At 43.3% G+C, this 253,505-nt stretch overlaps 1 protein-coding gene across 5 annotated transcripts; it reads left to right on the top strand.

The window, feature by feature from the left end:
* The first annotated feature begins 18,358 nt into the window (after positions 1–18,358).
* On the top strand, positions 18,359–206,703 carry SV2B (synaptic vesicle glycoprotein 2B). 5 transcript variants are annotated; one of them, XM_044230517.1, is made up of 13 exons: positions 18,359–18,597; positions 128,346–129,187; positions 161,892–162,072; positions 162,389–162,540; positions 169,446–169,579; positions 170,875–170,964; positions 177,759–177,869; positions 178,677–178,765; positions 181,418–181,582; positions 193,488–193,621; positions 196,986–197,186; positions 201,182–201,341; positions 203,621–206,703. In XM_044230517.1, exons 2-13 carry the CDS (start codon positions 128,647–128,649, stop codon positions 203,802–203,804), a joined length of 2,142 nt encoding a protein of 713 aa, XP_044086452.1. In that variant the 5' UTR covers positions 18,359–18,597; positions 128,346–128,646; the 3' UTR covers positions 203,805–206,703. The 5 variants fall into 5 exon arrangements, with proteins under 5 accessions (XP_044086452.1, XP_044086454.1, XP_044086457.1 ...); XM_044230519.1 differs by lacking the exon at positions 18,359–18,597 and adding an exon at positions 23,834–24,060; XM_044230522.1 differs by lacking the exon at positions 18,359–18,597 and adding an exon at positions 25,868–25,891.
* The last annotated feature ends 46,802 nt before the right edge of the window (positions 206,704–253,505 follow it).

The raw sequence follows: 253,505 nt of genomic DNA, 5'->3' as shown, positions 1-253,505 counted from the left end.
AGGGGAATAGAAACAAAAAGGATCAAGTGAACTTCCAAAGCTGGAAGTGCTCTTGGTAGGGGAGCTGAGTTTACTTTCTTTCCTTATGCAGGTTTGCTGAGTCTAACCATGTGTTGAGGAATAGGAAGAAGGACTATACTAGGGGTGGAGGAACCAATAGAAATTTAGACTTTTATATGGCTTGATATGCTTGTTGGAAATTTAGAGAACACCAAATGTCAGACAGTTTGCCTGATAGGATATTTGTTGAATGCTGAGTTGGGGGATTTATGAAGCTAATGCTGGACTGGAGAGGAAGATGAAATGCTTTTTTGCAGAAAAATTTCCCCTGGATTCAATGTCCTACAACAAACATGACAGATCTCATCTTTGAAACATATAAAGGCAGAGTGAAATGAATCTAAGTAAAGCTACTAACTAATTCCTTGGAAACTTAATTGCTGAATGGATCAAGGTGATCAACACCTCATGCTATCTAACAGGGGAAAAGATGAACCATTTCTGGAGGAAAAGAAAAAGTTCAGTTTTCAATGATTCCTTCACATACAATAAAAGGTCAGGATACATGCTAAGAGGCAAGAGAACTTTTACTAGTAATCAATAGAAAATGATGCGGAGAAAGGGGAACCCTCCTACACTGTTGGTGGGAATGCAAGCTGGTGCAACCACTCTGGAAAACAGCATGGAGATTCCTCAAAATGTTGAAAATAGAACTGCCCTATGACCCAGCAATTGCACTACTGGGTATTTACCCTAAAGATACAAACGTAGTGATCCAAAGGGGCACGTGCACCCGAATGTTTATAGCAGCAATGTCCACAATAGCCAAACTATGGAAAGAACCTAGATGTCCATCAACAGATGAATGGATCAAGAAGATGTGGTATATATACACAATGGAATACTATTCAGCCATCAAAAGAAATGAAATCTTGCCATTTGCGACAACATGGATGGAACTAGAGCGTATCATGCTTAGCGAAATAAGTCAAGCGGAGAAAGACAACTATCATATGATCTCCCTGATATGAGGGAGTGGTGATGCAACATGGGGGCTTAAGTGGGTAGGAGAAGAATCCATGAAACAAGATGGGATAGGGAGGGAGACAAACCATAAGTGACTCTTAATCTCACGAAACAAACTGTGGGTTGCTGGGGGGAGGGGGGTTGGGAGAAGGGGGGAAGGTTATGGACATTGGGGAGGGTATGTGCTTTTGGGTAAATTGGAAGGGGAGATGAACCATGAGAGACTATGGACTCTGAAAAACAGTCTGAGGGGTTTGAAGTGGTGGGAGGGTGGGAGGTTGGGGTACCAGGTTGTGGGTATTATAGAGGGCACAGCTTGCATGGAGCACTGGGTGTGGTGAAAAAATAATGAATACTGTTTTTCTGAAAATAAATAAATTGGAAAAAAAAAAGAAAGGAGAAATGGAGTAAATTATCCAAATGTTGAAGTTGGTAGATTTCATTATAAATATCTTAAAGAAAATAGAGGAAAAAATGAACAAAGTGGACAAAAAGAAAACTTTAAAAATGCCCATGCAAAATAATCAAGTTTACTTTAAAAAAATGTAATGTGTAGACTTAAAGACTCATTGGATAGGTTTCACAGCAAATTGGGCATAGCAGAACACAAGTTCAGTGAACTCAAGAAAAGTTAATGGAAAATATTCAAGCTAAAGCACAAAGAGGGTAAAAAAGGAATAGAAAAAATATAATAGAAATCTAGGACAATAGCTAAATGTTTTATGATGTGTAACATATATGCTCTTTTTCTTTCTTTTAAAATACTTTTTAGAAGGATTTACTTATTTATTTATTTGAAAGAGAGCGAGCGAGCAGGGGGAGGGACAGAAGGAGAGGGAGAGAGACAACCTCAAGCAGACTATGAGCTGAATGCAGAGCCCAAACTGGGGCTTGATCCCATGGCTTTGAGATCATGACCTGAGCCTAAGCCAAGAGTCAGACACTCAACTGATTGAGCCACCCAGGTGCTTCTATAATTTTTAAAAATTATCTGTTTATTTGGAAAGAGCACGAGTAGGGGGAGGGGTAGAGGAAGAGGTAGAGAGAGAGAGATCCCAAGCAGACTCCATGCTGTGTGTGGCCCCTGAGGCTGGCCCTGACCCAGCGATCATGACCTGAGCCTAAATCAAGTCAGCCACCCAACTGACCGAGTCACCCAGGTGTATCCATATGGGCTCTCTCCTGATATAAGAGCACAGGAGAAAGAGAATAAGTCAGAAACAACATTTGAAAAGATAGAAGCTGAGAATTTTCTAAAGCCAATAAAAGACTTTAACCCACACATTCATGATGCTCAGAGAACAACAATCAGGATAAATATAAAGAAAAAAATACATGGGAACATCATAATTAAACTTCTGGAAGAAAGTATAAAGAGAAAATATTAAAGGTAGTGAAAAGAAAGCTTCCTCTCGAAGAAGTGATACCAAGACTAACAGAATCAGCTGAAAGTATGGCAGCAGGAACACAATGAATGACGTCCTTAAAATCATTAAAGACAAACAGACTTTCATCTTCAAATTCAATATATAGTGAAAAACAACCTTTAAAAATAAAGGTGAAATAAAGACATTTTATGTTATGAAAAGCTGAGAGGATTGTTGGTCTCTAACAGAACTCCACTAAAAGAAATACTAAAATGTGTGGCTCAGACTGACATAAAAGGATCTCCAATAGAATCACAGAAGTCCAGGAAGGAATGAAAACCACTGGAACTGGAAAATATGTGGTTATAGACACATAAGAATATCAGTGTTTTAAAAGAACAATAACACTACCTTGTGCATTTTCATATACTGTTGTGCATTTTCATATACTGTTGATTTTCAACAGCACAGGTTTGAACTGTATGGATCCACTTATAAGCAGTTTTTTGATAAATACGAAATAGTATTGTAAATGTATTTTCTCTTCCTTATGATTTTCTTAGTCACATTTTCCCCGTCCAGCTTATGATCCTGTAGGAATACAGTATATAGTATGTAGAACATAGAATGTATGTATCCATCCACTGTTTATGTTATTGGTAAGGCTGCCTATCAACATTAGGTTATTGCTAGTTAGGTTTTGGAGAGTCAAAAGTGATACATGGAATTTTAACTGTGTAGGGGTCCACGGCCTTAAACCCCACTGAATATACTACATATACAGTATAATCTATAAAATATATAGTAGTTTGTTACATAGAAAGTTGTCCTATCAAAACTCCACAGCCTGACCAATGCTTGGGACAGCTTTTTTTTTTTTTTTTTTTTTTGTAAGAACACTCTTCAGTCCACATTTGTTCCCCACGGTAAGAATGTTATGCTAAGGTGGCTCAGTTAGTTAAGCATCTGCCTTTGGACTGTTTCATGATCCCAGGGTCCTGGGACTGAGCCCTGGCTTCAGGCTCCCTGCTCAGCAAGGAGTTTGCTTCTCCCTCTCCCTCTCCCCTTCCCCTCTGCTTGTCTCTCACTTTCTCTCTCTCAAATGAATAAATAAAATCTTTTTTTTTTAAAGGCTAGTCAACCACATTTTATAGCAAGTTTTAAAATGTGGTGTCATCCTGATATCTAAGGGTCAGGTGATAAAATGAAATTCAGCAATCTGAAAGGATTTATTTGAAATGTATAAGGAGAGAGAGAGACTGTTGGATCAATTTTCTGTTTCTGCAAGAGAGCTCAGAAAATTTGCTTGGAAAAAGCAGCTGGTCTAACTACTTAAAAGGAAATAAGTCTGTTACTAATCCTAACACTTAAAATTCAGTCACTGTTAAAAAAAAAATGAAAACAGGGGTACCTGGGTGGCTCAATCAGTTGAGTGTCTGACTCTTGATTTCAGTTCAGGTCATGATCTCAGAGTCATGGGATTGAGTCCTGCATCAAGCTCTTTGCTGACCATGGAGCCTGCTTGAAATTCTCTTTCTCTCTCTGGAGAGGACTCATGTGTTCTCACTAATAAATAAATAAATAAATAAATAAATACAGCACAAAGATCAGGGAGACTGAAATAGAATTAAACTTTTGTAAGATTTTTGCATTATTTGGAAAATGATAAGTCAAAAGGTAAAATGCAATTAGAGTTGCACTATAAAACCTCTAGAGTACGTAAATAAAAATGCCATAAAGGAAAACAGAAAATCAAATTGAGTGTATATGCTGATTTACTTAAAAACTTTGATCATTGAGAAAGAAGGTAGAATAAAGATAAAGAAACAATGAAAGATGGAACAAATAGAAAACAGAAACTCCCAAATGCTTGGAAATTATGCCACCTATCTCTAATAATTCCATGGGTCAAAGGAATCACAATAGTCATTAGATAATAGTTTGAACAAAAATGTATATGACACATCAAAACTTAACCAAAGCAGTGTTTAGAGGAGATTTATAGCTTTAAAGGATATTAAAATTAATAACCCAAGTTTCTATTTGAAGAAGGAAAAGTCATAAAAAAAATCAAATAAAAGGATGAAGGAAATGAAAAGAAATCAGGATTTAACAAAATAAAATGCAATGGAATAAAGTTTACAAAATTTGTTTTTTATTGGTAAGATAATAAAATTGATAAATCCCAGGTAAGGAATAATGATAATTAAAATTACCAAAATGAGAAATGAAAAATGGGTCATCACCACAGCAAATAAATTTGAAAACTTAAATGAAATGTATAAAGTCCTTGAAAAGTAATAGTTTGACAAAGCTGATATAAAAAGAGATAGAAAATATGAATAGTTCAATAGCTAATAAAATAATTGAACTTGTAATAAAAATCTTCCCATAATGAACTTCAGGCTCTAATAATTTCAATGGTAAACTTTTTCAAACATTTAAGAAAGAAAGAATACTGATTCATTCAAATAATTCCAGAAAACAGAAGTAAGGAAAAAATTCAGCTCATTTTATGAGGCAGCACAACTTTGATATGAAAAATTGATAGAGACATTACAAAAAAGCAAAATTATAAGTTAACATCTCTAGTGAACACAGAATATATTTTAAGAGGATTTATTTATTTGAGAGGGAGAGAAAATGTGTGTGTGAGGGCCAGAGAGAGAGGGAGAGAAAGAATCTCAAGCAGACTCCATAACTAGTGTAGGCATGGGGCTTGATCTCATGACCAAGAGATCATGGCCTGAACCAAAACCAAAAGTTGGACTCTCAGCCAACTGTCCAACACAGAATAGTTTTTAATATAAAAGTAGTAAACAAAATATGATCAAGTCAAATAAATAAGATATAAAAATATATGATATCATTGCCAGTTTAGGTTTGCTTGGGGAATATGTGATTGATTTAGCAAGCCAAAGTCAAACAATGTAGGGACACCTGCCTGGCTCAGTGGGTAGAGCATGTGACATGATCTCAAGGTTGAGTTTGAGCCTCATGTTGGGGATAAAGATTACTTAAAAAACAACAAACATTAATCAGTGTAATTATCCATATTAATTGAATAAAAGAGTAAAACTATATGGTTATCTCCATGGATGGAACCAGAGGGTATTATGCTTAGTGAAGTAAGTCAATCAGAGAAAGACAATTATCATATGATCTCCCTGATATGAGGAAGTTGAGAGGCAATGTGGGGGGCTTGGGGGGTAGGAAAAGAATAAATGAACCAAGATGGGATCAGGAGGGAGACAAACCATAAGAGACTCTTAATCTCACAAAACAAACTGAGGGTTGCCGGGGTAGGGGGGTAAGAAGGGGGGTGGGGTGGGGCTATGGACATTGGGGAGGGTATGTGCTATGGTGAGTGCTGTGAAGTGTGTAAACTTGGCAATTCACAGACCTTTACCCCTGGGGCTAATAATACATTATATGTTAATAAAAAATAAAAAAAATATTAAAAAGCAAACAAACAAAACTATACAATCTTCTCAATAGATGGAAACATTTGAACAATTATTCATTATATACTTTTTAGCAAACTGAAAGGTGAAAGGAGGCTCTTTAATCTGACAAAGATTAAAAAAATAAGCACCCATGGCTAATAGCATACTAAATGGTAAGAATGCTTTCCTTATGAAATTAGAAGTAGGATATTGCTGTTCATCATCACCACTTAATAATTAAAATCATACATAGCAATATGAAGACTTTTCCCCCTGAATTTATGAATAAGACAAGGATGTACAGTATTACTACTTTAATTCAACATTTTATGAGAGGTTTTCACTGGAGCAATAAGGCAAGAAAAAGTTTAAATAAGAAATAGAAATGTTGGAAACAAAAAATAAAATTTGTCTTATTCATATATATTATATGGCTTCAAAATCTGAAATAACATACAAACTGTTAAAACTAATAAACAAATTTAGCCAGGATACAAAGATACAGGATATGAGGACAATATATTAAATATTTAATAAATATATTAAAACCAATGTACTTTGATCCTGGATATAAAGTCAACATAAAAATTTTTATTTTGGTATATTAGCAACAAATAATTCAAAAACGAAGTTAAAGTACCAGTTAAATAGAATCAAGCGTGTGAAATACTGAAACATAACACCAACAAAACACGTACTAGATCTCTTCACTGTAATCTATAAAGTAACACTGAGAAAAGAAGATCTAAACAAATGGCAAGACATATAATGTAAAAGGAGTAGAAGACAACATTGTTAAGGTGTCAGTTCTTACCAAGTTCATCTATAGATTTAAGGTAATTCTAATCAAAATCCCATTAGGGTATGTGTGTGTGTGTGCACATGCATGCATGTGCATATGTGGGTAAATCAGTAAGTTTGTTCTGGGGAGGAGCAAGATGGCGGAGGAGAAGGAGATGAAAATATTATTAGGTTCTAGGAGTTCAGCTAGAGAGTTATCAGACCATTCTGAACACCTACAAACCCAACAGGAGTTTGAAGAGAAGAAGAGCAGCCATTCTAGTAACAGAAATTGACCACTTTCTGGAAGGTAGGACATGCGGAGAAGTGAATCCAAGACAATGGGAAGATAGACCATGGGGGGAGGTCCAGTCCCGGCAAGTGGTGGAGCCCGGGAGCACAAAAGTGAACCTTTAGAAGTCTGCTCCACCGAGGGGCATCGCTCCAGAGACTAAGTGGGGGTGGAACCCTCATAGGGACCATGTGGTCTCAGGACCCCTGTGGTCAGAGAAAGATCTGGGGGTGTTTGAGTGTGGTAGAGCTGCCAGGTATCGGAGCAGGGAAGCTGGCTATAGAGATGGAGCCGGGGAGGGGGCTCTCAGGTCGGGGTTACCTTGGGCCAGGATCCAGGACACAGTCAGGTCCCCTTCAAGGAGGGACCCCACAAGTGGCAGATCCAGGGAGAACCCCTCCTTCCTGCTCTGGGAGGAGTGGCACGGGATCACGCAGCAGGAATCTTCTGGGTGTGGAGACTCTAAGCAGGGCCGTGCACCAGAGATAGAAATGCTCGGTCACAGGCCAGGTGAGCTCGGATCGCAGCTGAAGAACAGGGAGATGGAGTGATTGAGCCCTTTTATTTGAGGCTGCGCTGAAGAGTGGGGCCTCGAGCTCTCAGCTCTGCTGGGTGGAGACTGGGAGGCTGCCATATTTATTCCCGTCCTTCAAGCTCTATGGAAAGCGCTCAGGGAACAAAAGCTCTGAGAGCGAACCCAAGCAGATGATTTAGCCTGGCCACTGGCAAGTGTGGTGCAATTTTACCTCAGGCAAAGACATTTAAGAATCACAGCAACAGATCCCTCCCACAGAAGATTAGCAAGAACATCCAGCCAAGACCAAGTGCTCTATTAATGAGAACTGCAGAACTTCAGAGGTCGGGGAAAGCAATACATAGAATTCATGGCTTTTTTCCTATGCCCCTTTAGTCTTTCAAAGCTAAATTTTTGAAATTTTGCTTTTTTCTTATTCTATTTTTAAAATTTTTCCCTTTTTCCTATTTTAAATCTTTGTAAAAAGTTTTCTTATCAATACCTTTTTAAAAATCTTTAAAAATTTTCATTGTTATAGTCATATTCTATCCCTTAATTGTATTTAACCTTAGATTTTACATATATAGCTTTTTCTTTCTTTGAAATTTTGGAATACAGTTTCTTCTAATAGATCAAAATATACCCTAAATCTAATGCATGGCTTTGTTCTAGTCTCCAGTCTGATCACATTCTTTCCCCTTTTTTTCCTTTTTCAATCAACTTCTTATCTTATCAATTCCTTTTTTAGAATCTTTTAAAATTTATATTAGTCTAATTTATATTAGTCTAATTGGACTTATATATATATGCATATATATATATATTAGACTTGTGAATAGAACAGAGCCACACACTTGATTTTGGTCTATATATAAATACATATATATATACATATATGTGTATATGTATATACACATTATGTAAATGTATTATACATAATACATATACATATAAATAAAATAAAATACATAAGTAAAATAAATACATTAAAAATGAAATACATACATATATATGTATAAAATACATATACATATGTGTATTTTTTTCTTCTTCTTCCTTTTTTCCTCCATTCTTCCTCATTTCTTCGCCCCCCAGTTTTGGGTTTCTTCTGATTTGGTTAGTGTATATTTTTCTGGGGTCATTGCTACAACTTTAGTATTTTGTTCTCTCATTCATCTATTGTTATATGGATAAAATGACAAGGCAGAAAAATTCACCTCAAAAAACAAGAACAAGACGCAATACTGATAGCTAGGGACCTAATCAATATGGACATTAGTAATAATGTCAGAACTAGAGTTCAGAATGATGATTATCAAGGTACTAGCTGGGCTAGAAAAAAGAATGGAAGATACTAAAAAATCCCTTTCTGGAGAAATAAAATCCCTTTCTGGAGAAACAAAAGAACTAAAATCTAAAATCTAACCAAGTTGAAATTAAAAAAGCTATTAATTAAAAAATGGAGGCTCTAACTGCTAGGATAAATGAGGCAGAAGAGATAATTAGTGATATAGAAAACCAAATGATGGAGAATAAAGAAGCTGAGAAAAAGAGAGACAAATAACTACTGGACCACAAGGGGAGAATTTGAGATATAAGTGATACTGTAAGAAGAAACAATATTAGAATAATTAGGATCCCAGAAGAAGAAGAAGAAAGAGAGGGGGGCAGAAAGTTTATTGGAGCAAATTACAGCAGAGAATTTCCCTAATTTTGGGAAAGGAAAAAGCATCAACATCCAGGAGGTAGAGAAAACACCCCCTCAAAATCAATAAAAATAGGTCCACACCCTATCATCAAATAGTAAAACTTACAAGTGTCAGTGACAGAGAGAAAATCCTGAGCATAGCTTGGGACAAGTAGTCTGTGATATACAATGGCAGAAATATTATAGTGGCGGCAGACCTATCCAAAGAGACCTGGAAGGTCAGAAAGGACTGACATGATATATTCAGAGCACTAAATGAGAAAAATATGCAGCCAAGAATACTATATCCAGCTAGGTTGTCACTGAAAACAGAAGAGATAAAAAGCTTCTAGGACAACAAAAACTAAAAGAATTTGCAAACACCAAACCAGCCCTACAGGAAATATTGAAAGGAGAGCTGTAAACAAAGAGAGAGCCTAAAAGTAACAGACCAGAAAAGAACAGAGACAATATCCAGTAAGAGTCACCTTACAGACAATACAATGGCATTAAATTCATATCTTTCAATAGTTACCCTGAATGTAAATGGGCTAAATGCCCCAATCAAAAGACACAGGGTATCAGAATGGATAAAAAAACAAGACCCATTAATATGATTTCTACAAGAAACTCATTTTAGACCCAAAGCCACCTCTAGATTTAAAGTGAGGGGGTGGGAAACAATTTACCATGCTAATGGACATCAAAAGAAAGCTGGGATCGCAATCCTTATATCAGATAAATTAGATTTGAAGCTGAAGACTATAATAAGAGATGAGGAAGGTATGGATAGACACTTCTCCAATGAAGACATACAAATGGCTATCAGACACATGAAAAAATGTTCATCATCACTAGCCATCAGGGAGATTCAAATTAAAACTACATTGAGATATCACCTTACACCAGTTAGAATGGCCAAAATTAGCAAGACAGGAAACAACATGTGTTGGAAGGGATGTGGAGAAAGGGGAACCCTCTTACACTGTTGGTGGGAATGCAAGTTGGTACAGCCTCTTTGGAGAACAGTGTGGAGATTCCTCAAGAAATTAAAAATAGAACTTCCCTATGACCCTGCCATTGCACTCCTGAGTATATACCCAAAAGATACAAATGTAGTGAAAAGAAGGGCCATCTGTACCCCATGTTTATAGCAGCAATGGCCACAGTCGCCAAACTGTGGAAAGAACCAAAATGCCCTTCAACAGACGAATGGATAAGGAAGATGTGGTCCATATACACTATAGAGTATTATGCCTCCATCAGAAAGGACGAATACCCAACTTTTGTAGCAACATGGACGGGACTGGAAGAGATTATGCTGAGTGAAATAAGTCAAGCAGAGAGAGTCAATTATCATATGATTTCACTTATTTGTGGAGCATAACAAATAGCATGGAGGACATGGGGAGATAGAGAGGAGAAGGGAGTTGGGGGAAATTGGAAGGGGAGGTGAACCATGAGAGACTATGGACTCTGAAAAACAATCTGAGGGGTTTGAAGTGGCGGGGGGTGGGAGGTCGGGGGTACCAGGTGGTGGGTATTATAGAGGGCATGGATTGCATGGAGCACTGGGTGTGGTGCAAAAATAATGAATACTGTTATGCTGAAAATAAAAAATAAATTAAAAAAAAGAAGAGATGAGGAAGGACACTATATCATCCTCAAAGGGTCTGTCCAACAAGAAGATCTAATAATTTTAAATATCTATGCCCCTAACATGGGAGCAGCCAATTATATAAACCAATTAATAACAAAATCAAAGAAACACATTGATGATAATACAATAACAGTAGGGGACTTTAATACCTCCCTCACTGAAATGGACAGATCATCTAAGCAAAAGACCAACAAGGAAATAAAGGTTTTAAATGACACATGGGGCACCTGGGTGGCTCAGTGGGTTAAGCCTCTGCCTGCGGCTCAGGTCATGATCTCAGGGTCCTGGGATCGAGCCCAGCATTAAGCTCCTTGCTCTTTGGGGAACCTGCTTCCCCCCACCCCTGCCTGCCTCTCTGTCTACTTGTGATCTCTCTTTGTCCAATAAATAAATAAAATCTTGAAAAAAATAAGTGAATGACACACTGGGCCAGGTGATCATCACACATATAGTCAGAACATTCCATTCCCAAAGCAATAGAATACATATTCTTCTCTAGTGCATGTGGAACATTCTCTAGAATAGGTCACATCCCAAGTCATAAATCAGGTCTCAACCAGTACTAAAAGATTGGGTCGTTCTCTGCATATTTTCAGACCGTAGAGCTTTGAAACCAGAACTCAACCACGAGAGGAAAGTTGGAAAGAACTCAAATACATGGAGGCTAAAGAGCATCCTAGTAAAGAATGAATGGGTCAACCAGGAAATTAAAGAAGAGTTAAAAAAATCATGGAAACAAATGAAAATGAAAACACAACTGTTCAAAATCTGTGGGATGTAGCAAAAGCAGTCCTAAGAGGAAAGTACATAGCAATACAAGCCTTTCTCAAGAAACAAGAAAGGTGTCAAATACACAACCTAACCCTACACCTAAAGTTGCTGGAGAAAGAACAGCAAATAAAACCTAAACCCAGCAGCAGAAGAGAAATAATAAAGATTAGAGCAGGAATCAATGAAACAGAAGCCAAAAGAACAGTAAAACAGATCAATGGAACTAGGAAATGGTTTTTGAAAGAATTAATAAAATTGATACACCCCTGGCCAGATTCATCAAAAAGAAAAGAGAAAGGACCCAAATTAATAAAATCATGAGTGAAAGAGGAGAAATCACAACCAACACCAAAGAAATACAAACAATCATAAGAACATATTATGAACAACTATACATCAGCAAATTTGACAATCTGGAAGAAATGGATGCATTCCTAGAGACATAAAAACTACCAAAACTGAACCAGGAAGAAATAGAAAACCTGAACAGCCCCATAACCAGTAAGGAATTGAAGCAGTCATCAAAAATCTCCCAACAAACAAGAGCCCAGGGCCAGATGGCTTCCCAGGGGAATTCTACCAAACATTTAAAAAAGAATTAATACCTATTCTCTGAGACTGTTCCAAAAAATAGAAATGGAAGGAAAACTTCCAAATTCATTTTATGAGGTCATAATTACCTTGATCCCAAAACCAGACAAAGATCTCATTAAAAAGGAGAATTCCAGTCCAATATCCTTGATGAACACAGATGCAAAAATTCTCACCAAAATGCTAGCCAATAGGATCTCACAGCACATTAAAAGGATTATTCCCCACAACCAAATGTATTTATTCCTGGGCTGCAGGGTTGGTTCAATATCCACAAATCAATCAATATGATACAATACATCAATAAAAGAAAGAACAAGAACCGTATGATACTCTCAATAGATGCTGAAAAAGAATTTGACAAAGTACAGCAAACTTTCCTGATCAAAACTTTTCACAGTGTAGGCATAGAAGGTACATACCTCAATATTATCAAAGCCATCTATGAAAAACCCACAATGAATATCATTCTCAATGGAGAAAAACTGAGAGCTGTTCCCCTAAGGTCAGGAACACAGCAGAGCTGTCCACTATCACCAATGCTATTCAACATAGTACTAAAAGTACTAATACATAGAAGTCCTAGCTTCAGCAATCAGACAACAAAAAGAAATAAAAGCCATCTGAGTCAGCAAAGAAGAAGTCAAACTCTCACTCTTTGCAGATGATATGATACTTTATGTGGAAAAGCCAAGAAACTCCACTCCAAAATTGCTAGAACTCATATAGGAATTCAGTAATGTGTCAGGATATAAATATCAATGCACAGAAATCAGTTGCATTTCTATACACCAACAGCGAGTCAGAAGAAAGAGAAATTAAGGAGTCAATCCCATTTACAATAGCACCCAAAACCATAAGATACCTTGGAATAAATGTAGCCAAAGAGGCAAAGAATCTGTAATCCGAAAATTAGAAAGTACTCATCAAAGAAACTGAGGAAGACACACAAAAATGGAATAACATTCCATCCTCATGGATTGGAAGAACAAATATTGTGAAAATGTCTATGCTACCTAAAGCTATCTACACATTTAATGAAATTCCTATCAAAATACCATCATTTTTTTTCAAATAAATGGAACAAATAATCCTAAAATTTATATGGAACCAGAAAAGTCCCTAAATATCCAGAGGAATGTTGAAAAAGAAAACCAAAGCTAGAGGCATCACAATTCCAGACTTCAAGTTCCATTACAAAGCTGTCATCATCAAGATAGTATGGTATGGCACAAAAACAGACACATAGGTCAATGGATCAGAATAGAGAGCCCAGAAATGGACCCTCAACTAAATGGTGAACTAATCTTTGACAAAGCAGGAAAGAATGTCCAATGGAAAAAAGTCAGTCTCTTCAACATATGGTGTTGGGAAAATTGAATAGCCACATGCAGAAGAATGAAACTTGACCATTTCCTTACACCACACATAAAAATAAACTCAAAGTGGAGGAGAGGCCTCAATGTGAGACAGAGGAGAACATATCCTTGAGGAGAACACAGGCAACAACCTCTGTGACCTCAGCTGTAGCAAATTCTTCCTAGAAAAATCGCCAAAGGAAAGGGAAGGAATGGTAAAAATGGACTATTTGGACTTCATCAAGATCAAAAGCTTTTGCACACCAAAGGAAACCATCAACAAAACCAAAAGACAACTGACAGAATGGGAGAAGATATTTGTAAATGACATATCAGATGAAGGGCTAGTATCCAAAATCTAAAAAGAACTTATCAAACTCAATGCCCAAAGAACAAATAATCCCATCAAGAAATGGGCAGAAGACATAAACAGACATTTCTACAACAAAGACCTCCAAATGGCCAACAGACACATGAAAAAGTGCTCAACATCACTCAGCATCAGGCAAATAAAAATCAAAACCACAGTGAGATACCACCTTACACAAGTCAGAATGGCTAAAATTAACAAGGAAATGACAGATGTTGGTGAGGATACGGAGAAAGGGGAACCCTCTTCCACTGTCGGTGGGAATGCAAGCTGGTGCAGCCACTCTGGAAAACAGTATGGAGGTTCCTCAAAAAGTTGAAAATAGAGATATCCTCTGATCCGGGAATCACACTACTGAGTATTTACCCTAAAGATACAAATGTAGTGATCTGAAGGGACACATGCACCCGAATGTTTATAGCAGCAATGTCCACAACAGCCAAACTATGGAAAGAATCCAGATGTCCATCAACAGATGAACAGATAAAGAAGAGGTTATATATATATATATATATATATATATATATATATATATATAATGCAGCCATCAAAACCCCTGAAATCTTGCTATTTGCAACGATATAGATGGGCCTAGAGGGTATTATGCTAAGTGAAATAAGTCAATCAGAGAAAGACAATTGTCCCATGATTTCCCTGATGTGAGGAATTTGAGAGGCAGAATGGGGGGTTGTGAGGTGCAGGGAGGAAAAAAATGAAACAAGATGGGACCAGGGAGGGAGACGAACCATAAGAGACTCTTAATCTCAGGAAACAAACTGAGGGCTGCTTGGGGGAGCAAAGGGAGGGATAGGGTGCTTGGGTTATGGACACCAGGGAGGGCATGTGCTATGATGAGTGCTGTGAATTGTGTCTGATGATTCACAGACTTGTACCCCAGAAGCAAATAATACATTATATGTTAATAAATCAACAAGTTGATTCTAAAATTAATGTGGAAAAGCTGGAGACCTAAAGGGGCCAGGACAATATGGATGAAGAAGAACAAAGTGGGTGAGCAAACATTGCCAGATTTCCAGACTTATAATAAAGGTAAACTAATTAAGACAGTATAGTTGGTACAAGGATATGCACATAGAACAATGGAATAGAATGGGGAGTCTAGAAATAGATCCACTCTAGGTGATCATTTGATTTACAACACAGGTGCTGTTGTGAGCCAATGGGTAAAAGTGGTCTTTTCCATAATATACATCTGTATATCTATGGAGAAAAAATAAACTTGGACTACTACATCCCATACATGAATAGAAGAAAGACCAAAATATGAAAGGTAAAACAGAAAGGCATTCCAGAAGGAAACATGAGGATAAGTGCCTGTGTTGAGGTAGATTGAATTACTTAAACAGGATCCCCCAAATTACATGATTGATATTTTAATCATAAAAGAAAAAACCCAATAAATTGTATTCTATCAAAATTAAGAGAATAAAACATAAGCCCCAAACTGGGAGAAGATATTCAAACTACATATATCCAATCATGGACTCATATTAAACAAATAGAATGCCTTACAGATCAGTAAGGAAAAGACAAGGAAACCAATAAATTGGCCAAAAGACTTGAAATGGCATGTCACAAAAGGATATTCAAATGGTCAATAAGTCATTTGAAAAGGTCAACATCATTAGTCAACAAGGAAATGCAAATTAAAACTGCACTGAAATATCACTCCTCATCCACGAGAATGGTTAAAATTAAAAGAAAATGTCAAATTGTGGCAAAGAAATAGAATATTTGGAATTCTTATACTGCAGGTGGGTCTGTACTGGTATAACCATTTTGGAAAACTATGAGGTAATATCTACCAGCGCAAAGCATATCTACTAAAGCTGTGACCTAGGAATTGTACTCCTGGTTACATACCCAAGAGAAAAGTGCTTATGTTATCATACACTTTACTTGACACCAACTTTATTCATAATAGTCCCCAACTGGAAGCAACCCAAATGTTCACCCTCAGGAGAAGGAATAGATCACTTGTCTTATCGTCATGCAGAGCAGTCCTACACAGTAAGAAAAAGACTGTCCTACAAATGTATATAACAGTATGGATGAATCTCAGACATAATTTTGAGTAAAAGAAGCCATAGCCCAAAATACCCACAGAATGATTCTATACGAATACTAACTGCTGTTGAAAGAGGTGAGATTGGCAGTTACACCTGGGGGTGAGCAGGTATTGCTTGGGAAGACACACAAAGAAACCTCTGGATGTCAGAACTGTTCTATATCGTGGTCTGGTTAGAGACAGCACTAATCTATATCGAGCAGATGCCTTATGCCTGTGCCCTTTGCAACAGCAGCCAATAAGAGACCATGCTTTCCTATAGCATACATCCTAGTGAGGACAACAGATGTTAGGCACCTAACTTTAGTCATATGTTGGGTGCTGTGTTAGAGGGCTTGGCGGTGGCTCTAGGCACACAGATCATAGAGAATTTAGTTATTCTAGGGACTAGGGGAGAACTCCTCAAGGAACAGATGGCTCAGCAGAGAACCATTGTGCATTAGGGAAGGGAGAGTGGAAGGAGGAGAACATTCCAGGCAAGCGAGAACCTGAATGCAAAGTGCTGGCGGGGCATGTGCAAGCAAATGACAATTTGGTACTGTCCTACTATAGGGAAGAGGAAGGGGTGGGGGCTCGTGGGAGGGCAGGGCAGTTGGGCAGTGAGCGGCCTGCCCTTTGGCGGCTAAATGAGATGTGTTACAAGAGTTTCAGCTTTTCGAAGGCCACTGGGAAGCCAGTGCATGGTTGTAGGTAGTAAAGAGTCAAGATGAGGTTTACATCTTAAGAAAGAAGTTCAGGAGGCTGAGCGGTGGTGGCTCCTGGGGTAGTCCTGGTGAGAGAGGATGGGGGGCCTGGAGTGGGGCGAGGACATAGGAGCTGGCCCGCCACGCACTTACTGTAGAGACAGCGACGGGGGAGCTGAAGACCTCCGGACCGTGGCTTGTGCTGGGTGGGGAAGAGGAAGTCTTTCAGGATTGCAAGCATTTCAGCACTACTAAGAAGGAAAGCAGTTCCAGACTCTACAGGGGGCAGCCTCCCTGGGTGATCGTTGATTTCACCTCTGAATTTCCAGTGTCATTAGGTTCCTTCTCAGTTCCTTCTAGAAGGAACCTTGCTCCTGAAAAGAGCCTTTCACTGTAGGGTGAACTCTTCTCTGGGTGGATGGGGCATGGCGGTAGGATTGAGGGGGGGAGTATTGGAAGGAGGGAGACAGGTGGAGGGGTTGGTTTGATGCAGCAAGCCTCGTCGTGTCTTCCCCTTTCCACTCGCCAGATAGGGTCTTCTCACCCAGCTCCCTGATGAAGTAACAAGGACCTGGCGATGTAACCGCACCCGTTATCTGAGATACTTCGGCGATGCAATTAGCAGAGGATTCCCCTTGCCAGGAATTTGAGTCCTGTCCTCTGATGCGTTCTAGCTCGGAGCTGGTGAGAGGGGATGTGGAGTCCACAGCGCCCCCTCGCCCCGGGCGGGTGGAGAGACGGAAGCGAGGTGAAGACCAGAATCAGCCGGGTACCAAACTCGAAACTCCAGGAGTAAGTTTAACATCTACCCGTCCACAAATCCAGACAGCCTGGGGCCCCGCCGGCCCCCTTCCCAGCCAGCTTTCGCAGGCACTGCGCCTCGAATCAGGAGGGATTTAGAAGCCCAGAGCTGCCGGCCGCGGATCCTGCTAACGCCTAGGCCGGGGCAGAAAGCGGGTTAGGATCAGATCCCGCTGCACAGAGGAGGACCCAGGAGCCAACCCGCCCTCGGAGTTGGGAGCGGCGGGGGCGCGCTGCGTGCTGCGCCTGGGCCGCCCGCGGCGGCGGCGTGGGCGCCGTGATGCAGGTGTGACAGCCGCGGACTCCTGCCTCCGCCGGGATCGCCCCAGCGCCGCGGTGGCCGGAGTTGCGGGCCGGGCCGCCAGCGCCGACGCTGCTCCGCCCGCACCCGCCCCCGCACCCGCCTCCGCCCCCGCCCGCGGATTTCCCACCCAGGTAGGCGACGCCGTGGCTCGCTCCCGAGCGTGCGGAGCCGGCCCGGCGCGGACTCCGCGCGCTTCAGGGGCCTCCCCAGCTCGCCTGCGGGGCCGACACGGACAGCTGCTCCCCCTGAACGTTGTTTATGGTAAATGGCTCCAAAGACAGGGGAGAGTCTCGGAAAGCCGGCGCAGAGAAGCAGGGACCTGCCGGCCGCCCGCGGCTGCGCGCTTCTTTGAAGGTGGCATCCCCAAGGGCTGTTTTTAAACCCGGTTCCAACTGTTAGCGCCGCATAGTTCCGCAACTTCGGCTACTGACATTTCTTAAGTCCGTTTCCCTAAGCTTCCTAGCCCAGCTTTTAGTTTCAATTCCGTCCCTAGGAGACGGGTTTTGCTGGTGGCGGTTTGTTGCCGAAGAGCCGATGAAAACATGCTTACACCTGGCGGCTCTGGGCTGGGGCTCGTGAGTGTGTATTTCTGCATGTGGAGGGCGCCCTCCGTGGGCGTGGGAGCCGGTTTTTAGGGACGCAGAGAGGATTTGTTTAGAGATGGATTTTAGCGCAAGGGAAAGAACGTGATTCGTTCTGCGGGGATGGGGGAGCAAACGCGTGTGGCCAGGGAGGAGCGAGGCACAGCCGTTCCTTCCGCAGACGGGTGTTCCTATCTCTGCCGTCCCGGGTTTGGCAGGGCTGGGGAAACGCGACCCTTGAACAGCGATCGCAGATGCAAACTAGGTCCTTTTCAAGGTAACTTAATGTCCTTGTCTTGGGCTCTGCTAAGAGCTGCTGGGTGGGGTGGGGTGCCGGGGGTGGGTGGGTGGGAGGAGTCCCTGCTTGTTTTCTTAAAGCCTGTTTGGGAGGCAAATGTGGGTAGCTTTGAGGTTCCAGCAGGCAGGTGAGGGGCGAAAGGTGTGTGTAGCGGGGAGAGGTGAGCATTGGCGCCAGCTCAGCCGCTGATCTGGACACTGGACCGCTTCTATGTTTCTGCATCCTGCCCTTTCCAGAAGAGGTGGCCTGTCCTGCTTGCTCTAGGCAATGCAGCAGATTTAGTACAGGCTCATTCTGCATCTTTCCTGAGTCAGCAAATACTCACCCAGCACCTACAATGTGTCAGAGGCTGGATTAGTCCTTGGAGATGCAGAGATGAGGAAAACAAAGTCTAGGTTCACCAGAAGCTCCCACCTGGTGGGGGGAGAAACACCTGTAATAATCAAGTGTGATGAGTTCAGTCACGCAGGTGTGAGGAACCGGAGTGGTGGGAGTCCTGAGGAGGAAGGAATTAATTGTGCCAGGAGATTATTTTTTAAATGAAGCCCTCACAGATGAGTTATGACATTGATTTTGGTAGGGACTAGGTCACTCTCTTGGTCTCTTGGTCTGTGAGTGACCCACATTGCTGTTCAACCCCATCAGCATCCCAGATACTGGATGGGCAGAGGTCTCCCAGTCACGACTGGGCTGGCTTTTGCAGTGCATGGCCAGACCCCAGTAGACACACACAGAGGAATGTGTCCAACGCAGGTCAGGCTTTTTTTTTTTTTCTTTTTAGAAAAATTGATTGTTTTCCTAAATTCTAGGACCAAGAAGGTTTTGAAGCAGTACTTCAAAAAGGCAGGGGTTCTGGAAAATTCTCAGGGATTTTTCAGAGGAGATGAACTTCTGCCCTCTTTCCCCTTGGATCCCTGACCTGTCTGTACTTGTCCTGGCCCAGTTCAAAGGGAAAGCTCTGACCTTGATTCCGTCTCAGTGTAAAGGGAAGCCGTTACTACCAACCCGCTGTCTGGGAGATGAAAATCCAACCTAATGGATGTTTCTTCCTGCACAAAAACTGTGGTGGGGGATGAAATATAATCGAGCCCTTGCCATCATGATGTTGGTAATCTAAACCACATGCGTTTGGTAATCTAAACCATGATTAAGGTGTTTGAAAAGCAGGCTGGCGCCTTGTGAGAAGCCCAGGCTTTGATGGGCAAACAAAACTAGGTGAGTGTCTTGGGCAAGTTAGAGCTTCTCTTTGAGCTTTGCTTTCCTGATCTGTAACATGGAGATGACAACAGCATTGTTATAAGAATTCTGTCGTAGATGCTTACAAAATATTTGTTCATTGGTGAGTGATTTTTGGGCATAAATTGTGTGGCACAAAGCCTGTGCTCAAGAAATTACAGTTCAGGGGCGCCTGGGTGGCTCAGTGGGTTAAAGCCTCTGCCTTCAGCTCAGGTCATGATCCCGGGGTCCTGGGATCGAGCCCCACATCGGGCTCTCTGCTCGGCAGGGAGCCTGCTTCCTCCTCTCTCTCTCTCTGCCTGCTTCTCTGCCTACTTGTGATCTCTATCTGTCAAATAAATTAAAAAAAAAAAAAGAAATTACAGTTTATCCACTGTGTGTCAGTGACTGCTTCATGTGTGGGGAATGCAGAATTGAACTAAAGGAAACCCCTATCCTCAAGGAGCTTAATGTGTGCATGTGTGTGTTTGTGTGTGTGTGTGTGTAAACCAACAAATAACTAAGTAATTAGAGAGTGAATCAGCCAATGATACATTATAATGGAGAGAAATAAAGCAGGATAAGAGGAAGGAGTGCTGCCAGAGAATGCGGTGAGGATTGTTATTTTTTTATGCAGCCTGGTCAGGGAAGGCTTTGCTGATAAGTGACATTTGATCAGAGCCCTTGTGGAAGTGAGGGAGTGAGCCAGCCAGATGCTGAGAATGAGCACTTTGGGCAGAGTCACAGCACCTGCAAAATCCCTGGAAGAGGAGAGAGGTGCGTTCATAAGGAAAATCAGAAAGGAGGCTAAGGAGGCTGTGGATTAGAGAGGGAGGGGGTCAGCAGTAGGACTTGAGGTAGAATGGGTGACGTGGCAAGGTCACTGGGGTATTGCCTCTTACGATTTCTATGTGTCACTAAGATTTATGTCCTGAGCTCTTGTTTCAGGAATTGGCTGAAATGCTACACTCTATGCTTAGAAGAAGGTTGGATAGCAGATGGAGGTTCCTGTGGTCACTCGGAGCACAAGTCAGTGCAGTAAGCTGAAGCACAAATCTTTGCAAGGCGTTGAGAGGCACAGGAATTAGGGAAGCAGTGCAAGACAGTGTGCAGAAATCTTTCATGCAGATCAAGTATTTGTGTTCCTTTTGAACCTGAACATTATGTTTGTTTCCTTTCCCCCACCATGAAAGAAAGCACCACCTTTAGTGAATATTCCTGCAGGCATTGTTCTTGCTAGTTATTGTTTTCTCTGCAAATGTTAAGAGTTTCTATGGTAGTGGAAAGGTGTTGGAGTTCATTGGAAATATCCTGACCTCCAGCGTCTCATGGAATGCATTTACCGGGTGTCATATGATCAATCTGTTTGAGGGTTCCATCTTGCATGGTTAGGAGGAAGACCACAGTGTGACGCTCTGTCCTTTTGAGACTTTGTTCCCCTACAGATTTGAGATCTCCATCCCACAACCAGCTGAGGAGCAGTAGAGCTCCTGCAATGTGTTCTATGGACAGAAATGGGGCTGGGGTGTCTGAGAACCTTGTCAAAGTTTGTGAGATAGGATGTCATGTGGCTGGGTCACCACCAGGGTGACTGGAAGGATTTCCCTCAAGAGGCCTCAGAAGTGACACTTACCTTGGTGAATTTCTCTCATCCAAGGTCTGGCTTTTAGTTTTGGTGCCTTGCAAACCTGATCTGTCTCGCTGCCACATCTCTGTGACCTTGCTCACCTGCATGCCACTCTACTGACTTGTAATCAGTAATGGCTGAGACACCATGGGACATGGTGAATAGGTCTTCCTGCAGACTCCCCTTCATGAGGTCTAAGTCGTAAGGAGGAAGTTTTCCAATGAGCATGTACTCAGAGCTGAGCAGCTTAGATGATTATACTAGGGACTGACCACACACATTAGGGTTGATATTGGCAATGGGACTCCAGAAGAAACCTCCCAGAAAGCAACCATTTATTGTTTTCTCATATGTCTGTGGGTTGGCCTGGAAGTCTGCAGATCTGGGTTATGCTTGGTTGATTTCAGTGGGGCTTACTCATGTGATTTTGGTTTGCTGATGGAGTGGCCAAGGACTGACTGCTGTAGGATGGCCTCAGCTGGGATGACTGGGCTCTGCTCCATGGAGTCTCTTATCCCCCAACAGGTGAGTCTAGCATGCTCACATGGTAGTGGCAGGAGTCCGGGCAAGAGTGGAAACCTGCATAACCTCGTGTGGCCTAAACTTATAGCAGGCACACTATCATTTCATCCTTGTCTATTGATAGGATGTCGTAAGGCCAGTACAAAGTGAGGGAGCAGGGAATAGACTCCACTTCTTGATGAGAGGCGCTACATAGGCACATTGCAAAGAGTGTCGATGTAGGGAAGGAAGAATTAGGGATATTTTTGCAATCAATCTACTTTAGATACCTTAATATTTAAAGTACCCTGGCTAAGGCTCCTTTTCTCCTGGACTCTTTTGAATGGTCAGTGCCTGCTACTGGCCCCTTTCCTCTTTCTTTTTTTCCATGTTTCCATGGCTGAACTTTGGGCATATATACCTTTAGATAATCATTCATTCACCAGATGTTTTTTGAGTATCTCTGTGGGTCAGGTATGTTATAGGCAGAGGATACAGCAATAAAATACAATGTCTATCTTCATAAAACATTAATTCTAGTTGGGGGAGATAAATAATATGGAAATAAATAAATAAACATGTAATGACAGAACATCAAATGGGGAAGGGGGATTGGGAGCACCTGGTTGAGTGGGAGTGGAAAACAGGGTTGAGTGGGTGGTGGCATTTTATAGAAAATGGTCAGGGTGACATGAAGGAAGTAAAAGAGTGAGCTAGATGGATATCTGGGTAAAGATTTTTTTAGGCAGGGGAAACAACAATCTCGAAGACCCTGAGGTGACAGAGTACTTGTATGTTCTGGGAACAGCAAGGAGACTCATGGAGAAGGAACTGAGAGAGGGTCAACATGGTAGAAGTTGAGATCAGGGAACTAGCAGGCAGTTAGGCAATTCATAGTCTTGTAGGGCTTTGTATGGATTTTGACTTTTACTCTAAGCAAGATGAGAAGTTATTGGAGAATTTTGACCACTAGATGCCAGGATCTGATATATGTATTACAATGATCATTTGAGATTTAGACTTTGTAATCAACTTAGAAGGTTAAGAACTAAAACATGGAGAGCAACCAGGAGACTACTGTGGTTCTCGGGTGAGAGGTGATGGTGGTTTAGACCAAGGTGGCTAGTGATGATGGTGAGAAGTCAAATTTTGGATATATTTGATGATGGAGAAGACAGGACTTGCTGATTGGTAAATTAAGGTATGAGAGAGAGAAAGGAGTCAAGGATGACTCCACATATTTTGATTTGAGCAACTGGAAGAAGAAGCCCTCTTCTGAGATAGAGAAGGAAGAGTCATGGGGTTCAACTGGATGTCTAATGAGAGATGTTAAGTAGATAGTTATATATGTGAGTCTAGAGTTGAAGGAAGGGTTTTTAGGAGACACAAATTTGAGGGTCATTAGCATGTTATTTATTTGTCCCTTCAGTAAGCCAATTCACTGCTCTATCACCAGTGTCTAGAATGTTGCCTGGCACGTAGTACGTGCTCAATGAATATTTATTGAATGAATGAATGAAACTGTTTATTCATTGGTGGTGACTGTATGTCATTGCTTCAGTGGATCTTGAAGTGTAACTCCCTGCAGTTATTCCCTTTCTTTCCAAGGTCTTGTGGGAGCCTTATTGTGGATTTCATGGACTAAAAACAGACTTTAAATACAAAGTCTCCAATTGCTTATTTCTTACAGAAAGCAATGTGTGGTGACAAGTAAGAAAGAGAAAGGAGTGGAAGCCAAAAAATAGCTCATACTTTCAAAAAAAGGGAGACAAGATCTTCCAGAGAGAGGTGGCTGAAATTCAGGGGTGTGATGTTCTTTGGTTATTATTATACTGCTCTTAATTTAAGATTAAGCAGGAGCAGGGAAGAATCTTGAAAAAGGGAGAGATTTATTTAAATCAATTTTGTGCCAAGTGAAAGAGTGTTACCAGCTCGCTTGAAAAATCCCACATCTACAGCATCTTGCATAATGCGTTCCTGTTTATAAAAGGAGAGACATAGGCAATGGTTTTATTGGAAGGGGGGGTTAGAATGACTTCAGTCTCAAATTCTAGGCACTATCCATTTCCTCCCCATGGCGTGGCTGGATATGTATAAGGGTGAGTTTTGCTGGCAATGATATTGAGAGGGAGGGAATGAGAAAAGTAGGTACTGCAGCTGAAAGTGGTTTCCTCTGTGTGTGTGTTTGAGTATGTATGGGAAAGAGGGAGAGAAAGAGTGTGTCAATAGTTGGGGGGGGTGAATTGAAGCCTAGAAGGAAGTAAGAGAAAGATAGTAAGTTGGCCTCCATTTTTCTGTGTGGGTAGTAAGCCTGACCACGTGGGGCATGGGATGGAGCAGTGACATTTGGAATCAGACAGAACTTGGTTTTGAACTCAAGACTCATTACTATCTGTGTAAACTTGAGCAAGTTATTTAATTTCTCTGAGCCTTGTCTTCCTTAGGTGTAAGATGATGATGATAACGATACTGGTGATGTTGATAATGGTGATGGTGGTGATGATGGTGATGGTGATGATGGTAATGGTGGTGTTGTTGATAGTGATGGTGGTGGTGGTGTTGGTGATGATGATAGTGATGGCGGTGTTCGTGATGATAGTGATGGCAATGATAGTAATGACATCCAAATGCTCAGCTGTTCCTTTCATGGTTCTGGACTTGGAAATATGTTGGTCAAAATGTTGATTAAGTGATCGCAATATCTTTATGTTCCTAAAGGACTTAAAGATTCTGGGTGAAGAGGGAATTGAGAACCTGTCATTTAATGTTTCTAGTGCTATTGAGAAAATGATTTGCATGGGGCTCATGATATTCAAAATATGACAACTGGATAATAATCAGCCTTATGGGCTAGAGATTTTCAAGTACCTCAGTGGGAAGCCAACTGTCTATTCTCTGCAGTAAGCCAACCCCACTGGCTCAGCTCAGTAATATCCCATTGTTTGTTGGAATTCCATGATAAAAATTTCTGAGTCCCTTGGATTATGAAATGCTGAAACTGTCCTCTCAGATGTCTCTGGGCATCGGTTCCACAAAATCTGCCTCGTGGTGTCTTCTACTGGAAAAATCTGTTGTTATCTCTGTTCCAGGCGCATAGAAGCCATGCACTAGGTATTTATTAGATATGAGAGTGAGTAAATACTATTGAGGTTGTTCCACTGGCTGAAGTTTTTCCTGGTGATTCTTCACTGGCCTGGGCAAGAAATGAGAGCATAACTGACGTGATGAGCTAAGGCTTCAGTACCTAGTAGGTACTCAGCAGCTACCCCCAACTTCTCTGCCTTTGCTGCCTTTCTGGCCTCTTCTAGCTCAAAGATCATATACTCAACTTTCCCCTTGAGGAGTTAGGTCCTATAGGCTGCATCCTTTCTCCTACTTACATTTTACAGCTGAGAAACCTGAGGCCCAGCAAAAAGAAATCACAGAGAAAGGTACCCTTGGAGACGTAGAGGAACAACCTCATTTCCTTCTTGTCCAGCTCTGCATTGATGCAAGAGAAGGTAATATTTGCCAGACCTCTGGAGCCTTCTCCATCACAGATATTGGAGTCTGGAAGCTGGCTGTTTCAGGTGAGGGTGCAGTGCCATGCCCTGGTTCCATGCCTACTGCAAATGCCACATGAATTGGTAGGCGCTCTGGGCCCCCAAAACTCACCTAAGCAGGGATAGGTGTGAGTTTTCAAGGTCTTCCCATGACCTTGAACCTGCACATGAATCCCTGTTCTTGGATAAATGTGCCATCATTATACCCAAGTGTGTAGGTTTTGTTTTAATGACTATTTCACAGGCATTTTCCTTTTCAGGTCCAGAGCAAGTCCAAGTCAGTGAAAGGACTTCCTTGAACCTCAGGGTCTTAGTGCTACCAAGCTGAAGGGATCTCAAAACGCAGGAATCTCAACTTCTTGGGATACGTTCTTTGCTCATTGTAGAGGTAGGAGTGGAAGTCCTCCTCCTGGGCCAAGGGGTGTGCTTGGTCTAGAGAAGAAAATGACTTACTTATCTATGGTCCTGCAGTAAGTTAATGATGGCAAGAGGGTCAGAGCCCAGTCAGGTTTGCAGTAACAGAAGTTTATCTGAGGGACCTGGAGAGAACAGAACAGTGGGACCTGGGTTCCCTTCATGATTATGCTTTGAAGTCCTCTGAAATATCACAACTAGTTTGCCCAGGCAGGTGGGAACCTGGTTAGATCCCTCCATGTTGCCTCTGAAAAATCCCCTGGGATTTCCCTTGCCAGCCTCCAAAGGCCAGACCCAATTAGGGCTGCTCTTACTCTGCATGTAACCCCTGCTCTCTTGCCATGCCTAGAATCTGACTGTGGCCTCGGATCTGATCTAGGGGCGGCATATGGCACAGAGAGAGGGGAGTGGAGCTCAGCTGGCTCGAGGGAGGTTCTGAGGGGGGTAAATGGCCTTGTGGAGCAGCCTCCTTTGAGCAGAGTGCTGGACCCAGGAATGGGGCTGGAGAGCTCATGGCAAGGGGAGGCGCTCCTGACCTTGGCCCTGGAGAGCTCAGGGGACTTAGTTCCACTCCTACTCCTATGATGAGGAATGAACACATTCCACCCATGCTTACTTGAATGTCCATGAGTTAAATGCAGCCACTTGTTTTTTTTTAAGCAAAGCATAAAAATGAATCTTATTTATTTATTTTTATTTCTTTTCAGTGTTCCAGAATTCATTGTTTATGCACCACACCCAGTGCTCCATGCAATACATGCCCTCCATAGTACCCACCACCAGACTCACCCAACACCCACCTCCCTCCCCTCCAAAACCCTCAGTTTGTTTCTCAGAGTCCACAGTCTCTCATGGTTCGTCTACCCCTCCAATTTCCTGCAACTCACTTCTCCTCTCCATCTCCCCATAAGGAAAGGAAAGCTGTTGGAAAGTAATGTAAAGGTGTAGTTTTTTAAAAAATTATTTTTATTAACATATAATATATTATTTGCCCCAGGGGTACAGGTCTGTGAATCATCAGGCTTACACATTTCATAGCACTCACTGTAGCCCATACCCTCCCCAATGTCCATAACCCAGCCACCCTATCCCTACTCCCCTACCCCCCAGCAACCCTCAGTTTGTTGTGGGAGATTAAGAGTCTCTTATGGTTTGTCTCCCTCCCAATCTCATCTTGTTTCATTTTTTCCTTTCCTATGCCCCACAACCCCCCATTCTGCCTCTCATCTTCCTCATATCAGGGAGATCATATGATAATTGTCTTTCTCTGATTGACTTATTTCGCTCAGCATAATACCCTCTAGTTCCATCCACGTTGTTGCAATTGGCAAGATTTCATTTCTTTTGATGGCTGCACAGTATTTCATTGTCTATATATACCACATCTTCTTTATCCATTCATCTGTTGATGGACTTCTAGATTCTTTCCATAGTTTGGCTATTGTGGACATTGCTGCTGTAAATATTGGGGTACACGTGCCCCTTCGGATAAATTCATTTGTATCTTTAGGGTAAATACCCAGTAGTCTGATTGCTGAGTCATAGGGTAGCTCTATTTTCAGCTTTTTGAGGAACCTCCATGCTGTTTTTCAGAGTGGCTGCACCAGCTTGCATTCCCACCAACGGTGTAGGAGGGTTCCTATAAAGGTGTAGCTTAAAAGTCAAAGTGATAGAAGATGAAGTCCAGGGGAATTGTCATAAGCAATATGGAAGCAGGATGTGTGCTGAGCCACGTGCTCTCGCTCCTCACAATGAATGACATTTGTTTTTCCTCCTTTGGGTGATGCTGGCCAATTTCTGGTGCAGAAGCTGCCCTCACATCACAAGATTGGTGGCCTCCTGTTTCCACAGTGACCCAGTGTGTGGGCCTTCAGGGCACCACGCAGGGCTGTCAGAGCTGGGTTAGTCCTATGGGGTTTCACAGTCTCATCTGTGTCATTCCCAGGTCACTGTCCTGTTGCTTTCAGCCCATTTCCTCTAGACAAGGGAGGCCCCTTCTGGCTGACTCAATCTTCTGGTCGGCTCTTGGATTCTTGAGCTTCTTGGAGGTGGTGAAAGGCAAAGAACCCCAGAGCCAGTCATCTTGATCCACAGCCTGGCTCTGCTTCTTATGAATGTGAGACCTTGTTCAGGTCATTTAACCACTCTGTGCCTCAATTTCCTAATCAGTAAAATGGGAATAATGACCTCTTCTGTAGCCTTATGGGGAAGAAGACATAAGTTAACTTGCACAAAGGGCTTAGAATAACATCTGCCTTTTAGGGACACATACACCTGGGGCAGATAGTATAAATGCCACATCCAGAATCCAAGGCCTGGCTGAAGTCCGTTAATGGTAGCTGCCAATCCAGTCTGTCACCCCAGATTCCTCTGCTGTCACCTTGGAGAGACAAAGGACTACTTTGGGCTTGCAGATAAATCTGTTCTATTCTCACTTTTTTTTAAAAAAGATTTTATTTATTTATTTGACAGACAGAGATCACAAGTAGGCAGAGAGGCAGGCAGAGAGAGAGAAGGAAGCAGGCTCCATGCCAAGCAAAGAGCCTGATGCGGGGCTCGATCCCAGGACCCTGAGATCACGACCTGAGCCGAAGGCAGCGGCTTAACCCACTGAGCCACCCAGGCACCCCGTTCTATTCTCACTTTATAAAGAAGTGGAGACAACAGAAAAGGGGAATTTTATAGCAAACAGTTTTGTACTAGATGCTAGGAACACACATGTGCTAGGTGCTATTTTTCCAGGAGCTCCCTCTAGCCATCTGATTGTGTGACAATAAGGATTACTATTATGCATACACGATTTCATTGAATTTTCAGTCTCTGTGAAGTGGGGGCTTATTGTCTGCATTTTATGGTGGAGTAAACTGAGGTTCAGAGAAGTTATATAACTTGCCCAGAGTTTAGCAGCCACTAAAGGGCCAAGTGGAAAAGCAAAGTTGCCTTCATGCTCTAGAACATGTTCTTTGCTCTGTGTTGTGGTCCCTCCTCACCCTCCATGAAGGCTTGTTAGGTGTGGCCCTGGGCCTCAGCCCACCACCCTGACCTAGCCTCCACTACTTTTGATGCCACACCCACTCTCTTGTAAAGGGAATTTGCAAATATCTTGCTAATGCCCCATCGGCTTAAACCCGGCACTGGATCCAACCTGCTTCCCAGCCTCCAGAGTTGGTTTCCTTCACTCACATGTCTGCCGTACCTGTAGGCTTGTTTTCAAGGTCAGTACTTACCTGGAGGTGGAGATGTTTAACTTCAAAAAGGGTCAGACTTCAGGTGTCCTTGAAAGTTAATGGGCCCTCGCTCAGTGCTCCAGAGACTCATAACTGAGTTTCTTCTATTATTTTAAGACCAACGTCCTACCTTCTCCAAGGATGAGCTGAAAGAGAATTGCTTGTGTTCCTCTGCATAATCTGACTTCATTCATTTTGGATGCTCAGGTTGGGTTTGGACCCGCACCCAAACCATGCTCTTCTGCAGATGTCTTTTTAGCTACTGCTATGTTCTAGGCTTTGTCTCTTCTACTTTTCTTATTGGAAGGGTAATCTGTTTTCTCCCTCTAGAACCTTTCCTTCTCTGGAAGCAGGGCCTTTGAGGTTTGCCCCAGATGCCACATGTGCTTATGCAAAGAAGCTCCAGGGCCTCACCACCAGAAGTACAGGCCCTGAACCAGTTGCATCAGCATCACTTGGGAGTGTCTTAGAAATGTAAAATTTCAGGCCCCACCCCAGACCTGCTGAATCAGAACCTGCACTTTACTGAGAATCCCCCAGGTGATTAGTGTGCACAGGTCACAGCCTCTTTATGTCGCATTTTCCCTGCTTCTGAACTCATGTGGTTACATCTCTCGGCCTCTCACTTCTGGCTCATCAGGGAAGCAAGAACGTGATTCAGATAGGACCTGAGTTTCCTCTGTTGGCCTCGTCCTACAAGGGCTGCAGTGCTTGGGCTCTGCCATTGGGGAGCTCATTAATTAATAATTAGAGCACAAGGTGAGAAGATGATATCAGACAGGAATATACTGAGTGAATGTTTTTGGGAGCACAAACTCTAAGCAGTTGCTGTTCCTATATGAGGAAAGCAGACTGGGGACCAGGAAAGGCATAGGTGAAGGGGTATGGCCTCCTTGGGTCCTGAAGGATGGGATGGTTTTCCAGGTGGGTGGTGGGGAGGAGAAAGGGACTCCTGATAACAAAGATAGTTTGCAGAGTATCAAACAGATGTGCAAGTGCTTGGTTGGTTTGGGAACAACAGGAAGCAAGAGGCAGGTACGGCCAGAGCTTGGAGTGTGAAGTGGTTTGGGTCAGGGGTTAGAAGACAGGGAGAGGGGGATGGGGAGGAGAAGTTTGTTGGGAAGTAGTGTGGACACCCACTAGGATCTCTTGGGGGGTGTAAAGGTTCTCAGGTGTGTCAAGGTGGAAAAAGCCCAGGAACCACTGAGATATACAGAGGAGCTAATGGTCTTGGCTCCTTGAAATGGTCCTCTGAGTAATGAGACAGCTGCTGACTGCTCTGTGCTGTGGCCACAAGGCTTGGCTGTGTGTGGACTGAGTGGATCAGAAGTCCGATATGGCCTTGATCACAGACATCCATCCAATTAGAGAAATAGCAGTTTTGGAAACTGTGACTGATGTCTTGGAGATGCTCTATGGTACAGAAAGACCCAGGAGAGTATGGACAGCATTTAAGAAATACAAAAAAGCCCTAGGTCAACATTGTCCAGAACAAATGGAGCAGAAAGTTCTGTGTCTTGTATTTGAAAAAGCCTGAGCCACTCTCTCACAGACAGTTGCTTGGATTACAACCCTGATTGCAACTGCCTCATTCCAACCCATAACTGCTCTGAGATTTAGTTAGGAATCCCCCCACTTCCCCTCCTTGCCACCATTTTGGCTGTATTACAACCACATTACTGATAATCCAGGAAATTGGGAAAAGAAAGGGGATACCCACCTATAATCCCATCATCTATATGAGTATTTTGAGTTATTTTCCTTATTCAAAAATAACTCTGTTAAATATGCAGTTTTTGACCCCCCCCCCAAGCCCTCATGATAGAGACTGGCAAACTCTTCCTCAAACAAACCTGGTTCCTTGTCATCTGGTTCGCACAAACTATATCCTCCAGCCTCCTTTGCAAATGGTTATGGCCATGGGACAGGTCCCCGCCCCATGCACCTCCATACACTCCTCCAGACCCTTTTCCCATCCTGCCTGGGGCTGTCTCATGTGCAAGACGTAAACCCTGCCTGTATTAAGACAGCGACTGACATCACCGTGTCCACTTGTTACAGGGGTTAGTCTACCTTCACTGATACAGAGCCTGAAACTGCGGTTTGCCATTTCACTCCCAGAGGTTTATGGGAACACATCATGAAAGATCAAGAGGAGTGTTTCTTGACAACATGAAGATTGAGAAGTTGCCCCCCCTACCCTGTCCCCTGGGATTAGCCATTGGGTTGCCTGTTTTCCAGGCACCTTCAGTGCAGGGAAGGGTATGGGGTTAAACATCAGTCTTTCCTCTGGTGACTATTCCAGGAGCAGATACACTCTGAAAAGTCTAAAGTTCAATATTCTCCCTTTCCTTCTCTCATTGTTTCTGACTTGTGCAAGATGATGGGGCTACTCCGTTTTAAAAAAACATTTTAGGAGGCGCCTGGGTGGTACAGTGGGTTAAAGCCTCTGCCTTTGGCTCAGGTCATGATCTCAGGATCCTGGGGTTGAGCCCTGCATCCGGCTCTCTGCTCAGCGGGGAGCCTGTTTTCTCCCCCTCTCTGCCTGCCTCTCTGCCTGCTTGTGATCTCTCTCTCTGTCAAATAAATAAATAAATCTTAAAAAAAATTTTATTTTGATAGAGCAGCTTTAGATTCACGGCAGAAGGGAGTGGAAGTTGCAGAGTTTCCATAGACGTCTGCCCCTCCCCCTGCTGCCCCCCCCCCACCGGGGTGCAGCAGCCTCCCCCACTAGAGTGGTGTCCGCGTCACAACTGATGAACCCACATTCACACACCATAATCCCTGACCATCCTTGGTGTACCTTAAGATTCCGTTTTGGTATTGTACATTCTATGTCTCACATAATGTTTTTTAAAAGATTTTATTTATTTGAGAGAGGAAGAGAGAAAACACCAGCAGGGGGAGGGGAAGAGGGACAAGCCGACTCCCCGCTGAGCAGGGAGCCCAACGCTGGTGGGATCTTGGGACTCTGAGATCATGATCTGAGCCAAGTCAAGCTGAACTAACTGAGCCATCCAGGGGCCCCGTATGTCCCATATAAGTTTTAAGCCAAATGGTTTGCTCTGATACTTAAAAGTTGTATAACTTTGGGCAATGTGTTTAACTTCAGACCTTCGGTTTCTTTATTTGGGAAATGGTCATAGTACAATCTAGTTTCTGGGGTTATCGAGGTGCTTTTATCAAGGAGATAATGATTGTTATCAGAATACACCAGAATACACTGGTGCTTAGTACTTAGCTGTGCTTCCCCACTAGACTGGCAAACGCCCTGAGAGCTGGGACCGTGTCCTCTTGCCTACCAGCACAGCTCTGGTGTTTCAGATGGTCCCCGGCACTCAGGAGGGGCTCCGACTCACTCGCCAAACTCAGAGCACCTTTAAAGAAACCTGTATATTTCAAAGCAGAAGTGCTGGGACCTTGGATTACAGAACTGAGAAAGGTGTGAGAGGAATGTGGGGAAGGTGTAACACCTTGACCTTGGGGGGCTAGAGGGTTAATCTATCAGCTTACCAAAGGGGTTAGAGAACAAGAATTTGCAAGAGAAGGTGCGGGTGCTTCCCGTTCTGGTGCTTGTGTTTGGGATTGCTCTATATTTGGATGAGGATTCTCTTGTCTGAGGGTTAATCCTCTTTGTCCCGAGTCATCCAGCCTGGGGATTAACTGCTTTAAACTCCAAGCCTCACTGGCCCTGACAATGTGAGCTTTATGTTGCCAAGAGCCAGGGCTTCCGGGGGTCGATTTCTGTTGACCCAGCCCATAAGGCTCCTTTGGGGTTATTTAATTCCAGCCCCTTAAAGCTGTGGAGGGAGGGACTGAGGTCCTGACAGGAGAAGTAACTTACCATTTCCTATAGCGGATCTGTGATCCAAAGCCCCGTTTCCAGCTTGGCGATCTCCCCTCCGCTCTGTCTCCAATGAAGGTTCAGGAAAAGGAGCTTAACGGAAAGAGTCAGACAGTGCATCAGTGAGAGAGCCCCAGTGCTGATGTAAACTCCGTATTGTTCGGGAGACGTCTCCGGTCTGCCTGTGCGAAGTCCAGCCTACTTCTTTGCTCACAGGTGGGCTGCTTAGAAACCTCCATGGGGCTGAGTCCCCCAACTGTTTTCTGGTTTTGTGTGCTCGGCTCAGAATTCCTATTCTGCGATGAAGGACATGTCCCTGGCCTGCGTCCGACGGGACCTCGCTCTAAGTCATACATGGAATGTGAAGGAAGGGAGTTTCTCAGAGGAAAACTGAGGACTGTTCTAAGAGGAGTCATGGTTGTAGGACAGGCAGTCCCCTGACCATCGCACACCCTAGGCCGGCTTCTCTTGCTGACATAAGGATTCCTAAGTATTAGTTTTTTTTTTTTTTTTTTTTAAAGATTTTATTTATTTATTTGACAGAGAAAGATCACAAGTAGGCAGAGAGGCAGGCAGAGAGAGAGAGAGGAGGAGGAAGCAGGCTCCCTGCTGAGCAGAGAGCCCGATGCGGGACTCGATCCCAGGACCCTGAGATCATGACCTGAGCCGAAGGCAGCGGCTTAACCCACTGAGCCACCCAGGCGCCCCCTAAGTATTAGTTTTATTGGTAAGTGTTGTAGACTTGGAAAGTCTGGCTATATTTCCATCTTTCCTTCCTTTTCAAAGGGTTTCCAGCTTCTATAACCATGTCCTAATCTTGCATTTTAAGCATTAAAATATGCACAATTCAAAGTTGGGTTCCCCCTCCCCATTAATAATAATAATCATTAATAATAATTTTGAAAATTATTACACAACTGCCAGCTGCTGGGATTATACAAATAACGTGATAATAGCAAAGTGATATGCCGTCCGGTGTTCAAACACCACCACCCGGCCACAAAGCAGCCCCGGGGGGCCGCTTCTCATTCACCCTGCAAGCAGAAGCAGCACAAACACGGGCCACCCACTCTCTCCCAGCCTCAGGCAGCAGGCAGTTTGGTCCCCAAATGGATTTTTTACACATCACCTTCCAAGACTCCCTAGGCACAGAAAGAAGGCAGAGTCACATTCTTTGCCAGAACAATTCGTCACCAATATGACTCAACAATGCACTTTCTTTAACCAAACTTTGTACTCCTGGCTGGCAGCAAGGGTGCCTATGGGTCTTCCAACTATAGACAAGCTAGCAATTCAGAGGGCGAGGCTCAGATCTTCCTTGCCTATCACTAACCCCTGCACCTAGCTCAGTGGACAGTCATCGATTTTTTCAGTGTGCCTTCCTTCCTTCCTTCCTTTCTTTCTTTTTTTTTTTTTTTTTAAAGATTTTATTTATTTGGGAGAGAGAGAGTGAGAGAGAGCGTGAGAGGGGAGAAGGTCAGAGGGAGATGTAGACTCCCCATGTCACTGGGAGCCCAATGCAGGACTGGATCCCGGGACTTCAGGATCATGACCTGAGCTGAAGGCAGTCGCCTAACCAACTGAGCCACCCAGGTGCCCTCAGCGTACATTTCTTGACTCTCTGCTGAGCCAGGCACAGGGGTTAGTGATAGGCAAGGAAGACCTGAGAACGAATTGTTCTGGCAAAGAATGTGACTCTGCCTTCTTTCTGTGCCTAGGGAGTCTTGGAAGGTGATGTGTAAAAAATCCATTTGGGGACCAAACTGCCTGCTGCCTGAGGCTGGGAGAGAGTGGGTGGCCCGTGTTTGTGCTGCTTCTGCTTGCAGGGTGAATGAGAAGCGGCCCCCGGGGCTGCTCTGTTGCCGGGTGGTGGTGTTTGAACACCGGACGGCGTATCACTTTGCTATTATCACGTTATTTGTATAATCCCAGCAGCTGGCAGTTGTGTAATAACTTTCAAAAGCAAAAGCCTGGAGATATTTGCTTAGAGAGAGAACAAAAATAGGCAGAGAAGGAGGTGTGTTGCATAGTCCCGTGCAGAATGTGGGATTGCTGAGCCTCACAAAGACAGGATTGTTCCTTGGTTAGAATTCCCCATGGGACTTCCCCTCCTCAAAGTTCAGGAAAAGGTCATGCGTTCCGGAAGGGAAGTCTGTCTCCTCCTCTTTGCATGCTCTGACAGAGCCAGAAAAACTGCCATGGCCCCGGGGATCTGGTCGGACCTGTGCTGATAGCTTTAGGGAGCTCACAAGCAGCCATTGTGTCTTTGAGCCCAAGGTCAGCAGCCAGAGTACAGACTCGGAAGCACACAGAGCTACACTCTTCTCTCTTTCTGTTTTATGTCCCATGGTGGTTAGGCTCTGGAGTCAGATTACCGTGTTTGCAGCTCATCTGCTTTGCTTGTGAATTGTGTTTCACTGCTCTATGCCTCCCTTTCCTTCCCTATAAAGCAAGAGCAATAGTAATAGTGCTCTATCTCATACAGTTGTTAAAGGAAATAAGTTAAATGAGATAATACAGTATTCAGCATAATGCTGGGCATAGAGCAAGTGTATTAGTCAGCTGTTACTGCATAAGGATAATGCCATGTAACAGACAGCCCCAGGTAGCTCAGTGACTCCCACAGCAAACATTATTCATCTCACTCATGAGTTGGCTTGTCAACTGGGGTGGCTTACCTTCATGCTGCAGGTCAGGTTTAATCCAGCTATCAGGATGCTACTAGCATCTACCAGGGACATGTTCTTCTTGTAGTAAATGATAAAAGAACATGAGGGATGCCAAACTATACAGGCACATTTAAAGCCTCTGTGCACGTCATGTTTGCTAACATTTCATCGGTCAAAGCAAACCAAAATGGCCAAAAGCCCAACATCAGTGAGGTGGGAAATATACTGCTCCTTCTGCAGTGGAAAGTACTGCAGTGTTTCATGGCTAAGAATGTAGGTTATGATTAAATGGGGGAGAAGGATTGGGAATAATGATTTGATGTGCCAGAACAAGTTAGCTTTGTAACAGGAAGTTAAGTGGAACTTTTCTACCATTCCTGAAAGGTCACTCAGAGTGGGAGTCTGAAAATAAGAAGTCTTAAGCCCTCTGTTTTTTAAACTGAGCCATGGGGGTGTCTGGCTGACTCAGTCAATGGAACACGAGACTCTTGATCTTGGGGTTGAGTTTGAGTTCCATATTGGGCATAGAGATTAAATAAATAAATAAGTAAATCTTAAAAAAAAATACAGTTGGCCACAGGTGACTAGAGTCTCTCATGATATTCTGTGAGATATCAAAATTGGCCTTGGAGTCCTCAACCCTAAGCCCAGGGTCTATGTCAGTATAGAGATGGAAGAGGATGGTAGACTCTTTGGAATCTTGGCCTATAGGAAGTTCTTGCTTGAAAATGAAAGACTTTGAGGGGTCCCTGGGTGATGAAGTCAGTTAAGTGTCTGACTGTTGGCTTTGGCTCAGGTCATGATCTCAGGGTCATGGGATTGAGCCCTGTGTCAGGCTCTTTGCTCAGTGTGGAGTCTGCTTGGGGTTCTCTCCCTCTCCCTTTCCCTCTGCCCTTCCCACTCATGTTCTCTCTTTCTCCTATGTTAAATAAATAAGTCTCAAGAAGAAGAAAAGTGAAAGACTTTTTACTCTCCACAAAATCAGGTGAAGGGAGTTTGAAAGACTCTCTTGTGGAGATAAGATTTTGCTGGGAGGGTAGACAGGTATCCTGCAACCTGGCTGAGTGTGTGCTGACCTGCGAGCCAGCTGCATTCCAACTCCCAGGACTGTTAACAGACTGGAGCAGGCTGTGCAGAAGACTTCCTTTGAGGGCTTGGTGTGTCAACTGATGCCTACTTCTAGTCTGGAAATTTTGGCAAGCAGGAGGCTTTATGGAGTCGTCCATGCTAGAAGGGAAAGATGGATGGTAGCATAGTGCCAAGGGAAGAAAGAACATTTTTCCAGTACGTTCATTAAGGGCTCAGGAAGGTGCAGAAAGCTTCATGGGAGGGAGCATAAAGCTCAGGGGAGGAGCGGAAGCCCCAGAGCTGTCCAAGTAGTAGCTGAATCATGATGCCGAATCTGGCACCAGTGGCAAATCTACCTGAAGAGTGGCCAGATGCAAGGGCAATGGGTGGCTGTGAGGTGGGACCTGGCTGCCCCTCTCTGAGAGGCTTCTCAGTGCTGGCATGGACTGAGGTGAGCTGAACACTTTTCCCCAAGAAGACTGCACACACAGGAGCCACTGGGGTTAGAGGGGCCAGTGCAAACCAGAGTAATGCCAGGGAGGTACATCTCTCTATCATTATCATCATCATCATCATCATAATTGCTGCTGCTTTTATGAATCACTCCTATTCTAGCTTGAGTGAACAAAATTAGTTTACTGCCTTTCTCTACTTCTATCTCCTGTTTATAGCTCCTTCAGCTCGGTTTGGAGCCTTACACATTTATGTCCTGGCTAATGAGCTCTCTCTGCATGGAGGCAGGGTCTGGGGGTGTGGGCACTCTGGCTGATCCGCTTGGGGTTCCTGGCTTTTACTCCTAATCTCCAGCTTCTGTCTGGCGGACAGCAGATGGAATTCTCTGCAGGAGGCTCTGCCACGTTGTTCCACTTTTGAGAATAAGGGAGGGTCCAAAATACATAAACAAAATCCTGGTGGGGAGCCTATCTTTGCAAGGAGCAAAGGGCTGGCATTTCTGGGGGGGAACACGCTTTTCCCAATGGTAAGAGCTATCTTTTAAAAAGATAAATCTTTTCCCCATTTGATCATCTTTTAGCGTGCAGGGAGAGATTAGTGGCTAAGGGGGATGAGGAAAGGTAAGCTGTGTTGAAGGTTCTCTGTCATTTGAGATGTGAGTACAAAGCTCTGGCTAATTCATTGGTTCCCATGCTTAGGTTTGAGCTGTTTGATGACCTGCCTGAATGAGCAAGTACAAATCCCACCTCTGGTTCTGGCTGTTGTAAACTAATGTAATATAAGAAGTCTGATTTGTTTCAAGCCTTGTGTTTGCAAGGAAATTTGAGATTACCATTTTCCATCCATGTAGTCCTTATTTCCTTATACTTACCATATATATATATATATATATATATATATATATATATATATATATATATTTTCCTGATCAGAGAAGTGATACTTGCTATTGGATAAGATTTGGAAAATCATAAGACTTATACACTGTAAAGCTCTTTATTTGTGCTTCCAGTCAGCTAGCTGCAAAGTTTGTTCTAATTTACCCTGCAAGGGCAATGTATGAGTACACTGCCCCAACCCCCACCATGCATCCTTTCTAGAAGTTTTATCTTTAAAGAGAAAAATCAGACATTGTCGGTTTGTTAATTAAGAAAATATCTTATTTTACTTTTCATTCATTTGATTGCTAATGTGATTCATCACTTTACTAGCTGGCTAATTATATTTTCTCTTCTAAGCATTGTCTTCCCATGCCCTATGCCATTTCAGATGGAGTGTTGATGTTTTCTGTATTTGTCAGTAAGAGCTCTGTGTATACTAAATCAGTGACTTATAATTACTCTAAATGTTTCCCCACGCTACTTGCCTTTAACTATGTTTTTATGTTATCTTCTTGCCATGTAGAAATCTAGTTTTACATACTCATATTTTCAGCTAAGGTCTTTTTCATTTCATGCTTAGGAAGTCCTTTTTTTTTTTTTAAGATTTTATTTATTTATTTGACAGACAGAAATCACAAGCAGGCAGAGTCAGGCAGAGAGAGGAGGAAGCAGGCTCCCTGCTGAGCAGAGAGCCTGATGCAGGGCTCGATCCCAGGACCCTGGGATCATGACCTGACCTGAAGGCAGAGGCTTTAACCCACTGAGCCATCCAGGTGCCCCAGGAAGTCCTTTTTATCCTAAAATCAGAAAAGTATTCATCTATAAATTTTAACTATTTTTATTATTTTGGTTTTATATGTGATATAGTATTAGTAGTTTGGACTTTATTATGACTTATGGTGTGAGGTAGGGATCTGTCTTTATTTTTGTCCGTTTACCCATTGTTAATCAGTTCTATCATACATACTTAATGAGTACTCCTCTTTTCCCCAGTGAATTGAAAAGCCACCTTATATTTTGTTTCTTGATCTCTCTGTCTCTGGTGCCCAAACTAATGTAATTATTTTAGCTTTATGCTATGTTTTAATATCTAGCAGTACAAGACCCTCTTCATTCTTTTAAAATGTTACTTGGCTATTTTCACCCATTTATTCTTCCAGATGAATTGCTGAATCATGTTGCCAAGTTAAAAAACAATCCTGTTGGAATTTGGATAGAAATCCAATTTAATTTCATTACAAATTACATTTATATTTATATAGTTACATTAAAAATTAATTTGGAGAGAATTGGCAGCCCAGACATGGTAAGAATATTTACTCAATGTTCATTTCAGTCCTTTAAGCATTTTAAAATAATGATAATAAATAATAGAAACCAATCTTTTGAGACTCTAATATATATGCGGCTTTGGGTTCTTTAAATTCAGTATCTCATTTAATCCTCCCAACTTACCCAAGATGATTCAGATGTCAAACAACAGAGCTATGGAACCCACTCAGAGCTTTCTGATCCTGAAGCCATAGTTTTTAACCTTTACAATAGAATCCTTCCCTTAATATTCTGCAAGTTGAAGTGGCAGAGAACTAGTCTATGAACATACTAATTTTTGTTTTGTCACCTTAGGCAAGTTTTCATCTAGTGCTATGGTTTTCAATCTTGACTGTACATCAGAATCAGCTGAAGAGGTTATTTTTTTAAAAAAAATCAAGTTCCTAACTGTGATAAAGTTAAGAAAGCCCCAAACTGTAGGGATGGGGGTGGGAAATTGATTTTTTAAAATAAAGTGACCCCAATGTGCAGCCAAAAGTTGTTACCCAGTGATAAAGTACATCTTCACTTATTTTGGTTTCTACCATTTTTATTTTTCTGCTGGTGTCACCCATAATTCTTAGGTACAGTTTTGTTTCTTTATCTTTCATGCCTATTATATTCTCTCACAATTTGTACCTTTCTATATTTTTTCTTTTACTTTTGAAGATGGACTCCACAGCCCTGCAAACCAAACAGGACACTCCTTGACTGGAAGGGAAGAGGGAGGAGTTGGTGTAGAAATAGTAGCAAATGAGATCAGAACCTCTGCTCTCTTGAACTAGGAGGATCCTCATCCTAATCAGGGAATTAGTTCCTCTTTGCCACTCCCTTGTCTTTCACACCCACCTCAAGAAAGTGTCTATTTATGTCAATAATACATTTTCCAAAAGATTTATTTATTTATTTTAGAGAGAGAGGAAAAACATGAGCAGGAGGGGAAGAGGGAGAGAAAATCTCAAGCAAACTCCACACTGAATGCAGATCTCATCACCCTGAGATCATGACTTGAGCCAAAACCAAGAGTCAGATGCTTAATTGTGCCACCCATGCACCCCTATATCAAGAATATTCTTAATGCTATAATGCTATCTTGTCTGTTGACTCCAGGAGTCTTACTACAAAGACTGTATTTCCAATATGTACCGAACAGTCCCCATTTGGTAAACTTCCACTGCATCAAACTCTATGAACACATGATCTCGTTGACAGGTGTCCCATCAGGCCAGGGATGCTGCGGATGCAGGTAAGACGCACATAGAGCCTGATTCAGAGCGGGTGTTTGTCATCAGTGCTCTCCTCCTCTCCGTCAAGACTTAGAATGCTCACAAATGGGGTCCCCAGATATCCGCTCTGGGGACTCCGTCAGGAAAGCGCGAATGCCTGGGGTTGGTTTTCTGTCTTGAATCACTAAGCTTTCTCCTGCTGGTTTGACTCTGCCTCACCCTTACGCATTGTGAGCCATTTGGACCCGGGTCCCCCGTGTGTTCTCTGCCAGCACGCTTGCTGCAGAGCTGGCACTCCCCAGTTCTGGCTCCTTCTCCAGTCTTTCTGCTGCTTCTAGCTGCTTGTTTCCTCTCGCCATGATTTCACAAAACTCGATGTCCCAGTTAAGATATTTTACATCGGGGGGCTCGTCTTCCCCAACCTTTCATCTATTTTCAGTCCTATACTTTCCAAGACATCTATTTAAATAAGAACTTGAGGATGAGACAGTGTGGGTGTGCCATAAAACCATAGAGCCTGCATTTGCTTCTTGAGGAATAACCTCAAAAGTCAACATCCATGCAGTAAACACTCATGCGCCGCTGTGTCCACTGTGCTAGTTGTGGGACACAAATGGTGCTGGGAGGGGTTTGCTTTTGTTGCATGCCAGTTACTTGCCTACCATTTTCTGAAGAGTAGACCTCCTTACTCTGCACAGCAAATTCCTGCAAGGTAGGAAGTCTTTTTTCTACTGTAATTCACACACCCCAAGTCCCGTGGTTGGTGCACGATGGGGTTGTGATCTAGGCCTTTGGACTCTTTGTGCAGTGCTCTTTTCTCTCTACTGGATCTGTCTTCATGAAGGTCTCCAGAGATGAGTGGGGAGAGATGATCTGGGAACAGGTTGGATGTGTAGATAAGCCATCAGCAGGGGGACAAGCCTGACCTCTGAGAAGACTTGGGTTGTGTTCCCTGCATGTCTCCAAGTTCCCCTCTTACCTGGAAATCACCTGGTACCACATGGAGGACTGTGGCCCTGAGACACGTCCTAAGGAGATGCATAGGGAAAGTGGGGGTGCATTGGGTCACTCCGAAGGTCTCTCCATTGTGAGGTGTTTAGCTCTGGCAGTTTCAGAGAGAAATGCTTGACATCCCTTAGGAAACGATTCGCCCATAGAATCTTGTGCCCCTCGTTCTGGGCAGATCATCTTGGGGGGACACTAGGGTGGGCAGACTGTTTCAGCTTGTTGGCACTGGTTTGCTTTTCTTTTCTCACCACATTCATTAAATTATCAAAATGTTATTAAGATTTAAATGAAATCTCCCTGCCTCAGCTCTCCATCTGTTCTCCCGATTTATTCCCTCAGGGACGTCACGAATCTGTCATTTGGGATTTTACAGCTTCTCATATCCCCAGTGTCCATGGTGTATCCTCTACAGGCTACGAGGCCTGACTCTCTAAGCAGGACTCCGTGTGTGTGTGTGTGTGTGTGTGTGTGTGTGTGTGTAGGGGTGTTGGGAAGCTAATGGCCTCTCCTTCCTCAGGGATGGAGAACCCTCCTGTGGGTGCCAAGCCCGGCAGCCGGGTGCGGGTGGGAGCACATGGACCCTTCCTGTACAAAACAGAGATTTTCAGGCCCGCAGAGAGATCAGGGGACTTCTGCTGAGTCATCCCCCAATTTTCTGCTGTCTAGAGATGTGGAAATATTTGTTCTTGAGAGGGGAGCTGGTCAGTGGGCTCGGGGCTGCTGTGACCAAAGACCACAGATCAGGCGGCTTGAGCAGCAGATCTTTCCTTGCTCACAGCCCTGGAGGCTGGAGGTCTGACCCCAAGGTGCCAGCAGGTTTTGGTGTCCTCTGAAACTTCTCTCCTTGGCTTGTAGATGCCACCCAAGGGCACGTGCTGGGGGCTCTGCGTGTGTCCTCATCTTTTCTTCTTATGAGAACGCCAGTCAGACTGGGTCAGAGGCCACACTTGGGGCCTCCTGGTAACTCAATACCTCTTTAAAACTCTATCCTTTTTTTTTTTCTTTTAAAGAGAGAGAGAGAGAGAGAGAGAGAGAGAGAGCCAGCCCAAGCAGGGGGAGCTGCGGGAGCTGTAGAGGGAGACGGAGAAGCAGGTTCTCCACTGAGCAGGGAGCCCAATGTGGGGCTCAGTCCCACGACCTGAGCCAAAGGCAGATACTTACCTGACTTTGAGCCCTGCAGGCTCCCTAAGGCCTTTATCTTGACACAGGTCACATTCTGAGGTGCTGGGAGTTGGGACTTTGGCATATGCATTTGGAGGGGACAGTTGAACCCCACACAGAGAGTGAATGAGTATGCATGTAAACACCTGAGCTTCTGCCTTATGCCAGCCACTGGACTCACAGCTTCCTTTCCTTTTCCTCATTTATTATTGAAAAGGGTCCTGCGGCTCACCCCACAGTGATCCCAGCTGTCCTCGTATAATGATCACTGTGCTGTCATTACGAGGGGTGACGCTCGCCTCAAGAACTTGGACATTTGGCAGCTGGGCATGAAGAGCAGAGTGGGAACATCAAGTCCCCTTAAGAAAAGAGCTCCCAGCCACCGCTGTACTTGGCGCAGCTGGATTGAATATAGTAATAATGATAATAACAGATGTTTGTTGAGTGATTCTGATGTTCTAAGTGCTTTAAACATATTACCTATTTAATTGTCACGGTACTAAAGAAAGCATGTCCGGCCCTTTGAAGAGCTGTTGGTCAGCCAAGTTTGCAGAGGAAGAGCAGCTTCGCAGACGGTGGTGTTGACAGGTCCCTTCCAAATACTGCCCAAGATAGCGGCATGTAGCTGAGAGACTCGGTGGGAGGGTTCCCTTGGCGAGGCTGCTCTCTGCTGTGGTCAGGACTGCAACAGGCTCTGAGCTGGAGACCGGAGCGGATTGACCTATCTGCCTCTGCTTGCCCTGATTCTGTGTTCTTCAGCCTCCTTCTAGATAGCCTTCCTGTGTGGGTTGGGACGCACACGCTGGTCATGCCATGCTGAGAAGCTTGACTTACAGGTAGATCTCTCCTTGCAGATAAGTAACGTGGCATTCAGGCTGATGCCTTGGTCTGGGATGCTTGGGTAATTCAGAGGGACTCATGTTGTAGGTTTGATGCAACCTGATTTAGGGTGGGAGCCCGATCTCGGGCTGGGATTGTTTGTTTTCCATGGCTGATGTAGCAAATGACCACACACTTAGTGGCTAAAAATGACACACATGGGACAACTGGGTGGCTCAGTTGGTTGAGCAGCTGCCTTCGGCTCGGGTCATGATCCCAGCCTCCTGGGATCGAGTCCCACATCGGGCTCCTTGCTCAGCAGGGAGCCTGCTTTTTCCTCTGCCTCTGCCTGCCTCTCTGTCTGCCTGTGCTCGCTCTCTCTGTCAAATAAATAAATAAAATCTTAAAAAAAAAAAGACATACATTTAGGGTCTCACTGTTCTGGAGATTGGAGGTTGAAATGGGTCTCATCAAGTTAACATGATGGGGTCGGTGGGGCTGCATTTTTTTTGGAGGCTCTAGGGGGGAACCTGTTCCCTTAAGAACAGATTCTCAGGTAATTCCTACGCTTCCTTTTCAATCCACATGTAACTTTCAAGGCCAAGTGCATTCCTTGGCTAGTGGCCCCTTTCTCCATCTTCAAAACCAGCAGGTTAGCATTTTCGAAGTTCTCCCTGACTCTGACACCCCTGCCTTCCTCTGTTAGTTATGAGGATCCTTGGGATCCTATAGTGGGTTTACTCAGATAACCCAGGATGGTCTTTCCACCTCAAGATCCTTAACTGAATCCCACCTGCAAGTCCCTTTTGCCACATAAAAGAACATCTGCATGGCTCCTAGGGATTAGGCTGTGGAGAGCTTTGGAGGTGGCATTCCTCTGCCTACCACCAGTGTCCTTACTGTGGTTACCCATACTCCTTTGGGAAAACTCTGGAATGATGGTCTGCTGCTCACCTTAGTTCCCCTGCGTACTCTTATTTTTGAAGTTGTGATCCCTTCCTGTGAGGCCTGGAGGAGGGCATCGGTACCCCACATGAACATGAAGAAAGCTGAGGCTCATGAAAGCTGAGTAATTTTGTGGGACCAGAACTTACTCTGCTGAGCAGCACTGTCCTTTTCCTACCCCCATGCTTCCTTTCCAATCCACATTTAACAGACAGGGATGCTGAGATTTATTTCCGTGGAGACAAATAGGTGGAGAAACACAAGAAGGAATGCAGTTTCCCAGCCAGGTGGTGGGAAAATAGAAATAAGGCATGCAGGGGGGGAGCTGCCGGCAGTGTGCCAGAGATTGCTTTCTGGGTTTCAAAAGCCAACATTCCTCAGTCGCTCATGCCGCTCTGCATTTGGCTTTCTCATAAAACTGAATCAACGTATCAGGTTATAATTCACCTCGAAAAGGAAGAAGGGAAATCTCTTATTTCATTAAATTCATCCATCTGTCTGGCCATCCATCCACTCATAAATTCATTCATTTATCCACCCATTCATAAATTCATTCATTCATTCATTCATTCTTTTATCACCCATAGAGTGCCTTTCCTATGGTGAGTGCTGTGGGGAATACAGAGACGTCTAAGGTAGGGCTTTTGTTCTCAAGGAGTTTACAGTTGAACAGTTCAGCCTGGTCATCTGTCTTGTAGGCCACCCCACGTGGGTGTTGGAATTGCAAGACTTGGACCCAAATCCTAGCTCCATCCATCCCTAGTGTGTGATGCTGGGCCAGTTGCTTAACCTCTGTGAGCTTGCCTCATTTTTCCCTTCTCTACAATGGGATAGTGACGGTAGCTACCTTGGTGGTGGGGTCCTTGTGAGGACTGAATGAACGTCAAATCTTGGGCTCTGAGCTGGGCTCATGGCAGATGCTCATGAGATGTTCTCTACCCTTCCTTCCCCTCCGTGCTTAGCTTTACCTTTAGAGAAAAGAGCAAAATGTGGATGAGCATGGTGGGGAGTGTGGGAGGTAGATTTAAACATTCTGGGATATAATAAACTAATTTATGGGCAGAGGCCAACTTGGAAACAGATCCTTTGTGTGGCCATTCTAGAATGAGCTCATTACGCCACCCCCCCCACCCGAGGCTGCTGGGAAGGCATTCTGTTCTCCAAACCCATACTCAAAGCACTGTCCAGCCAGCTTTTCTTGCATCCTTTGGCAGAAAGGCTCAGTAGGGGCTTAGAAAGCAGATTGTCCACACCTGTCCTGATTTTGGGAAAGAAAAGCTTTTTCTATGGAACAAATAGCCTTTTGGATGAAAAGGAAAGTAAATACCCCAGAGGCATAATAGACATGGAATGGGCCCGAGGCGGCCCAGAGGGGGTTCAAGTGTGTAGGGAGATGAGATGCTGGTGAGAAGGTGGGGTGGGTGGCGGGGAAGCAGGAGCTGAATGTTCTGCTGGTCTCTGGCATGATGCCTTTATAGGTGGAGTTCAAGTTTTGACTGCAGCGTATTGAGGGTGTAGAAATAGTCCCAGGGATTCACCAGGATTTCCGTGCTAGCTCTGCCAAGCTAAGCAGATTCAGGAAGAGTTCTTTGAGTTTGCCTTTCTTTTTTCTCATCATTAAGCCTTACTGTGGCATGTGTTTTGTGGACCCTAAGGAGACTTAGGAAGAGGTTGTGAATAATGACATTTGGGGCTCTGCACAGAAAAACGTCCCCCAGGCATGTGTGGGGAGAAAGGGAAAGGAGTACACCTGTGAACACTCTTCGTTCTCAGGTTCATTCCAAGGGCTCAAACCAAACTTGTGATGGTGCGGGAACTGCAGCTGCATCCTCCAGGGGCACATTCCATGTCCCGCGTGCTGTCTCACTGAGGCTGTCAATCCCCTCCTGGGAGCCGTGTCACCCCTCCCACGGCCAGCCAGGCTCAGAGGCTGTTCTCTGAGGAAGTGGGATGGGAGAGCGGGAGGAGGTGTCAGAACGCAAAAGCTGTTCTGTTCTTTCCTTGAAAATGCACTTTGCAGCTCATAAGCAATGGTTTTTCTGCATGTATCAGAACAAGTGAGGGGACCAGATAGCAACCCAGGGTCCAGAATCCCCCAGGCCCCCCACCACCCTTGTTGAATATGAGATCCCTGTGTTGTCACGTGCAAGTCTCTGGGCAGGGGTAAAATCGTCACAGTGGCAGTGGGCTGTGTCACAAATGTTAGACGTGTCCTGGGTTAGATACACAGCATGTACAGAAGTGAGTCTGTTGGGGGGAGCTGCCCTCAAAATAATTGGAGTCTCACTGGTGAAGTAAATATGCAAGTAGAATAAAATGATGGCTGTGGCAAAAGCATAAGCAAAGCACTGGGTGTGCTAAAGTAGGAGAAGTCAGTTGCCTGGGGTTGAATCAGGGGAGGCACTGGGGCATTGTGGCTGAACCAAGCAAGAAGGCAAAACCAGCAAAGTGTTGTATGTTTGGGAAACGCTCAGAGCTGGAACGTGGTCTGGGTGCATGGATGTGGCTGGAACCCAAGTGGAAAGTAACATGGGGCATCCAGCACAATGAGCCTTGTGTGGGTAACAGTTGCCTGGGAGGGCCTTAAGGACTGTCTAGGGAATTTGGTAGGCAGTAGGGAGCCCTGGCTTCTTTGGAGGGAATCTTTTTTTTTTTTTTTTCCTTCAGTCTGATCTGGTCTGTGGTTGGAGGGAGTACGATTTTGTGGGTTTTGGTGTCTTCCCTGATTAGACTGTGAGCCCTGCTGCTTACTAATTGCGTGCCCATGAGTATGATTTTCCTCAGCCTTTGCTACATCTTCTGCAGAATGGAGGCAGGAATAGTACCCACAGAGGGGGCTCGAGAGAGTTCATTGTGCCAAACTGTTCGAGTGCATTGCTCAGTGACTGGGCTCTGGGCATAGCTCAGCAGGGGGAGCGCATGTTAATAGAATGTCTCTCCACTGTGGGGGGTCCACAGCTCAGGGAAGATGGGGGGCTGCCATCCTGGGACCATGTGAGCAGTTGTTGTGTGTGCAGGTTGGGGATGCCCCTGCCTACACCTGGAAGGACGACAGGGAGGGGAAAGGAGATGCTGAGGATGAGTCATGACCTTGAGATTGGATAGCTGGGACTCGACAGGTGTGGGAAGTGGGAGGGTAGAAGGGAGGGTGGGGTGTGTTCGATTCCACAGGGACACTTCAGGTGCTGGGGGACATCTGCGTGAGCAAGTACGTGAGCTAATCGCAAATTCAGGGCGAGGCCAAGGTTGAGTTATGTGGTGACGTTCTAGAAGTAGCTGCAATCTTCCAGGGAGGCAGGTAGAGGCAGAAGAGAGGTTTGTGGTGCACAGAACCACAGAAAAATTTTCTATTTAAGCTGGAGGTGGAGGGTGGGGAATAGAGATGAGAGAGAGAAGCATTCAGGAACGAAAGAGAAGAGCCCAGAGAGAGCAAAGTGCATGGGTCCCAGTGTGAGAGAGGGCTGACCAGGGAAGGGGCGCAGGAGGAGGGGGGCTTGGAGTAGGTGCCTACTTGGTCCTCAGGACATGTGGGTGAGCCCCGAGGACATGCTGCCGGTGCACAGGTGAGAACAAGACCGGAAGTGAAGACAGGAGGATGGGGAGCAGGACACAGGCCAGGGACATCCCTCAAGGTGTTTGGTGGTGAAAGTGATGCAGGCTGGCTGCGTCTGAGAACCCGGGGAGCCCCACAGGATCAGCCAGGAGGGTCCGTGCCTTCACACAGGACCACAATCAAGTGTGATCTAGGGAAAGTGCAAACGGAATTTATCAAACAGCTTAAGTGATAGAACAGCAGACAAAGCGTCTGGGAGACTCGGAAAGGAGAGAGGAAGGACCCTCATTGTTGCTTGGGGTAGGGGTTTATGTTAGCCAAGGGTCTAGGGTCTAGGGTATGCTCCAGGAATGCAGGGTAGGTTCTAATCAAGCTCAAGGGTCAGGTGAACAAGAGGGGTTATTCCGGAAGTCACTCAAAGTGTCAGTGTGGATGCTGCGTCAGCTGAGGCTTGTCGGAAGCTCATGTTCTAGAACACGTCTGGGATCTGGCTCTTCGCAGATGTTATTAGGGGTTTGGGGCCTAGGACAAAACTCAGAAAATGATGAATTTTCTCACTTCCCCCTTGAGATGGGAACTTCAAGCTTCTTTGGCTTATTCCGAAATGGGGCCTTCGCAGAAACACAGCAGACGTGGAACCTTTCTAAAATGGAGCCCCTTCAGCTTCCCTGCCTCAAAAGGAAAGCCAGGATGCAGACCACGGTGGTGGAAAGGGAGCTGAGAGGAACGTTTTCAGATGGTGTGATATTTGAGCGTCTTTACAGGGGGAGTGTGAGGAGATGGAGCTTAGAGATGCAGGAGGAGGAGGTGGGGGATGGATCCAAGTCCAGGAACAAATGGTGGGGGGGAGGCGGGGCTGAGCCCGGGGTGGGGGAGGTGAGCTTTAGAAGTGGGCAGTAGGGCCCAGGAGGAGGCATGGTGAGGGGGAGAATGGGACAGACGGAGGCAGGAGGCAGTGTGAGTGAGGGCGACAATGTTCACCAACCTGGGGGTAGTTCAGATTTAGGGAGTGGGTTGGGATCCTTGAGGAAGGTTTGGAATGGCCCCCAAGGGACTTACTAGGGGCTCTCCAGCCACTGACAAGCAGGACAGGAGCTCGGGTGATCCGAGCATCTGCCTTGGAGGTTGAGCAGATGAGTCCGTGTGTGTGTGTGTGTGTGTGTGTGTGTGCCCGCACGCGTACATGTGTATGTGTACGTATAGACGTATTATGTGTGTGCACATGTATATGAGTATTTTTTTTTTGTTTTTCGTTTTGCTGTTGCTGGTCTTCTACATTGAGTGTTTGGCAGCATAAGCCATGGGAAAAAGAAAGAATGGATTTGTGCTGGAAACGGTGCCTGTCTGTGGTGCCTCCTAGAAACAGCAGCATTTCACAGAGCATCAGTGGACAATGAGGACCAGGAGACCAAAGACTCCTGGGATCTGTTACGTCGTGCCACAGCCTGGGAGACCTCTCCCTTCACCCTCATTGGCTCAGTTAGTACTATAAAAATCCTGGGAGAGGGGCACCTGGGTGGCTAAGTTGGTTAAGCATCTGACTCTTGGTTTCAGCTCAGGTCATGATCTCTGGGTTGTGGGATCAAGCCCTGTGTCGGGCTCCACATTCAGCTCGGAGTCTGGTTGAGATTCTCTCTTTGTCCCTTCTCCCACTCATGCACATGTGCGCACACACACACACACACACACTCTCAGCTCTCAAACGAATAAATATAAAAAAAATCTTCAAAAACTGTCAAACCCTGTGAAGAAGGCTTCATTTTTGTCCACATTTTGCAGGAGGAGACACTGAGGGCCAGAAAAGTTAAGGGACTTGAACACGGTCATATACAGAGTATGCAGTGAAGGTAGGGATGCACAACTCTGACCACGGAAGAAGCAGGCATTTTCTCTGATGTTCTGGGCACAGGATGCAAAATTAGTTTTAGAGAGAAATAAATGTGAAGGGACGGCCTTTGCTATTGAGTCAGATACATCCATAAGCACAGGGCTTTGAGTGTAGAAGAAAAACCTACCCTGTTGCACACCCGCCCTCCCCTTGCACAGCTCCCAGGCAGTATGTATGGGAACTTCTCCTACCCTTTCTCTCTCTCTCTCTCTCTCTCTGTCTTTTTTCCTTTTTTTGGAGACTGTCTGCTCAAATGCATAGGAATTGACAAATTCTAATGATAGTCTATTTTGGGGGGTGAGTGTTAAATTATTCAGATGCAGGCACAAATAGAATGTCTCCAGCAGCCTCGACTTCCTGCTTGAACTTGCAGATGTCAGTTAGTGGAGCTGGGCAAGGGTCCGCGGACAACACCGCGGGCAGACAGGAGCCTACAACTCCAAACCCTCCCTGTTTCTGGTCCCAGGCTGCAGGGTCCTTGGGCAGGACGGGCTCTGTGGTGACCAGACCCTGGCTGGAGTTTTTTGGGTGCATGTGGGTGTGATTCCCAGGTATGCCATCCACCAGGTGCTGGAACGGCTGCAGCATGCTTTTGCTGTGACCACAAAATGTGGTTTTGCTTTCCTCTGAGCTCCCAAAGGTCCACGTCCATGAGATCAGGGCTTTGTGCAAGATCTTTCCAAAAGTGAGGCAGGCTTTGATTTCGGGCCATGGGAGTCTTCTCCTGTCTCTCCACGTTTCTTGACACTGCTCAGCCTCTTCTCCTCCAGGAGCTTCTGTGCTCACCCCGATGAGGGTGTTGCTGCACGAGGTTATTCAGGGCAGCGCTGACCCCAGCCCGCCTTATGGAAATACCTGGAGGGATGGACAGTCCAACAGTAGAGATGCGATGGAGGATGATTACTTATTACCCGAAGCAGGATACTTACCAGAGTGAAAAGGGGCGGGGCGCTCTTTCAATAGGCCCCAGAACACCAGACACAATCAGGCAAATGTCTGGAGTCATTGGGCACAATGGCCACTATGGAAAGAATATGGGTTTCGAGTGGACTGTCTGCTTAACTTCAAGGGACCTCAGTTTTTTCATCTGTTAAACTGAAGAGATTTTTCGTGATCTGGTGGGAGTAATACAGCTCATTCACCAGGCACAATTCCTAACCCATAAGTGTTTAATATATATTAGTTCTCTCTTCTTAGTTTTAAAGAACACAGAGACTCCGGGCGCCTGGATGGCTCTGTCCGTCAAGCATCCGATTTTTGATTTCGACTCGAGTTATGATCTCAGGGTCATGACATGAAGCCCCGGGGAAGGGAATCACACTCAGCACAGAGTTTGCTTGAGATTCTCTTGCTCTTCTTCTGCCTCTCTCCCTCCTTACATGCATGTGCTCGCTCTCACTCCAATAAATAGATAAAATCTATATTAAAAAAGAACACAGACTCAATTAAAAAACAAAAAAACAAACAAAAAACCCAAAAAGATGGGCAGTGACAAGAAAAACCATCCACACCGAGATCATGTGTAGGTTTCCATCAGGGGGGATTGGACCCCACCTGCCTTCAGCCCCTCCCCCACAGCCGGCGCTCCTGCTGACCCAGATGAGGTGTTGCTATTTCCTTCCGCCCTTTCCTCTTCTCCCCAGATGTCTCTGGTCTCTATATAATGGTGTTTCTCAAACTTTTTTTTTTCTTCATTATTAGCTCCCAGGAGGCTTTTTAGACATCTCCCACCCCCCCAATTGAAAACCTTTCTCTCTCAACCATGAAATTTCAATACCACAGTTGTACCATGGGTCTGTATATCTATTGTGATCCTTTGGGGAGCCACCCACCATTGTGATTCCGAAGGTCCCCCTCACCTCACAGAACCAATTTTTGCTCCCTCCAAGAAGGGATTGTCACACCCTTGGGGCCAAGGTCACCCCCTTTGAGAATTCGTGGCATAGAGTATGGTCGCCGTCTATCTTCCCACTCCATGTTAGATCCTCCCGTTGGCTGTGGTACGTCTGGGTCGGAGCCCACATGGTGGGGAGGGGAGAGAGCCATGAAAACCAGGAGAGCTAACTTCTGTTGAGCAAATGCCTCAAGGCACTTTATCACTAAGCTTTACAGCAACCCTGCAAGACAATTTTTCCCCCATGGGTGAGAAAGTTCAAGCCCAGAAAGGGAAAGTCACCCACAGCTGAAGTGACAAATGACAGAAAGAGAATTTAAGGCTCTGTCTGTCAGATAGGAAAATTGAAACCACCAGGCCACACCACCTCTTCCTGAAGGCCAGGGGGAAGGTGATGGTAGAAGGAAATGAGCCTTAGCTGAGCTCCTACCATGTGCCTTGGGCTCTCTTAGTGCTTATCTCTGTGAAGTGGGTGTCTCAGTTTTAGAGATGAAAATGGGTTCACAGTGATTAGTTAGTTAGAGCTCACGTGGCCACCACTCATGAAGGCTGGGTTATAACCCATGTCTGCTTGCTCCTAGAACCCCTCTCTCAGACCATCATGAGAGAGGAAGTGCTCTGAACCTCTACCTTGCAGGGAGGTGACAGAACCCCCATAGTTGTAGCTTCCTCCTATGGCCAGTATTTCATGTGTTTCATGTGTTTCAACTCCTCTTCCCCAACATGCACACTCAATTTTGGGGGGGCACAGATAGGAAGAGAAACATACACTATACTGTTTTGAAAACTTTGTGAATATCATTACTGTCCAAAAGCTATGAGAATCTGGGAATCCCAGTTTAAATCACTGGTCCCTGATATGGCAGAGTGACCCGTGCTCTTGGGAGATAATATAGCAGGATGGCATTCGGGCAGTCACAGGTGGATGGTGTGGCTTAGGTCAGATCTGGAGGAAGAGAGTGGCCCTATCTGAACAGGTTGTTGGGAGGTATGATGCACAGTGAATGCATCTGACAACTCTAGGATTCAGTTTCTGGGGGGTGGTCCTCTCTAAGGTCTTTTGGGATGTCTTTGTGGGAGAGAACCTTAATTTACATGTGATGATCTCAGCCAATGCAGCAGCCGTGGGAGGGCCCAGTCCCCTTGGGTGCTTTGCCCCGGGCGGAGAACCATGCCGTGGAATAAGGGATTGTGGGGGCAGCATCCCCAAGCCCCTTATGTCTTTCATTTCACCATTGGCCTGACAGCCAGGGAGGACTCACCCAGGCTTCCATACCCTGGAGCAAAAGCTCAGGCTCCGTTAGGCAGGCTGCTTTTTTAGTCATCATGTCTCTCTCCAGGAGCGGGAATGGCTGCCTCCTTCCCCAGGGAAGGCGGGGGCGGTGACAGCCAGGGTTGGCTGGCTTTCCTGCTGCGCTGAGAGGCATCTGGAGGCTGGCTCCCTGGGATCCAGAGCTGGCGGTGATGAAACACAGGGAGGGAGCTTTGGCCGGAGAAACAAGGTGGATCTGAGGAGCTGCTCATTCCTGCCCTCCTGGACGCTGGCTGCTTCACCTGACTAGTGTTACCGCAGATTAGGAAAGAAATATCTGGTTCTAAATGAAAAATTAGATCCTGCGCAGAAGACGGTCTGCAGGTGAATCAAAAGTGCCTGTGTCTGATTTGTGGGGAATGGAAGTTCCAACTCATAAAGCAGCTGTTGGGATAACTTGGGGAAGTCAGGCCATTGGCAAGCCTCCATTCTCTAGCTCTAAAATGAGAGGGATGGGTCAGATAACCTCCACACACCACTTATTTTTTTTCCTGGTTCTATACATTTAAAAAAAGATTTTATTTAATTATTTGACAGAAAGAGAGAAAAAGAGAGAGAACACAAGCAACGGGAGGGGCAGAGGGAGAAGCAGGCTCCCCGCAGAGCAAGGAGCCTAATGCAGGTCTGGATCCCAGGACTCTGGGATCATGACCTGAGCAGAAGGCTGGCACTTAACTGACTAAGCCACCTAGGCATCCTGGTTCTGTAGATTTTTAAAATGACTTTCTTGAAAACCTGAATATGCCATTGGGACATCCCTCCAGACTCTAATTATTAGTCATCTCAACTAATGAGTGTTTAAGCCATGCTCATATCAGAATCTAGCAACCGAAAATGAGAGTGGCATCACAGCCTTTACTTAAAGCTATCACTTGTCTTCTAACTGATTATTAGGTTTACTATGAATAAAGAGGCAGCAAATAACTAGCATGTAACTATATGCCAGGCATGAGATGGTGAACACATTACATGTGCATTTACCTTGAGACTCAGAAATCTTACTTGTAAGATATAATTACAAAAGTACAGCAGTGGAAATATGAAGAATATTTACCCAATGTTATTAATTATAGCTAAGAACATCAGTTGACATAAACACATCAATTAAGTTTTATTCTGAATACCATAGGTTCAAAATGGTACTCCGAATAAAACATCTTGTTGGTCACTTTGGAGGATGCTAGGGAGCCAACTTATAATTTTGAAAACTGGTAGATAAGGGGAAAGAATCAGATGCTTACTTTGCTTTTCCTTTACAAACTGTATCATAGGACAAGCAAAGAGTAGATATGGGGGAAGTTTCTCTTTATATAAGCATTACAGCTGATAGTTGAAGAAATAACTTTATAATTAGGATTTTGGAATCCTGAGTTGTGGGATCTAGGCAATGATCACCAATGTCTATGAACATCATAGGAAGAAAGACAGCAAGATTTTATGTGCCTTTAATAGAAGTACCACAACACTGCCTTTGAAATAGCCTTTATACCCTCCCACTCCCCCCAAAGCAAACCTGAAAATAAGTAAGTACAGCTGTCCAATAGAAGTTTCTGTGATGATAGAAAAACTGTCTGCACAGCCCAGCATAGTAGCTACTAGCCTATGTAGGTATTGAGAACTTGAAATAAGACTAGTGTGACTGAGGTACTGAATTATTAAAATGTATTGAATTTTAATTTAAATTTAAATAGCTATGTGTGGCTAAATGCTGCTACATTGGTCAGCTTGGCTCTAGACTTACCTATAAACTATGGGAGACATAAGGGACAGAAGAACATGTCACATGACACCACAGGAATGCAAACAGCAGAACACGCTCTGTAGGAAACTTTATAGGACAAACTATCTGGTCTCATCAACAGATAAGACAGTTGGGAGAATGTATAAATTACTAAATTACTAAAGACAAGTGCTATCAACTAATTATAAGGTATGGGGTTTATCTGAATCATTATTTGAACAAATACTTTAGAAAGATTATGAGATAATTACAAAATTATTTTTGTTTTAGGTGTTATAATCCTAGACTGATTATTTTTAAAAGGAGTCCTATTTTTTTTCTACAGGTGTCCTGTTTTTAAAGAGACACTACTGATAAATTTATGGATGATATCTTGTGATATTTGGGACTTAATTTAAAATAGTCTACTGTGTGTGAAAGGGAAAAGATTGGAATGAGCTGGTGATTGCTGAAGTTGGTTGGTGGGTATATAGGAGTTCATCTTATCACTTTCTTTAGGTTGAAAGGTATTTGAAAATTTTCACAATAAAATGTAAAAAACAGAAAGAAGCAAGGGAAACTTCCAAGGATCCTCTCTCCAATGCCAAGTAACACCAGCCATAACAGCAACGAGAACCTCACCCTTGAGCTGAAATCAGAGCTGGAAGCCAGGGGCAGAGGATGTATGAAGGGTACCCCAAAAGGAAGGCAGAGCCCCCTGAGAGCAAACACCACTATCAACACTGCAATAAGGAGAGTAAGTCTAGGACCAGGGCCAACCTTGTGGGACAGGAACCAAGACATCTCCAGCAAGCTGCAATCCCAGCTAAAGTGATCCCAGATCTATAGCATCCTTGGGTCTCAGAGAAAGCAAAGGCAAATTCTCTTTGTAGGATGGCATCCTCCATTTTGCCATGTGGGATTCTCGTGGATTAAGATCAAGCAAATATGAACAAAGATTAGAATGCATATAGCAACTGTCATCTAACCTGGGGCACTTTTGAAGATGAGAGAGTGTGCCAAAATAACTAACACATATAACTTACTGCAAAAGACATAAACCCAGATTGATCTGGAGAAACCAAGGCATATGACACCCTGGAAAACAGGAGGGAGGAGGACAAAATCTCTTCTGTTTCTGGAGTTTGGTGGTAGTGAGACCTTGCATCTCACCCCAGATCATTTGGAAGTTGAGCGCGTGCTCTGGATCAGTGGTTCACACTCAGTGTGGTCCTGGTGGCATCATAACATCAGCGTCACCTAAAAATTTGTTAGAAATGCAAATTCTTGAGACCTATCCTAGACCTAATAAATCAGGTGGTGGGGCCCAATTTGGAACAACTCCTCCTCCTTGGTGATTTGATGCACCAAGTTTGAAAACCACTGGTGTAGGTGAACATTTTAAAACTGATGTTCATTAACTATTAGGAAACATTCCATGAATGTCACCATGCCAATGATATTTTTCTCAAAAGTAATAGCAGATATGAAAAAACTTAACATTTTCCCAACAATAAACATTTTAATGGCAACTAGGTAATTCTATAAATAATGTGTAGTAAAAGTCACTTGGCAATTATCCATTAAGAAGGATTTAAAAATAATAAAACTGCCTTTTAGCATTTTATGCATATATTTTCTATCCCAAAGGCATGATGACTGTCCCAGTGAAGCACAAAATATCACCTTTTCAAAGGAAGCTTTAATTAGATATATGCCTCTCCTGTGTACCATTTCATGGCTCCTTCCTCCTAGGAGATAGGTTCTCAAACGCTGCTGGATGGAACTATCTCTAAGTAGCACTAGCTCATTTACATTTGGTTTCACTTAACCTGGGATCCGGGCAGCAACCATTCCTGTCCCTTCTCTTTGATCTGCTTCAGCAAAAGTTGGAGAATATGGCTGATGTTCAGTTTCTCTTTCCCCACTGGCCTTCTGGAACTAACCAGACTGGGTTTGGGGCATGTACCAGATATTTTTGCAGCTTAAACCATCCTCTTCTGCTAAGGGCATCCTTGTGCTTGTCCTGAACAAGGTTTTGGCATGCCTCAGTGACTCTTTATCACCTCTGTATTAAGCATAATAGGATGGACCCCTCATTAATTACAGTCTTGCTGGGAGTTAATAAACAGATGGAGAGATAGAAGTCTCCCTGCTTTCTATGGCCACAGGCACCAAACAGAAACCCGTAGAGCCTCAGATGAACATATGTTAATACTATGGTTCTCCACACTTCCCCCAACTTCTCTTAAAAATAGAGCAATTATTGTGATGGAAGCTAGAAGTACTACCATCACTAGTGGGGTAAGGATTATACCCAGAGAGTGGCCTAGAATCACACCATTTCTTAAACCCCACTTCTGGAACTGGCCACATTATTTGGGGGACCTTTAAAAATATATAGTCTCTTTTGTACCCTATCTCGAAAGAATTTCCATTAGCAGTTCTACTAATCTGAGACCTGAGAAACTCCACTTTTGGAAGGTTTCTTAGGGGCTTCTGATGCACAGTTTGAGTTTGGAACTGTTGATATGGGTTGGAGCTGTTTTGGAGAGGGCTGAAAGTTTTCCCAGGTTCTTTGCTGGTGTCATCTATGGTCTTCCACAGAGCGGGGGCACACTCTTCTCTGGGAAGACGTCACTGGCTTGACGTCTTCAGGAGCATCTCTGCACTTGGCTTCTCTAGCCTAGTTCCAATCCAGTGAAGGGTGAGTCCATCAGGGTGGCTTGGTCAGGAGGACAGAGAGGTCCCAGCACAGACAAGCTAACCCTGGTTCTGCTTCTCACCACTTGGAGAGAATTAGCACATTCTTATGAGCCTCACTTTACTTATCTGAATAACAGTAAGAATAATATTTACTTAGAGAACCCTTACGGGGATTAAATGAGAGAATATAAGTGAAATATTTAGCCAATAGCCTGGCACATTGTGGGTACTCAATAAATAGGTTTACCCCCCCCCACTCCTTGACGGTTTAAGCCTATAGAGTTGCCACATAGTGTTTTGTTTATTTTTCTGGACAGAGCTCACATTTTGGTAACACTTTTCTGCTAAGGGAGATGACAGAAAATTTCATTCTGTAGTCAGTGCTGTACCTGGAAGAAAACGAGTCTGAAGGAAATTGACAGTAAAGAACATAGGGTCCCCCCAACATTGGTGCAGGCTCCTTCAGGCTCCCAAGCAGCCAGTGGAGTAATACCAAAGGAGCAGAGATAGTAGAAGAGCAGGTGGTTTTTGCAGGAATCTTAATGCAGCCCAGATGTTAGCACCAAACACTCTGACTCTGCAGAGCCAAGTATGGTTGGCTTACACTGTGGAAAAACCCCAAATTTCTTGCAGGTCTTGGGGGCTCTCATGCCACGGTCAACTTTGACTTCTTTCGTTTGCTGATTTCTGTCCTTTCCTCTGACTTGTGCATCAACTTTCCTTGGTTGCCACAAAACCTCTGCATGTGTAACATGTTTTCCTTTAATTTGGAAATGTGGGCATGAGTTTATATCATAGAAGGGCAATGACTTAAACTCAAATAGTAAGCATCATGTTATAAGAACCTACTTCTTTGTTGTCCCCCAATCTCATTGTTCTGCCAACCCCCTCCTTCTCTTTCTTCTTTGTTGCCCCCCAATCTCATTGTTCTGCCAACCCCCTCCTTCTCTTCTATTTTGTGTTCAGCTCGTCGAGTTCATTTCAAATGCAGAGTAATTTCACTACCTCCTTTGCTATGATTTCTCTTGGGAAGCCATGCTCCTAGGGTTTCTGCTGTCCCAACAGGCAGTGGAAGATATTTTCCTGAGCAAAGAGAATAACTCCCTGGAAGGAATTGTGAAGCTGGCTCCGAAAATGATCATTTCTTTCTTATCCCCCATCCAACCTAAATATTTAAGCAACAAGATGCTGAGTAAATATAGGCATGATCATGTGGGTGGTGGAGGTGGTATTAGTAATGGAAAGAGGACTGGATCCAAGATACTTGGAAATAAGATCCCACAACAAATTGAGCATAAGAAGAAAAACAAAAGGAAAGGGAAGGAAGGAACCAACATTTACTGAATGCCAGTCTCTCTCTCATGTAATCCTCAAACATCCCTAATTTGATTACTCACCTAGCTTTGGGGACTGTTGGAAGAGATTACCCCAAAAGTCTCCTGTATCTTCAGATTCTATGACTCCTGTCCTCTGTTAAGAGAGGGAGAGTCAAGGCCTTTCCTATCTTGGATTCTTTAAAGTACAGTCTTCTGTTCATGTGGGCAGTGACAACTGGTCAAACATTATTTCTGTTTCTTTTGTGGGAAAGATAGGATACCCCGCTGCCTTTAAAATATCTGGGCTGCACGTTCTCTTTGTAATGGAAACTATTATTTGCTCTGGCGGTATTTGCCAATGATGCCAGCAGACCACACACACACACACACACACACACACACGCTTTTTACTTTGAAGAAGCTGGATCCTGTTTATACACCTGCAGGAATTGGCTAGAGAGATCAAGAGGAGATTCGTAGTTGCTATCACATTTATTTTAAAACACAGAAGGGTGGATACAGGGCTGAGGTGTTTTGAGCAATGTGGCATGCTTACGTACAGTTTTTCTTGGCATGCTTGAAGCAGAAAAAGAAAAGGTCTCAGGAGAGTCAGTGGTAAATGTCTATTTTCTGGGTCTTGGAGAAGACACTACTCAATCTCTCTCCAGTTTTTGAGTTGAAGCTTTCATGGATTTTTAAAAAGCATTTGGCTCATTCTTCCCCAAATAGACGGATGCTAGTAATAAATAATGAAAAAATATTGAATGCTAGGAAAATGACATGCAATTTTCCCTTCCTCTTTGATATAAGCCCTTCTGAATAATTGATGCACACATCTTTTCTGGTGGCAAAGGGCCTTTCCTTAAAGGGAGGTATTATGTGGATGAAGCTGAGAGAGACTTTCTGAGTCTGTAGGCAGCTCCAAGGTCTTGGAGGCGTTGGCCACTAAACCTTTCCCTTCTCAACAGAGGGTAATCTCGCAGGCGAAGACAGTGTGGGATGGTGATGACATCCTCCACTTTCCTCACTTTATTCTGTGATGCTGAGTCGTCTTTGGCAGCTGGCCTATTCCTCATTTTTTATTTTATTTTATTTTTTTTTAACTAGGAAGGCTCTATAATTAACTGGAGCCTATTTCTGCTGTGTTAATTAATGTGTGTGTACAGGAGGTTGCTGTTTTCCCTTAAGGTGTGATGGATAGAACTGGTTTTCACGGAAGTCACCTAGAGCTTTAGCAAATGTAGCAATTGCCTTTGGGAAATAATCACATTGGACAGCAAGACACAACTAGTTCCGCTTGATAAAATCTGCCAGGGTCTAGGCTATGGAGGGTGGTCCTCAGACTCCTCTAGGGTCTCTGTAGGCATTGGAAGATCATGAGCAGTGTGGAAGAAACCTGTCCGCTGAAATCAGTCAGACCCGAATCTAAGTCAGTGCCACGCCACAGTGGCTGTGTGGTCTTCTGTAAGTTGCTTAACCAATTGGGGTCCTGTTTGCTCATTCCGTAGGGGGGGCGCTGAACATCACTTTTTGTTAGAATTGTCTCGGGCAATATTTGGAAAGCTTCTAAGACATGTAACTCAACTCATGAGTCTACAAGTTGGTCATGCCTGCTTATCCTATCATATTGCCAGCAGTTTGTGAATACAGTCTGTGTCCTTTGGATTTTTGTCTCCACTGCTTACCAACGATGGGGACTCATTTTTAAAAAATTTTTTCTTTTCATTCATTTATTTATTTATTTTTCATGCATACAAGTAAGAAATTCTTTTTTTTTTTTTAATTTCTTTTCAACGTAACAGAATTCATTGTTTTTGTACCACACCCAGTGCTCCATGCAATACGTGCCCTCCTTAATACCCACCACCTGGCTCCCCCAACCTCCCACCCCCGCTGCCCCTTCAAAAACCTCAGGTTGTTTTATTAACATATGATGTATTATTAGCTCCAGGGGTACAGGTCTGTGAATCGTCAGGCTTACATACTTCATAGCAGTCAACATAGCATGTACCCTCCCCAATGTCCAGCCACCCTCTTCCTACCCCTCTCCCCCCAGCAACCCTCAGTTTGTTTTGTGAGATTAAGAGTCTCTTATGGTTTGTCTCTCTCCTGATCAGGAATTCATTTTTGAAAGCATGAAAGAGGAATTGGCCTCATTTGGCTAGTAATGTTCACAAGAGTGCAGTGGTTGTTGCTGGTGTGGACAAACTTTTGAGCCCTAAACTCTTGACATGTTTCTGTCCATAAAGAAGTTTGGATCCATCACTCAACCTTAGGGTATTGGGCTTGCTAGTCCACAAAGCTTGCACTGAGCATTGACCTGGCCTTCCTGCAGAGCCCTTCTGTTCTAGGAGTCTTCTGTGGCTACCTGAAACTTCACGGAGACACCAGTGGTCCAGCCCAGGGAGCCCAGATGCACCTGTAACTACATAGAAAGCTAGGAAAGCAACGGCTGGGTTTCCAGCTGCAGTGGGAGAGAGAAAGCAAGGGAGAATGGGTCAGGAATGCTGTTGGGTTAGTCTGTCCTAGTCTGAATTCTCTCAGAAGCAGATTCTGACACAAGGATTTGAGTGGTAGTAGTTCTGTTGGTTGGTGGAATCATCCTGACTAGGGAAGCGGGGAAGTGAGTCAAAGAAGAGAAGCCTCATGTATTAGGAAGATCTCTCCAGAGAAACAGAGTCAATAATTTTCATATATATATATATATATATATATATATATATATATATATATATAGTTTGTGTGTGTGTGTGAATGATTCATTAGTTGTGTGTTTCATATAACGCCCAGTGCTCATCACATCATGTGCCCTCCTTAGTGCCTATCACTCAGTTACCCTATCCCCACACTCACCTCCCTTTCTACAAACCTCAGTTTGTTTCCTGGAGTCAAGAGTGTTTCACGGTTTGTCTCCCTCTCTGATTTCTTCCCATTCAGTTTTCCCTCCTTTCCTCTATGATCAATGTGCTATTCCTTATATTCCATATATGAGTGAAACCATATGATAATTGTCTTTCTCTGATTGACTTATTTCACTTAGCATAATCCCATCTAGTTCCATCCATGTCATTGCAAATAGTAGGTATTCATCCTTTCTACTGGCTGAGTAATATTCCATTGTCTATATGAACCACATCTTCTTTATCCATTTATCTGTTGAAGGGCATCTCGGCTCCTCCCATATTTGGCTGTTGTGGACATTGGTGCTATGAACATTGGGGTGCAGGTGCCCCTTCTTTTCACTACATCTGTATCTTTAGGGTAAATACCCAGTAGAAGGGGTATTTAATTGCTAGGTTGCATAGGGTAACCCTATTTCTTTTTTTTTTTTTTAAAGATTTTATTTATTTATTTGTCAGAGAGAGAGGGAGAGAGAGCGAGCACAGGCAGACAGAGAGGCAGGCAGAGGCAGAGGGAGAAGCAGGCTCCCTGCCGAGCAAGGAGCCCAATGTGGGACTCGATCCCAGGATGCTGGGATCATGACCTGAGCCGAAGGCAGCTGCTTAACCAACTGAGCCACCCAGGTGTCCCTAGGGTAACCCTATTTCTAGCTTCTTGAGGAACCTACATACTCTTTTCCAGAGTGACTGCACCATCTTGCATTCCCACCAGCAGTGTAAGAGGGTTCTCCTTTCTCCACATCCTCTGCCAACATCTGTTTTTTTCTGTCTTGTTAATTTTAGCCATTCTGACTGGTGTTGGGTGGTATCTCATTGTGGCTTTCCCTGATGCCAACTGATATTGAGCATTTTTTCATGTGTCTATTGTATGTCTTCTTTGGAGAAGTGTCTGTTCATGTTTTCTGCCCATTTCTTGACTGGATTCTTTGTTTTTTGGGTGTCAAGTTTTGAGAAGTTCTTTATAGATCTTGAATACCAGCCATTTATCTGTTATGTCATTTGCAAATATCTTTTCCCATTCTGTCAGTTGCCCTTTAGTTTTGCTGAGTTTTTTATATATATTTATATATTTATGTTTGTATTTATATATACTTATATATAAATATATTCCTCCTTATCCTCCTCCTCCTCCTCCTTTTTTAAAAATTTAAATTCAGTTAGCTCATATATAGATTTAGCCCACATTTATATTTATATTTATATATATTTATACATGTGTATATATTATATATAATATATTTAATACATATATAAGTAAGTATAAATATATATGAAATATATGTTTATACATACACATTATGTATAAATACATACATATATAATTATACACACATACATACTACACACACACACACACACACACACACACACATTTATTGAAAGGAATTGGCTCGCATGGCGTCTAGAGATGGAGAAGTCCAAGATTGGCAGTTCAGCTAGCTAGAGCCCCAGGAGAGCTGATGGCATAAATTCCAGTCTGAGTCTGAAGGCAGAGGAAGAAAAATGTCCCAACTCCAAGACAGTCAAGCAGAGAGGAAGAATTAGAGTCAGACTTTTCTCTTCAGGTCTTCAGTGGATTGGGCGAGGCCCACCCCATGGAGGAGAGCCATCGTCTTTGTGCAGTCTACCAAATCCCAGTGCTAATCTCATCTAGAAATACCCTCATAGACACTTCCAGAATAATGTTTGACCAAGTGTCTGGGCATCCTGTGGCCCAGCCAAGCTGATACATCAACTTAAGCATCACTCTAAAAAGAGGGCATTGTCAAGCTGACTCCCACTGAGGGCCCAGTCCTGTTGGAGTGACTTTGAGAGCAAGAGTAAAATATGCCCTTGGGAGTTACCAGACTTTTACTAGCCCCTGTTTGAGGGCTGCTGGGGGGGTTTTAGTCCCTGACACACTCTCCTTCTCATCCTCCTCTTCCTTTTTCTTCTTCTCCTCCTCCTTCTCTGTTTTTAAAAATTTAAATTCAGTTAGCCCATATATAGATTTATCCCACATCAGTAGTTTTTGGTGTAGCATTCAATGATTCATTAGTTGCATATAATACCTCGTGTTCGTCACTTCACAAGCCCTCCTTAAGTTGGGTGGGGGGATGGGGTAACTGGGAGATGGGTGTTAGGGCATTAAGGAGTCCCAGACATTTCTGTCCTGCCCATGAGCTGGCAAAAAGGCTTTGGCCAGAGAATGCCTTCAGGCATAGCAGTGCAGGTGCTGGTTGTTGGAAGCCTAGATGGTGCTATAAAGTAGTAAGATGGGGGGGATGCATGTGGGCACCAAGTGTCAGCTATGTCAACCAACAGTCTGCCATGTAGGGTTGGTGAAGCACATGGAAATTCAACAGGCACTTGTTTTTATCTCTAAAAAATTTTAGATTTTTATTTTTTATTATTTTTTAAAGATTGTATTTATTTTTTTATTTGAGAGTGAGAGAGAGAGAGAGAGTAAATGAGAGAAGAAGTGGGGGAGGGGGCAGGGAGGGGGAGAAGTAGCTTCCCTGCTGAGCAGGGAGCCAGTCTCTGGGCTCAGTCCTAGGACCCTGGGATCATGACCTGAGCTGAAAGCAGACACTTAACGGAGGGAGCCACCCAGGCATCCCTAAAATTTTTTAGATTTTTAGATTGATTCTAAGTCTCCGATGTTTTAACCTCTAGAACTTTATTTCAGAAAAGAAACTTGTGCTCTTAAGACATGTTCTCTGGGTACAAACCACTGAAAAGAGAATGAGGATCTTGTAAACAGAAGCTTAAAGGAAGGGTCTGTTGATGATGTTGGTTACAACCTCATGTACAAGAGGTTGACGAGACGAGGCCTTTGTCATTCCATCTTGGATTTGGTTTGGAATCCAAAGGGAGAGTGAATCACATGACCTTATGCAACCTTCAAATTCAACCTCCAGCAAGATGGTGCTATCTATTGTCCCCAAGAGAGAACAACAAGGTCAGGGAAGGGAGAGGGATTTGCCCAAGTCACACAGCAGGAAAAGTCACACGGTGGAGTCCGCAGCCACCTGAAAATAAAACCGTGCCCTTTCCGTGATACTCAGCTGTTCCCTGAGGAAAATGACCTTTCGAAGTCTCAGCATGAATTAATAATACTATAATTATATACTTCTACACATCTTCTTGAGCTGACTCACATCCAGGCCAGTGGTGGAAAGTTGTTTTTCCAAGGAGGGGATAAGTTGCAGTGCCCATCTGACCTCCTGTCTCTTCTCCTCTCTCCTTTCTCCTCTTCCTCCCTCCCCTCCCTTCTCTTCCCATCCCCTTCTTTCTCCACTCTCTTTCTGCTTTTAATCAGGTGCACACAGCTGTTCGTAGCATATGGTGTCATGTTCCTGAGCCTATCAAAGTAGCACAGACTGGGCTAACCATACTTTCCTATTGATTCTTCCTCCTGAGGTATCAGTAGTCAGTGAGTTGCATGATCTCAGTTAGACAAATGGAAGTTGCAAAAGAAATTTGGCTCTCTTCCATCCTTCTGTTATTAAGGTTAATGCAGAACGGATGTATGAAGCCCCCTCCTGCTCTGGAACCCCTCCTGCTACACAGCCCCCCGCACAAGGGAGGATCAGGTGCCCATGGTTGTGTCTGCTTTCATGAGCAGAGGGCGGACCCATGTCAGAGAGGGGAACTAATCAGATCATATTTTCTTTCCTGAGGCTGAGAGAGACCAAAATAGTCACATGGTGGTGAGCCATCCTGCAGAATCCAGTGTGAGCCTCAGCAATGGGGCAGTAGAGGAGCTCGGAGGGAGCAGAGAGCAGGCAGATGCTTGCCAGGAAGCAGTGATGAGGGAACAGATGGCTCTGTGTGGAAGGAGATTGGACCGTACACCCCATCCTTCCCTGGGCTAGACTTTCCTCCTCTGTCTAAAAGAGCCACATGATTTTGCCTAAAGAACTCCACACGTAGCTGGGAGCGGTGTGGGCTTCTTTTCATCCAGATGATCCCCAGTCAACATGATCTGTGTAAGAGCCTGTGGGCTTTGACCACAGATGCTGCCTCATGATGGGCATGGAACTTTGCCTGTGCAGACGGGAAGCATGGACAGCTAAGCAGGCTTGTGTGAGTTCAAGCCTGTGTGTTTACTCGCAACATTGATCAAGGCCAGAACTCCTAATTGAGACAAAGCAAAAGCACAACCATCCAAAAAAAGAAAAAAAAAAAAGGAACCATGACATTAATGGGTTCCCTAGAGAGGTTGAGTCACATTGTTAGGTGGTTTCTATAAAAGAGTTAAATGGCAGTTTTAAATTTTTGCTCTATTATCCCTATGGGTCAAATTGTGATTTATTTGTTTGGTTATCTGAAAAGGTAAACAGAAACAAAAAGATATGGGAATATACAAGACCAGCCCAAGACCATCATTTCTGGTATTGGCTTATTGCAGTGCGTGTGTGTCTGTGTGTGGGGGGTTCTTCACCGTGGAAGAACCATGGGGCATCTCCCCCAACACAGGAAAAGGTAGAACAGTTACAGGATTTTAAGGAAACATAAAGTTTAGGTGAAATGGAAATAAAGGTTCAAAACAAAGCAGAGATGGTATCAGGATGTCAACATCAGTTCTGGACTGTAAATTGGTCCAGGCTCCTGTTTCCTTGGAAACAACATAGTTAAGATAAATGTGAATGTCTTCCAAAACCCCTTCTCTGAAGCTCTGCTCATGGGCTCATGGGCTGTGTCTTTGTGTCGGAGTGACTTAGATCCTCCACCAGGCGAAAGTGAAATGTTTCATTTTTACTGGTTTAATTTCCAAAGCCAAGTTTCTGGTCATCTCTGATTTTAGACATCAAGGATTTTCAGGATGTAAGAAAGCCATGGTTAACTCAAAGAAGGTTAAAATGAGCACTGTGTCCTTGGGAGAAATATATATATATTTTAATTTATTTTCAGCGTAACACTATTCATTGTTTTTGCACCACACTCAGTGCTCCACGCAATACGTGCCCTCCCTAATACCCACTACCTTGTTCCCCCAACCTCCCCCCCCACCCCTTCAAGACCCTTAGGTTGTTTTTCAGAGTCCATAGTCTCTCATGGTTCACCTCCCCTTCCAGTTTCCCTCAACTCCCTTCTCCTCTCCATCTCCCCATGTCCTCCATGCTATTTGCATTCCTTTACTGCTGGCTTCATTTGTGTGTGTTATTCCAGCCTGATGAATGGCTGGGCAGATTTTTATTTCTTCAGTTTGAGCTAATCTTTACTTCCTCAAAACTCTGAGACTTTTTGGAGGAGAATGTGGTAGGTAATGGGTCAGTGCTCGTTAATGTTTCCAAAACTTGTGAAAACGTGTAGGTATTCTATTTTTTTTAAAGATTTTATTTATTTATTTGACAGAGAGAAATCACAAGTAGATGGAGAGGCAGGCAGAGAGAGAGAGAGAGGGAAGCAGGCTCCCTGCTGAGCAGAGAGCCCGATGCGGGACTCAATCCCAGGACCCTGAGATCATGACCCGAGCTCTTCAAACACCCATGGTTTGTTGTCATTTAGAATACGTGTAGGTATTCTAAATGACAACAAACCATGGGTGTTTGAAGAGCAGTGAGGTGGGAGTGGCCAGCTGGGCTGGTACAGCAGCTGGGATCCCATAGCCCCCAGTCCCTGCAGGTGGCAACGCACAGGGCATTCGCCATTCCTCTCTTGTGCCCACCTTCTGGGTGGTCCATATGGGGTGCATCACATACACTGTTAATTAATTTTTAAGAAGGGGAGTCACATACTCTTAGACAAATGCATGATGAAATGAAGTCTTTCACTGCTACCGTGGAAAGAAAAATGGTATCACTTGCATGAATTCAAAGTAACCATAGAAAAGAAATAAGATGATGATCACCATCATTTTTAGCCCCTCAGTGGGTTGCCTATCAAACTGCCTGAGCTGGAGGCTTGCCTTGCCTTAAAAAACAAACAAACAAACAAACAAAAAACCCCCAGAGAAGCTGGTGGTGGTTGGGGTGCGATGCTGGGAAGGATAATAGCAAATATCAGTAAAGTGTTAAATGAGATGTTACTCAGAACCAAACCAAGACTTTCTCCATAATATGATCAGAGAGATGGGAGAGGGTTAAAAGGGGAATCTCATGCCAGGAGTCAATATGAGGACATCCCCAAATCATGGTGGTGCCAACAGGACTGTGTGTCCCACCCTCAGGGAAACAGGCATTATGCTCTGGGACCACTGGCTGCATAGTTAGAGGCCCAGAGAGGAATCAAGTGCCACCACTTCCTAGGTGTGTGACCTCGGAGGCTGGTATCCAACCTTTCCAAGGCCCAGTTTCCTTATCTGAACAATGGGGTTAGGAACTGCTCTTCCCTCTTGGGATTGCTCTGAGGATCTAAGGAGCCAATCCATGGAAAACCTTTAGCACCATGTATGTCATAGACTAAATTTTCCATACATGTGAGTTAGGATGCTGGGATCAGCTTGTGTTGTGTATTTGCCAAACAACCCGTTCTGGGGTAGGTCCTTTCTGGTCAGACCTGGGTCATGTGGGATGTCCATCCAAACTGACATGGGGGAAGTGAAGGGTAAGCTAAGTGCTAAGGGTCCATTCCTATTGTATCAAGGTCATGAGACCAAGGACAAGGGTCAAAACTGAATAGGTAAGAACCTTATGGAAGGGGGCAATCATCGATCACCTGTCAAGATCATGATAGAAGCAAGAGAGAGGGCTCCCAGAACTCTTGCGGGAGGTGCTGAGGGGTGCCTGAAATTTTGCTGGCCCTCAGATCACCCCCTGTGTGGGCAGGAGGTCCTGATTAAGGGAGACATAGTTTCTTCATCTTCAGTTCCCCTGAGACATGTATTCTAGGGTCCTTGGCCTTGTCCCCAGAACAAGAGCAGTTGGATGTCATGCATTTGCCATCTTTTGTATGCCTGCTACATGCTGGGTCCAGTGCTAGGGACCAGGCAGAGGGGTGCAGAAGCATGGTTGGCTAGGAAGGATCCTGGACAGAAGCTGAATGTTAGAGAGGGACACTGTGCTGGAAGGAGCAGGTGGGATGCAGGACAGAGACCCAGCCCCACTTGGCTTGTTGAGGCAGGTTAATGGTCTCAGTGTTGGTCCTCACTCTCCTGTTATGAGTTGTATTTTATCCTGAAAAGATATGTTCCCATCCTAAGCCCCAATACCCAGGAAGGATAACTTATTTGGTAATAGGGTTTTGTAATCAAGTTTCAGATGAGGTCATATGGATTACAGTAGACACTAGTCCAGTGACTGGTGACCCCATAAGTAGAGGAAGTTTGAACAGAGACACACACGGAAGGAGGATGGCCACGTGAGGGCAGAGGCACAGACTGGAGCATTGCAGGTACAGGTCACGGACCACCAAGAGATGCCAGCAGCCACCAGAAGCCAGAAGAAGCAGGGAGAAGGATTCCCTTGAAGGCTTTGGAGGGAGTATGACCTTGTAGACAGCCTTGAATTTGGACTTCTAGTCTCCGGTACCATGACAGAATACATTTCTGTGGTGTTAAGCCACCAGGTTTTGTTGTTGTGATGGCAACCCTGGGAAGCTGCTCCCTCCACTGCTCACCCAGAGCCAGGGAGTCCTTCCCCCTCACAGTGGTATTTACGCAATGAAAGAAAGACTTGACAGTTGAATTGCACTCCATTTAAATAAGAGGCTTAAAATAATCTGTGCCATTTGACAAAACTAGAAGGATTGGATAACAGGTTTGTTTTCTGTTTTGTTTTTGTTATTTTTGTTTGTTTTGATTTTTTTGCTATCTTGCGGTGGTCATTGTTGTAGACAGCTAAAATCCTCATCTGGACTTGGTGGAATCTTGCGCATTTTAAGCAGTCCTCTGAGCCCACGTGGCCACTCCAGATTCCCGTTACCTCAACTCTGAATGCTTTCTTCCCTCTAAGAACTGGTAGGTTCCAGATCCTTTCCTTCTGCTGATCTCAGACAGGCATGAACTTTAAACATGGGAGTTTGGTTGGAGACGAGGAGGAAGATCCGATGGAAGGCCAGGAATGGAGAGATGCTGAAAGTTCATATCTCTGGGTCCTTTAGGTCACTCCAGGCTGGAGCTTGAAGGGAAGTGTCTCGGGGAGCCTGGGAACAATGTCCAAGAGTCTTAGGAAAGGAGAGATCCCAGTAAGCTTGCATTCTCTCTGCCAGATTTCAGGGTAAGGGTACAGATGGCTGTCCTTCCTTCCTGGAGTGTAATAGGATCCCCAGTGTGAACACTTGGGACTACTTGGAGATGGGTTCTCTGGGGTGTGAAGCCACTTGATGAATGTGTGTAACTAGGAAAGCATTGAGAGCCTTGTGACTTTCAATGTCAGAGACCTGTACCGCGGTTGGCCACCAGGTCCACAGGCATAGCCTTCCTTTTCCTGATGATCCTGCCTAAGAGCCAATAGGGGGCCTCCTGGGCTTTTAATTCCCTGGGATGCAGCTATGCCAGGGGAGACTGCACAAGACACCAAAAGCTAAAGTAGGAGATGGGTGGGAGGATCTAAGCATCAGACAAAGGAAAGCTCAGAAAAATCAAGTCTTAGCCCTAAACAACATGGCTAGTTTGGAGTGGGAACCAGTAGCTGAAGCTGAAGGCAAGGTGTTGGGAGAAATCACAGCAGAATGGGAGCAGGTTAGTGACAGGAAGATATACAGGGGGGACTGGTGGTAATGGTTCTGGATTGTCCACCCCTGATGGCCATTGGCTTGGCTTGAACATAAGGGGCAGGTACTCATTTCTTGGGACTCTCTAGTTGAAGGCAAAGTCAGATAGATGGAGAGTGAAAACCGAAATCCCCCAAGGAACACAATATCACCTGCCTGTCACATTGCCTGGAAAACCTCCAGGTGTTCCTCCTTTAACCCATTGTTCTTGGCCATGAGCAGGCCCTTGGTATATGAGCCACAAGGATGCAGAACTCCCTGCCTCCTTTATGCGGGCTGCTAATTGCCATTTTGTGTTTACATAAAGCACTGGGACAGATGCTTTATTTGGAAACTAAAACCCCAGGTAAATAGGTGTGGGCATGAGCCCATCGTTTACTGCCCAGGCTCTCTGACGCTGTGCTCGGCCCCAGCTGCAGAGTCCATCAACCTACAGTAAGCGTGTGGTTAATGCCCTGTGTGTATCAAACACTAAAGTCAGGAAGGCAGGTTGGGGATGGGGGAGCTTGGAGAAGACAGGAGGGCAAGATTCAGGTGAGATTTTCTCCTTTTCCCCATTTCCATCCCCATCCTGAAGGAACTGGGTGTGAAATCACTGGATACACAGAGAGTCTATGGTTTCTGTGTTAGTTCATCTCCCTGAAGCAACAAGAAAGAGGCATTCAATCAGAAGAGTGTTCTAGATTGACCATGGGAGACACAGCCATCCTGTTTCCTTTTTCCTTCTCTCCCTTCCCATCCCACACAAGAGGTGATATTAACACTTCTCTCATCTCCCCCTGGCTCCAGGATAATTTTGGCCAAAGTAACCATCTGAAAACACGGTTTTCTTCATGACTCTCTGGATCAAAAATAGTAATAAAGCAGACAGTTTTTGATGCTCACAGTCTGCTGGGGGGAGTTCTGTGCCCGTTGCACATTACAGCTCATTTATTTCTCACAACACCACCGTGATGTCGACGCTATCATCATCTCCCATTTTCAAGAGGAGAGAACTGAGATGTGCAGAGCTTAACTGACTTGTGACAAGTCAGAGCTGATAAGGGGCAGAGGCAGGATTTGACCGGCGATCTGGATCGAGAGTCCATGGTGTTATGGTCTCTGCCTGTAGGATGAATTACCAGTTCACTGGCCTGGCTTTCAGTGTCCTCCACCACCCGGGCCCCATCTGCTCTGTGCCCCGGGTAAGCCTGAGAGTGCTCTGTGTGCTTTCCTATCTCCACCTGGAGTGTTCCTGTCTGATCTTCTAGGTGTGCTCAGTTCTGGGAGGGCAGGTGGAGGAATTGCTGGCTTTGCATTCTGAGGATTTGGTCAAAGGTCATTCTGTGACTGACCTCCTGCGTGCCCTGGGGGTGAGCCAGCAACCCTCTTCGACCTCCTGTTTTTTCACCTATGAAAGGCGGAGGTTAGACTTGAGAGTTTCTGTGCTCTCTCCAGCTCAGATGCGGTGGGATTTTCTCCAGTTCAGACGTGGTGGGATTCTGTGATGCTCTCGCATCACAGTGTAGTCTAGAGGGATGTGGATGAATGGCTCCTTTATTCGGGACACCGTTTGGGCCTTATATCCTGCTCCAGCTTCTGTGCATGCATCCTTCTTGACGTTTCCCAAGAGAGGTTCTGATTTGGTGCGTTTGTCTTCCTCCCATATGGAATCCCCATGGCACAGAGTTGGACACCAAACCTCCTCAGACGCAGTTGACCCATGGTGTGCATCTGAGCTGTGCTGGCTGGTGTGGCACAGGTGCGGTTGATCCCCGGTCCAGATGGCTGTGGTCATCGGAACATGTCGGCTTTTCCTAACCCATGTGATGGGAGCCTTATGAGGGGGGCAGCGCGTGGTCAGAGTCCCTCTCTGGAGAGATCACATGTGGGGAAGCAGAAAAGAAGGGTTAGAGGGGTATAAGCCCAGAAGGGAGCAGTCCAAGTAGTGTGCTGTTGTAGATAGGATGCATACTGTGGGTGTGTTTGTGACTTCCACAGGGTGCCTGGCCGTGTGGGTTAATTGGGGAGCTAGCCAATTAAGACCTGGAGAAAGGTGAATTGTTTTCTCTACTTTTGAAAATTGTATTTCACTCCTTCCTTCTTTCCTTCCTTCCTTTCTCTCGCTCTCCTATCCTCCCCGCTCCCTTCCCCCCTCCCTTCCTTCTCCCTTTCCTTCTTCTTTTGCAAAGTCACCTCCAGTCTCTAAGCCATGACAGGCTGAGTCAGCATAGAGGGGCACCTTTTCTAAATAGTTGGCCCTTTTGCAAATTTCATCCAAGGTACCCTATAGGCTCTAGGCAGCCCTGGATGTGATGCAGGAGGGAAAGAAAGTGAGGCCCTATGTAGGCGGAGGCCAGCTAGATTCAGGGGTGTGAAAAGGTTTGATTATTACAGATAAAGCCTACAGCCTCAGTGGCTGGTGCGATGTGGGGAGTGTGGAAGCAGGAGGAGAACTGCAGACACAGTTTGGGGGGCGGGGTGGCCAAGCATGAGGAGGCTGAGCAAGGGGGCTTGAGCTCTCCAAGTCAGGAGCGCCAGAGTCAGTTGTCAGGAGTTCTGTGAAACCATAGTCAGCTCCCTTCTTGGCTGCTGCAGAGAGCCCAGCTGCTTTGTCACTTTGGCTCTCTGCTGCTTGGTCAACCTCCGCACTGCCTCAGCTTCTACCCCCTGCTGCCCAGCTTCCACCCCCTGCTGCCCAGCTTCCCTGGGTCCAGACTTGGCAGCAGGACTGACTGAGCTCAGCTCTTGGATGTGACGTTCAACTTTTCCTTTCATGATCTGGACAGAGGATCTTGTGACTGGGAGACCCTCAGCCATTATCCTGGCTGGCAGATCAGTTCATGGGAGAATTGTTTTTTGGTGCTTATGCATGATGAACAGTTAGCAATGAAAAACATACAGTTCTTTAAAAATTTATTTTTTCACATTATAGTTAGAAAAAATGGAAAATTCACAATGAATTTCTTGGAATTACATGAATTAACTTCTTTTTAGATAGATTTTAAAAACATTATTGATTCCGTAGATTTTTTTTTTTTTGAGTGCTTTCATAGCATCCCGGGAGATACAATGATGAGTAAACAGATGAGATGAAAACCCATCCTGAGCTTTTGGTCTCGTGGGAAGTTCTAAGTTAAAAGACAATCACGCAAACATGTAATTACACCCTTTGCAAAGCGTTCTTTGCAAATTTGTTGTTGACTTTGTTTGAGAAGGAAGGCAAACAACAAATCTGAGTTTATTTGAGAGATTTATACTGTTTTATCCTATGGACCTATTAATAATTTTTCAGAAGAGAAGCATAGCTTCCACTTATCTGGACCAAAGTTAAAGAAGCAGCAAATACAATTGGTGAAGTTATCTTTGGAACAAAATATTTCCTTCAAGTGCACCTCTAGTTACAGATGGGGAAGATCTAGCTGCACAAAGAAATCCGGATGACTCACTGGATAGTCGGAGGTAGGGCTGAAAATAAAATTTCTAGATATTCGGATGAGCTGTCTACACAATGAAGTTCTGCTCTACTGAAAAGGGGGTTGTTTTAAGCCTGTCACAGTGATTTAACATTGGGAAATCACCTAGCCAAATAATTGCATTAACAAATTCGAGGGAGAAAATAAGGCCAAGTCAATAAATAACAGAAGAGCATTTACTAATATTCTGCAACCGTTTCTGACATAATATTGGGAAGTTAGAGTAGAAGAAAACTTCATAAATGGGATAAAGAAATTTATTAAAAATCAACAGCAAGCATTGTAGCAAATAACATAAAACATTCCCATTCAAATGTTGTATAAATTGGGACGCCTGGGTGGCTCAGTTGGTTAAGCAGCTGCCTTCAGCTCAGGTCATGATCCCAGTGTCCTGGGATCGAGTCCCACATCGGGCTCCTTGCTCGGCAGGGAGCCTGCTTCTCCCTCTGCCTCTGCCTGCCATTCTGTCTGCCTGTGCTCGCTCTCTCTCTCTGACAAATAAATAAAATCTTAAAAAAAAAAGTTGTATAAATTGGGGATACTTAACACTGCTACCATTCAATGAAAAGTTTAAGCTTCTAATTGGTGGAAAGCAACAATAAAGATACGTGACTTAAATTTTGAAAGAGAATGATATAATTTTTACTACATGTGTTTGATATCACTTTGTATCTATAAAAGCTATGAGCCCAAATGATAAACTATTATAACTAATGAGGGAATTTAACTAGAAATAAGATGTATATGCAAAAATAAATTTTCAATTTACTCCTGTCAAAAATGATTTAGAAAATAAAATGGAATAAAAATGAGTAGCAGAAACTATCAAATATCTAAGGATACATTAAATAAAGAATATAATGGCAATGTGAAGAAGATTTTAAAGTTTTACAAAAGAACATAAATTTTACCAAAGGAATGATGAAGGGATGTGCCATGTTTTTGGATAGAAGATTGAAATCCTAAAGATAAAAATCATTCTAAAACCAGCATAAATATTTAATGCGATATTGATAAGAATCCTTTTGGATTCTTAATATCCTTATGGAGAGGTGGGAAACTGAAAAAATGTTTTCTAAGTTTCATATCGAATACTGAATGTGCAGAAATGGGTAAGAAATCTTTGAAAAAGAAAAATAACTACCCTCCTAGAGGTTAAAATGTAGCATAATGCTACTGTGGAGAAAACAGATAAGCAATAGAATGAAAGAGGAAGTCTAGAAACAGATCCAAGGATAAATGGGAAGTTAGCGTGTGATTCATGTAGTAATTCGAATCAGTGGGGTTAATACTGTTCATTAAATAGTGGTGGAGGGACTGTTACCCATTTAGAAAAAATAGATCCCTATAATAAACATTATAATAAAAATAAATTTCATATGGAATAATCATGTAAGAGTAGCTCCAAAATGGAAACAATCCACATGGTACCAAGTGTGATTGGATAAACAAAATGCAACTTATTGGTACAGTGGAATACTAGCTATTCAGCTGCAACTAGGGTTGAACTCCTGATATATGTAACAACCTGGATTAAGCTCAAAAATGTGATGCTAAATAAAAGAAGCTAAACACAAAATACTACATCTTGCATGATTCCATTGTATGCAATTTCTAGAAAAGGCAAAATCTATGACATCAGTGATTTCCTGGTGGTTGGAAGGGGAGCAAGGATTGAAGACAAACTCAAGGGATGTTTTTAGGGTGTTTGGTGTGTTCTAACACTGGATTGTGGGGATGGTAGCATAACTGCATACATTTACTGCATGTTATCAAGCTGCAGAATTGATATGGATGATTTTTTGGGATGGAGAAATTGTCCTCAATAAAGCTATTTAAATATTATGGGTAAAAAAGGAAAAGTATAAAATATTGGAGGAGCATATTAGAAAATACGGCTTACAACCTTATGGTAGGTCATAAAAAACAGAAGCCATGGAGAAAAATGTACAGAATAACAAAAAATTAACAAAAATCATGGTGAAAGGCATTTAAAATGTAAAATGCAAATTATAGATTTAGCGAAAGTATTTACCCTCATTTGTAAAACACAAAGAGTGACTGCTTGTATTACACAAAACCTCATAAAAATTAAAAGAGGGAAACAATGTAATCTCAAATTAGCAAGAGATATTCACAGATGGCAATGCAAATGGACAATAAAATGAGTAAATTTGTTCAGGTAGCCATGGACATGAATATTAAAAGTTACTCACTGGCAAAATTTATAAAATTTAATAATACTTTGTAGTATCTACAATGGTGTAAGGAAATGCACAGTCTGTTTTTGGGAATATAAATTAATTAAACAATTTTGGAGATTAACTGGACAATGGCTATTAAAATAAAAAATGTGCATGCCTTTGGTAAAATAATTGCTCTTTTTGTAATTTGTCTTCCAGAAAAAAATATGACAGATATTTCAAGACAGATGCATTAGGATGTTTGTTGTTAAGTTATTTAAACATTACAAGAATTAGAAACAGGTGCATTTCTGTATATAGGATATATTTGAGTATGTTTTGCCATATCAACATAATATCAATACAATATATTATACAGCCTTTAAAATAAGTAGAAACATTTATCTATATTGACTTGGAATGCTATATGTTGTTATTAGTTTTTTATTGGTATGTCACAAATTACCACAAATTTAGGAGCTTTAAATAACACCTACTCAGAAGTCTGGTATGCCTGGGTTCTGTGCTCAGAGTATCTCAAGGCTGAAACTGAAGTATCAGCTGAAATGAGTGCTCATTTGGAAACTCTGGGAAAAGTAATCTTCTAGCTTGATTATTCTTGTTGGCTGAATTTGGTTCCTGTGGTTGTAGGACTGAGGTTCCCTTTTCCTTGTTGGTTGTCAACTAGGGACTGCTCTCAACTCCTGGAGACCCCTTGTGGTCCTTGTCATGTGTCACCTTCCAACTTTAAGCCAGAGTAGCATGTCAAATCCTCAAGATTTCAATTTCTAACCTCCTCTGTCTCTGACCTCTTCACATAGATTTAAAGCGTTCATGTGATGACATCAGGTGCACCTGGATAATTTCCCTATGTTAAGGTGAATTGATTTGGGGCCTTAATTACATTTGCAAAATCAATTTACAGGAATGCTGAGATCCATGTTTGATTGAATAGTGGGAGGAGGTCTGTGTCACTGGGGTCAAGGAATCGTGGGTGCCATCTTAGAATTCTGCCGACACAATGAAAAAGCTACTCTTAGATCAAAACATGGAGCATGAAGCCATTAAAAATGTTTGTGTTTACGTATGGCTAGACATATAGATGGATATGTTTACATATGTGCAGATTCAGTTTTATATGGAGCTGGAGAGTGGAGAGCCCTTCAAGAACATTCAAGGGCACACTGTTCACAGTGATTATTTCTGAGAGTGAGACTGGATGGCACAGAAGGGACTTTTCCTTTTCCTTTGTGTTTTTACATGTTATAAATTATGAAATTATGGATGTCTGTATAAGGGGTTTTAGTATTTTTTAAAAGAGTGCACAACCCAAGAACTCATTTGAACATGTAAGTTCCCAGACCTCACCTTAGTAGACACGTCTGAGGGAGGAAAATGATCCATCTACAGGTCACACTGTCTCTAACATTTTTCTGCTCATAGCCCACAGTATGGTGCTGCTCCCTCCAAAGGTAAAATTAGACAAATCTGGGGAATGAGAAAGCCTCCTAAGGGAAAGTATTCTGTCCCACAGCTCTGGACAGAATGTGCATTTAGTGAGCACACAATGAACATTGGACTTAAATTATGCAAATGATGGAATGATGAAGCTGGAGGGAGTCATACAAACAAGAAGGTTGTGAAAGAGGCAACCCCCAGAATGGACCCAGTGACAAAGCTTTTCCCTATAGAGGAAGTGTGTAGAAAGATAATGACAGGGGTGCCTGGGTGGCTCAGTGGGTTAAAGCCTCTGCCTTCGGCTCAGGTCATGATCCCAGGGTCCTGGGATCGAGCCCCGCATCGGGCTCTCTGCTCCTCAGGGAGCCTGCTTCCTCCTCTCTCTCTGCCTGCCTCTCTGCCTGCTTGTGATCTTTGTCTGTCAAATAAATAAATAAAATCTTAAAAAAAAAAAGAAAGATAGTGGCAGATCATGTTTCCTGTTAATGATTACTGAGGGATGCTTTAAAGTAGCACCCTTGGTATAGGTTCTGCTTTGAACAAAGATTCTTTGATGAAAAGAATTGTAAGAAATGGACTAGAACACATGGACACCTTGACACATGGTTCTAGATAAGATTTGGATAAGAAGTTAAGTGGCCGTGAAAAAATAAGACACTTAAATTGGTAGAGGTTGGAGCTGACAGTGGAGAACCACACAAGAACATCTGAAGACAGGATGAACATGCAAGAGTGTCTCAAATTTCTAGTCATCCAAGTGTTTCCTTGTCATGTAGCACTGACCACCCCACAAGCAAAACAGTATGGTTATATATTCATTATTGAAGACAGTACATAGTTGAGTCTTTATATATTTATTTATTTTATTTTTATTTTTTTAATTAAAAATTTTAAAAAATTTTTATGGACATATAATGTATTTTTAGCCCCAGGGGTTGGGTCTTTTTTTAAACCCAATTTACAATGTCTTTTCATTGATTGACTTATACTGTGAATGTAATTGTTGATATGGTTGAATTCAGATCTGTTATTTTACTATCATTGTTTTCTGTTTGTTCTCTGGTTTTCTTTGGCCCATCTCTCCTTTCCTGTCTTCTTTTTGGATTTGAATTATTTTAAAATATTTTATTTTATTTATTTATTTTAAAAGATTATTTATTTGTCAGAGAGAGAGCAAGCACAAGCAGGGGAAGTGGCAGGTAGAGGGAGAAGGAGAAGCAGACTCTCTGCTGAGCAGGGAGCCTGACATGGAGCTTGATCCCAGAACCCTGGGATCATGACCTGAGCTGAAGGCAGGCATTTAACCAACCGAGCCACCCAGACACCCCTTAAATATTTTATTTTTATTTATTTGTTGGCTTTAAAAACTATATCTCTTTGAAGAGTCTCTCTCTCTCTTTTCTTAAGATTTTATTTATTTATTTATATGACCGAGAGATCACAAGTAGGCAGAGAGGCAGGCAGAGAGAGAAAAGGAAGCAGGCTTCCTACTGAGCAGAGAGCCTGATGCGATGCTCCATCCCAGGACGCTGGGATCGTGACCTGAGCCGAAGGCAGAGGCTTTAACCCACTGAGCCACCCAGGTGCCCCAAGCGTCTCTTTTTTAAAATACACATAATTACAGCTTAAATATTGTAATGAATTACAATGTATGTAATACTTCAGAGATACTGTGGTTTTCATCCCAGATTGCCACAAAAAAGTGACTATCACAGGTAAAGTAAGTCAAAATATTTTTTGGTTTCCCAAGCACATATAAAAGTTATGTCTACATTACACCATAATCTATTAAGTATGCAATAACATTGTGTCTAATAAAACCAATGCATGTACCTTAATTAAAAAATACTTCATTGCTAAAACATGCTAATCACCATTTGAGCTTTTGGCAAGTAGTGAACAGATCACAGATCACCATAGCAAATATAATAATAATGAAAAGCTTTGAAATATTGTCAGAATTACCAAAACGCGACACAGAGGCACCAAGCCAACAAATGCTGTTGGAAAAATTGTTCTCTTAGACCTACTCAATGCAGGGCTGCCACATACCTTCAATTTATAAAAAAGTGCAGAATCTGTGAAGTGTGATAAAGCACAGAAAAATGAGATATGCCTGTATTTAACTTCTTAAATAATTTTTTACCAATTGAAGAGAAATTTAGAACATTTACTTACAAGCATATGGGTTGTAGTTTTCTTGTTTATTACATCTTCATACGTCGAAAGTCCCATCAGACAATGTTATAGCTTTTGTTTCCCACAGGAGAAAAATAGTCTATTATATTTACCTGGATATTTACCAATTTCCGGTTTCTTTTGAGTATTATTTCCTGTCCACCTGATAAGTTTCCTGTGGAGTTTCTTTCACATAGAATCTGCTAGCAACAATTCTTTTTTCTTTCATCTGAAAATGTCTTTATTGTGCCATCGTCCTTGAAGGATTTTTTCGCCAGATACAGAATTTGAGGTGGACACTCTCTTGGCACTTTAATAATGTTGTTTCATTGTTTTCTGACCATTGTGCTATCTGATGAGAAATCTCTAGTAATTTGAATTGTTTTCTTATTTCAGGTGTTCTGGATTTCAACACTATCGACATTTTGGGCTGAGTCATTTTTATGGTGGGGCTGTCTTGTGACCTGAAGGATTATTAGCATCATCTTCCCTACTAGATGACTGTCTAGTCATCTAAACTTCCAGCCTACTAGATGACTGTCACAAACAAAAATATTTCCAGACATTGCCAAATGTGTCTTGGGAGGCAAAGCCATCTCAGTTGAGAACCACTGTCATGCCTTATATGTAATGTGAAAGAAAATTCCTTTCTTCCTCCCTCTCTCTCTCCCATTCTTCCTTCCTTACCTCCCTCCATCCCTCCTTCCTTCCTTCTTCCCTTCCTCTGTCCATCCACCCATCCATCCATCCATCCATCCGTCCATCCATTCATCCATCTGTATGCCTATCTATCTACTTGTCTGTCTGTCAGTCCATCCATCTATCCATCCATCCATCCACCCACCCATCCATCCATCCATCCATCCATCTGGCTTTGGTTTTTAGTAGTTTGATTATAATGTTCCTGATCATGGTTTTCTTTGAGCTTATCTTAATTGAGTTTCACTGAATGTCTTAAATCTGCAAATTTATGTCTTACATATTTGGGAAATATTCAGCCATTATTTGTTCAAATATTTTTTTCCTGCATTGGTCTCTCTCTCCTCTCTTTATGAGACTTCAGTGACATGGATTTTAGACCTTTGGATATTGTTTCCCAGGTCTCTGAAACCTTGTTAATTTTTTTTTCAATGTTTGTTCTGCTTTTGTTCACATTAGAAAATTTCTGTTGATCAGTCTTCAAGTTCATTGATCTTTCTTGAATCATCATTCTTCTATTAAACTCATCTAGGGAATTTTTAATTTCAGCTATTGTATTTTCCAGTTCTAAAATTTCTACTATTTTGTTGTAGTTTCTACATCTTTGCTGAAAATCTCTCTCTTTCCATTTATTTAAAGAGGGTTTGCTGTCACTTCACAAAACATGGTTACAGTAGCTAATTTAGTCTTTGTCTGCTAATGCCAACATCTGGGTCACCTCCATCCAGGCTGGCGTCTATTGACTTTTCCTTGACAGTGGAGAAGATTTTCCAAGTGTTTTGTGGGGGTAATATTATTTTATCTTTCCCCTCCTCTTCCCTTGTGTTGAGTAATTTTAAATTGTATATTAGTTTCTGGTCATTGATATAATAAATTACCATACATTTAATGGTTTAAAAACCCACAGATTTATTCTCTTACAGTCCTGGAGATCCGAAGTCTAAAATTAAGGATTTGGCAGGGCTGCATTCCTTCTAGAGGCTTCAAAGAAGGTATTTCTTACCTCTCCAATCTTCAAGAGGTCTCTGTAAACCTTGGCTTATGGCTCCTTTGTCTATCTTCAAAATATATCACTTTGACTTCTGGTTTTATCATCGTATCTCCAATTTGTTTGGTCCTAATCTTCCTGTTCCTCTGATATAAGTACCCTTGTGACTACATTGAACCCAACCAGACAGTCCTGGATAATCACCCTCATTTTAAAATCCATAACTTCCTCATGTTTGTGAAATCCCTTTTAACTTATTCATAGGTTCTAGGGATTAGGACATGGAAATCTTTTGGGGAGACATTATTCATCCTATTACAGATGGCATTGTGTGCATAGTAAATATCATGTTTATGAGACCCTGGGTTCTATTAAAATGTGGGATTTTTGTTGTTATTATTATTATTATTATTACTTTTAAAACAGGTAACCAATTTGGTAAGGCTCATATTGCATGTCCTGCATTCTGTAGGCTTTTGTTTCAATGCTAATTTTATTTTTAAAGTGTTTGTATTGCTCTTTGGGCACTGCCCACTCAGGGTTCTGTAGTGCGGGATGGTCCATGCTGTCATAGCTCAGTGCTCAGGTTTTGCCTTCCTGCTTTGGGAAATTCTACACAGACGTGGCTTGAGAGTGAGCCTAGGGATTTCATCCTTAAATTTAGAGGATAGCTTTTGCCAGCCTGTTCCAGCTGGCGACTGCTTCCATACTCTTGATTGTCCGGCTAAGTGTGGGGCTTCAGTCTTTCTGCCTAGTTCCACACTTAATGTGAACTGGTCCACTTAGGGGGAAACAGGGGGACAAAAGAGAGAGAGAAAGAAAACAATGGGGTTTCTCCCACGCTCTTTGCATCAGAGAGGCTCTTTCCTCTAGTCAGAGAATAGGAATTTTTTCCTCGGAGTTTTTGGTGCCTCTGTGGCTGATGCTGTTCTAACTACTGTAGAAATATAAGTTCATGACTGGGGCTTGCTTGGGACAGAGCCAAGAGAAGTAAGCAGAAGGAAAAAGAGGAAAATCTTCTGCCTCATTAGGGCCCCCTTTTCTGGTTTTCTGGCCAAAAAAGGGAAGTTTCTCTCTCTCTGTCTCTCTCTCGTTCTCTCTCTCTCTCTCTTTTCCCCCTGTCTGTGCCTTCCTTGTGTGTAGTTCCGGGGTCCAAGCTGGAGAACTGACTTAAAAAATTAAAACAGGAACTCACTGCTGTATTGGTTGTTCTTTGACTTTTGATTTTCCACCCCAGCTTGCTTGCTATTATTTGCTTTTTACAATTCTCACAGAGTTGTTTTATCTAGCTTGTCCGGAGAGTTTTGTTGCGACCAGTGGGAGAGAGACAAGAGTGTACTCATTCCATCTTCCCCAGAACTGGAAGTCCCAGCTAGATTATTAATAATATAAATGACGACATGCCTGTGGCTTTAGATATAAGAGTAAAATACATCATCAGTCTTGGTCGTGGTGATTCATCTTATCTGCAGTAAGAACTTACACTGAATTCTTTGTCATTTCAGGGGCAGATTATTGATACTTTTGAAACAACCTCGGTAAATATTTGTTGCTCATTTGATGTCTGTAGGAGGCTACTTTTTCTTTCTGCATATAAACTACTCATCATCAACAACCTCCTCCTCCTAAACATTTTCTTCTTCTTTCTTATCGGTTCCTGAGGGCTCACTGTGTTCCAGGGCTCATGTGAAGGGCTTTGCGTGTATCATATATTATACATCTTTGAAGTAGCCTCATCAGTATATGTTTTCCAGATGTCCCAGACTTGGGTTTAGGCAATAATGGCTTCTTTAGGAACCTGGGCTACATCTAGTTTATTCTCCTGCACATACTCAGAACTTAGGCCAATACCTGGCCCACTGTAGATGCTCAGTAAATACCCATCCAGTGAACGGATAAATTCAGGACCACCCTTGACCCAAACACTGCTTTAGAGACTGTTTAAGGAGAATTTAGGAATTTGTACATGCCTCTTTTTCCTTGATGCAGCTGAGGGGAAAGACCCTTTCAAAGAAATATATCTGTTTTGCTCTTCATCTTTTTACTCAATGAATGTGTGCACCAGGAAGCAAGCATTCTGGCTGCTGTGGATACACTAGGGAAGGGCAGGTGGGACCCCAGCCCCATGGAACTTACATTTCAGTATGTGAGATGGACAAGAAATAGATAACTGATACACAAATGAGATAATTTCAGGTGGTGGTAAGTGACATGAAGAAATACGATAGGGTAATGGATAGACCCTGGGGATGTGGGGCAACTTTAGTTAGCACCCTCGGGGTGGGGGTGGGGGTATTCTCTGAGAGATCACGTGAGAGCTGAATTGTGAGAAAGGAAAGGTCAGACATTCATTCATCTGCAAGTCACCCACCAGCCTGGAGTTTTGCTTAAAATGCCATTGTTTTCACTGGGAAAATTAGTAGTATACTTAAGACTGAAGGAGAAATAGTTAAATTCAGTGGAAGAGAATCAGTTATTGTCATATTGTTGAAGGTGTCTTGGAGACCATCTTGGATGACTTCTTTTAGTTCAGTGTTTTGTTTTTTTTTTCCCCAGATCATCGAAGATTAATTAAAAAAATCACTGATTTAGTTTTTCTCCCTAAGTCTATATTTCTAGTTTCACTACCAAAACCCAAAACGAATAACAACAATGACAAAAAAACCCCAAACCTTAATTAGTTAAGTAGATTTCTCATGGAATTGCAGTTCTAATCAAAGTTTATATATTTATTCTATGTCACTTCTACACCCAACCTGGGACACAAACTCATGCCCCTGAGATCAAGAGTCTCATGCAGTTCCAGTCAAAAGATGAAAACTTGACATATTATTTGTTTTTTTACATTACTTGTGTTGCCTTATTATAGGTAAACGTGTTGGTTTGTTATAGCTTTATTTGTTTGTTTATCTATCTATCTATTTATTTATTTTTAATGAAAAAAACATTTTTTTGAACTCATGACCCTGAGATCAAGACCTGAGCTGAGGACCCTTAGCTGAGTGAGCCACCCAGGCACCCAGTATGTTAGAAATTTTTAAAATTAAAAAGAACCTTATAGTAACTTGATTAAAAATACATTAAAAAGAAATCTAGCTGTCCTTGCCCACAGGGTCAAAGATTTTCCTCTTATGTTTGCTATTATTGTATTTTCTGAAACCAGAATAGTGCTTGGTATGGAGTTAGTACTTGATACTTGTCAAGGGAATACATGGTTTCCTGTCTAACAGAATAAGAAAGCTTTTTTTTTTTTAGATTTCTAAGCATAGTTTTTGAATACATTAAAAATGTACAGGATTATGGAGGAATTCCATAATTTTCAGAGAATGCTGAAATATTTCAATATTTCAAAATAATAATAAAGCTTTCATTAAAACCAACAAAAGGGGGTGCCTGGGTGGCTCAGTCCATTAAGCCAACAAAAGTATATTAGCACTCAGGTTTTTGAGTAGCTATTCGACAGTGAAGTTTGAATACTATACACCTTGTAATTAAGAGGTTTGTGAGCTTCCAAATAAATACTGTCCCATCCCCTGTTCATTGTGGACTCATTCTGTGCCAGGCACGTTTATACATTTAAATCCTCACAATGCTGCCATTTTGCAGATGAGAGAACTGTGGCTGACAGAGGTCAAGTTCAAGGTCATGCAACTGGTTGATGGCAGAACCAGAATCTGGGTCTTAGTAAGTCTGGATCTGAAACATGTGCTCTGAACTGTCGTTCTGTGCAAAGACAAGAAAACATGGGGAGCACGAGCTTGAGGTCTCAAGGTCTCTGGAACTGGGCTGCCTGGGGTTTGAATCAGGGCTCTGCTGTGTGACCTTGGAGAAGGGGCTAGACCTCTCTGTGCCTCAGTTTCTTCCTTTCTAAAATGGAGACAAGACTTGTACTCACATAATAGGTTTGTTAAAATAATTAAATAAGTTTTTATGTAAAACAAACAATGAGTTCATAAAAGTCACTTCCTATTATTATTCTGAGCCCAGAGAGTTTGGGCATTTGGTCTTTTGAGCTGGTGCAGAGTGCCAGGCTTGTGGGCTATATGGTCTTGATCGTCTGGACTAGGCTGCCTTTCTGCCGCTGCTCCTGCAGTCTGGCAACAGCCTAGCCCTTTGCAATCCTGCAGTTGGTGTCAGACACTTTATACTTGCCTGGTCTGCTGGTTTGGGTCGTGTGTCAAGTTGGCAGCTCATTTTCCCAGAGCAGTTGGTTGGAATGGGACTCAGAGGCTGTGCCTAGAGTCATAAAACACACACACCCAGCTAAAATGGTCATCATCTTTCCTCGTGATGCGTATGGATTGCTGCGGCTTTATTGATCAGGCAGCAATCTCTTGTTCTCACGAAAAGCCCTGTGCTTACCCCGCAGAGACGAGTTCCGCTGTTTTGTGCTTTCTTCTCTTCTGGCATTTTGACAAAGTCTGTGAATTAACAATGTTCCAGGGAGTGTTTTGAAGTGGTTGGCTGCTTATGAATCTATTTCACTCTGTGGATCAAAAGCCGAGACGACTGGAGATGATTATTGCCTCCTCGATCCCCTCCCTCCCCATGCCAGCTGCAGAATCATCTTTCTGGAACACCAACCAATCTGATTGTGTCACTCTTTTGTTTAAAAATCTTCGGTGGTGAGGGAGACTTTGGGGATGATAGAAATATTGGTAGTCGTGATTGTGGTGGTGATTACATATCAAAATTCAACAAACTAAATTAACACCACATGGTTAAAATTTGTGCAGTGTGCCATATGTAAATTATACCTCAATGGAATAAAAAGTAACTGGGGGTAGAGAAAAGCTCAAACTCCTTTGGTGCTCATTCGGGTCACTCTTCTTCCTGGCTACGGTGCCTTTCCAGACTCTTCTTGCCACTCTGCTTGTGTGTCCCAACACAACAGCCACGTACCTTTCCTTGCCTGTCATACCCATACACAAGCCCAAACATTGCATGTGCTATTTCTTCTTCTAGGAAATCTCTTCTCTCTCTTCCCCTCTCTTCCTTTCAAGATCTCCGATGTGCCAGGCTCTCTGGATCCCACTGAACAAGTCTATTACTTCCCCTATAGGGCATTTCTGTCCCCACTAAGTCTTCTTTTTCTTTTTCTGGCACGTGGGATCTTTAAAACAGAGGGAAAGATGAGAGGCAGCAACAGATAGGAGGGCCTGGGTATAGGCAGGCTCATGTAAATAAGATCCTCAAAGTTTCTCTATTGTGGCTTTTTCCAAGAAGTCTCCTGGCCTCCCTCCAATAAACAGAAGGAGGAGAGAAGAGTGATGAAGAGTTTGGAATCCAAAGACAATCTGTGGAGTTTCTCAGCTCCTCTCTTTACCAACTATGTGACTTTGTGCAAGCTACTTAACCTCTCTCTACCTTGGTTTTATATCTATAAGATACTGAGGACAATAATAGTTTTTTATCCTAGAGGATTAAGTGGATTAATACATGTCCATTTCTTTTTTTTTTTAAAGATTTTTATTTATTTATTTGATAGAGAGAGATCACAAGTAGGCAGAGAGGCAGGCAGAGAGAGAGGGGGAAGCAGGCTCCCTGCTGAGCAGAGAGCCCGATGTGGGGGCTCGATCCCAGGACCCTGGGATCATGACCCGAGCCGAAGGCAGAGGATTAAACCACCGAGCCACCCAGGCGCCCCAATACATGTCCGTTTCTAACCACAATATCTGATTTGTAATACAGGCTGCATAAGTATTGATACTATTCTTGCCCACCAAATATACCAAGATGAGTAAGAGCCCACCTTGAAGGCATAATTTTTTCCTGGGGACGTTCAGACAACCAAATGAACAAGTCAATGCCAAGGTGACACCACATCAAAATAGCTGCTATGAAAGGAACAAAGAGGGTAAGGTGCTAGGGAGTAATTATTTTTGGAGGCAAGAACTTTTTGGCTGGCGTGTTGGGACCTCTCTGAAGGGAGGATACTCAGCCTTAGTGGTGAGAAGGAGCCCAGCATGCAAAGAACACAGGAGGGAGTGGTATTCCAGGAAGACAGAATGGCAGGTGAAAAAGCCCCATGGTACATGAGCTTGGTGTGTTTGAAGCACAGAAAGGAGCTGCTGTGGCTGGAGCACAGGGAAGCTGGGAGATGGGGTCAAGGGCTGGGAGATGGGGTCAAGGACTGGCAGAGGCTTCATTATGCAGGCATGTGCCAGCTGTGGCAAGAAGTCTGAATTTGATTTTAACTATGTTGGAAGCTACTGGAGAGTCTTCAGCAGGTCTGATCCTACCAGAACATTGGATACCTTCTGTTTCCAGTGGAAATCACACCAGGAACATTTGTCATCCAGGTTGTTCCCTGCAAAAGTTCTCCCATGGTGGTATTATGATGCTGTTTCCCCCAGTAGACTGGCCACCCCAGCCTGCCTTGTTCTCAACACTCTCTCAGCACCCCCCACCGCCCCCAACCCATCTAAACTGACCCAGACTGTGTCCACACCCTCATGACCTTCCCAAGGGAATGTCCAGCTCAAGCCTGTGGGAAATGTCCCCAATCTCTTCCAAATGACTGAAAGTTCTTTATTTTATTTTATACCTTATTTTTATTTTATTTTATTTTCAGTGTTCCAGAATTCATTGTTTATGCACCACACCCAGTGCTCCATGCAATCCGTGCCCTCCATAATACCCACCACCAGGCTCACCCAACCTCCTACCCCCTCCCCTCCAAAACCTTCAGTTTATTTCTCAGAGTCCACAGTCTCTCATGGTTCGGCTCCCCCTCTGATTTCTTCCAACTCACTTCTCCTGACTGGAAGTTCTTTAACAGGAAGCCCCACAGAGGAAGTGCAGGTATACACAGGGGAGTATTTCCAGTAACAATGGAATTAGTCATCATGCAAGCCAGCTGGGGGAAATGTTGAGCAAAAGGGCTGTTCTTTGTGGTTCTCTCAGATCTGGCCATGCCTCGGATGTGAGAGCCTCTTCCTCTGGACACGTTCTCAGTATTTTGATGTGGGTTTGCCTTGATCTTACCTGTCTGAGGATTTCCATCTCACCCTTGGGCTCTTGGTTTCATTGTATATTGAGAATTACTGCAAAAAGCTCCTCAAACCAAGCTAGCTACTTCCTATGTGAGAAACTACACCCAACTGTCACCTCCCCTGATCCTTTAGCCATTCAGTATTCTGACGGCATGGGTCTTCTGATCACTCGTCTGATGGTGCTGGCACTAAACAGATTTTAGAAGAGCCAGTGGATCGATGCAGAGACACAGCCTTCAGCAACTCCAATTCTGATTTGAGCAAATTGCAAATGAAGTGCCCTAGAGCCTGAACGGTGGAAGGGTCTGTGGTTAAGAAAGTTTGGCTTGAGAGACAGAGAAACCTGGCTTTGAATCTCAGCTTCACTATTTTTGTGGCTTTAGGCAAGTTACTTACATTTTTTTGTGCTTCAGTGAGGTTGATAATTAAGCTTTGTAATTCCCAACATAATAGCTCTGCATGTGATAATTACATAAACTGATAGTGCATAGTAGGTACGCTATACTTGCGCTCTGTTCCTGGCTGGAAATTGCATGTGGAAGTTTGTATTATCATTTAGTTGAGTGGGCTTTGACTTAAAGCCAAAGGTCACATTCTCCCAATAGTTTAAGCCTCCTGCACCGTCCCATCCTACCTTTCTTTCCCTTCCTATTCAATAATATTCTCTCTTAAAAGATTTTATTTTTAGGTAATCTCCACACCCAACATGGGGCTTGAATCTACAGGCCTGAGAACAAGAGTCATTTACTCCAGTCAGTGAACCAGCCAGTCGTTCCAACAATAGTTTTCATTAATGGGATCCAGCATTAGCTCTGGTGGTTTCTACTGCAGGGAATAGCCCATGGCAGGAGTTTTAATTTGGGAGCAAATGGAATTTTACTGTAGTGATAATGGAGGAAAAGCTTTTTCTAAAACAGCTCTCCAACTTTGTGACATTTCTACGTAGCTCATTAAATGGTGGTTCTGGCCTCTCCTGGATGGGCCAGTCTTTCAGCATTGAAATTTCTGATCCTCCTGGCACCCCGAGCATAGGATTCAGCTTGAGTTGTAGACAGTGAGTGGAGTGAAGGTAAGGTTCCCTCCAGCTGTCTTGATCTGGAGCAGAGGGAGACACTGCCCATCCTGTAGTTCATAGAAGAGATGAAAGAAAAGGTGGATAGCCATGAAGATCTTTGTGTTCGTTGCATCAGAGCAGGTGAGCATGGTGATGGGGCAATGTCTCTAAGAGCATGGATGTGGGAAGTCTTCTCTATCAGCCCCTTAGGGGAACACATTTCAGACACATAAATATGTAGTGAGCTGTCCTGGCATGAATGAAGCAAGTCCACTGAAGAGTAACTTTCCATATTTCCATATCGGCCATATTGAATGTAACATGATCTCTTCCCCCGTCTCTCCCACTGGTGAACGAAAAATAAAAATTCTAGATCGCTGACATGTCCCAATCTGATCTACTGGGTGTTTTAAGAAAAGGAATGAGAACAATCTTTTCCTTATTTCCGAGTGAGAGCTGACATTTGATGAGCATGATCTGGTTTGCTTCTCATTTTATCCCTGTGATGTAGTTGCTACTTACCTCCACTTGATAGATAAGGAATCGCCGGTGTAGAAAGGTTAAACCGTGTGCCCAGGGTCATGTGGCTAAGAAACAGAGGTCAGGATTCAAAATCTTGTGTTTCTGACTCCCGACACCACCAATTTCCCCTTTCCTATTACCAGTGGGCACTCTGGCAAGTTGTTTTCATGCTCAAGGATTTGGGGGGAGCGGCTCTATTTCATGGGACTTTGGGACAGGTCTGCACTAGGTACCTTGCCACAGAGATAAGTGAAATTTATTCTTCAGGTCCCTCTCATGCTTTATGAGTTCGCAATGTCATGAACGTTAAGTGTTCCAAATGCTTCGTAAACAATGAAGGTGGGTACAGTTTCTTCTTAACAATACCAGAAATGAAGTTTTCTTTCTTTCTTTTTTTTTGGACTCAGACACAATTATTTGGGGTGTTAAGCTACTTGTGAAAATAAGACATGTAGGAAATGATGAGCAGATGAAAATGTCAGCATTTTCAAAGGCCAGGAGGAAAATTCAATTTGCATTCATTCTGTTCTTGGCAAATAGTTTCCTCCCCCTCTGTTTTCTTACTAATCACAAGTGCATGTGGATCTGGCTTATTTACTTCTTTGATCTGTTTGCTCATTGACATTCACGCAGCTTTGGGACTGGGGTTTTCATTTCCTTTGTCATCTTGATGAATACCTGGGCAGTCACACAGCAAAATGACTGTGCAGGCCAAGAAAACAGATTCAACGGTAGAATGTAGTGTATGGGGAGGGACTGATGACTCTATGAGCCAGGAAGTCACCTGGGATGGAATCTACCACCACAGGTGTGAAAAGTTCTCAGGAGATGGGCCTCTCAGAGTTTTGACTTGGTTCAAGTCGTAAATCTTAAGCTCGATACAAGTGTCCCAAGTGAGGTGGAAAACCCAAGTAGCTGTCTATATAGTTCCTAGCTAACCAATTTTCATGAAGGGTCAACATGATTATAGCAAACACGTTTTCTGGTCCATTGCATGGATTCTCTGCTTGAAGTTTCAGTAGTTCACAGCAGAAAATCCTACTGTGGGATCTGGGTCATTCAAGTGAAGGCCGACTTTCTCTATATCTATGTGGGTAATTTAATCCTCATTTGTATGTAGTCAGGATCACATAGTGACTGTGGCTATCTTTTTTTTTTTTTTTTAAGATTTTATTTACTTATTTGTCAGAGAGAGAGAACACAAGCCAGGGGACGTGGTAGGCTGAGGGAGAAGCAGGCTCCCCAATGAGCAGGGAGCCTGTTGTGGGACTCGATCCCAGGACCCTGGGATTACGACTTGAGCCAAAGGCAGATACTTCACCCACTGAACCACCCAGGCATCCCATGACCTTGGCTATTTTTTTAGGTGATTTTCGTCCTCAGGCCACCTTCCTTCTTGATCCTTAACTCGACTGTAAATGGTGCCTTCTCCTTTGTTTTTATAGAATTATATATTTGTAATGTCTGTCTCTTCCCTAGAACATGTACTGCATGAAGTCAGATTCCTTGTTGTAGGAGGGGTCTGGCACATAGTAGGTGCTCAATAGAGCTGTCGAATGGGTCAGGATGAGCAGGTAAAGCAAACTTTAGAGTCCCTGGGATGTATCGATAAGTGACAATGCCCTGTAACAATTTCCAAACTTGAAAGTTTTATGTACTTTTGAAGCTAGTTTGGGATTAACTAATATCCTGTGGAATTATGGAATTTTCCCATTCACAAGTGGTATTTTTAAAGCTGGATAAGAAAATTAAGAGGGAGTCCTTAAAAGGTAAGACCCACGGAGGTGACCCTCACCGCTGCCATGAGAACAGGCACTTGGAATTGTTCCACTCAACTGTGACTCAGTGTTGACTCATCTGAGATGCCCTTGGGGTCAGCAGCATGCATTTGAGATATGGCCCACAGGGCCCCTGACTTGGGATCACCAAAGCTGGCTGGCTTCCCAGGGAATCAAGTTCATGAACATAGCCTGAGGACTGTCATCAATACTATCATCATCTTTGGGACTATATTCAGGTTCATAATATTTCAGACTCCTGAAATAGGAGCTTCTAGATTTTGCGCTTTTTGAGATAGCTTTTATTGCCTTATCAATATGTAGGCATGCATCCAACAAATATTAATTGAGCCCAAATTATGTGTCAGCTAGAATGCAAGGCGCTAGATCGCATGCAGGTCTTCAAGCAAAGCAGTACTCAATCACAGTGACAGTTGGACGGCTGGTCACACACTCATCTCGAGAGCTTTCTAAAAAGGAGAGCACTCCCTGCTTGAATGGATTCTTGCTTTAAATTAATCATAGGAAAAAACATTCCTCTCCTGTTTCAGACAAGCCATGTTTCTCCTACTTAAATTTATTTTGATGTGTTACTATGTTTTTTTTTTATTTGAGTGCATTTTTTTTTCCCCAATTTATTTATTTTCAGAAAAACAGTATTCATTATTTTTTCACCACACCCAGTGCTCCATGCAAGCTGTGCCCTCTGAGTGCATTTTTTTTTAATTGGAAGACCAGCAATAATGTGGGTCTAGACAGTCTTATTTGAGATATGTATTTCAAAATGAAAGAAGAAAGTACAAAGTCCCAAAGGTCTATTCTCATGCCTAGTCTTTTAGACTCACACTCTTTAAAAAATGCCTGTAATGTAAATATACATATACCCATCTTCTGCATGTCTGTCATCTATCTGTCTCTAGATATCAACCACAGAGACATACAATCCAATTTGAACTAAAATCTTTCTTATTCCAAGAGACCACATGCCAAGAAGTTTCTTCCTTTTTTTTTTTTAAAGATTTTATTTAGTAATTTGAAAGAGAAAGAGCAAGCTGTGGGGGAGGGGCAGAGGGAGAAGAGAATCTTAAGCAGAGTCCCCACTGAGCCCGATGGGGAGTTTGGAGCCTTAGCGGGGCTGGATCTCCTGACCCTGAGATCATGACCTGAGCTGAAACTGAGAGTCAGATGCTTAACTGACTGAGCCACCCAGGCACCCCATTTCTTACATTATTTTACAGATAACCCAATTCAGTTTCAAGCATGACTCTCACCTGGAAGAAGTGACATGTGACAGCCTCTTTACTCAGAGAAGTGCCAGCCCCATTTTGACTGCCAAACTGATTATATCAGTTGTTTATCTAATTTGTTAATTGTGTGAATCATTATTTGAAGACAATGAACTGAAATAATATTTTGTAAAGAAGCTTTAGGGCAGCGAGAAGTAGTGAGGTTTTTTGCATGCATAAAAAAGGAAAGGGAGAAAATAACTACTTAGCTAAAGAAAGTCCCTGATGCTATGGCATTGTTACTCCATGGGTCTGGGACTCTCAGGTTTAACTAGGGTATTGGATGGGTGTGAGAATATGAAGATGTCTAATAGGATTTTACTACTGAAGGAAGGGAGGCTGCATGGACTTCTCCTTTCTTCATATCATAGGGTTGAGCTCTCTCATTTTTTTTTTAACTTTCAAGCCACTTATCACATTATGTATATAAAAGTACAATTAAATAATTAAGAGCATGGACTCTGTGTCAAATTTCCTGGTTCATAACTGGGCACCACCATGGATTTGCTATGTCCTTGGCTAAGTCATTAAATTTCTCTGAGCTTTAGTTTTTTCCTCTGAAAAAGGGGGATGATAGTGGCTCCAACCAGGAAAGGTTAGAGAATGCTTGTAAAATGCATTCTATAAGTTTTTAGTAAGTGCTATCTAAGTTTTTATAACTTATATAAGTTTTTACTAAGTGCTACCTATTAATATCTTAATTGGGCATCATGAGCTGATGGTAGATATTGTAGGATTTGATGCTGAGGGGCCCGTTATTTCTTGAGGGAACATTTTGGCCTCAGTAATGCTGTCTAAAATGTCCCTTGAAATCTTTCTAAGTTCCCACTATTAAGACCTATACTGCCTTCTGGCTCATCACCCCCAAACTTTTTATTCCCCCCATTTTCTTTTCTTTAGCTTGTTTTTTTCCATTGCTAGTCAGCTGCTTCTTTGTGAGCTTAAAAGTGCTTACTCATCACTTATCTGCTACTTCAAAGCCATATGTTTCATTTTATCATTGGCATCCAACTCATCTATCTGACCTTCACCACTTTATTCAGAATTCAAGCAGTCAGAAGCAATTGCCCTTCATCTCCTCAAATGTTTGCTTGGAAACTCTAAGTCAAAATGTCACCGCCGCGTCTTAAGATTTCTCAGACTCTTTTGCATACATGTAGTTAAAATATGCATATATATTTGGTGTACTAATGTTAGTAGAATAAAATTATTATGCATTTACTCTAATTAAGATAAATATTTATAAAAATTATTTCGTTTTTAAAAAGGTGTGATATTAGAAATGATTCCATCCTGTCAAGTGGCGATTTCCTTCCTTCCATTTAAATAGTCAGGGGCCCTGCTTGACCTGTAAGATATGCAGCTGCCTCTCACACACTGATCAATGTCTGGGTCTTATGAGTCCAGAGCTCACAGCTCTATCTGAAGGTATTTTGTTTTTCCCCAGCAAAGTATGAGAATGAATGAAAAGGAATGGAGATGATTCTGCCTTTTATACCCAAGGTCGGTGTCCTTTGAGGCTTCCTGGGAAAAACAGGATGTTTACAAAGGTCAAATTGCTGACCTAGAAAAGTAGTATAATTGTGATTAGGGTGATGATCACCCCTAGCATTTGTTCAACTTTGGCCTTGTACTCAGTAAATCATCGAACTCCTTAAATACCCTGTAGGATAGATCTCATTATCTCCTTTCCCCAGCTGAAGGGAGCTAAAACTCAGGGGAGTAAAGTAACTTGCCCAAGGTCACGTTGTTGTGGCCTGACTCTAGAATCCACACCCATCATCCCTTTATGGGGCTGACCAGTGTTTTGTCATCAGTGTGCCCTGATAACCCAGTGGGGTCTGGCCAGATAGGCTCCTGCCTACCTGAGGCTCTCTCTGGACATCAGATCCTTTTCTCTCTTATCTTAATCGTTTATAAATAAGGGATTATTACATTATGATATTTTTCTTCTTTGAACAAATGTGGGTGTTGGTCCTAAATTTCCTACTTCCTTTCTCCTAACACAATATGGCCTGGGCAATCTGGATATTTATCAATGAAATGTGAAATGAAAAGCTGGGACTGGTTTCCTTTACTTCCAGAGCTGGTATCTACAAATCTTTAGGAGACCATTTGACAACACGCTGTCATAAACATGTTTCCCTTTATGTACATAGAACTAATGAGACAATTTAAATTTCTTTATGCTTTGCTGGAAGTGAGATGAAGCACCGAGCAAAAATGATCTGTAAAACACATTAAAGCAGAGCACCGTCATGATAAATATAAAAATCGTTATGCATGGAGTTGGCCAAAGGATTCAAAGCTCAGCTCCACTGCTTGCTCTGTGTCCTTTGGCAAGCCACCTGACCTCTCTGAGGCTTGGTTTTCTGATTTTTCGGAGAATGTAAGCTCATCTACCAGCAGAGTTATTGAACAAGCTATAGAAATGTGAAAAGATTTATGTGCTTAATGAACTATAAAAAATAAGACTCATCTTTCTTAGGCACTTAACTTGGAAGCATGCACAAAAGAAATTTATCTGGAGAACTTGTTTACCTTTTGAAAGCACACATTGTTTTTGCACGAGAAAGAGACGATTGTTTGAGCAAGCTGTATTCTTATAATGAGTGCAGGAGAAGTCCTGAGTCACACACTAAGCATACTTTTAATAAAAACTGACAGGCATTAACATTTCACAGGCATCCATCTCTGGATGCGTGAATATTGCATAAAAAAAATCTACTGGCGCTACATTTTGTGGCATATTGTTGCAGGTGAATAATTTATCTAGTGCGACTGCTTGAGGAAATATTTCTCCCTATCTGTAAGTGCATTCTTCTTTCTAACTTCTCAATAGATATATTGCATAGGCAAAAAATGAATTCTATAATGCTTAAGTGTTTCTCAGTAAGAGATGAATTTCAGAATCTCACATTTAATCAATAATTTTCTACCTGACAGCTGAGTGGGAGAACATTCCAACCAGTCTGCTCACTAGAGACAGAAAAACAGTAGGTAAAGGTCACTGTCCAATGTGCTGAAAACTACTACTGCTTTTGAATTAAGTGGCCCTGCTTTGTTTTCTAACATAAAATCCAAATTTAAAAATATTTTGCAGTAATTAAAGTAATTTTTGTGGTTTGTAGGATAACATCTGTCGAATACTGGTTTGGTACCTAGAAGAATAGTGATGATCCTGAAATTATTTGATTCTATGTTCTTTATTACGACAATAAATAAGAATTTCTCATGCTGCAAAGATAAGTGGATTTGTGTAATTTTATTGAGTGTAAATCATAACTAATTTAATAATTTTCTATATTCATTTATTAGGAAGCAGCACTTGGGATTTGTGGGTTTTCATCTGCACAAAACCCTGACTATATTTCTTTTAAGGCTGGTATTTTGATGCTTAGAGCTTTTGAAGGAAAACTGAACCACATAACTGAAGGTTAAACTAGCTCTGATTCACTATAGTTGGATTTGATTTAAAACTACAATGCCCAAAACTACAAAATCATAATAATGAAGTTAACTTATAAGATACCCAAATATCTATGACTAATTACTAAATTATTAAGAAATTTGAGGTTGAAAGTTTAATGTGTTGTACTAAGATTATAGATTAGCTTTTATTCAGTTATTTTATTTTATCAGTAAGTTTTCTTATGCTCACCTGTTTTAAAAGGAATAATTACAGAATCATAAATACAGAGAGCAAACTGACGTTGCCAGAGAGGAGGATGGTGGGGGGTATGGGTGAAGCAGGTGAAAGGGATTAAGAGGAACAGACTTCAGGGCACCTGGGTGGCTCCATGGGTTAAAGCCTCTGCCTTCGGCTCAGGTCATAACCCTAGGGTCCTGGGATGGAGCCCTGCATTGGGCTTTTTGCTCAGCAGGGAGCCTGCCTCCCCCTCTCTCTGTGCCTGCCTCTCTGCCTACCTGTGATTTCTGTCTGTCAAATAGATAAATAAAATCTTAAAAAAAAGAGGAGCAGACTTCTAGTTATAAAATAAATAAATCATTAAAGCACAGTATAGGGAATACAGTCAATAATATCTTAATAATTTTTCTATGGTGATGAATGGTAGCTATCCTTGCCATGGTAAGCACAGAGTAATGTATAGAACTGCTAATACTATATTGTACACCTGAAACTAATATAACCTTGTATGTCAAGTGTACCTCAATTTTTTTTAAAGATTTTTATTTATTTATCGGCGGGGGGGGAGAGAGCGAGCACAGGCAGACAGAATGGCAGGCAGAGGCAGAGGGAGAAGCAGGCTCCCCGCTGAGCAAGGAGCCCGATGTGGGACTCGATCCCAGGACGCTGGGGTCATGACCTGAGCCGAAGGCAGCTGCTTAACCAACTGAGCCACCCAGGCGTCCCTGTACTTCAATTTTTAAAGAAGAAGTGAGTATAGAATCTTACTTAATTCTATCTCACTTGATAGGCAGTGAGATAGGCTGAGCTCCACCACCTGCCTTCTACAGAGGCCAGTCCAGATCCCAGGAAGATGTCTGTTGGTTGAGTACATCTTGGGTCTGGCGAATTTGGAAGCCAAAAGAATGCCTTTTACTTTGAACATGAATGTGTGTGTTTTAATGGTGAAAGTTATCCAAAGGTTTTTAAAAAAAAAAAAAAGTTGGAAGCTCTCATTGTTATAACCTGCAACTATTATTATAGGTTGCTTTTCTTACTGTTCTCATGACCTAGCTTTTAATATGAAGCCTTTGCTTATCTATATTCTTCTTACCTTAGCTTCTTTCCCCCCAAATTTTGCCCCCTCCGCTATCCCTTTTGTGGGTTGATTTAGTTCCTGGCAGACTGTCATAACGGGTCTTTGGAAGGATGTCCTGTGTTTTGGAATCTAGGTACTGTCATTTTTTCCTCACCTCCATCCCATTTGTCTCCACTCAGAGGCATCCACTCCCAACATGTTTGAGGAGCACACCTTCATATATTCTTACAATATAGTCATAATTTTTAAAAAAAGATTTAATTTATTTGTTTATTTAGAGAACACTAGTGGGAGGGGCAGAGGAAGAGAGAGAATCTCAAGCAGACTCTCTCCTGTGTACGGAACCTGACACAGGGCTCCATCTCTCAACCCTGAGAGCATGACCTGAGCTGAAACCAAGAGTCAGCCATTTAACCAACTGAGACACCCAGGCGCCCCACATTATTTTATTTTTGTGTATTTTACATACATAGATGGCACTACACCATAGTTTTGTTGTTTCTTCCTTTTTTGCTTGATGCTATTTTTAAAGATCTACCCTTGCTAGTAATATATATGTGCTAATGTGTATACACACACATATTTTTTATGTATTTCAATGCTTCTGACTTTATGAAGAAGTCAGTTTTCTCCAAATTAACTTCCTAATACAATCTAATTATAAGAAAATCCTCCCTTTATATATAATTTTGCAATCTCATACATGAATGTAGTAAATATCCCCATACAAAATATAATATATAGTGTTATTTGGCAGAGTTTTAGATTTTCTCCATAATTGTCTTATGCACTTATTTTTTTTTTTTTAAAAAAGATTTTATTTATTTATTTGAGAGAGAGAGAGAGAATGAGGAGAGAGTTCAGCGGGAGAAGCAGACTCCCTGCTGAGCAGGGAGCCTGATGTGGGACTTGATCTGGGGACTCCAGGATCATAAGCTGAGCCAAAGGCAGTTGCTTAACCAACTGAGCCACCCAGGCACCCCACCTTATATACTTATTTTTAGAATAACTCCTTAATACTTGTTAGATTTTATTGCTATTGTGTGTATTATCTTATTTCATATTATGTTTTGTTGTTAGTTACTGTTGAAAAAGAGACATGTTACTTATTTGAGTATGTTGGTCCTTTATTATCATCAGCCTTGGATTATTACATCTACATGAATAATCTACATGAGAGGTCACATCATCAGTAATGCTCATTATGACTTGTTACTTTCAATGTTATCTGTTTTTCTCTTGCTTCATTCTCTTGCCTAATTCCATTGGTGAGGACCTAATACTATGTTGCACAATTGTGGTAAATGAGTGTATTATTTTCTTGATCTTAAAGAGAATGCATATAAAGTTTTTATCAAGCATGTTGTTTCCTGTAGGTTTTTGGTAATGTATTTATCTATAGTCATAAATACTTAGAGTGTTTTCTTTTGCACTAAGTTCTGAGAATCTTCAATTTTCCATTTTTGTTTCTTTAAAGATTTTATTTATTTATTTGAGAGAGAGAGAAGAGGAGGAGGAGGAGCAGAGGGAAAGGGACAAGCAGACTCCACACTGAGTGTGGAGCTTGATGTGGGGCTCGATCCTACTACCCTGAGATCATGACCTGAACTGAAATCAAGGATCAGATGCTTAACTGACTGAGCTACCCAGGTGCTCCCCACCCAAATTTTATTTTATCTTTCTCCTAGACACAGAATATTTCTTATTTTTCGGACATATGATGTTGATTTCTAATTTTATTGCTTTGAGGTCAGAGACTAATATGTACCAAACTTCTGTTGTGGTCTGATACATTGTAAATTTTGCAGATATTTCATATGTATCAACACACCTCTATATAGGAACTTTGTTAGTTTTTCTGTGAAATGATTTTGTGTTGGCCTCTCTTTTTCTGAGAAGGAAGTATTAAAATCTCTAGCTTCTCTCTGTAAGTTTTATCAATGTTACTTTACGTATTTTGATATGGAATTATTTAGAGCATTGAATTCACGACTATTACAATTTCTTGATCTGGTGTTTCTCCTACCAGTATATATTGTATCTTTATCCTTATGATAATTTTTTACCTTAAATTTTATCTAGTCTGATATTAAGGGGTTTCTGTGAATTTCTTTTGATTCATATCATTTCATTCCTTTATTTTCAACTGATAAAGATTTCCTCCTTGACCAAACTTCTGTCAGGAACCTTTTAACCCTCAAGTCTACACCTTGACCTTGGCCTGCTCTTCTTTGTAAATATGGCCTCTTGAATTGAGTGTTTCTATTGTAAGATCTGAGGGTGGTCTTGGAAGTGACTTTTATCCTCAATGAACTTGAAGTTCCTCATTTGCAAAGTGAGATAATATCAGTATGTATTTTACAATAGATGTAATTGAGAAATTAATGAAGTAGTGTGGTGAGACATGATATTCTTAATGTGCTCATGGACAAGTGAATAGTCACTAAGCTTCCCCAACTTAAGCTTTAAAATTTTTGGTCATAGACTTTCTTTTACAAAAGGATGGGAAAAAGAGGAGAGAACAGATGATGCTTTCTTCTGTTTCACAAGGTCAGGGAATTTTCTGTGATTTTTCCCATTTTTAAAAACTGTAGGGGTACCTGGCTGGCTCTGTCAGTGGAGCACATGGCTCTTGATCTCAAGGGTGGGAATTCAAGCCTACATGTTTTTTAAAAAAATAAAAACCAAGCACCTGCTGTGCAGGCTCCCAAGGCTGGACAGGATGGATGTTGCTTCCCATTGCAGCAAGTTGGCCTGGGCAGTTCGCACCTGTCATTTTCAGGCATGAGGCTGCTTTCATACCACACATTACTTTTGTGTCCTCCCCTTTTTTTCTTTCCTGAAGTGAAAAAAAATGCAAATCTTTTCACTAATTTGTTTTGTGTTAACACATAGTGCTCACTTTGACTCACTTTAACACTTTCTTGGACACCTGTGCTGGTTCAATAGCATGTCCTATTCAGCTCTTGGAGGTGAGTGAGGGAGGGAGAAGGCAGCAAGCTAGAAGGGTGCACCTGCAAAACCCCTACAGGGAGTTTTGGTCATGCCAGCCTGATGCCCTGCTGTAGAGCAGAACCTCAACAAACATTTGTTGTACCCTGTTGACTTGATGTGTTTGGTTAGCCTCTCATTCTCAGTGAAGTAGGGCTAAGTTTGCTCTCCCCTGACATTTTCCAAATTGAATATTAAAAAGAACAAGAACAAAAGCAACACCAGTGCCAGGGAACCCCCTCAGGAAGACCCAGACTGCCTGTGGTCCCTCCTGTCCCTTTGGAGCAAAGCACATGGTGGCTCCACTTGCCAGGTCTAAGCTAGAAGAGTCAGATCTGAGAGTAGACCCACACTGTGCATTTTTAAAATGTTAAGGCCTTTGAAGAATTCCATATATATGAGAAAAGCTCAAAGACACTTTGCTGGCACAGAATGAAAGTAGTGATCATCTCAAGTTGCTTCACATCCTACTTCTGGAAAGCACTCAGCTTTTGTAGCTGTCCATTTATACTAACATGAGGACTAATTCTCAAGTGAAATGCTGTATAATGACCCCAAAAGAGATCACTGGGATAGATTTAAGTGGGATGAATGTGCTTATGCACTCAGAGACAGCAAGCCAGAAAAATATTTTGGTTTCCTCCCCATTATAGCTCGTTTAAGTATATCAGACCTAGATTACAACCTCGAGGACTCACCAAGTTTCCCCCTCTTTTTATAGTGGAAATGTGGGAATTGCAAACCTGTGTTTGGGTTAGCTAACTAATCATTAGGGTATAGATGAGTCAGAGAGTTTTCTTTCTCATAGGAACCCGTCTAGGGCACTGGGTTGCTGGAATGGATGGCTGGTTCTGGACAGGCTCGTATTTGCACTGAGTCAGCTGAGATCAGTTGAAGTCAGTTTCTCTTTCTTTCTTTCTTTCTTTTTATTTGTCAGGGAGCAAGAGAGAGCACACAAGCAGTGACTACAGAGGGAAAATCAGGCTCCCCGATTTGGGACTCCATCCTAGGATCATGACCTGAGCCAAAGGCAGATGCTTAACTGTCTGAGCCACACAGCCATCCTGAAGGCAGTTTCAATTAGTGTCTTGTACTAGGGGAGCTAGCACAGAGAGCAGTCTTGGAAAGAGAAGACCATGTTCCAGTTAAGCAGAAATGGTAGGATAGAGAAGCAGGGAGCTCTGGCTCCATCACTTGAGGGACGATGAACAGAGCAGTATGTATGGCACAAGAAGGCTTGACTTCCCTGCTTCTGTTCTGCCTTATAAAAGTATGACCCTTGGCCAGTAGGCACATGTCTCTGGGTCTCACGAGCTTCAGTTCCTCTTTTGATAAAGTTGGGATAATGCTTCCGGGCAGCTTAGTTGCTGCCATTTTCGGGGTGATTGAGAGTAATGTCATCATGAAATGCCTCAAGGACACGCCAGAAATAATATTTAATCTGGACACCCCATAGCCTGCTCCTTTCACTACCTTCTAGGGTGCTGGGCAGGTTAAATGCAATAGTACAGATAAAGCGTAGTAACATGTCAGATACCTGATGGTCACCTGCTGTAGCTGCCTTCACTGGGTTGTGGATGTGGATATTGTTACCTAGGTACCTTTTCTGTCAGCATTGGGATCTGATGGCCCAGGGGAGGGTTGGTGTTCTGCAGTTCTATTCTATTAGAGCTAGAACAAAATATGTCTCTCTCTTTATTTTTTTTTATTTTATTTATTTTATTTATTTGAGAGAGAGAGACAGTGAGAGAGAGCATGAACGAGGAGAAGGTCAGAGGGAGAAGCAGACTCCCCATGGAGCTGGGAGCCCGATGTGGGACTCGATCCCGGGACTCCAGGATCACGCCCTGAGCCGGAGGCAGTCGCTTAACCAACTGCGCCACCCAGGCGTCCTGTCTCTCTCTTTAAAAAAAAAAAAAATCTGCAGGCACAGAAAACATCCATACAAGGGAAACTGTTTAAGTGCTTTCGACTTTTGCTCATAATAATTTATTAAAGATCTGCTACTAAAAGTGTCTTCTTTCAAAAATAAATCAATAGTTCACACATAGGCCAAGATACTAAAATTCTTTTCTTCTTGCTAGAAATTAGTCTTGGAAAGAAAAATCCCATTTGATGTATTTGTAAAACATTTATTCACTCTCCTATGTCCTGGGTGTGGCATGAACATAAAATGATGCAGAAAGCATCAGTCTAGAGGATGTATATAATTCTATATAAAGAATTAAAGCATGCAAATAAGATGCTGTAAGTGCTCTTGCCTCACAGAGTTACATGGAAATGCTGGGAGGGACATGTTATATCTAGGTGGGTCTTGGCCAAAGCTTTGGAGAGGAAGAGATATTTGAATGGGGCTTAATAGGCTAATTGGACACCCCTTGGATGTGTGGGACCCTGTGGAGTAGAGGGAGGCATGGCCTAGGAGACAGGCTGTGGAATGTGGCTACAGATGAGGCAAGTAGCTGAGGTTAGTTTTAAGACCCTTCATGCCAAATTAGGGAATTTGGTTTTGATTCTGCAGCCAAAGGAGGGATGTTGTAAAGTCATATACATTTGGCACATACGCCTTGGAGAAACACCAGAGACAGAGATGAAGGAAAATTGGCAAAGTTATGAACTATCCTCTATTTATATATCAAGTGAAACTTTTTCCCCCCAGCTGAACAAGATATTACCTACTGAGGTTTGTCCCAATGACATTGCACTAGAATAAGGGCTATGCCATTTGGGACTGTAAATGAGTAAAAGTGTCTTCATGGGGTAAGTCTAAAGAGAAGGCACAGGAGGGAAGCCCTGGGATTCTAGCCAAGTATAGGTCAGGCAGGTAATAAGACAATGATTATTTTTCACATAGCACCGGTGACATGCCCAGCTGTAACACTCAGCCCTACTGTACCAGACCACTGAGATCTAATCCCAGGGTTATGGGATCTTGCCCTTCTTCTGCTCAGCCTGTCAGCCCATAGATACTGGTCTTAGATGGTAGCCAATGAGAAAGGCCTATATGCCCTGTTCCTGAATGATACAGAAATGAGGCTGGCCTTATCATACTTCTTCCCAGAGAGTTAATATCAGTTAACATGAAAGAATGTTCTCATCATAGTTTTTAATAGTAAAAAACAAAACAAAACAAAAACTTGCCTTAAAGAGGAGAACAGCTCATTAAAGAGAAGTGCACAGGGGAATATGATATGGCAGTTAAAATAAATTAATTAGGGGCGCCTGGGTGGCTCAGTTGGTTGAGTGACTGCTTTCAGCTCAGATCATGATCCTGGAGTCCTGGGATCGAGTGCCACATCGGGGTCCCAGCTCCATGGGGAGTCTGCTTCTCCCTCTGACCTTCTCCCCTCTCATGCTCTCTCTCATTCTCTCTCTCAAATAAATAAAGAAAATCTTTAAAAAAATAAATTAATTAGAACTACATATATGCTAAATAAATGTGATAAAAATCTCTAAAATATAATGTTAGGCTGAAAAGCAAGGATACTTACAAATAGGATATGATTTAGAGAAAGCTTAAGATACATCTAAAACATATTGGACACAGACATTAATATGTAGGAAGATATAAAAACTGCTGAATCTCTGGAAGGAGGTGAGAGGGACAAGATGGGAGGGGTCTATACAGGGGGCTTCAGCTTTATCTGTAGGGCTTCTTCTGTTTTGAAAACAAAGCCAGTGAGGTAAATGTTAAGTGATTATAAAGCTGGGCAGTGGGTTCATTATATTATATTCTCTTCCTGTTTCTGAAGGGAAAGAGAAATTTCATAATACAAGTAAATTTTAGGAGGACATGTTTTTATCAGGGCACCAAGGCCAATTCAAACAAAGACATTACTTTTGTCATTGAAAGAATATTTGAATTGCTTTTTCTTCCCAGTGGCAGGTTTTGGTTTTTATCCATGATGCGTGAGTGTGAGTGTTTAAGGGTCTGTTAGTTGGAAGTGGCACATTTGTCCAACAGGAGTATTATGGTCATACCAGAAACCTGAAAGCACATTTTCTTTAAAAGAAAGGCACGACATGCTACCTTAATGAGAGAGGGTCTTGTGCTCTTAGTAATGGGCTTAGGCCACAAAAGATGTTGGGCATCAAAGGGGTAAGCATGAGCTAGAGTGGGAAAGCAAGAACCTGGCTGTGGTGATCTTGCCCCAGGAGTGACTGTAGATCTTAATTCTAATTTTCAAAGCTGGAGTCCGACTCAGGCTAGTGTGCACGTGGCCTGAGCTGGTAGAGGGAGCAAAAGAAGCAGGATTCTATGTGGAGATTTCTCTCTAGGGCTGTCATGTGTACTGAAAGTTGGAAACAGCACATTATAACATATAATTTCTATTTTGAATATAAATACTTTTTCTGTTATGTAAACTACAGAAAGTTAAACTCAACAAATCTTGGGGGAAGAATTTTCAGGAAACAATCTGACCTTTTAAAAAAAGATTTTATTTATTTATTTGACAGAGAGAGAGAAAGAGAGATCACAAGAAGGCAGGCGGGGGGGGGGCAAGCAGGCTCCCTGCTGAGCAGAGAGACAAATGCTGGGCTTGATCCCAGGACCCTGAGATCATGATCTGAGCCAAAGGTAGAGACTTAATCCACTGAGCCACCCAGGTGCCCAATAATCTGACTCTTAACTGCAGCCCTCTGTCCTCGGAGGGAAGAATGAGGACTTGGGAATGAATGGCCATGAGATTTGTCAGAAGAGGGTGGAGCATGCTCAAGGGACCAGAATCTTGGTGGTGATGATGGGGGGAGGGAAGTGGTGGAGGGTTTGACAAGCAAAATGTGCTCTTCCTCACTGAGACTCCCCCACTTGGAACTGGGGTGAGTGGGTTGTGGTTCTGTTTGTTATAAGCTGCTGCCATAAACCAGGATGCCTCCGGAAAGACGTTAACCCTCAGGTGTTTCAGGGCAAAGTATATTCCTCAAGAGTCCCAGTTGTAGGCAGTGGTGTTCCTTGTCTGTTTCTAAGTCTGTTCTTGTTGAATCAGGACCACCGGCAGTATGGGCTGAGAGGAATCCACTGAGGGATGCAGGTTTCAGTGCCAAGGTAGGGTGTCAGATAAGCCAGGTAATGGAGCAGAGGCCCAGTGGAAGTTTCTGGACATGCACAGTGGGATGAGGGTTTGGGGGGTTATCTGGGTAAAGGCTATTAATTTTAGGCCCACTTGCTGATGAGTAAGTAGCTTTGAGTTACTGAGGAGGAAAACTGTTCTTTTCCTCTCTCCATCTTAGGTTCATTGGCCAGGGCCCTGCCAAACTGACCAAAGATGGATGAACAAGAGAAACAAACTGAGGCTCTGGAACAAGTGCAGTGTGCATACCTACAGGCATGCTCAGCAATGAGGAACTCAAAGGGGTGGTTAGAACTCTGGCCTATATAGCATCATAAGCAAGAGAACAATACATTCTGAGAAAAGCAACAAGACCAAAGAGAAAGACTTTGAGTTTCTAGGGTGACATATTGAGGGAAGGAAAATATAGGGGAAACTAATGGAAGGGAAGGACTTATTAGTAAGATTTGTTATGTAGACTCCTTTCATGCTGCGTTAGGCTGATAAGTGTCTAGACTTGTCTCTGGTGATGAAATTCTTTCCTTACTGGTAGAGAGGAAAGAGGGGACACCTTTACAAGTTTAAATTCTGCCTTCAGGCAAATAGGAGAGGGCAGAGACCTTTTCTTATATCTGCTTCTTCTCAATCGTCTTCAGCTAATTATTCAGTAATGAATATGCTAAAGTAGTATATTTGGGGGTAGCACATTCTGCAGCCCTTCAGAGTGTATTGTGGCAGCTGGGTGATTAGGTGTGCTTCTCACTGACTGGGGACCAGATGGGGCTGGGCCTGAGTGCTGAGGGGCTTCAGATGTGTGGGCCAGTTAGGGAGGCAAGTCTGATAGCTCACAGTCTGGCTTTCTTTTGAACTGTTGCCACTGGCTAGGACTTCCCATATTTCTGTATCTGAGGTGCATTCAAAAGTCCAGGAACTGTCTTGCTCCTACACAGGTTCAGGCCTTTCCTATTGCTTATGTTCTGATATTTGACAATGTGTGGAGAAGTAAGGTTTCTGCTCAGGGAATCAGGTGCTTTATTTTTGTGTCTGGTCTTTGTGGCCCATTTCACTGAGATCCAGGCTGAATTGCTCTATCAGAGTCAAACTTTTGACCTTTGAAATGCTGTTTCTAGAGTTGATAAGAATGGTGAGATACAGAGAGTATAGGGATAATTATTGAGCTGTTTGGTCTTGAAGCCTGTTCAAATATACATGTTCTCCCCATTATTTGAAAGTAGAGCATTCCCATGAAATCCTTCATGGGCCAAAATGATGTAAAACAAAGAAGCAATTACCATTAATTTATACAGAAAGTTTTTTGAGCATTCCCTGGCTCTGAAAATAACCTCTCTTAGGCTTTTCAGATACCTTAGGACACATCTTGCTAACAGATGCACAAAATAAATCGAGATAAAACCCAGATGCTCACAGACAGTTCAAAGCTCTGGCGTTCGGTGCTTAGGTGCTGAGTGTAGTTCTGGGGAAAGATGTAGGCGGGGGATGGGCGCTCTTGCTGCCTGGGGTACATGCTGCCTCTACAGTGGCTTGCTGCAAAACAATCCCAGAATGCTATTTTCACAAAAGCAAGGATCTTCTCTGGGTTTCTTTCAGTTAGCAAAAACAGGTAGGTCTTTCTTAAAAGCAAAGTGGCACAAGGTGATCTTTCAAAAAGAGGGGATACCTGCAGTTAGAAAAGAGGCAAATGTCAGCTACTGTTGATGACATTTTGAATACAGATGACTGGGGGATAAGGGAAGAAACTTCAGAGGTGCTGGTGGGGGCCATTAGTGGCTGCTGGTAACTCCAGAGTGTCAATGGTGGCTTTCACATGGTCATTGGTGGCAGACCTGGCCAACTCATTAAAGCAAGATGCATGAGATGGTTCAAAGGACTGGACAAGAGTTGATTTATTTTCCATAAATAGATCAAAAGCCATTCTCATTTTCTTTAGATATATCGCCAATTCTGAGCACCATGGAGAAGGATTAATACAAGTGTCATAAGATAAATATTTTATGTTAGCTATAGTTTTGGGGAAATGGACATGCTGGCCTCTCTGTTTTGAATGCTCCTTCACAACCCCACCCTGTGTCCACCCCCTATTCATCTTTCAGAGTCAAGGTCAGTTTTCATTTCTGGGCAGCAAGTCCCAGATTATGTGAAATACAGTGAATCTCCCTTCCTGGGCACCATCTTGTATTGGATTTGGTTCAGGGCATGCTACCCCCCAAAATGGCACCTTGGCATGTAGAATATTTTAAGCTCAAGGAGTTTGAGAAAATGACAAAAATTGGAAGGTCATTTTGGACTGCCTTTCATTGCCCTTCTTCCCTGAAACTGGTCATAAAACCTGCATATAAGAAGTATCCTCCCTATACCCAGAGGAAAGGAGCATCTTTACCTTTGAAAACAAAGGAAGTCCAAGAAGAATCACCACAAATAAGCCTTACTAAGTTCCCACCAGTTTACTACTAGCATAAATATATCCAGCTATAAGTATTTCTTTCCTTACAAATGATCTTGTGTCATGTAAAATGTGTATTAAATAAATGTGTAGGATTTTCTCCTGTTAATATGTCACTTGAATTTTCAGACCCAGCCAGGGACCCTAAGAGGGTTAAGAAAAGCTCTTTCTTCCCCTACATAGTGCAAGTCTTCAAGTTTGACATCAATTGAGAAGACAGTTCTCAATACAAATACTAGTATTTTGTTTATTGCTTGAGAACTGTTGTTCTAAGCACTTCTATGTATATTTATTCATTTAAGTCTCACAGTGACCACATGAAGAAGTATAAATATTCTCCCTGTTTTACAGATGAGAATAATAAAGCCCAGAGAGGTATAGTATCTTGCCCAAGGTCACACAGCTCATAGTGGTAGAGCTGAGATTCAACTCTGGGTAGACTGCCTATGGAATCTGTGTTCATAACCTGCATGTCAAGCCACCTCTCCCTAAATACTACAGCCCAATAACAGCTACCTTGCATCCATCTCCTATCCTGCCTCATCTTCAGCCAAATCTGGTCTTCCCACGTCCCCCCCCCCATCTCTGTTCATGGCTGCTCTATCCTTGGAAATGCTCAGACCCACAAATCCTCAACTCCTTGATGCTTCTCTTGCTGTCACAACTGCATCTGATTCATCTGCAAATCTGGACAGCTTTCCCTTCAACATCGAGCCAGATCTGGCAGTTCCTAACACTTCAGTATGGCTGTGCTAGGCTAAAGCCACTGCCAGTGCTGGTCTGGATGATGACAGGAAACTCTTCCTGTTAGCTCCCCTGATTCCTTCTTTGTTTCCCCCACTCCTGGCCTATTCCCAACACAGCAGCAGCCAGGGTGATCCTTTTGAAATCTGTCAGATCGTGTCACAACTCTGTTCAATATCTTTTATTGTTCGTGACTTTACACTTGCACCCTTTCCTCGAAATACTCTTTAAATATCTACATGGCTCACTCCCTTACTTACTTCCCATTCCTACTCAACTGCCAACTCACCAGAGAGGACTTCCCTCACCTTCCTACATAAAATAGCTTCATGGTTACTGCTGTAGGTTTCATCCCCCTTAGCCTGATTTCTTTTTATGCACAACACTTATATTACATTGACATTTACTTGTTTATTTGCGTACTTTTTGCTGCTCTCGCTAGAATGTCAGCAGGCAGAGGCTTTGACACTTGTGCTGCATGCTATATCTGCAGTGCCAAGAATAGCACTTAGCATATAGTAGATGCTCAGTAAATGCTTATAGGGAGAACAAAGAACATTAATGAATTAGGTGACTACTTACTCTATGCTAGTCACTCTAAGTGTGTTTATAGACATTACCTCTTTAATCTTTCACAAGCCCTCTGAGGCCTGCTAGGTGACTCTGGAAAAAATATTTACCTCCATTTAGCTCAGTTTCTTTGTCTCGGAAATGAGCATAATAATATTACTTGCTTCTAAGAGTTAAGCCCATATAAGTCCCAAGAACAGTGCTTGGCATACAGTTCCTGTCCCAGGTGGGTTCCCTGAGAAACAGAGAGGGTGGGGTTAGCATGCAGGATTTGTGCTTTTGGGAGCAGCACTGGAAGGAGTAGAGAAAAGCACAGGAGCAGCCAGACGGAGGAGGTCTTCACAGTCTCATTACTCCTGGGAGTGCAGGAGCTGGAAGGACCCAGTAGAACTGGCTTGCACTGGGGCAAGTGTGCCTGGCCTCTGTTTCTCACATCCCTAAGTCATTGGCTTCAGGCTTCTCTGGAAGGGGGCATGGTTTTGCACAAGGCCATTCTCTAGAGTAGACTGATAGCCACCCACACTTCCAGCAGCTGGGGAATGAGTCTTGCAGTCTTAGATGTGTGTGAAGATCTGGGTGCAGCATGCCAGTATCCCCTCCAGTCAACTTTAGTAAATGCTCGAGATCATACCTTCTTACTGCATTGCCTTAACCTAGCAACCACTTCCTTGCTAAGAACCTCTGTTATTCTAGGGCTCATGAAGCACAGGGCAAATGCCATCCTTTGAGGGTCTCAGCTTGCCTGCAAAGATTTAGTATTCTATCTATAAACCTTTATCCTTGTAGACTTCTTCAAGTGGGGACCTTGCCCAGATGCTCCATTACTTACGACAAGGCTGAGATGTCAGCGGGTTCTACCTCATCCCCTGTGCTCAAGTGATTTAGAGCAAAACAGGGCGAGTCTTTTGAGTTGTCTAGGTTCTGCAGGCTTGTGTGTGGTACCACTTAAAGGAAATCCCCCACCACCTGGAATTCTACCATTAGAGTTCCCTGATGTATTGAAACATTTAATAAAACATCAAAAGTGTCCTGTTGAAATGCAAATAACTCTGTGAAAGTTAAAGACTTGAGCCTTCATGATGAAATACCTTTATATCTCTATTCAAAAACAGTAAAGTATTCCTTTTTAAAGTATTCCAAATACAGTAATCTTGTTCTCATTTAGCTTGAACCAGAACAAGATTATGCTTTTAGTGAAAACAGTCTGAATTCCTTCATTTGAGCATTTTCTTTGAGGGGAGTTGGGGTCTGGTAGAACCAGGGCTTTAGGCTAGAAAAGTAGAGTCTAGTGTGAGATGTGTTTTCGAAGGTGATGAACTTCTGCCAAGTTCCTTACTGTCTCTGAAACTTATTGTCCCCTTGGTGGAAGGGGTTCTATCTAGATCTGCAGTGCCCAACACTAGCCCTGCGAGGCTATTTAATTCAGTGTCTCAGACCTACTAACCACGTTTCAAGTTCTCAATGGCCCACAGTGGCTGCTAAGATGGGTGATGCAGAAAAGTTGGGGTTTTGAGCTAACAGCCAAGAAGGAATTCTTGAAATCTCTTTGGTGCAAAAGATAGTTTTTTTTAAAGCATGGGGACAGGATCCATGGGCAGAAAGAGCTGCACTGGGTTTGTGACAGTTGAATATACTTTCAAGTTGGGAGAGGGTTAGGGAAGGCATAAGCCTTCAAGGAATCTTGGAAAGAAGGTTTCCAGGATCCTGAGGGGGCTAGCTAGCTATTGTTAGAAAAAGGTCATTTATTACTCTTTAGCAAAAGCTCGGTCATGAGACCCTTTAGAGGTGTATCAGTGGGCCATATGCTTGAAAGATGATTGCTAACATGTATCTTGAAGGGTAGAGATAAAGGAAGTTCCCAAAGGAAGTTTTATATGTTAAAGTAGACTTACAGGATACTTGGGGGGGGTGGGATAAAGTTAAGCTAAGATTGCCTTTTGCCCTTAGCGAGGTGTCCACCTTGAGGGACCTGAGTTCCCAGAGGAAGGTCACTCTCTATCTGTTTCAAGGGCTTGTCAACAGACTACAGGCAGTAAGGAATTTTAATTTTTTTCTTTTGCCCATTTCCTACATCCATGGGCAGCACAGACAGTTCTACTGGACAAATGCATGAGGATAATTCCTTCATTTCTTGTGAATTTCTAACATTTTTTAGTGTTAAGTAGGGGTGTTTGTTGACAAGGAAAGTTAACCCACATTTGTGATAGAGGTTGAGAGTTGGTGATGGTGGATGATACTTACTGGGGTTTACACACATGTACTGATGCTTGTTTATTTATCCATTTACTTTCTTCTAACCTTCATCACCACCCTAGGAGCCTGCTGTTGTTTTTTTGTTTGTTTGTTTGTTTTTTAATTTGGAATCTTAAGCAAACCACACGTCATATGTGGGGCTTGAACTCAGGATAGTATGATCAAGAGTTGTATGCTCTACCAACTGAGCCAGCTAGGGGCCCTTTTATGAGCCTGTCTTATTCATTCATTCATTCATTCATCCATCCATCTATCCATCCATCCATTCATCCATCCACTCATTCATTCATATTTACGAAGAGAGAGAGAGTGCTTGAGGAGGGGTTGGGGAGGGGCAGCGGGAGGGGGAACATCTCAGGCAGGCTCACCACTGAGCCTGATGCAGGGCTCTATCTCAGGACCCTGAGATCAGGACCTGAGCTGAAATCCAGAGTCGGACGCTCAACTGACTGAACCACCCAGGTACCCCAAATCTGTTTTTAAGAGAGGGGCAAACTGACATTAAGGGGGTCAGGTAACTTGCAGAGCTGAACTTAGATTCCAACCCTGTTGATCTAATGCTGAAATAGGAGCCCCAGTTTTTGTAAGTATTTGCTGAAAGCTTCCCAACTCAAAGTGCTTTAGAAAGAATTCTGTGATTCTTTACTGTTGCATTTTCTCTTCTCCCTCTTTTGTATCCCCTTCTTCTACCTCTTCTTTTCGAAGGCTTTATTTATTGTTACAATGCACATGATTCTTCTTTCTAGAGGTAACTACTGCTAATATGTTGCCCTGAAAGTTCACCCTTCCAGCAGGTTCTCTGTGCCTGTAGCCATATGTATGCTGTTTCTACATATGGAGGCTGCACTGATCCACAGGGTCTGCTGCTCAGAGGCCTGGTGATGGCTCCTGTTTTGAATTTCAATTCATACAAATCAGAAACCCCTTCAGGAATTTCTTTGTGTTATAATCTGATTGAAAGCTTTCAGGAGGACTTCAGGAGGGCTGTCCATCTGGGGACATCGTGCACAGCCCCTGCTGGGATGCTAATAGTTGCATAATTGTTTTGAGTGCATGGGAGTGGAGTGGAGGGGACCCATGACTTCTTAGCATGATAATGGGGTTGTTTTCTGATTTGTGAACTGATACATTCATGAAGTTGTAAATGTTAAACCTGCTTAGTACCTGTTATCTTTCCTACAGTACTTGATGGTACTGTAAAGAGAGCAAGTTTAAAGTCAGGATCGTCCAGAGGAGGGAAAATGGGTCCTCGGGTCAATCGAGAAGTTTGAAAGGCTGATGCTCTGATGTTAGGATCCCTTGTTTTGCTGCATCACCTCAAATAGGAAAGAAGATTATGACCCAGCTCTGGGGATGTGTGTCTTCTGGAGAGGCCCAGGAGAGCGAGAAGGGGGCACTTCGTTTGAGCAGTTCTCTTAAAAACATTTGTCTGCTGCAAATTCTAGAAGGTGGGGCTGAAGAATACATTTGGGGAGAACATCCTGTGTCGAGAGCCAATTGTTGCCTCCATGGACCATCTTTCTAGTCTCTGTATCTAAAAGTGCCCTGTGTGCTGCCCACCAGGGAAGTGATTTGTCCAGTTCATGCAAACAAAGGACCCATTTTTTAGGAGCATGTCTATCAAGTCTGTGTGGTCAGCTTGACATCAATAGCCAAGCTGAGGTCTCCAAGCCCAGAGGAAGCAGCTGTCGCTTTTCTGGATATAGTAGAAACTGACCAGCTGCTTTTTTCCAATTCTCCCAGCAGAGACCACTCCCATTCTGCAAAAAGTCCTGTGCCTGTCCTTTTATTTCTATGCACCACAGCTTGCAAATTACCTCTCTTTCCTTAGATCTCTAGGGGCAATCATTACTGTGTGGTTTATGATGAAGAAGAAAGTGTTATTTTGCTCCTTTGAAAGGAAAACAACACCAGGTGAGCTGGCTTCGGGGGTGAAAGTTTCCAAAGATCATTTTGCTAATGACACACACATACTCACAGAACATAGAAAGACATCCTGTATTTGGTTTCAAGGCTCCTGATAATAACAGCGGGCTGCTCTGGAGGTGGACCCGGCAGGAGGACTGAGGAGGAGCCATCCTTCATGGGATATGTTACAGTTGCAGTGATGAGCCATCTGTTTCTAGGACAGGTCTTTTTTTTTTTTTTTTTAATGGATAGGATGATTCTAGTAGGTCTGGAGGAGCCCATGAAAATATTCCTGCCAGGTCTTCTCAAAATTCATCTTCTTCCCTCTTTGTGTATGACAGTCCTCTCTGTAATAAGGCAATTTAGGCATAGGAGGCCAGTGAAGGCACATCTTTAAAAAAAAAAAATGCTCACCCTGTCAATCCAGATTCTCTCCTACCTGGCCCTCCCTTTGTTTCTCACTCAGGATGCCAGGCCATATCTTTCTTAGAGTTCATTTTCATCTCAAGGGCAGTTAAAAGGATGCTGTGATGGGTTACTTGGGTTGCCATGGCCCTGGGCTAAAGTTGGGCAGGTGTCCAATCTCCTCTGTGTTTTTCTTTTGTAATATTATACTCATTGAGGGCCTATCGATGCAAAGTCCTGCCACCTGCTACCTAGGAGACAAAGATGACCCCTGACTTCAAGGTGCTTACAGTCTAGGCAGTTAGCTGTAAGAGTACGCAATGGGGGCAGTACTACTTTTGGTGACTTAAGCAGAGTTCTTAAAAATGTTGACATCATTGGAAAACTGTCCTTGCCAAATTTGTAGGAGTAATTTCAATAGTAAAGCCAAACGGTGGGAAAGGGTGTGTCGAAGAATGTATCCCCCATTTAGCCAGAGACATTAGACAAGTAATATGTGATATTCTGTGATAATGTGGGGAAGCCTGCAGACCTCTGCAGAGGCCATGAGGTATAGCGTTGCCTCTCTCCAGGTTTGTGCCCTTGGGCAATGCTCTTGGCTTCTCTGAGCTCCTGTTTCCCAAACCCACCTCCCAGGTCTCTGTGAGGATTATATGAAATTAAGTGAGAAAACTCCTGACATCTACTACAAGCTCATAAAAGGGTTTCTTCCTTTCCCCTGTCCTTTCCCTGTTACTCTAGGATTTGGAGCAGAGCCCAGAACTGTACAAAACGCTAGGCTCCAGCACTAAATATGTTTGCAATCCTGGCAACATTTTAGCCCTTTCTAATTACAAAGTTTATACTTTGCCAAAGCTGAATTAGGGGTGAGGATGGAGAGAAGGGGGGGCTAATTATAGAGACTAAATACACTGGAATGGGGGCAGGAGAGGGAAGGAGAACCACGGGGCCAATCACACCCAGAGGCTGAGTAATTCCAGGATAATGAGGAGATGCAGACAGGAATTCGGACCTTCCAAGGTAATTAAAAAAATATATTTCAGGGAAATACATGAGACTGATAAGCACATGATGAGCTAGCTATGAGCCTCTACTTATGGTTTCCCCAAAGTGAGAAGTATGGGGAGGTTCCTGGGGCTGAGAGGGCTGCAGGCTGATGGGGACCAGGATGGAGCCATAACTAGGCAGCCAGGACCAGAAGACCCTGGCCAAGCAGTCTGGGGTAAGACCAGGATGGGGGTGGGGGGGCACCCGCTGAGGGTGGAACTGTAGCCAGTCCTAGAGGAGAGAGCTTTTCCAGAGCGGGGTAATTGCAAGGCTAGAATGTAGCAAAAATCTGGTTAGTTTAAAAAAAAAAAAAAAAGCATGCAAAGGGACCAAGAGCAGAGAACAGGTGAATCAGGACACCAGGAAGTGTTCCCCCAGCCATGGCTCTCTGACTTGCCTTTGGGGCAAGGTGGGAAGGTCTTGGATCCTCCCTGACATCACCTACATCACTTTGTGTATCTGTTGGTCTTTATGTTCCTCCCAGATCTAGACCTACTAAGTTTTTTAAAGATCCAGAATTTCAACCAGTGTCACCTCCTGGACCAACACATTTGTTTCATAACAGCTCTGTATTTTTACTTTTGGGGGGTATACTTCCAAAGTTTCTAACAAACTGCAAGATGAGGACTATCTTATGGGTGAGGAAAGAACTCTATCCTTACAGAAAGCCCGTTGTTTTTAGATCTAGTAAAAGTTTCTGTCAACTAGGATATGAGGACCATGAGGGCAGGAGCTGGTAATATTCTCCTTGGAGTTCAGAGCACCTCCTATGTAATAGGAACCCCCCCTCCACCCCCCAAAGTTTTCATGAAATAGTGAACAACCATCATGATGACAATTCAGTAAGGCTAGTCACTTAGGGAGGAACTGCCCGAAAGGATGAAAATGCAGCTGGGGAGGTGGAGGAGGTGTTTCATGAGGGTCCTTCAAGGCCAAATAAAGGACAGTATTTTGAAGGTTTTGAGAAGCCACTTAGGAGATTATAGTCAGGCCATGTGGAGGTGGGCTGATGGCGTTGAGGGAATCCATTGGAGTGATGAGCTAAGGCAGTGCCAGCGGGACAGAGCACAGGGCATGTCTCCGGACCTTGTTTGTTCAGCATAGTGTCAAAAGTGAAAAGCGAGTAGGGTCAGCTGGCAAAATCTGCAGGCCACACAAGAAGGGGATCTCTGGCTTTCTTTGAAGATGGCCATGGTAGTCTTCAAAGATACATTCAATTCTTTTCCTGGGATAGCCGTCTAAACTATTTGTTCCTTCTCTTCAAGCTAGTCTTTCAACCAGGAGAATTGTTTTTGAGTCACATCTATTTGGGGAAGGACAAAAATGTGCCTGAAAAGCCCAGCAGGTTCTCATATCTCTTCTTGCTCTGGGAGATTGAAGTCCACCAGCAACGTGACCTACCTAGAAATGTTCCCTTAGATAACCCTGTGCTGCGTTCTGAGTCTCCCAGTGGATCTGTGTCACACAGGGGTTCCATTTTAATGGCTCTTTTCTTTCCAAAGGAAGTATTACTTCTCAGGAAAACCTAACCCAACAAAACAAACAAACAACCCCCCCCCCCCAAGAACTCGCCTCCATTCCTTTCCCTTCCTCTAGCCTAGGCTAAAATGTGTCTGTGCCAGGTTTGCTCCTAGAGCTTTGAGGCATCAATTAGTTGAGCACCTTCTATTGTCACTCAAGGACCTTCCCAGTCTGGCCCTAACTTCTTTCCTGCATTTACCCCCCACCATCCTCCCCAGGGCCCCCTGAGTTCCCTCCTGACTCATCGGCTTCCCTGGAAGCACATCATTAGATAATTCGGCATCACTGAAGGAGAGCAGAATATGCCACTCCAAAAGATGTCACCTTGGCCCACTGATTATTTTGAACTGAGCTTACTTAAGAAATTGTTTTTGCAAGAAGGATCCTCGGATCATGTTTTGTTCCTCTTAAAGCAGGAAATAAAACCTCCTTGTGAAAAGTGTGCTCCTTGTACCAGGAGGGTTGAAGACATCCTTATCACCAGACTTAGGAATTTAGGGCCAAGAGGGATCCATGAAGAACACTTGTCACTTCTTAACTAGTTTATTCCCCCAAGCCCTTCATCTGGTCAATTCTTTTTTTTTTTTTTTTTTTAATATTTTATTTATTTATTTAACAGAGAGAGAGAGAGAGAGATATCACAAGTAGGTAGAGAGAAAGGGGGAAGCAGGCCAGAATAGGGGAGGCCAGATCCCAAGGACCTGGGCTGGGAATTCTTAGTTGTCCGGCAGGCAGGTCCTCCCAGTGGTAGTCAATAGATTCCTGTGCACATTTAAGGCTTCTTTGCTAGCACTGGTTTCCAGGAGAGGAAGGGAGTAGGAGAGGAGGTAAGGGTAAGGGGGAGGAAGCTTAGTATAGGTTGAGAGTTTGAATCTGGATTCTCGAACTTACTGGCTAGGTGAGCTTGGCAAATGCCTGGTCCTCTCTGAGGCTCAAGTTTTCTTTTCTATGGAGTAGAGAAATACGAATATCTATCTTGCTGTGTTGTGAAGTTCAATGAGATGATACATTTTTATTGCTCAAGTGAGAAAGTGTTGCTTTCGTTCTACTTGGAAGGCAGCGTTTTCTGTCTGGGTGGTATTTGCCAGCTTTCCATCAGTCATGCACGATTCTCCTCGAGACTTTTACCATATCATTGGCAAAGATCAAACATCACTGTACTCCCATTTAATTTTAAAAAGTAAACTCATTCTTACTAACAGAATACATTTGTTTAGGAAGGAGACTGTATCACTCCTGTAACCATAGGATAACTATACAAACAAACACGATGAAAACAACACAGTGCTATGTTACTGATGTTAAGCCAGATACTGTTTACTTTGTTGCAAAAAGGGGATTCATGAGTTAGCAGGTAGGTGGCAGAGCTATGCTGGTCCCCCAAAGATTTTGATGTCCTTGACCATCAAAGGGATTGAAAGAACAGTAAAAAAATACAATCACCCTTTCTTTATGTGATCTAATGCTACTTAACACTATGCTTGAACACCTTATGAAATCATGTCAGTTCCCACAAAACAGAGTATCTTCCACTTTGGGAAATGCCAGCATTGGGCATCAGTCATTTGGGCACACAATATTAGCCCATGACCGCAGGGATGTGGGTCAGGGCCAGGATCGCCAGAGAAGGGAGCTGCCACAGGGTTGTGGGGAGAGGTATTCAAGACCCTGGCCTGGGGGTGAGGGGTGGAGGTGGGGATTCAAGGCAGACCTGCCGCAGAGTGGGGTGCTAAAAATCCAGAGGGTCTCACCTCGAAGGCTGCAGGTTTGCTGCTCAAGTGGGGTGAGGGTAAGGCTCTGATTGTTCTTGCGGCTCTGTTATGCATTGCTGCAGAGGTGAGGGAATATGTAGAAATGCAGGTCTGGGTTCTGGGCCTTTATATAATTATAGCTATTTTTACAGAGCTCTTACCAAGGTTTCTGACCATATTAACTCATTTAATTCTCATAACAATCCAATGAATAGAAATCTGAATTCTTTTCATTTCACACATGAAGAAACTGCAGCCTAAAGGTTAAATAACTTGCTCTCATTTTCTGAGGTTGTAAGCGGCAGAGCTGGTGTTGGTAAATGTATGCGGTGGGCAAGAATTTGCTTTACAACATTACCCAAGGCAAGAAAGAGCATTAAAAGTGTGTTTTCTTTCTTCCTTTCTTTCTTTCAAATCACATTGCAGTAGTGGTAGTAAGGTGGCCATCATCAGTCTCTGTTAGGGCTCCGTTCTCCACTCCCGTGGACCACTTAAATGGTCCCACAAACAGTGGGGTCACCTGGCTCTTAGCCCGTGGCTGTGGCCACCGTGGTTTTCCTTGTTCTTCCTGCTACTCAGGGGTGCCACAGGGGCAGGCTTTGTGCCCTCTGCTAAGCAGTTCCGGTCTGGATGAATGCAGGGACACCACTCAATAAGTCCTGATTCTGTTTACAGACTGTACGCCCACCTGGGGCCTGTGTTGCTGATCCCAGGGCTGCAGGATTAATCGTCTCCATAGACTCCCCCCAACTCTCCCTGATCCTACAAGAAGGACTGGAGTCCATCTCTTCTCTGGAAACTCAGTCCCTGCTTCTCAGAGTTTCCCTCCGCCAGAGCTTGGGCACCCCCTCTATAAGTCAAAACACCAGCCCCTCTTCTTCTTCCCTTCTGGCTTAGCTCCTGGGTCGGTCTAATTGTCTGAAGACTTGGTTGAAGGCATCTTTGGACTTGCCCTGCGTCAACACACACACACACACACACACACACACTACCTGTTTCCTATAGAAAGAAGAACGTAGGGTAGATCTTCTTAACCTTGAGTTAGCACAAAATTGCCCAGAGAACTTGCTAATAAAACAGATTTATGTCCCCTTTTTCTTTCAAAGGATTTTGGATGGAGCCCAGGAAGCTGCATTTAACTGGCACGAAATGATTTTGCTGTAAGTGATTTGAGAACCACACTGTGGGAAACATTGACCTGCCTTTAGCACAGAGAAGAGCCAAGAGGGAGAAAATTAGCATTTCAGGGAGTACTAGGCAAACATTAACACCTTGACAAATCAACCTGTGTACTATAAATACCTATTTGCAATATATAATGCTATGGAAACTATTGGTATAATGATACGAATATATGATTTGCTTGGCAATTTCAACTACTCTTATGGTATGATCATTTTTTTTTCTGAATAAGTCCTTTAAAAAACATAATTTTTATAACACCATAATATTTAACTGTGTAAGTATGCTAACATTTATTCACCTATTCCCTGTTTTTTAATATATGTTTCCAGGTTTGATGTTCTAAGTAATGCTTTGATCAACATTTCCCTTGTTTTGTATTTTATTTTATTATTTTTTTAAGATTTTATTTATTTTTTTGACAGACAGAGATCACAAGTAGGCAGGCAGGCAGGTGGAGGGGGGAAGCAGGCTCCCTGCTGAGCAGAGAGCCCGATGCGGGGCTCGATCCCAGGACACTGAGATCATGACCTGAGCCGAAGGCAGAGGCTTTAACCCACTGAACCACCCAGGCGCCCCTTGCCTTTGTATTTTAAAATGAAGAACAATTCTGAACATCCCTAGTACTTTCAAGGATTTAGTATTGCTTTGAAATACTTTGTTGTTTTCCTTTCACTGAAAGATCAGGTGTTTTGGTCTGTGTTTAATAATCAGTTGTTTCTCATACCTTGGGAACAAGCTTTCTGTTTTAACACAATGGAAATAGCTAAGAAGGGAGAGCAGTGTACTTTCCATGTCATACTAATGAGCATATGCAGTTATAAGTGGGACAGAGACAGTGATTCTGGGGAGCCTCAGAGAACACTGTCTCCCAATACCAGCCAGAAAAGTCTTGGTATTTGCAGCCCATGGGTTGATGTGACCCACCAAGGAGTACTGCAGGTGGCTAAAACATATGTTATGGTCAGGAAGTTGATGGCAAATAACTCAAGCCTTCCTGAGAACCCCTGTATCACACCTTCTCAGCTGGGAGCTTGATGGCTGTAGAAGGCCAGTTAGGGAAGCAAAGGAGTGAATAGGTCCTCGTGAAATGTGGCACTTCAGGACATCAGCTGGGCTGACTTTTTTTTTTTTTTTTTTAAACAAAGGTAAGCCAGTTGGTCTATTTACAGAAAATGTAAGGGCACTCTGGCCCATGGGCCATTTTAGACTTGCTTTCAGCCTGACATAGAATAAATACTAACCTTTAATGAGCAAACATTTCCAAAGACCTTCTGTGGTTAAACACCCATGTTTGGTGTTGGAGATGCAAAAATAGGTTAAAAGGTTAAAAAAAAAAAAACACAAAACCAAAACCCAGCACAGCGCATTATCTATCCTAGAATTGCTTACAGCCTCTTGGCAGAGAGACACATAAACAATTATAATAAAATATGATAATAGAGATATCATGAGACCTCTTGAAGTAATTCTAAATGTTTAAGTATAAAGAGCCATCAAATTGCCAAAAATGGCTTGTTGGTTCATAAATGTTGCTTTTAATTTAAAAAAGATACTATTCCTAGATATTAAAGTAATAACAATTGTGTTTTAAATATTACTCTGATGGTTCAAAGCATTGTCACAGATGCTGGAAAGGACCCAAAGAAGTCACCTAGTACAGCCACCCCTTTTAGGGACCTCAGAAAGTGAGTGACTCATTCAAGTTTCCCCAGGGACTTGATGGTAGAGATAGGACTATAATTCATGTCCTCCTTCCAGTGGTCCAATGGTCTTTCTCTTCCACAGCCTACAGTATTTTATACTGAGTCCCCCTGCCCTCTCTTAATACTCATTTTTGGTATGACCGACACAATTTGTATGAAAACTTGAGGAAGAGGTGCCTCAAATGCGAACTGACACATTGGGCATCTCATTAGTACCCATTGGAGTTAGTCGACTACCCTAGTCATGTAAAAGAGAATTCTAGCAAGCTTCCCAAGGGTCTAACAACCTTCTCAAGGGTATAACTCAAGTTATACCTTTATATGCCTCAGTTCTCCCTAAACTCCTGCCAAATACTTTCAGGGGTACACAAGTCTAGTTCGTGTGTTGGTGTACTAGTCCTTCTGGTTCAGGTTATCCGACGTTTTCTTCTGCCTTGATTCACTGTGGTGATTTTCCCTTCAAGGCCAGTTGTAACCGAGGGTACAGCTGCTGTTGAGGGGGCCAATGAGAGTGCCTAGCTTTCTGGGGTGGGTGCTGAGGACACTAGTATCTTTGCTAAGGGGACCATCTTCTCTTATTGCTTGTGCTAAGGTTGCTACATTCCAGGCTCTTGATACATCACCAAGATTTGAGTGAATCTGGTGAAAAATCCGAGTTTTCCCTTCCTTCAGTTGTGATTCACTGGGCTGTGACCAGGTTGTGCTCTCCAGTTCTCTCTTCCAATAGGAAACTCTTAGTCCCACATGTCTCTGGGATGCTCACCAAGTGAGCTCTCAAGACATGAGACAAATCCTAGGATGAAGAGACCTTAGGCTCAAAGCATAAAATCAGGACCTAACTGGAAAAGCCTGGATTCCATGGATGTTAACACAAGTTCCCAGGGAAAAAGAGGCTGTGACGATGGGAAACACTGATTTCAACCAGTGAAGTAGATTTATTTTGGTGGGGGAAAGAACAGCAGCTTTCTTCTGAGGTATAACGTATGTAACATTAATCCATTCATGAATGCAGGAATCAATGATTTTTTTTTTTTAGCAAATTTATGAAGCTGTCCAACTGTCACAAAATAATCCAATTTTAAAACATTCCTGTCATTCCCCCCAACCCACATTTCCTTAAGTTTACTTACAGCCAATCCCCACTCCCACCCAGAGACTTTCTGTCTCTGTGGATTTGCCTGTTTTGGACATTTCATGTAAGAGAATATAATACGTGGCCTTTGGCATTTGGCTTCTCAGACTTGGCGTATTGTTTTTGAGGCTCGTGCATGAATTATGTATCAGTACGTTGTGCCTTCCTTTTGCTGGTGATTATCCCAATGCCTGGCTATACCACATTTTGTGAAGGACACTTGTATTATTCCCAGTTTGGGGCTATTATAAATTATAATATCAGCCTTCCTATATTAGTCTTTGGGTGGAATTTTTTTTTTTTTAAATTTCTCTCAGGCAGATACTTAAGATGGAATGGCTGGCATATTTTTTAAAATTATTTATTTATTTACTTGACAGAGAGAGGGCATAAGCAGGCAGAGAGGCAGGCAGAGGCAGAGAGAGAAGCAGGCTCCCCACTGAGCAAGGAGCCCGATGCGGGGCTCGATCCCAGGACCCTGAGATCATGACCCAAGCCGAAGGCAGCAGCTTAACCCACTGAGCCACCCAGGTGACCTGGCTGGTGTATTTTGTAAGCACATGTCTAACATTTTAAGAAACTGCCACGCTGCTTTTTGAAGGAGCTGAGCCATCCTTCATCCCCAGCACCTATAGATGAGGTACGGGGTGCAGCCCTCTGTATTGTTAAGTCAGTATCTATTCAGGTCTTTCACAGACTGGAACCTAGGAGCGTTCAGTTTGAATCTCCAGAAGAGAATAGTGAACGGGATATGCCATGTTTCCCAAACTTCTTTGCTCCTGGAATTCTATCTCTTCCCCCTACGCCTCCCGAAATGAGCTGATGAAGGCCCTAACGTTCTAGAGCACCCATTTCGGGAAGCATTACATCATCCTTTTCTGATATTATTTTTAGCTTTGTTCTCTGTGATATTTAGTTACACACAAGGGTGTACCACACAGGGATGCTGAGTCGAACAGCACAGACTCAGAGGTTCAGGGAACGTGAGAGGTGAGAGAAGAGGCTGACAAGGTTGGGGCTAGCGTGCGTCAGAGAGGGAGCAGTTTTCATGAGGAACGAAATGCCAGTTCGTTTTTCTCTGTACTCGGTTCCCCGGCGCGGCCCAGATGGACCCCCACACCTCACGCTGGGCTGGGCTCACGTTGAGATGCTGGCTACACGTTAATTGTCAACGAGCCGTCAGATAACGATCCTGATGACAGCCACAACGAAGATAATCAGATCAAATTTACATCCGTCACATCTGTGCCCGGCACCCTGCTAAGCGTTCTTCACGGAGTACCTCACATGGGTGCTTTTATTACAACTGCTTTACAGATAAGGAAATTGAGGCCTGAAAGGAAGAGCTAGTGTGCTCAGGCCATAGGGTGTGTGGCGGCGGAGTCAGGACTTGAACTGGGGCCCCCTGATGCGCGAGTTTGTGCTCTTGGACCCCTCTACTCTGTGTCCCACCACTCCACCCAAAAAGGCAATCTGAAAGAAATCTGGAAACAGATTTTCATTTTGGTTATACAGCACCTGGAAGATTCCGGGAAGATTTCCAGTCTAGAGTTTGCCCTCCAAGCATCACCACTGTCCCAGTCTCCTCACCTTCTCCTTGTCTGCTGAGAGGAAGTGCACCATCTGTTCTCCTGTGGGAGTCTCCTCGTGTCCGTCCTTTTCTTCCAGTCCCATGGCCACGACCTTTGTCCTGGCCTCATCTCGCCTCTGGATGTTTACCCTCCCCACCATGAAATTTCTACCTAGTTTCATTGTTCCCAGGTTTTCTCTTAAAAACCAGGTCACCTATTCCCACCAGGGAGATCTTTCTAGATCCCTGCTCTGTGGGACAGGCTGCTCTGCTCACGTCAACAACTGTCGTGGCTCCCTTTGCTCAGAGGAAGATTCCCAGTCCTTGAGAAGGGCATTCAGACCGACTGCTCTTCACGGCCCCATTCTATCGCCTCTAAGTCTCCCTTCTTGGTTCGGCTGCTGTAGGCAGGTCTTCCACTGCTACCCAAACAAGCTAAGTCATGTTCTCTCCATGACTTTGCTGATCCTTGGTCTCCAGTGCACAGTGGCCTCCTCTCCTTCTGGCTTCTCTGAGCCCTTTTCTGCCCTTGACAGTCCCCAGCCTCTAGGATGCTGTTCCAGCACATCCCATAATGACCCGTCCCTCTTCTGAACTCCTGGGAGAGCCTACAATTGTGATGTCTTCAGCATCAGTCTTGTTTACTGTGAAATGAGTTCTTAATAATAGCCCTTGCCTCATAGGGTTGAATAAAAAACAGGATACATGTGATACCTCTTAGCCTAGTACCTGGGACAAAGCCACAAGGCAAGTTTTTCAATAAATAAAAGATACTATTATTAATAAATAAAAGATACTATTATTAATAATTAAGATTGTCATTTTTATTACTGCACGCATGACTCTTCCATGAGGAATAGGTGTCTTGAGAATGGGGCTCAGGTCATGTCATATCTATCACATTGCCTGAAACACCGGAGATCCTGGGGGACGTTTATGCAGGATGGGCACACAAAGCCTAACCTGAGAGTCAGAGACTTGATGCCACTCTTGGAACGGAGTGTGTGACCTTAACTTGTCTATTTGGAGTCCATTCTCTTCCCGTTGTCCCCCCTCCCTAAGGTTCTACGTGAACATGCTTCAAATCCAATCCCTGATGGTTGGTTTTCTGTGTTAACTTGGATAACCTTCTTTGATCCTCCCTAACCCTCAGTTTTCTGCATCCATAAAATGGAGAGAATGGTTTTGCTTCATGATTGGCTGTGAGGATACACGGTTATTGCTTTTCAGTCAATAGTTTCTGTCATGCTTCTTCTCTTATTGCTGGTTAGAGGATAAACACTTGGCTTGTTAATGTTGTTGAGCTAGTTCATTCCCTGGGGCTGCCTTAACCAAGTACAACAGTGTGGGTGGCTTAAACAAAGAAATCCACCATCTTATTGTTCTGAAGGCTAGAAATCCACAGTCAGGGTTGGTTCCTTTGGAGGGCAATAAGGGACACTTCTCGTCTAGCTTTGGGTAGCCTCAGGCATTGGTTTGTAGATGGTGCTCTCCCCAAATCATGTCATCTTCCCTCTCCTCAGATCACTGACTGAGTTCAAATTTCCCCTTTTTATAAGGTTACCGGTCATCCTGAATTAGAGCCCACCCTAATGATCTCATATTAGCTCCATTACTTCTAGAAGGACCATATTTCCAAATAAGGTCATATTCTGAGATACTGGGGGGTTAGCGCTTCAATATACCTTCTTGGGGATTCACATTGAAAGTGATTAATGGTTGTATTCTCTGGAAAATGCTTTGCTGGAAAAATAACTTGGCATTTCTCAATGGAAGAGAAAACAACCCCACAACACCCGTGGTGACTCCTCGTTACTCGACTGCCCTTGCCATCTGCAGAAGCTCATTTCACCGGATCAGATGAGTAGAATTAGCTTCAACAGAGATCTCCTTCTTTCCACAAAGTCAGTCCCAGGACCTCTGCCCCTTATGACATTTTCCACATATACTTTTAGAATTGCAAATCTATCATTTCTGGTTCACGACATTCTTTGCAGAGCCCCCAGGATGGAAATAACACACCAGATCTCAGGCAGTTGGCATTCTTTCTGGTTGGTTTTTTTTTTTTTTTATAGCACTCTGCAAAACTCTCATGCTGTTTACATGTGATTTATATTCCTCCTGTGGTTCCTAAATGGATATAATAAAAACAGATTTAGAATATTAATCTGACATGGTTCAGGCCAGCATGGTCCAATACAGTTTTATTTAGTGGGGATGGTAAAAAATCTGAAAAGATAAAGTGAGAATCAGTCCTTAGTAAATCTTTCTTGCTGGCTCTTAAGACACTGTTCCTGGGAAAGCTGTCCATTGGAGTCCTTGGGATGTTTGTGGAAAATGTAGGTTTCAAGGTCCCACCCACCATTCTGCAAGTTCTTTTTTTTTTTTTTAAAGATTTTTTATTTATTTATTCGAGAGAGAGAGACAGTGAGAGAGAGCATGAGCGAGGAGAAGGTCAGAGAGCGAAGCAGACTCCCCATGGAGCTGGGAGCCCGATGTGGGACTCGATCCCGGGACTCCAGGATCACGCCCTGAGCCGAAGGCAGTCGTCCAACCAACTGAGCCACCCAGGTGCCCCCATTCTGCAAGTTCTAAGTCTTTGGAGGAGGGGTCCTGGGATTTGCATTTCTAATAAGTCCCTCAAATCCCTGTGGTCCTGGCCTACCCTACCTTTGAGAAGCACCACCCAGAAAAAATGTGGGGTTTTTTTGTGTCACATGAGTTCCAGAGCTAGAGTCTGTCCAGGGCTGAAGGTGAGGAGAGCCAGGCAGGTAGTCGTGGAGCATGGAGATCAGTGGGTCCCGTCTGTTGTGGGGTGGCATCTTCGTGTGGATTTCAGATGGGACAGGGAGGCCTGTGAAGGTTGAAGGCACATATACACAACAGCAGGTGAGTTGAGCTGGGGCGGCCAGCTGTGAAGGGGTCCAGCAGCCAGGGAGAGCTGAAGTGGGGTCAGGTGTCTGGGAGGGGCCTTACTTCTACCCCTGAGGGCCACACAGAGAGCAGCTGGGTCTCCGTGTCCCTCCTGGGAAGCTATGTGAAAACTCAGACCCTGGAGCTGAACCAGCCCTTCTGCATGCTCTGGGAATCTGCATTCTAAAGCTCTCTAGGTGATCTAATGTGACAGTCCCTCTGAACAGCATTTGGGAAGCACAGGGACCATGGAAAGCATGGACTTTGGGAATCAGTGGGTCTGGTATTGAGTCCTCGCTGTTTGATCTTGACCTAACTCCAGCTGAGCTACGGTTTCTTTATCTGTAAAATGAAAGTACAGATACTTTCTTCAACGATCAGTGGTTGTAACGATTATGGAGAAGGGACATGACACATTGAGCACAATTTCTGGCACACAGTAGGCTTCATGTAGTGGTGGCTCCAAACCTTGTGAGAACTGAGATTCAAAGGATGGGATTGGGACAAAGGGTGCCAGTCGCTGGGCATGAGAATCAGCAGGTGGTCTCGGGGATTGGCCTTGGCTCTGATAATACTGGGTCCTGGTTTCTACAGTTGGAACTAGGAAAATAAAAGAGCAACAATCATGTCAGGGCTAAAATAATATTTCCCACGCAGGTCTGATGCTGTTGCAAGCATTTTATGAATAATTTTATGAGTCAGTTACTATTGTTATCCCCATTTTACAGATGAGAAAGCAGAGCCTCAGAGAGAAGTAAGCACGGTCACACAGCCCTGATGTAGCAGCATCAAGGTCTCCAGCTCTGGGTCTTCAACAGCTTTTCCTCTTTAGCTCAGCCAAGGACAAGATCAGAGGGGCCCTTGAACCAAAGTGCTGAGTCTCAAAGTGAGCTGGGCCTTTGGAGAAATGGTCCTGGAGGTTTGCCACTGCATTCTAGATATAAAATCACACAGCCACCTCATAACAAAGTCAGAAAAGCTGGCATTTTTCTAACAGAAGCTGAGCTGTAATAAACATGCCCTGTTGCCACCGGCTTGATAAATTCTAAAAGAACATCCCATAACACAAAGTCATCTTGTCTCGAGAATCCCTGGCCCACTTTCTCTTTCCTTCTTTTGTAAGAGTTGACTCCTTTCATAGGTTACTCAGCACCTCCGAGGGCCTCTCTGACCACTGCTGTTTCTCCCCCTCTCCTCTGTCTCACTGATTCAGTCCTGATTCATTTGATATGAATCCAAATGTCTAATCAAAATGTCCTCCACCTAGCGTTGGCATTTGTAAACGTATTTGTTTCCTTCTGAGAGTATTTTCAGAATTTCCGTATTTTGTGACACTCCTTTCTCCCTTTTCTGTACTCCCAGGGCATAACCTTCAATAGCAGAACAAATCAGTCCTGCTAGCAAGCTACCCAGTCCTGTGGGCTCCTTGTCAAGGAAAACAGCTGGCCCCATTTCTAATCAACATCTCCCCACAAAACTCTGCTGGGTCACTGAAGGAGACCAGACCAGAATTTGGAACTTTCCAAAGACTTCCCATAGATATTGAACGTGAAAAGGTACTTACATTGTCTTTGCGTCAGTCTGCTCTGTTTGGGAGCCAAGGGGGAGAATCACCCAAGAAGTCACACAGACAGATTCTACCTTTAACGCCTCTGTACATAGAATGGATGATGGTTATCGAAATAACCCAAACCTCTACCACGGTGCAAGAGATATAGCTCGAGAGGCGACCCGGCAGTCCCGGACCCAAGGGATGGATGACTACAAGTATCAGGACAGCTATGAGGGGTATGCCGCCAGTGACGGCTATTACCGTGGCAACGAGTCCAACCCAGAGGAGGACGCACAGAGTGATGTTACAGAAGGCCATGATGAGGACGATGAGATCTATGAGGGCGAGTACCAGGGCATCCCTCACCCAGATGATGTCAAGGCCAAGCAAGCCAAGATGGCGCCCTCCAGGGCAGATGGCCTTCGGGGCCAGGCTGACCTGATGGCGGAGAGGATGGAGGATGAGGAGCAGTTGGCCCACCAGTACGAGAACATCATTGATGAGTGCGGCCATGGGCGTTTCCAGTGGATCCTTTTTTTCGTCTTGGGTTTGGCCCTCATGGCTGATGGAGTGGAGGTGTTCGTGGTGAGTTTTGCCCTGCCCAGTGCAGAGAAGGACATGTGTCTGTCCAGTTCCAAAAAAGGAATGCTTGGTAAGTAGAAATTTCCAAAGATCATTCTCTTTGTGGCATTAAATGATGAAGGGGAAAGAGCAGTAAAATTTGTATAGCACCTGTCACTATTGGGCACCTTCAGTCTGCCACGATGCCCTTGCAAAGCTCACACTTTACCTCCATTTGTCTTGAAGGCATTTTTATCTCAGAGAAAATTAATTGGCTCAAGTTTACCCAGGGAATAAGTGTAAGAATTTGGATTCTTGCTCAAGTCTCTCTAACTGTAAAGTTCTTAGTTCTTTTTCCAAATCTTATTGCCTTTTTGAGGGTGAAACTTCTCTCACCTTCATATTAAACCACCTTCCATATCCAAATGACAAATACATTTTGTGAGTGGTAGGCCAGAAGGCCTCTTCCTCCCAGCTCTCTCTGTATCCTTCTAGAATATGGTGGCATCTGTTCCCAGTTTCTCTTGTATGCAAGTGTTAGTGGGCAGACTGCCTACGTACCTTGGGGATGCACTCTGGGTTGAGCTTACCCCCAGGTCCCCTGCTGGCCATTGGGAACCACGCTGTAAAGCACAGATGGATTCCACAGGAGGGAGGACCAGCCCTGCAAATCAGTAATGAGACTGGCACCATGAGAGCCAAGCCTCAAATATTAGGGCCCGAGACAAAGAGGATTTTGTGAAGTTAGAGGGAAGATGGACACCAATGATATGGTGTAGAAGAGATTTACCATAATACAAACTAGGATTTGTCTTGGTCATTCAGTGCCTTGGAAACAAACCCATTCTCTAGATGTAGAGTCCATGCAGTTGATTACTTAGCAAACATACAATTATTGAGAACTTACTATGAGTCATGTTCTTAAGAATCCTTAAGAATTCAAAACCTTTCTAGCAACTTACTTCATTTATACAACAATTATTTATTATGTGTATACTGTGTGTCAGTCTGTGTGCTCTGTCCTCGGGGAGAAAATATTGAACCAGATAGACATAGTCCTGACCTCTCAAGGGACTCACACACAGCAGGACAAGTAGGCATTAGCAGACACAGAGAGTCCTTTAATTACTGTAGAGATAAGTGCTACGAAATACCTTGTAGGACTCTCTTCCCTAGAACTCACATTAAAGCAAGGATTGGCAGGGGTGCCTGGTGGCATAATCAGAAGCATCCAACTCTTGGTTACTGCTCCGGTCCTGATCTCAGGGTCCTGATCCCAGGGTTGTGAGATCTTTAGGCTCTGAGCTCAGCCTGGAGTCTGCTTCAGATTCTCTCTCCCTCTCCCTCTGCCCCTCTCACTCATGCTAAAAATTCCCACTAAATAAATAAATCTTAAAAAAAAAAAAAGCAATTGTTGGCAAACACTTTCTATAAAGGCCCAGAGAGTAAATATTTCAGGCTTTGCAGATCCAAATAGTCTCTGTTATCGAGTCTGTGTTGGTAGCACAGAAGCAGCCATAGACAATACACAAACACATGGGCCTAACTGTGTTCCAATAGAACTTTATTTATGAAAAAAGACAAAGGGCCAGATTTAGCCTATAGGCTGTAGTTTGCCAGCCCTGATTTAAAGCCACTCTGAATAATATTGGAATATGAAATAAAGAAAACACCTGCAATAGAGAGTTATTCCTGGAAGCTTTTTAAAATTTGTTTAATCCACTTATGTGTAGCTAAGGGGCCATTTAAAATGATTAAACTGTGTCATATATGACCAGTAGGGAACTGAAAGAGATTGAGTATATACAAATAGTAGGAATGACTTAAGGAGCAAAGCTATCACCTGAAGTTTTAAAACACCATTAGAATTTTAGTTGCTTTTTTTAAAAAAAAAGATTTTATTTATTTATTTGATAGAGATCCAAGTAGGCAGAGAGGCAGGCAGAGAGAGAGGAGGAAGCGGGCTCCCCGCTGAGCAGAGAGCCCGATGCGGGGCTCGATCCCAGGACCCTGGGATCGCGACCTGAGCCGAAGGCAGAGGCTTTAACCCACTGAGCCACCCAGGTGCCCCTAGTTGCTTTTTTAAATTATATTTTTATTTAAAAAATTCTGCTATGTGCTTTTAAGTTTGAATCCTTTTTTTTTTTTTTTTTTTTTTTTTTGGTAAAGGCAAAAAACAAAACAAACCCAAGCCCCAAACCAAACCATGCAGTTCCCAGTTGATCTAAACATTTGCAAGCCCTTAATTTGCTTTATGGTATTCTCAACTGACACCCTGGGTCCCTGTTAGGCCAAGTTGGCAATGTCAGTAACGATTTCATGCCCTCTTGGTCTCTCTGCCACCCCGCTGCTTGGCAGCCTCATTAACAGAGCTGTGGTATGGTCGGAGCTCCCCATGGCTCCCAGGGCAAATGCTGGGAGTTGAGGGAATGTGGTCCTAATCTGGAGAGCTCGTATTTGTGCAATTTTTCTTTCGGGGCTTGCCAAGAAGACTCTATGACTCAGCCCGAGGGCAGGCAGGCTACCTGAGCAGAGATGGACTTCCTATGCACTTATGGGCGCCCCCCACCCCGGTGTGGTCAAGGAAATGGATCCAGGGCTGTAAATGATGGGAAGGTCTCCAGGGGCCGGCGTTTTCACACACTGCTTCATTTGACCTTCAGGGTCACCATAGTGATTAGAGGAGTTTCTCCCCATTTGTACATGTCAGGAAACAGGCTCAGAGATCTATATTCTAGGTTACACAGTAATTGCTAGAGCTGGGATTTCAACCCAGGTTTGTCTGATTTCAAGTCTTCCCTCATTCTACTCCACCATGCTGCCTTTCTCTCCTACAAGGTCTTTGGAAAAGAGGTTGTGCCTTGGGGCAGGACTTCTTTCCATGTCATCAAGCACTGTGTAGATTGTTTAGAGGACCATAGGTTACTTCCAACAGAGAGGTGGCATGTTGTGAGAAATGATGCTTTGGGCCCTGGAGTCTGTCCACGAGGCTTTGGCCACTGGCTATGTCATTGATCAGTTAGTGACCTTGGGCAAGTCATAAATTCTCTGAGTTTCCCATAGATGGAATAAGGGGAAAGCATTTTTTTTTTTTTTTGAGGACTGAATGAGATAAAGCTGGTAAAGCAGCCAGCACTGCACAAAGCCTAGACAACTCTTGCTATTTTGTATCCTGACATTCTCCTTCCCTGCATTTGTGACAAGTTATAGTTGCAGTGACGTAATAGAGCTCCATGCACCCTGGAGCTGGGCAGCCTGGGTTTGAGTCCTTGCTGTGCTAATTCTTAGGAGAGTGATTTGTGGAAAGTGGTTTAGTTTTTCTGTGCCTTGGTTTCCTTGTCTGCAAAATGGAGATGACAACGGGATTTACTTTATAGAGTATTGGGAGGATTCAATGAGTTCTATTCATTTAACTTGCCTAAAACAGGGCTTGCATATAATTGATGCTCAAGATATCTTCATTGTTGTTATTATTATTATCATTTATTATATGGTTGTTATTGTACTAAACTGATGGCTTGGTAATGATAAACCACCTAAATTCAGAGCTAGATCTTCTCAGTTGATGACTTTGCATATTTTTTCAGGCCAAATTATTTTTTGCAGACTTTTAAGGTCAAGCTGCCTTATGTTGGTTGGTGACAAGGCTTCCTCTCTTCTGTGCTAGCATAGTTCTTTGCCTTTTTCCTTCTTTGTGTGTGTGTGTGTGTCTGTGTGTGCATGTGCATGCTTGTGTGTGTTTATGACTTAATTTTTTGAGAGCAGTTTTAGGTTCACAGCCCAATTGAGAGGAAGGTACAGAGATGTCCCGCACGGCTCTGCCCCTACACATACCTAGTCTCCCCCCATGACCAGTATAGCCCCCCCTACCAGAGTGATACATTTGTTATAATTGTTTAACCTATGTGGACATATCCTTGTCACCCAAAACCTGTACTTGACTTTCAGTTTAGGGCTCACTCTTGGTGTTATGCAGTCAATGCACTTGGACAAATGCACAATGACATATATCCATTATTATAGTATCATGCAAGGTAGTTTCATTGCCCTAAAAATTCCTCTGTTCTCTACCCATTCAGCCCTTTCCCAACTCCAATCCCTGGAAACCACTGATTTTTTTTTAATTGTTTCCGTAAGGCGGTGCCTTTTCCAGAATATTCTATAATCGGATCATACAAGGATGCAGCCTTTTCACAGTGGTTTCTTTCAATTAGTAATGTGCATTTAAATTTGCCTCATGTCCTTTCATGGATTGATAGTTCATGTCTTCTTAGTGTTTTTTTTTAAGAATTTTTTTTAAGATTTTATTTATTTATTTGACAGAGAGAGATCACAAGTAGACGGAGAGGGAGGCAAAGAGAAGGGGGGTGGGAAGCAGGCTCCCTGCTGAGCAGAGAGCCCCATGCGGGACTCGATCCAGGACCCTGAGATCATGACCTGAGCCAAAGGCAGCGGCACAGCCCACTGAGCCACCCAGGCACCCCTCTTTTTAGTATTGATTACGATCCCACTGTCAGGATGTACTGCAATTTTGGGATCCACTTATTTTATCCATTCACCTATGAAGGGTGTCTTGGCTGCTTCCAAGTTTTGGCAACTAGAATAAAACTGCTATAAACATCTGCATGCAGATTTTTGTGTGGACCAAGGTTTTCAACTCCTTTGGATAAATGCGATTCGTGGATCATATGATGAGAACACGTCTGGTTTTGTAAGAAACTGCCAAACTGTCTGTCAAAGTGGCTCTACCACTTTGATTCCCACCAACAGTGAATGAGACCTCCTGTTGCTCCACGCCCTGGCCAGCCTTGGGCACTGTTGGTGTTCTGGTTTCTGGCCATCCTTGTAGATGTGTCTCCTTGTTGTTTTAATTTGACTTTCCTGAGGACACACCATGTGGAACATCTTTTCACACACTTGTTTACCAAATGTGTATCTTCTTCTGTGAGTGTCTGTTAAGGTGATTGGCCCATTTTAAAATTAGGTCTTTTCCTTCTTGTTGAGTTTTAAGGGTTCTTTGCATGTTTCAGATAACAGTCCCTTATCGAGATGTGTCTTTTGCAAACATTTTCTCCCAATCTGTGAGTTGTCTTCTCATTCTCTTCTTGACTCTCTCCTGAGCTTTTAGAAAGATGAGAGTTGAGCTCCTTCAAGTGCGTTTTAGTGGGTCGCTCATCTAGAACTGTCTCACTTGGGGAAGAAAAAGTCTGTGAAAATGTTAGCATTGAAGGCTCTGCTCTGTTTGGTGTCAAGTGGTCATTTTCCTTCAAGACAAGGAGAATACATTCATTTGTTAATGAAAATCTTCCCTGGGGCACGTGAGTGGCTCAGTGGGTTAGAGCCTCTGCCTTCGGCTCAGGTCAAGATCTCAGGGTCATGGGATCGAGCCCCACATTGGGCTCTCTGCTCGGTGGGGAGCCTGCTTCCTCTTTCCTCTCTCTCTCTCTCTCTGCCTGCCTCTCCGCCTACTTGTGATTTCTGTCTATCAAATAAATAAATAAAATCTTAAGAAAAAAAAGAAAATCTTCCTTCGTTATTATTTTTAGAACTACTGAATATTATCACGTGCCTGGGACTCCCTCTGCTCAATAGCCACACAAAACAGGCGAGTCATAGACTGAGTGAATTTTGTTCTTTTATATATAAGTGCTGACTTATTAGCATTATTCTGTGAAGGGTATCTTGGTAGTTTATTATCAAACAAGAAGGAAAACTCTGCATACTACTTTTTGGGCTTAAGAAGTATTTTTTATGGAATAAAACTACTTTGTTTTCAAAACCACATCTTCCTTACGAACAGTATATCAAAGAAAATCAATGCAAGGCCAGGGCTTTCAGTAACTCCTTGTTTTCAGAATGTGGTTCCGAACATTTTGAGGATAGATGAGTCTATCAAGGCCTGTGTGCACGCCGCAGGACAGAGCAAAATGCTTTTATTTTTTTGACATCCACTTTAAAAAGTTAAAAATTAGGGAAGGGGCAGATGTGCAATACTTAATGTCCAACTGTACCACGTATATAATTAAATTTATTTTTTTGCAGTTTTACATTCTGCTTTTTTAAAATTTAAATTCAATCAGCCAACATAGAGTACATCCTTAGTTTTTGGTGTAGTGTTCAATGGTTCATTAGTTGCATGTAACACCCAGTGCTCTGCTTTTTTTTAATGCAAGGGTAGTTGACACAGATCAATGAGTTTTATTCTAAAGGCAGAACTGGAGCTCACGCACGAGGTATGAAATATAAAACAGCACAGGGGAACTTGAAATGCCACATCCAATATTATCCCTCTGACCCAAATATGAAGAAAACAAAGACCGTGTAAAGACTGGAGCCTGAGATCAGGCTGCTCTGAAGTCTTTCTCTGAGATTCCATGCTCTTACGTGACTGACGAATGAATTCACATTTCTTTTTAATGCCCTTTCAGCTTACACGGAGGTATTTTCCAGTTATATGTAGAAAATCATTCAAAGGAATGACATTAAATGTAGGTAGTTCAGGATTGTGTTTGGTGTTTTCAAAGGACACCCGCTTGTTGGCATCTAGTCCCTTGTTCCCTTGCATTTAGTACTGGTGACACGTAGGGCAAACCAATGGCTTCCTCCTTTGCCTGCATTGGGTCCACTGACGCTAATGTTTCTGTACAATTGCAAAAATACTCCTTAAGCTGGTGGATTTACGGTGGACCCTTTCCAGCTTCCTGCTGACTAAAAGAAAGAGAGTCCCATGGAAATTACAACAGGAATGAATGAGGGAAATTCTTAAGTAAACGGACATACTTATTACGGATGGAGGGGAAGTTGCAGGGTTGGGCATGGGCTCAGTATGTGAGTAGCCCAATCCCTGTAAAAGTATATAAAGCCTTTGCTATCAGGGGTCCAATCAAGGGGTGCCTGGCATGGATCTTTCACAGAATCGTGATGGGCTTTGTTCTGGCTGTATATTGCTGCGCATCAAACAAACAAACAAACAAACAAACATTCCTTGTAGAAACAAAACCTTCACATGATTTTCTTTGCTAATGAACATCTGGGCAGACATCTGGCCTCTGCTCTACTTGTCATTACCAGGGGCAACCAGAAGGTGGAGCTGGAATCATCTGAAGGCACGGCTGGTGCCAGCTGGGGGCTGTTTGTCTTATATGGTCTCTCTACACCAACATAGTAGCTTTTAAGACAGCTAGATTTCATCCTTGTTGGCTCAGGGTGGCCAAGGTGCCTATTCTGAGAGAGAGAGACAAGCAAAAGCCATACATTTAAGTTTTTTATTTAAATTCTCGTTATTTAACATACAGTGTAGTTGAGTTTCAGGTGTGTGATATGGTGATTCAACTCTTGCATGTGACACCCGGTGCTCATCAAGACAAGTGCTCTCCTTCATGGCCGACCCCTATTTCAGCCATCCTCCTACCCGCCTCCATTCTGGTCACCGTGGGTGTGTGCTCTATAGTTAAGAGTCTGATTCTTGGTTTGCCTCTTTCTCTCTTCTCTTTTTTTCCCTTTCCTCATTTTTTTTTCTTAAATTCCACATATGAGTGAAATCATGTGGTTATTTGTCTTTCTCTGACTGACTCACTTCACTTAGTTTAATACTCTCTAGATCCATCCATGTCATTGCAAATGACAAGATTTCATCCTTTTTATGGCTGAGTAATATTTTTTGTGTGTCTATCACTGATTCAAAGGGATACATATACCCCAATGTTTATATATCAGCATTATCTGCAATAGCCAAATTATGAAAGCAGCCCAATTGTCCACTGATTGATGAATGGATAAAGAAGATGTGAGATATATAGCCATATATATATGTGTATATATATATATACACACACACACACACATACATACACACATACATGCACACACACATACAGACATTTGTGTGTGTGTGTGTATCCATATTGGTTTTTTGTGACAAAGTCTGAGAAGGTAGGCAGTGTTACTTCCTCTGCATTCTATTTGTTGAGGCTGTCATAAACACCTTCTTCATTTCAAGAGGGAGGGGAAATAGATCCTATATCCTGATGGGGGACTGAGAAGGTTTTGGAGAGCAGGGAGCAGGAGAGACCAGAAATATTGCTAAGCCATATTGTGCGGTACAGTCAGAGACTGTGTTTTTTTTTAAGAGATTTATTTATTTATTTATTTATTTATTTATTTGAGAGAGAGAGAGAAAGCATAAAGGGGAGGGTCAGAGGGAGAAGCAGACTCCCTGCTCAGCAGGGTGATGCGAGACTCAATCCAGGACCCCGGGATCATGACCCGATCCAAAGGCAGATGCTTACCTGACTGAGCCACCCAGGCGCCCCAGCAACTGCCTGTTTTAAACCAGTCCTCTGGGTGGTCCCTCTCAACAGTACACATGATTTTTTTAGGGGCTAGATAATTTAGGTGCTAGATAATTCTTTGCTCTGGAGCCCTGCCCTGGGTATTCAAGGCTGTTAGCAGGATCCCGAGCCTTGACCCCGTCAGATGCCTGAAGCACCCAGCTCCCACTTACGACAACCGAAAGTATATCCAGATGTTGCCAAGGGTTCCCCAGGGAAGGGTGCGGTGGGGTGGGTGGCAGTGAGGGAATCGGCTCCAGCGGAGAACCACTTCTAGACAAGCATGCTCAGCCCCGGCTGCCCCTGAGGTCACCTGCGGAGCTGTTACACAGACAGGCCCTGCTGGAGAATAATTAGGTCGGAATCTCTGTGGGTGGGGTGTGGGCGCAGGCATTTGCTAACAGCTCCCTGGTGATTCCGGGTGCAGCCAAGGTTCTGGAACTAGGCATTTTACAGACTCTCAGAGGTAGTGGGAGCTGCTGAGAGGTCAGGGTTTTTGCTTATGGTTCTCAGTAGAAACCGTCCCCAAAAGGCTTCCTTCTTATGTTTGTGATGATAGCTGGGATGTTCTCCTGCCCCTTGGTCAGCACGAGAAAACGGGGTTGCACCTGAAAATCACGTTTCCTTTTGCACAGTGCTTTACAGATCTTTTTTTTTTAAAGGTTTTTATTTATTTATTTTTATTTATTTTATTATTTTATTTATTTTTATTTATTTATTTGACAGACAGAGATCACAAGTAGGCAGAGAGGCAGGCAGAGAGAGAGGAAGGGAAGCAGCCTCCCTGCAGAGCAGAGAGCCCAATGTGGGGCTCGATCCCATGACTCTGGCATCATGACCTGAGCTGAAGGCAGAAGCTTTAATCCACCAGCGCGATAATCCCCCATTTACATGATGAGCAAAGTGATGTTGGAGACGCCTCTTGCTGGCCCACTGTTCAGTTGCTAAAACCATGTTCCTGTCTTTGTCAGTCACTGCCACTCATCTTCACCGGGGGTTACTCTCCAGTGATGAGGCTGAGCAGTTATTTTCTCTTGCACAGGTGTATCCAGAACCAACGGAGAACCAGTGCTAAAAATTCAGTTATTTCCCAGTGCCTGGTACAACCCCTGTGACCTTTCTTCTCATCTGAAAGCCAATCATAATAATTATATTGCTCCCACCAAGGGCTGTAATCTGATAATATAACTTCCCTTGCAACCATTCTGGACTAGGCCTTTTCTGTATGACATTTCTCATCCTTAGAGCAACCTGCAAGGAAAGCATTATTTTCAGCATTTTACAGTTGGGAAAAGTTAAGCTCCAAGAGGTTGAAGTAACTTGTCAAAAGTAGTTAGTAATACTACCACTACTACTAACTACTCAAATCCTATCTAGGACTTGTGACCAGTGATTAGGTCTGACTTCAAAGTCTATTGCTTCTCCTTTCCTTTGCTGTCCCATCCATGGAAGTTGATTCTAGGTGCCGTTAACCTTAAAAAATCCTTTTAAATGAAATACATCATTCCAGTACAATGCAAGCATGGGGTCCCCTGGGAATGCTGGAGTGGGGTACACAGTGAAAGATCCCCCCGGGGCTCCAAGCACCCCGGAATGGACCCCTTCTCAGGAGGAGACCCCCGGACCCAAAAACCAAGCCGAGTCCACTGATCAGATGCAAACAGCACGAGGTTTATTGAGTTGACACAGGTACCTGCGGGCGATCAAGTCTCAAAAGGACTCGCGCGCCAGCCCTTTGTTCAGGGCCTTTTTATGGGGTTCGGGGAAGCGAGCGCATACGTACAGAAGCAGAAACATAGTTACAAGGTTCTTATTGGCTGGTTTGAATGTAAGGCATACTCCGTGTTTGTAGATTGGCTTTGAAGGACCCCGGCGCACGAAGAGAAAGGTGGGGAGGGGGAGTGAGGAGGGGGAGTGGACCTTATTACTCAGCAGAGAAACATCCTGCCTACGTGACTAGGTCCACATACTTAGGCGACCCCCCCTTGCCTACATGACTATGCACATAAGGTATCCTGTTTAAACAGGAGACCAGTATCACCCCCTAAAAGCCAAGCGGTTACAGAAAGGCAAGAGAGCGGTTAAACAATTAACTGGGGGAAGGGTCTAACAGGGGAAGGGCGAAGCCAAACGATTACAGAAAAGCCAAGAAGCAGTTAGTTAATCAATGGCTGGGGGGGGGTGTCTATATGCGGAGTCTTTCATTCCCCCCTTTTTCTTTATCATGGATAGAATCTTATATCCATTCGCTCTGGTCCTGTACCAGGTCAGTTTGGGATCTGGTCTGTCGAATTAGCTGATATTGCTGTGTCACCAGTGGTTTCGCAGCCCCAATAGCGACAATAAAAGTGGGATGTCCCACTACAGTAGGTCCACTCTCTGGGTCTGTGAAACCCGGGGCATACATAGAAGGTAAGTGTTCTTAACATACTTTGTTGACTTCAGTCCCCATAGCTTCCCCAAGGATTTAACCCGAGTCGCCCCTGGGGGGGATGGTTGTGAAGGCGGCTTTTGTAGGTCAAAGTAATTTTCTACGTCCTAATTGGCTGGAGTTCCCATTGCTAGCTTGCAGATGTTAGGGTGTACTAGCTGCAGGGCTTGCAGATGGGCTTGAGGAACTGAGTTATGTGTCTTTGGAAATTGGGCTATTGATAAGGTAACTTCTTTGTTGTAAATCTCAAGGACATTTGCAAACAAAGGGAGACTCCTGCCTTACAAGACTGTGATCTCTGCAATATAAACATTTGTTCTTTTTTCAGGGCAGTCAGGGGTGCCTGTGAAATGTCATACATATTATCAAGGGGAGTGGGTGGAGAGGGGGTGCAAGGCGCCAGCCCCTGCTCCCTCTTCAGCCAGCCTCCTGAATAATTTTGACCCTTAAATCTTTAAGGTGGTTGAAGGTGGAAGGTCTTATCTTCTGTAACTTCTTCCTGCTGAATAGGGGCGTAGAGCTGTCCCTACCTACTCAGGTCAACATTGATCAGTGGAGGAATGTATAGGGGAGTTACGAAAGGCGGAGGCAGCTGAATCCAGTGCTGACAGTGAAAAAGTATCTTTGCGCATGGTAAGGATCATCTGTCGTGGTGAAGTCATTGCAGCGATGGAGTCTCGGCACCAAGTAGAGAAACAGCGAACAAAGCAACATATTAAGGCTAATAAGGCGATAAGAATGAGAAGCCCGAAAAGGAGATTTGGCCACAGAACTTCTCCAAACCATTAAGCTAACCAATTACTGAGAGAGAGAGAAGGATATTGAAGAGCATCCTATCTTTTATTAGTCCTGTGACATTTTTGTGATAGTCTGGGATGTACACACAACATTCTGTCTTGATAATTGCACAAGTGCCACCCTGTGCTGCTGTCAGGACATCTAGGGCCATCCTATTTTGTAGGACTGCCTTGCGTATTTGTGAGACTTCGGTATTAAGGAGGGAGATGCCATTTAGAGAATCATTGAGCGCTTTTGTAGTGTATCTATTAAGGGCTTCTACATACCACATGATATCCTCTAGTCCTGCAGATGGAACAAAAATGGATGCTAAGTGATCATACCATTTAAAAACAGATCGCGTCCACCTTTGTTTCAAGTTGGGGAGATTAGCTGGAGTTGTAATGGTCTTAGTAACGCGCCCATGATTTCAGGCAAATCCTAAAGTACAGCGACCTATCCACCCTGGAGGAAGCCAGGGCCACAGGTTGGTTCCACAGATCCAGTGGGTTCCGTTTGGAGCTGATCATCTAATGCCAGGTCGCCTTGCCCAGTCAGTAGCAAACCAGTCAGTGGCCTGGAGTACTATTACTTGGGAACATATTTTTAATGATAGCTATCCCAGATATCGTGTGTTATTTGCCCAAGTACCACTCGTATGATTCTTTTGTTGCCAGCATAAAACTGCCTTTTGACTGAGCCGTCCAATCGTGGGTGAGAACCACAAATATGTATCCCAGATCTGATATACGCCATCCTTAGTATAGCCATAAGAAGGGTCTTGTAACTTAGACCCATATTTGATTGGGGAGTTATGGATTGACAGCAATCCCCTTTCCTTCCAAATAGCTCCATGGGCATGTAGTACCAGGAAGGCATATTTGGAGTCAATATTAATGTTTATTCTTAGGCTTTGGCAATTGCAAAGTGCTAGTGAACACTACAGTATACCTAGCTTTTCTTATTTTTTTTTTTTAATGAAAACTATTGTCATCAGTAAACTGTCATTCATCCGGCATATCTGTAAGTATAGCCCAGTATTTAATTAGTCGGCCTTTATCATTTTTTGGTGGCCTTTGAATTTTAAGAAAAATCTGGACCTGATGTGAACTCATTAGTTAGGGGCTGTTCCATAGTGAGCTCTGAGGCTCTTTTTATAGGAGGGCTGTTTTAGGTTTCGCTAAAGCATCTGTTTGCAATTGCACCTCAACAGAGGTGGCCTCTAGGATAAATATGACTAAGGGATGAAACCAATAAGAAGACCTTTGAGTGGTTCAGCCTTAACAATATCCTGATTACGGAGGATCACTGGCAAGTGAGAAAACTTGTCAAGAGATAAGGGGAGGCCCCCATGCATCATTCAATCCACTCATAAAGAAAGTGAGGTCATCCATTATCTCCACAAGTCCATAGTTAATCCTATGGAGTGCGATAGGCTGGCTTTTAGGCAATTTCATTATCCCAGCCACACACAAGGTATTTAGTTAAGTTATACAATTGTAGGGGAATCAATCCCATTTTTCCAGTTGTTTAATCATGTGCCATGGGGTTCTGCTAATATCCCCACAAAATAAGATCGACTAAAGGAGCTATTGTACAACTTCTCTGAAGTTTACCTCAAATTGTTTAGCTTAGGTAAACAAACATTTAAAGACAATCAAATCTAGAATTTAACATCCATAAAGGTGTGTTACTAAAACATAATTTCTCTCTAAAATAACCCTTATTTCCAGAGATAGCCAAATCAGGACTAATTCACTTGTGAAACAAGTCCAGTTTTAACAAACTTGGCCTAATTATTTACATAAGCTCAGCAAGAACAGTGAGTGTGATCAATAGATCTTTTAGAGTCTGCTTTGCTGGAACTTTTTATAAGGAATCTCTAGGTTGAACTTTTAGTAGCCCCTCCAGGCCAGAAGCCAAGCCCTGTACTTGCCATCAGGCATGCCTGCAATACCTTTGGGCGAATTCCTCTTCCTGAGACTGCACCTACCAAGGAGTGACATTCTTTACTCACCTGGTGAGGCTGCTGGGAACTCTGCAAGCAAGGTATGAGGCCAACGGTCCCAAGGGGCTTTATGGCTCCAGGTTTCATAAAGTCAACCTTAGTTCCTTTAAACTGTCTGGTCATATCTGAGTCTTTTCAAATATGACATCCCAGTCAAAGCCTTGGTAAAATAACCAGTTTCCAATGGTGTCCTGTTACAAGGAGAACAGATTCTTACTGAAGTTATGCAAATGACTGATTGCCATGGAAGGAAGAATACTTACTGAGACCTTTTGGTTTCAGAAGGTTCAGATAGAGGGAAAAGTTGAATGCTTTGAGCATTTTTACATCTCTATAAGTTACAGATAACTAAGAGGAAGTATCCCTAGTCTGGAAGAGCAAACATTAGAGAGAACCAGCAATGTTTAAAGTAAGACAAAACATTAAGAGACACAACACTATAGTCTTTTAGTTCATTTAGTTCCATGTTACTAATTCTGGTGAATGCGGCTTTAGTTAGTTTTGGAAATTCTAACCCATTTCAGTTTTAGGATTTTCAAGTATATCGAATATCTGTATTTGTCCTCAAAGTCCTTTATATGAATCTCCTTGAAGATAAAACTCATTTTACGAGAGAATTAAAACAATTATAAATGACAAAAACTCAGAATGGATATGGTTAGAGCTGAAGAGACAGGAGTTTACAATTTAGCTGCAAGGAAATCAGGTTACTTCTGTGACACATAACATTTCCATAATTACAATATCAAGCGATGATCTCTCAAAACATTAAAACTTTAGGAAGTGCGTAGATCTCTAGAAGAGTTATAGCATTTTCCCAAATGTAATCCAAGGTTTATCATTGGTTCAGTAGTATTTCATGAGCAACTTCACATACCAAGGAAAAGCCTGAGTTAAAGAGATTTACAACTTAAATCTTGTCAACATTTGCTAAAATCTTAGAAAGTTTTGAAGCACATGCCTAAATATAATTAGGGATGTTAAACACGTGATAAAACAAAACATAGAGACTGGGTTTTCTGGGCTGGCAAAGAGAAAACCATTTACATTCTCTTATCTGATCAATTAATCTAAGAAAACTTTGTCCTTTTAAACAAAGAAAACCAGCTTTTTTTTTTTTATATATACCAGTGTCTTTTCCCTTTTTAATTTTATTTCTAAGTGTGCAGTCTTAAGATAGGAGTTTTCTGGGTTTTTCTCCCATCATGAATGATGTCGCAGACAAGGGTGGGGGATCTTTCCCCTGCTGTCCTGCTCACATTCCTCACAGGAACTTAGGAGCGTTTTAGCTGAGGCCTGTCCGAATAAACCCTAGACCAGGCTACTCCGTGGAGTAGATGACCGTTCTGCCATATGACGCCCTGCGAGACTCAGGGTGCAGCCCACTCAGACTCCGTAGCCGAAGCAGTGAAGCCGTACAGACAGATTTACACAGTCAGGCACTCTTCAGATTCAAACAGGTTGGATACCCTCCCTTTTGGGTATCTCTGGCTAATGGGAGGTGATCAATCTCCCTTTTTACTCTTTACAGATTAGAGTGAATTTCTATGGTTACAGGCAATGGAGGATGGCAACCGGGTGTTTTCGCAGTCTCTCAAGGTTGGGCTGCTTTCTTAATCTCTCAAGGCCAAATGGCCCTTATACTTGGAAGTATAATCTATGTGGAGGCAGGTCAGGAGAGTATTAAATCACCTTGGAGGCTGTTTTTCTTTTTTTTAGTCTGTCCTGACCATATCTAAAATTCCTTTTCTGAAGATTTCCCTTCACAAACCTTTTACATCTTTCCTTTGCATTCAGGTTTTGTCCCAAGCCATTTTCTTTCAAACAACCATTTTATTGAGGACAAAATTACCTTCCCTAACCTTCAACAAAATGTATTCCCATTCCTTAAATCTTTTTTACATATCACCTACTTTTTTATAGAGTTTTCCTTATTTCCATCAGTTTTAGTTACACTAAGCAGAATTTGATAGTCTTAGAAACCCCTTAATCTCTAGTTAAGACTAAGTATTAACCAACTGTGAACTGTTACAACAGAATTCTTCAGATGTCAAATTTATGAAACAGTTAAGTGCAAAACACATTTACCAACAGATTTAAATACTCTTAGTTTCTTTGCAGTAAGAAGTCAAAAGCATAAACCTACATCCAGTAATTAACGACTTAGCATTTTATCCTTTAAGACCTAGATGTCCACAATTTAATTCCATTTGTCACCCAAGCAAAACTTTAAAACTTTCAGGTTACCAAAGACTTTGAAAGCTACTTCAGCAATTACCCATTAGAACTTTGAGACAGACAATTAACCATCAGTTTAGTCATCTCTTTGCTAACAAATTTTAATAAATAACACAAGCTTATTTGACCTTTAATAAACTTTGATAGAATAAAAGCTTTACATTTACTGCTGTAACTTCAAAGACACATCTTATCTTAATTAAACCAACAAACTTAACTTAGTTCCAATAGTGATTTACATTTCACCTGGGCCCACTCCACTTTGAATGTTTACCTGAGACATGCATGGGAAGATCTGGAGTGGGGGTGCGTTAGGTCCAGGGGCTGCTCTTCTTGCTCCTTGACAGTGAAGAGAGAAGGAGCCATGGTGCATGATTGAGAGGCTAGTTATGCAGGCTGCACGCACATTGGTACAGAAATACGATAAGGGGGAAACAGAAGAAACAAAGTGCTGCCAGGAGGCAGAGAAAAGATTCCCGGTTTTAGAGCTCATAAGCCCCAACAGAGGAGCAGATGCCATGCTTTCCCACCAGCAAGGGGGGAGGGGGGTTAAGCAGTCCAAGTCGGGCCAGAGAACACAGGGAAACTTCCCCGAAACAAAGAGAGTTTCGGCAGCTGCTTGGGAATATTCCTTATGGTCTCTGTCTCGAGTTAGACCAACCCCAGTTGGTTCCAGTTATAGCCATTAACATGGGAAGTGAGTGAGGGAGAAACCCCCACATCTTATTAGGAGAAACTCAGAATCTCTTCAGTGACCTAAAGTGAGACTTAAGGGGGTGGTAAGTGTTTGCCCCATTTTAGAGTCAAAGAAAACACCAAGGACAATAAGTAAGACACACAAAACAGTTAACAAGAAGGACGCTGCGCGATTTCGGTACAAAACCGAAAGCAAAAACTCAAGCAGAGATCCCGGGGGTCCGGATTCCCCCTCTCCAACCAAGGCCACGTATCTCTCTGATACAGGCTGAGCTCCAAATGCCCCGCTGCACCGGGGCCCAAATGTCCCGAAGGACCCAAATGTCCCGCCCAGCGGGACTACAAACGCCTCTGGAACGTCTTCCAGGGCTGCGAGGGAGAAGTCCGAGCCCGTCAGCTCCTTCTGGCCCCTGCCGAATACAAATGGATCCGATCGAACCCCAAACCAAACGCATGCGCAAATTCACAAGTAACAGGTTCAGACGCAGCCACAGACGCAACGAACAGACACAACGAATAAAGTGCTGGCCAGCTTACCTCCTGACAGTGGGTCGGTGGTCCTTGGGTGGGGGGTCTCGTATCCCGGACGAGCCCCCAAATGAAAGATCCCCCCGGGGCTCCAAGCACCCCGGAATGGACCCCTTCTCAGGAGGAGACCCCCGGACCCAAAAGCCAAGCCGAGTCCACTGATCAGATGCAAACAGCACGAGGTTTATTGAGTTGACACAGGTACCTGCGGGCGATCAAGTCTCAAAAGGACTCGCGCGCCAGCCCTTTGTTCAGGGCCTTTTTATGGGGTTCGGGGAAGCGAGCGCATACGTACAGAAGCAGAAACATAGTTACAAGGTTCTTATTGGCTGGTTTGAATGTAAGGCATACTCCGTGTTTGTAGATTGGCTTTGAAGGACCCCGGCGCACGAAGAGAAAGGTGGGGAGGGGGAGTGAGGAGGGGGAGTGGACCTTATTACTCAGCAGAGAAACATCCTGCCTACGTGACTAGGTCCACATACTTAGGCGACCCCCCCTTGCCTACATGACTATGCACATAAGGTATCCTGTTTAAACAGGAGACCAGTATCACCCCCTAAAAGCCAAGCGGTTACAGAAAGGCAAGAGAGCGGTTAAACAATTAACTGGGGGAAGGGTCTAACAGGGGAAGGGTGAAGCCAAACGATTACAGAAAAGCCAAGAAGCAGTTAGTTAATCAATGGCTGGGGGGGGGGGGGTGTCTATATGCGGAGTCTTTCAACAGTCTCTCTCTGTAGGTGAGAGCAGGATGTAGTCCACATCCCAACCAGCTGCACCAGAAAGGCAGGTGCAGACTTTTTGGGGATTCACAGCAGTCCCTGAGGCATAGGCCATCAGCCCAAGTAGACTGTCCAGAGAGTGAAGAGCCATGCTGTCCTCCTGTATTAGGTCATGGAAAGGCTCCCAAGGAACGATCCTTCACCCTGTAGAGACCAGAGCAGCAGAGGCGAAAAGAACTCCCCCATACCCGCACCGCCAAGAATCATGCCCGAAATGGAGTTCATAACTGCTCAACTAAAATGGTCCTCTGTAGGGGCGCCTGGGTGGCTCAGTGGGTTAAAATGGTCCTTTGTAGGCCAGTGGTTGTAAAAATCCCTCTTTATTTATAAATCATGGGCGGCACAAGCCCAGATGAGCTGGCTTTCATTTTGCTGAGCATTGTTTCAGTTTCCAGAAAAAGTCTCAAAATAGTAGCCCGGAAGGCATGAGGGAAGGAAGAGTCAGATAGGTGATCCTGGGATTGTAATCACGTCTGACATGCCCCATGGGGTCCACTGAACGGACAGAACGTGGACACTTTCCACTCCATGGGAGTAGCTGGGGCTGCTCGAATGTGCTGAGTGAGCATTTTCTGTTTCACTGCTGGAGTTTTTGCTGACTCAGAGTCTGCTGGGGATATGTAGGAGATGACCCAGAGAAGTTTTATCGTCTCCTTGGCCCCTCTGCCTCACCTCTCTTGGGTCCCAGAAAGGGAAGGGTTATCCTTTAAAGGAGATATGATGACAAATTATAAGGCACAAGCCATTAATTATGACATTATGGAGTCATCTAATATTAGAAGTGAAAGGGATAAAGGAAAACTCCTAGCATGCCCTTCGTCTCTAACCAGAGGAAACTAAGCCCCAAGAGCGGGTGAGTTGGTCAAGGTCAGACACTCAGAGAGTGGGGCCTGGGTCCCCTGACATCTGGCACAGAGCTCTTTGCTCTATACCAGGTTGTCTTGTCTTTCGCTCTTAAGGAAGACTATATAAATCAATCAGATGCTCTTTTATTTATGATTTTTTTTTTAGGAGGCAGTATGTGTCTTGGATGCATTCAGTTGCTGACAACAATGGTTTTGAATCATAGAGATGTTTATTTACTTATCAAGAATTCCCAGACTGGATGGATCTAGGCGTGGGTCAGTGGTTCACTAATGTCCGTGCATAAGGCCCGGCATCTCTGTCATTCTCCTTCCCTTTCCCTCATGGTCACAAGGTGATCACTGAAGCTCTAAGCGCCCCATCCTCCCATACTGGCTTGGCAAGCAGAAAGTAAGAGATGGTGGCAAAAAAGTGCTTTTTCTGCTTTTATTAGGCACAAAAATATTGCCCAGAAGGCTCTGACAAATATCCCCATATGTCTTATCTCTTTCCCTGAATAAATCACCGGCGAGAGGAATTGGATGAAGATGGCCATCTTAAATTAACTATGATCGACTCCCTAAGGTTGAGTATGTAAAGTAGGGGAGCAATTTCTCTAGCATATTTTAATACCCAAAGGCCCCTTCTTCTGTCTCCAGCTCACTCTGTGGAGTTCTCCAGTCCGACTGATGGTCAGCCTTGAGGACCCCTTCTAGTTGTTTTTTGCTGTCTGCTCCTCTTTCCTCGCTGTTCCTTCCAAGTCTCTGCTATTGGCTTCTCTTCATCTTTCTGACCCTTAAACACTGGAACATTTCAGTACTCGGTCCTGGGATTTCTTCTCTGTCGACCTTTCTTTGGAGGTTCTGGTCATCCCTGCTTGAAATACCATCCATTCTCTTGACTCTACTTTTAAACCCGTCCAGAATCCGCCACTTCTTACCCCTCTCGCAGCTACCTACCACCCTGGGCCCATGCTGTCAGCATTGCTCCCTTGGAATAGTCCATGGCCTTCTAACTGGCCTGATTCCACCTTTGAAAGGAGAATCACTATGAATGAGTGATCAGGGAAGGCCTCTCGGAGCCTGGGGCTGGAGTATGAGAAGAAGTCACCCATGTGAAGATATGAATAAAGAACATGTGAAGTGGAACAACAACAACAACAACAAAAAAAAAACCAGTGTGAAAACTCCACAGTGAGAAAGAGCTTTGGGGCACCTGGGTGGCTCAGTCGGTTAAGCCGCTGCCTTCGGCTCAGGTCATGATGCCAGGGTCCTGGGATCGAGTTTTGTATCGGGCTCCCTGCTCAGTGGAGTCTGCTTCTTCCTCTCCCTCTGCCTGCCTCTCTGCCCACTTGTGCTCTCTGTCTCTTTGTCAAATAAATAAATAAAATCTTAAATAACAACAACAAAAAAACCCCCAGAGCATTGAATAGTACTATCCAGGGGGTAATTGATACCTAATAAAAAGGCAAATGCCAAATTAAGGCAAGTTGTCATAGAAATAGAAAAATGAAGAGATCTGAACCATGAGGAACATTTTATTTTAATGAAAATATAAATATTCACATTCCTAACATTCTACTAAAACCTGTAGCTGTCTTGCCGTACAGGCTTCTCAAACACTGGAGGAAAATAATTGCTTTGCCGCTAAAGTGCTTTTTTTTTTTCCTTTCTTTTTTTATTGTGTTACCATGCAGTACATCATTAGTTTTTGAGGTAGTGTTCCAAGATTCAGGGTCACGTTTAACACCCAGTGCTCCCTGCCACACATGCTCTTCTTAATACCCACCACCAGACTCACCCACCCCCCTCTCCCCTCCCTTCCCAAACCCTCAGTTTGTTTCTTGGAGTCCACAGTCTCTCGTGGTTTGTCTCCCCCTCCGATTTTACCCCCTTCACTCTTCCTTTCCTCCTTCTAATGTCCTCCGTGTTATTCCTTATGCTCCACAAGTAAGTGAAACAGTATGATAACTGACTTTCTCTACTTAACTTATTTCACTCAGCATAATCTCCTCTAGTCCCATCCATGCTGATACAAAAGTTGGATATTCATTCTTTCTGATGACCGAGTAATATTCCATTGTATATATGGACCATATCTTCTTTATCCATTTGTCTGTTGAAGGGCTTCTGGGCTCTTTCCACAGTTTGGCTATTGTGGGCATTGTTGCTATGAACATTGGGGTACAGAGGGTCTTCTTTTCACTACATCTGTATCTTTGGGGTAAATACCCAGTAGTGCAATTGCAGGGTTATAGGGAAGCTCTATTTTTAATTTCTTAAGGAATCTCCACACTGTTTTCAAAAGTGGCTGCACCAACTTTGCATTCCCACCAACAGTGTAAGAGGGTTCCCCTTTCTCCACATTGCCTCCAACACATGTTGTTTGCTGTCTTGTTAATTTTGTCCTTTCTAACTGGTGTAAGGTGGTATCTCAATGTGGTTTTGACTTGAATCTCCCTCTAATAAAGATGAACATTTTTTTCATGTGTCTGTTAGCCATTTGTGTGTCTTCATTGGAGAAGTGTCTGTTCATGTCTTCTGCCCATTTTTGGACTTGATTATGTTTTTTGATTGTTGAGTTTAAGAAGTTGTTTATAGATCTTGGATATCAGTCCTTTGTGCTGCTAAAGTGTTTTATAAAGCAAAGAATTTTATTTAGAAATCCAGATTTTTTCTGCTTTTTGAAATCCTTGAAACAGCATCTATATTCCATAACACAGCGGTTGGCTAACATTGGATATGGCTGCTCCCTTTAGATGGGCATGTTTTCCTTACTAGGTGTGCCTGGTTGACTATCCTTACTTCCTGACCTGGCCCCTGGAGGCTTCTGATTTTGCAACCCTTGAGTCAGGCGGTGAAAAGATTTCATCATTTTAGATATTTGAGAGGATTTGCAAATCTCCACTGAGTATAGTCACATAAGGCCTTTATTTAAAGCAAAAGATGCAGGAAGACCATATAGGCAAGCACTGGGGATTTAAGAGACATTCAGGCACTCTCTGCAGGGTCCTCCTCATTCCCATATGGACCTGCCTCCATATTGAATCATCAAGATCTGTTCAAGAAATCTTCACTCTGTGAGAACTCAAGGCTGAAATTCCCCCAGGGGCCATCATGTCCCTTTGGTCTTGTGATCAAGCCGGGATGACCAACCAGTTATACCACTGAAAACCATCAGTAAACTGGTTCAAGGGGTTGCCAGGGGAGTTTCAGACTTAAAAGAGCTTGTCACAAATTCCATTGCCCCTATCTTGCCCAAAAGTCAGAGCCAGATATCCAGGTGTTTCCAGAGATGAAAACCTTTTCCAGGCTGGCTGCAAATCAACTATATTCTAACATAGAAGATAGTGTCCTTTGAAGACAAGGTGGCCCAGTTTGGTGCAGAGTGATTGTACCAAAAAAGGCAACTAAGTTCTGGAAGATCTTGGGTTGACTTTAGCCAATAACAAGCTGCATAGTTTTCTGATCCCTTGGTGTGACACTCAGCCCTACCCTTGTCCCACTCTTCATCTGCCTCTTCCAAGACAGCCAAGCTCACCCATCACCCTCTTCCCGTGTATCAGTTTGCCAGAGTTCTTGCTTCTTCCCTTCTCCTGATCCACCACTCCCCATTTCCCTACCTCTTTATTTCTATTAGATTGTGAGTTTTTTGAAAGCAGAGGGCTAGGATTTATTTATGTTTATGGCCCTATTCCAGGTTCCCTGACATGTAGAGAATAGGGCTTAATAAATTTCCTTGCAAAGACTTGGGTTTCCTCTCCTGATCTCTTATCATCTACTCCTTTCTCAGCTTCTGGCTCTTGGCTGTTCTCCATAACTGGCTTTCTTGTGATTCTCCTGGACTGGTCCACCCTCTAGAAATGACCACAGTGGCAGTCCTGACATGGTCTTTAATGGAATGGCCAAGGGATCTTTGAGTCTCGCTGGGTCATGATCACATTTGAGATGTGCACAGTACTAGGACAGCGGTCAGAGATGTCATACCTCTAAAGCCAGGTGTCACTGGCTTTAGCCCAGGTGACACCCTCCATCACCAACCTCACCTCCTCTCACCTGCTGTGGGAGGTACCTGGAGGGAAGCTTTGCTTTTCTAAGAGATCTCTAGTTGGTAGTATGTGAACAAGGCAATTTCAAGATTCTCACAGTATTCTTAGGAAATGCTTCTTGATGCTTCTTGTTTCCAAGTGAGAGAAGATTGAGGGAAGTACCAGGTACCACTTTGCCCCAGGGCTAGTGGACAGAAACCTTACTAATAATTTGAATCCTTTCTTTGCCCTTGCTCCCACCATGGTTGTGGGCCTGTCTTCCACTCACCAAAGACATGGCTGGGGATCTGAGGCCTGGCCTCCTTACGGGCTCATGGATTGGCCCAGAATATTGCCTCGTGGCTTAAGCTTGGTCACACAGCACTAGGATGGTAAAGTCACCAGGCTGCCCTGTAGGGTCTTTATTTCCCATAAGTACAGTTAAAGAGAGAGCCCTTTCCTGATTTAAGGTCCTCCCCTTACACAATGTTGTTAAAGCAAGGGGCTCTGTTCCTCAGACTCCCCAGTCTGTCTGCAGACTTCCATCTTTGGACTTGTTGGTCTTACACAGAACCTAGAATTTCCAGAAGGGGTAATTCTACTCTACTCATAGGGTTGTGCCTTCTCCTGAGCTGAAGGCCAGATGTGAGTGAGTGTGGTATGTCCTCTGCTGAGTGACAAATGTCTTATCCAACCCAAGTGTCCCTGAATAGTCCTGGTGTATTTTCTCTTGGGGGTTACTCTGTAATTTGAGTCACTGATGAATCACTCACCTGCAAGCATGGATTACTTCCATCAGATGTCAGAAAGCTTAGATATTTAAATTTTTTTTTATTTTTTAAAGATTTTTATTTATTTATTTGACAGACAGAGATCACAAGTAAGCAGAGAGGCAGGCAGAGAGAGAGGGGGAAGCAGGCTCCCTGCTGAGCAGGACCTTGGGATCATGACCTGAGCCGAAGGCAGAGGCCACTGAGCCACCCAGGTTCCCCTTAGATATTTTATATAATAATTATGGTCAAAGAGGAAAATTCTCAATCTCAATTTCTTCATCTGTTAAATCAAGATATTAACACTCCTCTCACACTGTTGGAATGGCAATTTAAATGTATTACCTATGTCACCTACTATATAAATACTTAGCATGTAGTGAACCTAAACAGATACTAGTTCCTTTGTCCCTTCCTTTCTCCTCCATGTGTTCGTTTCTAAATAAATATGTTATATGAGATTTGGGGAAGAGTCCCACCTTTCAATAGTTTAGCAAAGTTAACCTGCTTCCAAAGACTCACTCACTTGAGCTTATTAGACACATAAAGTACTAGAAAAGTCCAACATCATGGTTGCCAGATTGGTTTTTACTTTACAAATTATTAAAGCCAAACCTTTTTTTTGTGCCAAGTACCTGGATCCAAAAGACGGTGTTTCTTCATCCCAGAAGTTTCCAAGCATCCACATGTCGTACACACACAGCACTCGGCTGACTTCACCTAATGCATCTGATCACACGGAGGTGTGCAGATAGATAACCTGATGGTCTTCCGTTACTCAATACCCAAGTGAGACTTCAGTAGGGGATTCCTGTATACATTAAACCTTTAGCACATTAACCTCCCAGACCCTAGTCCAAGAAAATATTGCCTTTTAAAAAGGTATATTTGGGGGGCACCTGGGTGGCTCAGTGGGTTAAAGCCTCTGCCTTCGGTTCAGGTCATGATCCCAGGGTCCTGAGATTGAGTCTCACCTTGGGCTCTTTGGTCAGCAGGGAGCCTGCTTCCCTTCCGCTCTCTGCCTGCCCCTCTGTCTACTTGTAATCCCTGTCTGTCAAATAAATAAATAAATAAATCTTAAAAAAAAAAGACATATTTGGCTGAATAATAAAGAAATGGAATTGAGATAGTTCATTTGGGAGGTACTGATTTTGAGCCGTACAAAGCACAGTCCAATCAATGAGTGGTTGTAGGGAAAGAGAGCTTAGAATACTCCCAGGATAATTAATGCATTTAATTTCTATGTATTCAAGCAAAAAAAAAAGTTAGAAATGACTTCTTTGTCTTTGGTTAATTGTGTACCTCATCCTGTTGCCTCTGATGCAAAAACGTAAATGCTTTGCGTTTACACGAAAAGCATCTCTAGAGATCGCAAGAGGTCGATATGTATGTATGAGCTCTTGGGAAAGAACTCTGGCATCACGTCTTAGGGGCCAAAAACTCACGGAGCCCTTTTGACCTCATGAGTTCATTTCTTGGAATCAATCCTGCACAAATGACCAGCAAGACGGACAAGGACACAAAGGACACAAAGATATCCCTTGTGGAGTTATTTATCAAATGGAAAAACTTCCAATACAGTTTAGTCTCAACCAGGTAAGCAGAATATACCCTTGTAGGTAGACAGGTAGAAACACAAAGACCAACACAGACTGTAACAACACCTTGGGGTGGGCAGTTTTTGCGTTCACTTTTCTACTTTTTTTTATTTTTCAGATTTTTCTATAGTGATTGTGAATTTTTTTTTTTTTTTGACAGAGATCACAAGTAGGCAGAGGCAGGCAGAGAGAGAGGAAGGGAAGCAGGCTCCCTGCTGAGCAGAGAGCCCGATGTAGGGCTCGATCCCAGGACCCTGGCATCATGACCTGAGCTGAAGGCAGAGGCTTAACCCACTGAGCCACCCAGGCGCCCCGTGATTGTGAATTCTTATATTTATTTCTCGAATGAATTTTAACAGCGTGCTTACTGTGTGCCAGCCTCTGAGCTGGACACTGAAGACACAGAGAATTTCACTCGAACAAAACTAACACAGTCCCTTCCTCCAGGAGTCTGTGGTCTGAGGGATTGGAACGATGTTGCTATATAATAGCAAACAGGCATATGTGCTAGGAAAGAGGGAACAGTATATTGCTGAAGGACCAGCAGGGAGGGCAGAATTTCCTTTGGAACAGGGGTTCTGGAAACTATGGCCCGTTTTTGTACGTTTTTAAAGGATTGTGAAAAGAAAAAAAGGAAGAAGATGACTTCGCAGAGACCACAGAACATCTGCAACGTAAACTATTGGCAAGTGAACTATATTTTCTCTGCCCCTTTAACAGAAGAAATTGGTTGAGCCCTAGTTTGGAACATCAGGGATGCCTCTCGAAGGAGATGACAATCTGGCAGCTTAAGTATGAGTCAGGAAAAAGAAAAAAAAATTCCCAGGGAAGTTTTATTAGAGGAAACTTGAAAAATGTTTTAGTTAAAAAAAAAAAAAAAAGCCAAAATGCTTTTTATTGGAACCTGGCTCCTGCTTCAGGTACGGAGGAGGGAGGTGCTTTTAAAGGGCATGCTGCTATAAATAAGTTTCTTCTGCTAGTCTCTGTCCTTTCATATATGGTTGGTTTGATTTTAAAATACCACCAACTTATTTTCATTCTTCTTATCCTGTGGCTTTCTGAGGTCTCAGCTGGTTCTCTGCAGCCCTGCTCAGAACCACAGTATCAACTTTTATTAATTGTGCATTTACTTTGTGCCGGGTATCGGGCTAGGTACTTTCCACCAGCTGTAATCCCATGTCAGCCTAACAACCCTGCAAGACCAGCACCTGACTTTTACGAAGAAGGAGCAATGATCAGGGATGCTGAATGGGCTGCACATGGTCTTGCCGTGGGTAAATCCCGGAGCCAGGACTCACCGCCGGACCATCTTGCTTTCAAGCTTTTCCTTTGTGTGGGTTCCTCCTCCCTCCACAGAGGCGTATTTCATTTCCTCTGCGATGTTATCACGGGTTAAAAGCCCTTCTCACCCTCCCACATCTACCTCCTTCATCCCCCTCCCACCCTCCTCTGCAAGAAACAGTTTTCGTTTTTAATTTCCTTAAAAAGCTCGTGTATTGGGGGGCATTTTCTTAATATTGCCAGCGAGGTTGTGGAGTGGAACGGAAAAATGATAGGGTTTCCAGTTTTCTAGCTAGTCCCTTATCTGCTTCGTGCTAAAGTAATTTTTGATAACTCCATTGCATTTCAATTATCCAAATTTATTGTCTTAATTTCCTCTGCTAAAGACAGATTTTAAATGAGTTTAATAGAACAGCCATTTCAGAGGCATTGTTAATTTTATATCTCTCTTCTCTGTGATCTGCCCTTTTCCCTCCCATTCTTCCTTGTCGGAGCCTGCCAACAAGTGCAGAGGAGAAAAACCTTCCTCCCTGGCTGTTCCAGGCTGCAGACCCTGTGAATTAAACTGACAAAAGACAGATTAACAAGAGAAAAACAGTTTATAAGCACATGCAGTGGCCAGACACAGGAGTCATTCAAAGGGATGGCAAAGACTTTGGGCTTACCAACTTCTCTAAGAGCAGTACATTTGTAGGGAAGGAAGGAGATGGAGGAAAGGGCTGGTAGGATTCCCTGAGTGGCGAACGGGGCAAACTCACAGAAGACAAGGTTGTTTAGGAAGGATTGTTCTGTGGGTCCCTCTTGGTGCTGTCTCTGGGCTGGTAAGTGCCTGCAGTGATTAAAAGCCTAAGTCTGCTTTTAGGCATATGTGCAGGAGGGCAGAGAGCTTTCCCTTGGGGTCTGCTGTTTCTCAACCGTTTTCAGCTCAAAATAAACCTTAGACCAAAGCAGCACGTTTGGGGGTTGGGGTGGGGGGAGGCATATTCTGATCCCTTGCAACGTCATTTTGAGGAACTCTTTACTGTTTTTTCTAGTTCTTCCTCTGCCTTGGACAGTAGCACCAGGCTCGGGGCCAGGAGCCCAGAAGCATGGTGCCAGCAGCTCCTGAGCCAGCAGGGAGTTTCCAGGAGAGTCTCTGCCCTGATGTGGGGCTCGGCATCCTCAGCTAGTAAAGCGAAGGAGTTGGACTCAATATCCAATCTCTATGCTGCATCAGTTTGCTGACGTGTCTGCCTCGGTCAGGGCGTAGTCAGAAGACACAACTCATAACTAGTTATTGGAACAGAGAGAATTTAATATAAAAAATGATGAGTGGGGTGAGCGCACCGTGTTTATAAAGTACCCCGAGATAGTGAAGGCAAGCAAGCAGCAGCTGCCACCTGGGACTGGGGGAATAAAGGGAAGGGAATGGAATTATCATACCTCATAAGCCCTGAGAAGGGAGCTCACGGAGCTGTAGCTCAGATCTCTAGAGAGGGGACCCTCGCTGGCTGGTGTTGGTGTGGGAGAGGAGGGGAGAACAGGATGTGGCTGCTTCTGCTAATTGGATCCAGCCGCTCCCGTGTGGCACGGCATTGCTGCTGCCTGGTGATCAAGGCAGGGGTGGAATTCACGGGAACAGAAAGCACAGGTCTCTCTGTCTCTGTCTCTGTCTGTCTGTCTCTCTCTCTCTCTAGTGCCCCCTATTGGCAAGGCCTAGCAGCTCCTGGTGGGCAATGCACAGGTGTTGGTGGACACTAAGGGCTGGTAGGTGGTTTCGGGGCTGAGTGACGATAGTTTAGTAACTGACACAATGTTCATGGCCAAGATTGCACACAGGTGGCCTAGGAGCTACTTTTGGTCCCTGGCCACGTATGGTCCCTAGACATGTCTCCTGTAGCATTCACGATAGTTTAAATCAAACATGTGTGTCTGTGTTTACTTTTAAACTCTGAACATGTGCTTCCTGCGAAATCCACACATCATTGTTCGTGATTTATATTTTTAAAAGGCAGATGAGTAGGAAGGCAGCTTAGAAGTTATCTAGTCTTCAGTTTAGATGTGTGGTGGTAAGGCCCTTAGAGGGTGTGAGAATTTCCTCCCAAATCTCACAACCAGCGAAGGAGATTTGGAGGTTCTACGGCTGGGATTCTCATCACTACCCCTTCCTGTGCTTCTAGGAAGATGTGTGTGCTATGGCCTCCTGTTGTTCAAGATATGGTCCATGGGTCAGCAACACCAGCCTTGTTAGAAATGCAGAATCTCAGGGCACCTGGATGGCTCAGTCAGTTAGATGTCTGCCTTCAGCTCAGGTCATGATCTCAGGGTCTTGGGATCGAGCCTCATGTCAGGCTCCCTGCTCAGCTGGGATTCTGCTTTTCCCTCTCCCTCTGCCTCTCTGCCTTCCTTATTCTCTCTGTCACTCATGCTGTCTCTCAAATAAATAAATAAAATCTTAAAAAAAAAAAAGAAATGCAGAATCTCAGGGTTGCCTGGTTAGCTCAGTCAGTTGAGCATCTGACTTTTGACTTTGGCTCAGGTCATGATCTCAGCGGGCTCTATACCGGGTACAGAGCCTGCTTAAGATTCTCTTTCTCCCTCTCCCTCTGCATGGCCTCTACCCTGGCTTGCGTGTGTTCTGCCTCTCTCAACTGAAAAAAAAAAAAGAAATGCAGACTCTCGGGCCCCACACCAGACTTGCTCAATCAAAATATGATTTTAATGAGCTCCTCCCATGATTTATGTGTGCGCAGTAACATTTGAGAAGTGCTAAGGGTAGTTTTATTGAGAAAAGGAAACTAAACTTTAATTGGTTGCTAGTGTTTTTCTCTGGAGTGGGACCAGGGTAAGGCGTGTGCAGATGGTTCTCAGCCAATCTCCTGACCACTCCTTTGATTTCTCATCTCCCCTCCTCCCAATGTCTAGGCCCCCACACGTGATGCATACAGCCCCGTGCACACACATAACTACATGTGCATGCATCCAAAGATGCATACGTGTTCTCTCTCTCTCTCTCTCACACACACACACGAGCCATTTATGAGGTGGTCTCCACTCTACTGTCTCACCTCTGTGCCTCACCACGTTCCCCCACGTGCACTCTGCTCTACTCACACTGAACTACTTGGGTGCCACTGCCTAAACCTATCAAGTGTTCTTTTTGCCTCTCTGTCTTTTGCACCTGCTGCCTGCCCCTGCCTGGGACGCACTACGCCCCCCCCCCCACCAAGATGGAAACCCGACCAGCTTCTCTGTGACCTCCACCCAAAGCACAATGACTTCTTTTGGAAACTTGCCCACATTGAGTGAAGTGTATCCAGGCTGAGTTCCTTCTCTGAGTTTATATAATGCCCAGCACATGCTTTTATTGGAACATTGTTTCTCATCAGGAGATGATCATATAATGTATTGTTTTACGCCTTGAAAGGAAGGAACCAGGCCCCACTTAGCAAGCCATTCTGGGGATGAGCAAACAAGGAAAGATTAAACTTAATAAAGAGCCAAGAGATCTGTCTGGTGCTTATCTATAAAGAACAGTAAAGTGTAGTAGTTAAAACATCAGCTCTGAGGTTGGAATTTCCAGATCAAAATCTTGGTACTCCCACTAGTATGTGACCTTGGGGAACCACTTTGACTCTCTGTGAATCAGTTTCTTCCTTTATCAAGCAGGAACACTAGTATCTACAGGGTTGTTGCGAGCATTAAGTGGGACCAGCAATGCCTGTGAGATGCTTCAAGGGAGCCAGCCTAATGGCGGGGGCTCACTCTGTGTGTGCTACCTTGGCGCTGTGATGTGATATATTAGGCCCTCATGATCTAGTGCCATATTACTCATCCGTTTAAAGCACCTGTAACATTTGCTTTGTAATTTGGGCAGGACTCTCTCCCTCCCTTCCTCCCTTCCTTTCTTCAACATCTATTTCTTTATCCCAAATGTTATTGACCATGTATCATGAGAATATCGTTCTTTAAGATGAATGGGGTATTCTTGACAAGAAGTTGAGCTGAGGCCAACAAAGTTTGGAAGCTAAACAGACCTAACCTGGAAAGAAATGTTCCCTCTCTGCTCTGGTCTAGAAGTCTAAATTCCCAAGTACATGGGCTTATGTGAAACCCTACTTTATGTTGGATTGGTGGTGACATCCCTGTGGTCCATCTAAAAGGGAGAAAAGAACAGGGCATCTCAGATACGAGGCTCCTGACCTTGGCCACCATGTTAAGTGGGTTACCAAGTCAGAGGAAGTAGAACCCAGTTCTCTCCTAGGGAGGACATGGTTAGGCGTGGACAGAATTTGGGTCTTTTCCAATTGATTGGGGTATCAGATGCTAATCGGAAACCAACATGGAGATCAGGATCTCAGGACCAGGCACAAAGCCAGTTGTGTGGATTGGAACCAGGTAAAAGTAACAGGGAGGCTATTGCCTGACCCTCACTCAGGCTTATGTGGTGAGCATGAGTCATGGCAGCAGAAGATGGATGTAAGCCCCCATCAATGAGTAAGGCAGTCCTGCTGGACACAACTCACAATGGCTAAGAACTGAGCACGATTAAGTCTGCAGGGAACTAGATGTTAGAGACCGTGTGTTGGTCAGGGCTGGATCGGAGATAGACTCATAGTCTAGCAGGGCACATTATTACGACACAGCATGACACATAATATGAGTTGTATTTGCAAGTCTTGACTCATTTTCTGAAACACAAGTGTTGGTGACCTAATATTAGTGGGAAATTACTCATCACATTTTCTGAGCTGGGAGACTGGTGAAATAGGGTGGAGGGGGGGACCCTCACCCTATTACTTCTCTGTGGGTCCTCTGAAGATGCAGAGAAATGGCAGAACCAGGAACATGGACTCACCAATTTCCCCCAGACATCCCCATGGTTGACTTTTTTCAGGTCTTTGCCTGAATGTCCCTCTCAGAGAGGGCTCCCTGAACCATCTTCTTTAAAATTGCCACCTCCTACTCTGGTTCTTCCTATTTCCCTCCTTCATATTATTTTTCTCTAGAACTCTTATCAGTCACCCACTAACTGTATATTTTACTCATTTATTTATTATCTCTTTCCCCCAACTGGAATATAAGCTCTGTGAAGCCAGGGATTTTCATGTGTTTGGACCCCACTGTAACCCCAGTAACTACAAGAATGCTTACTTAGTAATAGACATTTAATAGATACTTTGTAGACTCCTAGATATATTCCATGAAGAAACAGCATAGAGGGAAATGTAAAAGGAAATAATATCTTCCATAGCATAAAGCTAAGAGTTACAACCCAGGTGAGTGAAGAAAATCTTTGTGAAGACCGTTGACAACACCAAAGTTAAAATTTCTTTTCATCTCATAGAATCAGACGATAAAAGAAGGAACTCTGTCATGGGGAAGATAAAACAGAGCGTAGTCGAATCTTTCCTTTTGGGGACCAGCTTCAAGTTCATTAACCAGCTAGTTGAAGCTCTTTGTTTTATGTTGGCCCTTTTTGACACACATCTGCATAAATAAAGCATCTGCAGGTCCAGAGGCTTCCTTTCTGAGAAAGACAGTTCATTTTATTTACAGTTAAGGCTGGGGAAAGGATTCTTCCATAGTTTGTATCCAGTTATTTTCTCCTGATGAAGGATGGTCTGCAAAGTTTCCTCCTACTTCCCCGCCATCTTGTTCCCCACCCCCTGTCCCCGGTCTGCAAAGTTTCCTTCACAGGTAGAGTAAATCACTATATACTCAGCACCATTGTTGATAATTAGTAAAAGCTCGGTATTTAGCAGGAAGGAGTTGTCTGTGTGCTTCTGGAGATAGGCCACGTCTGTGAGGGTGCTGACTTTCACTGGAAGACCATAAACATGACAACAATCTATGATATCTTAAATGAACTGATCTTATTATTAGAAGGCAAATACAGGTTGCATATGTTGAAGAAAGGAAGGCTCACTGCTAGTCTCTTCTGCACTCCTCTAAGGAAGCTGAATATAGGTTATAGCATGGAGGAGGTCTCTTTTGGGAGTAACAAAATAGCCAGGCTTGTTGGAAATTGCTGTTTTACGCTTTACTACTTTTTTTTTTCCTTCCCATGTTCCTTACACCCTTTTGGCCATTTTTTTTCCTGGAAATTCTCTCTTTAAACTTACCCCAGCAGGTAAGGATTTTTATAACACAAACACTCTTTTTTGCTTAAAAATAAAATGACAGCACTACCTTCTGCAGACTATGCCTATAAAGACCCACCTTCAAGAAAGGTGCATCAGACTGATCTACGGTTGATTTATTTTAGGATGTGCATGTATGTATCAATCTGTGAGGCTATTTTTTTGGATATCATTCTTAAGAATTTGAATTTGTACAGCACTTCCAATTTGCCGTGAACATCTGTCGGAGTCCACCTTTTATGTCTGGGACACGGGATTTCTAGAATGCCTAAAAATAGGCATCGGATTTTCTAGCACATTGCATGGTTTCTGATGTCTTGTCTCTTCTTTCCTCCCTCTTTTCTCTCCCTCCACCCCACTCCTGCAGGGCTGATAGTCTACCTAGGAATGATGGCCGGGGCCTTCGTCCTGGGGGGCCTGGCTGATAAGCTGGGGAGGAAGAGAGTCCTCAGCATGTCTCTGGCCCTCAACGCCTCCTTCGCCTCTCTTTCCTCCTTCGTGCAGGGATACGGAGCCTTCCTCTTCTGCCGACTCCTCTCAGGCATAGGGTACGTACATGTAGGGCTTTGCTGGACCCTGGCATACCCCTGGCATACCAGGGGTCCATGCCCCCTGCTACTCGAGCTCTCAGTGGTCCTTCCAGAAAACCTTGGACTAAGTTTTGTGTTTGACTTCAAAGATATTATGTCAAGGCTAAACCTTAGAAAAAGGTTGTAAAGTCAGTGTTTAAGGTCAAATAAACCTGACCCTGCCTTGGTCGGTCTTTCAAATTCACAAGGGTGGGGTATAAAGCAATGAGGCTTCTGCTATGACCATTTTTAGCATATGACTCGACTCTTTCTTTTTGGCATTTTCTTTATGCAGGATTGGGGGTGCCCTGCCCATTGTTTTTGCCTATTTTTCTGAATTCTTATCTCGGGAGAAGCGAGGAGAACACCTTAGTTGGCTGGGCATCTTCTGGATGACGGGGGGGATCTACGCGTCTGCCATGGCCTGGACCATCATTCCACACTATGGTGAGTGCCCAGCCCTCGCATAGCCCAGGGGCCCTTGTAACTATAGTACCTGCCTCCGACGACATCTCCCGTCCTTAGCATCATTCCCCATACTCACACACGGTTCCCTTATGTGACTTCGATCTTTCTATGGAACTTCCAAACCTGGAGACACCTCACTAGTTTCAATACACACATCTCTCTGGAGATAATACAATCTGTTCTTTCTCCCTCCCTCCCCTTCCATTACTTTCTTCTTTTCTTTTTTTTTTTTAAGATTTTATTTATTTATTTGGCAGAGATCACAAGTAGGCAGAGAGGCAGGCAGAGAGAGAGAAAGAGGAGGAAACAGGCTCCCCGCTGAGCAGGAAGCCTGATGTGGGGCTCGATCCCAGGACCCTGGGATCATGACCCGAGCCACAGGCAGAGGCTTTAACCCGCTGAGCCACCCAGGCCCTCATCTTCTTTTCTTCCTTTTGTTTGAAAGAATGTTGATCTTTATCTCCCCAGCCCTCCTCCCCCAGGCAAGTTAGGCAGTTAGGCTTCAGGGACCCCATCTAATAGATGATGTAATAGAAGCCAAGAGATGTTAATGACTTCGTCAAGGTCACATCCCTGGCGTGACCTTGAATCTTGATGCTCTGCCTGTCTCCTGCCCCCACGCAGAGCTTTGTGTACTTTCCACTCAATGCCTGCTGTCACTCCTGTTTGGCCACAGAAGTGGAGGAACCCTTACAGACAAGGTCTTGGATTCAGCCGGGACAATTTTATTATCCTGGGTAATTGCAAAAACCGGATTTTCTGAACAGAGACCTGGCAACGCTTACTTTCACAATTGGTTTTGTTAAGAGTAAAGTAGGGAGAAAGCAGCAGTTTTGAATTTGATTATTATGTCTTTTGAGCATCCTGGGCAATAAATGCACATTAGCATCCTTCAAAGTTTTTTTTTTTTTTTCGGTAAACCAACGATGATGGGTGTAGGCTTTGTTCTCATTTAGAATCCTGCAGACAACTGCCCTGAAGCTAACCAGTGCTTCTCTACGCATGGAACTCCTTGGTGTCCTTGCTTGAAATCTTATCTTCTTTGTGTATTCTGAGGTGATGGAGTCTCCATCACCTTTAAGAAGAAGCTTTGGTGTAGACAATGCCTACTCTATTAGTTAAAGTGACCCTGGGTGCGTTATGCTGGTAATCTGACAAACCCTGAAATCTCAGTGATTTAACACAATAAAAGTTTCCCCACTTGTAAAGTAGGGCAAATGTTTTGATCTGCAGCTGGCTTTCCTCCATCAGTAATACTGGGGCTCAGACTCCTTCCTCCATGAGACTAAAGTCTCTGCTTAGAGAAAGACCATAGGCAGTTGTACATGGGAGGTTCTGAAGAGCGGGCTGCCAAGTGGACCCTGTCCTCTCTACTTACAACCCACAGGCCCCAAATTGGTAATACGATCACCCCTACTGCCAAGGACCCTTGGCGATGTAGTCTTGCTGTGTGCGAGAAAGTAGAGGAAATGGATTTGGGAAAAGTAATCTTTGCCCTATCTAGTCTTTGAGAACCCACTGGGTTTTGTACAAGTAACAGAGAGAAAATAAGAATGGGAATAATGAAATAAACAGCTGAAGCATTTTCCAGATAATCCTGTCACCAAAAGCAGTTCTCCATTATTTTATTTTTATTTTATTTTTTTTAAAGATTTTTATTTATTTATTTGACAGACAGAAATCACAAGTAGGCAGAGAGGCAGGCAGAGAGAGAGGGGGAGGCAGGCTCCCTGCTGAGCAGAGAGCCCGATGCGGGGCTTGATCCCAGGACCCTGGGATCATGACCTGAGCCGAAGGCAGAGGCTTTAACCCACTGAGCCACCCAGGCGTCCCTCCATCATTTTAGATACAAAATCATATTACCCTTAACTAACATCCTTTCTCCACTCTGCCCTTCCCCTGAAGGCATACTTGACACACACAGTACACTCCATGCATTGTGCTGTTGGTTATATGGGTCAAAGGAATCACTTATCCTCCCCTAATTCTTGCTATATTATTTAAAACTGTTAACTAGCCCCAATGAGTAAGCTAAGAAACTATTTCCACATTTAAATTAAGTGAGTAAAAAATATTTTGGGTGGGTGCGGGGGACAAATAAAATCTTAATAAAAGTGGAGTCAAAATAGCGGTGCTGTGTGATTGGGGACAAGTCACTGCATCTTGTCTGGAGTGAAGAGGGAAGGAAGCAAAATGTAGAATTCATGCTAGCCGTCATGCGCGGTAATTCCTGGGATGCAAAGGGGAGTGCTGAGAACAGGTTTAAAACAATTCTGGCACTCGAGCTAGCTTCCTTTCCTGCAGCATCAACAACGTTAGCGACCTCTTTGCAGACTGCTTGCTCCCCAAGGGAAGCCTGCCTTCACGCGGGACCAGGGAGACTCCCACTGGCTCAGCTTAGGTCATATGCCCATCCTCAATTATACCCCAGAGGATTCTGGGTCTGGATTGGTTTGGTGTCTAGATACTTCCTTCTTCAAATCCTGCATGGATTGGAGTGGGGGAGGTCTGTCCCACCCTGGCCACGTGTCTGCCAGATGATGGGGACCACAAGGTGCCGGGTGTTATAACAGGGCCACTCACAATAGTCACTACCTGCTGCATCACCTTTTCACTTTGCTTTGCACACACAAGCACACACCCATGTCTGGGGTATGGTTACTAAGAAAGCGATTCAAAGAATCAGGTTGGAAGCATGTTGGCCAAGACTGAATGGGATGCCCATGGCAGAGGGGCCACGTGGCTGGTCGCTGGTCGCTGCTGGCTGACATCAGGGCTTGTGATTCAATATTTTACCCCAAAGAGATAGGATGTTTCTCCTGTTTGCATATGAAATCTGTGACTTTTATGTCCCCCCCCTTTTAAAAAAGGGTTCTTTGTTTATTTATCTGACAGACAGAGAGCACAAGCAGGCAGAGAGGCAGGCAGAGAGAGAGGGGGGAGCAGGCTCCCCGCCAAGTGGAGAGCCGGATGCGGGACTCGATTCCAGGACATTGGCATCATGACCTGAGCCTAAGGTAGAGACTTTAACCCACTGAGACACCCAGGAACCCCTTTTATGTCCCTTTTAAAGAGTGAAAGCTCTTGGGCAATTAGGCTTCGTTGAAACAATCACTAGCTGGACAGGGAGGGGGGACCCACCCGAGAAACATGATAGACTAGAATCACAATCTAACAGGAACGACTGTTTACTTTAAGCCTCATTTTACCAGGACCAGATGTTTCGTCCAGACTGAACCAGACATTTGATAATATTTCTCAATGTGCCCAAGACATTAATGCTCTAACACCCCTCCACTCAGCAGGGACAAGCCAAGGTAACTCCAGAAAGGAGACTGGTGTTTGTGTACAGCTTATGCAACCCATTTAATTGCTTTTGCAGGGATGAAATGATGGGAGGCCTTGGCACCGGGAATTTGGGTGACTGAGTCATTGAGAAAGAAAATTACAAAAGTCAGAATGTTTTCCTGGGAACTCATGGTCACAGCCCAGAAAAAAATTGGATATATTATGGAAGATTAATGCCTATTGTGTTCAGCACCACCAGCTGTTTGTGAAATCCTGACAGAGAAAAGTAGGACAAGCTAAAAGATCAGTGAACAGAGCCATCCCTGTCTCCAGATTAATAGTTGTTCCATATATTTGGAAACAGTGCACTGTTTAATTTTATTTAATTTAAGGTCCCAAAGACTACCTCATGAATGCAATAAATGCAGATTATTAAGATCACCATAAAAACCGCAGAGGCATGAGGGAATAATGTATTTGAGATAATTTACACATATTACCATAAAGAAAAATTTGTCTTAGGCAACATACTTTATAAACATACCTACTTCTTCTCTCCTTTCCTCATTATCCACCTGAGTTTGACTGCTATGTAGTTTTGATCAACTTGACTTCTAATTCTTCCCCAGTAGCTTTTGGACATGAGCGGGGATATGTGTAAATAGTACTATGGTTTTATCTTCCTCTGTCTAGTGCTGCCGTCAGGAGAAAGGAAAGGGTTTTTTTTCATTCAAATGAAAACCAACAAACCCCAGGGAGAGCATGCTGTGCAAAAAGAGGTTTGATTCTGGTTGAGAAAGTTGGATGATGTGTGTATCGTGTGGCCAAATGTGTCACGGCGGCTTCAGTCCCACGTTTTCCTACCCGAGATTCCCCCTGGTGAGCCCTTGAGTTGCACAGACTAGGAGATACCAGCAGAAACAGCTGTCAAGTAGAGCAAGTTGAAATGCAATGGGCTAAGAATCCAGGGCAAGTAGAGGAACTTGAAACACAAAGAGAGGAATAGAGCGTTCAAGACATTCACTGTTCACCACCCAGCTGGCCCCATGGTATATGTTTACTTCTAGACATACCCCATTTTATTGTGCTTCGCAGATAGTAAATGGAATAGAGATTTTCATGTCGCAATAACGATTACCCTCCGAACTTTAGAAATCAATGCATTCATTTATACAGTTTTGTCTTAAAAAAAAAAAATGCTGTTGGCATTGTCTTTGGAGCTACTTGGAGTGGCATGATAAAACCAAGTCATTGTATGACCCAGGATGATTTGATCATTTATTTGTTTATTTTTAAAAGATTTTATTTTATTATTTTTAAAATTAACATATAATGTATTATTTGCCCCAGGGGTACAGGTCTGTGAATCGCCAGGTTTACACACTTCACAGCACTCACCATAGCACATACCCTCCCCCAATGTCCATAGCCCCACCCCCCTCTCCCTAACCCTCTCCCCCCAGCATCCCTCAGTTTGTTTTGTGAGATTAAGAGTCTCTTATGGTTTGTCTCCCTCCTGATTCCATCTTGTTTCATTTATTCTTAAAAGATTTTATTTTTATTGATTAATTTATCAATTGAGAGAGTATGAGTGGGGGGAGGGGCAAAAGGAGAGGAAGAGAGAATCTCAAACAGACTCCCCACTGAGTGTGGAGCCCCATGTGGGGCTCGACCTCACGACCCTGAGATCATGACCTGAGCAAAATCAAGAGTCAGATGTTTCACTGACTGAGCCACTCAGGCATTCCATAACCTTGGATTTTTTTTTTTAAACAATTATTTTGTTGCTGATACTCATCTATTTTAGTCAACAACTTTGGCACTGAATATCATATAGCTGTTTCTAAGCAAATCAAATCTACCCTCAAAGCAGAGGAATTATTATTGGCTGTCAGAAGGTTTTGCAGTTAGCAAATCTGTGATGGTGGTGTTATCTGCCGTCTATAGCTGTGAAAACCCCCAACACAGTAATGGTGTGAGAGAGCCAGGATTTGTACTCTGATCCCCGTGATTGTGAAAATAGAGGCTCTTTCCGGTGCTATCCATTCCTTAAAAGAGGGAATTTATGACCCATGAGGATATTTGAAATAATGTTTTGCAGATCCAGAGGCAATTTCTAAAAATGTATTTTAGAAATGCTTTCAAGGGGTAGCCTAGGTAGCTCAGTCAGCTAAGCATCTGCCTTCTACTCAGGTCATAATCCCAGGGTCCTGGGATCGAGTCCTGTCTTGGGTTCCCTGCTCAGCAGAGAATCTGACTCTCTCTCTCCATCTTTCCACCACACGACCCCTGCCACTTATGCTTGCTTTCTCTTACACTCTGTCTCTCTCAAATAAATAAAATCTTAAAAAAAGAAAAAGAAATGCTTTCAATGATGAATGCTAATTAGGAGCTAATCCTATCTTCATTTCCATGATGATAGAATTCATTTGAATTTAGAAGCCCTGTCTTTTTAAAATTTAAAAAAATTAATATAGGCATACCTTGGAGGTACAATGGGTTTGGCTTCAGACTACTGCAATAAAGCAACTATCAGATGAATGATTTGTTTTCCCAGTGCATCTAAAAGTTATGTTTATACCAAACTGGAGTCTAGTAAGTGTGCAGTAATATTACATCTAAAAAAAAAGTACATACCTTAATTTAAAAAATACTGCTAAAAAATGCGAACCATCATCTGAGACTTTGGCCAGTAGTAATCACTGATTACAGATCACCATAACAAATGCCATAATGCAACAGTATGAAATATTTTGAAAATTGCCAAAATGTAACAAAGAGGCACAAAGTAAGCAAACGCTGATGGGAAAATGACGTCAGTGGACTTGCTTGACCCAGGGGTACCACAAACCTTCAATTTGTAAAAACTGCAAAATCTGAAAAGCACAATAAATTGAGGTATGCCTATATTATGACTGATAGCGCTTTTCAGAGTGTGGTCTCGAACCCTTGGCATTAGAATCACCTGGAGCTGGTATTGCCCTTTGACGTGGGAAGAGGGAACCCCACGGTCCTAAGCCCCTGATCTGGTTTTCCTTCCTAGAAGGCAAGAGGTCTGTGAGGTACGATCACCTCCGGGTTCCTTTCCATCCAAATCATGCTCTGGGTACTCAGAACCCAAGAATTCTGCTAAACTCTAGGAATCGTGACCAGGACACCGATTCTCACTGCAGTGGAGTGTGATGGGTTCACATGTATGCGCACGAGGCCCTTCACTCGGTGGAAGGGGCCAGGAGAAGAAATGAAGGGGGTCTCAAAAGGATAGATCACCACCTGGCCTTCCAGATCCTTACTTGTCAAGGCAAGGGGATAGAACATTTGTTATTAACAGTTTGTTAGCTTGAGTTTCAGTGGCTATAGAGAAATAGGGGACGCTGCCGAAGGCCCTACACATGTCAGGCCTGGCCAGCCCTGGGGGGTTGTTGAGATGCACATTCCCATGCCTGTTCCAGACGTCTGCCTCAGAAGCTTTGGGAATAGTCAGAGGTTTGCATTTTAACCTGCTCCATGGGTGAGGTCTTGTGCCCTCCTTTGAGAGCTGGCGCTTTAAGGTCACTATAAGGTCATGTCAGAAATCCTCTGACTGTTCTCCACAGGCTGGGGCTTCAGCATGGGCACCAATTACCACTACCACAGCTGGAGAGTGTTTGTCATCGTCTGTGCGCTGCCCTGCACCGTGTCCCTGGTGGCTCTGAAGTTCATGCCAGAGAGCCCGAGGTTCCTGCTGGAGGTGAGTCCGTAACCCCCATCCCCACCCTGTGTGAGACCCATTGGCTGCCCCCCACTCCATCTTGCATGTTGCACACCACCCCCACGTCAGCCTGCCTGGACCATCGTTACTTCTGGCTTTAGTGCCATCTGTGATGGCTGCACGGCCTGGATTCACAGACTGTCAGAGGCAGAAGGGGCCTCCTGAGGCTGCTTCCAGCACCCCCTCTCTCCAGAAGATCTTCAAAGCTGTGGGATGTTTTCTCAAGTTGCTACAGTGAGATCTGTGGGAAAATGCGCATCGCCCCAAGCCCATCAGGACTCTTGACTATCCTGGACCCCTCCCCACTGGAAAGCTGCTCCTGGTGTCTTGAGAGAAGAGTCCTTCCAACTTGGGGGGCCGCTTGTGTTTGCAGGGATCAGACCAGGCAGGGCTTGCAGAGGAGCCATAGGACTTGAAGGCTCCTACACCTCCAATTCCGAGTCCACTCGTATGTCTCCTTCTAGATCTTTCTACAGAGTGATCATCCTTGTCAAATTCCCTTGTTCCCCATTGTCAGGAACAGACACCGCAGGGAGTTTTTCTTTACCCAGGGATCTCTCACAATTTACCCTTTGTGGTGTGTGAGTTTTCTAGGGCTGCTGAGACAAAGGATTCTGTCACCAACAGAGTGGCTTCAAGGAGCAGAAATTGCATCACAGTTCTGGAGGCTGGATGTCCAAAATCAGGGTGTCCGCAGGGCTGCGTTCCCTCGGAAGTCTGTAGGGGAGTCCTCCCTTGCCTCTTCCAGCTTCCAGTGCTTTGTTGGGACTCACTTGGCCTCCTGTCTGCGTCATCTCATGCACTGGCCTGCCGCGTCTGTGTATTCACATGCTGGCTTCTTAGAAGGACGCCAGTCGATCTAGATTAGAGGCCCACCCCATTCTGGAATGACCTCATCTTAATGACATCTGTGGCAACCCTGCTTCTAAACAGGGTCCTATTCCGAGGTCTCTGGGGCTGTGGGGACACAATCCATAACAGGTTGCTTCTTTGCTTTCTCTGGTCAGGGAGGAACGTGGATGCTACCCAGCAGTCACTCGACCTTACAACGAGGCGTGTTGTACTATGGAACGGGAATAGTGTGTAGAAGAGGCATTACCTTAGTATCCCCCCAAGATGGGCTGGGGACAGAGACTTGTCCCAATCCTTCCCAAGCCCTGGGTGGCAGTGTGTCCAAGTCTGATCACCTCACACTTAGGGTTGGACACCCCCCATAGGGTTTCCACCCCTTGTCAGTAAAGGTTTTCTTATGCCTCTTTCCTTGCTTTTACCAGATGGGCAAACATGATGAAGCCTGGATGATTCTCAAGCGTGTCCATGACACCAACATGAGGGCAAAGGGGACCCCCGAGAAGGTGTTCACGGTGAGTGTGTGGCACCCATGGCAACAGGAGGAGGTCACCCCTCTTTACTCTTTTGGCTCGCTAACAAATGAATTTTATTATATTATTATGATGCTGTATTAATTTGACAAAGAGAACTTACCAAAGGGAGAATAAAACCCCTGACATTCCTATTATTGTGTCCTAATTATTTGTTCAGGTTGATAGATATCCTTGTTAGCACTAATTGTTCAAAAAAAAAAAAACACACTGAAAGAAAAAACTAGCTGTGTTTATATGGGGATAAGGATATGTACATATATTTATATCTATCTATCTATCTATCTATCTATCTTTAGATAGATAGGGCAGGGAAGGAGGGGCAGAGGGAGAGGGAGAGAGAAAGAGAATCTTAAGCAGGCTCCAAGCTTAGCACATGGGCTTGATCCTACGACCCTGTGATCCTGACCTGAGCCCAGATCAAGAGCCGTTCGCTTAACCAACTGAGCCAGCCAGACACCCCCCCATCTACTTTTTTAAAAGAGTATTCATTAACATTCTGTATGTTGTCTCGTGGCATTCATAATTATCTTTTTAACCAACATTAGTGTTGGGAATGTTAACGCAGTCTTCCTAAATATGTCCTGAATGCTGGAAATTTATTTACCCCGTCTTATTACTTTGTTCCTGTAAATATTGTCACAGTGAGCATTTTCACACACATAGTTCCTTTCCCTTCATGTTCTCGATTTGTTTTCCAAGAGAGACTCCTAGAAATAAAATGAGTGGCTGAAAAGCACTATAATTTGTATAGCTTTTGAGTTATATTGCCAGATTACATGATTACATCTCAATAAGGTTGTGCCCGTCTGCTGTGCCACAGGCAACAGGATAGCCATTTTTCTCCTCCACCCTTACCAGCATTGGTGCTTAGCCTGAATTTTGTTTCTTCCTAGTTTATTTATTTATTTATTTATTTTTTAAGATTTTATTTATTTATTTGAGAGAGAGAGACAGTGAGAGAGAGCATGAGCGAGGAGAAGGTCAGAGAGCGAAGCAGACTCCCCATGGAGCTGGGAGCCTGATGTGGGACTTGATCCCGGGACTCCAGGATCACGCCCTGAGCCGAAGGCAGTCGTCCAACCAACTGCTCCACCCAGGCGTCCCTCTTCCTAGTTTAAATAGTGAAAAACTAGTGAGCGATGATTTCCATGGAGATGGCCTGTTAGGTACTAGGATCTGTGCTCCCCGACCACGCTCTATAGCCAGGGAGGAATGCCTGCCCTGGTGGGTGCTTGTTTTGGATAACTTCCCTTCAGGCTGACTTCAAATCCATTTCCACTAGGAAGCCCTCCTGGGTTAACCTTGACTCTTACTCTGATTCACTGCTTTTGCAGCTTTGGCCTCTGCCATTGACTCTGGACAGCATACTCCTCCTTGTTCACTGCTGCTTAGAAGCCCCGGTTCTCAGGCAGGACCACGTAGCTAAGCATCTGCATCCTGGAGCCTGACAGTCTGGGCCTAAATCCCAGTTTTGATACTTTCTAGTGGTGTGGCCTTAGGCAGGTACTCCCTTGGCCTCAGTTTCTCTATTGGGAACAAAAGGATAATAATATCTACAAGTATCGTTCTGGTAAGGATTCAGTTTTTTGCCTTGAAGCAGGGGCTGCATAGTTGTTAACTATCATTCAAAAACATTATGACACAGGGTGTGCTCAGTCAGTGAAGCATCTGCCTTTGGCTCAGGTTGTAATTTGAGGGTCCTGGGGTTGAGTCCCACATCGGGCTTCCTGCTCAGTGGAGAGTCAGCCTCTCCCTCCCTCTGCTGCTCCCTCTGCTTGTGCTCTCTCTCTCTCTGTGTCAAATGAATACATAAAATCTTCTTTAAAATTACATGACATATTTTTTCTTAAATTAACTCAAGCAAATAAATTTTGTTGCTGTGCAATGGCCTACTTCCCTCAATTCCATGCTCCTAAAAATATCTAAAATATGGGACCAGTGCTTTTATCACAAACATTTATTGAGAAGCATAACCAACAGAAATAGTTGTGATGAAAGATGTTAATTAAGGATGTAGATGGCTCTCCCCAGTCCCCTCTCCCCACTGCTGTCTGTGCTGGATTATAAGGCTGCAGCTGGACTGGAGGTGTGGACACCAGATGTTAGCGGGGCTCCCCCGCCCAGGACCTGGTGCACTTGGCTCAGTCCTGCCCCACCCACCGTCCCGTCACTCTGCTGTCCAAGCTCCTGCTTCTTCCCGAGAGATGTCTGCGTGGTCTTCTGTCTCTGCCTCAAGCCTCTGAATTCACATCAGCCTGATTGGATTGTGTGTCACATCAACGTGGTATGAAACACACACACAGACACAAAGATGCATACACATCACTCACAGACACACACGCATCATACAGACACACACAGACACATGTATACAGATACGCGCATGTACACGGACACACACATCACACGCGCAAACACACATCACACACACATACACATGTATAGAGACATACACATGCACATATAGACACACACACATCATATAGACACATAGAAACATAAACATACATACAAACACAGACACACATATACAGACATATACACGTGTATAGACACACACACACATACAGACATACACAGAAACATGTAGACAGACATACACATGTGCAAAGACACAGACACACACATCATACTGACACACAGACACATGTATATAGACGTACACATGCACACAGACAGAGAAACATGAACACATGCATATACACACACATGATACAGACACAAGGAGACAAACACAAACACATACATACAGATACACAGACATGTGTACACAGAGCTACACATGTACACACACACATCATACAGACACATAGAGCCATAAACACACACAGACACGCACACACACACATACAGACACATGTAGGACACACACATCATACAGACACATACACATATCATAAACACACAGATACAAAAAGACACATGTATACAGACCTACACATGCACACACAGACACACATCATACAGAAACATAGAGACATAAATGCACACACCCAGACACACACATCACACAGACACACAGACATATGTATACAGACATACACATGTGCACAGACACACACATCATACAGACACCCAGACACACACCCATCATGCAGACACATAGACATAAACACACACATACAGATACACACATCACACATATAGACAGAAAGACACATAAACACACATACACACATATCATATATACAGAAAGACACATGTACACAGATATACACATGTGCCCAGATACACAGAAACACAGACACACCTCACTCATACCAAGTATTTGCCAGTTTAATAAACTCCGTGATGATTCGAGAAACTTCCTCCCTGCCCCATCCTCCCTCTTTTCCTCCTCCTTTTTCACCTTCCCTCTCTTTCCCCTGTTCTCCCTCTGGAATATGGCAAATTCTCCTTGGCTCACGCAAGGCTCACACACTGGTCTTCCCTGGAATTCCCTGACCTGTCAAGCAGTGTGTTAGTGTATTTATTCGAAGCAAACCCACAGCTCTGCTGAGAGAGTCCTGATGGGTGACGGCTCTACCCCTCATTTGTACGCCTGTCCCTGCCTGCCCAGGAGACTAACCTCTTTCTGGTCTTCGTCTTACCCTGGTGGCCTGTGCAGCGTCTCATACCCAGTGGCTTCCCTGACTCTTGCTTCTGGAACAACCACTTCTAAATCAACCTTGTGAGCTTGCCAGACTGGGAGTCCCTTTCAGAGAAGTGATCCCACATTCTCTCCTCACAACGGGGTTATCCTTAAGCAGCCTGATTTTGAAGAATGAGATCTTGGCAAGGAAATCAACAGAGCCTCTCCAGTTTCCAAAGGCAGAAACTAAGCCTCTCACTTGAGCTCGAGAGCCCCTCCCCTCCGGGATGGCCTCACATCCCCAGGAAGTCAGAGATTCCAGATCCCAGAGCTGGAATGTGAACCGTGGGTGGGCACTCTCTCTTACCCCACCCTGCAGGCTAGCCGTGCGTCCTCACCTCTGCTTTTAGTAGTTTTCAACTCATGCGAAGGAGAATCAGAACGGTTATGGCTTCGGCATTCCCTGCTGACTTGGTGATCATATTAATTGGGTAGAAGTGGATGACTGGTTGGGCCAGGGGCAAGAAAAGAAAGAAACAACCGGAAAATGTTGACAGGTTAGAGAGCAGAAGCAATCAGGAGTGAACTCCTTTCTGATGGGGTTAACTGCTTGGCTCCAGAGTGCTCCCCGCAGCAAATAATGCACTTCTTTTTTTTAAGATTTTAATTATTTATTTGACAGAAATCACAAGTAGACAGAGAGGCAGACAGAGGGGGTGGGGGAAGCAGGCTCCCTGCTGAGCAGAGAGCCCGATTGGGGGCTCGATCCCAGGACCCTGAGATCATGACCTGAGCCGAAGGCAGAGGCTTAACCCACTGAGCCACCCAGGAGCCTCAAATAATGCACTTTTGATTGTACTTGGAGATCTACAAAGGCTAGGGTCCTCACCTTCACCTTCATGCCGCTGGGGTTCAGGACTCCTACCCTGAAATACGGGCACCTTGGCATACTGAATATCTTAAGCGAAGGAGTTTGAGAAAGTGCCAGAAGTAGGAAGATCACTCTGACCTTTCCCACGGACCCTTCTTAGGTCATAGATCTCCTGTGTGAAGTGACTGTCCCTGTACCAGGAGGAAAGAAGACGTTCTTATCACCAGAGATCGGGGGAGGGTCAAGGAGGCTGCATCAGCAAACCTTGTTACATCAATTCTTTCTTCCTAGTTACTTCTTCACCATTTACTACCCTAAGCCCACACCCCTTTGTCATGTTAATTCCTCACAAGCTCATTGTTTCGTGGCCTCAAAGGTATAAGAGTTTTCTGCTCTGGTCACATCTTCAGGCTTTCATTCTCTTTGGAAGCCTCCCTTGTCTGTGTTAAAATTCGATAAAATGTGTAGGCTTCTCTCCTGTTGATCTGTGTTTGTCAGTTCAATTTTCGGACGCAGCCTGAGATGCTTAGAGGAGCCGGGCAAACTTCTTCCTCCCCTCCGAAGCCCTAGGTTTCAGCCATCCCATTGGCTGGCTGCCTCACAGGCTTCTGATCTGCCACCTGGCAGGTGTCCCCAGTAAAACGTTCTGCAGGGCTGGCGTGAACACAGGCCATATTTGATACAGACCCCAACAAAAACAGTATCTTAGTTAACTGTAATTTAGAGTAATTTTGCTTGAGGCTGTCCATTCACCCACTCCCAAATCCCTAGGGAATAGAACAGTTTCCCCCACCCCCCCAGGAGTGCCAAAAGGAAAAACATTGCACGTGAGCAGATATCTTAATGCTTTTGAATATGATTTTTGACATGCTTCCTGATTTGATGTCATCCTTGCTCTGTGGCCTCTTTTGACCGCAATGAGGGCTCCTGGGCTCCCTGGGGGTGTTTGACGGCAGGAAGTCCAGCTCCAACCAAGCGTTTTGTTGCAGACCCTGTGTGTGTTCACTCCCCTGCGTCCTTGTCAGAGCCCAGACAGAGAGATTTGCGGAGGAGGCACCCCTGCGGAGGAGGGTAGGATGGACCTAGGAGGCTCTCAGGAGGCTCTCGTACCTCCCAGTTCCAGGAAGAACATGGATGCTTTTATCAGACTCTCAAAGGGGGCACCCAGCCCTCCCCAAAGTTTAAGAATTACTGTTTTTAGGGTTTAGAAGAGCACAGCCATGCCATCCTAGACCTCATGCTCAGAGTTAGAGTCTGTTGTCGAACTAAAACTTTTTTTCCCTAGACAATAGTTCATTGGAAGGGGTAATGGCAATTCTGATTTTATTTTTTTTTTTAGTGTGCTCCCCCATTTTCCTCTGAATAAGTCTACAAGCATGGACCTTGCTAACTTGGCTAACCATCTCCTTAACATGATGGTTAGTTACAAAATCCAGTGGTTGCTTTAAATACTAGGTAACTTGACAATCACTGTCTTGGTGAGTCAGGATTGAAAATTGGGGCTATCTGCCAACACTGGACAAGTCAATGCTTTCTGGGGCCCTTTAGTGGGAGAGCCGAGTTGTATAACCCTATTCCCACTCCCCATTTCTTTGATTTCCATTAGAAAAGCCAGAGACAGCAAGGAGGACATGATTTCTCCTATTCTGGTGTGCTTCTAAAACATCTTAAGTAGTAGGGAACCTGGGTAGCTCAGTGGTGAAGTGGCTAACTCTTGATTTCGACTCAGGTCACGATTTCAGGGTCCTGGGATGGAGCCCTGCTTCAAGCTCCGTGCTCAGCGGGGAGTCTGTGTGAGGATTCCCTCTCTGCCCTCTCCTTCTGCCCCCTCCCTGCTTGTGTGCATGCTCTCTCTCCCTCACTCTCTCTCTAAAATATATAAATCTTTAGAAAAAAAAAATCTTAAGTAGCAACCTCCTCCTCCCCCAAAACACACACACCATTGCTTGCATGGGTTCTAGATTTCTGTGATGTTAATTGTTAATACCTATTAAGGACAGACTTGTGAATTTTAAGGTGGGGTCAGCTCTACTGTGGGCAAATCAGATATACATGGTAATTCAGCATATTATCACTGATGAATATAAATTTCTCAAAAGCATCATCTAGTCAAAAGATGGATTCATCTTGTCTACAGGGGGATATATCTCCCTGAGAAAGAGTCTTTAAGAGAGGCCATGTACATCTTTGGTTAAGAATCACAGAACTAGAGGATCGTCCAAGTCTCCTATAGCCTTTGATATGTGCCATAAAATTAGTTACATTAATTAAACATTGAAAAGCCTGATACAGAGTGGGGTTACGATTCTCTAGACCATCTTTGCTTTGCAGGTTTCCCATATCAAAACTCCCAAGCAAATGGATGAATTCATTGAGATCCAAAGTTCAACAGGAACTTGGTACCAGCGCTGGCTGGTCAGGCTCAGCACCACTTTTAAGCAGGTATGATTGGGAACATGTGGGGGGTGGGAGGGAGGACATCTGGAACCCTGTAACTTCGGAGGATGAAGGGTAAAGACCATGAACACCCCCCCATTAACCCAAGGCGGTGTGATGGGGAAGGAAGTGCCCTGGATGGAACGTTTGGGACACGGTTGTGCCTGCTCGTCACCCACCATGTTGCTTGAGCCAAGTTCACCATGACTTCTCTAAACCTTAGTTTCTTTTCTTTGCTCTTCCTTCCCAAGGCAGAGATTTTGAACACCGGTGAAATGTCTACTGTTAGTAAACACCCTTCTGTCTATGTAATCTGTAGGAAGAAAGGAATGAGTGAAGGAGATGGCCCTTTGGGGTGTGTTGGTGGCTTTTGAGAAAGTCTCCAGGAAGGGCAAGGCCATTTCTCTGGAGAAGGGCCTCCTGTAGCCAACTCAGCTGTCAAAGCACCGAGGCCACCGATGAATGGTTGAATGGTTGTTAAGTGTTGAGAATATCACCCATTCCCATGGGTAAGGAGCAGAGCTCACTACCCAAGGTTACCCAGTGTCTTGAAATCCCAACTTATTGTGCTTTTGATGATGTATGATTGTGTTCCCAGGGAAGATGGATGCTCCAGGACTGTCATATTAGAGGCAGAGGCCAAGCAGTAAGAAGAGAAGAGGCTTTGTTATTTGAACGGATTTGCTTTCTCTAAGAGATCTTGTTGTCCATTCTCTCTTGGGATCCTAGAAAATTTATCAGAAAATCCTAGAAATGAGCTCTTTCAAGTCACAAGCCTCTTGATTTAATAACCCTTCTATGTGTGGGTTACAGGTCTGGGATAATGCCCTCTACTGTGTGATGGGGCCCTACAGGATGAACACGCTGATTCTGGCTGTGGTCTGGTTCACCATGGCTTTAAGGTAAATTCTATCATAACCTCTTTAACTTCCCTAAGCCTCCAGCACCTCCTTTGTAAAGCAAAGATTACAATTAGTTCTAACACTTAGAATCTAGAAGCTTTTGGCTGCAAGTAAAAGACAGCCCACTCTCATGGCTTCTACAACAAGGATGCTTTTTGTCCTTTGTAATAAGAATCCCATAGAGAGGCAATCTTCACGAGGGGTTTCAGCCCCAGGCTCCATCTCCTGGTGGCTTCTAGATGCCTATGCACTTCTTGGCCTCCTGTCAATGTGGGAACATGTCCCGAGGAGGAAGAGGCTGCCTCTCTCTGAGCTTCTTCTTGTAACAGCAAGGAAGACTTTCTCAGGAGCGCCCCCCCCTACACAAACCCTGCAGCCTTTCTCTCTATTACCCAGATGTGTGTCACACCCCTAGTGCCAAACTACCTGGTGAAGGAGATGGGCTTTCCCAGTGACTGCAGACTAATCAGGGTTTGTGTGTGGGCTAAAGATATTGTTAGCTTTCCTGAGGGTTGATACCCAAACATGATCTAGTTTCCAAGGAATGAGTAGAGAACCAGTACTGAGAGGGCAGCTGTCAGTGGCATTGTGGCTGTGGGATAAAACAGTGAGACTCTGTGGCACTATGCCCTACGATAATGAAGATAGAGTGTGTTGGAAATGGTGATTAGCTGGCTCTTTTCTTAAGTGGTAGAAGAGTCATTTCATGCACCTCCAAATATCATGACCCTCTTTATGCCACTTAAGCCACTGAAAGTGTTATGAGGCTATTTACTATATCAAGGAAGCGCTTGCATTAATTTCTGGCACTAAGTAAGTACTCAATTAATTGCTACTATCAATGAGGAGCTGTCAATGAGATTTAAAACTTTCATCTGTGAACTTGCTTGGTTCACCAACACCTGTGCCCAAAGGAAACAAAATGGGGTCTAATGACCTCTTTGACTCATGGAGGAACATGCGGAGACATGGACCTCCTGTCCATGAATAGGTACTGTTTCTCAGTACCTATTCATGGAAACCCAAATGAGTAAAGTGAAGAGGAAGCTGGAGACCCACCCACCCCCACTTATTCAAAGTGAGGAGGGAACATTTCAGAAGCCAAAGATGGTGGACATGAGGATTCAATTCACTGAGAGTTCTAAAATATGTCTTGTTCATACTTACTTATAGCTGATTTAATTTTGTTGACTAGATAATGCATTTTAAATGTTGAAACAACCAAGAAATACATGTACATAGCTTTCCGTAGTGTAGCACCACACGGTCTTCAAACAGAGCCTTATTGCTAGACTCTTGGGAAGTCCTGAGTTCTGTTTTGAACAATACATTTTGAACAATGAATAATTGTGTTTGTAAGCAACTTTGTACTTGAGGGAGCTCATCAATAGAATAGGTTTCTAGAAATGAGATTATGGAGTCAAAGGGGATAAATCCAACAGTGTTTTTTTTTTTTTTTGACAATACTCTCTCCTCCATGTGGTATTGTACAATTTTTCCTGCAGTGTATGAGAGCATCTGTTCACCTACAACTGAGTAGTTCAGAATGATAATGGTGTGGCTTTAATTTGCATTTTTCCTATTATGAGTGGGACAGAGCATCTTTTTTATTTTTTTCCCTTAGTCACTTATTTATTTATTCATTTATTTTCAGCGTAACAGTAGTCATTGTTTTTGCACCGCACCCAGTGCTCCATGCAATCCGTGTCCTCTCCAATACCCACCACCTGGTTCCCCCAACCTCCCACCCCCACCCCTTCAAACCCCTCAGATTATTTTTCAGAGTCCATAGTCTCTCATGGTTCACCTCCCCTTCCAATTTCCCTCAACTCCCTTCTCCTCTCCATCTCCCCTTGTCCTCCATGCTATTTGTTACGGAGCATCTTTTTTAAATGTTTAGTGGCCAGTTTTTTTCTTTTTAAAGATTTTATTTATTTATTTGACAGAGAGAGGGATCACAAGTAGGCAGAGAGGCAGGAAGAGAGAGACGAAGGGAAGCAGGCTCCCTGCTGAGCAGAGAGCCTGACACGGGGCTCCATCTCATGACCCGAGCTGAAGGCAGACGCTTTAACCCACTGAGCCACCCAGGCGCCCCCATGGTCAGTTTTTTGAGTTGATGATCCTGAGTTCGGCAGGTATAAAGTCAGATCATCTACAGGTGGATGTAGTTTTGCTTCTTGCTTTGCAATTTTGTATCCTTGCAATTTTGTATCTCTTTCTCCTGTCTGAGTTAATTAAGCCCTACGGTGTGGTGGTAAAGAATAGTCTTGATAATACATGTCTGGGTCTTGTCCCTGACATGAGTGAAGATGCCCCTACTCTCCACATGAAGTGAGGTCTGTATTTTCTTACATGTTAAGGATGTGCCCACCAATTCCCAATCTATTGGTTTTTTTTCTTTTAAAATCAGGAATGAAATTTTTTTTTAATCAAATGCCTTTTCAGAGTCTATGGAGAAGGTCATGATTTTGTCCCTTAGATCTGTTCATATGAGGAGTGATAGGATGGCACATAGTAATTGTCTTAATTTCTAATAAAGAACCGTATTCGTACATTTTAAATGAGCTTGATTTACGTCACATTAGGGATGCAGACTCTGATCACGAAAGAATTGCCTATCGCGGCTCGAATATTCTGTCGTCTCTTTTACAGCTACTACGGACTGACAGTTTGGTTCCCTGATATGATCCGGTATTTTCAAGATGAAGCCTACAAGTCCAAAATGAAGGTGTTTCTCGGTGAGCACGTGTATGGTGCCTCCATCAACTTCACGATGGAGAATCAGATTCACCAACGTGGGAAACTCGTGAATGACAAGTAAGTGAGAGACCATGAGCTTTCCCCAGATCGAGATGGTGGTCTGTGAGGATTGCTCTTGGGAGAGAAGCTACTGGAAAGAGAATTCAATATGGCAGGTGAATGATCTCCAAGGTTCTTGGAGTACCTCAGAAATACAATGAGGCCTAGTGGCCTCCAGGCATCCTTAGTCATCTGACTAGAACTTATTCATCCAAGGATAGAGACATTTGACTGAGGAGAGGCAATCAGACCAATTTTCCTGAGGCCTCACACCTTTCATGGAGATGTGTACAGGACTGTGGCCTCCTACTGCTGCCTGCCTAGAAAGAGGGCCCAGAGGGTCGAGAACCCCATACCAATCTACTACCTGGTTTTTGAGCTTTTTCTGTGATCTTAGCTTCTCTAGAAGCAAATCCAGAGGATAATATGACACTACTTTATGTTATTCTTTGACCCAGTATTACCTCCAAGGGTTGGTCAGCATGGCCCATTGCCATCAAGAGTGTTGTTCCGTAGGGGAAAAATGAGTGGTGTATTGGAAGAGTCCTGCCCACATCTTTGTGGGGCTGCCTCCTCAATCCCTTTTGCTTCTCTTCCTATTCCTAGGGCCGATAAGATGGACAGTCCATCCCCCCACTGGGCTTTAAGAATGCCTCTTTGAGGCTGTGCTCTACAGGACCGCCCTGCTCCCGCCTGTGGGTCAGAACACAGTCAATTAAAGTTGACCCAGGCCACATTATTCACTAAGCTGAACATCTATTCCCGTTTCCCTTCTTGACTGTACTTAGCATGTTCATCAAGTCAGCTGCATGGGGACATCAGAAATACCACGGTCCAGACAGTTCAGCATCAATGATACAAACTACCCCATATGTACCACCTCTTTATAAGAATCAACACCGCGAATTCTCCCCTGGTGTGCATGGTCTCCCGTGACCCCTGTGCTTACCTACGTGTTCGTAGCGAAGTGGCCCGGCCCGTGACTGTCAGCCACATTAGGAAAGGAGCCTTTGTCTGGGTGAAGTCCGGGAGGGTAGCAGGATGTCTCTTGCAGGCTAGTCCGTATCGTTCGCACAGGCCACACCCGAGCAAATGCTCACTGTTATTTAGGATGAGAAAGTGTGAGAAGAAAGGGGAATATCATTTCTACAAATATGAGATCTTTGGGGAGGAAGGTTAGGACAAGCATGAGTGGACAAGGAATTCAGGCTTTCAGATGATATATTTTTTTTAATGCAAAACCCAGTCACAAACATCTACACAATCACGTGCCCGCACATACACATACATAGCCTCTGTGTAGAGACTTTGGTCACCAAACTCTACTGAGAGTGGCCACTCCACGGATGGCAGCTCGAGCTAGCAGGGGTGGGTGGCAGTTACCCTGGGATTTCTCACTCTCAAAGGATCTTCTGTTTAAGTGGGGAGAGCTTGTGCCGACATTGCCAATGAAGAAATGTTGCCCAAAGAACACCTTGGAAATGTTGAAAATGAAGGGACATTATGGATGGCCAGATGTCACCCATGAAATGACACCATTCTCTGCAGAGATGAATTCAGTAAAAGAGACCTCATTTATGAAGTTTCCAATGTTTGTTGATACTCTTTTGTGGTATTAGAAATAAGGATCATGGAATGACATTGATCATGAGGCTCATAATCATAATCATGGCAGCCAACATTATAAAGCATTTTTAGGTGTGAGCGGCTGCTTTAAGCACCCTCATAGACTATGTCATTTAATCCTCACAAAAATGAAGGAGGCCTCCGGGAGGTAAGACATATATTTTCCTGTTATACAGGGAGAGAAATAGAAGTTCAGAGAGGCTGAGTAACTTGCCCAAGTCACACAGCTAATGTACATAGAAATGTCTCTCCTGGGGCGCCTGGGTGGCTCAGTGGGTTAAAGCCTCTGCCTTTCGCTCAAGTCATGATCCCAGGATCCTGGGATCGAGCCGCGCATCAGGCTCTCTGCTTAGCAGGGAGCCTGCCTCCCCCACTGCCCCGCTCTGCCTGCCTCTCTGCCTACTTGACAGAGATGTCTGTCAAATAAATAAATAAAATTAGAAAAAGAAGAAAAAAAAAAGTCTCTCCAAAACACAGGCATTCAGACTCCAATCCCATACTTTTAACAACTAGATATTGTCTCACTGAAAACTGTCCCTTCCCTCAGAGGCCCTGTGGTACATGGTGTCTTCTGCATTCAGAAGTTCATCATGGGGTGCCTGGGTGGCTCAGTTGGTTAAGCATCTGCCTTCAGCTCAGGTCATGATCCCAGCATCCTGGGATGAGCCCCTCATCAGGCTCCCTGCTCGGCCGGGAGTCTGCTTCTTCCTCTCTCTCCATCCTTCCCCCCTGCTCATGCTCTCTCTCTCTCAAATAAATAAATAAAATCTTTTAAAAAAGAATTTAAAAAGTTCATTGCAATGCCAGCACCCTTATGGTTTGCAACAGGCTGGTTTTGCAGTTCTTAGATTTAGCTATATAAAACATGGGAACTTCTGATCCACTCCGTTCTTTTAACCTTTCTCAGCCTCTGGAAGCTTTCATCAAGCTTCTGGGTGGGAATGAGGAGGAAGCAAGTAGTCTTGAAAATGGTGGTCTCCTGGGGACCCAGGACCTCCCCCCAACCCCTGGGACCATACAGTTATTGCCAAGGGTCTGGGAATGCGCAGGCATGCCAAGGCTTGTCTGAGAGTGGATGTGAATATTCTGTACACACAGATATGCTGCCATGTTTCTGTATTTCAAGAGCATGTGGTTGTTTTTGTGTAATTATTCAAATATCAATTCCTTCAGAAGTTGCAGTGAGTTAATTTTAACTTGTCATTTATATGGTTTCTTTGTTTTGTTTTGTTTTGGAGAGAGGGAGAGAGCAGGGAGGGGGCAGAGAGAATCTTAAGCAGACTCCATGCCCAGCGTGGAGCCGGACCTGGGGCTTGATCTCAGAACCCTGAGGTCAGGAGCTGAGCCAAAATCAAGAATCAGATGCTGGGACGACTGGGTGGCTCAGTGGGTTAAGTCTCTGCCTTTGGCTCAGGTCATGATCTCAGGGTCCTGGGATCGAGCCCCACATCAGGTTCTCTCCTCAGTGGGGAGCCTGCCTCCTCCTCCTCTCTCTCTCTCTGCCTGCCTCTCTGCCTACTTGTGATCTCTCTCTGTCAAATAATAAATAAATAAAATCTTAAAAAAAAAAAAAAAAAGAATCGGATGCTTAACAGACTGAGCCACCCAGGTGCCTCTCACTGTTTTTTTAACTAATGGTTCTTAAAAGTGCAACCACTATCATGTGAAACCCATCACTTAACCCCCAGCAAATTGAATAAAAGGTTGTTTTTCTCCTTGGAAGATTAGGAACCTTGAAATTTAGCTAAAGAATGAAGGAACCTGAGTTTCTTTTCTTGCATCATGCTGCCACCTGCTGGTCATGGGCTAGAAAGCACCTCGTCTTCGAAAACCCTAACACTCTTTGGAGAGTTCACTTCAGCTGGGGTGGCCATGTCTCCAGATGTGCTCTATTCCGCCTCTGATGTTATCCACACTTCGCTAATTTAAAATTTAAATAGAAATTATTTACCTTATTGGCTGTCGCACACGGGGGACAATGACTTTGGTGTAGGTAGGGTTTCAGACTTCTCCCACAGGGTTCGTGAATAGAGGAGAACCTGTGGAAGCCTGAACTGCATCCTGCTGTAAGACAGTCCCTTTGGCCCCGAGAAGAAATGAAAGTACACAGATTCATTTGGGCCTCTCCGCCCAAGGCACCATCCGCAGCCCTCCTGGTGCATCTGAGGGGACCAGTGGCTCTGAGAACTCATACGTTTTTGGAAAATGCAAGAAAGACAAGAGAAAAAGCTCATATTCTAAATGCTGAGCCAAAATGTCAGGCCAGGCTTCTCATGCTGTTAACCGAACGCAGGATAGTTGTTGTTGTTTTGTCTGAGAGCATGTGTAAACTCATTAGTTCATTACCCTCTCTGCTTGGGGAGACATTTCTGCTTGGCAAGGCTAACTTCTGTGAGGGTTAGGGCAGGGGAAGAGTCTGATACAAGACAATCAGGGGGAAAAAATAGGACCTGCCTCATGAGTTCTCTTGGAAGGTCAGGGGATTGAGCCCTGAAATGAGGAAGATTTAGCAGAAAAGAGAAGGTTGATTTCATGCCTCCCACTGAGGTGAGGCAGAAATAAGAACTTTTTTCACCTCCCGTGGGTCTGTTTCAGGGCAGTGAAGTCCCTTGAAGCCACCATGGGTGGGAAATGTGTAAATGCACCTTCCGGCTTCCAGGCTTGGGGAAGTTAGCTTGAGGGGCTGGATTTCAAGCCTCAACGGGTCAGAGACTCGTGGAGCATCTCTGACTTGCGTAAGTCTCCGGGTCCACACCGGAAAGCCGTCATCTTGGTAAATAACATGCCTCATGCTTCAGAGCTGATCAAATCTCTCATTTAATCTAGGCCCTGCAAAGATCTTTGTGGAGACTCTTCCGGGATATTTTATAACGTCTCTGGCTGCTGAAAATTGGCTTGCTTTCTCCCCATCAAACATTTTCTCAGGTTATTGCAAATAAATAGAAATCCTATTCATTGGGGGATGTTTATTCGGTATCTAAGCTATTTCATTAGTCCCAACAGTTCCCCCTTTGTTACTGTGTACGATCTCATCCTCTGCAAATAAACATTGTTTTGTTTCCTTTCTTCTCTCTCTCTCCCTCTCTCTCTTTTATTCCACTGGGAAGTACATCAAATATGCAGAGAATAGAGAATAATGGAAACAACGTGCTTTAGAGCAGCTGGCTTTATAAAATCATAATCTGTGCTATATTTACTTCAGATTTTAAAATAGATTAAACGTTACTCGCTCGGTGAGCCTCAATGGGATTCTTCTCCCTCCCAAAGCATAATGACCACCATTGTTAATAAACCTGGTGTTTTACACTGATGGATGTTTTTATACTTTTCCAGTGTGTCTATGTTGACAAACATTGTCCAGTACTTTTTACATGGTTTAGAGTTTAGATAAATATCATACTATGTTGTATATGTAAATGTATATTATACTATAGATTTTGCAACTTGTTTTTTGTATAGAATTAGGGGTTTGGGGGGTGCATGGGTAGCTCAGTGGGTTAAGCCTCTGGCTTTGGCTCAGGTCATGATCTCAGGATCCTGGGATCGAGCCCCACATCAGGCTTTCTGCTCAGTGGGGAGTCTGCTTCCCCTTCTCTCTCTGCCTGCCTGTGATCTCTCTCTCTCTCTCTCTGTCAAATAAATGAATAAAATCTTTTTAAAAAGTAGGGTTTTTTTAAAAAAATATTTTATTTATTTATTTGAGAGAGAGTGAGAGCGAGGGAGAGCACAAGGGGGGCGGGGGCAGACACCACTGTTCCCCACTGAACAGGGAGTCTGACGAGGGGCTCGATCCCAGGACCCCAGGATCATGACCTGAGCTGAAGGCAGTTACTTAACTGACTGAGTCACCCAGGTGCTCCTAAAATTAAGGTTTTGAAGACTCTTTGCATTGGTTATCATAGCTACGTAATTCAATTTGATTAATTTAAATGTCATTATGTGAGTGTTCCCTAATGTGTTTGTCTGTTCTTTTGATGGACATTGAGGTCATTGACAATTTTTGGCTGTTACACATAATACTGCAATAAGTGTTTTTATGGGGCAATTTGTCTAGTCTGAAAGCTAGAGGTGGAATTGCTGGATGGAAGGATATGAGCGTCTTCAGCTTCTGTGCCACAGTGGTCTCCACGAGCCTTGTACTAACTATGCTTCCCACTGGGCAGGATGAGCGGGGCTGGATCTCTACAATGGGGGCCATTCTTAGTCTGTGAGACGGAGGAGAGTGACATGGTATCTCTTTGTCCTTTAACTTGTATTTCCCCGGTCCCGGTGAGACTGAGCATCTCCTCCTGTGTTTCTTGGCCCTTCAGGTTTCTTCTTCTGGACCTGTTCACGGGCTTTGTTTATCGTATTTATTAGATAATCATTTTCACCTTAATTTGCATAATATCTTCATCTGTTTGGTCTGTAACAACAAAATACCCCAGACTGAGAGGAATTTATTTCTCCTAGTTCTAGAGGCTGGAAGTCCAAGATCAAGGCACAGGTAGATTCCAGATCTGGTGAGGACACGCTTCCTGGTTCATAGACGGCCATCTCTTGCTCTGCGCTCACATGGAGAAATGCAGGAAGGAGCTTTCTGGGGCCCCTTTTATAAGGGCATTAATCCCATGCATGACCTTTATGACCTAACTCCTCCCAATGGCCCTACTTCCTAATACGATCACACTGAGGATTAGGTTACAACCTAACGGATTTTGAGGGGGACACGAACATTCAGTCTGTAGTACACGAGTTCTTTAAACTTCTATGTAAAAGACAAGTGTCCATGATAATGCTTGAAATTTTCCCGTGTTTTTTTTTTAATTAAAATAAACTTTTAATTTTGGAACAGTTTTAGTTTCACAGAAAAATTGCAAAGATTGTGCAGAGAGCTTCTGGTATAGCCTGCACCTTGTTTGTTCTATTATAACATCTTATATGATGAAGGCACATTGATTACATACTAAACCAATATCAGGACATATCAGGAAAGTCCATACTCCACTTGGATTTCCTTTTTTTTTTTTAAGGTTTTATTTATTTATTTGACTGAGAGAGACACAGCGAGAGAGGGAACTCAATCAGGGGGAGTGGGACAGGGAAAAGCAGGCTGCCCGGTGACCTGGGAGCCGATGTGAGGCTCGAGCCCGGGACCCTGAGATCATGAGCTGAGCTGAAGGCAAATGCTTAATGACTGAGACACCCAGATGCCCTTCTACTTCTGTGTTTTAAAATATTACTTGGGGGCTCCTGGGTGGCTCAGTGGGTTAAGCTGCTGCCTTCGGCTCAGGTCATGATCTCCGGGTCCTGGGATCGAGTCCTGCATCGGGCTCTCTGCTCAGCAGGGAGCCTGCTTCCCTCTATCTCCCTCTCTGCCTGCCTCTCCGTCTGCTTGTGATCTCTCTCTGTCAAATAAATAAATAAAATCTTTTTAAAAAATATTACTTTGAAATAATATTGTTTCACTCTTGCTTCTTTGTGTGTCTTATAATTTTTGGTTGAAAGTCACATATGTAGGATAGTGAAGACCTTTTTAAGAATGGGTACATCTCTTTCGGGAAGCGCTTACAGGGTGTGTGAGTGTTGAGCCAATCTAGTCAGTATTTGAACTTTTGGGGGGGGCATAGCTATTATTACTTAGAAATTTGTTGGGACTTCCTTTTTACTGGAGTATAATTTATGACCTTTATATAATAAAATTCACCCTTTTAATAGTATAGTTCTTTGAGGTTGCCAAGGGCATACAGTCAGGTAGCCACCAAAATCCAGATACCATTGCTCCCCAGATTTCCTCACGCCACTTTGTGGTCAGTCCTTAGTCCAACCCCTGTCCCTGGCAACCAATACTCTTCTCCCTGTGGCATAAATAGTACCCTGGACTATGAAGCTTTTTAATCCCATTATTTCCACTTAGCATTATGTACTTAGATCTATCCATGTTTTTGCACATTTAACAGTTTACTTTATGGCAGAATACTCTTCCAGGGTATAAATGTAGTAATGCATTTTATCCACTTACCAGTTGAAGGAAGGATTTTAGCATCTTTAAATTAATGGCTCATCTAGGATGTTGACAACCATATTCGTATATGAAGTTGTTCTATTTTTTCCCCTTGTAAATTAGTAATTGCTTTTCTCTTTATTATATCTCTCTTATCCTCGATTCTATTTTTATAATTCTGCTTAAGATTTTATTCCCAAAGGCTGTACATGGGCTGGGATCTTTGCAATACAGACTGGATGCCCTCTTGTGATTTCAGCACTTGGGTAGCTTGGAGTGTAAAAGAAAGGAAGGAGGTCGGGCTTACTGGCAGATTCACTGAGGCATGAGCGTGTATGTTCTTAGAGAGTCTGTTAGATTGACATTGGTACCAGTATGTCCATGAATGCTTCTTATTCTTCTCGAAATAAAATTTTTCATCATTTGGAGGGCGCCTGGGTGACTCAGTGGGTTAAGCCTCTGCCTTCAGCTCAGGTCATGATCCCAGGGTTCTGCGATGGAGCCCCGCGTCAGGCTCTCTGCTCAGCAGGGAGTCTGCTTCCCCCGGTCTCTCTGCCTGCCTCTCAGCCTACTTGTGATCTTTGTCTGTCAAATAAATTAAATTTTTTTTTCATCATTTGGAGAGGAAAGATGGCGATATCCTCGATCCACTATTTTATTTCTTTTCAGGCAACACAGTTAAGGCACGCCTCACTTATAGAACCATATAGAGCTAGAAAAACCACCTCCTCAATATCCCTACTTTCAAGATTTTTAAATGCCAACCTAGAGAGGAGGAAAGAGTTTCCTGAGATCTCTGAAAACTGGACTCCACTCATCGGTTTACGGAGAGCAGTACCAGAGGTGGGGGAGAGGCCTAATGACGAAACTGGAGAATTTTACAAGTTGCATGGAACATTCACTTTTCTCCTCTCTTTAAGGAACTTAGGTTCAAGCATATATTTTCTGAAGCAAACGATCCTCTTCTTTCTGCTCTGCTTTACCTCGGGCTAGGACCTGACACGAGATAATGTGTGGGAGACGAGAATTCCAGTTCTGCACTTGATCTTAGCCAAAGTCCGAGAAGCGATTAGAATTCCAGCGCTCCTCCAAACCATTCTGTTTCATTTTACTGTAGCTGGAAGCCTTATGATAGTAGGATATATGTATGGAAGCTTTGGAGAACTGTACCCTTTGTTTATTTTCTGCCCAAAAGGGGATTTAATTTATCTGAAAGCGAGCTCTCTAGTTTTCAAAAAAGGCAATTAAAGGGTGTAGGTAATACACCTCCATGTCTTTACATGTGCTGTTCCCTCTGCCTGGACTGCACTTCCTCTATGTCTTTGCTTGGAAAGCTTCTACTGGTCCTTCAGGATAGATCACTTCATGCTTTTCCCAACTGGATCACAAGTGCCCCCTTTCAAGTGATCTTAGAACATACCTCCATCTTGATAATTATCACACTAAATTTTAATGATCAGTTTTCTTATTTATCTTTCATTAGACCGAGCTTCTTGAGGTTGCCATCAAGTAAAACACAGTGACCAAACAGATAAAATTTTTGGCATAGGCTACCATTTGGTGGACTAAACATTGGGACTAAGGGTAACTGACATAAAGTGTGTGTGTAATAATCCTGCCGTAGATTCTGCATTGCCAATGGCTCCTGTTTTCTTACAGGCCAATTTCTGTAAGACACTTGCTCTAACTTTTCTCGCAGCCTTTGAACTCTCCTGAATGAAGAAGCTCAGACCAGTTCAGTATATAAATTAGAGATAGGAGATGGTTTATATAAAGATTCATAAAATATGCCTTGGTCCTTTCTCCTTTTATCTCTTTCTTTATAACATTGGCTTTTTATAACTCACTTGGAGATACATTTTAAGGTCTGCTTACGTCAGGCCCTTTATGATTTATGGCTCTGCTCCCTCACCTACCCATGGCAGAACATTAAAATATATCTGAGGGCCACATCAGCAACCTTTTGCTATATTAAAGAGAAGGATATATTTAAAAAGGCAAAACCCGAGACAGCCTCCAGGAATAGCTTTCCTGAGTAAACATATCCAGCATACAAATTACATTAATTTTGAAATCAAAGGCATCTTCCTGTAGCACAAGTCTTAGCAATATCCATGGAAATCTGAAGAGTGCCTTTGGAGGCCCCTGTTTATAAGTCTGTAGCAAATCTGACCCTACGAAAAATTCTGTAAAATAATTTGGCTTCTCTAGACCAATGGCCCTCACATTTTTTAAATAATCTGCCATCTGCCTCTGGTGGTTCTGGTTCAAGGGGTCTAGGAATATGGGAAACTGCATCTTTCATAACAACCTTTGGTTTTATTCTGATGCAAGTGTTCTTGGGACTTCTCTTTGAGAAGCACTTGATTAGATGTTCTTACTGGGTGGGGGTGTCTTTTTGCAGAAGCTCATGACAGGTGACTCTAGAGTAGGGTCATTAGCAGAATACAGTATAGCATGAAGGGAAAGGAGACCTGGTCACCATCTGTGGTCATGGGCGGAATCATGTGGTGGCTCTGAAGAGGACAGTGACCCTTAGCAACCTGTATGACCTCTATCAAGGTGACTCCTACTGAATTATTGTCTGTTGGCTTGTTGGGTCCCCCCCCCATTAGTTTTAAGGGCAGGGACCATATCTTTCCTCTTTGTATGCATAGCCCCTAATACCATATACCTAAGTTTTGCTGAAGACTGAGTATATACACAAATGAATAGACAAATGAATGAGTGGTAATTCTTCACAAATGGAAACAGATCCAAGGCTTCTAGCTTAAAAGTTTGGCCAAGCTTGGGAAAGGTCCCGCCGAGGATGATGTTAATGTAGGTCAGTATATGGTTTTGAATGTAATATTGTTTTTTCCTATTACGTTCATGTAGGAGTTGGAGCAGACCAGTGGCTCCCAAATGTGCCTGCACCTCATAGTCACTAGGTACTTCCATCCTCCTTTTGTTTTTCAGTGAAAAAGTACTATGTATGCTTGGTATAAAAGGAAAATGAAGCTTATCCCATTGAACCTTCCCAGGGCCACACATCTACCAGTTTCTTGTGTAACTCTTGGGTATATTCTATTCATTTGGAGGCATATGGTACATATACTTTTTTACATGAATGGGCACAGCTTGCATTTTATTTTTTTCAGTTAACAATATACCTTGAAGATTGTTCCATATTAAGGCATTTACCTAAAAACTGTAACAGCCACATGGCAGTTCACCATGTGGGCATCTCCCTGTCTGTCTATCTACCCACCCATCATCTGCCTAGTGATCAATTCTATTATAAGAAATGTTGCATCGAGCATCTGTGAATGTATTTCTTTGAATGCATGAGCAAGTATAGATATAGTCAGTTCTTAGAGGTGGTATTTCTAGGTCAATGCCATTACGCATTCAAAATTTTGCAAAAGTGTTCTCCAAAGAGGCTTCACCAATAGTATTCTACCCTCTGTGTGAATGAAAGTGCTTATTGCTCCAAATCTTTGTTGGAGAAGTTTTGTTTTTTTTTTTAAAGATTTAATTTATTTATTTGACAGAAATCACAAGTAGGCAGAGCGGCAGGCAGAGAGAAGGTGGGGAAGCAGGCTCCCTACTGAGCAGTGAACCTGATGCAGGGCTTGATCCCAGGACACTGAGACCATGATCTGAGCTGAAGGCAGAGGTTTAACCCACTGAGCCAACCAGGCGCCCCGGGGGAGTTTTTAAAATGAAGATTTTTTAGTCCTCACAAATCTATTGCTTCCAAGCCTACTAGGAGGAGCTGAGGGGCCTGCTTTTTTAAATAAGATTTTATTTACTTATTAGAGAAAGTGCATGTACAATCCAGAGTGGGGACAAAGGAAGAGGGAAAAGCAGACTCCCTGCTGAGTAGGGAGCCTTAGGTGGGTCTCCATCCCAGGACCCCAATATCATGACCTGAGCCAAAGGCAGATGCTTAACCGCCTGAGCCATCCAGGAGCCCCAGACCTGTACATTTTTAAAGCCCCTCATAAAATGCCACGTGATTGGTATTCTCACTTCACAGTAGCTTGTCCATATCTTGATGAGTCTGAGGCAGAAGGTCCATGATGACATTTGGGAATCACCGGCTGCTGCTTCGTACCCCCTGTGTCTACCCAGATCAGATAAGTTTCCACACTCCCGGGCTCCTTCCTCCTCTATAAACACCAGCTAAGGAATAGGGAACTAACCTTGGGAAGTAATGTGTCAGCAACCTTTCATTTGAAGTTCTCCTTTTCCTGCCTTTCTGTGCTTTCCATTTTGGTCTCAAGGTTTCTCTCAGGACCAGTCACTCAGGGACTAATGTCTTTCCCACAGGTTCACAAAGATGTACTTTAAACATGTACTCTTCGAGGACACATTCTTTGACGAGTGCTATTTTGAAGATGTTACATCTACCGATACCTATTTCAAAAACTGCACCATTGAATCGACCGTCTTCTACAACACAGGTGAGAACATGGGCGGAATGGGTGCACGGTATCAAGGGTGGGCTGGCCTTATTTAAGAAGCAAAGTGCTCACGTGCACCCGAATGTTTATAGCAGTAATGTCCACAATAGCCAGACTATGGAAAGAACCTAGATGTCCATCAACAGATGAATGGATAAAGAAGAATTGGTATATATATATATATACAATGGAATACTATGCAGCCATCAAAAGAAATGAAATCTTGCCATTTGCGACGACGTGGATGGAACTAGAGGATATTATGCTGAGTGAAATAAGTCAGTCAGAGAAAGACAACTATTATATGATCTCCCTGATAAGAGGAAGTGGAGATGCAACATGGGGGGCTTGAGGGGGTAGGAAAAGAATAAATGAAACAAGATGGGGATTGGGAGGGAGACAAACCATAAGAGACTCTTAATCTCACAAAACAAACTGAGGTTTTCTGGGGGGAGGGGGAATGGGGTGGGGGGTGGGGTTATGGACACTGGGGAGGGTATGTGCTATGGTGAGTGCTGTGAAGTGTGTAAACCTGGAGATTCACAGACCTGTACCCCTGGGGATAATGATACATTATATGTTAATAAAAAAATTTTTTTAATTAAAAAAAAAGAAGCAAAGTGCTCAGTCATAAGCTTTAGGAGTAGGAAGGTACACACGGACATGGTTACTGAGCATCAGGTTGGAGAAATGGGTTCTAGCCTGAGGCATGGCACAGATTAGTTGCACCATCTTTACCAATGTAATTTGCATGTGTTACCATATATGAAGTAGAAACAAAAGTTCTGGGTGAGTGCTCTGATCGCAAGCATCTCATGCCCTATGCTGCAGGTCTTTTGTGGGAAGCATTTCGGAAGCCAACATTTTAGGAAGGCGACATTTTACGCATGGAGCGCTTTCTCAAAGACCTCACGTAATTTGAATCTTGCAAAATTCAAGGTTCATGTTCTCACAATAATAAAGGGAGAGGGAAAATTGTATCTTTTCAAGCCTTGTGCATAAAGTGAGATGAGGGGCACCTGGGTGGCTCAGTGGTTTAAGCCTCTGCCTTCAGCTCAGGTCATGGTCTCAGGGTCCTAGGATCGAGCCTCACATCGAGCTCTCTGCTTGGCAGGGAGCCTGCTTCCTCCTCTCTCTCTGCCTGCCTCTCTGCCTACTTGTGACCTCTCTCTCTCTGTGTGTGTCAAATAAATAAATAATCTTAAAAAGAATAAAAATAGAGATGAGAGGCATATTTTCAAATCACACCATTTCAGTCTTCCATGATTAAAAAACTTTCACAAAATCCCATCCCTCTACCATCATAGGTTAATGACATACCAAGGGGAGTTGAGACATAAGGAAACTACCTGAGCTCTACCAGGGGCTTCATCTACATTGTCTCCAGTGAGAAATATACAATCACTCCCATTTTATAGCTCAAGAAACCCAGGCTTAAGCCCTTGCCCAAGGCCACAGCTAGCAAGCTGAGGGAGCGTGGATTCATTCCTGAGCTGTTTGGTTCTGAAGTCTGTGGTCTGTCCACTGAACTCCGTGCATTGTGCAGTATTACTGCTTTCTCCTGACCCTCAGCACCATGGCTGATGCAAGAATATCTTTTTCTTCCATGAGGTCAACCTCAAAATGTTTACTCTCTGGCCTCCAAATATCCCTCCATCTCTAAGTGATCCATTATGAGAAGTACCTTTGTAATTTTTCTTTTTTTAGCCTGAACCTAAAAAGGCATATACATTGTCTGTTTGTCATTAAAACCGGATGCATCTTTTAGTTTCTTCTTTCAAGTTTTAACGATGCCTCTTTGCATATGCTCATGTGGGGACTTTTGCAAGCACCTGTACTCATGAAATGTCAGTGCTGGGAAGTGATGGAGAGAATCAGGTGTACTTTTCTAATTTTATAGGAGGAGGTTACAGAAGGTTAAGGAGGGTCAACTGCAGAGACAGGTCCCGAAACCCAGATTTTCTGAGAGCTTCCTCAGGCACTCTTTCTGCTTGGACAATGGGAGTTAGAAGGGGTCAGAAGACTTGGGAACTAGTTCCAAAGCAAATGGTTTATATTTTTTTAAGACTTGATATTTTTGGAGATGTTTAAGGTTTAAAATAAAATTAGAAAGAAGGTACAGATTTCCATAGAACTCCTGTCCCCCAGCCCTGTCTCCCCCATCATCAACATGCCCTCACGAAACTGGTGTATTTGTTACCATTGATGAACCTACACTGATACCTCACAGTCATCCCAAGTCCAGAGTTTACAGGAGGATTCGCTGTTGGTGTTGGACACTTTCTGGGCTTGGACAAATGTATAATGGCATATATCCACCATTATCATACCATATAGAGTATTTTCACTGCCCTAAAAATCCTCTATGCTCTCCATATTCATCTCTCCTGCTCCCCACCATGGCAACTACTGAACAAATGGGTTTTAATTTTATTTTTAATTTAATTTAACTTAATTTCAATTCTTAAAAATATTTTATTTGCTTATTTTAGAGCGAGCGAGAGAGAGAGTATGGAGAGAGTGAGAGAGTGAGGGAGAATCCCAAGCAGACAGCCCCTGGGCACGGAGACTGACATGGAGCTCAATCCCAGGATCCCAAGATCATGACCTGAGCTGAAATCAAGAGTCGGACGCTCAACTGACTGAGCCCCCCAGGCGCCCCACAAACGTTTTTCATTTTGAAGAATGTTCAGGTTTCTGCATGGGTTCTGGAATGGTTTCACCTCAATCCAGACCCAATTCCTGTGTCTTCTGCTTCCTGTAAGTTGGGTAGCCTCGGAAGAATGGCCCAGCCTTGGTGTGAACCCTGGTGACATCTCATTGATAGAAACAGGATGGTTTGGGGCACCTCAGGGGCTCAGTTGGTTAAGCATCTGCCTTTGTCTCAGGTCATGATCCCAGGGTCCTGGGATCGAGTCCCACATTGGGCTCCTTGCTCAGCGGAGAACCTGTTTCTCCTTCTCCCACTGCCTGCTGCTCCCTCTGCTTATGCTCTCTTCCTCTTGCTCTCTCTCTCTCTGTCAAGTGAATAAATAAAATCTTTAAAAAAAAAGGAATTAAAAAAGAAAGAAAGAAACAGGACGGTTTCCTGGTTGAAAGACGATGTATTTAGACGTGTGTCTCCATGAGCATTCACTTCATTTCCCTTTGCTTATGGGAAGTTGAAGCAGTCATTACCTTGTTAGGGTTTTCTCTCTCCATCCATACCTGGCCACACGTCACCGTGACTTTGAGATTGTCTGATTGCCGGAGGTGTGGGGACAGCCTACCCTTGGAAGGCGCGTGACTCCATCCCTGCCTCTGCCCCATCTCTCCCCAGCCCCTGTTCACTGTACATGAACCCACAGTATCCTTCTCTCCTCAGACCTATACAAGCATAAGTTCATCAACTGCCGGTTTATCAACACCACCTTTCTGGCGCCGAAGGAGGGCTGCCACATGGACTTTGAGCAGGATAATGACTTCCTGATTTACCTCGTCAGCTTCCTTGGCAGTCTGTCTGTCCTGCCTGGCAACATCATTTCTGCCCTGCTCATGGATAGAGTGGGAAGGCTCAAGATGATCGGTGAGTAGTTAGGGACGCCGCATCTCCTCCAGTAGGTGAGGATCGTGGCTTTCAAAATGTCTTAAGGAGAGGATTTTTTCTTTTTCTTAAATAAATCTTGTACTGGAAACCAAACCGGTAAGATGGGATCTGCTGGTGAAGAGCCTAGCAGGCAGGCAAGGCTCCAAAACCCCCAGACGCCACGGATGTAGTTTGAGACCTGTGGTCCAGGTCAGGGAATCCTCTTCATTTCCCGACTGAGCGATTCTGGGATAGTCACTCACACTATTAGCACTTCAGTAGGGATATTAAATATACCCATTCTACCCGCTTTGTAAGATTATTGTCAAAAAATATATTAAATGCTCTTCAGTGAACATTGGTTCATCTGATGGGTTTTTAATAGATTGCATTGCTTATTATGATTTCCTAGTGATGACCCTTGGGCTTTGGAGGTGCACAGACTCATATCCGAGTCCTATCAGCTCGAGGCTATCTGACTTGGGACATGTTCCTTTACTTCTCCAGGCTTCAGTTTCCATATCTGTACCTGTAACTAGCTGGTCGGGTTTTGGGAGGCTTGAGTATAATGTAGCCAGAGCATCTTATAGTGCTTGGTGCCTGTAGGTTCTCAAAAATGGTAGAAGTTTTCAGGTATGACTTGCTTCACTGCACCAGGATTCACAGAAGTTTGCTTCAGAAACACATGCTATGCATGGAAAATAAAAAACAAAACATATACACCCAGGGCCAGGGAAAATATATATTGGAATATATTAATTGTAAGGCCAGCATGGGGACGAGAACAACACACCGATACACATGCCGTGAAGGGTCTGTTCTGGGATGTAGCCGATCAGGAAAATTAATACCAACTCCCTAGCAGGGAAGCTCAAAGGGGAATAAAATAAATCACATAGTCGTTTTGTCAGAGTAGAGCAAATCAATCAGAGCTCGGCAAAGGGAGCTCTTGCCAGTGTGGGGCTCGTGGAGTATTATTATTGTAAAAGTAGCATGAGTATTTAGAAAGGGGAGCCAAGAAAAGCTGCATGTTGTGAGGTTGGCATCACTGTCACAGACAGAACTCTCTCCTGGGTCAGAGGTGAAGCCCTGACCCAGAGGTTAGACCTGAAGCCCCTGAAGGAAGGGCAGCGTTGACTCAGTCCTCAATGCCTGAGTTTTTCAGCCCACTTATACCCCGTGCAAGACCAACAGCTTCGACTTAGGTGGCCATCTCCGCCAACATTTGCTTTATGAGTCTGCACACCTTCCTTTCCTCCTCTGAGCTTCTGTTTCCGATTATGAAAGTAATACCAACCTTTGCTCAAGTGTGATAAGGTGTGTGAGAGTAGATGAGTGATGTTTCTGCCATTCTGCCCCTGACCTTTCCAGCCCCAGGTTGAACAGTGAATACGGTGGTTGAGCCCTGGGCGTAGCCTAGGACATCCTTGGGGAGGCAGGGTCGATGAGGGGTGTGGTGGATGCACCTGTGCAGGGGTGTAGCCTGCCCCCCGGAACAGCCACATATTCCCCCATAGAGGCAGAGTTTAGGCTGGGCAGGCGGAGGGGGCAGGGCAGCCAGAGAGCAGACACCCCCTTTGCAGCCACAGCAGCCTGTCTTGACATCATGAATGTATCCCAGATCAGAACTGATTTCTGTCACGTTCCCCAAACTGGACAGCTGGAACTACTATTTCTCATTCTTTGTAGCCTACTCTTTTATTAATGTCTGTGTTTTGGTTCGGAGCTGCACTGTTAAAAGCACAGACAGTTCTTCCTTCCTTCTTTAGTAGAAGGTCTAGCACAAGGCGGACCAACGGTGATATTCTTAGTACGCGGCTCATACTAGATGCTCAATAAATATCTCAATGGGATGTAGGTGACCTGTTTTGAAATAGTCTTTCCACGAATGAAAATAACTATTTCCTCAGACAGATTCCTCTTGGATCTGCCGGGGCATAAAATGTACTCTGCTGTGCTATTTCTAGAGTAGAAGTCATGTCTTGTTAACAACAAAGTAGAAGTTTTCCTGATGAGGCTGTTTGTTCTCATTTATTCACTGGATAAGTGGTAATATATGCAGGGCTTGTTCTCTGTCAGGCTGTGTGTGTGGCACACAACGAGAAGGCAGCAGTAACGGAGACAGATAGCATCCTCATGCTTACCTATTGGGAGAGACAGACATAAACTAGAAATTTCATTGAACAAACACTTATAAAGCACAGATTATAGGTCAGGCTTCCTGCCAAGCATTTTGTAAATATTAATATATTTAATATTCTATAACCTGGTGAGGTAGGTACTATTTTTTGTCAACATTTTACAGAGAGGGAAAGTGAGGCAGCACAGGGAGTTTAGGAGACTTGCTCAAGGTCACACAGGGGAAGACGTTGGGACTTGAACTCAGGCCTCTCCATCACAAGGGAAATGAGAGCTAACAGAGTGGAAGTACAGTGGGTCACAGGGCTCTATAGTAGGATTATCTAATGTAGTTGAGAGGTCAGTTCTCTGACTGTCACTTGATTTATTTGATGGTAAGGTTTTGTATTCAGTAAATTTTTGTCAACGTTTATTGTAAGCTAGATACCATGGTTGGGCGATTTGAGGGAAGCATGCATTTAGGTGATACAGGTCCCAAGGCCCTTGTGGCCCCATAGATGTTTATCTCCTTCTTAGCTGTTTGGAAACATGTTACCAGGTGACCCGCTCACAGCCCTGCCCCCTCCCAGAATCAGCAGAATTCAGGCGACAGTTACCATGTCCCAGCTCACCAGCAGGGTTTGACATCAGTGTTCTCCAGGTCCGAGATTCTAGCCAAAGGCGTCCCCACCAGGGAGGTCCTTGTGGGTGAGGCCAGGCCACCAATATGGCTTCCTGTCAACGGGACCCCCAGGGTCCTGATGCCTGGGAAGGACCGTTGGTCTGTTTCCCAGCTGGGTGTTTGGAAAGTTACTTTCTTTGTTTCTTTCTTCTGACTATTCCCACTGCATTTCCAGCCACAGTCCTGGTCCACGCGCTGCATCCATTCCACATTCCCCAAGCTCTCTGGGCTGGATGGAATGGATTTGGGCAGCATTTGACATGGCCTTCTTCCAGTGAGAACTTTTATCATGAGCTGCATCAGTCAGAGTGCTGGTGGGAGAAAGAATCTACCTTGGCTAGTGCTAGTGAAGAGACTTTATGCATGGGATGTGGCTTTTAGAGTCAGGGTGTGGGGGTGCAGAGGCACCCAGATCCTAGTGAAACTGGCAGCAGGTACTGCCTCTAGGATTGCAGGGAGAAGATAGCACTCACAGAGTCCAAGGAGAGCTGGAACCAGGAGGCAGAGGCTCCCGGAAGGAACTATAGTCCCCACCACGGGGTGGGGATGTAACCATTGCCAAAAAAGGGCTTATAAATAGGCTGGGAATACTCCAGTCCCTAACTGCTCCCAGCTGACAAGGGAGCCACAGGTATGCAGTCCCGGGGGGGCGGGCAGGGGTTAGCTTCTCAGGGCACAGGGCAAGGCTGAGAAGGTAGATCAGATGTCTGGGGTGGAGATGGGATAAATGGGGAATCAACAGCAGGGCCCTTCAGGTTTTCTTCTGCAGCTCATTTACAGTTCTGTTCTCAATAGCATGTAAGCTCCATGAGGATTTTTTGATATTGATATATTTCAGGCACCCAGTACAATGTCTGGGACACAAGAGATACTCAAGGAATGCCTCCTCGGCCTCCTCCCCAGTAATTCTGGGCTGGGCAGCACCACAGAGTGAGGATTTCAAAATCCTTCCCAGGAGGCTAACCCTGGTGACGTGACCCATGCAGAAAACTCTAATCCCATGGCTGGAGGGCCATGTGGGGAGCTGTGCTTTCTCCTTGCAGAAATGGGCCTGTGACTTGAGGGAACCTGTTACTTCAGGTGCATCTGTGAAGATGGGAGTGGGTGACAGTCTTATCTAAGAAATGGGCTTCATGGTTTTTTTTTTTTGTTGTTGTTGTTGTTGATTTTTCCTGCCCTCGTCCGGCTCCTGTAGGTGGCTCTATGCTGATCTCAGCAGTCTGCTGCTTCTTCCTGTTTTTTGGCAACAGCGAGTCTGCGATGATTGGCTGGCAGTGCCTGTTCTGTGGGACCAGCATTGCCGCGTGGAATGCTCTGGATGTGATCACGGTGGAGCTGTATCCCACCAATCAGAGGTCAGTTCTTCCCTGGGGTTCCCTCTGGGGTTTGTTCGGTCTTCTTTGGCCAGAAATCTACCCATTCCAACACCTTCCCCCGCAGCCACCTTGGTCTTCTGGTGTTTCATGGACAAAGCAAACATCTCTTTGGTGGTTGAGTTTCTCCTGCACGGGGGTTGGCATAGGTACAGAGGTGAACAGGCTAAAGCCTGATGCGGTGGGGAGAGGGTCTAGATACAAAGGACAAGTATAAACCATGTTTGGGAGAGAGGAATGAGGGGGACACCATAAGTACCACGCACTCTGAAGAGAGGCGATAACAGGCCTCTAATGGGAGAGAGGGCAAAAAGGTGAAGAACTAGATAAGCAAAGGGTGGCGGAGAGAGAAGGGCAGATAAAGGTGGGGATGATGCCTGATGGTCTAGGGCATTTGCAGAGAATGTGGTAGGAATGTCCAGCATTTACTTCTATTTTTGTGTAAGCCATATGGGAAGAGACTTGGTTGAAAGGCATAGGGTCAAAGCCATTATGCAGCAGTTATCCCTCCTTACGGAGAGGGAGCTGTGCATTTTAAGGATGGCAGGTTAAGTGGCCCTATGGTCAAAAGGCATTTGGAGTGATGTGGAAGGCAGGTAAATGAAATTCTGCAAAAAAATCTTAATGATATCCCCCCAATTGGTGGCAGAGGTATTAGAGTATGGAGAGCTATGGCAAAGCACAGAATTCCATATTTGGAGCCCCTCTCCCCTGAACCAAGAGCTTCTAAGTTTTACAAAAAATAAGAGGAGGAAAATTATCATTATTTCCATGGTATATGCTTTTACATCTAGGAAACTCGAGACAATTAACAAAAGAGGCTGCTAGAAACAGTAAAATAATTTGATACGGTGGTCAATAATAAAACTAACTTAACATATGGGATTTAAAAATGTATCTAAAAATTTAAAAGTAAAATTGAATTCCATTTAGTAATAGCAGAAATCACAAACTATTTAGGATTATAAGAATATAAGGAATAATAAGAAAAATGAAACACTTATGTGAAGAAAACCATAAAGCTTTATTGAAAGATGAAACAGAAGTCTTATATATATGTCAAGATATACTTTACGAAATTCTAAGAAGATTTATTCTCACACAAATTTCAAATCTTCTTTTGTTTCTTTCTAACTTCAACGAATCCATTCAGAATTCAGTGAGATTTTTTTCCTTCCCTCTGGAAACTTGGGACAACTTTGGGAATTTCATGTAGAGAAATACACATGTGAAACTATCCAAGAAAGTTCTGAAAACAAAAAGATTGGGATTGGGGGCTAGTTATATATAAAGTGATTAAAAATGTAAAAAAATTTAATGTACAAAAATGTAAACACATTCTTAGTAAACCTGTGATATCAAAAAGAAATATTTTGCTTCAGTTGAAGAGAGCTGGTGGTGGGAGTATAGTCTCTGTATATGGATGGAGTCAAGAAAGGGCAGATGATTAGTAGCAGTTACCACTGAGGGGACACCTAACTGGCTTAGTCAGTAGAATATGTGACTCTTGATCACTGGGGTGGTGAGTTTGAGTCCCATGTTGGAGGTAGAGATTTCTAAAAAAAAAAAAATAAATGAACTTTTAAAAAAATAGTATTTGCTCCTCAGAAGTGTAATTGGGGGATAATAATTAGGATTAGGTTTTCCCATGGGTGACAGAAATCTCAAATAATGGTAGCCTTGGGAAGATAGGCATTTCCTTTTTGTCTCCTGTAGAAGTCCAAAGCAGGCACCACAGGCTCTTTTCATCTTGCTGTTTGCCCTTTCATGAGCTCTTCCATGGGCTAAGATGAGACCATCTACATTTTTGGAAGCGGGATGGAAGGAAGAAAAATGGAAGAGAAGAGAGCAAAAAGTATCACTCATGACATCTCTCAAGGAAATTTCTTAGGAGCTGCCATTTGCACTTACATCCCATTGGCTAAAAACAGTCACATGGCCAGACTCTGAAGCAAGGGAATCTGGGAAATGTAGTCTACATTTGAAAAGAAAAAGAAACAAGTGTGAAGGAAATACTCCAGAATATGAATAGTGGTGATTGTCTTTCAGTGGTGGGGTTCTATATCTTTGCATCTTTATGTTATTCTGTATTTTCAAATTTGATTAAAATGAGAATGTTTGACTTTTATGTTTAGGGACAGAAGTCCCCGCCCACATCTTCACTATACATTCCCTCACAACAAGGGAAAGGACCCAGTCCTGTTCATCCAAGGAGGTCTGGCTCATCTTTTAGAATGATTTACTTTCTCCTTCTTTTACAGGGCGACAGCCTTTGGCATCCTTAATGGATTATGCAAATTTGGTGCCATCCTGGGAAACACCATCTTTTCTTCTTTTGTTGGGATAACCAAAGTGGTCCCCATTCTTCTGGCTGCTGCATCTCTTGTTGGGGGTGGCCTGATTGCTCTTCGGCTGCCAGAGACCCGAGAACAGGTCCTGATGTGAACAACCTCTGGGGAAAGAAGATGTTGGAAGACCCTTATCCAGGAACCTTGAATGCACCCATGCTTCCTGTCTATCACTGTCCAGAGGACACTGTCCAGAGGACACAGGAGGAGAAGTTGTGACTCCTAGTTTAGGACCCATCAATATGTTTGTAACTCAGGTGACTGATTTGGGGGTGTCCTGAATCACCTTTAGAATCCCAGAGCTGTGTTCTTGGCTTTGGGTCTCCCCAGCCCAAAGCAGGGGAAGAAGGATCACAACTTCTAGTGGGTGCACACGCTGAGCAAGGAGTGTGTATTCCCCCTACCTAGGTGAAAGGACTTATTTGCATTTCAAAATGAATTTGAGGGTGAGAAACATTTAAGTTCCTCCCCCATTTATGGAGTTCCTCAGAGCCTGGTGACCTAACAAACTGACTCGCCAAGAAGTTAGAGTCAAAATATTGGGCTTGAACTACAGGATACTTATATTTTTGCATTTAACGGTATCACTGAGCCTATGTTCCATTTGAAAATTGGCACAATAGCATTGAAGATACTCTAATATAGAAAACCAAATATTTGAGCAATATCTATAGAAATCTGCTCTGCCCTCAACCAAGTGTCCTAAGTTTTCCATGACAATTAGGTGGTAAATTTAAGGATGCTATTTATTCCTGTTTTGATCTATTTAAAGAAACATAATGTGATAGATATTCTGTAAACTAACTTTGTACATAACTATATCTGGGTTTAATTTGCAGAAATGGTACCTGCAAATATTTGCCAGTGTTTTAGCCATATTTTGGGAGGAGCTGCTGTTTGGGGTCCCAGGAAATTGGGTCTGATTGAATGAAATGCAAGCACAATATCTTATAGCCATTTAACTTGCTGTCAGGAGGATGCACTTTGCAAACTCACATTGTACAGTTCTTTTAACCCAGGCACTTTTCTTCGTGTAGGTGGAGTAGTTACTTTTCTCTCTTACACAGATCACTTGTGAATCAAGCTCAACACCGTGGGTACAGGCTTTAGATGTTGCTGCTCCCCCAGAAACAACAGAAGGATTCCGGGTCTCTGGGGGTTCTCTTTATAGGCAAGAATAAAACACAATGGAAAGATGAGTGATTGAGGAAGGAATGGGGAAAGTGTAGCCACAGTTCTTCAAAGTGTACATTCTTTCTATTTCTTTTAGCTGTGAAACGTGATCTGTATTTGTTATCTTGGTCAGTTCCAATGAGAAGTCTATGCTATGTGTCTTGGTTCAGGACCTTTGAAAACAGATGTCATTGGCATGGAAATTAGGGCATGTACTGGATGTCGAGTATGTTTCTCTTCAGTGCTCCAAGTAAATTCTTTTCTGAGATGTTTGGAACATTAGTGGGGGTGGGTGCTGTGGGGTGGGGAACCCAGGAAAAGTGCTTCGGGAAGGGTCAGCAACAGGCTGAAGTCTTGACAGCACAGAAAAGGAAGGTTTCATGCACTGGAACGATCTAGAATGGAAGGACAGTGGGCTCTGAGCTCTTGTCCCTGAAGGTTGGACTGGCTGAGGCCAAGTGAGCATCAGTTTGTAAGAACTCATGCTTCGAGCTGGTTTGCAGTGTTCTCAGCGCTGTCAAGGGCCACACATTCCCTACCCGACATATCCAAAAACTGACGCGAGATAATGATGACCCCATGGAGTATTTTCTTGTCCTTGGGGAAACACTTTGGTCCCAGGACAGCTTCAGGCCCTCTTGTGGTTGTTTTCTGGAGTAACGGGTATACAGGAAGAAAGAGTAAATATTACACCTTACCACCTCAGATCTGAGATCAGTTTTAATGGTTAAAATGTTGACTTTGCTTCTCTTGTCTCCTACCTCTTTATTCACTTTTTTTCTTTACAGGGAAGGAAGACATGTCAACTCTGATTTGACACCCTGATCCCCGTAAATATATAAATATACTATTGTGTATTAACGTTTCTCTCAGTGTTTTATAGGAGTTACATAACATAAAGGCTGCATCAATAATGAGAAGCCCAATGTAACACAGCTGTAACAGACTTTTCTGTATTCTGGCCATATGAAATACAGTGGCTTGGTTCGTTCAAGGGAAGTGTGTAAACAGAGATGGCCACATTCCTTGTAACGTTCTTTTTCAATGGGATGATACCATTTAATGAGCAGCTACCATGGAAGAAATGTACAAAGCAGTTAGAGTCTGCATTTGTAGTGAAGAGGAATCTTGTAAATCTCATGTCCGATTAATTTTTGAGTGTTGAGGTGGCTGCCGTAATTGGGGGGTCGATTCCATTTGGTTTTCAAGCTCTAACTTCTGTGTGACCTTTATGGCTCCTTAAACCAACCACCTAACCAACCAAGGGCAGTTTCAGTCTCATCCATCATATCGGCCTTTGTTAAGGGTGCAGCCAGACTCTGCAGCCTTTCCCCGTCCGTGAAGGATTGCCTGACGCTGGTATACCTGGCCACTTCTTAAATGCTGTCATGCCTGCTGAGATCAATGTTTCTTTAAAAATAGTCTCCGTGGCAAGTCGTTGGGGGATAATGTACAGCATTCCTGGCCAGGCACTTCTTTTTCATTTCATGTTCTATCCTGAGAGACTCCCGATGGCATCCTTGTGGCGTGGAAGGTTGAGGTTCTCCTTCGGGAGGCAAAGCTATTCACAGTTCATGATGTATTTTATGATGCCCATTTGGGGAGCCGTTACTTTTAACAGCCTCAACTGTGTTGTATCATCTCTTGATGCTAATTTCTGACCTTCTGTTTTATTGGACATAATTAGTGAAAGCGGTGTGCCTGTTTGTGAAGTTTATAGCACATGCACCTGAGGTCATGTGACAAATAACCACATTCCCAGGGTCCCCCTGCTACCTTGTATTAGCTCAGTAAAAGTAATAATAAAAATAATTATAAACAAACCTTTAAGAACTGAGGCTAGAGGTTATTTCCAGATGCTAAGGTGTCTTCTGGATTCCTAAGTGGATTGGATCGGTTGGGGTTGACATGTAGAAAACCATTTCTTTCACCTTATTTTGCATAGGGGGACCTTGAGAGAGCAAATGATATGACCAAGGAGACGCGTAACACTCGGAGCGGGTTACAAGGCCTGCAGTGATGCTCTCTCTATAATTCTGGAGTAAACTCTCAGTCCGAGATCTCCTAACTGCAGGACCTCCCATTGAGTCTCTGAGAGATGGGATGAAGACACAAACATTTATCCTCCATTCCCAGAGGCCATTCATAGACAACTCACTTGATTGTCTCACCCGGAAAAAGGGGAAGGATCATTGTATGAAAAGATTGGTATTTATTAATTCATCTAGTCACTGATTCATTCATGTATTCAATAAATCCTTACTGAGCCCATATTGTGTGCCAGGCTCCATGCTAAGCCTGGGATCCACTGGTGAAAACCATGGTCACAGTCCTGCTTCCTGCTTCCTTCTACTTATGGCAAGTGGGCAGGATGGTTATTAAGTTGGCAATAAAAAGAGTGTGTGATGATCTTACCATCAGTAAAATATACCTTCTGCTTGTAAGAAGGTTCTCATTTCCCTACCAGTCAACTGTGGATTTCTGAATCTCACTGTTTTCTTTCTTGTTTCTCTTTTCCTCCAAGAGTGTACTCATTTCTTATCTTCGTAAACCAGGTAAAGGAAAAGACACCTGCACTCGTTTTCTCCAGAAAGCACTCAGTTTTTACTTCACTGACTTTGCAGAGGGTTGTACATGGAAGAAGGGCTGAGGGCCTGGAACGCAAGCAGGGCATTGAGTAGCAAGCAAGACTCTCCGTAGTCCCAGGAAAAGGGTGTCCACTTTCACGGTTGGCTCATCTAGGGGGCATCTGAACCAACACTGACCCAATCTTTGGGGTTTGGATGGGATTAGGTTGGATAACATATGGCTGAAGACCTCAACCAGCAGGTTTACAGTACATTCAATAATAAGTTAAAGTTATATTTCTCTCCCGTATTAAGGAAATCTGGAGGAAAGAAAGCCATAGCTAGTGCGGCTGCTTTGTGATTGGATTCTTGGGAACAGACTCCTGCCTTTAGGCTTCCTCAATTTTTAGTGCACTTTTTCCATGAGGCTGCCTCAGGCACCGGGATGGCAATTTTCCTGCTGGTCCTCATATCCACAGTTCAGGCAGGAAGCAAAAGAAGGGACACAGGGCAAAGGGGTGGCACCTCCCAGCTAAGCCCTCTTCTCTTGAAACTGTCCTCTTAGACCTTCCTTCCAGTTTCTGCCATACGTATATCATCGACCTTAAATGAATGGAAAATATGTCATTAACCTGGGAACGTTACCATCCTTCCTCCAAATCAAGGATCCTAGCGTTAAGGGAGGAGGAGAAAAATGATAAGGTAGCTGATGCTTCTTAAATTTTAGTGTATATCAGAATCACCTGGAGGGGCATTCAGACTCACACTGCTGGGCTCCACCCCAGCTGGGGTGAGAACAGAGAACACGCGTTTCTACCAACTCCCCGGTGATGTGGATGGTGTCCGTCCTTGGGTCATATTTTGAGCAGCATTGACAGCCTGCCAATTTGATTTGTTGGGGGAAGCTCTAGTACCCTGATCACTTAAATCCAGCCCAAACAGAAAGTCACAAAAGCTAACAGTTCATGAAAAATGATCGCCATCTTCCTAAAGTTGAGAGACAGTCAACTAGTGGCAGTGCATTAGTAACTGAAGAACATCAGTAAAACTACCCCCTTCCTTAGAAACTGCTTGGTTTCACTCAGGCTTTGAACTGACAGACCTATGTCTCTTTGTAGGCCTCTAATAATTCCCTAGGGTCACCAGAGGGTGGACATAGTTTCACCTGGGGCTGATGAGCTGTTTTTCCTATTTCCATGATGTAATGATTTTTACAGATGTAAATATATTTGTGGCATATTATAATCCATTAGACCTTATATTGGTTCTCTTTGCGACTCAAAGCTTTCTCCAATCTAGGGGTGCACGGGAAGTAATAAAGACATACACCTAGATGTGACCCTGACCTGCTGATGATCAATCTGAACTTGGCTTGGAAATGTTTCTTGAAAAAGGTGAAGAGATTTCTCCTTTAAGTAAGAGAAAGGCAGAGTGGGATAAATTTCTTTACTTAGACCTCATTCAACATGTATTTACAGAATGGGTCCCCTGGGTCTTATGGTCACAGGTCTCTATCTTTAAGTGGTCCCCTCTTCTTTGACCCTTTCCAATGCTTTGTGAGTAGCTGTGCTGTGTTCAGACATCGCCCTAGGAATATTTTGGAAATAAATCCTTTGGCATTTGAGGCAAGCCTAAAGCACATTTTATTTAATTTGCAGAAGTATGGGGAGGAAATTTATATGCATGGTTTTGGTGACAGCAATGAAGTTCCTAAAAAGATTAATGATGACATGAAACAGAAGCTAGAGCTATCTACAAAGGTTAACTGAAGAAATAAAAGTTATGTCATTGCTAATTACAAAATTAAGAGGGGCTCTCCTTAGCAGGACTGTTAGTACACATTCTGGAAATTTTGAGCCAGGAGCTGAGTCCCTGTCACCTCACCGGAAAGACATACTTAGCTGTCTGTGCACCTGTTGTTCTGCTGGCTTAAATGATTTTTAAAATTTCAGAGATGATAAATATTTATTCCTTCAGAAAAGGACTGTCGGGCGCCTGGGTGGCTCAGTGGGTTAAGCCGCTGTCTTCGGCTCAGGTCATGGTCTCGGAGTCCTGGGATTGGGTCCCGCGTCGGGCTCTCTGCTCGGCGGGGAGCCTGCTTCCCTCTCTCTCTCTCTGCCTGCCTGTCTGCCTACTTGTGATTTCTCTCTGTCAAATAAATAAATAAAATCTTTAAAAAAAAAAAAAAAAGAAAAGAAAAGGACTGTCCTCTACCCAAGTTAATGTGACTGCCACATTTGATAATTTTGCTGTGCAAGGGTGTGGGGGCATCTGTTAGATCAGTGACTGTCACTCAACCCCCTGTCCCATTCTCCACTTCTTATATACAATATATAATCTCAGTTATTCCGACTTCTCAAAATCAGCCTGTGTGATTTCATTAGGACACAAACAAAAGACCCATAAAAATGTCTTTGCAGGGAACTCAGACTTTGAGCTATATCACAAGTCTGATTTCAAAAATACTCAGAAAAACAAGTAGTAAGCTAAAGATGAACACATTAGAAGTGACTCTTATTTATTAATGTGTTTCTCCCAAAAAATTACAAAGAAAATTCCATCAATCTCAAAAATACTTAAAAGATATTTTAAAATGTATACGTGTGAAACCCTGATCAAGTAGTTAAACACAGATTTGTCAATTCTGCTACATTTCAAATGGGGTCAAACATTAAAGTAGCTGATCTGTCCATTTCTGGCCTCAGGAATGGAGGAGTATATAAGGTTATTCTTCTGCATGAGGCTTGGCCCCAGCTTTTTGTTCCATCTGAATGCAAAAGGTCCCCAAACCTGAAGGATGAAGGGAGTGTCTGTATCTTTTGTTATCCCTTCTCTGTTCTTGATGTGATGGGTGACGCACATACAGCGGGCTGAGGTATTAGGAAGTTTCCTGCTGCATCTTTCCATACAGATTTGTGCTTATGAATCCCTTTTCTATTTCAAAGTAGTAGGTTATATTTGGAAAGTCCAAGCCCCAAAGAACAATGATGCAGGATTAAGACTTTTTATTCCCCGCAGGGGTAGAGGGACGCAAGAGACGCGCCATTTTGGGGGAAAGGCCAAAATACTCAGATGTGGGTGACTCTGCGCTCTTCCTGGATGTTTGGCCAGTGGTTTTGAATCTTTTCTATAGCCGTTGCTACAACTGCGGCTATTTCGGTCCCTTGACTGGATGGGATACTTTTCCTAGCCTGTCAGGCACAGAGGTTAGGCACTGATGTCCGCCATGGCAATTTGCTCCTGGAACAGGGGTGTCTGGGAGAAAGTTAAAGGTAATCTCGCCAGGTGTTCTTGATCTCTGTAAAGTGCTCTAAGATGTGTAAAGAATACTTTGCAGGATAGAAGGCATGCCTAATACCATTGCTGTTGATGAAAAACGCTGACACACAGCCAGCGGAGGAAGGGGGTTTCTTTGGAAACCTGCTGTCTTTCTGCAGACCACCTTCAAGTTGAGATGATAAAGTCAGGTGTCTTTCACAGACCTGTGTCATACTGACCTGTCCTCCACCCATGGCCACAAGGAGCACAGAGCCACGTGCTGGGAACCATGAGAAGGAAATCTGCGTGTGTTGGGCGGAGGGACCCATTACCAAGGGTTGCGGTGACTTGATGACTGGCTGGATAAACGGCTGCCGTATGTCCATCTGGAGCTGTTGGGATAGGTCTGTCAGCAGAGCCACATGCGGAGAATGCGTCCACGGAATGATTGAGCTCACACTGCGAGTGCGGAGTGACCAGAGCCATTTTTGTTTCCCTGTTTTTCACGCTCTAGTTTCCCTGTGTCTTTAAGTGTTTTCCATCTGACCATCCCTGGAAAGTGGAATTGCTCTGATGACCTAAGCCTTTTTGTTCTTCAGTGTCTTAAAAGAGTAGAAACATTTGATTGGGTGATGGGTGATGAAAATGTTAACCTCTACTACTTTGTGATCCACATATTAGCAAGTCCTCCTGGAGGACTTACTGTATGACAAGGAATGTGATAAATATTACCTCCTCTAATTGCCATAATAACCTAATGATGTAAGTGTTGGTCTTTTTCCCCTGAGAAATGGGGAACCTGAAGTGTAGAAAGGCAGAGTCACTCACCAAAGACCAAAGAGCTATTACAAGGTGAGGCCAAGGACTGGTCCCTCATCACTGGGCATAGAGTATAGTGTAATCGTCCCCTTGAATTGCTCCCAAAGAAGCCTGGAGGTAGACTAGTCATTGACTACAGATGTTTCCAAACGACCAGGACACAATTAACCAAATTAGATGCCATCTTAAGTTGAGAGAATGCCACAGAACGGTGATTATTTAATAGACACTCCTTGCTTAATGATGAATGGACAGATGAAGAATCAAGGTAGGTAGATGGTGAGAAGCAGTTAGATGTCACATTTAAAATATTTAATTCCTGGATAGATTAAAACCCTGGCCTAACACTGCACCCATAGCTCTGGGTCAGGGTCTCGGAGGTCCCTTGCTTCGCCAAATATCAAAGCATTATTGGATGGTGTGAACTCCGGAGGGGTGTCCAAGGGAGAGTCCTTATTCTGGGGTGGTGGTGGGGGTATGGGAGGCATCAGATAATAGCTTTTTCTATCCCGTATAGAAGCATTTCAGTATTTTAAGAAGTATGGAAGTACCAGTGTGGGTTGGCTGTGTAGAAACCTCGGGGGCTGCAACTGGTTAACCCCTGTGTGGCATCTCTTTTTTGGTGGTGTTTTCCAAGGACTTCCTAAGGCTGCTGAGACTTGCCATTAATCGAAAATACTTTGAGGTTGGATTCAGATTCTACGATGGACACTGTTTGCTTGAGTCCTACAACACTAGGGGGCAGTAACTACCTTGAAGATGCAAAACAGTTTTGCACTCCAGGGCTGGTTAGCCTTTCGTCCCAGTCTCTGTCAAGTGGAATGAGACCGCTTTTGCAAAACCGTGCATATTTCCCCTCTTTTCTTTAAGTCACATCCAAATGTAGAGATGATTCCAGAACACATATGCTGGGGAGCCCAGGGTACTCTTCAACCACGTGTAATGTACTCCAGCCTGGCATAGAAAGACTTTCTTAATCTTGGTGGGGGACTTGTCTAGATCAGGTTTAGCAAACATTAATTAAATGCTCACGTAGATGGGCGCCTGGGTGGCTCAGTGGGTTAAGCCGCTGCCTTCGGCTCGGGTCATGATCTCAGGGTCCTGGGATCGGGTCCCGCATCGGGCTCTCTGCTCTGCAGGGAGCCTGCTTCCTCCTCTCTCTCTCTCTGCCTGCCTCTCTGCCTACTTGTAATCTCTCTCTGTCAAATAAATAAATAAAATCTTTAAAAAAATAAAATAAAATAAATGCTCACGTAGACACACCTACCACCAGCCTAGCAAACCGCTGGTATTTAACCCATGCTTATTTAACGAGTCCTTCCCCGTTTACTGTTGCTGGGCGATTTCCTATGGGCAAAACCTCAGGGTGTGTCTGGGAACTTGTGAAGATGAGGTGTTATAAGTAAGAATGCAGAAGTGAGTGGTGTTTTCTATATTCATAATGTGTCTACTCAAGGATGGAGCTCTTCCTCATGTGGGAGGTGGCCCTGACTTTAACCATATTTAAAAACATGTAGCCACTGCCCTAAATGAGCTCATGAGAGCAAATCTTTCCAGCACAACTGATCCATGGAAAGGTGGTCATATGCACTAGGAGAAGCTCAGTTTGGAAGCCCAGAGATTCTTGGCTCTACTCCTAACTTGCGTGATTGAGGGGAAAGGTTGTGAGGTCTTGGGCAGGTTGCTTAATCCCAATTTCCTCATCTTTAAGATAGAAGACATGGAGAAATGGGTGGAGGGCCCCTCCAAGTTTTGACTTTCTACAGTAAGAACAATATCCCTTAGGGAATGCCTACAAAACAAAACAGAGATAGAATTATAAAAAATTTTTTTAAAAGATTTTACTTATTTATTTGACAGACAGAGATCATAAGCAGGAAGTGGGGGGTGGGAAGCAGGCTCTCCACTGAGCAGAGAGCCCGATGTGGGGCTTGATCCCAGGACCCTGAGACCATGACCTGAGCTGAAGGCAGAGGCTTTCACCCACTGAGCCACCCAGGTGCTCCCAGAAATAGAATTTTTGAGTGCGATTCTTGGTAGGATGCGAGGAAGAAGATGCATGTGTGTTTCATTTTGAGATTCTTTTTTTTTTTTAAAGATTTTATTTATTTATTTGACAGACGGAGATCACAAGCAGGCAGAGAGGCAGGCAGAGAGAGAGGAGGAAGCAGGCTCCCTGCTGAGCAGAGAGCCCGATGCGGGGCTCGATCCCAGGACGCTGAGATCATGACCTGAGCCGAAGAGGCTTAACCCACTGAGCCACCCAGGCACCCCTCATTTTGAGATTCTTGACAGGGCATACTTCGTGGCTTTTGCTGAAGGAAAAAGCAGTAGGTGAACTGTCAGTTTAATGTGGAGGGTAATCTGAAATCTGAAATCTGGGCTCAGGGCTAACTTAAAGAAAAAAAGAAAAATGAAGTTTCTATGGAGAAGATTTATGTTCAGATGTTAACTGAGATATTTACAAAATAGTGACAGGAAGCTTCATTTAGCTATAACATATAAACTATAAAAGTAGATCAACTGAGAGGCCAGAAATTGAGAGAGAGAGAGAGAGAGAGAGAGAGAGAGAATGAGATGTGTAGCTAGAAATTCCCAGGGTTCGAATCCTGGTTCTCTCATTTACTAGATGGGTAAGCTTGGGCAAGTGAGAGACCTCTCTGAGCCTCCTTTTTCTCATCCAATGTCTGTAAGTGTTAGTTGCTTCCTTCTTTTTGCCTTCCTTCCCTTGAATTTGTAGTTCTAAGGGGGAAAAAAGTGGTTCCTGTTTCATCGACTCAGTACAAATAATTCTCTGAAGCCAACCGATAGAGTACAAGTAAGTGTGTAGAAAAATGACAGAACACTAAGCCTGTCCTGAAGAAACCATGCCATTTGCAGAATGTTACACAGCTAGAGATGAACACACAGAGAAAGGAGACCAGAAAAGACAGATGGGTGAAGAATCTGGAAATGTGTCTGAGCATGAGTCCTGGTATATATCATGAAATGGACATTCCTGGCTTTAGTCTGCACAGCAGAGTCCTTTTTGGCTGGAGAAAACAGAGACAGTTGTGTGTACCATGCCTGGAGGAAAGAAGGGTGGGAAAGACAATGCTGTCTCAGAGATCGGTCACTGGCTACTTCCTGTTCTTCTGTGGGAGCCCTGGGGGTGGGGGATAAGGAAGGGGAAGCTGTGGAGCTGGGAGCAGCACCCCAGCAATGGTGCCATTGGGGACAGCTTTGTGGAGGGCTGTCCATCAAGGTGGGGAACCAAAGCTGGCAGATGAACTTGAGAAAAGCACTTATACGCAAACATATGGCACCTCTTCCAGAAACAACCAGGTGGACTTCCAGAAATAAGCAGGTGAAACTCTTAATGTGATTGAAATCCTAAATTAACAGCCTGGAGGAAATTTGAAGAGACATTGTCAATTACTGTAAATGTGACCCACTTTATAGGAAACTTAGAGACCTGGGCCATGTGCCATGTGAAGAATGACAGAGGGAAGTTTAGGTTTCCTACATAGAAAACAGGTGTAAGAAGACAGAGTGAAGTTTAGTGGAAAATGATGTCTGTTCCAAAACTGGTGTTATGGTCTCATTGAGTCTGAATGTAATGCTGGAGACCGAGATACAATAGAATGTTCCAGAATCACGTTTTCATGTTTTGATCATATGTATTTCCTTTTTTTTTCTCTTTGGCCTGCCATGTATTAAAGAAATTCAACTTCATGATTTTGTTGAAGGTATTTTGGTAAGCAAGATAATGGACTAGCCACAATTTACATAATCATGCTTAAAAATCAGTATCGCATGTGCATGAAGTTCTCTGGTGTCATTTTCACTGCACAGGGGACTTTACCCCAGGAAAACTAGCCTGAAGGAGAGAGGATCAAGAGGATAGACAGACAGAATGAATTAGGTGATGGGCACAGAAAAGCACAGAAGGCGAGGAGGAGGCCAGGTCATGGATGGAGGCCAGGTCAGAAGGGACAGCAGGTGGTGCACACAGAAGCAAAAAAGAGGTCATTGTGAGAAATTCTAGGAAGACAGAAGGAGAGCAGGTTCAGAAATTTTGATTCCTCCAACAGGGGGGATCTGAAAAGGTGCAGAATCACAGATTATAGGTTTAGGTCATCACCGTGCACCCCAACAAAGCAGAGGGAGACCGGATTTGTGTCTGAGGCTGCAGACAGTTTCCAGTGGGTGTACCTCCAGCACAGTAGAGTAGTTGGAGAAAATTATAAAGAGGGGAATGGGGATCTGCATCTCTGGATCAGGGATGGACAGTCAGATCTTTAATACCCCATGCCTAAGGAATGACCAAGCATTCCAGAATGGTGTCTGCCTATCCTCTGCCCTCATCATGACTCCTCTGATGGGGTGATGGTATACCTCTGGGGTGCCACTTTGAATCCTCTTGGCTTTGCCTCTTTCAGTTAATGATGCTAAGGCAATCAATTCACATAGGCTTTCCTGCAGTTTCCTTCAGGTGTGACCTGGCCGTACCTCCCTCAGATCCCTGCTGTGGACCTCTTGCTTGCTGCCTCTGGCATTTCTGACACCACAGTGCAGCACACCCAAAGAACTGCTTAGTACTCACGAATGCCTCGCTCTAAAGTAGAGGGGAGTCCGTGCCCTGCAGGGGAAGCCCTGGGCCATCAGGGGACTGAAACTGAGGATAAATACTTTCCCCTTTCTGACCCCAGGAGGATGATTCAGAGACACATTTCATGACTTCTCAGGGGATCCTGTGTGAGTAAGCCACCCAGGAGTGAGGGCCAGTTAGAGAATGCAAATACGGCGTGCTCTCTCTCTCCCTCTCTCTCTCCCTCTCTCTCTTTAAAGGATTTTATTTATTTGTCTGAGAGAGACAGAGAGAGACAGAGAGAGAAGAGAGGGAGGAGCAGGGGGAGAGGGAGAGAGAGAGAGACTCTCAAGCAGACACCCTGCTGAGCATGGAGCCCTTTGCCCATTGCAGGGCTCGATCCCACAATCCCGAGATCATAATCTGAGCTGAATTCAAGAGCTGGACACTCAACCAACTGAGCCACCCAGGTGTCCCTGCAGATGCTTCTTTAGGTCAGTTTCCTTAGTTTCCTTTCCCTCCCCTGATTGCTTGCTGCAATCTTTCTCCCAAATAAACGACTCTGACATCTACCTTTGTCTTGGGCTCTACCCCAAGCTAACACAGGCGAGGAAAATAATAAACCGAGTGAGAAGGAAATAAGGATCATCCCCCTGGGAAGGCTTCTTATACACAACCTATCATTGTGGAGACCAGGGTTAGGAAGAGCGTCAGGACAAATAGTGAGGACACTTTCCCCCTCCTCTGCTTTGGAGGGGCAGAACATGCTTAGGGCAGGTTTCTAACTGGCTACGGACACTCCTTTCTTCAGTGTCCCTGCTCTTCAGATAACCATTTCCCATAAAACACAGACTTTCAGACTTAAAATCCCATACACGTTTCTCCAAACCAAAGGTTCTCAGTTTCCCCTGGGCTTAGTTTTAAGACATGGTTTCCAGATCTGCACATGGGCTTGGTCTGTGGCCATGAATGCAGATCTATTCATCAATGTTCCCCTGAAATCGGTCTCCTGAGCACCGGACATCGCACCAGCTGTGGCCTGACTAAAGCATTTGCAGGGGGAATTCTTGCCTCTTGCCTTGGAGATTTAGTCCTTGGTCAAATAATTGGGACCCAGATCGTTGAATGCAGATCTTGGCTTTCAGAGAATTCAATTACAGTGTTGGAAGCACTAATTACCTGCTTTAAAAACCAACATTATTAGCCAAGAATAATTATTACGGCAAGGAAAGTAAAAACAATCAGGAAGGGGCATATCTTTAAAGCCACCTTCAATTTCAGCTCTCCTCTTAAGCAGAGCGGGGAAATGCACAAATCCCCCATTCTCCTCCTATTAAAAAGGAAATCCTCAACAGCAAGCAATCTGCTACTAAACTCCATTTATATTTTTTTACCTTTGGTGCGAATAGTAATTAGACTTAGTGACAAAAACACAACATGTGGTGGTTCATACAACTTTTGGTATTTGTTATTTTAAACTCATTTTCAGGATATAAATGAGTTTTGGAGTTTGAGTTGCGGTTGGTGGGTAAAGCATGTCAAGTGTGTGCGTGTGTTTGTGTGTTTGTGTGTGTGGGGGGGGTGTGGGGGGGGTATCATGGTTACCATGACTACACCACGAAACTCCCCTGGCAACCTGAACAGTGTATGGGCAAAAGGAGGGTTTGAAAAATCATACAAATGAAATCAGAGGGGGTTACAAGTTCCCAAATTGGAAAACTGTATTTCCTTAAATACCGCTACCATCTGGGCACATTCTCTTTTAAGATTCTGTACTCCAGATGCATTTTTGTCAAACAAGGCAGAGTTATCTTTAGTAATATAACATGGAAGGAGCAGTGACTGAATGTAATAATTTTAAGGAAATCTGGGAATTGGCTTCACAGTGATGCTAGATTGAACTGGCATTTGCTGGGTCTCCATGCTACATAAATAAAATACCCCAAAAGGGGAGCAACCTTGTCGAACGAGGGGGCACGAGCTGGACAACGTGACAATTCTCATCATCCTCTCCTAGTCTGCACCTGCCTCATCTCTTCTGGGCCAACCTGGGCTCCCAAGCATGCCAGGACTCTGGGGAGACATAACAAAAGGAAGGAGGATGAGGATAAGCTTCTGCCTGGGGCCTCAGGTTCTATACCTGCAAATAATCCGGTTTGGGGTAAAAAGTCTTCTAGATCTTTTGCTTGTCACTTTATATTTTCATTAATTACAAATGTTGTATAAGGTCCGTTGATTGAACAGAGACGTTTGGAATGACCGCGTGGGGACCTCCACTGATCCACTCCCTAGTAAATCTTGTGAAAATGTGTTTAAAAACCCAACCATTAAGATCCTTTGGGGAAGGCTCTATGGTCAAACCACAAGTGAAAAGAAAAAACATCTTTTTGAAAGAAAAACCTACGAAAATTTGGTAAGAAAGGGCAGAGTTCATAGCATTTGAATCAAGACCACTTCCTTTCTCACCATTCCTGCTCAGCCAAGAGGAAACTCTAGTCCAGTTAAGATCCAGGTGAGTGGACGTGGGAGGTAGGGACTCCCTTCTTATGCCCAGACCCCACCTGTGGGGCAATGTTCTTCCTCGGGCGCTGTGTGCTGTCAGTCCTGGGGTTGCCTTGGCCAGAGCGTGTGAGGTACTGGTTCCATACCAGAAAAGTCAAGTCAAGGAGGCTTCAGGCTATACCTCCCTCTCAACCCCAACCAGGTGCGTAGCACATACAGCCAAGTGTCGCTCTTGGCCAGGCTTGCCCTCCTCCTTATCACCAGCTCCGGAGAAGTCACTCAGAGATTTGCCCAGGGGATAAACAGAGCATAGGACAGATAGCTCCTAATCTCCTCAGTCCTGTGTGGAGAAGTTCAAACTTAAGGACACTCTGAAGGGCAGAGAAGGTTGTGGGGAAAGGTACTTAATTGGGGGGAGACTCACGGATTTAATGAAGACCCAGCACAAACTGTAGGCAGGCCAGTTTTTAGGACAGAATTGGGGGAACAAACACGGCTGAGAGGAGTCCTTCTGGGGTCAGAACAAATATCAGATCCAAACTCACAGAAACTCTTCCTCCAAAGGAGTCACAATTTGGTTCAAGTTGCAGATAGAGCACTTCATGCTATGGGGCATTGTTGAGAACAACGGACAAGGAGTAGAAACCGCTGGGCAACGTGAGGGTAAGAGAGAGAGAGCCCAGCCAATACCTTCATTATTCTGTCATGACTCCGGGATTCCCCAAATCTGCACTTCCTTGAGGAGCAACACCAGAGGCTTGGCAGTGAGTGTGTGTTTGGGGCATGGGGAGGGAGGTGTGGAATGCACGTCACTAAAATCCAGCAGACTCCAAAAAAATAAGCAAGTAACAAAACAAGCCTTGAAAAGGACACCAGTGCCTAGAGTTGCTACCATATATAATCTCAAATATCCAGTTGCGAAAGTTATGAGGTCTATAAGAAATGGGTAAGTATGACTTACACACCAGGGGAGAAAAAGAAGACAATAGAAACTGCTTGTGGGAGTGACCAGATATTGGATTTAGTGACCAAAGACTTCAAAGTAGCCTTTGTCCTGTATGTTCACAGAAATGAAGGAAACCATGATTAAAGAAGTAAAGGAAGGCATGACAGCAATGTCATATCAAATAGAGAATATTTGCAAAGAAATAGAAATTATATAGCTAAGTGGAAATTATGGAGTTGAAAAATACAGAATGAATAAAAATTTACAACGGGGGCTCAACAGTTGATTTGACATGGCAGAATCAAGAATTACCAAACTTGTAGATTCATAGGGACTGTGCAAGATGAGAAATAGACAAAAAAAGAATGAACAAAAATGAGGAACATTTCAAGAAGTGTGGGAGACCAGCAAGTGTAACAATGTATGCATAATGGGTGTACCAGGAGAGGAGAGAGATAAAGGGGGAGAAACTTGTTCAAAGAAATAATGGGGCACCTGGGTGGCTCAGTGGGTTAAAGTCTCTGCCTTCGGCTCAGGTCATGATCCCAGGGTCCTGGGATCGAACCCTGCATCGGGCTCTCTGCTCCGCGGGGAGCCTGCTTCCCTTCCTCTCTCTCTGCCTGCCTCTCCGCCTACTTGTGATCTCTGTCAAATAAGTAAATAGAAAATCTTTAAAAAAAAAAAGAAAAGAAATAATGGCTTGGGGCACCTGCATTGATCAGTCCCTGTATTGGGCTCTATGCACAATACATACACAATGTGGAGTCAACTTGAGATTCTCTCTCTCTCTCTTCCTCTGCATCTTCCCACCCCGGCTCATGCTCTCTCTCTGTCTCTCAAACAAATAAATAAACAAAATATTTAAAAAATATAATGGCTTAGAAGTTGTGTACGATTGTTGTAGCAAGTGAAGCAATACAATGTGTAAAGTAAATGATGCTAATCTTTCACTCACAGCTGTGTTCCCTACTCACCCCCAGGCAACCAGTGCAGCTCTTTGGTGTGTATCCTTCCATACCTTTCTCTAACTCATGCAAAAATAAGCAAATATATGTTATTTAGCTTTTTATTTTTATTTTTAGTTATTTTTTATTAAAACATGATGTATTCTTTTCCCCAGGGGTACAGGTCTGTGAATCATCAGGTTTACACAATTCATAGCACACACCATAGCACATACTCTCCCCAATGTCTATCACCTAACCATCCTATCCCTACCCCACTTCCCCCCCAGCAACCCTCCGTTTGTTTCCTGAGATTAAGAGTTTCTTATGGTTTGTCTCCCTCCCTATTCTATCTTGTTTCATTTTTTCCCCTCTCTACCCCCAATGACCCCCCTGCCCTGACTCTCAAATTCCTCATATCAGAGAGATCATATGATAATTGTCTTTCACTAATCGACCTACTTTGCTCAGCATAATATGTTCCATCCATGTCATTGCAAATGGCAAGATTTCATTTCTTTTGCTGGCTGCATAGTATTCCATTGTATATATATACACCACATCTTCTTTATCCATTCATGTTAATGGACATCTGGCTCTTTCCATCATTTGCCTATTGTAGACTTTGCTGCTATGAGCTTTTGGCTGCACATGCCCCTTTGGATAACTACATTTGTATTGTTAGTACCCAGTAATACCCAGTAATGCGATTCTTGGGTTGGAGGGTAGCTCTATTTTCAACTTTTTGAGGAACCTCCATACTGTTTTCCAGAGTGGCTGTATCAGCTTGTATTCCCACAGTGTAGGACATTTCCCCTTTTTCTGCATCCTCACCAACATCTGTCATTTCCTGACTTGTTAATTTTAGCCGTTCTGACTGGTGTGAAGTGGTATCTCACTGTGGTTTTGATTTGTCTTTCCCTGATGCCGAGTGATGTTGAGCACTTTTTCATGTGTCTATTGGCCATTTGGATCTGTTTGCAGAAATGTCTGTTCATGTCTTCTGCCCATTTCTTGATTGGATTATTTGTTCTTTGGGTGCTGAGTTTGATAAGTTCTTTATAGATTTTGGATACTAGCCCTTTGCCTGATATGTCATTTGCAAATATCTTCTCTCATTATGTCAGCTGTCTTTGGTTTTGTTGACAGTTTTTTTTTTAATAAATTAATTTATTTATTTTCAGAAAAACAGTATTCATTACTTTTACACCACACCCAGTACTCCATGCAATCCGTGCCCTCCAAAATACCCACCACCCGGTACCCCAACCTCCCACCCCCCGCCACTTCAAACCCCTCAGATTGTTTTTCGGAGTCCATAGCCTCTCATGGTTCACCTCCCCTTCCAATTTCTCCCAACTCCATTCTCCTCTCTAACACCCCTTGTCCTCCATGCTATTTTGTTATGCTCCACAAATAAGTGAGACCATATGATAATTGACTCTCTCTGCTTGACTTATTTCACTCAGCATAATCTCTTCCAGTCCCGTCCATGTTGGTACAAAAGTTGGGTATTCTTTTGCTGTGCAAAAGCTTTTGATCTTGATGAAGTCCCAATAGTTCGTTTTTGCCCTTGCTTCCCTTGCCTTTGGCGAAGTTCCTAGGAAGAAGTTGCTGCGGCTGAAGTCGAAGAGGTTGCTGCCTGTGTTCTCCTCAAGGATTTGAATGGATTCCTGTCTCACATTGAGGTCTTTCTTCCATTTTGAGTCTATTTTTATGTGTGCTGTAAGGAAATGGTGGCTGTCCAATTTTCCCAACACCATTTGTTGAAGAGACTATCTTTTTTCCATTGGACATTATTTCCTGCTTTGTCGAAGATTAGTTGACTGTAGAGTTGAGGGGCCATTTTTGGGCTCTCTATTCTGTTGCATTGATCTATGTGTCTGTTTTTGTGCCAGTACCATACTGTCTTGATAATTACAGCTTTGTAATAGAGCTTGAAGTCTGGAATTGTGATGCCACCAACTTTGGCTTTCTTTTTCAACATTCCTCTGGCTATTCAGGGTCTTTTCTGATCCCATATAAATCTTAGGATTATTTGTTTCATTTCTTTGAAAAAAATGATGGTATTTTGATGGGGATTGAATTAAATGTGTAGATTGTTTTAGGAAGCATAGACATTTTCACAATATTTGTTCTTCCAATCCACAAGCACGGAACATTTTTCCATTTCCTTGTGTCTTCCTCAATTTCTTTCATGAGTACTTTATAGTTTTCAGAGTACAGATTCTTTGCCTCTTTGGTTAGGTTTATTCCTAGGTATCTTATGGTTTTAGATGCAATTGTAAATGGGATTGACTCCTTAATTTCTCTTTCTTCTGTCTTGCTCTTGGTGTATAGAAATGCAACTGATACCTGTGCATTAATTTTATATCCTGACACTTTACTGAATTCCTGTATGAGTTGTCACAGTTTAGGAGTGGAGTCTTTTGGGCTCTCCGTATAAAGAATCATATCATCTGCAAAGAGTGAGAGTTTGACATCTTCTTTGCTGATTTGGATGGCTTTTATTTTTGTTGTTGTTGCCTGATTGCTGAAGCTATGACTTCTAGTCCTATGTTGAAGAGCAGTGATGATAGTGGACATCCCTGTCGTGTTCCTCATCTTAGCGGAAAAGCTCTCAGCTTTTTCCCATTGAGAATGATATTCACTGTGGCTTTTTCCTAATGGCTTTGATAATATTGAGGTATGTACCCTCTATGCCTACAGTGTGAAGAGTTTTGATTGAGAAAGTATGCTGTACTTCGCCAAATTCTTTTTCAGAATCTACTGAGAGTATCATATGGTTCTTGCTCTTTCTTTTATTAATGTATTGTATCACATTGATTGATTTGTGGATGTTGAACCAACTCTGCAGCCCAGGAATAAACCCCATTTGGTCGTGGTGAATAATCCTTTTAATGTACTGTTGGATCCTATTGGCTAGCGTTTTGGTGAGAATTTTTACATCTGTGTTCATCAAGGATATTGGTCTGTAATTCTCCCTTTTGAAGGAGTTTTTGTCTGGTTTTGGGATCAAGTTAATGCTGGCCTCATAAAAAGAGTTTGGAAGTTTTCCTTCCATTTCTATTTTTTGGAACAGTTTCAAAAGAATAGGTATTAATTCTTCTTTAAATGTTTGGTAGAATTCCCCTGGGAAGCCATCTGGCCCTGGGATCTTGTTTATTGGGAGATTTTTGATGACTGCTTCAATCTCCTTACTGGTTATGGGTCTTTTCAGGTTTTCTATTTCTTCCTGGTTCAGTTTTGGTAGTTTTTATGTCTCTAGGAATGCATCCGTTTCTTCCATATTGTCAAATTTGCTGGTGTATAGTTGCTTATAATATGTTCTTATAATTTTTATATATATGTTCTTATAATTTTGTATTTCTTTGGTGATTGCTCCTCTTTCATTTATGATTTTATTAATTTGGGTCCTTTCTCTTTTCTTTTTGATAAGTCTGGACAGGAGTTTATCAATCTTATTAGTTCTTTCAAAAAACTAGCTCTTAGTTTCATTGATTTGTTCTACTGTTCTTCTGAGTTCTAATTCCTTGATTTCTGCTCTGATCTTTATTGTTTCTCTTCTCCTGCTGGGTTTAGGCTTTCTTTGATGTTTTCCCTGCAGCTCCTTTAGATGTAGAGTTATGTTATGTATTTGAGAACTTTTTTGTTCCTTGAGACACTTACCTTTGCTGTGTCCCAAAGATTTTGAGCAGTTGTGTTTTCATTTTCATTTGTTTCCATGATTTTTAAAAATTCTTCTTTAATTTTCTAGTTGACTCATTCATTCTTTAGTAGGATGCTCTTTAGCTTCCATGTATTTGAGTTGTTTCCAACTTTCCTCTTGTGATTGAATCCTAGTTTCAGAGCATTGTGGTGTGAAAATTTGCAGGGAATGATCCCAATGTTTTGGTACTGGTTGACACCTGGTTTGTGGCCCAGGATGTGATCTATTATGGAGAATGTTCCATGTGCACTAGAGAAGAATGTGTATTCTGTTGTTTTGGGGTGGAGTATTCTAAATATATCTGTGATGTCCATCTGGTCTAGTGTGTCATTTAAAACCTTTATTTCCTTCTTGGTCTTTTGCTTAGATGATCTGCCCATTTCAGTGAGGAGGGTGTTAAACTCCCCTACTATTACTGTATTATTGTTGATGTGTTTCTTTGATTTTGTCATTAATTGATTTATATATTTGGCTGCTCCCATGTTGGGGGCATAGATATTTAAAGTTGTTAGATCTTCTTGTTGGACAGACCCTTTAAGTATGATATAGGGTCCTTCCTCACCTCTTACTATAGTCTTTGGCTTAAAATCTAATTTATCTGATATAAGAGTTGCCACCCTATCTTTCTTTTGATGTCCATTAGCATGGTAAATTGTTTTCCACCCCCTCACTTTGAATCTGGAGGTGTCTTTGGGTCTAAAATGAGTTTGTTGCAGACAGCATATCAATGGTCTTGCTTTTGCATCCATTCTGATACCCTGTATTTTTTGATTGGGGCATTTAACCCATTTCCATTCAGGGTAACTGTTGAAAAACATGAATTTAGTGCCACTGTATTGCCTGTAGGGTACTGTTACTGAATATAGTCTTTGTTCCTTTCTGGTCTGTTAGTTTTAGCCTCTCTCTTTGCTTAGAGGACCCCTTTCAATATTTCCTGTAGGGCTGGTTTGTTGTTTGCAAATCCTCTTAATTTTTGTTTGTCCTCGAAGCTTTTTATCTCTCCTTCTATTTTCAGTGACAACCCAGCTGGATATAGTATTCTTGGCTGCATATTTTTCTCATTTAGTGCTATGAATATATCATGCCTGTTCTTTCTGGCCTGCCAGGTCTCTGTTGATAGGTCTGTTGCCAATCTAATATTTCTACCATTCTGTGTTTCAGACTTCTTGTCCCGAGCTGCTTTCAGGATTTGCTTTTTGTCACTGAGACTTTAAGTTTTACTATTAGATGACATGGTGTGGACCTATGTTTATTGTTTTTGAGGAGGGTTCTCTGTGCCTCCTGGATTTTGATGCTTGTTCCCTTCGCCACATTAGGGAAATTCTCTGCTATAATTTGCTCCAATATATCTTCTGTCCCCCTCCCTCTTTCTTCTTCTTCTGGGGTCTCAATTATTCCAATATTGTTTTGTCTTATAGTATCACTTATCTCTTGAATTCTCCCCTCATGGTCCAATAGCTGTTTGTCTCTCTTTTGCTCAGTTTCTTTATTCTCTATCATTTGGTTTTCTATATCACTAATTCTCTCTTCTGCCTCATTTATCCTAGCATTAAGAACTTCCATTTTTTATTATACCTCATTAATAGCTTTTGTTATTTCAACTCGGTTAGATTTTAGTTCTTTCCGTTAGCTTTTATTTCTCTAAAAAGGGATTCTCCAATATCTTCCATGCTTTTTTTGAGCCCAGCTAGCACCTTGATAATTGTCATTCTGAACTCCAGTTCTGACATCTTACTAATGTAAGGTCCCTAGCTTGTGGTACTTCCTCTTGTTTCCTTTCTTTCTTTTTTTTCTGGTGAATTTTTCCACCTTGTCATTTATCCAGGTAAGAATAGATGAATGAAAGAACAAAATACTAAAAGAGTATCAGTGACCCAAGAAAAATATACATTAACCAAATCAGAAGAGACCCAAAAGTAAGGTGAGACAAAAGGGGGAAAAAAAGCAAAAAAATATATATATTCACATACATTAGACTGGCGAATAGAACAGAGCCACGCACTTGATTTGGGGTGTATTTTGGTTTGTTAGAAGAAACTACCTCCTGGGTGGCTCAGTGGGTTAAGCCGCTGCCTTCGGCTCAGGTCATGATCTCAGGGTCCTGGGATCGAGTCCCGCGTCGGGCTCTCTGCTCAGCGGGGAGCCTGCTTCCTCCTCTCTCTCTCTGCTTGCCTCTCTGCCTACTTGTGATCTCTGTCAAATAAATAAATAAAATCTTTAAAAAAAAAAAAAAGAAACTACCTCCCAAAATTTTGAAGAAAGAAAAACTTACATATATACAAAAATAAGGGTAAGCATGATGAAGAGATGGAATATGACTGTAAAGATGAACAATTAAAAAGATTCTAAAAAAGGAATTGATAAGAAGTTGGTTGAAAAAAAAAAAGAGGAAAGAACGTGATCAGGCTGGAGACTAGAATAAAATTCCATGCTAGATTTAGGGTATATATTTTGGTCTATCAGAAGAAATTGTATCCTAAAATTTTAAGGGAAAAAAAAAACCTATATGTATATAAGAAATAAGGTTAAGGTGAATGAAGGGATAAAATTTGACTATGACAATGAAAGTTTAAAAAGTTTTTTAAAAAGGTATTGTTAGGAAAAAATAGTCAAAAAACATTAAATTAGGAAAGAGGAAAAATTTAAAAAATAGAATAAGAAACAAAATTTAAAAACTTAACTTTGAAAGACTAAAGGATCATGGGAAAAGAACCATGAATTCTTTGTGTTGCTTTCCCGTAACTTAAGTTCGGCAGTTCTCATTGATCTGTGAACTTGGTCTTGGCTGAATGTTCTTGGTGATCTGAGGGAGGGGTCTGTTGCCGGGATTCTCAAGTGTCTCTGCCGGAGGCAGAATTTTTGCCACGCCCTCGCCAGGGGCCGGGCTAAGTCATTGCTTGCTTCGCTCTCGGAGCTTTTGTTCCCTGAGCGCTTTCCGTAGAGCTCTGGAGGACGGGAATGAAGATGGCGCCGCCCAGTCTTAGCCCAGAGGAGTCGAGGGCTTGGGGCCCCCATTTCTCAGTGCGGCCTCAGAGCAAAGGACTCAATCCGTCCCGTCTCCTTGGTCTCCGGCCACACTCTGAGCTCACCCGGCCTCTGACCCAGCGTTTCTCTGGCCCACGGCCCCGTTTGGAGTCTCCAAACCCAGCAGATTCCTGCCGCAGACTCCCGAAGGAGGAAGGTGAGTCTCCCCGGATCTGCCACTTGTGGGGTCCCTGCTTGAAGAGCAGTGGCCTGACTGTTCCTCAGATCACGGTTAAAGGTGACCCCGAGCTGAGAGCTCACTCCTTGGTTCCATCTCTGCAGCTGGCTTCCCTGCTCCGATACCTGCAAGCTCTGCCACACTTACACACCCCGATCCTTCTGTGATCCTGTGTGTCCTGAGACCACACTGGCCCCACGAGGGCTCCACCCCCACTTAGCCTCTGGAGCACGTCCCTCAGGGGAGCAGACTTCTAAAAGTTCAGATTTTGCGCTGGGCAGCTCCTACACTTGCCTGGAGCCGGCCCTTCCCCCCGCAGTCTCTCTTCCCATGAATCACCTTCTATTCACTTCTCCGCATGTCTTACCTTCCAGAAAGTGGTTACTCTTCTGTTCCTAGAATTGCTGCTCTTCTTCTCTTTGATCTCCTGTTGAGTTTGTAGGTGTTCAGAATGGTTTGATAACTATCTAGCTGAATTTATGGGACCCGATACTATCTCGATTTCTTACTCCTCCGCCATCTTGCTCGTTTCCCCATTTAGCTTTTTAAATACATAAAACAGAGGAACAATATTACATTGTTTGGATGTGCCACAATTTACTTAGTTAATTCTCTATTTAACCATTTCCCTGCTATATCTTTAACAACTCTGATTCTGTTTATATAATAGCAGACATTACTATGTAAAATTTATTCCCAACCAATTTTAGAAGTTCAGGGAGATACTTGTGCTGGAATCGGTTTAATAGAATTCATTGTCATGAATGTTTAAGCATGGGAGGTCATAGTGGGAAAAGAGAAAGATGACAAAGATGAACTTGTTCATTATTCCATTTCGTTCGGCCCAATTTTCCATATATCAGGTGTGATTTTAGTAGAAGTTTAGACTGTGTGTTAGTATGGCACAGAGAAAAGACTATGGATTTGGAGTGAGTGGCTGAGTTTAAATTCTGATTAAGTCATCATTTCAGTTGACAAAGGCCACAATAATGTTAAATCATGACCAATCATGAAATCTCAGTAGTGGGCAAAATAGTAAGGACTAATTTAGCTCACGTGTCTGTAGGCCAGTATGAGAGCTAGGTGTGACGTGGGTAGACTGACCAAGGGTTGGCTCAGCTGGGGTGTTCTGTCTTCTTAGAACCAGAAAATTAGGCAGGTGAGGGCAGAGGCGCAAGAAACAAGCCCAACTACAAAAACACTTTTGCAGTCTCTGTTTGCATCCACCAGCCAGAACAAGTGATGCAGCAGGACCCAGAGTCAAGGGGCATTAATGTTACATGACAATGGGAATGGATATATGGTCCTGTTCTTGTAGTTGGAGTAAATATTTAGAACCAGCCCTCTGTCTGTTGTAGTCATTTGGCTAGCAAGTTATTTTGTGTTATCTGGAGGAAAGAGATAATAGTTCATAACTTGTAATTTTGTTTCAAGCATCAATTGCAATATTGTGTGTACATCCCTTGGCATGTAGTATATAAGCAATGGCTATTCACTTCCTTACTTTAGAAAAGCTATCATGGAATCTATGACTCTTTTATGTTCAAAATCTTATACAGTGATGATCAAACTGAAAACATTTAAAAAGAGTATATACCATAAATTAAAAAATTCTTTTCATACATACTAGTATAATAATGACTTTCATGTTACCTATTAAATACCACTTGCATAGATACTTTTGCAGAGTTGTATCCAGAATCTATGAGACACTCTGAATTTTTCTGTTTTAAATATTCTTACATCAAAACATTGTTTTGCACTTCTTATACTCTTTTCCTCATAACCCCCTTTGGAGGCTGTGTGATAGCTTATCATTCCACTGGACCATATGCGGTAAAGTATTTCATGAAGAGGTTTTGCAGCCTGTAGCCTGAGCATCAGTTACCTGGGCTGGTGTCTTGTTGGTTTCAGAGATTTGGCACCAGCTGAGTGATGGTCTCAGGGCATGGAGGTTCTTGAGGTCCTATAAATCCTCTCTTTGCTGAGAAGACAAGCAAGCGTGCAGGAAAAGTAATAAAGTCCTCAATGTTATATTAGTGTGACTGTGCCCAAGGGAGGAAAAACAAAGCCATCTGCAGGTGCTGTCAATGACAATGACACATGGTGCCCAGCTGCAGCCCTACCTTGTTGATTTTGCAGTCTAAGATATTTTAGGACTGTATCTGTAGGACTGTGTCTGTGTGGCTTTGCAAATCCGACAAAGGAGCCATATTGTCTCATTTGTTAAATCGAAAAGCAGCAAGTGAAGTGGACCTAGAATCGGTTTAGCAAGGGAATAGCTAAATAAGCGTGGTGAGCAGCAGGTGAACCCCATTCCCTGGGCAAGTTTAGTCCAATTAGGGACAGTTTGGGCAGCAAATTTCTGGTCTTTTGGGGAGGAGGGGAGGGCTCATGTGGCAAGCTAATATTGTTAAGACTAGTTTCATCACTAGCCTCCAGAGGCTCCATGTCCAATTAGGGACTCAGTGTAGGCAAGAAAAGGGACTTCTTTTGCTTAGGGTTTTTGACAAACATTTTTGTATGAGCTGCCCAGAGTCTTGAGATCGGCTCCTTGTATGTCATACCCTCTATTGTATCATAACCAGCTCTCCAAAGGTAATTGCACCTTGTTTCCGGTCTACCCAGGAAATTCAGAGGATACCCTAGTAAGTCATCATATTTTTCATAAGCATCTTTCAATTTCCCTGTGAAGTGTTTCTTCTGGTTTTGTGCCTTGATTTACATGTCCAGCGTGTGCATCCCTGTGTAAATGGATAAATGACATGATGGTTATTCAACAGTATAAAGTATTATATTTATGTGGCCAGTATTGGGACACCTGGGTGGCTCAGTCAGTTAATAATTTGCCTTCGGCTTGGGTTCATGATCTCAGGGTCCTGGGATCAAGCCCTGCGTTGGGCTCTCTGCTCAGCAAGGAGTCTACTTCTCCCTTTCCCTCTGCCCCCCATCCCTGCTCATGCTCTCTCTTTTTCTTTCAAATAAATAAAATCGTTAAGTGTGGCCATTATGATCTTAAGACCTTAATGAACATTAATTGAATGAAATAATGCATTCAATATTCTAAGCATAGAAGGACACTGAATTGTAGACATAATCACTATTACTGTAAGATGTTCAAGTTTTATCTTCTTTTGGATAGGATGCCTGAGTGTTAACAGGGGCCTCTAGCAGATAAAGCCTGTTCTTTCTCTTATAGGAGTCGCTTGACAAAGGAAAGTCATCTGAGGTCACTTAAGTTTGGGAAATGCTGCATGGTTCTCTCTCTCTCTGTGTCTAATACATATTCAGACCATAAAGATAATTTGTCTGAAAAACACACATTGGAAACATTTCCTCATAACCTATGGAATGAGAGTAGAAATTTCAGATGGGGAAGAATCATCAGGGAAAGTAGAATTCTGATCTCTTTTCAAACAATGCTAATTCAGAAGCTGCCCTTTTCACCTCCAAGGAAAAGGAAGGGGATTTATTAACATCTCCTCTGTGCCAGGCATTGATCTTGGCACTTTGGATACATTATTGCTAATAAAAATATGCTAATAGTTACCATTTATTGACCACTGAGAATGTGCCAAGCATTTCATATAAATGAGAGATCTTTACCATCCTTCACATTTTTGCCGAGTACGTATCATCATCCCTGGAGGACGGGGGTTCCCAGGGCAAGGATGGGGAGCTGAGGCTCCAGCACAGTCTTGAAGGCTTTGAAACTTCTCTTTGTTGAAACCCTGATGGGAGAATTTGGCATTTCCAGAAGCACTTTAGGAAGACCAGGGAAGAAAAGAGGAAAAGAAGTCCTCATAAAGCAGTTGTTCATGTTCATTTTGCAATTTAGAAAATGTCTCCCCATGCAGTTTCCCATTCGATTCCAAGTGCACCAGATCTGGGCCCAACCTCCCTTTCCAGCCTCCACGTGCACAGCGCTCCCTGCCTTCCCTGAGTGCCCATCCAGTTCCTCCAGACATCTTTGTGCCACAGGATTTTGTTCACATTTATTGCCGTTATCACATTGAATAGTAATTGCTGGTTGAAAGAATGAATATGAAAGCATATAACAGCTCTCTTAGGCCTTTATGCTTTCTTGCTTTTTGTTTTTGAGTTTTTGAATGATGGTTGTGAAGCTTGGAGAGATTCAGTGACTTGTCCAAGGTCATTTAAGTGGTCAGTAGTGGAGCTGGGGGTTCAGCCTTGAATTTAGGAACTAGGGACACCAACCCAGAAGAACTGCAGGGTTGAGTTAGAGTTTCATAGACTCTTTACCCAGTCTGTTTCCTGAAGGAGTATGACTTTAAAGGCAGGATTGATGAGCTTAACACGAGAACTCTTATAAGAGAGGTGAATTTAAAAAGTAGCTATAACTTCCTATTTATATGCATCTTAGTGTTTATAACCACCCCCTGTTCTAGCCACTGCAACAGTTCATATCAGGAGGGACACATGATCATGACATATTTTTCTCGTAACTAGTTGAGATAAGTAAGTGTATCTTCTGGAGGTCTTTAAATTTAGTGAAAGTTCCTGCTACGGAATCTCTTATGATCACTCTCTCCCCCCGCCTCCACTCAAGTGCTTTCCTGAGACTGACCACCCCTTTCTCTCTTCTCCTTTGTTATGGTATGAAATTTTGGGCTTTTACACCTTGCAAAAGGACAATTAAACAAACCACTTGGGGCAACTGCTTGGCTCACTTGGTAGGGCATGCAAGTCTTGATCTCAAGTCATGAGTTTGAACCTCATGTTGGGTATAAAGATTAATTTAATAGATAAAACCTTAAAAAAAATCAAGGGGTGCCTGGGTGGCTCAGTGGGTTAAAGCATCTGCCTTCGGCTCAGGTCATGATCTCAGGATCCTGGGATCGGAGCTCTGCATCAAGCTCTCTGCTTAGCGGGGAGCCTGCTTCCCCCCCTCCCCCACCACCTGCCTCTTTGCCTACTTGTGATCTCTGTCAAATAAATAAATAAAATCTTTAAAAAAAAATCAAGTGAAGTCACACTTTTGAAGGCAGTGATCCAAGAAATGAACAAAGGCTGTTTGTCATAATGGAAGCTAACGGCTAATATTGCCTAGTGCTTATTTACAGGCCACAAGACTGACAGCAGGATCCCAACCTAGGAGGCTTTGGTTAGGCAAAAGCTTTGCTACTCCTGTTTTCTTGAAATATTCACTCCGCAGGCTGGTTTATGTTTCAGACCTTCAGTCAGATGGGGCAGTGAGATAGACCATAGCAACTGAAGGAGGCAGGCTGCCTGGTTTCCCCTTTGAAATCTGGAGTCTAAAGCCATATTAGCAACAGTCCTATTAATTATTGCCGTGATTCGAATGGTAAGTCTTCCTGATTTTTTTTTTTTTTTGTAACTTTATTGTGGAGATAAGGAGGAAACCATTAAACCCAGATTATGGTTTGTCAGTTCTAGAAAGTGCCTGTTAGAGCAATATTTTACACTCTTCTGGACAGTGGAGAACATAACATAACCTCGGCTTGTGAAGGGATGACACATGGTCACTCTTGGGAACAGCTCCAAGCCTGGCCCCGGGATCTTCCTCCTCTATCAGCACTGTCCCTGGGGGCTTGTCTTCTGATTGCCTGGTTGGGATTGTGGAAATATGGCTTAAGACTTCTTGAGAAGACACGAAAAGAAGCTTTGTCTTTTTTTATTCATCTTTCTTTTTTCCTTATCTCAGACTCCTTTTTCTGAGATCATGGTTGTCCATGGGGGTCTGGCACCCACATGTGAGAGGGTAGAGTCCTTAAATGTGCAGTACTCACTCGAGGCTGAATTATCACTTTATCCTGAAGCCAGAAGCTCAGAGCTGAACTGGAGAACCAGCCAACTTGTACCTGGACTAATTGCTTCTTTCATTAATTCTTCTTACTGACTGCGGGCCTTATGAAAGCTTTAGACTTTGACCTTCTGTAATTTCACTAAACCCCCTTTTTTATCTTTTTCAAGAACTGAACATCTGGGTATTACATCTCAGATGAAGACTTTTGTGGCTCTATCTTTCTAAAGTAAAAATAAAACCTAAGTAACTACAGAATTCTGGGTATAGCCTCAATTACACCTACATGAACAATGACTTTCGAGAGTAGTTGCCTTGGGTGGACACAATATTATTTAGGGTCATTCAGGTACAAATGGAAGAAAGTCACGCTAGCTAAATTAGACAAAAGAGGGATTTATTTTAAGGATACTGGGATGTCTCACAGAACCTGGGGACACAAATATGACCAGTTTCTGGGATCAGAGACACAGACGCTCTCAGAATTCAATTTCTATTTCTTGTATCTCTAATTTTCTCTCCCTCCTTCTCTTCCTCCCTCCCTCCCTCCCTTCCTTTACTGAGGGAGAGAAGGCCTGAGGTACAGAGGGAAAGAGGGAGAGAGAATCCTAAACAGGCTCCACACTCAGTGCTCACAAAACCCAACATAGGGCTGGATTTCACCATCCTGAGATCACAACCTGAGCCAAAGATCTAGAGTTAAACACTTACCCAAATGTGCCACCCAGGTGCCCTTTTATTCTCTCTACATAAAAGTTTCTTTCTTCCCCCTTTTATGTGTAAGTGGTCCCTCCATTTCTCTAGGCTCCATTATGAAAAAGTAGAATATAAATCCAGCCTGCACATCCCATCCTACAGTAAACCACTCAAGAACTGACTTTTCTTTCTTGGTTTTAGTTTGCAAGGTTCCCATGCCAGCCCTTTGGTTGGCTTAATTCAGGAGAGGTAACTGAGTCTAGGAGCTCTCCTGGTGGCCAGCTGGATGGAGTTGTCAGATGGCGGTAGGTGGTTGCCAGAAGAAGGGCGAAGGTGTTGGGAAAATGAAAAATAAGCATGAAAACCAGCAACTTGTCAATGTATTTGTGCGAGCAAACACTGAATTCATTGGTTCTGCTAAGTCAGGTCAATCTATTTTCCTAGGAAGTGAGCAGTTGTGGGTTTTTAACTCTATGAGCTATATGCCTCTATTATTAATTGAATTTACTTCCTTCAAGAAATCAATTCCTTTATAAGATAACCATTTATTTAAACATATCTATTCACAGTGTCCTTTTCCTTAAGAAGATTACAATAATAGCAAATACATACAGGGCTCACTTTGCCTTCTGCACTGATCTGTGTCCTGTACACGGACGCATGCACACTCATTCTGGTCCCCACAACAACTGTATGAAGAAACTGACACACAGAGAGTTTAAAGAATTTGTCCAGGGTGAAGAGATAATTAGTGGTGGAGCTTGGAATGCAAGGTATATAATTAAACAGGGGAGAGAAGATACATTCAAACTAATAAAGAATAATGCAACAAAGAATGACCTTTTTAATTTTTTTAGTTTTAAACTTAATTTTAACTTAAATTTTAAGCAAATTTGGAGAGATTTAAGAACCACTTGGATCCAGTGTCATTACTCTGCATTGATTTCCACACACGTCAACGTTTTCTGAGCTATCTATAAGGTGCCCATTGATTAGGGAAGGCTATTTTTATAATTAGGACCTTACTTTTGTGCTAAGCATCTCTACTTACTTGAATGTGAATTTGCTGTAGTCGTAAAATAAGAGAACCAGAGAGATCATCTAGCCTCGTTTTACCTGATAATTTTACAGAAGAGGAAAAACAAAAATAACAACAAAACAATAACAACAAAAACCTTGAGGTCCAGAATGCTTAGAGCCCAGGTCCTAGCTTTTAGAATACAATGGAATGTTATATTATTTTACTTTTTATTGCATTATGTCAATATCTACTTCATTTCAGCTTTCTCATTTCAAGGCAGATATAATGACATTTTTATTTCTGCCAAAAACAAAGGTTGTAGAGGATAAAATGAACATAAATTGAAAAACATTGTTACAGATTAAAATGTTACAGACTCTTCAATGCTATTATCATCACCATTGATTTTAGCATAAGACCTAGCCTCCTGTATGTTGGATAGGCTTCAGCCAGAGATTGTAATGCTGGGAGGGTCCTTAGAGGTCATTTCTTGGAGCCCTCATTTTACAGATGAGGACACAGAGGCCCAGGGAGACCTCTGTGACTTGCAGAAGGTCACATATAATCAAAAATATTCTTCAATATCAGACTTCTATAAGGATGAACATCTTGTGGAACGGCTTCCTTGAAATGCCTGCACAAAATCAAGCTGAGGTTGTTGTCTATTTCACATATAATTTCCCCTCTGGTATTTGACATTACAAACGAAAGCACAAGGCCAGATGCTTAATTGCTTCTAAATGGAGGCTGGGAAATGATAAGCAACTTTTTGCCGTCTTTTCTGTGGGTCATTGTGTCTTCTCCAAAGTCATTGTATTTTTGTTGTTTGTTAGCTGATTTCCAAACTGGGAATTATGAAAACAGTCTTTTAAGGCATTAGAATGACTTATGGAAAACTATAATACAGCATTTCTAGATTTTTTAGGCATTGTACTCTACCTTACATTTCCATTTGGTATGCAATTAAATGACCATAACTGGCAAATTTCTAGTCAACTCTTAGCACAACAAAAAGCTGTACATGGAAATAAAAAGGCCATTCCTCGCCAGATACTCCTTGACAGTCTGATTTTTTCTCCTTCTTTAACAAGTAGAGTTTATTCTTCTCAAATAGTAAATGGCATTTAGGAGCATTGCAGAAAAATTAGAAAATATTTTAAGACATAGGAAAAGGAAAAAAATATCCATGATTTCACCATTCAGAGAAATGTATTTCATACCATTTTTTTTACATTTTTATGGTGATAAAAGTATATAAAACATATGTGTATAGGTTAATATATAGTAATACAATTTAATGAATATTACTAAATCAAGCATTTGTTTAATACCAATACCCATCATTTAGGTCAGGAAATACAATATTATAAACACCCCAGAAAATACCTCCATGGTTCTTGTGATTGCAACTTCCTCCCTTCCTTTTGATAATCACTGTAATTTTTATAGTTTTACTATCTATGCAAGCTTACCTAAACTATACACTAATTGCAACATCTGTTACAATGAATGAACCAATACTGATACATTATTATTTTTTTTAAAGATTTTATTTATTTATTTGACAGAGAGAAATCACAAGTAGATGGAGAGGCAGGCAGAGAGAGAGAAGGAAGCAGGCTCCCTGCCGAGCAGAGAGCCCGATGCGGGACTCCATCCCAGGACCCTGAGATCATGACCTGAGCCGAAGGCAGCGGCTTAACCCACTGAGCCACCCAGGAGCCCCCTGATACATTATTATTAACTGAAGTCCATAGTTTACTCAGATTTTCTTAGTTTTCATCTAATGTCCTTCTTCTGTTCCAGAATCCATTCTATGACAACACATTACATTTAGTTGTCATGCCTCTTCAGACTCCTCTTGGCTGTGACAATTTTTTAGACCTTTTTTTTTTTAAGTTTTTATTCACTTATTTCTTTTAGAGAGAGAGAGAGTGAGCAGGGAGGGGGGTGGAGAAGAGGGGTGGAGATCTCAGACAGACTTTGCACTGAGCATGGAGCCTGATATAGAGTTCTATGTCAGGATCCTGACATCACAAACTGAGATGAAGCCAAGAGTGGGATGTTCAACTGACTGAGCTACCCAGGCGCCCCTAGACTTTCCTTGTGTTTGATGACCTTAACAGTTTTGAGGAGTCCTGGTCAGGTATTTTGTAGGACATCCCTCTATTGGAAATTTTATTGATGTTTTTCTCATGATTAGATTGGGGCTGTGGGTTTTGAGGAGGACGATTGCAGAGACAAAGTGATACCATCATCATGTCATCTAAAAAAAGGTATATACCCCTCAGGTGATTTGTGACTGTTGATGTTGACCTTGGTTACCTGACTAAGGAAGTATTCATCATTCCATTGCTGTAAAGTCACTCTTTTCCCCTTCTTTCCACATTGTCTTCTTTGGAAGGAACATATTATGGACAGTTCACACCTAAACAGTGGGAAGGTATACTCCCCCCTCCTTCATGGTTGAGTAGCTACAGCCATTATTTGGATTCCTTCTGCACAAAGCTTTCTCTTATTTTCCATGGATATTTATTTTGTATTTTGGACTGTAATACAATACTACTTTAAGGCTCAAATTATGGCATCTTTGGCCATTGGTAACACTTTCAGTTGTCTCCTGTGTCTCCTTGACATAATCTTGTGTGTGTGTGTGTGTGTATGTTTGAACACTTCCTTACTTTCTGGCAGTACAAGATATCCCAGGTTCATCCTATGTATATCCCTTGCTGATACTAGAATTGACCATGTCTCCAAACAGCCCTGGTTCATTTTAATGGAGAATGATACTAGAAATGAAAATCCGGGCTCTGTATGTGCTTATTGCTACTGGAGTATCATTTCTTTTACTTCCTCTTAGCTGGCAGAGCAAAGAAATATGTGTGTATATTAGCCAGTGTGCACATATTTCTAAATATTGCTATTATGTGAACATATGTATCTATTTTAAGCTAAACATGAAATCTTACTTGTGTCTCCAAGTTTTGTGCCTAACTGCATGGATCATTCTAGCTTCTTCCCCTGCTTATCTGTCGACTCAGACTCTAACAGTGAGAAACCTGACTCCCAGTATCCATCCATTTACTTAACTGTTCAACTGCTATTCATATGCATAGAAGTATCAAATTGTTAATTTAGATATTCTATTTTCATTCTGTTATTTTTCCATGACTATGTTAGTAGTTACCATAGAAATCACAACATGCACACCTAACTTATTAAAAATTAAAATTTAATAAAATTCTTTCCCCTCTTTCTTGATAGATCTTAGAATACTTCAACAGTTTCCCCTCTCCTTACCTTATTGCTATATGGTATTCTAACTCTCCAGGGTTCTGCTTTTGTGGATTATGCATATGCATATGTATGACATTATTTATATGCATATATGTGACCAGACATTACTTGGTGTGCACTTACCTACATATTTATCACTTTTTTGGCTCTTCATTCCCTCTTACACATCAGCTTTCCATCTGGGATCCCTTTCCTTTTGTTTGAATTACATCCTTTGTCAGTGAGATGTTTGATCATCAATTTGGTTTTGGAGTGTTTGAAGAGTATTTACTTCACCCTCATTCTCCAAAGATAATTTTGGTGAGGGTAGAATTTTAGGCTTGTATTAATTTTCTTTTAGTACATGGGCATTTCATTGTATCTCTTGAAGTCAGTTACCTATCCCTTCCTCCCTCCCACCCTCCCTCTTTCTCTTTCTTTCTTTCTTTCTTTCTTTTTTCCTTTCTTCCATCCATCCATCCATCCATCCTTCCTTCCTTCTTCGTTTTTTCACTTTGTCTTTTGTCACAGTTTGGCTATGTTGCATATAGATAGTAATTTATTTTTATTTATCCTGCCTGGGTATTCTGAGCCTGAATCTGTGGGTTAGTTCCATTCATCAATTCTGAAAAAGTCTTCGATCTTAGCTCTTCAAATATTGTCTCTGTCCCATTTTCTTTCCTCCCCTTCTGAGACTATAATCACCAGTCTTTCTGGGTCTCCTTCTGTCTCTGTGTTGTATGTGCCTATAGGGTTTGAATGCTTGCATTCCTCCCAAATTCATATGTTGAAATCCTAACCCCAGGGAGGTGGTATTAAGAGGTGGGGCCTTTGGGAGATGATTAGGTAACTCATTAGAGCAAGCCCTCCTGATTGGGATTAGTGCCCTTACAAAAAAGATTTCCTTTCTGCATGTGAGGATACAGCAAAAGTTGCCATCTAGGAACCAGGAAGTAGGCCGTAGGCCCTCCACAGACACTGGATCTGCTGGTACCATGACTTTGGACTCCCAGCCTCCACAACTGTGAGAAATAAATTTCAGTTGTTTATGAGCTGCCCCTTCTGTGGTATTCTGTTACAACAGCCCCAATAACAGACACTAGAAAAATGTCATCTTCTTTCCTAGTCTCCCTTCAGTTATGTCTAATCTGCTGTCCAATACCACTACTAAGCTCTTAATTCCTTTTACTGTGTATTTTATATCCAGAAGTTCTGTTTGGTCTTTTTTTTTCAGACATACTGTATCACTTCTTCTAGTTTTCTGTTGCCACTGAATATTTTCAAGCTTGCTTTTTATTTCTGTAGGTGTAATAGTCCTGGTTATTTTATAATTAGCGTGTAATTCAGCTGTCTATTCCTTTTGTTGGTTTTCTTTCATGTGGTCTTGCATCCTTGTACAGCTGGTTATCTTTGCCAACTTCCTGGTCATTGCACTTGAGAAATATTTGTTCAGATTCCCTGAGGTCAAAGGTAAGTGTGTCTTCCTCCAGAGTGCCGTAGTAGCCCGAGGCTTCCTGGCCTGTGCTAAGCTATGCATGTCTGTGGTGTGGGAGGATGACAGATGGTTTTGATCTGGTTTGCCCCTATCCTTCAGGGTCATGCTTACTGTGAGAAAGAACTCCTATAATAATCCTAACCTTAGGCAGGCTTTGGGCCTGAGCTGCTTCTGCCCTCTTGCTTAGCAAAGCCTTAGGACCCAAGTCTAAGCAGTTTGTATTGACAATCTTATAGTAAATGCTCTAGTCATTATACTTGTGATTATTTATTGCATACTCTGTATACTGATTTTTTCTCTTAACATTATAGTATAATTATTTTTCTGCATACTCTGTATCATGATATTTATCTTTTTAAAAAACAATGTAATTTTCTAAGTGTTATAAAAAACTGCTTTTTAAAAAAAATCTTCAGATGATTTCAGCCATATAAAGAACTCAAACAAATTGTTTTACCAAAATTGTCTTTTACCAGTAAATTCTGGTTACCTCTTAGTTCTTTTATAACAGAGAAGTAAAAATGTTAAAAGTCACAAAATGATAGTCTGACACTGGAGAACAGAAAACTGAATTTGATCATGTATCAGGTGAATAACAACAACAACAACAAAAATGCAACAGTATGTCAATTCCAAGTAAGGCCAGTGAAGACGAGAAGTAGAGGGAAAGTGTTAAGATCTGCTTAACAATAGCTAGGTTTTGATTTCTGGACCACTCTTTTCTGTTTCAGCTAGGGACTTGTACTTACTTTCTCTTGCATGCCGAAAGCTAGCCACCATCAGGGAACAATTCCTGCTCTAATAAGAAACATAAAAGCCCCTGGATGACCCTCCTTCAGTTCTGGAAGGAGTGTAAATTGCTATAGCTATTCTGAAGACCAATCCAACAATATTTAATGCGGTTAAATAATCATTTTCCCTATAATGCAACAACTTCATTTCTGAGTAGTGTATCTAGAGACCCTCTCACACAGGTGGTTGATGAGAATCTACAAGAATATGTGTAGCATAAAAAACTGGAGGCAGTGCCCCGTCCATCCCTAGAAGAAGGAGTATGTAAAGTACAACATGTGTATTGGCAAATGCCGTGCAGCAGCCAGAAGGAGTGAAACAGATCTACAAATAGGAATGTCTCAAATACAAAATGTTCAATGAAAAATAGTAGGAAATAGAATGAGATCACAGAATGAGATCTGCTGCTGCTAACAAACCAGCTCAAACTTACCGGCTTGTAACAGCTGTTCATTAGCTCGCAAGGCTAGGAGTCCCCGTTTTGTGTGGGGATGCGCGGGGCATTTCTGCCGATCTCCCCTGGGCTCACTCATTCCCCTGCAGCTGGCTGGCAATTGGATCAGTTGTTATAATGTTGTCTAAGATGGCTTCACCTGCCCTTCTGGACATTGAGGTTGGCTCCTTCCTTCTGGGAGGTCCCATTCATGTTTGTAACAACTTGTAGCAGGAACGTGCCAGCCACAAGAAAGGTCAAGCCCCAAAGCACAGAATGTGGATAAGCCTTTGCTTGATCATGTTTGCTCATGTCCCATTTCCCAGGGCAAGTTATGTGCCAAAGCTGGAGTCGCTGGAGAAGAGAGTACATGAGAGCGTAGACCCAACGAGGTGTGTGTGGTTCACTGGCTGCCAGGACCACCATAATCCACCACAATAAGACAATGATTACTATAGGCTGAATTGTGTTTCCCCCAAATTCATATGCTGAAGACTTGCCACCGGGGCCTCGGTAGGGAACCATCTTTAGAGCTAAAGACTGAAAAAAGGGTAATTACGCTAAAATGAAGTTTTTAGGCTGGGCCCCCACACAATCTGACTGAGGTCCTTAAAGAAGGAGAAATTTAGAGACCAGATATGTGCTCACGCAGAGAAAAGACCACGCGAGGACACAGCAAAAGGCCGCCATCTGTAAACCAGTCAGAGGCCTGAGAAGAAAGCATCCCTGCCGACACCTTGACCGTGGGCTCGAGTCTCTGGAATGGTGAGAAACATCTGTTGGTGAAGCCACCCCGACTGTGGTATTTTGTCATGGCAGCCCAAGCTAAGACGACGGTATTGATGTCGCTGTAAAGCCATATTTGTACTTTGCGTAGATACGAGGACCGTTGCATAAACATACGTGCAGATTGGAAGTCCGTACCCTACATACCAGAGTGTGGTGTCCGCATGGGAAAGAGAATGGCACTGGAGCAAGAAAGAAGCTGGAAGACAATCTGAAGAGTGCCAGCCATGGATGGATGAACGACAGTGTGCCACATAGTTAAGAAGGTGATCAACCCAATGGTCTCGAAATCAATCCATGATCTCTTTCGGTCTGAACTTGGAAAAACGGGATCAAGTAAAATAAAAACAGTCTCTCCTGTGTGAGACAGCATGAGCTTTTGTAGCAGGGATAAGACCATTTTTTAAATCCCAATATTACTGAATTTGATTACATGATAGGTTCTGTTATATCACTGGTTCTTTCACATGAGGTAACATTGCTCTTGTTTAGAAGGGAGGAAACTGAGGCACAGAGAACTTCAACAAGCTGCCCGCAGGTGCACCGTGAGGAGTGGTGGGCAGGGGGTTGAGTTCCGATCCATGTGATTCCCACCCTGAGCCTGGGCGGCCCCCATCCGATCATCCATCACTTAGCACCTGTGTCCCCTCAGCTCCTTCGGCCGTTTCCCTGCGTCTGTTGGACTCCTTCCTTGCTCTCGGGTGCTTGTCTTGTTTCTGAGTCACTGGTCTCCTCATGTCACCTGCCTCACGCCTCTCTGCTGTCGGTTGCGCCTGATTTATAGGCTGGCTCTGTCCTGCTGCAGATCTGGCCCCCTGACACATTTCCACCTTGCCAGGGTGGCTCCAGTGTTGCATCTCCGAGGTCAGGGGGCCGGAGCGAGAAAGAACACAGCCAGCAATAGACAGAAGGAAGCATCCATCACATCAGCCTTTAACTCCCGCCATTGTGGTTGTGGGCACATTGAAATATGGATGACTCGGGACGCCTGGGTGGCTCAGTGGGTTAAAGCCACTGCCTTAGGCTCAGGTCATGATCTCAGGGTCCTGGGATCGAGCCCCGCATTGGGCTCTCTGCTCATCAGGGAGCCTGCTTCCTCCTCTTTTGCTGCCTGCTGTTCTGCCCACTTGTGATCTCTGTCTGTCAAATAAATAAATAAAATCTTAAAAAAACAAAACAAAATAAAACAAAAGAAATATGGATGACCCGATCCCATCTTCAGAGATTCTGAACTGCAGTGTAGACTTGGCAACAAACATTTTTGGAAAGCTTCTCAGATGACAGTACTATAGTCCAGGTTGAGGACTACTGGTTGGAAGTTCAAATTTTAGTGCTAAGTGGATAGGTTTTTATTGTTACTGTTCTTATTTTAAGATTTATTTATTTACTTGGCAGAGGTTGGGGAGGAGGGAGAGAGAGACAATCTCAAGCAGACTTCATGCGAGGCACAGATCCCAATGCGGGGCTTGATCTCAATGCCCTGAGATCATGACCTGAACCACAGTCTAGAGTTGGATGCTTAACCGACTGAGCCACCCACATGCCCCTGTTTTTATTATTTTTAATAGATAATAATTAATTTTTTATTTTTTTATATAATCTCATTTTATTTTTTTAGTTTACTGAGTTATAATTCACAAAACCATAAGATATTTAAAGTGTACAAAACGATGATTTGATATATGTGTACGTTGTCAAAAGAGTCCTCCCTCTGAGGTAATTAACACATCCACTACCTCAAATATTTACTCCTTTCCCCCCTTTTTTGGTAAGGACCCTGAAATTTTAGTAAATTTCCATGGTACAATATGGTGTTATCAACTATAGTCACGATGTTCTTCATTAGATCCCCAGGCGTTATTTATCTTATGACTGAAAATTTGTACCCTTTTACCAACCTCTCCCTATCCATCGCTTTATAACGGCTAGAGAGAGCAGATTGTTAAGTACGGAAGACTTTTCCAAGGTGGCTGTGGTCACTTGAAATTAGCCATGGGGAGAGTGTTTATGCCACCAAAACCGGCAAAGATGACACATCAGGGCTTGTTCTTTGTAGAGCTGGTCTATCGGAACACCAGTAGCTAGAATGTGCTTGGGCTATAAAAATTCATGTATGTCAAAGGTCTGAACACAGTATGATGGAGTGCAGATGTCCATGTGTCAGAGACGTGAGCACACATCAAATGTTTTACAACTTTAGACCTCAGTGAGTAAGGGAAAATTAGTTTGTCTGGCAAGAGCTTTGATTTTCCTAGCTCTTAAGTAGAAAGGATAATGCCGACCTCACAGAAATGCTGTGAGGACAGAAACTCACGTGGGAAAGATTTTAGCATTGTGTACAAAATAGGTGCCTGAAACATCTCAGCTGAGTATGCCCAAGGAGCGAAGTCTACCTAATACACCCATCCGTAATGCTTTCAGAAAATGCAAATGATAGTCCTACTTCCAAATGTTTAGTGCGTGCCCGATACTCTATTTTTCATGCATTAGTCTCCTTCACTTACAACAACCTTTCGTGGTGAGTGCTGTGCTTTGCCATCATTTTAAAGATGACTAAATTCCCAGAGTTACTATTTTTTTATAGGGTGTGTCTTTGTCGGGTTTCAGAGCTACTCCTCTTAACAGTTCTGTGCTACTGGGAAAGGGCGGCGAACGCTACATGATGGTAAGGCATATGCAATAAACATGCTCACATGTGGGAGGTGTGTCTGCCTCATTCAAAGAGGCACGAGGTCATCTGGAAAGCAGCACCCTTTGCATCAATTAACATGGAATCACAACTTTGGGAAACCCCTCAGGGGCTGCCTGAGATCTCCACCAGAAAATGTGCCACAAATTGTGGTCATGTTTTACACAGTGCCACGTCTTTCTTCAGTCCTGTGGGGATTAGCATCTTCCCGGAAGAGGTTCTTACCCTCCTCAGATAAACCAGCCTGAAGCCCCATTCTCATTTCACAATCCGATTCACAAACCTTGATACAATGGTAGTGATAACTGCCTGCCACTCCGACAGGATCCCTGCCAGTTCTCTTAAAGAATATACAGAATAAAGAATATACAGCGAAGTCACTCATTTCATCCTGGTCTCCTGGCTTAATCAAGTCTGCTGTCTCTGGACCATGAGAAGATCTCCGTTTCTTCATCTATTCGCATTTCAATCGGCATTTCAAATTGGGGCAAAGATATATTTTGTCCTCTGGAATTTTCCCTCCAGGGTGATGTCCTGCAGAATGGAGGCAAAGTAAGAAGTTTCCTCCTTTGTTTTCACGGAAAAGAAACCTCGAAAACAGATTTTGTTTCCCTATAATTTATTTTTTTTATTCAGTTGCTACCTTTAATCCCCTCAGAGAACAAGAAGCTTCCTCTCCCCTACTCTCCTCCCCATTTCTTGCTCCTTCCCTTCCTCCCACCTTCTCTCTCTCTCTCTCTCTTTTTCTTTCTCTCACTTTTACACAGTGACTTCTCTACAGATCGCGTTAAGCATAATTTCACCTCCGAGAAGTTGCCAAAACAGTACTCTGAATCTGTAGAGAATGAAACACCCAAAATAATCTGTTTCTACAGCAGAGTTGATCAGATTTTGAGAGGAAATTCAAAGTTTTGATTTGAAAGCTTCACCTTCAAATAGTTTGTATTAGCTCCTAATTAGGGATCAGTATTTCTCAATCACACCTTATACATATAATCCTGGTGACTGTTGAAGATCTTTCTTTGGTGCCTCTTTCTGAGTGTGTGTGCATGTGTGTGCACTTGTGTGTATGTGCGTTTAGTGTGCACAGATGCACCTGTGGGGAGGTTCTGAAGACTAACTTAAAACGGTTGAGAAGGGCTTGAAGAACTACAAGCTGATTCCAAGTGGAACCATATTTTAAAGAGATTTTGTAAAGAGATCTGTACACCCCATTCTAATTAGAGAGGGAAGCAGACCCTGAAATTCTCCAACTACAGAAGGATAAATGTGAGCTTTGGTGTGGGGTGAGCAAGTGGCTGGGGGTATGTAGGAGTGTGTGGGAGTGTTTGTCATTCCTCAAAGATAACACCGAATTTCTTTGCCTGAGGCTTCCTTTGTCTTTGCTATAGGCTGTTTCACATGAGAATTCATGGCATATGAGGAATAACCCATGATTTGACTCCTTTTTTTCCCCCATTAACAAGTTTTATTATAATAAAAGCTGGGCTAAGAGTCTGGGCATTGAATAATCTAGAATGCTGTTTTTTTAAAAAAAAGATTTTATTTATTTATTTGACACAGAGAGATTACAAGTAGGCAGAGAGGCAGGCAGAGAGAGGGGAAGGGAAGCAGGCCCCCTGCTGAGCAGAGAGCCCCATGCGGGACTCGATCCCAGGATCCTGAGATCATGACCCGAGCTGAAGGCAGCGGCTTAATCCACTGAGCCACCCAGGTGCCCTGTTTTTGTTGTTTTAATCTTTATTGCCTGTGCAAATCCAGACAAATTCTTAACCTCATGAGCCTCAGCCTTCATTTGGAAAATAGAATCTCAGTATCTACCTATAGAGGTTAAATGAGATAATGCCTAGAAAGCCCTTTGTACAAGTTGCAGGTACAGAATAAGGGCTCAATAAATGGGAGTTATTTTAACTGTTTTGATCTATTCATTTCATTAAATATATATCAGATTTCTTTTCATCTTTGCTCAAACATCTTTTCTGAGAGCTTTTTCCTGATCTTTCCAGGTACAGCTGAGGCAATGTTTCATGTCTCTGTTGAAGCTCAGACCATGTCTCTGTTGAATCTTTGTAATTTATCTGGTCTTCTTCACCTGCCACTTCAGTGCACTAAATCCTCTTGACCAAAGGGGATGCTGTGACTATTGTTCATCTTGGCATATGACTAACAAGTATCTAGCTCAGTATCTGTAATTATTGTCTCTGTTTATTTGTCCAATATTTACTGAATGCCTGTTGTGTGCCAGATATGCTAGGAGCTAGGCATGCAATGGTATGCAGCCCCTATCTTCAGGAAGCTCACAAGCTAGTGAAGAATATGGGTAAAGAGTAAAATAACACAGGGGCACCTGGGTGGCTTAGTCAGTTAAGCATCTGCCTTTGGCTCAGGTTGTGATCTTGTGATCCCGGGATGGAGCCCCGTGTCAGTCTCTCTGCTAAGCAGGGAGCCTGCTTCTCCACCCTGCTCATGCTCTCTCTTTCATTCACTCTGTCTCCAATAAATAAATAAAAATCTTTTTAAAAGAGTAAATTAATATATATTGTGGTAAAAAGGGAAGTTCAGCTACACTTTTTATACTTAGAAGAGGTCAGAGAAGGCTTCCTGGAGGTGGAGGTGGGGTACATAGGAGAATTTGGGGGTCTGGCTTTAGGTTCCTCCAAAAGCAGAACCCAAGAAAAGGACTAGTTTATTTGGGAGTTGATCACAGGAGGCAGGATTGAGAGAGGAGGGAGAATGTGAGAGGGAAGGAAGAAAAGTCAAGAAATGTGCAGGACTGAACTGGTACTGCTCTGGTGAACAGGAGGTAGAGAACACTGTACAAATTCCCTTTGAAGGGCCAGACCTGGGACATTTATTTATCAGCGCAGTCTTCTGTTGGTTGAGGGTTATCTCCAGAGACATGAACTCTCTCCACTTTCTGGTTCCGTACAAAGGCTGAAGCAGCTTCTTTGACTTCAGAAAGAATCTTAAGGCAGAAAGTCAAGAAAGGTGTGTGGGAGGTGGGAGGGGGCAGTGGGAACTGTCCAGCAGGGCTTCAGCTGAAATCACATCAAAGGTAACTGTGCACAATGAGGCAGGGAGCCTTGGTCTACCAGTGGGGTGAAAAAGAATGCCTTTCCCTAAACCTCATGGGGCATTTGCCAAGGTTCAAGACCTCTTAAGAGCTATGAACACCACTTTAGAAGCTCCTAAAGTTCCCCAGAGTTGCACATCATCAGGCTCAGTCTGCCTTCCTTCTGTAGCCACCAACAATTGTAGTTGAGAAATAAACCATGGGTTTTTTTTTTTTAATGTGTAATATATCCACTGGGTTTGATTTAATTTTTTTCAGAATAAATTCTAGCATTTTTTGAAACTAAATCTTGTTTTATATTCTATCAAAGCCTGATTCACATCTCTCCCCCTTTGCATGCCTTGTCAAATCATCAACCCCCTAAGGAAGCAGGTGATGTTGTTTCCTGAAAAACTAACCACTCTTCTCTTAGCAGGAGGACAAGTAGTCTAAGGGAAGGGGAAGAAAAGAATGCATATCGGTTCCCACGGCATGTACAATATTCAAAAAATAATGCAATGGTCACAGTTTCCTCTTGGGAGTGTGGTGGGGAGACAGTGTGACTCTGAAAATCTCTAACGGTTAGATTCAGAAAAGGTTAGACATAGTGTTTAGCTCTCCCTCAAAAAAATGATTATTTTTGAGAGAATGGCTACCACTTTACATACGAACCTTCCCTTCAAACTGCAATATCCATAAAGATAATGATTCTTTTGTACAGTGGGAAATGCACATGCTTTAGAGGCAGAAACAGCTGGGTCCAAATTCTGGCTCTGCTGAATGCAAAGTCTGTGACCTCAGGATGAACATTTATTCTTTCTCAGACTCTATTTACTCATCCTCAAGGGAGAGAAATAATACTTCTTTCACAGTTTCCTTTTCCAAAAATTAAATGAAGTGGTATCTGTCAATTGAGTAGAGTCAATATTCAACCATGTTAGTTCCTTCCCTATTTCCTTAGCCCAAGGGCCATGAAGCAGTGTCAGGTTACCGGTGCAGCCAGAGACCCACATTCTTCAGGGGGCTATCTCTCACATGCATTACAGTCATCATTGTTGAAGCAGAGCTTCGAGAAGCAGACATGAATTAATTGTATTTACTTATTGGATTTTTCAATTACTAACCTAATTAGACTTATTTTATCATTCACTTATTAGATTTTTCTCAATCAAGGTTTCCATGGACTGTCCTCTTCTAAAGTAAATGGAAATAGGGATTATTTGGAACAGACTTTTCTAAGGGTCATCCAAAAGGAAAAGGAACCAAGAAGATGGACATGCAATTAATGGAAGAGAAAACCTAATGGTCAATAAACACATGAGAAGATTCTCAATCTTAATCATGTATTTGAAAATAAATATTAGGGTAAGATGTTTCAAATCCATTCACCAGCAAAAACAGGAGATACACAGTGCTAAGAGATGGTGAGGTGGGAAGGCAGTGGATATCCTCATGTTCTGCTGGTGGTTGTGCAACAGAGTAGAGCTACTTTGGAGACTGATTTGGCAATATGTAGCAAAGTTGCAAGTACACACACCCTGTGACCAAGTGACTGCAGCTGTAGGTACATCCTTCAGAGCAGCTGTCACGTGTGTCCATAGAGACGTATAAGTGTAAGCATGGTTGCTAACAGCACGAGTAAAGGAGGGGGCAATCTAAATGACCAGCAGTGGGGGCTTCTGGGTGGTTCAGTTGTTCAAGCTCCCTACTCTTGATTTTAGCTCAGATCTTGAACTCTTGGGTCATGAGTTCAAGCCCTGCACTGGGCTCTATGCTGGGTGTGGAGCCTACTTAAAAAAAAAATTAGATAAAAATAAAATTAAATGTCCGGCAATAAGCCTGGATTAAAAATAGTGCTTCTCTAAGCTAGAATGCTATGACGATGTTATACGATGAGTTAAACAACATGGACAGGCATGAAAATATCTCCAAGATGTACTGTTTCACTAAAAATGTATCACAGTGGTGCACCTGGGTAGCTCAGCCCATCAAGCGGTCGACTCTCAATTTTGGCTCAGGTAATGATCTCAGGGTGGTGAGATGGAACCCTATGGAGGGCTCCCTGCTGAGTGTGTTTATGATCACAATAATGAAAAGTTGAAAACAAGTTAAATACCCACCAGCAGGGGAAGCGATGGCAGCTAGATCAAACTAGAGGAGTTGTATCCATCTGGGTGAATATTAAATGCAGAAGGAAGTATGTGTATCTTTTAAAAGTTAAATGCATGCAAAACTGTAGAAGGTATTAATTAGTAGTAAGAAGACCCTTGTACAATGCATGGGTTAGGGACGCTGACGCCTTACAGCCAAAAATTTGTGAATAATTTAGGACTCCCTAAAAATCTAACTAGTAGCCCACTGTTGACCAAAAGCCTTACTGATAACATGAACACTCCATTAACAGATATTTTATATGTTTCATGTATTATATACTGGGTTCTTTCAAGAAAGTAAGCTAGAGAAAAGAAAATATTAAGAAAATCATAAGGAAAAGAAAAATACATATAGTACTGTGTGCATATTTATTGAAAAAAAAAATCTGCCTGTAGGCAGACCGAGCTGGGTGGGCTGGAAAGGGGTAGTGGCAGGTGGCAGGGGGTGTGGGATGAAGATTTTCCTCAGTCTGGAGGTCTTGGTTCAGCGGGCAGCTGGGGGGCGGCCCCGACGGTGGCTACAGGGCATGAAGGCACAGTACAGCTGTCTCCTCTGCCTGGAGGTGCACCCTCTGCCCATGGCCATGGACAGCTGTGGCCATTTGTGAGTGAGCTGGCCTCCCGGAAGCCAAGGGGCTGGCATGCAGTAACAGGGAGGGGCACAAGCCTAACCCAGGAGTGATAGGGGCCCTGGCCACTTTTGTGCAGCCGAGCATGGAGCATGGGAGGAGAGAGGACAAGAGAGCTGAGGATGCTGGCCTCCCTGCACAGTAGGACCCCTGTCCTCTGGACAGTGTCCTGGCCTCCACCCCCGTGGTTGACTCCACCACTCCTTCTGCGTGGGGAAAGGGATCCTACAGTGCTGACTGGTACAGCCCCCATGGGTGCTAATGACTTTGTGGGGGCCTCCCCGGGGTGCTCAGAGGGCAGCAGGAATAACCTCCCTGGCAGTTGCCTTCCATTTGGTTCCGTGGACACTGGGTTGGGCAGTTGTGAATAAATGTCTTGTGGCTTTTGCTGTCATTTCTTTTTTCTTTTTCTTTCTTTATTTTTTTAAGATTTTTATTTATTTATTTGACAGAGAGACACACCATGAGAGAGGGAACACAAGCAGGGACGTAGGAGAGGGAGAAGCAGGCTTCCCGCTGAGCAGGCAGCCTGTTGAGGTGCTCGATCCCAGAACCCTGGAACCATGAACCGAGCGAAAGGCAGATGCTTAACGACTGAACCACCCAGGTCCCCCTTTTGCTGTCCCATTTCTTTTCTTCTTCTTCTTTTTTTTATTTTTAAAGATTTTATTTATTTATTTGGCAGGCAGAGAGAGAGAGAGGAGGAAGCAGGCTTCCTGCCGAGCAGAGAGCCCGATGTGGGGCTTGTTCCCAGGACCCTGGGACCATGACCTGAGCCAAAGGCAGAGGCTTTAACCTACTGAGCCACCCAGGTGCCCCTGCTGTCCCATTTCTTAAAAAAAAAAATCTTCCCATAAGGGGATCCCTGCTGTTCAAAACCATGTTGTTCAAGGGTCAACTATACATACCTATGTAACTGAAGTATGGATGCATATGTGGGAAAAGTAGTAACTGAACGTGGAGTGTCATGGGAGATATGGGGAGTGAACAATGGGTAAGAACAGGGCTGTTTTATGTATCTGAAATATACCAAATGACTAATAGAAAATAAGGGTCTAATGGAGGGAACATTGCCTCTACTAATTTAAATAGTATTTTTAAGTTAAAAAAAAAAAAAAAACCAGAACACAACAACTGTCATGTTTCCCTTCCATTGGTTATAAGATCTAGGCAGGAAATGCCTGAGCTGAATTTCTACACTTTGGACATTTCTGAGTTCATGAGGTCCCTGTTTCAGTCCTGGGCAGGATTCAGAGACAAGACAGGGAAACAGGATAAGCCTATCTGGAGACTGATGCCCTCACTAGATATTGGCACACGCCCCTCCCCTCTCTGCTCTGTACACTCATTTTCCCTTTGCTTCCCTCTGCAGCTCCCAGCCTCCCCCTATGGCTCCTTGGCTCCATAGTCTTTCCTGAAGACTAGGAAACCAACATGGTTTTCATCAGATTCAGCCCCTGTCAATATTGCTGAATGGCACCCAGTTCTTTGAAATTTTATTACAGTCCTTGTCAGTGTAATGAATGAGCCTTCTCACCTTGTGCTTTGTTTTAAGCTGCCATGGATCCCAACTCTTGTCTCCATGGTTGGGAAAAGAGAGGGGGGAAATACATTTGCTTTATGGGACTGTTCACAGTTCTTCTTAAAACGTCCAGCTGGAGAAAGATATTTTTAATGGACAGAGACTTTCTCCTACCCTGTGTGGAATCTGCACCATTCCTGGAATTAATCCTGATATGGGAAGTTTTCTTCTTCAGGGATTTCTTCCCACTGGGGGGAAAAAAAAGGCAGAATGGCAGACGGGACACCAGATAGGGAGTGCTTTTTGCTTCCTTGACAGCCTAAAATGTCCTGATCACTCTGGATGCGTCCCACTCTGTTGATGTCCTGCCCATGGCTGAACACATGTTGACGCTGACAGCAGGATGACCCCGTATGCGGGTGCAGGAGGGACCCTGCATTGTTAACCCACTCCCCAGGAGGGTCCAATCCAGCACCAGAATTTTTATTTCACCTTCAGAATAAGGCACTATTTTAAGCATAGGATTCTAGGTGCGCCTCTCTTGAGATTTTTTTTAAATTTTTTATTTATTTTTTAAATTTCTTTTCCGTGTTCCAGAATTCATTGTTTATGCACCACACCCAGTGCTCCATGCCATAGTGCCCTCCTTAATACCCACCACCAGACTCACCCAACCCCCCACCCCCCACCCTTCAAAACCTTCAGATTGTTTCTCAGGGTCCACAGTCTCTTAGGGTTCCTCTCCCTCACTAATCCATTGAGATTTAAAAGACATGGTGCGGGTTTGGCGAATTTTCTTTGTCTTCAAAGACAGAGAATGCAGGAATCCAGATGGGGGGGGTGTTGATTCTGGATGGGGCTGAACAGAGCTCTCCAGGCTCTTGGTTCCCACCAGGGAGATGGAGTAGTGTTCCAAGTTCTGGACACTTCTTCTTCAGGCTGGTGCATATTTTGTTTGCATGTGAAAGCTGAGAGGAAAGCTATCAGGAAGAAGAAAAACCCTGCTGAGTATGAGTTATCAGCTTGCTTGATGAAGTGAGCCTGCTGGGGAATTAGTTTAACTCTATGAGGTCTGGCCTTTCACATGCAGGACTCTGGCTTCATAATTCAATCAGCTGCTTAAAAATCTAGAGTAAAATGGAGAGCAGAACAGCCAGAAAAAAAAACCACACACAAAATTTAAAAACCCACTTCTACTCATAAATGCATCATAATGCTAGTGAACTGAGTGGATTTTTCCATTCACCCTTTAAATAAACATGGACATTTTGTGTTCATAATTAGGCTGTGCTGTGCTCAGGGCAGAAGAATTTAGCCAGGGGAATTGAGGGCAAGATGGTTGCTTTTGCAGCCTGAGCCTCTTCCTTGAACAATGATCTAAAAATCAACTTTAAAAGTAGGAGCAGAACTGTGATTAGAGGGGGGTCAAAGGTTTGCCGTTTGTGACTGACGTTCAGCTACCGTGGATCCTTCTGGCCGTGCTAGCTGGTTTCTGATCAATTGAGTGTCCCGTCTAATTTGCCAGTTACGATTTCATGCAGCTTGTTAAGCATTATTAATTATCGCCGTGATTCCATTGTTCCGTGGATATATCATTGTTTATTTGATTGGTTCCATATTGATTGACGCTGAGTTATTTTCCTCCCAATGTGTTTGCCATGACAACTGTTCCTCCAGTAAATACCGTACGTATGACATTTCGCACATGAGCGAGAGTGGTCATAGGGCACATCGCTGAGCTTCCTGACCAAGTGGTATGTACGTTTTTCATTTGGAAAT

Source organism: Neovison vison, chromosome 13 (genome assembly GCF_020171115.1).
Source record: "Neovison vison isolate M4711 chromosome 13, ASM_NN_V1, whole genome shotgun sequence".
NCBI classification, from domain to species: domain Eukaryota; kingdom Metazoa; phylum Chordata; class Mammalia; order Carnivora; family Mustelidae; genus Neogale; species Neogale vison.
Note: the sequence above shows the minus strand (reverse complement) of the source record. Positions and strands in the feature narration are given on the sequence as shown.

Bases quoted from the DNA above. Each gene is read 5' to 3' on its own strand.
- SV2B (XM_044230517.1), top strand. From the start codon at position 128,647: ATGGATGATGGTTATCGAAATAACCCAAACCTCTACCACGGTGCAAGA. The intron at 181,583-193,487 runs GTAAGTGAGAGA...TCTTTCCCACAG, and splicing joins GGGAAACTCGTGAATGACAA to GTTCACAAAGATGTACTTTA. The intron at 193,622-196,985 runs GTGAGAACATGG...TTCTCTCCTCAG, and splicing joins GACCGTCTTCTACAACACAG to ACCTATACAAGCATAAGTTC.